This window comes from Thrips palmi, unplaced genomic scaffold (assembly GCF_012932325.1).
Source record: "Thrips palmi isolate BJ-2018 unplaced genomic scaffold, TpBJ-2018v1 HiC_scaffold_18, whole genome shotgun sequence".
In the NCBI taxonomy this organism is placed as follows: domain Eukaryota; kingdom Metazoa; phylum Arthropoda; class Insecta; order Thysanoptera; family Thripidae; genus Thrips; species Thrips palmi.
In genome coordinates, this window is record NW_023144627.1 from 20,220,591 (window position 1) to 20,498,189 (window position 277,599).

Genomic DNA, 277,599 nt, shown 5'->3' on the forward strand with positions numbered 1-277,599 from the left:
TGTTTACTTACATCTGAAAGCATGACAAGTGTACTAATACACTGCTCAGAGAGCATTCTCCAAAAATCTGCACAAGTATTTTCCAGGGGGTCTTGGGCAATGATGTATGACTCTGTGTTATCGTAACCCTTTTTTTAAGAAAAAAAAAAGAGTAAAAAGTGAAAAGATTAAAAGAAGAATATGGACATACAATTTGGACGCCAAAGAAAAACGACAAAGTGCTTACCTCAATGAAAGAGGCATTGATATAGGTGGCATGATCTCTGATTGCTAGAGGGGACAAAATAACACGGTTCCTATCATAAGGAATAACCGATTCACTTCGGTTTTTGGCTGCATGCTCTTCCATAACACCAGTGTTGGCAAGTTTGCGTTCTTCGGCCACAGCACAAATTTTCTGAAACATTTTGAAATTTAGCAATAATAAGCAACAATACGGTCAGCAACAGTGAATTGTGTAAGATTCTTACATCAAATTCTTCCTCCATCCTTGTCTTAGTTTGTCCGTTATCTCTTTGTCTCAGCCTTTCAACTGATGATTTAAGGCTCTTCAAGGACAATTCTGTGTCACCAAATTGGGCAACATCAACCAATGCTCGATAAACAAAGATATATTGTTTCTAGAACAGAAAGCATAAACATACAAAATTGCAACACACAGCAATGAAATTTAAATTTTATGGAATGGTTGAAACTTACCAATGACTGAACCAAGAAGTTCCTTTGATGTCTTAAGTCACAAACAGTGTTAAAAATAGCAACTTGTTTCTCTTCCGCTAATTGTTGAATCAGGGAGTCAAGTGCTACAAGAGTTCCTGTTCGTCCAACACCAGCACTGCAAAACAAAGGAACATTATACATAGAGTACTTGATGAGACTTCTTTCAAAATAATGAAATAATTTTGACAGGTTATAATAATAAAAACCCACCTGCAATGAACAAGAATGGGCCCTTTTTCCAAGGAGTAAGCTTCATTCATCCTTCTGATGAATTTAAGAATTCCAGAAGGGTATTCAGGTGCCTGGAAATCCTTCCAAACCAAGAAATGGTACTGCATAATCTTCCTTGTTTCTGACCCACTGCCTTTCGTCATTTTCAGCTCCCTTAAAATGTAATCTAAAGGTGCAAGAAAGGGTTAGTGTTCATCATAAAACAAAAAATTATGATTTCATATCTTTAGTTAAAACTTCAGTTATATTACCAGAACATTTCTTTTCACTTATATGAGAGACTGAAATATCTCCAAAAGTCTTTGTGCCCTCAGCATCCGGCCAATATTTGGCACACTTAGTTTTGGAATACTCTTCCAAATTTGTGAGCATGAGCACCAATTCAAGGTGCTGTTCCCAAATCATGCGCCAGAAATCACACACAGTGTCTTCCATTGGACCTAAAACAAACAAAAAATACCAATATTATAATAAAGGGTTATGATGATCAGGTGAGGATTTCGCAAGATTTCTTTTCATGGGCATGACACTATACCTTGAGCACAGATGAACTTCTTGCGTTCTTTGTAGCCAACAACAAAATTAGCATTAATGTAATCAGAACCAACAATACTATCTATTTGAGCAAGTTTGACTCTTGTTTGGTCATAAGCTTTGATATCTGGGTATCTGTTTTTGTATATATTCTCTCTTGTTTCAGATGCAGATGTGGTTCTATCTGGAAATCTATCAGGCAACATCTGGAAAAAACAATTCGAGTTTAATTATGTTGTAAAGCATTACAAATGAAACTCTGTAAATGGTTTATCGTAATACCTCAAATTCATGTTGGAATCCATAGTCAGAGTCCTTGTGCCTTTCTCCATAAGCAGAGGGAAGCTCGGAAGCAACAATAGGAGTCATGTCGGGAGGTTGCTGAGATTCCAGTACGTGTCGACCGCGGAGAGAGCGATACAAGTGCCTGCAAATATGACACCAATCAGCCATGAGAATGGAAAAGATCTCAAAGTACCAAAGTAAATTCTAAAAGAGATTTGAAAACATTCAATCACCTGAATGATGTGCGAAGATTCATTTCAACTCCTTGAGACTCTGCAACTTGTTTAGTGTACCGTTGCAAAAGACAAAGAGCGGCTAAAAATACCAGGACCACAAGCATCAATGCACACAAAACTTGTAAAATTGTTACAATTGTTGTCGATTCAGTGGCGTGTAGCACTTGAGGTCCGGGATTCAATACAACAAAATAACCACTGTAGGCTGGTATCACAGATTTCTGATTTCCGAGTACTGAAATCAAGATAAAAAAAGGTCAAAATCGAGTAATGTTAATATCTGAAGAACTGACAGCTGAAGAGATACAAATAAACCTACCAATTACTTCAACAAATCCTGTATAATTGCTATTCATATCTAGCTGACCATCATGCACAGGTAGGGAGTCATTGGATTCATTTGCATCTGCAGCCGGAACAGAGGGGCCTGTCACATCCTCAAGACTGGCCTCCTCTATCACGATATCGTTGTTTGATCTCTTTTTTCGTAAGCTGCTCACTATGACTGGTGTTGATGGCAGTAATGTAGTTTCACCCTGCAAGAGAAATAACTTTAGCCATGCCAGTGACAGAAGTAGTCCCCTTTGACAATGAATTGCTTGGGATCAGAGAAAAATTGATAGGGATCTTTGCCAACAGGTCATACCTCAGCAGCTGGGGGTTCCTCAGTGGTGGACATAAGCGATGGTATGTACGCAGGAGGAGGTAAGGTTTCAGAATCACCAGACAGAGGTTTGGGAGTGGTGGGAGGCCTTGGCAGGATGCGTCTCCGCAGGCCCATGCACCTCTGGCAAGCTCCGCTGGCATTGGTCTCCACCATGCGACCATCTCCCACAATAACATCGCTACTCGCGGGCAGGCTGCAAGAACCACAGGTTAGATGTGCATCAACAGAGAGAAATTTACATTTTCAAGTAGATATTCCAAACATACCTTTCGAACATTTCTGCAACATACGCTCCTCCGTCTGCACTCCTCTGCACTTCTTGATACGTGGATATAGGGAAATCTTCAGGTGGGGGAAGATCTGAAATACTTCGTTGAGGTGGAAGCTTCACAACAAACACCCTGAAACCACCAAAACACATGATTACTGCACAGGCAACAAAAAATGGAGGAAAAATTAGATAATTTTTTTAAAATTCACCTGTAACAACAAATAGGTCCATTTCTCTCCGATATACGAGGGAGGTACAGTTTGAACATCCATCGACCATGCTCCTCAAATTTGCCCCAGTTAATACGAGAGAATTTCTCTTTTTCTGGTATAGTTGGGGGTGTCATACAGTGGCGAGTAGCTTCTCCACCTCCACCTCGCGATCTAGTAACCCCTGACACGCTCACCTGAAATATTTGGTAAAGGAGATAGAACAGTTAAAAAAACTACCATCAAGAAAAGAAAACACAAAAAAGACAGTAATAAAACATACAGTGTAGTTGGTATTAGGAGGAACCACATCAAATCTCGCCGAATGCATGTTTGAATCAATAGTCTTCACTTTGGGCCCCCAAGTCATTATTTCTGAAGAGCCTTTTTCATTTAAGAATTTGGCTTCTCCAATCAAATGGACCTGCATGGGGAACAACAATTAATAAACATATAAAATGCAGGAAGAGTTGTATGACACTTTAAGTTCAATAATCTTACATTGTAGTGCATTATGTGCCCATTTGGGTGCAGAGGAGGCGCCCAGCTCACCATGACAAAGCTGGCATAGCTCACATTGTCAAACTTGCAAGTGACAGTCACATTTTCTGGGGGACTCGCCACTGAAAAACACAGTGTTAGCTTGAAAACATTCTTTTCTCAAAACTGTCTGTACTTTGTAAAGAAAATAATGTAAATTCTGTTGAATCCGCAACAAGTTGATACTTACATCCATCCATAGTTGTTCCATCCACAGGTTTTGACCAGCTGTTACATTCTTTTGTGAATTCACTACATGCCGCTACTTTGAAGTGATATAGAGTAGCTGGCTCCAAGTCAGTGAACATAAAAACACTCATGTAGCTATTGGCGGGGTGAATAGCTTCCCTTCGAGTCTTGTTGTTGCTTAAAACCAATGTGTAGTAGTGAATATGTTCTCGTACAGCCATTGGTGCCAAAGTCCAACCAATGGATATAGAGTCCGGAGTTGCTCCTTTCACAGACACTTCAGGTATAAAGACTGGATCTGTAATAAAAATTATGCCATTAATGCAAATTGTCTCACTCTAACAACTGACAGTTAACTGTATTGCAATTTATACATGCCTGAGCCCAGAGTTGTAACCCAGTTGGGAAGCTCAAACACATTTCCAGTACCAATAGCATTCTTAGCAGAGAGACGCAACTTGTAGGACGAATTAGGTTCCAAGTTACTCATAACATGGCTTGTATTCCCGCCTCCAACATACTCGTTGTAGTGAGTCCAGGAACCAGTGCCATTTTGCATATGCTGTAAAGCCCAGGTTTCAGTTTACCTTACAAATATGGAAAATTAAGTCTCACAACTAAGTATTAGGACTAACAAACAGTTACCTGCATGAAATATTGCTGGACTGGTTCATTGCCATCACTCACAGTCCAATTCAGGAATATTCTAGTGGCACCCACTGCCTTGATGAAATCAATGTTAACAAGAGGAGTGTCTGTGGGAAGGAGCACAATTAATTATTGCATAAAAATCAATCACAGACAAAAACACTAACTAGAATCAAGTTTTGGAATCCATACCAAGGACATAAAGGGGTACAGGAGCAACTGCTTCACCAGAAGGTCCTTGTGCTTTGCAATAGTAGGTGCCATTGTCTTTGCGTACTAAATCTCGAACTTTCAGGGTAGTTTCAGCATATGAATCATTGAGAAATTTAGTTTCAACCAACGGGCTGGAAAAAAAAAAACAATTAGATCACTTCTTACATAAAAAGCAGAGAATAAAAATAAAGCAATTCATTACTTTAACTCTTCTGGAGATTGGGTATCGTTGCCTTTCTGCCAGATTATAGGCCCTAGTGGATGACCTCGAATGGAACATGACAGAGTTTCTTCTGAGCTGACTTTAGCACGCCCAACTTTTGTGGAAACTATTTCCGCAGGGACTGAAAGTTATGAAAACAACGTTTTTAAATTATGCTTGCTGTTCGCAAGTTCACCATGAAGGAAATCAAATAGAGACTTTAAAATGAATGGACACTTACCGCCGACATCTAGGAGAACTGTCTTGCTTGAGGCAGGAGTTTCACCTTCAGAAGGTACCACAGCAAAACAGGTGTAATTGGCAATATCAGCCACTTGTACACATGAGAAATGCAACGTCGCATTGATAGTTTCACCATTTTCATCAGTAACAGTTTCTACAGTAATCCTATGTGCAGAACAGAATGAATCATGTTAGAAACATGGGAGAAATGTCAACCGAAGAGCTGTCCACATTAATTTTCAGAATATTCAGATGAAATGTTACCTGGAATCTGATTCTGTATAATTCTTCCCTCCAGAAAACCACCACACTCTTGCTGATGCTGGACGAACTTGACATATCAATGTTGCATTGTCACACACAACTGCATTTTTGGGGACAGTCACATCTAAAATTTCAGGAGGGCTTACTTCTGTAAAGAACGGAAAAAGGAATTGTGAGAAAAATGTGTCATAGTGTCAGAAGTTTCGAACACAAATAATAATATGTTAAATTGAAAAAAATAAAGATTGTACGTATGCCGGAATAGAGCTCAAGTCCTATAATTCAACTCCGTGCTATGTACATCTGTGATCATAAAATTGATAAGGGAAATACAATCAGTATCAAATCTCTGCACCAATGCTGCACATAAGCAGAGACTTGGAAATGCGTAAATGTTTCCTGCAGAGGACTCGTAACCTGTAGAACGGTCCATCATCAATGTTGTCATTGAAACCGTTCACCCAAGGAAATGAACAAAATTCGCCACTTTACAAGAACGGATTTGCCACCAGAACTATTGCTGAAAGGCTTGTTCGCAACAGCGCAGAGGGCACAGATAATGCATCCTGGCTGTCAAAAAAATGTAGTCTGCTGGGAGGGAGGATGTAAATAAAAACAAGTTGCCAGTGGGTCCACAGGCCGGGGCGGGTGATCGGCCGACGCCTGAGGGCTTGGCGACGAGCGCGTTAAACGCTGCGTCGTTGCGGGCCGCGCGAGCGAGGCCGGACCTTTTCCATTCCCATTCAACGGCCAGCAGAAAGGAGCCCCGACGGCCGACCGCTAACCTCTCGGCCGCTTCCGCCGGCCGCTGCGCCGCCGCCCAGGGGCGTCCCCCGCGACCGCGGAGGTGGCCGTCGACGCCCGGGGGGCTTACCTGCCGAAATGACGAGGGAGTTGACCCCCAGCGAGAGCAGGATGCAGCCCACGAACGCGATGTGCACCCTGGCGAAGAAGGCTCGGCCCATGCCCATGGCGCCTCCTATGGCGTCCCTGCTGCCGGCTGCGGCTCCACCTCGCATGTCCGCCCCTGTCCCTGTCCGACGGCCTGGGTCGGCCTTGGCGGCGTCCTCCGCGGCCTGCAGCACGAGTCCGTCCCTGCCTCCGTCCCTCAGCACTCCGTCCGCGCGCGCCAGGGCCGCATCGTCAAAGCACTGCGAAGCTGCGAAGCACCGCGTCAATGTTTGGGTGGTGCAGTTGACATCTTTGTTTTCACTAGCACTAGTCCTCCCTGCCGAGCGGGCGGCCTACCCTCCCCCTGCGCGGTCTCGGTCCCGGGAAGAAGAACAAGAGGAGCGTCCTCTCTGGCGGCTGCTGGCTTGGCTGCTGCACCGATGATGCACGTGGCCAGGAATGCGTGGGCGGGGCGGGGCGGGGCGGGGCGGGGCGGAGCGAGTGTAGTGGCAGTGGCGTGGTGACGCGACGCGGGGAGAGCCCGGATGCAAGTCGAAACGGCTTCCTTTCGGGAAACGTGAAGGAGTGAGTCCGAGAGCAGTTTCCGTCGCTCTGTCTCTCTCGCACTCGCGGGCCGTGGCGTACGGGTGCGAGAGAGACAGAGCGCCGCAAACCAGTCTCCAGGAGAGCCAAAAAAGGTCCGAAAGCTAAAATACCTAGCAAACTGCGCAAAGCGCGAGGCTGGTTGAGAATGAAAAGGTTCCAGAATGCCTCACCGGGCACGGCGGGCACAGCGTACGAGGGGAAACGTGACAGTCGATTTTCCGTGGAATCGCCGCACTCCACGAAAACGCGACTCGGCGAGAGCAATGACTAAAGACCGGAGAGGAGGAGAGGTGCGGCCTCACGCGACGCTCGCTTCTACTAGGATTCAGTGATACGGTGATGTTCAGGAGGCCGCCGGGAGGGTAGGCAACCCAACGGCCACCACGGCACTCCTCCCAGTGCTGCCACTTAGATCGGCGTAAATTCCCCCGGCTCACCAAAGTCCGCAGGGTTGCCAACCTCAGCGTGCCCACTAGGCAACCTTCCGAAAGCACGGCGCACACATTGCCCGACATTGCCTCCACACTCTAGCTGAGGTGGACAGCCTCTTCACCATCGGTGCATTTTGATAATTTTTGCTGCAACACTGCTCCTGGCAGCGAGCGTTGCAGTCCAATGGGCTTCTTTGGGGCTTCCCTCGTTGTCACCGCCCAGGTCTTAGGGCTCAACGTACGGGCTTACGTACTCAACTTCCTGACTCTTGGAAATCGCCACGTCGCTCTGTCTCTCTCGCACTCTCCCGGGGCGCCCCATGTGTGCGACAGAGACAGAGCGACGACGCGACAGACACGGCGCCAGTCGCAAAGGTCCGGATCCGATTCGTGGCGAGTCAGACATTGCCTTGTATGGTCGCGCAAGCCATGGTGTGCCCATGGGCCTCGCCCTACCCCACCCCACCCCACCCTGGAGGAGCCGAGGGCCTCTCGGAGACCCACCGCAACGCGCGCCAAGCAGAAGGGAAGTGGAGGTTAGGTTAGGCCAAGTTTTCGTCCTTCCCCCGCCCCTTTGGCCGGCGAGCGCGCATCCTGATCCAGCGACGGGGAGGCGGGGAGGCCAGCCGGCTTAGCGTGCAGTGGGTCAGCAGTGCCGTGACCAAGAAAGGCGCCCGCCAGGTAGGCAGCCGGCCGGTCTGTCCCTGTCCAAGTCGCGCCCGGTCGCGCCATGAATGAACCATCAGTGTCGCCACACAAGTGGGCAAAACTTCCCACGGCGCTCCAGAGTCGACGGGGTTTCTTTTCAGAAAAATTCATTCAACTGCCACTGTGGAGGTAAGTTTCGTATGACGTGTACGTGTTTTCACTTTGCCCCTTTTGTTTTCAGTCAATGCGAGGCCGGCCCTCCCCGAGCATACAGCGCGAGTGTTTATGTAGATTTCCGATACAGACCACACCACCATCACTACAAGTGTCACGTACCGGATGAAGCGGGCCTAGCCATGGCCTAGCCATGGCCTAGCGGACTAGGGATTCCAGAAGCCTTATTTGTGTCCGTGACGGAGCCTGATGTCATTGCTGGACTAGCTGGAGCGGCGGCTGGATCCAGAGAGACTCATGCCCGCTCAAGCGCTTCTCGCAACTAACGTTGATAAACTTCAAGAGAGCGTCAATTTTTCATCAGCGTTTTTCATTCAAATAGTTATGTCCAATGACCCATTTTTGTGTTCGACTACATTTGACCCATTTGACCTAAATGCCGTCAACTGACAGCTGTTCGCTCGCCAGGTGGTTTCCCAGTGGGTTCGTTGAGGGAGAGGCTCTTGTGAGTCCTGCGGTGCCCTGGCCGCACACCCACGGGCTCGCACTTCCTCTGACTCTTCGGTTTTGCGCGAAATTCGTCTCGTCAGAGTCGCTCTGCGCGCGTTCATATCGATGCCATTTCGTGGTGTGTGTGTGTGTGAGTGAGAGAGAGAGAGAGAGAGAGAGAGAGAGAGAGAGAGAGAGAGAGAGAGAGAGAGAGAGAGAGAGAGAGAGAGAGAGAGAGGCACGGTGCGCCGCCGCGGGCCGAGGAGCGACAGGTGTGCACACGTGTCCCGGCAGAATCGTTTCCTTTTGCGGCGCCGCCGCGGCGACGGACGACGACGGTGCCGACGACACACGACAAAGACGCTGCTATTTTCGGAGCCACGGCCAGGGGCTGCGTCCGGGGCGCTGCTCGGCTGGCTGCCGGCCCCGCCCCGCCCGCGGGTGCGAGAGAGACGGACGACGGCCGGGGGCTGCGTCCGGGGCGCTGCCTCGGCTGGCTGCCCGGCCCCGCCCCGCCCGCCGGGTGCGAGAGAGACGGACGACGGCCGGGGCCGCTTCCGGACGCAGCCCGGAGGGGCGGCCGACCCGCGGCGGCGTCTCGCTATTCCCGGCCGCGGCGCTGCGGCGCGCGGATCCTCCCCGCCGACATGGTCGCCGTCTCCGCCGCTGTCTCCCTCGCACGCGCGGCGCGGCGCGTGGCGGCGCGAGAGAGACGGCGCGACGCAGCAGTGTGCCACTCGTGTGCCACGGGCGGCACTGCCCTTGGCCAAGTGGCGAGCCCCGCACAGAGAGGGCCGAGGCGGTTTCGGACGCGGCCGCGGCGTGTACTCCTCGGCCCGGTCGGGTAGCAGGGCAGGGAGCAGGCGGAGCAGGCGGCGTCGCCTGCATGAGTCAAGCAAGGCAGCCAGGCTGCCAGTCAGCTCCCCGCCGTCGCACGCGCAGCGCAGCCCCAGCGCCCCAGCGCAGCGTAGCGCAGCGTCGTGGCAACACTCGCCGCCGAGCCGCGACCCCGACACGTCAAGCGCGTCCACCGCGTCGAACACTCCCAACGACGCGTCCACGCCACTGGATTACCGGATTACTGGATTACGCGGCAGTGAAAGTGCAGTGTGGTGACAGTGACGGCGTCGGCGAGATTCCGCGCCGCGCCGGTGGAACTTCCCTCCGGCGATACTCCGCGCTGAGGCCCAGCTGAGGCCCGGGCCCGGGTCCAGCCGGTACCTGGCGGTGCTGGCGGTGCTGGCGGTACCCGCCGCGCCAGAGACTTTTAGTTCCAGCGCGGGCCGGGCGTTGGGGTAGCGCCATGAGCGTGGTTGCCGCCGGTGCGGCCGGCGCGGGCGACATGGGCCCGCCGGGCGGCCAGCCGGGGCCGGAGTCGGCCGGAGGCACACTGGCAGCCGCAGCCGGCTCGGGCAGTACCGACCAGGACTCCGAGGAGATGGCAGCGGCCGAGCGGGATTTGGCGGAAGACGCCCAGTGGAAGCGCATCCAGCAAAACACGTTCACGCGCTGGGCCAACGAGCACCTCAAGACGGTGAGCAAGCACATCGGCAACCTGGAGACGGACCTGTCGGACGGGCTGCGCCTCATCACGCTCATCGAGGTGCTGTCGGGCAAGAAGCTGCCCAAGTACAACAAGCGGCCCACCTTCCGCAGCCAGAAGCTGGAGAACGTCTCGGTGGCGCTGCAGTTCCTGGAGCGCGGCGAGGGCATCCGCATCGTCAACATCGGTGAGTGCCGTGCGCGGGAGTCCGCCGAGGGCCGCGAGTGCGAGAGACACAGCTCGGAGGCAGTGTAGGACCGCCGGCGGACTGACAGTCTTATCGAAAACAAAACGCGCAGTGTGCCGCACGCCGCGCGCCGCGCGCAGCATACGTGGACGCGTCCCCGCGGTCCCCGCCCCCCGCGCTGATTGACTCCGAGCAAGGCATGCCTCGGTGGCCTGGGCTGCCCTGGGCATGCCGGCCGGCTGCCTTGCCGGCACCACGGCATGCCGGCACACCGTGAACCGAACCGGCAGCCCGGCTCGCCCGCCAGCCAGCCCCAGCCAGCCCGCCAGCCCGCCAGCCGACGGCAAAGGCAGCGGCCAGCACGGCGCGCGGCGCTCTGACAGTTAGGCCCTTGGTGACGTCAGCGCCGAGGTGCCGGCGGTGCCGGTCGGGCGAAGGGGCGGGGCGGGCGGGGCGGGAAGGGGGGGGGGAGGGCTCACAATCCGTTGCCGCTGCGGCACCGTCGCGTCGCGCCCCGCGCGCGCCGGTTTGGTTTCCAGGTGAAGAAGGAAAGGGAACGCCCAGCCGCCCAGCCTTATCACTGCACACACGCACACTCACGCGGATGGAGACAACACGCCTGGACTGTTGGCCGAGTGTGCCCCAAGTGAAGTGACACTCGCAGATTGTGTGTTGCCCGCGGTCCGCTGCCAAGCGATTCCGCAGTGCCGTCGCTCCGTCGCTCTGTCTCTCTCGCTCCCGACGGCCCGACGGCAGGGCGACAGAGCGCGCTAATCTTCGCGCCTTTCGCCGGCCAAATGGAGGCGAGGTGTGTATTGCAAAAAGATAGCGGCGTGCAAACAGGCGGGGGATCGCTCTCTCTCTCTCTCGCACACCCACGCGACACCGCGCAAGAGCGACGGAGACGGAGCGAGGTCTGCAGAAAAGTGAGGCCGGATACAATGGTTGCCAGGGAATGCAAGTGCACTTGCGAGTGCAGTGCAGTGCGTTTCGAGATCGGCGGTGCGATCGCATGGGACAAGGGTGCGCACTGTCGGCTGGACCTTCATTTCGACAGCAAAAGCTCTCTGTCTTTAATCTGGTTGGCATGGCGCCCTCTAGATAGCGCCCTGTGCTCTTGACTCGAGATCTCCCCGAGGACTAAGCTAAGCTGCGCGCCGCCTGATTCGCCCCGCGCTCTGTCTCTCTCGCTCCCCTGCGGCACGCCCCGCGAGTGCGACAGAGACAGAGCGAATCAGGCGGCTGAGGCCTGCGCACAGTGGGCCAGAAGACCGGCGGGGGCGGCCAAAACTCCAGTCGCGTTTTGAGCTCCAGAGTCGCTAAACAGGCCTCGAACCGAGCGTGTGACCCCACCAATGGATTCCTCGTTCGGGGAGCAATCCATTGGTGGGGTCACATGTTCGGTTCGAGGCCTGCTTAGCGACTCTGGGGCTCAAAACACGTCTAGAACTTTGGCCGCCTCCACCGGTCTTCTGGCCCACTGTGCTGCGGACAGCCCGTCGGAGCCCTCCTGCGGGACTCGAGTCGAAACGCAAGCGAGTTGTTGACACGCGTGCTCGTGCTGATTCCGAACAGTGGCTCTGTCTCTCTCGCACTCGCGGGGCGCGGCAGGGGTGCGAGAGAGACAGAGCCACTGTTCGACCGCCGCCGCCGTCGTGCTGCGGTCGCTGCGGCTGTGTGCGCACACTGTGCGTGTGCGGTATGCCGGCCGCCGGTGCGTCTGCACTGTGTAACTGCAGTCGCGGTCTCTGTCGCACCTGGACGGGGCGCCCCGTGAGAGCGAGAGAGAGCGACGACTCTCGGAATCAGTCTGCTGTGCTGCACTGCCTCCAGCGGGGCGCTAGTGCACCGCGCACCACGGCCATGGCCGCCACGCTGCCGCACCTCCCCCCCCCTCCCCCTCCCTCCCCTCCCCTCCCCTCCTCCGACGCGCCCCGCTGCGCCGGCCGGCATTCCCTCTGGGCAAAATGCTTCCCGCGCGAAACCGGCTATGAAAAATCGCGCGCACGTAATAAACAGTGTGCCGGCGGTGCGGGCGGTGCCACGCCCCGCCGCTTGCTTAGTTCCGCTCGTTATCACCACACTGATTCCGAGTCGCTGTGTCTGTCTCTCTCGCGCTCACGGGGCGCGGCGTGTGGGTGCGAGAGAGACGGAGCAGTCTGAGTCGCGCTGGCCGCACTCTCGGCGAGCCGCGCGCCGCGACGACGTGTTTGCCGCCAAAAGTCGGAATGGCGGGAATGGCGTGGGCGTGGCCGGCGGGCTGGGAGCGCGCCGTATGAAAAATTGCGCGCGCCTACGCGTTTTGAGCTCCCGAGTCGCTAAATGGGACTCGAACCGAGCGTGTGACCCCACCAATGGATTCCTCGTTCGGAGAGCAATCCATTGGTGGGGTCACACGTTCGGTTCGAGTCCCATTTAGCGACTCTGGAGATCAAAACGCGTCTAGAGTTTTGGCCGCCTCCACCGGCCTTCTGGCCCACACTGTGGCCGACGCGTGCGGCGTGCGGCGCGGCGCCTCCGGCCAAGTAGCGAGCTTATAAAGTGGAGCATGGCTGTCCTAAAATAAGGGCCGGCGCTCACGTGACCCTGCCCCCTCCACCCACGCGGCCGTCATGGCCGTCAATGGACTGGCAGTGAGTGGCGCTTTCTCTGCACCCATCATCCATCCGCGGGGGAGGGAGGGAGACGGAGATTGCTTCGATCATGGCATGGCCAGTTACAGCAGACTGAGTCGTTTTCGTCGCTCTGTCCCTCTCGCACTCATGGGCGTCCCTAGACCGGCCGAGCGATCAAAAACGACTCTCGGAGTCAATCCGCCGGCGGAGGTCAAGGATTGGACTCGCGAGTCCCCCGTCCACCTTCCTTTCCGCTTTGTCTCTTTAGAGAGGCCGTCCACGATGTGCTGGGCGGTCTGGCGTCGGATAGGCAGGCATTCCATCAGTCCGCTCGGCAGGTGCGGATCCGGAGTGGGGCGGGGAGGGGGAAGCCCACGTGACTTGTGATGCTGCGTCCGTGACGCTCTGTGGACCAGAGGGTTGTTGCCGCAGGCTGGGGGGATGTTCCTGGGGACGTTGATGTTACCCCTTCTTAAGGTAGGCCGCCCTGAAGGGCTGAAGGTAGCAAAACACACCGCACTACACCACCTGCATGCACGTCTCGCGTCGCGGTGCTCTGTGGTCAACACTGCGTGCCGTAACTGCGAGGGACTGGGAGTGGTCTCCCTCGCCCTCACGGGGCGTTGCGTGGGGCGCGAGAGAGACAGAGAGGTGGGCCCGGGGCGCGTCAACGAGTGAGACGAATTGTCTCTGGCTGCAAAATAGGCCACCGTCTGCCCCTGTCCCACTTCCAACCCCAACCCCCTCTCTCTCCCTCAGTGCGTCGCGCCCCGTGTCGCTGCCGGCCGGTACCGAAGTTCGTTGCGTCACTCTCTCTCTCACACCCCACAGTGGGCCAGAAGGCCGGCGCAGGCGGCCAAAATTCTAGACGCGTTTTGAGCTCCAGAATCGCTAGGACTCGAACCGAACGTGTGACCCCACCACTGTATTCCTCGTTCGGAGAGCAATCCATTGTTGGAGTCACACGTTCGGTTCGAGCCCCATTTAGCGACTCTGGAGCTCAAAACGCGTCTCGAGTTTTGGCCGCCTCCACCGGTCTTCTGGCCCACTGTCCACCCCGACCGGACGCCCCATGAGTGCGACGGAGAGCGAGCCTGCTCGCAGAATGGAAGACAGTGGCCACTTTGTCACAGGGTTCATGTCCGTTTGCAGATGTCCGTTGTCCCTTGATTTCACCGTCTCTCTCGTACCCGCTCGGAACGCCCTTGAGTGCGAGAGAGACGGACAAGCGACGCTGCAACATTGCGGCGACCGGGCTGACTCGAGCCGGACGGTTTGTTTGTCTGCCAGTTGGTGACACCCGAAGGCACCCCGACGCGCCGAATCCGAAAAACGGATCGCGCCTCGGCGGGATTCGAACCATCGAACCCGGCCGCTCTTGAATGGAATGCCTGCCTCGCCTACACTGTACAGCGCCAGCTGGGCTAAGCGGGCCACGGCGGCCGACCTTCGGGATTCCGATGACGTCACGTCGCGGGGCTTAAATCGTCTTTTGATTTTCGGGTGGCGTGGCGGCGGGGCGTTGGATTCGCCTCTTCGAGTGGGTCGTTGTCTGTTTTCCAGGGATTTGTCACATACACTGTCAACTTGCAGGCGTCCCTTGCTTACAGTGGACGCGATGTAGAGTATATGAAGTGCACTGAAAAATTCCAGGGTCAGACTCTTCGCCAAGGGACGGCTAATTTTGAAATTTGTACTATTTTAATCACCTGATACCAAAGAGAACGACTGACCCCACTCTTGACAGGCCTGGCATTGCACTCTCGATGGGTGCGTTGTTTTTGTGGTGGGGTCTCCTAAGTGGAAGTGAGACATTTCTGTTGTGTGTGCGACAGAGAGAGAGCGCGACGGTCGCCACCGCAGCGGGCCCCTATTTTTAGCCGCCCCCTCCCCCTTTTTCACACCGTATGCAAACGGGCGCCCAAGAGAGTACTTAACGGTTTTACCGAAAACGTCCGAATTTTGGCAGCAAAGGAGCCCCCAAAGTGCGCCGCGCTGCTTCCTGTGCCGCGGGGGAGGGGGCACTTGCCTTTCAGTCTGCGGGGGGCGTGCGTAAATTAGGAACCGCGTTTAAAGCGCAGGCTAGGCCTTATCTCAGTCTCAAGTCAGGTGAAAAAGTTGTGGGAAGTTGGCTGTTTTTGCTGACTTTGGGCAGCCACTGCGTCCAATCTAGTGGCCGTCAAAGGCCTCCCTCCACGCCACACTCTACTCTTTCATGCCCTTGCCTCAGGAAGGCTCTGACCTCATCGATTTTGGCACCAGCAACCTCACAGAGTTGGTCAAAAACGGAGTGAATCTTCAAAAGTATGATTGTGATTATGTCGGATTATGTTTGATTATTTCACTGATTAACAATTAGACGTACACAGAGTTGGTTGCCCCTGGCTCCAAAGGGTGTTCGTTTGAAGTGTTTCGGCGTTGTTCGAGTCTCGAGTCCTTAGCGATATGACTGTACCTAGTCGGTACGGTGCATGACTCATTGCGCGTATTTTAAATAGCCTTATAACGTCACGCCCCGCCGCGTACTACAGTGTTGTGTACACCTGTTGGTTTATTTGTGTTTTTTCTTGATAGATGCGGGAGAAGGACCCTTCTCGTGATAACGCCATGAGGTCCCGATCAAATGTCAACAAGGATTCAGCCCTTTCGGTCCTTCTTTCTTTCACCTTCCTTTCTTTTTCCTTCTTTCCTCTTCCTTCTTTGTACTTCTTCCCCCAACTACTCCCCTTCCGCCTCCTATTCCAAACCTAGGTAATGAGAATAAATGGCGGAGCGGATAAATTGCGGTGCTAATGAAGAGCTGCGGCAATTAGTAATTGCGTTTACAGTGGAGTGCGCGCTGCCTTCCCGCCTTGGCCGCCTTGCGGTGGAGTGGAGCATGTCCGGCATGCCACGGCCTTTTACGAGCCTCGGAAACGCCACCAACGCGTCCAACACAAGGCGGTGCTTTGACAGTGTGTCCGCGCATCTCTTGCAAAATTGGCGCCAACTTGAACTCGGAGCCCCGCCGCCGCGACCCAAAGGCACTGCCAGAAAATAATAAAATGGAAAAATCAACCACAATGAAAGCGACAGGATAAGGAAACAATTGTCCGGGTGGTTGTCCCGCCTTTTTGGCGGTGTACTTCCGGTTCGTTCCCGCGCCGCCCGTTTCCGGTGTGCCGTCCTGCTACTGGACCGTAGGCCGTAGGGACCGTACCGCGTGGCGGCGTGGCGCGAGCGAGGCGGCTGTGCCCTGGCTGTGCCCTGGCTGTGCCCTGGCTGTGCCGGCCCGGTGCCGGCCGGCTCGACTCCGGACCGGACCTCCGGACGGACTAGTAGTGGACCGAGCCGGCCGGAGCGCGGCCCGCGCGGCCACTGAAGTAGCGAGCCGGCCTCCCTCCCCCTCCCCTTTCTCTTCCCCCCACTCCCCCGCGCCACGCTCCTTTCCCACGGGATCCTCGCGGATGAGGGCGCAGCACGTGCGCGTGTGTGTGTGTCTAGGTGCGTGCATGTGGGCGTGGGGGGCCACTGGAGCGCTGCCGGTGTTGGCGGACCAGGTTACCCCGAAGCCAGGGTAGACAATCGAAGCCAACGCCTGACCCCACCAATGGATTCCTCGTTCGGAGAGCAATCCATTGGTGGGGTCACACGTTCGGTTCGAGTCCCATTTAGCGACTCTGGAGCTCAAAACGCGCGTGTCTGGAGTTTTGGCCGCCTCCGCCGGTCTTCTGGCCCACTGTGGCCGGTGATAAAAATGAGTCCGGCGTGAGGTCACCCGCCGCTCCCGCGTCCCGGAGAGAGAGGGAGAGGAAGGTGCCCAGAGGTGCCCTGGGTCCGGGGCGAGCCGCGGCGGGCCGGGGTCACCTTGTGCACAGTAGGGTGCTGCGTGAGCCTCGCGATCGCGCCTCCACTGTATCGGCGCCGAATTGGGCGGGACACTAACGGTGTGGCGTCGCTCTGTCTCTGTCGCACTCGCGGGGCGTGCCGTAGGGGTGCGAGACACGGCGACGAAACGCTGTTATGTCGTTCGGAATGGGCTGGCCGACTGGCCGGCAGGGTAGAGGTGCTGCTTTCAACCGGTTCGGCGCGGAGCCTTCGGTGCCTTGACCGTGCCGGCGTGCCCTGGGCGCGGGCCCCTGGGCCTGCCGCCGAGGCCCGTCTAGTCTGTGTGAGGCTGGCCGGCCGGCCGGCGTTCGGTTACCATGGTAACGGCGTCTGCGTGCAGGTGTCACTCTGTCGGTTGCAGCGGCTTGCTCGAGCTTTGTCGTTCGTCTGAGCGCCGCCTTGAGCCACTGTTTGGCGCTCGCCGCACAGTGGATTTGCCAGAAGACCAGTGGAGGCGGCCGAAACTCCAGACGCGTTTTGAGCTCCAGAGTCGCTAAATAGGGCTCGAACCGAACGTGTGACCCCACCAATGGACTGACTACTCTCCGAACGAGGAATCCATTGATGGGGTCGCACTGCTCCGGAAAACGAAAAGAATGTGTGGCGACACTGTTTGCTGTCGCGCCATGAGTCCGGCCGGCGTTTTCGGTGGCGTCATCTTCCCGGAATGAATGGCTGCGATTGAGACGGCGAAGCGGGCGCGAGGCATTGGCGCGAGGTGTGGTGCGAGTGACTGCCTGTCCCCCCCCCCCCCCCCCCCCACCTCCCCGCGTCAGCAGCCCGGCTTGGGCATGGCGCGCCATGGCGGTGCGCGCGGCGGCGCAGCGGCGCAGTGCGTTGTGACTACTCGTCCATGGGCGAGAAACACATGTTGTTTGGCCGTACAATGCGCAGGGCCAGCACTGTTGGTAGCACTGCTTGCACCGCTTGCAGTGCCGCGCCAGCGCGAAGGCACGGCGGCTCTGTTTCTCTCGCACTCACGGGGCGTCTTGGTGCCGTGCCCTATGCGCCCTGTGCCCTAGCGTAGACGCGCCTGCTGACTAACGGGTACTTGACTTGGGAAGGGCTCTATCTCTCTCGCTCGCCGCGATGTGGCCGCCTTCCCCGCTGCACTTGTCTCGCCTTTTCCGGCAAGGCCGACGGCGTCCGTCCCTCCACATCTTTCTCCCACGTTGTCGCTAAACTCGGGTAATTTTTGCGTCACGATATGGCTGCAAAAGGGCATAGCTGCCCCGCGGGTTGTCCGTCCCGTCGCGCGTGTGTCGAGAAATAAATGGGGAAAAAATTGACGGGCGGCGTGGCGGCGATGGATCGCTTCGAGATGCCGTCGAGATCTCGAAGTGAACGAAAGCAGGCTTCCAGATGGCCGTTGGCGGCGGTGCTCGGCAGGCCACATAAGGACTTACCGCGCGCGCCAAGGCGACCGGCCGCCGCCCGCGCTGTCTCTCTCGCACTCGTGGGGCGTCGCGCAGGGGTGCGAGAGAGACGGACGATACCTCGGAATCCGGCACCTTCGCGCGGCCTTCCTTAAGTAGATCATCGCCAAACTGCGCGTCGCCCAGAGTGTGCGCCGCCGCGATCGTTGACAAAGCCCTCCGAAAATAGCTCCGTTTTGCGACCGTTTTGCGTTCTGTTGGAACTGGGCCTCGGTGACGCCATTGTTTATTCGAGGGCGGCGTCCGAACGGTCCGAGCCGGCGCCCGCTCCGCATTCCTTTCGTCTCTGTCGCACTCATGGGGCGCCCCGCATGGGCGCGAGAGAGACAGGGCCACGGATTCAGTTTGCTGTAAGGCTGGAAGGCGGCGCGACGCACTCGGCTATTCGCGGCGGCGAGCCCCTCGGCCCCGGTGCTCTCTGGGGCGGTAAACACGCGTCTGCTGATCCAGCTCTGTCAATCAGCCTTGTTTGCGCCGTTTTGAAGAACCACTTAACCTGTCGCGACGTTTCAGAACACCTTCCCGGCTCTTTGTGGTCGCAGATTCCGCGCACAGACTGTTGGCTAACCTGACCGTGCTCTGACAGTTTCCTTTTCTCTCGTTGCAGATTCCACAGACATCGTAGACTGTAAGCTCAAGTTGATCCTAGGCCTAATATGGACGCTCATCCTGCACTACTCCATCTCCCTGCCCATGTGGGAGGGCGAGGACGACTACCCCCCGGGCGACAAGCAGCCCACGCCAAAGCAGCGGTGAGTGCAGTGCATTGCCAAGTTTGTGAAAATTGGTAGAGGCGTGCGACTCGAGGCATCGCTTTCTGCCGCAGTTTGCTGCACTGGATCCAGAGCAAGATCCCCGACCTGCCCATCACCAACTTCACGTCGGACTGGAACGACGGCCGGGCGGTAGGCGCGCTGGTGGACGCCGTGGCGCCAGGTGCGTACCTAACCCTACTTTTCAAGTTCCCGCCAAAACGGTCTTCCCGCCATAAATGGGCGCTCTGTTGGCAGGCCTGTGTCCGGACTGGCAGGACTGGGACCCCAAGGACGCGATCCAGAACGCCGCCGAGGCCATCGGGCTGGCTGACGACTGGCTCAACGTGCGGCAGCTCATCACGCCCGAGGAGATGGTGAACCCCAAGATGGACGAGATGTCCATGATGACGTACCTGTCCCAGTACCCCAGTGCCAAGCTCAAGCCCGGTGCGCCGCTGCGGCCCCGCACCAACCCCAACAGGTGAGCTGTCCCTTCCTCTTTCACCTAACAGAACCTTGCGACCAAAAATATCTGCGATTTCCGACGCACGTTTGAAAAACGGGTTTGGCATTTTGGTTGTGCGAACTGATACTGACGTGTTTTGTCGTGTACTTGCAGCATTCCACCTCCTCGGTGAGTTAGTTCCTCGTGTGTGTCGAAGTGAATGAACAGAATAATCCGTGTGTTCGCCTTGATTTTTGGCTTAACAGCATCCCGGCACCTCATTGGTCGATACAGCCGATTTCAAAACGCTCTTTTGTTGTGCTAGTTGTGCTTGTACAGGGGTTGTTGCAGGATGCCATTTTGACTTGTGGCTGCAGTCAGCCTTGACGCTTGTTGCCTCTGCTTTTCTAGGGTTCCTTCCAGCCCGGAGGCCAAGACGATTCAGACGGTGGCCCAGCCTTGGGCGCGGCCCCGACACTACACTCGCCCGCTAACCAGTAACCGGCGCGCGCGTTCAGTGGTCACGGTCGCGTACTTGTTCATGATCTGGAGCTTTTTCTTTGATCTCGTCTTGTGATTTAGCGAGAATTTTTGTGCATCCCTCTAGTTTTATTTGTCAGTTGGATGATACTAATCTTGTCTGTTTTGCTATACAGTATTAGTACTCTAGTCTCAATTTAGCTGTTTTTAACTGTGTTTATAATTGCTGTTTTTGTTTTTCAATATATGCTTTAAGAATCTATGCTGGTGTGTTTGCTTTGTAGATCGATTAATATTTCTACCTCTTATTACTGCATTAACAAAGAGTCAAAAATATTGCCAGTGACCAAAAACAGGGAAAAAATAATTCAAAATATTTTTAAAAATTAGCATTTTGCTCCGAGAAAAACGTACATTTCTGAAAAGCTGGCAGAGTTGAATGACAGTTTGAAAGCAAACTGTTTCCCCGGTGGACTTCCGGCGTGAGCGGCTCGTTGCCTCTTAAGGGGACTCCCCGGCAGGGCCTGGGGCAAGCCGGGGCGAGCCTGGGGGCGGGCCAATGTTTATATCCCGTTGTTCTAAAAATAATGGCGGTGCCAAGAACACATCGGCAATTACAGTGTGCACCTTTGGCCGCGACCCAGAGCCACTGCTTGGCTGCCTCGCCACTGTCAGAAGCGCCACCCTCGCTTCCCGCCAACCGCGCCCCGGTTCGCGCCTCGCGCCTCGCGCTGTCTCTCTCGCACCCTTGGGGGCCGCCCCGCGAGTGCGAGAGTGACGTCTGGCGCGGCCAGGCGCGGCCTCCCCCAAGGAGCACGTGGGCGGCGACACGGCGTCTTGGCCACCCAGCTGGGCCTGCTTGGCCGGGCTGGTCCCCCGCACTCTGTGTCACTCGGCGTGGGCCGCGGGGGTGATTCACACTGGAAGCACCGCGAAGCACTCGATGGACTCAAGTGCGCACTCGGGAGTACTTACACTGAGCTGCAAGCACTTGAAGCGAAAGCACACGAGCTGAGGACCCAATCGGCGTCTGGCCCAATGAGCGCGACAGAGACAGACAGACTTGAGCTGACCGCTGCCTCCTTGCGTGTAGGGTCCGCGCGTACGGCCCCGGGATCGAGCCCACCGGCCCCGTCGTCGGCGCGCCCGCCAACTTCACCGTGGAGACCTTCTCGGCCGGCAAGGGCAAGGTGGAGGTGACGGTGGAGGGCCCCAACGGCCAGCCCATTCCGGTGAGTACTCCGGTTAATGCCAAATGTTAACAGCAAAAAAAAAACTTTCAAAAATGGCTTTGAACCTAACCTGTCTCCCTCGGGCCTAACCTGAACTAACCTGCCTATTTGACTCGATTGTTTGGCAGTGTGAGGTCCGGTTCAACAACGACCGCAGCCTGACGTACAGCTGCTCGTACTCGCCCAAGGCGGAGGGAAACCACAAGGTGTACATCCGCTTCGCGGGGCGCGAGATCCCCAAGTCGCCCTACCCCGTCCTGGTGGAGGGCCACGCCGGCGACCCCAGCAAGGTGACGGCCTCGGGACCCGGCCTGCAGCCCGAGGGCAACATGGTCAACAGGCCGACGTACTTCGACATCTCCACCAAAGGTACGTCGCGCCAGGGGCGCCGGAAGTGGGGTGCAGGGTGGGCAGGCTGCCCCCCCCCCCTGGAATTTGGCAGGGGGGGCATCGCCCCCCCTGGACTTTGGTGGGAAGCTGCGAAAATCGAGCCTAGGGTCAGTTGGAGCAATTATAGGACACGGGGTAAAAATGGGACAGCATATTCCAAGGGGTACCCGACTCAAGATAATCATTGCGCGTCTAGTTGGTAACCAGTGAAATAATCAACATCATCCAATGAAATGACAATCATACTTGCGGGGATTCAATCACTTTTGACAATTTTTGCGAGACCACTGCTCCAACTATCAGCGGTCAAAGCCTTCCCGAGGCGGGGCATGAAAGAGTAGGGTCTTTAGGATAGTAAGGCGTCGAGGGAGGCCTTTGACCGCAACTAAATTGGATGCAGTGACCGCTCAAAGTCAGCGAAAACGATGATTTTTTGAAATTCTTTCACTTTTGACCATTTTTGCGAGACCACTGCTCCTAAACTATCAGCGGTCAAAGCCTTCCCGAGGCGGGGCCTGAAAGAGTAGGGTCTTAAGAATAGTAAGGCGTCGAGGGAGGCCTTTGACCGCAACTAAATTGGATGCAGTGACAGTTCAAAGTCAGCAAAAACGGTGATTTTCTGAAATTCATTCACTTTTTGACCATTTTTGCGAGACCACTGCTCCTAAACTATCAGCGGTCAAAGCCTTCCCGAGGCGGGGCATGAAAGAGTAGGGTCTTTAGAATAGTAAGGCGTCGAGGGAGGCCTTTGACCGCAACTAAATTGGATGCAGTGACCGCTCAAAGTCAGCAAAAACGATGATTTCTGAAATTCATTCACTTTTTGACCATTTTTGCGAGACCACTGCTCCTAAACTATCAGCGGTCAAAGCCTTCCCGAGGCGGTGCATGAAAGAGTAGGGTCTTTTTAAGCACCTTTTTTGGTGGGGGAGGGGGGTAATTAGGAACGTAGGATTTAAAATTGTTTGCCCCCCCCTGAGGAAATACACTTCCGGCGCCCCTACGTCGCGCTGTCTCTGTCGCACGCGTGCGGAAATCGCCATCAGAGCGAGAGAGAACGGAGGGGGCCGCCGTGCGAGGGGTATTGCCGTGACATCACGCGGCGGTACTCCACGCCGCCAGCCGGCTGTGCCAGCTTGTGGCGCCCACCGCACAGTGGGCCAGAAGACCGGTGGAGGCGGACGAAACTCTACACGCCAAGCACCCTGTCACGTTGTCGTGCTTTCAGACGCGGGCCGCGGCGTCCCCGAGGTGATCGTGGTGGACCCTGCCGGCCACAAGAACAGCGTCCCCGTCAACGTCCGCCAGATCTCGCCGGACCTGTGGCGCTGCGAGTACGTGGCGCCCAACGTGGGGCTGCACTCCGTCAACGTGTTCTTCGCCGGCCAGCCCATCCCCAACAGCCCGTTCGGCGTCAGGATCTCCCCGGGTGAGTCCAAGCTCCAGAGTCGCTAAATGGGACTCGAACCGAGCGTGTGACCCCACCAACGGATTGCTCTCCGAACGGGGAATCCATTGGTGGGGTCACACGTTCGGTTCGAGTCCCATTTAGCGACTCTGGAGCTCTGCACGCGTCCGGGACTTCGGCCGCCTCCACTGTGAACCTTGCCTCCCTGTTGCAGTGTCGGACGCGCGCAAGGTGCGCTGCGCGGGCAGAGGCATCCAGCCCAACGGGGTGCGCGTCCGCGACGCGGCCGACTTCAAGATCTTCACGGAGGGCGCGGGCGAGGGCACGCCCGAGGTGCGCGTCATCGGGCCGGGCGGCGTCAACGAGCCGGTGCGGCTGTCCAGGGCGGACGGGCAGCCGGGCAGCCCGGCCGGCACGTACCAGGCGGTGTACACGCCGCGCAAGGAGGGCCGTCATGTTGTGATGGTGACGTACGCGGGGCAGGAGGTGCCGCGCTCGCCCTTCGAGGTGAACGTCGGCCCGCACCGCGACACCAAGATCAAGGCGTACGGGCCCGGCCTCAAGGGCGGCGTCGTCGGCTACCCCGCGCTCTTCACCGTGGACACCAACGGCGAGACGGGCGCGCTGGGCTTCAGCATCGAGGGCCCGTCGGAGGCCAAGATCGACTGCCACGACAACGGCGACGGGTCCGCCGACGTGCGCTACTACCCCACGGCGCCCGGCGAGTACGCCGTGCACATCCTGTGCGACAACGAAGACATCCCCGGCTCGCCCCACATGGCCCGCGTGCTGCCCAACACCGACTACTTCCCGGACCGCGTCGTCTGCCAGGGCAAGGGCGTGGAGCGCGACGGCACCCACAAGGGCAAGCCCGCCGACTTCACGGTGGACACGCGCAAGGCTGGCAACGCGCCGCTCGACGTGCAGGTACGGTCCCGGGTTCAAACACTTTCACCACCTTTTTAGACGAGGTTTTTTGACGACCGTGTGTTGCCAGGTGATCGACTCCAGAGGCAGCAACGTTGACGTCGGCGTCCGGGACAACCGGGACGGCACCTTCTCCTGCCAGTACACGCCCAAGCTGGGCGGCAAGCACCAAGTGCAGGTGGGCCGGTCATCCTAGAGTCCGCCGAGCGCGCAGCCCGCCTGGGTCCCGCCGCGGCGATACCCCGCGAAGCCGCGGCCCGACCGCGCGGAGTATCGCCGTCCGCAGCGCGACGCGGTCTCACCACTCTCGTTACCGCTTGCCGTTCCAGGTCAACTACGGCGGCGTGGCCACCAAGAACAGCCCCTACCGGGTGTACGCCGCGCAGCCCCTGAACCCCGCCGCCGTGCAGGTTTTCGGCCCCGGCGTGGAGAAGGGCGTCAAGACCAACTCCCCCACGCACTTCAACATCGACTGCCGGGACGCCGGGGAAGGTAGGCGACACGCGAACGCACAGTGGGCTGGAAGACCGGAAGCGGTCAAAACTCTGGACGCATTTTGAGCTCCAGAGTCGCTAAATGGGTTCGGAGAGCAATCCATTGGTGGGGTCACACGTTCGGTTCGAGTACCACTTAGCGACTCTGGAGCTCAAAACGCGTTTGGAGTTTCGGCCGCCTGCAGCGTTCCTTGGCCGTTACCCGACTTGGCGGTGTGCAGGCGAGGTGCAGATCGCGGTGAGCAACGAGAAGGGCCAGGACCTGCCCGCCACACTGCTGGACAACGAGGACGGCACCTACCGCGTCGACTACACTGCGCCCAGCCCCGGCAACCACACCGTGACCGTGCTGTACGGCGGCCACCAGGTGCCGCAGAGCCCCATCCGCGTGGCCGTGGAGCCCCACGTGGACGTGTCCAAGGTCCGCGTCGACGGCCTGGAGCCCAGTGAGTATACACCGAGTGGCGGCGGGGCGGGGGTTAAGCTGGAGCTTGGGGTCTGGGCTCGCGGGTTCTTGCGCGCAGCTACTGCCGGCGACTGCCCTGTTCTTGTTAACCTCGCAATGTTCCGTTCTGGTGCGTGGGCCAGAGGTCTCGGAGACGCGCCCACAGTGGGCCAGAAGACCGGTGGAGGCGGCCAAAACTCTAGACGCGTTTTGAGCTCCAGAGTCGCTAAATGGGACTCTAACCGACGTGAGACCCTACCAATGGATTCCTCGTTCGGAGAGTGGGGTTACACGCTCGGTTCGAGTCCCATTTAGCGACTCTGGAGCTCAAAACGCGTCAGGAGTTTTGGCCGCCTGTGTTCTGGGCCACTACGTCCGCTCCCCAAGACCCCAGCCCGGGTGGTGGTGATGTTAATGGTGACGGTGTGCCCCCTCCCCCGCGCCCCCTAGCCGCCCCCATCAACAGCCTGCAGCAGTTCCGCGTGCTGACGCCGCCCGGCGTGGGGCGGCCGGCCGACCTGGCCGTGGCCATCACCAGCCCGTCGGGGAGCCGCATCAAGGCGCACGTGGTGCCGACGCACGAGGGCTTCCTGGTCAACTTCACGCCCACCGAGCTGGGCGAGTACCTGCTGGCGGTGACGCTGGGCGGGGAGCCGGTGTCGCCGCCACACCGCTTCACCTGCCTGGCCGGCAGCGACGCGAGCCGCGTCCGCGCCACGGGCCCCGGCCTCCAGGGCGGCGTCGTCAACAAGCCCGCCGAGTTCGTCATCGACACCCGCGGCGCCGGCCAGGGCGGCCTCGGCGTCACCGTCGAGGGCCCCTGCGAGGCCGCCATCAACTGCAGGGACAACGGCGACGGCACCTGCTCCGTCGCCTACCTGCCCACCGAGCTCGGCGACTACTCCATCAACATCACCTTCAACGACCAGCACATCCCCGGGTCCCCGTTCCAGGCCGTCGTCTGCTCCGAGCAGGAGCAGCACAAGATGCAGAACATCAAGGTGTCCGGCACCGGCATCCTGCCCAACGGTACTGCGAGGCGTAGCGTGGCGCCCTGCTCGCTTCCACCCCCCTCACCCTAAGCCACTGCTTGTTTGAGTGTTGTGTAACGGGTGCGTTTTCATTTTTCAGCGCGTTGTCACGTAACAAGTGCATGTCTGACCCACCCCCAACCCTTCCCTTCCCCTGACGTGCGTTCCAGAGAGCGCTCCAGATGAAGGAGACCTAAATGCATTTCAAATAAAATGACCATAATTCTGGTTGAATTGAAATTCGACGGTCATCGGTTTAAATATTCAAGACAGACCTGAAAAATTGTCTGATTCCACTTTTCACCTGACTTTCTCTGGAACACACAATCTCTGCCCCGTGTTCTCTTAACCGAGCTTGGTTTTTTTTTTCAGCTTCTAACCGCCTGGCCACCGCGGATGCGCCAAAGACGTGCATGCTTGTTGGGTGTCGACCGTCTGCGGTCGCCCCATTTAGTGTCTTATTGTGTGTCGATTAAGTTTGCGTAGCGTTCCGATAAATGGTTTCGAGGTGAAATTTTCTTGATGTTGCTCTGTTTGCAGGCGTGTTCGTGGACTCGCCGACGGACTTCGTGGTGGACACGCGCGCGCTGGCCAAGCGGGACGACGGGCGCGTGACGTGCACCATCACGAACCCGTCCGGGGGCCGCACCGAGAACCTGGTGACGGCGCAGCCCGACGGCACGTACCGCATCGCGTACACGCCGTTCGAGGAGGGCCGGCACACCATCGACATCCTGTACGACGGCATCCCCGTGCCCGGCTCGCCGTACGTGGTGACGGTGCGCGGCGGCTGCGACCCCAAGCGCTGCCGCGCCTTCGGCCCCGGCCTGGAGCGCGGCGTCGTGGACCGGCCCAACGTGTTCACCGTCGAGACCAAGGGTGAGTCTGCCGGGAGCCCGGCGGAGGCGGCCGAAAGCCCGGACGCGTTTTGAGCTCCAGAGTCGGTAACCGGGACTCCAACCGCACGTGTGACCCCACCAATGGATTGCTCTCCGAACGAGGAATCCGTTGGTGGGGTCACACGTTCGGTTCGAGTCCTGTTCAGCGGCTCTGGAGCAGTGGAGCGCCTGCGGAGTGGCGGGTAGGCAGGCCCGCAGTACGCCTCCAAGCGCCTGTGAAGTCCAGGGTAGGCCCGCCCGCCACGCTCGGCCGCCCCGCGTGGTGGCCCATCGTCCGTTCCACAGGCGCTCGCTCCAGCAGCGCCGCGCCCGATGGCGGGTCCAGAGGCCGTGTGGTGGGAGGGGAGGGGGAGTACCACTTTCGACTTACTGACAGGGGAAAAGTATGCTTTTCCGCCTACCTTTCAGGCGGTTATCTGGGTCGGGAATGGGCGAATGCATCATGGCCGTTCCATGGGGCTGACGATTGCGGCGTGTTGCAGGCGCCGGCAAGGGCGGCCTGGGGCTGGCCATCGAGGGGCCCTCCGAGGCCAAGATGACCTGCAAGGACAACCGCGACGGCTCGTGCTCCGTCGAGTACATCCCCACCGAGCCCGGCGACTACGACGTCAGCATCAAGTTCGCCGACGCGCACATTCCCGGCTCCCCCTTCAACGTGCGTGCGACTTTTTAACAGTGTGGCTTCCCTGGAGGCTCTTCTACAGTGTACCTGACGTGTGTCGCTGTGCAGGTGGCCGTGGACCGGCAGGTGAGCCCGTCCCAGGTGTCCGCGTCCGGACCCGGCCTGGACCCGGCGCAGTGCCGCGCGGGCGCGCCGCTCAACATCAAGGTGGACGCCAGCAAGTCGGCCAAGGCGCCGCTCGGCGTCAACATCCGGAGCGACAAAGGTGCGGTGCGGGTTCGACTCCCGGCGGGGACCTTTTTTTTGCGAAAGCGTTCGTAACATTTGGTGGGAATAAAATGGTTTGCGCCGCAGGGCCGCTGCCGCAGAAGACTGAAGTCCGCGACAACCACGACGGCACCTACGACGTCAAGTACGTGGCGCCGCCGGAGGGGTCGACGGTGCTGGGCAGCATCACGTGGGACGGCAAGGAGATCGGCGGCAGCCCCTTCCAGATGAAGGTCCGGCCGCGCGTCGAGCCCGACCGCGTGCGCGTCGACGGCCCCGGCGTGTCCAGCAAGGGCGTGCCCGCCTCCATCCCCGTCGACTTCGTCATCGACGCCAGGCAGGCCGGCGCCGGGGACCTGCAGGTCCAGGTTCTGGTGAGTGCACTGCCGGGTGAAACTCCAGACGCGTTTTGAGCTCCAGAGTCTCTAAATGGGACTCGAACCGAACGTGTGACCCCACCAATGGATTGCTCTCCGAACGAGGAATCCATTGGTGGGGTCACACGCTCGGTTCGAGTCCCATTTAGTGACTCTGGAGCTCAAAACGCGTCTAGAATTTTGGCCGCCTCCACCGGTCTTCTGGCCCACTGCGGCGCGGGGTATCGCCGTGCGTCCTCCAACCCGCGCTGTGCTTTCTTCCCCCCAGGGCCCGGACGGCTACCCGCGCAAGGTGAAGGTGGTGGACAACGGCGACGGCACCTACAAGGTGACGTACACGCCGGACGACTGCGGCCGCTACAAGATCAACATCAAGTACGCCGGCAAGGACGTCCCCAACTGCCCCATCAGCGTGCAGGCCTTCGCCACGGGCAACGTGAGTAGTGGCGGCGCAGCCGCCAGCACCGCGGACTCTGTCTCTCTCGCACTCGTGGGGAGTCCCGTGTAGGTGCGAGAGAGAGAGCGACGAGTGCACTGTGCTGAGTGTAAATCACGCGAGACTTGGCTGACTTCCGCCGCGTGGCGGTGCTTCCCCGCGCAGGCCGACAAGTGCAAGATCACCGAGGGCATCCAGCAGAACCTGGCCAGCGGCGAGGAGTACTGCATCACCGTCAACGCCAAGAACGCCGGCCTGGGCGCCGTCACCTGCCGCATCCGCTCCACGTCGGGGAGGTGAGTAGGCGCGACGTGGGTCGTTGCTCGTACGGAGAGCAATCCATTGGTGGGGTCACACGTTCGGTTCGAGTCCCATTTAGCGACTCTGGAGCTGAAAACGCGTCCGGGATTTTGGCCGCCTCCACCGGTCTTCTGACCCAACGTGTACTCCGTGCCTTGCTTTTCGGCTGTCTTTTTTTTTCGTGGCGTCCCGCTCCATTTCTTCTCCCTAATTTCCCCTAATCCCCGTCGTCGCCCTCCTCCCCTCGCCTTATTTTTAGCGCCCCGTTGGGCCCCGTTCTGCCTCTCCTTCCGGACGCCCCCAGCGTCCGATTCGGAACCCAAACGTGTGACCCCACCAATGGATTGCTCTCCGAACGAGGAATCCATAAGTGGGGCCACACGTTCGGTTCGTCCCATTTAGCGACTCTGGAGCTCAAAACGCGTCTAGAGTTTTGGCCGCCTCCACCGGTCTTCTGGCCCACTGTGTGCCGCCCCCTCGTTAACGTCGCTGGCACGGCACTGGCGGACTGGCAGTGACGAGGCGGCATTGTGTTGATTAGCAGTGTGGCGTCCGTCGCCGCCTCGCCGCCGATTGACAGTGCAGGTGGCGACGACGCTGACGACGTGACGGGGGGCGTCAAGCCGATGACACCTCCCCTCCCCCTCCCCCACTTTGTTTTGTTTTGCTGTTCTGGTCGCTTGGCAGAGGGGAGGGGGGAGGGCGGACAATCCTGGCAAAGCACAGCGAAGCGCGGCCGTGTGTTTGAGCCGTTCGTCGCGCAGGATGGGCCGGGCGGTGCGATTTGTGCAACCGTTGTAATGTTGCAAGTGCGCCGCGCGCGTCTTAACGAGCGGGGCGAGTCTGCCTGTCTGTCTGTCTGTCTGTCTGTCTGTCTGTCTGTCTGTCTGTCTGCTTGCTGTCCGCCCGCCCGCCTCTCCGCGGAGGTGGCAACAGCGGGGCGCAAATTGTCGCCGCGACACCCCTTACGCTAGCGCGCCATCGAGTGTAGTGGCGAGGCCCGACCCGACACGGACAAGGGTGCGAGAGAGACGGAATTACGCGGTCGGAATGCCGTTCGCAGTTCCGGCGGGGCGTTTGCCCACGCCCCACAGTGGGCCAGAAGACCGGTGGAGGCGGCCAAAACCCTAGACGCGTGCAGAGCTCCAGAGTCGCTAAACAGGACTCGAACCGAACGTGTGATCCCACCAATGGATTCCTCGTTCGGAGAGCCGTCCATTGGTGGGGTCACACGTTCGGTTCGAGTCCCATTTAGCGACTCTGGAGCTCTGCACGCGTCTAGAGTTTGGGCCGCCTCCACCGGTCTTCTGGCCCACTGTGCGCCCGTGTGGGCCTGGACGCAGCCGTCGTGTCTGCGTGAGACGGACGGACAGACAGATGGGCGGGTGACGCCGGCGACGGGGGCGTCTACACGGCACGGATCGCTCGGAGTAGCTCGGTCTGCTGTGGGGTAGCAGGCTGATTCAGAGGATCGCTTTCGTCGCTCTGTCTCTCCCGCACTCGCAGGGCGTGCTGGATGAGTGCGAGAGAGACAGAGCGACGAAAACGACTCTCGGAATCGGTCTGCTGATGCGGCGACTTGGTGGCGATCTCAAAATATCTCAGCCGGGCAAGCACGAGGCTGGGGGAAAGCGGGGGTGGGGGTGGGGCAGGGCACGGAGGCCAGGGCGGGGACGGCGGGGGTCACGGCACCGCCACTGGGGCCGGGGCGGGCCGGGGGCAGGCCGGGGCAGGCTGGGGTGCATTCAGGAAGCGAGGGTTCTCTCGGGGTGGGCATTGAGTCGCGCAGAGGATCCTGGCCTGGTTTCCCAGTGGGAATGCCGCGTGCATGTGTACGTGTTTGTGCGTGACCCAGTCTGTGAGGTTGGCGTCGTCTGCTGGCTGCATTTGTAAACCCCGCCGACTGCAGCCCAGCAGGCAGGCAGGCCCGGGACTCGAACCGAACGTGTGACCCCACCAATGGATTCCTCTCCGAACGAGCAATCCATTGGTCACACGTTCGGTTCGAGCCCCATTCAGCGACTCTGGAGCTCACAACGCGCCCAGATATTCGGCCGCGTCCGCCGGTCTTCTGGCCCACTGTGATCCGGCCTTGAGGGCGGACAGACAGCCTCACGGTCACCACGCCTCGCTGATCGGCCAGAAAGCCACCCTCACCTTGCGGCGCCGCGCGGCCTTCGCTTCACCACGGCCCATCTCAAACGTTTTTAATTTGGCCGCTGATTGTATAACGTGTTTTCTCTTTGCCGGCGTCACGTGCCGCGGACCGTCGCTCTGTCTCTCTCGCACTCACGGCGCGTGCCGCGGGTGTACGAGACAGACGTGCCTTACCCAATAGTCACGCGGGTGCCGCTCGGTACGGCGGTAAATTTAAATGGTCCGGGGGCGTCGGCGGGGCGGCTGCACGCTGTGTTTCATCGCTCTGTCTCTCTCGCACCCTCACGACGGATCGGACGGCTCTGTGGGGATCAGCCGCCGACGAGCCAACGCTTTGTCACTGGTCTGCGTGCTTCGTGCCTCTCTGCGAATCGGAAGGGAGTTGTCGCACAGCGGCGCGATTCGTCTGGCCGCGCCGCTCTGTCTCTCTCGCACCTCCACCGGACGGCCCGTGGGTGCGAGTGAGACAGAGCGACGCCACTGTAAGGGCGTTTGTTGTCGCACAGCGGGGCGATTCGTCTGGCCGCGCCGCTCTGTCTCTCTCACACCTCCACCGGACGGCCCGTAGGTGCGAGTGAGACAGAGCGACGCCACTGTAAGGGCGTTTGTTGTCGCACAGCGGCGCGATTCGTCTGGCCGCGCCGCTCTGTCTCTCTCGCACCTCCACCGGACGGCCCGTGGGTGCGAGTGAGACAGAGCGACGCCACTGTAAGGGCGTTTGTTGTCGCACAGCGGCGCGATTCGTCTGGCCGCGCCGCTCTGTCTCTCTCGCACCTCCACCGGACGGCCCGTGGGTGCGAGTGAGACAGAGCGACGCCACTGTAAGGGCGTTTGTTGTCGCACAGCGGCGCGATTCGTCTGGCCGCGCCGCTCTGTCTCTCTCGCACCTCCACCGGACGGCCCGTGGGTGCGAGTGAGACAGAGCGACGCCACTGTAAGGGCGTTTGTTGTCGCACAGCGGGGCGATTCGTCTGGCCGCGCCGCTCTGTCTCTCTCACACCTCCACCGGACGGCCCGTAGGTGCGAGTGAGACAGAGCGACGCCACTGTAAGGCATCGACCAGCAGGCACTTGTTGTTGTACAGCGAGGGCTTTTGTCAAACAGCGATGAGTGAGTTAGTGTCCCCGCCGCGCGTCGCGCCACCGCCGCCTCTGTCTGCACCTGTCACGCTGCTACGCTGCTAATGAAGCCACCGCCTGCTTGATATCGTTAGCCGCGTGTTGTGTCGGGCCGCGCGTTGCCGAGAAGGCGGTGCGCTGGCTTGGCGAGGGTGGCACTCGACGTGCCGAACAGTGTGCGGATTTCAAACCCACTGCTGTAACTTTAGCAGCTCTACTAAAAATTTCGTCCAATTGTGATGCAAATGTCATCATTTTCAAGTTTAAAAAAAATGCCACCCACTTTTTCTTTTTGGCAATGTGGCGACCGATTTTCGCAGTGGGCCAGAAGACAGGTGGAGGCGGACTAAACGCCGGCCGCGTTTTGAGCTCCAGAGTCGCTAAATGGGACTCGAACCGAACGTGTGACCCCACCAATGGACGGCTCTCCGAACGAGGAATCCATTGGTGGGGTCACACGTTCGGTTCGAGTCCCGTTCAGCGACTCTGGAGCTCAAAGCGCGTCTGGAGTTTTGTCCGCCTCCACCGGTCTTCTGGCAAATCCACTGTGCATGCCGGTCCTTGTCCCCTCGAGCGCGATTTTTATTTGTTGTGTTGGCCGGCCTGACTTGCAGGCCACATGCCAGCGTAAGTCGCAGGGCCGTCGCGCTGTCTCTCTCGCACCCCTGCGGGACGCCCCGCGAGTGCGAGAGAGACAGTGTGGGAATCGGACTACCCGGGGCCCTTACCCTCTGTTGTTTTTCTAATGGCGAATGAGCTGGTTGGCACGGGGGTCCCCCTGTTTGCTCCTCCCCCCCCCCCTCATCCTCCTTCCCCTCGCCCCGCGGACCACCACGCTACATTGTGATGGTGAGTCAGGGGTGCAAAAGAATGATCAGGACGCAATTTTTTAAGGAAGGGGTTTCGGTTACAGTGATTAAGTTAAGCGGTCTTATTTATTGGATGGGCTATTATCCTAGGATGCTGTAGTGAATTTTGGCCACATTAAGGACAATTTAGATTTTTTCTCGGTGGCCGCTTTTAAAAAGTAAACAAAATTTGGCGCGCTGTAATTCTGAATGAAAATAAAAATTTTTGGTTGGTGTCGCAGTGACCTGGACATCGACATTGAGGACAACGGCGACGGCACCTTCTCGGTGTACTACACCGTCAAGGACGCTGGCGACTACACCCTGAGCGTCAAGTTCGGCGGCCAGCCCGTCCCCGGGGGCTTCTACACGTTCACGGTGAGTAGGGCGACGACCAGTGCACAGTGGATTTGTCAGAACACCGGTGGTGGCGGCCAAAGCTCTGGACGCGTTTTGAGCTCCAGAGTCGCTAAATGGGCCTCGAACCGAACGTGTGACCCCACCAATATAGATTGCTCTCCGAACGAGGAATCCATTGGTGGGGTCACACGTTCGGTTCGAGTCCCATTTAGCGACTCTGGAGCTCAAAATGCGTCTGGGATTTTGACCGCCGATACGTTCAACGAGTCGCTAAAGGGCCCATGTGTGTTTCTGCGAAAACTACTAGGGGGTCAGTTCGACGACGAGCCAGAGAGTTAAACGCAGGTGCTGTCTGGGGGCCGTGGTCGTGCGCACTGTACGTACGTACCGTCCCCGAGAACGCGCCTTGCTGCACCTTGCTGCACTTTGGTGTGTCCGGGACTGTGTGTACAGTGCACCGGGAATGCGCCTGCCTGCCCCACAGTGTGCCCCACACGCATGCCGACTCTATTTCGGATGGCGCGGGCTGGGGCCTGCGGGCTGCGCACCTGGCGGCAGATAAGTCAAGCACTGCCTCTAATTGTCCAAACGACTGCGCCGTGCGCGCGAGGCGAGCCTGGCCTGGCGCGAGCGGGCCGCCTGAGGTGAGGACTCACCTGGCGGGCGCGCGGCCAGCGCTCTGTCTCTGTCGCACTCACTCACAGTGGGCCAGAAGACCAGTGGAGGCGGTCAAAACTCTAGACGCGTTTTGAGCTCCAGAGTCGCTAGTCAGGACTCGAACAGAACGTGTGACCCCATCAATGGATTACTCGTTCGGAGAGCGATCCATTGGTGGGGTCACACGTTCGGTTCGAGTCCCATTTAGCGACTCTAGAGCTCAAAACGCTTCTGGAGTTTTAGCCGCCTCCACCGGTCTTCTGGCCCACTGTGCGGCCTTCCGCATGCCGTTGTCGCGGCCTTGACGACGTCGACGCCGTCGTCTTCGACATCCTCGGCTCCCGTTTTTGCGATGCGTGTTCTGCCTGAGTTCTGATCTGCCTGACTGAGTGAGCATGAGCACGGCCCTGATGTTGGGCACGGCACGGCACGCGGACGCCCGCCGCCCCTCCGAGGTGGCCGACGTGAGTACTCACTCCTTGCGACCCGCGCCAGCCAACGGCGCCGCCAGCTCTGTCTCTGTCGCACTCACGGGGCGTCCCGTCAGGGTGCGAGAGAGACGGAGAGGGCCTCGCCGATGAGAAATGGACCGTCGCCGTCACGAGCAGGACGCGGTTTGACGGGGCGGGGTGGACAGTGTCCGACAGTGTCGCGCCGGACGTCGAAAAACGACGACCTGGCGATTTAGCCGTCGCACGCGGGGAGAGCCGGGTCTTTGACGAGCTGCAGATGAGTGCGAGAGAGACACAGCGACGCGCAGTGGGCCAGAAGACCGGTGGAGGCGGCCAAAACTCTACACGCGTTTTGAGCTCCAGGGTGCAGGGCCGGAAGTGGCCTTGCCTTGCAGTGTAGGGGCTCGCGGTCTTTGGGTGGCGCGGCGCGGCGATCTGCGTCGCCGTTTTGCGGCGCGTTTGATTGAGAGTCTTCAGGGAAGACAGACAGACAGGCGGGTGTTTGTTTCACAACGCACTTTGATGACCGCTGCCCCGGTGTGCCGCACCCTCAAGGTTGACTCCGTCTCTCTCGCACCCCCAAGGGGTCTCCCATGCGTGCGAGAGAGACAAGCTCTGTTTGCTGCGTCGCTGGCTGGGCTGGCGCAACGATTCTGCATAACGACCTCGCGGCGCTGTCTCTCTCGCTCCCTTGCGGGATGCCCCACGAGTGCGGGAGAGACAGGGCACAGGGCGCGGCTCGGCGTTAACGGTTTGTAAACAGATGGCACTTAAAGAGCACCGAGCTTCGCTTGCTTCGCTTGGCGGCGCGGCCACCAAGGCGGCCACCCTGCCGGGGGTGTGCGCACGCTGCAGGTGGGACGCTGCTTGGCCGGCACGCCGCGCCTCTCTCTCGCACTCGCGACCCGCGCCGGCCCGCTGCGAGAGAGACAGAGAGACGCTTAGCGGAATCAGTCGACGGATCTCGGTGCACTGACTCCGTTTTAGCCGCGCGCTACGCGACGGCAAAGTGGGAGCGACAGGTAAGATTAAAGCGATTACACGCGGCGTGTGTGTGTGAGTGTGTGCAAGGTAATGACATGCACATGCAGGCTGTTAGGGTTCGCGCGCCATGGAGTTGGATGAGTGGCAATGATGAATGAGGACCACCGCGTCTAGAGAGGCGGCCGTCGTTGTCTTAGAGAGGTAGCCGTCGTTGTCCTGGGTGCGAGGCGGGGCTGGTAGAGAGGTGGCCGTCGTTGTCCTGGGTGCGAGGCGGGGCTGGTAGAGAGGTGGCCGTCGTTGTCCTGGGTGCGAGGCGGGGCTGGTAGAGAGGTGGCCGTCGTTGTCCTGGGTGCGAGGCGGGGCTGGTAGAGAGGTGGCCGTCGTTGTCCTGGGTGCGAGGCGGGGCTGGTAGAGAGGTGGCCGTCGTTGTCCTGGGTGCGAGGCGGGGCCGGTAGAGAGGTGGCCGTCGTTGTCTTAGAGAGGTGGCCGTCGTTGTCCTGGGTGCGAGGCGGGGCTGGTAGAGAGGTGGCCGTCGTTGTCCTGGGTGCGAGGCGGGGCTGGTAGAGAGGTGGCCGTCGTTGTCCTGGGTGCGAGGCGGGGCCGGTAGAGAGGTGGCCGTCGTTGTCCTGGGTGCGAGGCGGGGCTGGTAGAGAGGCGGCGGCCAGATGATGAGCGAGAAGGCGGAATTAATCCGTCAGGGCGGGGCGCGGGGTGCTTTGGCGTGGCGGGGGCAGGCGGTAACGGCCCTCTGTTCTGGGGCGGCCGTCGGCCCGCCGTCGTGCACATTGTCGCCCCCCGCCCCGCCCCGCCCCGCCCGGCCGCCCCCTCGGAACAGTGGCCCCAGTGGCCCCGCGGTGCCCCGTGGGCGGGGGAGGCGTGGCGCGTGCTGCCTGGCCCCATGGCGGCGCCGAGGCCCTCGGCCGTGCTCAGTCTGTGTGTGCCTGTAGCGAGTGCCGTGTCGGTTGTGCCGCGACCAGCCCGAGGAGTGCCTCAGCAAGGACCCCCTCCTGCCGGCCGTGCTAGGTGAGTGCTATCGGGATGCGATCGGCGCGTCCGGGCCGCCCCCCGCCCCCGCCGCCCCCAAGACGCACCTGCGTGAGGTCCGCCCGTCCGCCCACGTCGGCCAGCCGCCCCCAGGCCGCCCCCTCCACCGCCCAAGTTATGGCTCCCGATGGCGGCGACCCGATACGTGTCCCGCAGGCCGATTCCGTCGCTCTGTCTCTGTCGCACTCGCGGGGCGTCCCGCAGGGCCTAGGGGTGCGAGAGAGACAGCAGCTCTTCGCTCGGCTGGGCGCCGGGCGCGCACGCTGCATCCGCTGCAGGCAGCATCGGCGTAGCACCGTCCTAGCACCGTCGGTGAGGGGTCGCCCCTCCCGGGGCCTGCCGCCGGGCCGCAGGGGGTGTGGCTGACCAAGACTGAGACACCAGAGTAACGCGACGACCCTTCGGAATTGGAACTCCTCCAAGATACCTTCGTGACTGCTGTGCCGCGAGTGCCTCCCCGAAGTGCGGGTCTCCCAGTGCAGGCCCGGCCGCGCCCCGCGCGCCACCGCGGCACCCGCACGCACTTCTTGATGCCGGCGACAGCGCGACAGCCCGGCCACGTTATTTCGGGCGGCCCTCTCTTTTTCTGCCTTCGCGACGCGGCTTGCTTGCTTGCTTGCGCCGTTTCCCGGCAACTACTCTGCAAAAGTTGCGCCGCGCCACCGCCCAGGGCCCGCCCAGGCTGGCGGGCCACTGTGAGAGACAGTGGCCGCTGCTTTTTTCACTAGGGTGGGCTGCTCTCTCCCTGCCTGCTCTCTCTTTCTCGCTCTCTCTTTTGCTCTCTCTCTCTTGCTCTCTTTTGCTCTCTCTCTCTCTCTTGCTCTCTCTTGCTCTCTCTTGCTCTCTCTCTCTCTCTTTCTCTCTCTCTTGCTCCCTCTCTCTCTCTTGCGCTCTCTCTTGCTCTCTCTCCCTCTCTCCCTCTCCCTCCCTCTCCCTGTCTCCGCCCGCTGGGGTTTCATCAAACGTTGGCGACGCTCGGCCGCACCAGTGTAGCGACGCTGTGTTTCTTGCTTCTTGGCAACTTGGCCGTCATTAAGGTGCACTTAGCGTGACCGTCGTTCAAAGCCATTCGCTGGTGCAGGAATGTCGGGTACTCCACATTGTTTAAGCGTTTGAGAAAAAGTGTCGGAAAAAAGCTGTTGATTTTGAAGACGAAATCCACAGAAACCCAGCGGACTTGCGTGATGCGTTGCTTCTCGTTTGCAATGTTTGGCGGTGTGCCAGCGGGGGGCGCCCCGGTGCCCTCGTGCTGCCGTGGTCGTTTTCGTCGCTCTGTCTCTGTCGCACCCGCACGCGGCAACGCGTGAGTGCGAGAGAGACAGAGCGACGAGTCTCGGGATCGGCTGGCTGCGGTGTGGTGCTTCGGGCCGCGGGGGAGGACGCCACGACTAAGAGACGACATTCTTCTGTTTCGACACAAACAAAAGACGGCGGGTATTTTGTGCCGACCCTCGCCAGGGTGCTTCTCGAGCCGGTCACTTAAGTGTCCGCTTCGCGCGCCCGGCCAATGTGTAAACTCGCCGCCCTCTGCGTTTGTGTGAGCGTGTGTTGAGGGGCTCCACAGTGGGCCAGAAGACGGGCGCAGGCGGCCAAAACTCTGGACGCGTTTTGAGCTCCAGAGTCGCTAAGCAGGACTCGACCCAAACGTGTGACCCCACCAATGGATTCCTCGTTCGGAGAGCAATCCATTGGTGGGGTCACACGTTCGGTTCGAGTCCTTTTTAGCGACTCTGGAGCTGAAAACGCGTCCAGAGTTTTGGCCGCCTGCGCCGGCCGGTCTTCTGGCAACTCCACTGTGGGCGGCAAATCAGCCAATACTCGCTAGTTGGTCCGCGTGCCGTTCGGAATGCGCCCCGCCGCCCCTTCCCCTTTATAAAAATAAGTCTGGCGATAAATATTTGTGTCGTGGTCGTGCCGGTGGCCGCGAACGCCGCGAAGCGCCCAGACGCGACGCGACGGACCGCGAGTCAATGGTCGCCGTGGTGACCGACTCACAGTTGGCCAGAAGACCGGTGGAGGCGGTCAAAGTCCCGGACGCGTTTTGAGCTCCAGAGTCGCTTAACAGGCCTCGAACCGATCATGTGACCCCACCAATGGATTGCTCTCCGAACGAGGAATCCATGGGTGGGGTCACTCGTTCGGTTCGAGTCCTGTTTAGCGACTCTGGAGCTCAAAACGCGTCTGGAGTTTTGGCCGCCTGCGCCGCTCTTCTGGCCCACTGTGTGGCGCTTCAGCGATACCCCTTGCCCGAGACCGCGCTGTCATTTTTCGCCCGGCGCGCTGCGGCGATACCCCGCGCTGGCGCCAGGGGATGGAGCCAGTGTCTCCCACGACAGAGAGAAAGGAGGGGGAGTGTCTCTTCAGGATTAGAGCCTGCAGTTGTTGCTGCAGTCCGTTTGTTTGCGTCTGGCTGCCAGGCCGTGGCTGGCCGTAGCTCTCTCCGCCCCCGCCCAGTCTGTCTGTCTGTCCGTCCGTCTGTCCTCCACCTGTTCCTCGCCGCGCTGCTCCCAGCTCCACCACACTCGCTGGCCGTGCTGGCCGCGTCCCAGACAATAGCCCCTCGCTGGGTAGGCCGCGTCTGGCACGCGCGTTGAGCGTGCTGCCTACCTGCTGCTCGTAAGGCGCTCTCTCCCGGCCAGCCGCACAGTGGGCGCTGTCGGCCAAAACTTTAGAGGCGTTTCGAGCTCCAGAGTCGCTGAACAGGACTCGAACCGAACGTGTGACCCCACCAATGGATTCCTCGGTCGAAGAGCTGTCCATTGGTGGGGTCACACGTTCGGTTCGAGTCCTGCTTTAGCGACTCTGGAGCTCAAAACGCGTCCGCGATTTTGTCCGCCTCCACCGGTCTTCTGGCCCACTGGGGAGTCTGGATCTGCGCTTGCACACGTCTTGTTGTTCCGAGTTTCTCTTTGGGGTAGTTTAACGCGCGCTTATGTCTTTTTTATTTGGGCCGTCTGGTCTCCCTGTTTGTTTGCGAGTTGTGTGCGGCGCACTGCGCGGCCCAGTGCCGACAACAACAAGGAACCTCCTATTTGGTTTGGGGCAGGCCTAGGCTGGCCTAGGCGAGGCGGGCCGGAAAAGCGGTGGCTCGGGTTTACTCTGGTTTACTGCCGACTCTACTTCGGCCTTCGGCAGTGTGGTTAGTTCAGAACGCGTCAATAGCTAGCACCAAAAAGAGAAATGGGATTTATTTTTCTGCCACATGGTTTGGCATGGCATTGATGTTGCATGACATTGTTGTCTTGGTGTTGACGTTGTTGTTGTTTCAGGCGAGTCCCGAGGACGACTTCGTGAAGCAGGAACGCGCGGCGAACCAGGCGCAGCAGAGCCAGCAGAGCCAGCAGAGCCAGCACGTGGGCCGAGGCAGCAGCGTCACCAGGACCACCACCACCACCACCACCCGGACGCACCAGGAGTACCGCAGCGTCCAGTTCCCCAAGATCCCCTTGCCCTCCACTGGCGGGCACGTCAACGGTGAGTCGCCCACAGCGGATTCGCCAGAAGACCGGCGGAGGCGGCCGAAACCCCGGACGCGTTTCGAGCTCCAGAGTCTCTGAATGGGACCCGAGGAATCCATTGGTGGGGTCACGCTTCCGGTTCGAGTCCCATTTAGCGACTCTGGAGCTCAAAACGCGTCTAGAGTTTCGGCCGCCTCCACCGGTCTTGAGGCGCTCCATGAGTGCGAGAGAGACAGGGTCGTGGCCGTCGTGGGTCTCGGCCGTCTCGGTGGCGCCGCGGCAGGTGCGCGGCGTGTCGGCCTGTCGGGCCGAGGCGGGCGAGGTGAAGGTGGTCAAGAAGCGCCTATTTCTGATTTGCGATCTGCGTATGGCCGGCACGGGGCAGGGCGGGGTGTGTAGCGGTCCGAAACGGGGGAGGGGGTGTTACGTGTTTTCCGGACGTGCCGCGCGGCGCCGAGCGTGGCGTCGACGGCACGGAAGCGTATTTATGAGGGAGGGTCGTGGCCGGGGGTGGGGGTGGGGGTGGGGGTCGCGCTGGGGGTTCGGGGGTGGGGGTTCGCCGAGGCCGGGCGGCGGCGGGCGGCGCAGTCCAGCGCGCGAGGCTGTGCCGCAGGCTCCGCAGGCTGTGGCTCTCGGCGGCACGCTAGTTTGTCGCGGCTGTGGTCGGCGTGGTGCCCGGTGGCTTGCCCGGTGGTGCCGCTGAGGGAGGGACTCGAGGTGGGCGAACGATGTACCGCTGGGCTGAGCCGGAGGAAGCCCCCCCTGCGACTTGGCTGGACGTGAGCGACTTCTACCGCGCCACCCTCAAGAGCGTCACCATCTCCGAGGTCGACGGCGAGGTGCGCGCCATCTACTACGGCTCCGTGCCGTCCACCGTCGCCAAGGAGTGCCTGCTGCTGACGCCGGACAACTTCGGCCACGCCTTCGAGGGCCTCATCTTCCTCACCCAGTACTACTTCAACACGCGCAAGGGTAGGCGGCGCAAGGGTCGACGCGGTCCTCGGCAGGGCGGTCCCTGCTCTGTGGGCCGCAGTGTGCCGACAGTGGCGGCCGAGTTCGAAAACAGTGCATCCTTTCCAGTTCAATTTTTTTCATCTTTCAAAAATTTTGAAAATAAATCTTTTGTTGTGTTTTTCCGGTGGCGTGCGCCCCTACGATGGGCCGTGTTGTTCCAGCGGGCCGCTGGCCGGGTCGCTGCGGAGACAATGGGGTGCTTGTTGCGCTGGCACGCTGTTGGCACCGCGCCCCGCCCCGCCCCGCCCCCCGAGGGGCCCCACTATTGTGGCACAAGAATAATGGCCGCCTGTCGCCCCTCCGCGCCGCTCGCCAGCAACTCAATGGCCCGCCGCCATTCATAAAGTGGGCGAGTACGCTTCGGCACTCGCTCTCATTGACGTGGCGGCAGTGTAGTGAACCGGATGAGATGAGGGGCTTCCCTCCACTGTAAGTGCGTCCTCCGGAGGGCGCGGCGAATGAGTCGCGTGAGTTGAGTTGGCCCCGGAACAGGCCGATTCGAGGCTCGCTCCTCGGATGGCTCGCGACGCGGCGGGCCGCAGGGTCCATGTCGCTTCGCTATTTTTACCGCTCGCCACGCGCTGCGCTCCGCGCGACTCCGCAACGCTTTCGCTTTTTTAAATATCCGTCTTTAATTTATAATTGGCGCGGCTGGCTGGGCCTGGCAGCCTGCACTGCCAGCGTCGGAATCCGGCAGCGCCACTGCCAAAGTGATGTTTGACAAATCGGCCGCGATGGGCTGATGAATCAATTGCGGGCGACGCTCTGTCTCTCTCTCTCTCCCTTGCGGGCCGCCCCGTGAGTGCGAGAGAGACTGCCGGGCAGCCTGGGCCGCGCTGCGCCTCGCTGCGCCTCGCTGCGCGCGCCCTCAGGGACAGTGTCGATGCCAAAGGGGCGCGTCAATGAATTTGTTTGACATATTTTCGCTGGGCAAGTAAATTTAAAAATAGCTGCGTCGTCTGCCGGGGCGGTCCGCCATCAGAGAGAGAGAGAGGGAGAGGGCGAGGACACATCGTTTTAACGTTTTCGCTCGAAACGCAGCCGATACCTGGCGCGCCCGCTCGGCGATTCCCGAAGTTTGGTGTCGTCGCTCTGTCTCTCTCGCACTCGTGGACCGGCCCGCGGCCCGTGGGGGTGGGAGAGAGACAGAGACGGATGGGTGGGATGCACACGGGGTCGCTTCCATCAATTTGGCTGCCGCACGGCCTGCTTGGCCTCCTCGGCGACGCGGGACGATTTTTCCCCGTGGCGGCGGCGCGGTTGGTTCGGGTTGGTTCGAACCTCGCCGACGAGTGACCGCCCGCCATCTGGCCATCTAGGCCCCGTCGCGCCGTCGCCGTCGGCGCCGCGGTCGGCCCTGGGCAAGTCTTGGCAAAGAGTCCAGCCCGGCCTCATTAAAAATAGGCAAGTTTGAGGGAGAACCGCGGCGGCCGTCACCGACGTCGACGTGAAGGTGGTCTCCGTGGTCGCCACGGTCGCGGTCCACCTGGTGCCGCCAGGCGCGCACCGCGCCCGTCTTTGGTGGCGGCAGGCTGGCTCCGAGAGTCGCTCTGTCTCTCTCGCACTCACGGGGCGTCACGCGTAGGTGCGAGAGAGTCAGCGCGACGACTCTCGGAATGAGTCCGCTGCCCGGCCCGGTGGGAGCTAATGGGCCGGGCCTTCGCGGCTCAAAGGACCACCCCGTGCTCGCCGCTCCACTGCCAAAAATTCAAACGCACCCGCGTTCAAATCGCAGGGATAAATCAGGAAGAACGGTAAAGTTTAAACGGCGTGGTCAGGGTTACGAGCTTGGGGGCAAGGGTTCGCCGGGTGGTGTGCCATTTCGCGGCGAAAGCATTGGGACCGTAATTCATTTTGACACTTCCACTGTCTGGAGACAAAGTGTGTCCATTCCAGCCAGATACACATTTTTTTTGCCTGTGCGATCTGTACAAGGAAGGACTTCATTTTAATTTTTTTTTTCGATTGACTTTTGGCGTTGACTGTGCCGCCAGCAGGCGGCGTCCAGCCTGTACCGGCCCTCCATCAGGGCCCTGCCACCCCCGTGCCAGCCTGCCGGCCTGCAGACTGAGAGTCGTCGCTCCGTCTCTCTCGCACTCGTGGGGTGTGTCGTGGAGGTGCGAGAGAGACGGAGCGGCGAAAACGGCTCTCGCCAGTGCGACACGCCAGACACGCGGAGGGGTGGGGAATCGCCCGATGGCGGAAACATGTTGGTCTTGGCAGTGGGGCTGCCATGCCGGGACTGCACCCCCCCCCCCCCCCCCCTGCTCATCACGGCTTTCCCTGGGGACCCTCTGGTAGGGCTGCGCGGTTAATGGTTTTCTACAAAAAAAAAAAAACGGTTACCGAAATAACCGGTGCCTGTCTATACAGGTTAACCGGTTCCTTAAAATGAACCGGTTTCGATAGAAACGAGCAATAACCAGGTTTTTACGCCGGGACCGGTCACTGCATTCGTCGCTCTGTCTCTCTCGCACTCGCGGGGCGTCCCGTGCGGGTGCGAGAGAGAGACAGAGCGACGAAAACGACGCGGCGCGGGAATCGCTCAGCTGGCACGCGGGGCGCCTGGCCGCATATTTTCGAGCGGTGTGGATTTCGGGCGCGGCGCTTCGCCGGCCCGCTAATTTGTAGCCCCTGTCCTGTCGCGTGTCGGCGTGCTGGTCGCCCAGGCTTCGTCTGTCACCCCCCGTTTCCGTCTCCACTTTTTATTTATTTTATTATTTATTCTATTTCTTGTATTTGGACGCGCGCCGCTCGGCCAGGCATCACAACCCCGAGTCTTCACCTGGTGTGTCAAACTGGTGTCCCAACGCTCGCTTACGCTGTGACTGTGACTTTCTCTCTCTCTGTGTTTGTGTGTGTGTGTGTGTGTGTGTGTGTGTGTGTGTGTGTGTGTGTGCACGCGCACATGCGTGCGTACACTGTAACACGTGCGCAAATTGGACAGTGTTGGTTGGGTAATCGTTCTGTCTGCGCACAAACCGCCCTGACCTGCACTCTGGTGCGGGGCGCCCCCTCCCTCCCCCTTTTGCACCTGTCGCACGGGCCCGCAGCACAGTGGGCCAGAAGACCGGAGGAGGCGGCCAAAACTCTAGACGCGTTTCGAGCTCCAGAGTCGCTAAATGGGACTCGAACCGGACGTGTGACCCCACCAATGGATTCCTCGTTCGGAGAGCAATCCATTGGTGGGGTCACACGTTCGGTTCGAGGACCATTTAGCGACTCTGGAGCTCTGCACGCGCCTAGAGTTTCGGCCGCCTCCACCTGGCTTCTGGCCCACTGTGCTGCGGGTACAGCGGGCCGCGTGCCAGCGGCCAATGATACCTCATTGGCTGTACCAATCGCTTTGCACCTGTCCCGCCGTGTCCGGCCACTTCACCCCCGCGTTTTATCACACGTTGAGTTATGCCCCGGGTGTGGCGAATGTTTTCGCTCTGGCGTTCACTTGGGTTTCCGCCCCTGGCTGCATCGTGTTTCGTCTCTCTCGCACTCGTTGCGGCCGGCGGGGCGCCCCGTGAGTGCGAGAGAGACAGAGCGAGGGCGGCGCGTGCCGCTGTTGGGAGTGCGGTTTGGCTCTGCAGCGTGTGTGGCACACTGTGTGGCCGCGGGATGTGTCATCTGGCGCCGACCCAGCGCGCCGGCTCGCTCTGTCTCTCTCGCACCGCTGCGCGGCATGCGGCTCGGCCCACGAGTGCGAGAGAGACGGAGCGACCGTTCGGAATGTCGACGAACGCGCGCAATGTGGACGCATGTCCCGCGACCGCTAACTATCTCGCCAACATTCCATCCCCTCGCAGTCGCGCTCGCAGTGGGCCAGCAGAACTTCTCTGTCTATCTCTCGCACACCCTTGGCGCCTCGTAGGGGTGGGAGAAAGACAGACCGGAACACGTGCTCAAAACTTTACCTTCTTATTAGTACACGAGCGCAACCAAATGCCACCCCTAAACCTACCCCTAAACCCACCCCTGAATTCAACCGCTAAATTCAACTCCTAAATCTACCCCCTAAATCCACCCCTGAATTCTCCATTAAACCCACCCTATGAATCTACCCTATGAATCCACCCCCATGAATCAATCCACCCCCATAAATCCAACCCCATAAAGCCACCTTCATATATATCCATCCCCATAAATCCACCCGTTAAATCCGTTTCACAGTGCACCGATGCCGCTTCCGCACACTCATTGGTCCGTCGAGCACCTTTACGGGGTGCTTGCCGGCGGTGAAATACGAGGGCGAGTGACTGGCGGGGCGGGGCGGGGCACTCGCGGGGAAATTAATGGTGATGAGGAAGGATGGCCGCGAGCTAGCCGCGGGCATCGCGAGCCAGAAGCGTCTGGTCTCTGCCGGCCGCGGCGTCCGCAAGGCGTCAGGGGGTTGAATTTTTCGCGCAAGTGGCGCTGACGCTTCCGGGTGGTGGGGGAAGGGGGAGTATTTTTTGGCGCGGAGTGGTAGGGGTGGGGGCACTTGCAAAGCGCATGCGTCAATACTCCGTGAGTTATGCTCCTCACGCGCGCGCGGAGTATGTACACTGTGTGAAGAACTTCACACGCTAAAAGAGAGTGTGTTGAAAGTTTGTTTTGTTTCCTGTTCTTAATCGCGCGTCTCTTGGTCTGCTTGCAGCGGAGGTGAAGATGCCGAGCGGCAACGTGGACAAGCCCGTCATCGAGGACAACCGCGATGGCACGGTGTGCGTCAAGTACGAGCCGCGCGAGGAGGGGCTGCACGAGCTGGCCGTCAAGTACAACGGCGAGCACGTCCAGGGTAAGGCCGGAGTCCTGGACGCATTTTGAGCTCCAGAGTCGCTAAATGGGACTCGAACCGAACGTATGACCCCACCAATGGATTGCTCTCCGAACGAGGAATCCATTGGTGGGGTCACACGCTAAAAATGAGAAATTGTCGGAGGTGGTATTTGAACTCGGACTGATGATGTTCTGTATCCAGGGTCCCCCTTCAAGTTTCACGTGGACTCGCTAAGCAGCGGCTACGTGACGGCGTACGGGCCGGGCCTGACGCACGGCGTGTGTGGCGAACCGGGAAACTTTACCATCTCCACCAAGGGCTCCGGCGCGGGCGGCCTGTCCATGGCCGTGGAGGGCCCCAGCAAGGCGGAGATCAGCTGCCACGACAACAAGGACGGCACCGTGTCCGTGTCGTACCTGCCCACCGCCCCCGGCGAGTACAAGATCACCGTCAAGTTCGGCGACAAGCACATCAAGGGCAGCCCCTACAACGCCAAGATCACGGGCGAGGGCCGCAAGCGCAACCAGATCTCGGTGGGCTCGTGCAGTGAGGTGTCCCTGCCCGGCAAGGTGTCCGAGCAGGACATCCGCTCCCTCAACGCGTCCATCCAGGCGCCCAGTGGCCTGGAGGAGCCCTGCTTCCTCAAGAAGCTGCCCAACAACAACCTGGGTGAGCGCCGCCTCACCGCCGCGCACAGTGGGCCAAAAGACCGGTGAAGGCGGCCAAAACTCTAGACGCGTTTTGAGCTCCAGAGTCGCTAAATGGGGCTCGAACCGAACGTGTGACTCCACCAATGGATTCCTCGTTCGGAGAGCATTCCATTGGTGGGGTCACACGTTCGGTTCGAGTCCCATTTAGCGACTCTTCTGGAGCTCAAAACGCGTTGAGAGTTTTGACCACCTCCACTGGTCTTCGGGCCCACTGTGCGGCGCCGTGCCAGAGAGTTCATACTGTCGCCAAAATAAAACCAAAACTAACGACCCTTTTCTCCTGCAGGCATCTCCTTCACGCCCCGAGAGGTCGGCGAGCACGTGGTGTCCGTGAAGCGCATGGGCAAGCACATCACCAACTCGCCCTTTAAGATCACCGTGGCGGACAAGGAGGTGGGCGACGCCAAGAAGGTCAAGGTGACGGGCAACGCGCTCAAGGACGGCAAGACCCACGTGGACAACACCTTCACCGTGGACACGCGCAATGCCGGTACGTCATCTGTCGGTCGAAACCCCGGACGCGTTCTGAGCTCCGGCGTCGCTGTATGGGACTCAAACCAAGCGTGTGACCTCACCAATGGTTTCCTCCATCGGAGAGCAATCCATTGGTGGGGTCACACGTTCGGTTCGAGTCCTGCTCAGCGACTCTGGAGCTAACGCGTCTGGAGTTTTGGCCGCCTCCACGGTCTTCTGGCCCACTGTGCTGCGGGCCCGTGCGACAGGTGCAAAAGGTGCCACCGGAACTAACCCCACCCTTTGCACTGCAGGCTACGGCGGCCTGTCCCTCTCCATCGAGGGCCCCAGCAAGGCGGAGATCCAGTGCCAGGACAAGGAGGACGGCACGCTCAACATCTCGTACAAGCCCACCGAGCCGGGCTACTACATCGTGAACCTCAAGTTCGCCGACCACCACGTGGAGGGCTCCCCCTTCACCGTGAAGGTGCAGGGCGAGGGCAGCAACCGGCAGCGCGAGAAGATCCAGCGGCAGCGCGAGGCCGTGCCCATCACCGAGGTCGGCAGCGAGTGCAAGCTCACCTTCAAGATGCCGGGTAGGTTGCGTTAGACTTGGCCGCTGTACAGTGGGCCAGAAGACCGGTGGAGGCGGCCAATACTCAAGACGCGTTTTGAGCTCCAGAGTCGCTAAATGGGACTCGAACCGAACGTGTGACCCCACCAATGGATTGCTCTTCGAACGAGGAATCTATTGGTGGGGTCAGACGTTCGGTTCGAGTCCTGCTTAGCGACTCTGGAGCTCAAAACGCGTCCGGGATTTCGACCGCCTCCAACCGTGGACTGGGTGTGACGGTGCTTGTGGCGCTGCAGGAGTGACGTCGCTGGACTTGTCGTCGACGGTGACGTCCCCGGGCGGCGTGACGGAGGACGCCGAGATCAACGAGGTGGAGGACGGGCTGTACGCGGTGCACTTCGTGCCCAAGGAGCTCGGCGTGCACACGGTGTCGGTGCGCTACAAGGAGATGCACATCCCCGGCTCGCCCTTCCAGTTTACGGTGGGCCCGCTGCGGGACGGCGGCGCGCACCGCGTCCACGCCGGCGGCCCCGGCCTGGAGCGCGGTGAGGCGGGCCAGCCCACCGAGTTCAACGTGTGGACCCGCGAGGCCGGCGCAGGCTCGCTCGCCATCTCCGTGGAGGGCCCCAGCAAGGCCGAGATCGACTTCAAGGACCGCAAGGACGGCTCCTGCTACGTCAGCTACCGGGTGGGCGACCCAGGTGAGTGCGCCGTGCGTCGAGGTCCCCGTCAAACAGGTGGCCGTCGGAGCCTTGGGCGGCCACAGCCGCCGGGTGACGTCGCCCGGTCACACTTGGGGGCGCTATAATTAGACCGGCGCGCTTTTTGGGTTGGTGTCGTGGGGCAGGGCAGGCAGCGGTCGGTCTGTCTGGTGCGGTCCTGTACGGTGCGACCCACGAGTGCGAGAGAGAGACGTCCCTCTCGAGAGGGGCTTCCCTTGCGCCCCCTCCGACACGGCAAAACGTGTAGGTTTGGCGCTATGCGTCACCGCCCCCCACCGCAGCGCAGCCGCCCCCTCCCCCACCCCCTCCCCTCGCTCCACCCCGGCCCCTGGCCGCCCCTGGCGCGGCGGCGCGGTTTCGCGCGGGCTGTCAGTAGACGGCGGCGCCCGCGCAGCATTGCGCAGCATGGCTGAGTTCAAAACACTGCCGTTCAAGACGTTCAAAGTGTGTCAGCAAATCAACCTCTCCGGAGACCCGGGGCCGGGGCCCGAAGGCTCGGCCGGCGATGACGGTGAGAGGCCCTCCTCGCCACTAGCAGTGTGACGAACGGCTGCCGACGCGCTTCCCTCGCTCCCTCGATGCCTTCGTAGTGTAGTGGCTAGCGATGAGTGCCCGTCAGTCCGTCAGGCCTGTCGCCACTGCATCTCCAACTTAAACGAGCCGCATTTGCACTCCTCTTCGGTGGTCCCTGCCCCCTCCCTATATCCATTGCTACGCCCACTGCCACTTCAGCCCCTACTACTTCTTCAACCCCTACTACCACTTCTACCCCCACTGCCACTTCTACCCCCACTGCCACTTCTACCCCCACTGCCGCTTCAACCCCCACTGCCACTTCTACCCCCACTGCCGCTTCAACCCCCACTGCCACCTCTCACCGTTTGTGTTGGTGTGGTGGCGTTCACCCCGACCTGAAGACCTGACCCGCACTCTTCCATTGTTTTCCGCTTCTGTTTGAGGCCCCTCCTCCTCGGGCCCCAGCGGGAGCGACTGTGCCGCGAGGCCGTGGGTTCGTGAGACGGTGAGCTGTCCCGGGGCGGCTGCCAAGAAGGACACCCCCTTTTCCCCCCACCTCCCGACGAGTGGGCGGCGGTATTCCTGTTCCCTGGGCGTTTGGTCGCTCTGTCTCTGTCGCACCCGCGAGGCGTCCCGGCGTCCGTCCCGGCGTCCCGCTCGGGTGCGAGAGAGACGGCGTTGTTGAACCACTGCTCGGAATAGGCCCGCTGGGCTGCGAGGCTGCGGGGACGGAGTGCAGTCCGTTGCCACCGTCGCGCCGACAAAAATGACACATTTAGAGGGAAATGAAGTGAAGACAAGAGCTTAAAATAAAATGAAGCAGAATGCAACCTCTCTAGACGGGGCGCATTTCGGCAGCGGGTTACTCATCCAAGGGGTGGGGCACCGCAACCGCAACACAGTGGGTCATGCGGCGGCCGGAACTCCAGACGCGCTTTGAGCTCCAGAGTAGCTAAACTGGACTCGAACCGAACGTGTGACCCCACCAATGGATTCCTCGTTCGGAGAGCAATCCATTGGTGAGGTGACACCCGAAATTGAATGCCTTTTTGCGGTGTGTCGGCAGGCGAGTACCGCGTGGGCATCAAGTTCAACGACCAGCACATCCCCGACTCGCCCTACAAGGTGTACATCTCGCCGGCCATGGGCGACGCGCACAAGCTGGAGGTGGCGCAGTTCCCCACGGACGTGCAGGTGGACAAGCCCGCCCAGTTCCTGGTGCACAAGAACGGCGCCAAGGGCGAGCTGGACGCCAAGGTGGGTGTCGCAGTGTGCCAGAAGGCCGGTGGAGGCGGCCGACACTCTAGACGCGTTTTGAGCTGCAGAGTCGCTAAGCAGGACTCGAACCGAGCGTGTGACCCCACCAATGGACTCCTCGTTCGGAGAGCAATCCATTGGTGGGGTCACACGTTCGGTTCGAGTCCCATTTAGCGACTCTGGAGCTCAAAACGCGTCTAGGGTTTTGTCCGCCTCCACCGGTCCTCTGGCCCACTGCACTACGGAACGCCCCGTGAGTGCGACAGAGACTGACATTTCTTCTCGACAGATCGTGTCCCCCGGCGGCTCCGAGGACGACTGCTTCATCCAGCTCATCGACCAGGACACGTACTCCGTGCGCTTCATGCCGCGCGAGAACGGCGTCAACTCGATCCACTCCAAGTTCAACGGCGTGCACATTCCCGGGTCGCCCTTCCGCATCAAGGTGGGCAAGGAGGACGCCGACCCCGCCGCCGTGCACGCCGTGGGCAACGGCCTGGGCGAGGTCAAGACCGGTGAGTCTCCCTCCACTGCACTGCCCTCTGGACAACCTTTGACCATCCTCACCGGTCCTCTGGTCCACTGTGCGTCTGACACACTCGGTCCCCCCTCCGCAGGCCACAAGACGGACTTCATCGTTGACACCTGTGCCGCTGGAGCCGGTACACTGGCTGTGACCATCGACGGGCCGTCCAAGGTGTCCATGGACTGCACGGAGGTGGAGGAGGGCTACAAAGTGCGGTACACCCCGCTGGTGCCGGGAGACTACTACATTAGCGTCAAGTACAACAGCTATCACATCGTTGGCTCTCCCTTCAAAGTTACTTGCACTGGTACGTACTCTGTGTTCTGTGATTTATCCCTTACGGTGTTGGGAAGAATTTTATTAATCTAATTTTTTAATTAATTTGTCTAAAGGTGAGGACTTAGCTGAGCGAGGAGCGCAAGAATCTTCTTCAGTAGTGGTGGAGACTGTTCATAAGGTTTCAAAGAGCAGGGTTCAAGGTCCGACACTACCACACTTCAAATCTGATGCATCAAAGGTGACTTGCAAAGGAATGGGCCTCAAGAAGGCGTATCTTCAGAAGCAAAACCAGTTCACTGTCCATGCTGGAGATGCAGGTGAGTTATTAAAAGTTCGTGTTCGTTCACATTTTAAATCTTGCACCTACCCATCCTAATGTTGAATTTATTTTTCAGGTAACAATATCCTTTATGTAGGTATGTATGGTCCTAAGGGCCCATGCGAAGAGTGTTTCATTAAACATATGGGACGCAACAATTACCAAGTGAACTATGTTGTGCGTGAACGAGGAGATTATATTGTGTTGGTTAAATGGGGTGATGAGCACATTCCTGGCTCACCATTCAAGGTGGATGTCTGAGGGGACTGTCCATCCAATCTCCATTTCTCATTGCTATTTAATTTTATTCCTTGTCATAGGCCGTCAGGTCTTCTTGGGACTGTGAACATTTTGTCCTTGCCGATTTGTTCTTCAACAGTTTCTATGCAAGTCATTCATATCTCAATGAACTTCTTAATTTATTGAATGTATTTTTCACATGATGAGTGTGTGTGTGAACTCTAAATCTATTGCCATTTCGAGGCTATTTTTCTTATGCAGTGAGACAGTCTAAATGAAGGCTAAGAGTTAAAATTTGGTTGTCCCGTCCCTTTTATGTTTGCATTTTTTCCCGCATTTGGTGACTTTTTTTTTTTTGTCATGGGTTATCTTAAACAGCCACCGGTTGGCTAATGTTGAAAAACCCGTCAGGGTTTCAGTGCCTTAAACCTAGGAATAAATTGATTGTGCCAAGTTGTGTATATTATTGTTTTGTTTTTCATTACTCTATTTGGAGAAAGTGGGTATATTTTACCCTATGCATCATCATCATGGAATCTGGTCAGGTTTTTTCATCCCTTAAAATAAAAACAAACAGATGTTTATGATTGTTATTTTCTCCTCTGTACTTTTTGTCTGTTATTATAATTTAATTATGTTGAAATTATGAAATTTTTACGAATCATGGTTTAAGATTCATCCAATCCTTAGCTTTCTTCTTTTTATGCTATATGAATATCTATTTTCTGTGTTGTTGCTGATGCTTGCATATTGTGTAGTATATTTTTGAATAAAATTGTACATAATATCTATCTTTAGTGAGCCTCAATTGATTGATGCCCCCACACCTCATTGGCTCCCCAGAAGCATGCCTCCTGGAGTGCGCCATGAATGTGCTGCAATCTTCACTTTTTTAGGTATAGAAATGAAACACAAGTTTAACTTACCATGCTTTATTGAGGAATTTCAACAACTCGCCACACAGTAGTCACAAATACTTCAGACCATAACAGTAGTACACTTCCTGTTATTTCCATTCTTTCTCTCAACGCACATAAATGCTGTCAGTAAAAATAAAAATTTCACAAATTTCCATAGAAACGCATACAAAGATAACAAAAAGCAACAAGTGGTCTAATGCAACTTAAGTTCTTTCATTTCTCATCCATCAGATCAAATATCAATCAAGTAAGACTATTCTCCATTCAATTTTAGATCATGTCCATCGAAGGTATCAGATACACATGTTCAACACCAAAACAGCTGATGAAAAAATACATTTTCACAACAAAAACATGTCAAATAGCACAAGCGCCAAAATGTTTTTAATAATTGAGTTATCAATTGATATCTTAACAACAACAAAAAAAGATCTAGCCTAATGTTATGAAAAAATACTGACACACATGGATAAGCACAATTTCCATATCTACAATACATAAAGGCTAACATATGTCGAAACTCGAAACTTTGCCAGTTCAAATGTGACAATGACAAACATGTCACATAAGAAGCAGACCCAAAATCGTTACAACAAACATTATTTCTGTTGTATCATTTGATTTTTGTTAACTAATTTCATTCTTTTTACAATTGATAACATAATTTCAAAACAGCCTATGTTGAAGATCACAGATGAATCAATAAAATTTACTTCCATTCCCAACTTAAATGAAAACTATCAAAGGTCACAGAGACAACAAACCAGTAAGGCACAGGCAAATCATACATGGCACACATGTCAAATCTTAATGATTTGTCAAACAGAAATGTTCCTGTCACAATTTTGAAAATTATGAACCATTACCGTCTTTCAGCCTCATGAGTAGTGAGTGGGCATTACAAGAAATTTCAAGAGCTTTAACAGAAACTTTGTGAAGAAAATGGGTAAGCAGAACAGCACAAGAGTAAAATGAGAATTCAGGGCTTTTGCAAGCATTTACATTATCAAGACAGTAAGATAATAATGGCTCAATTTTCAACCAACACAAAGATAATAACTTAATTTAAAAATAAAATCATAGGAAAACCTGAACGTTGTACAATTAGGCAACAAGGAAAATCTAAACATAAGTTACAACATAAATAAAAAGTGACAGAGCACAGCTCAACTCAATGGGCTTTCACATAAATTAATGAGACAATGAAATGAATTTATACAAAATATGAGTAACAGTGAGCTTAACTAAGTACACATCTGTCTGCGGTCCTAAGGTTTTAAGGACAATCAGCCAGTTTTGCTTCTTTTTAAAAATCTTCTAAAAACTTATCTCTTATGTCACTTCTGACTAAGCCTTAAATACCTAACCATACACTTTGGACAACACAGTAAAGCAATTGCCCTTGACATACAATAAAACAACTGTACCACTTGCGTTACTGTTTTGTACTACTTCAAAATGACTAAAAATAGATAACATACGCAGCAATAAAAAGGGTTTTTACTCTCGCAGTAATTCTCACATATTCAATAGAAGACCTATATTTCCTTGGAAAGGAAGGCTGCAGGCCATTTTAATTCCTGAAAGTGCTGCTCATTGCTTTTAAATGAAAACAGGTAGCCTTTTTTCCTTCTTTTTTTTTCTTGAAAAAATGAGCAAATAGGGGCAACATTCCTTAGTCAATTGTCACAGCCCAAGGATGCTGAACGCGACCGTACTGGATGGAGGTCAGAGCTCGTTCTAGTCTGTAGTACAGTGGATTTTCTTGGCTACCTGTAGGTACGTTGATTGTTATATCCTTGTAATGGATTGATGCTACAGGGCTCACAATGCAAGCCGTGCCGGCACCAAACATTTCTAACAGCTGTAAGTTCCAAATACAAATTAGGAAAGCAGTCTAAAATTCTGTGAAAAATGGCGATCAAAATCGTTAAATGCAACTTACTCTGTTCTCGTTCATCAGCTTTATCACTTCAGCCATAGTTATTTTTCGCTCAGAAACCTTAAATTCATTCCAGCTACGTGTCAGCTCTAGAATGGACAGGCGTGTGACTCCAGGCAAAATTAAGCCATCCAGATTTGGTGTGACTAGCTCTCGTTCTAAAAAACAGAAACAAGGTCAAATTTATTTTTTTTAGTAGTTAATAACAAATGGATATGCGGTTGAATGTGCTTACCTCCGTCATCATTGATAAAGAATAGGAAAATATTCATAGTTCCAACTTCAGTCAGCTGTTCATCTTCACCATAGAGCCACAAAACTTGTTGGTAGCCTCTCTCAGTGGCCTCTCGCTATAAAAATAGAAAACATTTGGAAAAGACTGCGAGAGACCAATGGGAGATACTATTGGTCAAATATTGAAAACATACCTGTACATGTATGGTGGGGGCATAATTGGAGCCCATTTTGCGATCACCACAGCCACCTGGGAATGCTCGTGTATACTTTGGATCTGCCATCAAAGTGACAGGTTGGAAGCCGGATGAAAAGTAAGCCCCAACAGGCGACAGAATAGCGTAGAGCAGAGCTGACTCAGAGCATGCAATACCCAAAGAAGGCTGGAAAAAGAGCAGAGAAAAGTTGACAAGTTGTTGACATACACAGAGCCACACCCCACAGCTATATCAATTTGAGCCACCAGCTGATGTTCCAGAACTTGTTATCACCCCTTATTATCACTCTCATTTTGCTGATAATTCCTCTCATGCCAGTCTTCAAACAGGAAGAGATAAATACCAACTGGTGGAGCATCAAACGATGCTAATATTAAAACACAAAAAAAGGGACACTAACTGAATAAAACATTCATAATTGACTTCTCTATTAATTTGTATGCTAGCTTACAAATTCAAATTAAGAGGGTGGTGTGAATTTGGAAACTTTTCACTAGAGGAAACACACCACTGAATAAATTTCACTTCAGGTTTGATTCAAATCAACCACTAGTTTAAATTTGGCAGAGTCACTTGCTTCTCTTCCTGCTGCATATTCATGTGATGACCACACTGGGGACATGGGTTTCCGTCCCTCCCACAATCAGAGAGAGAGAGAGAGAGAGAGAGAGAGAGAGAGAGAGAGAGAGAGAGAGAGAGAGAGAGAGAGAGAGAGAGAGAGAAAGAAAGAGAAAGAGAAGAAGAACAAAGAAGAGAGGCAGAGAAATAAATTGTTCAGATGAACAGGGTAACTCCCCTCCCCACACTACCTGCCAACGTGCTCACATTCTCTATTTTACTCACATCAATACCGATGAAGGTTGGACGAATGTAAAGGCTTGAAGACTCTGAATGGGGCACCCATTCCTGGTCGATACTAACTAAGCGGCTCAGGCATTTTATCAACTCCGGTCCACTGAATGTTGGTAGACCAGCTCTGGCTGCAGACCGATTCATTCGATCCATGTTCATTTCTGGACGGAAAACTCGTATCCTCCCATCAACACCACGATAGGCTTTCATGCCTTCAAACAACTGTAATAAAAGGTAACAATTAAAATTTAAAGAATAAAGGGAAAAATAGAAACACCACAAACAAAGTAAGAGACTTCAGAAAAAATTATTGTACCTCAACAGCATAATGTAGCACTTTGGCAGCTGGATGGAGAACAAGATTTTCAAAGGGAGTGATCACTGGTTTTTGCCACCCTCCAAGTCGTTTGTGGTACTCTATCTTGAGCATATGGTCAGTAAACAATTTTCCAAACTGAAGCCCTGCAGCGTCAGGTTTGGGTTGTAGTTGGTGGGGCTCAGCCAAACGTACTATGGTATCCGAATACTGAATAAATAACAAAAAAAAAAAAACAATACAAAAGAATGACTAACATGTACACTCCATGATTGGATTGTTCATTCATATGTGTTGCGGATGAAGAAAAAAAAACTTCAGGTTTTATTTTATCTGATTGAATGCCTCTGGCACTCTCAACAGAAAAACACCATGACAATAGCTCGGCACAATCTTTATCAGACAGCTGTATTGCTGTTTTTATTTTATTTTTAATTGAAGTATGGCAATTATGAGGCAAGAATGTTGCTCCTCGTTATCTCTTAGACAAACCGACACAAATCTCCCATACTCAACATTTTTGCTCACATCAAATAGACTTCATAATGAAGTTACAAACTATGAGCCTATTATACTTTTAGTTACAAATATTTACAGCTTTACTAGCTTTTATAGGTAACTAAAATCACACAATATGTCATTCCCAATCAGTACTCAGTACATTCAGTGTCACAGTATTGTTTTCAGATTATAAAAATACAAAATACAGTGACAACGTAAGGAGAGGGAGAAAGAAACCATGTTTATCATTTATCAGCTTCGGGACTGAAGAAACAATTGTGTTGCAATGACACCCTCCTTAGGAAACAGCATGTGTCCGCATTGCATGACATCAGCATTTTATCAGTAACCCCAACACATGTGTTAAAATTGTAAACAAGGATGAATTCTTTGACCTTCCACAGGCAGCAAAACTTGTGTGAGACTGGAGGCTTACCCTGAACGTGTGCATGGATGGCAGGCTCTCTTGTGCAGGGACACAGACACCCTGAGTGGCAGCTGTGGCCGCAGCAGTTGCAACGGACTGCCATTTTTTATCTTCAGTGTGTAAACAACGCAGTTGATGGGCCAAAAACTGAAACAACAAAATACAAGAAATCGGCAAACTTTATACAAGGCTGAAATGATATGCTAACTGGACTGTTCAAAAAAAAAAAAATCAGGCTAATACAGAAAAAAATTAAATTCAATAATTCAGAAAAATTCTAACACACACGGAACAAGTTTATGAGAAACAGAAGAATGTTCTGTCTGTTCATCAATATCAATTGATCAACTGATAAACTTCAAATGGAATACAAGGAAAGAGGAAAAAAGAAAGAAACTAGAATGTATGTAATTGCATCAGCCGGTCGGTCTCTCAAACTGAAGAGAGATAAAAACGACTTGCGCCACATATACGCCAACCAAATGGACGGGTCTAGCATTTCAACATGATTGAAGGGGTGCTTTGGCCTTGACCTCACGAGATCTTTTAGCACTCTTGAGATGAAAGAATACCAAGTACTGGCTCTCCAAATCACGTTAAATTTGAGGAATTTTATTTAATTAAAAAATGAAAATGAATTGAGAACATGAAGGTCACAAAAGATACTTGCACAACACTACAAAAATTAAATAAAACTCAGATCAAATTTTCACACTTATTTAAAATTGTTTTATCAAAATGCATCGGTGGTGCAATGGCACCTACACACTGCTTAATAAATATAGCACTTTTTGAAAATTTGGTGCTTGTACAAATAATATATGTACAAACACTGGTAAAAAATAAAAATTGCTTAAAAGTTTTGAACACATAACATTAGAGCAGAGAAAGCAAGTCAGTTGTCGTCAGCTATTTTTTCGCTCCAGAACAACACAGTGAGCACGAGGAAGTTTCCCCTCACAGCTGATAGTCAAGCACCACGTCACGTACGTCAAATCAACAACCAGGCTCGGCAGAATCAAACTCCACATGGAGAAAGGAAGAAGGGTTCTCAGAACATGACACAAGGGGTACAGCAGCAGTTGTGAAGGTTATGGTCCTCTTGACAAATTCGTCATAAACAGGGGAATCTCGACATGACATGTTGAAGTAACAGCCCCGGCGTGAAGCACAGGGGCAGTACACCAGAAATCGAGCAAACCCAGCCCCGCAGTGACGTTACCTTAGGTCGCAAAACCAGCTGGCGAACAGTCGAGCGCACCATGTCGATGCAAACACATGTGTTGTTGACGACGACGTCGGTCCGGGTCCGGGGACGGTGGCAAATCCAAATCACTCAACCCTAGAGCCGCAACTTTTAAATCCTCATGTCGGCGGCGAGTGTTTACGAGGAAAAAGTCACACAACAACCAGGGACACGCGAAGAAATCGGCACGGGTGCTTGTGTACTCCAAGTGGAGCTGGGTGCGTTCGGAGCGTTCGAACGAGGACGGAACCGGCGGGCACTCGCGGGGCGTTTCGCTTCTGTTCGGCGGGCTGCTCAAGCTCGGGCGCGCAAGGCTCAAGTGTGTGCGGACGTCTGACACGTTGTAGTTGTCGTTCCCTAGCTTCCCTTCCCTTCCCGCCGATGCGATGAGGCGATGCGGCGGACAGAAAGCGTGGGAGGAAGAAGGAAGGGAGGAGGAGGAGGAGGATGTGGAAGAAGGAAGAGGAGAGGAGGATGGAGAGGAGGGGCTTGATGCCCGACGTGATGCCCCGGGCCGCGGACACCGCCACCGCCACCGCATCGCCCCGGCGGCGACCCTGCGCACTCATTCCGAAAGTCCGCTTCGTCGCTCTGTCTCTGTCGCACTCACGGCGCGGCCCGTAAGGGCGCGAGAGAGACAGAGCGACCCGTCGGAACGGCTCGGATGTAACGCGCGGGCGCCAGCGAGACACTCGGGGCGGGGCGGGGCGGGGTGGGGCGGGGAACGCCTCGGAACGCCTGGGAACGCCTCGTGGCGGGCGGCGAGCAGGGCGAGCCCCGCGTTGACGAAATTGGCGATGTGAGGAATCCCTTATCAGCTGGCCCCCTACAGCCAATTAGGAATCACGTCACTGGACGGACGCCCCCTCTCGCCGTTTACGAGATAAACACAGTGTAGGCGGCAGCGGCACGGCAGACTGGACGGGCTCTACGTTAAGTACTCACAAGGGTTAGTCTGACTGCCTTCTCTCGGGGGCGCGAGCGTTTTTGTCCCCGCCTCCACGCGGCCCGTCGGGTAGCGCAGGCCCGCAGGCCCGCAGGCCCGCAGGCCCGCAGGGCGTAAGTGGCAGTGGTGGCAGCCGGCTGGTACTGGCCGCGCACAGATAAGGGTGCAAGTGGCACGGAACGGCGGAACCGGAAATAGGATGGCACAGAAAACGGACGAGCGCCGTGCAGCCGAGGGCTCCATTCAAAAGAGCGGTCTGTGGCTGTCTCTCTCGCACCCGAACGGAGCGGCCGGCGCACAGTGGGCCGGACGACCGGCGCAGGCGGCCAAAACTCTAGACGCGTTTTGAGCTCCAGAGTGGCTAAATGGGACTCGAACCGAACGTGTGAACCCACCAATGGATTCCTCGTTCGGAGAGCAATCCATTGGTGGGGTCACACGTTCGGTTCGAGTCCCAATTAGCGACTCTGCAGCTCAAAACGCGTCTTGAGTTTTGGTCGCCTCCACCGGCCCACTGTGCGATAGACAGAGAGACGAATCGCTGGTGAATCGTTGGGCAGGCAGACGACAGCCACGGGCCGCACGCCGCGCAGTCAAAAAACGTCGACTATCTTTCTCTCTCGCTCGCGGCAAAGCGCATTCCGAATGCAGTGGCCTGGCTTACAGTGGTCGAGCTGCAGCACCGATTAGACTTGGCTAATGCCCCGAGTGGTGAGGCCGGTTCGGTTGGCGCGCGCCCAGCGCCCTACGTCGCTCTCTCTCTTTCTCTCTCTCTCTCTCTCTCTCTCTCTCTCTCTCTCCTCTCTCTCTCTCTCCCACAGCCCTACGGGACGCCCCACGAGTGCGAGAGAGAGAGAGAGAGAGAGAGAGAGAGAGAGAGAGAGAGAGAGAGAGAGAGAGAGAGCGACGCTGCGGTGCTGGGGGTGTGTCGTCGTGGTGGTGCGCGTGCGGCGTGGCCGGCGTGCATGCGTAGGCTCGGCGATGACGCCCCAGCAGTGACGTCTGCCGGCAGACCACGGCAGGCCTCGTCGCTCTGTCTATCTCGCGCCGCAACGGAGCGCGCCGTGAGTGCGAGAGAGACAGAGCGAGTCCTCGTGCAGGGCGCAGGGCGCAGGGCCCGGTGTCATGACGACCCATCACGACGGAAAGAAAGCCAATAGAACCGTGCCGAGTCAAGCCATGACTACATTACTGGCTAACCCCGTTTCGGCCTTCGGGGCCGACCACGCCGACCACGCCAGCAGCGCGCAGCCATGGCGCACTCCGCGGAAACGCGTGACACTGTTTTGACCGGCCTCCGTCTCTCTCGCACTCGCGGGGCGCGCCGAACAGTGGGCCAGAAGATCGGTGGAGGCGGCTAAAACTCTAGACGCGTTTTGAGCTCCAGAGTCGCTAAACAGGACTCGAACCGAACGTGTGACCCCACCAATGGATTGCTCTCCGGACGAGGAATCCATTGGTGGGGTCACACGTTCGGTTCGAGTCCCATTTAGCGACTCTGGAGCTCAAAACCCGTCTAGAGTTTCGGCCGCCTTGGTCTTCTGGCCCACTGTGCACCGGAGGGGTGCGAGAGAGACGGAGCGACGAAAGCCACTGGCCATTGAAATTGGGGAGAGGGTCTTTTCGGCCGGACGCCGCCACACTGCCTGAATGGAGGGCTCCGCTTCATTGAGTTTCAAGTTTCAAGTGCACATGGTGCCACACGTGCGCGCACGTGTAATCTGACTTTTCCTCAAGGAAATGCTGGACGGGCCAAAGTTGCTGATTGGTATCGTTGCTTTACTTTTCCTGTTATTGTTTACGCTGCGAAATGCATCCAGTCGCAGCGACCCACTGCATCCTGCCTCTGAACTCGTTTCGCCAATCAGGTGATCGCGCAGGGAATAGTTTTCCTTTCCGGGAACCACAAGCGCCGCTGCGCCGAGAACTTCCCCCGCAGACAACTGCCGCGAGCGTCGCACGGTGGATTTGCCAGAAGACCGGTGCAGCCGGACAAAACTCTAGACGCGTTTTGAGCTCCAGAGTCGCTAAATGGGACTCGAACCGAACGTGTGACCCCACCAATGGATTGCTCGTTTGGAGAGCAATCCATTGGTGGGGTCACACGTTCGGTTCGAGTCCCATTTAGCGACTCTGGAGCTCAAAACGCGTCTAGAGTTTTGTCCGGCTGCACCGATCTTCTGGCCCACTGTGCGACGGCTTGCCTGATATTTTGGCACCGTGTCGAAATTCCCCGATGAACTCCAGACGCGCCACTCCACTGTGCGCGCCGCGCCGCCGCGGCATGACGTCACTTCGAGATATCGAGATAGAGCGTCACGCGGCCCCCGCGTGCATCGCATGCGTGTGTTGTGTTCATTTGGGCGGCTCTAGCCGGACCCAATCCGTCTCTCTCGCACCCGTGCGCAGAGGCCCTCGAGTGCGAGAGAGACAGAGCGGGACATGTCGGGCCCAAGTCAGACCAAGTCACACGAAAGCCCTTACAACGTGCTGTAACGCGCGTCGTTGGATCGCATTGGCGGCGGTCTCTTTTTGCTCTTGTTTTGATGGGGCCTCGCTGACCTGTCGACTTCAAAAGAGCCATTGCCAAGGCTCTCCCCCCCCCCCTTTCCCCTAAGCAGGCGCGCCGAGCCACCACGCCGCCGCATGAAATCCGATCAGATAGAGCTATCGAAAAGCCTCAACGGTAAATTTCGACAGAAGAAGACAAATAGCGCGGCGCGCTCAAAGAATGTACTCGACCAAACGTGCGCTGGCGCAGAGTGGGCCGGACGACCGGCGCAGGCGGCCAAAACTCTAGACGCGTTTTGAGCTCCAGAGTGGCTAAATGGGACTCGAACCGAACGTGTGAACCCACCAATGGATTCTTCGTCCGGAGAGCAATCCATTGGCGGGGTCACACGTTCCGTTCGAGTCCTGTTAAGCGACTCTGGAGCTCAAAACGCGTCTGGAGTTTCGGCCGCCTCCACCGGTCTTCTGGCCCACTGTGCACCGCCCGGCCTGGGCCCGCGCAGCCCGCGCGAAACGGCGCGAAAACGAAACAGCCGAGCAATAACACGAAGCCACGCGCCACCTGCGGAACACAGAACACAACAAGCCGCATGACTCGGAGTGTGTACTGCGTCTTGCGCAAATATTTACGTATTTTTCATTCCGGCGCCCAAAATCCTCGTTTTTGCGTGGAGAGGCAAACGACACCGGAACCGGCGTTATCCGCCATCCTAAGAGGGATCAGGGTCCGTGCGTCGCGCCACCCTATAAAGATTTAGTACCTGTTTGGTACACTCTAAAAAAAAGGGGCCCGCCTTACGGGAATGACAACAGCAACCAACGCGAATCCGGTCGAAAACAAATGTCGTTTGCACTTGGGAACGTTCGAGCGAGAGGTGTATTATTATTGGGGCGGGTGGGTCAGGTTAGGTCAGGTCGGGCGGCCTGCGCGCATGCGCGGTGGGCCGCGGTGGGCTGACGGGTACCCCGATAGGCAGGTGCATTTCAAATTCGGCAAGCGTCCTTGTCCTTGCGGGCTTCGCCTGGCTTCGCCTGGCTTCGCCGGGCCGTGCTGTATTGTTTCATCAAACACATGTGGCGCCACGGGCAGCGGCGAGCGATTCCGCGCGCGACGCTCCGCCTCTCTCGCACCGCCTCGCGACACCCCGCGAGTGCGAGAGAGGCGGATTCATTCGGAATCGAAACCTTTGTTGTTGTTGTTGCGAATTACCAGCAGTTTGTCGCCAGGTCGAACAGAGCGTCAGCGCGTCGGTCGAGCGGTTCTCCGTCTCTCTCGCACCCGTGGGGCGTGCCGCTGGGGTGCGAGAGAGACAGAGCGAGACCAGGCGGACGCACCTGCCCTTCCTCTCTATTCGTCAATAGGACTCGAATCGGACACATGATGGTACCAATAGATCGCCCTTCGCACGAGGAATCCACTGGCGCCCTCTTGTAGCCAGGGTTGGATTCCGGAGGGGGTAGGCAAAAAGTCACACGTTACCCCTCTGAGTGGCCGACTTTTCCCACTCCCACCCCCTTTTTTAACCCGTCTCCGGATCTGCCCTTGGTCTTAGGAGGAATATGGTGGCCGGGGTTGAGTCCGAGCAGGTCACTTCGGGACAGGGCGCCCCGCCCGGCGTTGGGCTTGGCGCCTTGGTGGCTCGGCGGGGCGGGCGGGGACCCGTTGTTGCTAAATGCCTCGTTGACGTCATCCAAGATTCGGCCACTCGGCACTCGCCCCACGCAGTTCTCGAGAAGACTCACACAGAAGCGTTTCGACGCCCTGGCCCTGCACCTCACTGTAAAAAACGGCAGGAAATTCCCCCCTCCCCCCCCAAAAAAAACATTCTACCGGTTTGAAGACAACGTTCTTGCCTTGCTTCTGCACGCCGTGGCGGACCCCTTCGGCTATCGCTCGCGGCACCAAATAGTCAGCAGCAGTGCAAAAGTTAGCTGATGCAATTTGGCAGTCAGACAGGGCAGGCCGATCTGCAAACCCTCCGATGTTCAGACCCATCTTCGCCTTCGCTCGCCAGCTCAGAGAAGAGAGCGACCACCCTTGCAGCAGAGAGATGAAGAGATGCCGCGCCCTCGCCCTTCCATGCTTTCCTGGTGTCGTCCGGGCCCCCGGCCGGGCCCCCGTCATCAGGGGGACGAATACAAACAAGAATTGCACCAAGCCGAAGGAGGGACGCGAAACCCGCGAAACCAGAAACACAACAAGCGATAGCGGCGTAGTGGGGCTTTTTCCCTACAGTGGGCCAGAAGACGGGTGGAGGCGGCCGAAACTCCAGAAGCGTTTTGAGCTCCAGAGTCGCTAAATGGGGCTCGAACCGAACGTGTGACCCCACCAATGGATTGCTCTCCGAACGAGGAATCCATCGGTGGGGTCACACGTTCGATTCGAGCCCCCTTTAGCGACTCTGGGAGCTCAAAACGCGTCTAGAGTTTTGGCCGCCTCCATCGGTCTTCTGGCGAGTCCACTGTGCGTCCCCCGGGAGTTGGCTCACCTTGTCGGCGGACAGCCGCAGCCCCCGGCCGAGCTGGGTGTCCTCCTCGACGGCCTTCTTGGAGACGACGAGAGGCCCGAGCGGCGGGAGGTGGACTCGTCCCTGCTGGATCTGCTGCATGGCGCGGCCGGGCTGAATCTCGCCGTCCGAGCACTCCACGGCAGTGAGGGTGCGCACGCCCGGAGAAACATCTTATACAAGTCGACTTATCTGCGGGCAGGGCAGTTATTACATACAACAATGTTTCCGTAAAGCTTTTGGTCGAGTGGTGCAGCTTCAGGTAAAGTCCGCCTCGGGTTGTCCGACGATAAAGGTCGCTTGCAGACGGCGGCGTCTTTAGGCGGTCCTTTGCCCAATTTGACCGTCCTTTGGTTCGACACGTTTTTCCTCGACAGAATACTGATTCCGAGAGTCGTTTTCGTCGCTCTGTCTCTCTCGCACCAATACGGGACGCCTCATGAGTGCGAGAGACTCTCGGAATCAGTCACTTTTTGTGCGATCCCAAAGATAATGCGAGAAACTTGCAAATACTGGAAGTGAGGATGTCGACGCCCTGGCGAAGAACGTCGCCCACGCCTTCTAAGTAAAGGCGGGCAATGCGGCAACGCCTCTTAGGCTGACGGGTAGACGGACGGACGGGCCGTTCGCCTGGCACGTAGGCAGCACCAACGACAGTGAGCTTCGAGTGGTGGCCTAGGCCTACCCGCCGGGCGGAGACTGTGTAGAAGGCTGCGTCGCAGCTCTCGATTCGTGCAAGAAGTACAGTATGTGCTGGTCTTGCGCAGTGTAAGGCAGCCTTCTTAAGTCTTCGCCTGGCAGGTAGGCCACCACTTGAAGGTCTTTGTCTCAAGGGCTGCCTACGTGCCAGGCGCCTTCTTGTTCTTTTTCTGCCTCGTTCGTGTTCCATGACCTGCGGTTGCAGCGGGCTCGGCTGACGACCCACAAATCATGTCTTTGGTCCAGGTATGTAAAACAAGACGTTCTTTGACAAACCCTACATTTATTATTATGCAGAAAAAAAAAATTGCTTGCATGCATCCTAACAGATGAAAAATTTGTGACTCAAAAACAAGGAGACAAATACTGAAAATTTACAAATATAAATAGAATCCTGTCGTGAGGAATAAAACGAAGCAAAATGATGCTCTACAATCATTCTACAGGTAGTGATAGGAATTTCATATAACACCAGCAGTGTTTTGTAAAATACATACATAGTAAAAGAAAAGTAAATCTGGTAAGGCTAAAATCTAAAGAATCTATTAATGTAGCAGCTTGATCACAAACACAATTTCACTGAAGAACAAAATAAATTAAAACTATGGAGATAAATTCTCAGTCCATTTAAATTTGCATAATTACAAGGAATGACTTAAGTTAGCTACACATCATAGCAGCATAGAAATAAGCACAATTACAGGGAATGCTCCAATTTTTAAAATGTCATGATCATTCAGTAACACTTTAGAAACAAATAATTCACATATACACAATTCTAAAACTTGAGAAACCTAACAATGATTTTATACAAAAGACATTAACAACTATTCTCAGTTCTTTCAAAATTGACAGTGAACAGAAAGAAAAGGTACACTTGCTCTGTTTTCCATTACAAAGAAATTTTTTTAAAAAGAAGACACCCGAAAGAAAAACCAACTGCTTGGGATGCCGTGCCTATGACACACTGGTACTGGAAACCCCATGCCAAATCATCAGTCAAAGTATCAATACCATAGAAAAGCAACATGAGAGGAAAGAAATGAGAAAGGATATAAATAGACAAACAATGACTTGAGCTCTCCTCTGTCAGATAAGGTACATAATAGAAAGACTTACACCAATGAACAAAATTACAGGGCTCAGGATTTTTAAAAAAGTGGTATTTGATCAACGGGCTTTGCTAACTGAATCAACTTGCTCCACAATCCATTCATAGGTTGAGATGACGTACCGTTGGGTAACATTCACCGCTTCATGGGTCATCTTCTGTAGATTTTCCGGAGACCATTTTCCACTGCAATCAAGAGAACAAAGTTAAGCAACATACCTTGGAATTCTGAATGTTCATTTAATGTAAGTATGACAAACACCATTCAGCACATATACATCTTCAATTAATAAAATGCTATGAAACACACTCAAATATTGGATAAACCCAGACTTTGACAGAGGAAGACGCTCACAAAATGTTAGTGATTGGAACCCAAAAAACGAAAACACAAGTTTTTAGCTTATCTGTTCACACTTCACAGACTTACTTGTCATTTACTTTTCAAAATGACCCCAACTAAGGACTTCGTTTAATATTTGCTGCAGCAATGAGAACTGTAGGCACCGAAGTCAAATATTAGAGTGAGGAACCCTACAGAGAACCCCTTGGAAAAAAGGACCCACTTACACAAAAATATTTTTGGCAGCATATTCCTGAGCAGATTGAAATCCAACCCTGGTGTAACGTCCGAAATCACCAGCATACTGTACGAAGGTTTCTCCCGCGACAGTTGCGTATTTCTTCACCTGACTAGTGACTTCGGGGGCATTTGTAGTGCACTGCAAAAAGATGGCAAATTAAACAATAGGCATAAGAGGCAACTATAAATCGTATAAGATAAGAAATGAGTGGCTCACCCAACTATCAACGGCAACGCAAGCTTTTGATGCACTGTTGTATGCAATGAGACCCAAGTCACGGGCAAGTTCAAGGTACGGTTTGGAAACTTCGACAGCTGATGCATAATAAATAGGACCATTTTCACGTGTCCATCTAAGATAAATATAAGAAAGAATTAACACAAAAAGACAACAGATAAATAATTTTAAAAACTAATGATGCATTCTTACTCGGCCCCTTTCTGTGTGTAGACTTTGGCTTGTTCCAGAGCAAGATTTCCATAGGCCAAAGCACCAGTGTCGTGTAAGGTTCGTCCCACAGTAGATTCTGAAAGAGAAAGGAAAATGATTCAGTATCGAAAATTCAAATCAGAATGAACATCATGACAGACAGACACTTACCTTTAAAACTACCATGAAGTTTGATATCGTAGGCAACCATACCGCCAAATGCAAGAATGAGGATGAAGCTGATGAATTTCCAGTACGAGCTCTTCTTCTTTGAAGCCATTTTGAAGGAGAGTGACTGGAACACAAAGCGTCAGGATGTTAGTTCGCTAGGAGAGCAGGAAAACAAACATTTATGTTCTACGTCAGGGAGACAGAAATCCCGATGTCAGAATGAATTTAAAAAACACAATGAACTACACAAAAGCCGCACATTCAGAAAAAGCAGGCTGACAGACGCGCCGAATGCGAGCACAAACTAATTATCAATGGCACCATGCAGGACACGGACATAACCTCCACAGGTAATACGAAACGGCAAGTGACCAGAGAAATTCTGACTGAACATAGTTCCACTTTCTAGTGGACTTGGTTCTCCGTGCCCAACGCGTCCAAAGGAAACGCAACGTCAAAAGCGAAGGCCACGGAAACTTGGAAAACAGATACGCTCCGTTCGTCGAGAAACTGCCTGCCTGCCTGCCAGTCGCATTGGCGGGGTTAGTGTTGGCAAGCGCCACCCCACCATACGGAAACGCCCGACATTCGCGATCAAACCCGGCAAAGTCATTAAATCTTGGCGAGGATTGGACAGATTTCGACTAAATTAACCAGGCTTTTCCCGCCAAAATTATGGGGTTGCTGGACAAAGCCTCCAGCAAGAACCACCCCCTACCCACTCAGAGCGCAAATTCACTCCTGTAGCCGCCTCACACGAACGATCCAGCTCAAACTATCAGGGCCCCACATACCCAAACAACAAAATCAATCTGAAAAATCACATCTAACACAATACAAGCAGAGAAAACACAAATCACCTAGTACAATGACGGAGGGATGATGATTGCTACGTAACGATCCTACACGCACAAGAGACACGAACTCAGCTGTCAGCGTCAGCGAAAACAGCCGAACACCGAGCCGAAGCCACGAAGCAGGCCCGGGAGGGGGTGGGGGTGGGGAAGGGGACGATTACCACATCACCCTCAGTTCGTGTTATCGCCAGCAGGTAGCGCAGAGAGCGGCGGGGCGAGCAACCACGAGCGGCGCGCAAAGTCCAAAGCAAAGAGAGAAGAAACCAGCGCCGCCGCCGGCAACGCCCCGCCCTGCCCTTCCCTCTTTCCTTTCCTTTTTGACACAGGCTCTCTAGACAGGTCTTGCCGGCCGAGCGCGGAGCGCCGAGCAAGACACACTGGCAACTGGCAGTGTGGCGGCGCCGGGGGAACTCCCACAGGCACTCCAGCCGACGAACGAACGAACGACGGACAGAGAAGCGGCACGTTCAGACGAGGAGCGCAAACAGAACAGAGAGGGGGAGAGCGCAAGTGCGCCGCAAGTACGCCCCCCTCGCATCCACTCATTCCCCCGGCAGACGGATTCCCAACGTCTGTCTCTCTCGCACCTACACTGGACGCCCCGCGAGTGCGAGAGAGACGGCGCGACGAGAACGACTCTCGGAATCAGTTTGCAGACTGCCACGAGTGAATAGTGAAAGTGGCGGAGGCCACGCCACGCCGGCAGTGCCGCGCATTCGCGGATTCGCGAGTGCGGGCTGAGCCATTCCATTCAGGAGAGTCGTCTCGTCGCTCTGTCTCTCTCGCACTCACAGGGCTCCCCATAAGGGTGCCAGAGGGACTTTGACTCCCGGTGGCTCGACAGGACAGGACCGACAGTCTCATGAAAGCGAGAGAGGAGAGAGAGAGAGAGAGAGAGAGAGATAGGGCGCTTTCTCCCTCTCGGAATCAGTCAGCTGGGCGAACTGGCAAACGGTCGACCTTGAGAAGGGAGGGAGAGATATGAGTGGTATGTGAGCACAAGTAGTGTGCAGGCGAGTATGGTGCACATCAGACACGGAATAAAGCAGACCAGCATCTTTGATCAGAGGCATTTCGGGGGTTTCTTTAGGCAGTATACTGTAAGAAGTTTTTCAAATTTACGTAAAATAAAAATTTGAGTTAAATTACAACTCCTACCATATTCATGCTCTACCTATAACATGAAACGCAATCCAACTAATGCAAAAAAATAAAATAAACTGACAATGCAAATTATGAAAATGAGGCTGGAGAGAAGCGTAACTGAAGCTGTGTAAGTCAAATTATTTTCCTACAATGTATATAGCCCTTGATTACTTACATATAAAATTTAATGCAATATTGCAGTATTTTTGTAATTGCTTCTCTACCTGTTAAGCCATGGAGATGATATGTTATGATCATCGACAAAGTGCAACTCCTATCAGATGTAAAAATGCTGCTTATGTAGATGTTGTTAATGACAATGGTTACAGGCCTAATCTCAATGTGCACTTTTAGTCATGATTAAACAACAGTATAAGAAAAAGACAATAGGAAGACAATACCTCACAAACTTTACGGCTGTCTTCTAATCCCTTAAGCTTGGGTTTTGCAGTTTGTAATGATGCATTAGTCTTGACAACAAAGTCTATAAAAGACTTGCAAGACTTTTCAGCAGGTTTAGTTTCTGAGGAACTCGCTTTGCTCGCTGAAAATGAATTTTGTGTTATGAGAATAGTAGTTAATAATTATCAAGTTGCTTGAATTCTGAACTGACTAACCGATATGTTCCAGAAGAGCAGCGCTTTCGGACAAGTTTGATGAGTAGATTTGCTTCCATGTGTTGAAACATTGGTCATCTGCACACAGGCACAAATACAGGAACTCCAAAACCTGTAAAAGAAGAGTTTCATACAAGGTTCAGTAATCTTTAGTTAATTGATTGAAGTGAACAGTGTGGATCAGTTAGTGTAGGGTACCTCTTCCTTGTAGGCATCAGTGTCTGCTGTTGCTAATCTATTCATGAGAGGCTTGAAGAAAAGATTCAGTTTGGCATCAGGAGTAGCATTGACTGCAATTTTCTGAAAGAAAGATTAAAACAAAACCATTATGGGGATATTTTTTAAAATTTTTCACAAAAGCTTGTCACTTACTCTCAATATCTTTGCTTGACGCTGAAGAGAATCAGTGAGTAGATTTGAAATTGATACGTCAGGTCGCAAAATTGAGTCCATTGCACTTAGATATTCGTCAACGCTAAGGGCAGGACTAGCTGAGTGCCTTCCTAGAAGCCTTGTTAAATATTCAACAACATATTGTGAATAATTCCTCAATTCCAGAACAGGGAGCATGACATCTTGCCAAACTAAACAAAGGGAGGAAAAATAAGATGAGAAATAGTACCTGAACATCAAACAATATAACTTCCAAATGTCAACATCAGAATCAGAAAGAAGTCTTACCTTTCAAACCAACGGAGAGATCTTTAAACCCACCCTGGCCCATAGCCCACAGAATAGAGAGCCATATAGGTTTTCTGCTTTTATAAGAATTTTGAAGAGCTAAACATTTAGGGATAGCCGCAACCACTGTCTCAGGGTAGGATGTTCCCATCACTTGTAATAATATTCTTGTACCAACAGCGGAGAATCCTGAAGATGGTAGGAAGATATCATTAAAAGATCATTCTGAATTAATCTTGTCTTTGCACATCACAGGAGCAAACCATACCAACCTTTGGTCAGTTCTTGCGCTAAATGATTGAGAAGAATTTCAAAATAAAGTTGCCGATTGGCTTCACCAGCAGTTTCCAGAGCGTCTTTTAAGGAAGACAGCATCGCAGGTGGTAGAAGACAGAGGGGATACTCATGGTTTTTCGAAGAAAACACAGGGTCACTAATTTCGACAGTCAGACTTTGGTCTAAAAAGTTATCGATCGTCCTCAGCCACATTAGGGTAGACCCGTCAAACTTTGCTTGCAGTGCAGCAATTAAATTCTGAAATTCTGGCACATCTATCTGTAAAGATTAAGACAGAGCAAAATTATTTGGAGAGAAATGGAAAAGAATGAGGTGCACCAACGAGCAAGGCAAGATAACCCACCCTATTGATGGCTGCATCGAGGGTCTTGGGCTTGCTCTCCTTGGGCTTCTCAGCCTTCTGCTGCTGGGGCTTCTTCTGCTGTTGCTTCTTCGCATCATTCTCCTTGCCTTTCTTAACATCCACCGCAGGTGGCTTGTTGACTTCAGGAAAATCCGAGTAGAGAGATTTCACCTTGGACATGGGCACTGTAAGATAAATCAGAGATGAATGAGTTGAGAAAATGAATGAAGGGGGAAACTCACTACGACGAGCAGGTACACAAGTGACTGATAAATTTAACAACAGCCGTAGTCAAAACCGAGAGTCGATTCTGACCTCCTTATGAATGACAGGGCAGTCAAACAAGGTTAGGGCCTGTGCAGTGTGTCATGTTCAACAATCGAACAATGACCGTTCAAAAACTACCACGGATTCCATTCATTTCGGTAAAATAGAAGCGATTCGCCGATTTACAAAGAAAAGACCGGCCGGGAATGGACTTACACAAATCCTCGACTTTGGGAGCGTTATCGGCGAACTTTTTCTTCTCAGTTTTGGTGAGTTTGCGAGTTACGCCGTTAGCCGGCTTGTCCTTCTTGTTCTTCGTCACAAGTTCCCACTGCGGGCCAGACATTGTCACACGAACTCTTGGAGAAAACGCAGAGGAAAGGCGAAAAGCAGCTTGTTGACGGACGACGGACAAGTGTTGTTTATCTCCTGTCAGAAACAGATGGAGCCACGTCTGCGCTCTGCGCACCACGTCATCTTGCCTGCCTTCTCTCCGCTGATGGCTATGGGACCCCACTGGGCTCTGGGCTGCAGCCAGGGTTTGACGCTACCCGCGCCTTTTTGAAACGTCCGAACCAGCACTCCCTGCTGCTGCTGCTGCTACTCAGAGGTGGGCACGAAGGAAGAAATAAAACCCAGGAATGAAACGATCCTCACAGTTCTTTATTCAATTAGCATGCAAACAGTGCTAAATTAACCATTCACAATAAACTAGGTAACAATTCTTCTCTGAAAATACCTCACCTCCATGACTTACAGATTGAGACAGTCCTATAGTGTCCCAAAGGGAATGATAGTATTATCAAAACGTAACAAAAGAGAAAGAAAAACCACAGGAAAGGAAAGGGCATAATGTTCAGACTATACAATACCAGTAGAGCAACTGGTGTCCAGATTTCCTGCAGTATTTTAAGTACACTATTCTGATAAAAAAAGACAAGAAAAAAATTGACACACTGTCACACAAGGTGAAAACAAGGAAGATGCAACAAACAAGGACAATAATACAAATACATACCTACTGGAAATACTTAATTAACAATAATGGAATGACTATACTTTGGAATGACAAGAAATAGAAACTGATATGAGATTTGACTGAACTTACAGAGCTCCTCTACACAAATCTGCTGTCTTGACTGGTGAGTTAGTTCTGACTTCACATATGATTCAAAGCTTGAAACTTTAAGGGCCCAGCATTTCCTCAAATTTAAGTAAAATATTGCACAGCAAAACAGTGACAATATATAAAATCATGAGACACTGCAGCATTTCCAAGGCACGAAAAAACCATCAAAGTTAAAAGCCAAAATTTATTTAAAATTGGTGCTTTCAAACCAACTATGCCACTAAAGAAAAATTTCCAAGACACACACTGCCTACCAGCCTGCACTCATAACACAGCAGTCTGGTGGGTAGTGTCTGTAAATGAAGAGCTCTCTAAACTGGCAATCAGCATCAAATATAGTTAAAAATAAACACAGATAAACCTTAAAATCAAGGACTTTGGGAAGAGTATGATGTACATGAATGTCACTAATGTTGTCACTGAAGGTATGTAGACACTGGCATCATACACTTTCGTACACTATCAGTTAGAACACATCATTGCAGTAACCATATATATACATGCAATAATGCTTTATCACAGCACACTTAAATAATTGACAAAAAGTGCAAACAGTGTGTATAAAGAATTACCGAGGCCTTAGTCAGAAGTAATCACCAAGACTAAATGGGATTCAGCACAAAACAAACCCATTTTGCTTTAAAAGTTAAAGTGGCTAATATAAAACTGAACATCATTAACGTGGGTCAGACAAAAAACAACACAATATCTTTTTGATAGGAAATCCATGCAAATTAGTACGAATAAATCTTAAAAGGGTCTTGCTTAAGAAACCTTATGTATTAACACAGCCAGAATGCCTGAATACAACAAACATAATAAAAATGGTGGGAAATAATTTTTAATATATGAAGAACGATATAAAATAGAAGTACAATTATGCTGTGTTTATGTAATCTTTTTTGTTTTTTGAAGAATCAACTGAACTGATGAAAGTAGCCTTGAGATGGATACACCAAAATTCAATATCAATTCCAACAAAATTCAACTGCAAGCTTTAAGTTGAAAAGTTTTGTTTTGATGGTAAGCACATTGCACACCCTTCAGCCACATAAATTTACTATTAAGTTAATCAAGCTCTTCAAATATGTTCAGCAATACATTTTGGTCCCAAGAAAACATGATTGATTTCAAAGACAGTTTAGGGAAAGTTCAATAAAAGGCACTGGTCCAACAAATCATTATAAGCTGCTTTGGACAGTCAAAGAGCACCGTACAAGCTTCAGACTTCTTAATAAAGACAAGATCAATTCAAAAGGGCTACATAATCATCGATAGAAATTTCAAACACGTCACAACAATGATAATTTCTTTAACATTTCATAAATAGATGTTCTGATTGCACAAACCACAATACACTGTTCCATGATAAATTAACTAACAAGATGGCTGAAATAAAGGAACAGCGAGAAACAAAGGAAAGGAAAACAGAAAACAAATGATCAAAGAGAAGATTTCAAACAAAAAAAAGTAAAATTAAATTAGACAAACTGAACAAAGATTGTAAAACACATGGCATATGATTTGACTACAACAATGATACCTTTGGGTAAACAACAAAGGTATGAGACATCATACACCATTTGGCTGTAAGTATACAATCTTAAAACTTAACAATTATTCAAGTAGTATTGAGGTGAAGTGCACTGCATTATTCACATCACAAAAGCGAATAAAATTTATACAAGTATCAACAAGTTAGAATAAACACACAAATCACTCAGTTCAATCGCAAGACAAAACACACACTACATCAAATCTCAGATGTAAAATATGCACAGTCCTGAGATATCTCATATGAATTGCCCACTTTCCACAACCTAACACCAAAAAACATCGTTCCCCATAGAAACATGACTACGCATACAATATTTTCAAAATATTTGAGGTAAAGGCTGAACATTTCATGAGGCCAAGAGTTCATCATTCTTCAAAAAATATTTCATTTTGCAATACAGAACAAATATATGTCTCATTGGAAATACCCAACGCGAGTTTGTTCTAGGAACATAAGCCAAATCCAATACCAAAAATATTTGCAATGTAAAATCTTAAAAAAATCAAGTTATGAATATAACTATTTCTCAAAAAGTACTATATTCACAAATCACTAGGGTAAAATACCCTTTGGATTATGAGACCATGTAGAAGAGACTACCTACATGAAAAAATTGATTTAAAGATTTCAAAGTTCAGGATGAACACAATGTAGAACATGATTTCGACAAACTTCAACAAACTTGATCAAATATCATAGTATAAACGAATGACGAAATCACACGAAATAACACAAGAATAAAAATCACCCTGTAAAATTAGTAGTTCCACAAAAGTGGGAAAAACCACAAAACACAATTTAACATTGAGTTTGTGAGAAAACATTATGCTACAGTGTACTCTCACAGATGGCCTAACAGCAATAAGGCTTTGTTACAGATGAACATAGTTAGGAGTAATTATTATGACAGAACTAAATTAAACTACTTTCACGCTTGAATGCAGACATGAAACTGAAATAGTATTGCATTCACTGTGGTAACAAGAGATCACAATTAAATATGGTGGGAAACACTTGAGTAAAACTTTGAAATAATTAACAGATGCTAAAGCAATTCAAAATGACTAACTGTGATCAGGTGCATTACACCCTGTGCATAGTTCAACAAGGGAACAGAACAAAACAAACTATATACACTTCTTAAAATTTTGACAGTATCCTGCCAAATGCAATGGCATAACACTAAATAAAGATTAATAGTACTCTAAAATACTATATTGACTAAACAATGACTTCAACAAAATGACAAGAATGAGAGAGATGCAATGACAATGTCAAATGACAATGACCATTCTATAAGACTTCCAAAAGCATCAACAGACACCACTTAACTCAGAGCTAAGTAGATATTGCAGACAAAAGGTAACAGCAATGCACTGAGGACTTCAATTTTTGTTCAACTGATGTCCATAAAGGAAAGGTTTGCAACAATGTACCTTGTTGGTCCCAGAGAAACATTGGCAGAGTTTCCTCACTTACTCTTTGGTTTACACATGATTTACTTAAGAAACAGGTGGTAAAATACGGTACACGTTGGGAATGATAGATTCCTGTCTAATGTGAATCACACATTCATCAAAAACAATATCAAACAGTCAATTTCAACAGTCAAGAACACGAGACATAATTAATCAGGGTTTGGAGTATCTTTCTTAACAGATTTGATGGATGCAATTCCATGGTGCAAATGCCAGTCCTGGAAGAAGGAACAATTTAGTTAGTGCATATCAAACATGAGGTAGCTAGTTGACGGACAAAATGTTTTACCTCTGTGGCTATTTGTAGAGGCGTTGCTTGGTGGTAGAAATGAATAACACCAGAGTCATTGGGCAACCAGTCCAGGGCATGCATGTCTTCTGGAGTAAGGGGACTCAGTCGAGGACAATCTGAACCAGTAAACATCCGGAACAGGGTGTGTATAGTCCTGCGCTGTGACCTTTCCATGTGACAGTGACTTTGACCCTGATGAGAGAAAAAAAGAAATACAGAACAACACATTAAAACTTGTAAATGTAACAACAGTGATGACAAACTCATAACATACACATGGCTTACTTTCATGTGAATCGCATGCTGTCTCTCATTGGGAAAAGTTCGAAGACACAATAGGCAGTGATGGAGTTCCTGCGTGTTTGGATGAGCAACCTTCAAATGTTGCGTGAAGTCGCTCTAGAGAAAGACAAAGAGGAAAGGGCATGAGCACAATTTGTTGGAAAGTCTGGGCAAGTTACAGGGAAGGAAAAAAAAATATCTTTAAATTTATTGGGTCGGAAAGTGGGTTCCCCCACCACTTCCCCACCGTTCCCCGCACGTCCCCTCTCGCCTGGGGGCCAACACGCGGGGAACGGTGGGGAAGTGGTGGGGAGTACCCGCTTTCCGACCGAATTGTGAGAGGTGAGTTGGTCTGACCTGGGAGGCGAAGGCCTGGTAGCAGCGCTGGCAGTGGTAGGGGTGCTGCTTGATGTGGTCCGCCCTGGCCGGGGACGGCTCGCCGCTCAGGGCCTTGCCACAGGCCTCGCACACGTACGCGTCGCCGTACGCGGCCGCGGCCTCGGCCGGGGTCTGCAGCGGCGGCGGCGCGTCGCCCGACACGGCCACGAAGGGCGCGTCGAGCAGCTGGCTCCAGTGGCTGCGGCTCGGCTCCAGGGCGGCCTCCGCCTCGGTCTCCGCCTCGGGGGTCGCGTCGTCCGTCGGGAAGCCCCCCTCCATCTGGTGCACCTGGTGCCAGCCGTACTGCGGGGACTGCGAGGCGTCCGAGGCGGGCGGCGGGGTGGCCGGGTCGGGCGAAGGCATCGGCATGGGGGTGTCCTTCCCCGGCGGCGTCATCTGCCACCGCTTCACCAGCTCGTTGATGTGCATGTGCGCGGCGCTCTGGCCCTGGCCGCCCTTGGCCTTGGCCACGGCCTTCCGCTCGCGGTCCTTGTCCTTGTCCCGACTGCGGTGGCGGCCGCGCCCGCGGTCCTTGCGGTCCTCGTCGTGGCCCGAGGACGACGAGGACTTCTTGCGGCGCTTGGTCTTGCCGGCCTCGTCGTCGTCGTCCTCGGCCAGCGCGCCGTGGCGGAGGCCGTGCTCGCGGAGGCCGTGCTCGCGGAGGCCGTGCTCGCGGAGGCCGTGCTCGCGCATGCTGCGCGAACGCTTCCGCGCTGGCGGCGACTGGCGGCGAGCGCGCGGCTCGCTGGACCCGCGCTGCGAGGAGCCCCTGGAGGGCGCGTGGCTGTCCCGAGGGCTGCCCGGCTCGCTGACGCGCTGCTCCTTGCGGTCCAGGCGGCGCAGGCGGGCGGCGGCGCGCAGCGCCATGGCGTCGATCCTGGGGTCGCGCTCCAGCACCACCACGGGGGACTTGGCCATGCGGGGGCGGCCGTGCAGCAGCTGCCACGCCGGCGAGGTCGACGACTGCCGCTTGATGATGACCTTGGGCACCTCGCCGTCGACCCCCGCCCCCGGGGACCGCGACGACCGCGCCGTGGGGGCGGCGGGGGACAGGTGCGAGTACCAGCGCCGCTTGCCGTGGCGATGCCTGCTTTTCTCCTGCCGCGACTCCCGGCGCCGCCGCGACCCCTGCGACGCCAGCGACGCCAGCGAGTCGTCGCTGTGGTAGCTCTTGAGGGCCCCCTTCGTCTTGAGGGAGTGGCCGCCGTCGGGGGACCTGCTGTACAAGGAAATGCGCAGTCAGGGTCGTGTTCCATACACTGCAAAAAGATCTCAACACCGGAAGTTTCGAAAGAAAAAAAAAAGGCTAATGACTCACCTGTCCGGGTGGCTGGTGCAGGGCGCGCTGAGGCCGGGGCTGGCCGGAGGCGCGGGTCTCTCCAGGATCAACTTGGTGACCTTGAACATGGAGCTGGAGGGCGGGCTCTTCGGGAGGTGGTTGTTGTTCTCCTCGTGGGCGCTGGCCGCGGACTCGGCGTCGCGGTCCACCACGTGGTCCACCACGTTCCAGGGCGACGCCTCGCCGGCGGCCTCCTCGTGCTCCAGGCGCACGCCCACCTTGGCGGGCTCCAGCACGAAGGCCTCGCCGGCCAGTAGCACGCGGTCCCAGCTCAGGCTGCACTTGAGTCGCGGCCGCGGCTCGCCCACCTCCTGGTCGTCGTCATCCTGCACCTCGGCCTCCACCACCGTCTCCACCACCTCCTCGCGCACGCTCTCCTCCGTCGAGATGACCTCGACGCAGCGCCAGGTCGAGTCCTCGGGGACCGCCACGTCGACCGCCACGTCGGCGTCCTTGACCCACTCGGTGGGGTCGGTGCGGATGTCCGAGATCTCGATGCAGTCCACTCCGACACCGGGCACCGGCCCGGACACCTCCACCTCGGGTATCTCCTCCACGGTCTCGGGCACCTCCTCCAGGGCCTCAGACACCTCCAGGGTCTCAGAGACCTCCTCCACGGCCACGGGCGCCTCCTCCAGGGCCTCGGACACCTCCATGGCCTCGGACACCTCCATGGCCTCGGACATCTCCTCCAGCGCCTCCGAAACCTGCTCCACGGCCTCGGACACCTCCTCCAGGGCCTCGGCCACGGCCACCACGTCTCCGTCAGGCTCGGGCAGCCCTGGTGTGTCCTCCACGGCCACGGACCACTCCTCTAATTGCGCTTCGGCCACGGCTTCCTTAGACCCGACCTGGACGGACTCTTCGACGCCGTGCTGGCGGTCCTCTGGGGCGCGCGAGAGCCCCGCGTCGTCCGTCTCCTCGCTGTGCATTCGCTTACCGCGAGGCCTCTCCTGCCGGCCGTCGGCGTCGCTACCACTGGAGCAGTTGTCATCGTCGTCGTCGGTCCCCGAATCGTCAGAGTCTGAGTCGTCCGACTCGTGGGGCCGCTTGACCCCCACGCGCGGCATGTCCTTCCTGGGCGCCGTCGTGGAGGACAACCTCAAGGTGGAGAACACTGGAACGGCGGGGCTCGCTCTGCTGGACGCACCACCTTCCTCTGCAGTTACGTGGCTTTCATCCACTTCTTCTGAGTTCTTCGACACATTTGAGACATCAGTCATAGTGCTGAGGTCTGCAGGGATATTTTCTTGTACGCTGTGGCTGGTTGAATTGGGTACATGGGATTCTCCAGAAGAGGTGTGCATGGTATTTGACAGGACTTGATCGTCTGATTCTGGCTCGAGGCAAGGCATTTCACGATCAGAGTCAGAGTCCGCAGAGTTGGCAACTTCGACTTCTAAGCCAGGGGCATCTAATGGGGGAAGATCATCTTCATTCAGTTCATTCATTTCAACTTCATCGTTATCGACCAATTCAAGCATTGACTCACCAATGGTGGCATCCATATCAGACAATTTAACAAATTCAGCATTCGAATTGGAAGGCGACTCCAGTGACTTTTCATAGACATTCTTTGAGGGAGCTGGCAGGGTCTTGGCATGTTCTTCTGAATTTATAGCCAAGTTTTGACATGAAGAAATACATGTTTCTGCTTCATCTTGCTCGTTGTCGTCTTCACCAAGGTACATGGTCTGCCATTCAGCAGAAAGTTTGTACACTCGTTTCCCAATGGCCATGTGCACATCATCAAAAGTAACATTAGCATCAGGAGCACCATCACTGCCACTGTCCAGTGCCTTACAAGGAGTATCCAAGGTGGATAATTCTGTGGATGAAAAAGGCACTTTTTCATCTATATTACATGGAATGTTTCTATGACTAAATGGAAAAGGATTGTCTTTCCCAGTAGCAGTGTCAGAAGTTCCTTCCTCTTCTCCATTGGGCAGGATTTTGAGTCCATCATTTGAAGGAAATGAATATTCTCCCTCTCTCACAGGAGATGTTTCTTCCCTCTCATTTTCACAATAAACAAATTGGTCCGCTACTACACCACAATTAATATATTCCTCTTCTCGAGCAGATGGCACATTTTCTCGTTCATGTTTATCACAATTTATTTTCTGCTCTTCTTCTATAAATTCCTGTGTTTCCACTAACAATGTTCTATTACTACCATTCTCAAATTTATTTTCAAAAGGTTCAGTCTTCTCCAAGTCAGTATCAGACACAACCAGTTTACTAGTGCACGTATGCACTTCAGACTCATTTCTATTGTTACAGTTTTCTTGGCCAGAATCAAATGATTTGCTAGAGGGGTTGTCAGTAATAAAACTGTTATTTTCACTGGGAGCATCCTCAGTACTATTTAACAAGGCACTTTTATCAACTGTTGAAAAATCTTGCCACTTTTCATGACAGTCTTTTGTAATAAGATCCAGACATTTAGCCTCTGTTTCCCTAAAATCAAGGTCCAACGGGTTAAGCAATGGCTCATGAAAATGTCCACTAGAACAATTTGACACTTCTGTTTTCTGTTCAAACCTTGGAACTTCTTCTTTGTTATCAGCTGTGGTGGCAGAAGAATTAGCTTCTGAACATTTTTTGTCAATTGGTTTGCAAATTTCATTGATATTTAAGTTTAAAAAGGAGATTTACAGTTTTCCTCTTCTTTCTTGGAGAATGACGAAGTGCTTGGATTCGAGCTCACATCACAAGAAACATTAACTGGAACATTTGAGGAAGGAAGATTGGACAGTGATAAGATATCAGTGCTAGCCTGGAAATTATTTTCAACTGCATCATCACATCTAGAAGTGGTTGCTTCATTGGTGATGCAATGGGGATCCAAGCTGTGGGCTGGACTATTCTTAATTTCAGGAGGGCCATAGAGGGAAGGTCGAGCCCCATCCTGGGTAACATTGGTTGGATCTTGAAATTCTTCACCATCGCAAAGTTGAGATGGTTCGATTGATTCTTTAAGCACGTGCTGGGGACAGGCCTCTTCTTGATGCAGCACTGCAGTAGAGGTCGCTGTCTTTTCTTCAATCCTTCCTTCAAGACCATTACAGTCATTAACAGGAAACACTTCTTTGCATCTAACTTCTAAAATATTACAGTCATCTATTCGGTCTGCTCCTACATCTGGGTAATCACAGTACTTGGACCGGTTGGGCTCAACCACATATTCACAAGCTTGTGGTCTGTCCTCCGGGCAAGAAAGAGATGAGAATCCTTCCTTCTCTTTCACTTGCTGCATGCAATCCCCACTGTCAACATCATGCAAAACTTTAGACACTTCTTCAACAACCTCCATTAGGGTCTGATTGTTGTGCGAATGAAATGACTCTAAACTTGGATGACGTGGCTTCAATTTTATCTGAATTTTGTGAGTTTGAGATGCTTTGCTCCTCAAGCTGAACAAATTCTTTGAATCACGTGGTTTGGAGCATTGAATCCCAACAGAAGTGCCCATATAGTTTGCTTCACTAAATTTACTTGATTCAGCAGAAGTGCAACATTCATTTCCACACAGCTCTCGAGGCCTTTTCCTATTTCTTGACTTCATAATTCTATTCTTTATTGCAATGCATTCATCTGGTAATGGAATTCGAGTAACATCAAAGTTTGGAGCAAGAGGATCTGGGAAAGCTTTTTCTTCATCCGAGAGTGAGAAGCTGTCATCACTACTCTGAGTATCTTTATCTGCAGTAGTTATTCTGGTATCTTCTTCTACTTGTACACTAAAGTGTCTTGGATAGGAATTCTCAGAAGAAACAACACTTTGTGAAGTTACAACTAATTCAGGCCTTGTCGCGAGATTTCTTTTAGCCAAATAATTTTGATAGCCTTCTTCAGAGGGTAGAGGAATGTCTGAGAGACAGATAGTATAATTGTTTTCCAAAAGAATTTCTGGATTAGCTCTATTTTCTTGGTTACTGTGCAGCTCCAATCTATTGTTCACAGACTTGGCACTGTCATTTTCAATTGACGGGGAGTGACAAAATTCATTAACATCAGAAACAGACTTCAGGGAAGTACCTTCTTCACTCGAAGCAATTTCTTCAGGAATCAATGGATCCGCCTCTGCCTCAAGAGGTGCTGGATGATCAGTGGTAGCATCTTCAGCTGGACTTTCCAAATCATTAACACCAAGTGCATCTTGGGTATGATCTTTACAGGATTGGTCAGCATCTGAAGCATGCACAGAAGTGCTACCACCATTTTCATCTACTTGCTGGACCAAAGAACCCGAAGAAGAAGATGTAACTGACACAGAAGTTGGTTGGGTATCATCTTCAACATTCTTTTGTAAATCACAACTGTCAAACTCAAGAAGTGTCTCATCCTTCTCATCCAAATTAGCATCTGAACAGTGAGCATTAGGAGAGGTATCATCAACATTTGTGCCAGTAGATGAATTCTGTCCTACACAATCAATTGGACTTTCATGAGGTTTTGAACTGCAAGATGGTGAAGCAGAAGAGCAGTTTTCTTCACATCCTGCTTGCGGTAAATTTTCTCCACTGACAATTGGCTGCATTTGAGAGTGAGGGTCTAGAAACAGAGACGATGAATAAACATTTGAGTTCTCAGGTATTTCAGAGGACAAAACTGACTCCGTTTCTGAGCCCTTTTGAACATTCACCCCATAGGAGCTTTTAGGAGTGGTCTGGGGAGATTCTTCTCTGCTAGAAGGATTTGTTACAACTACATCAGACATGTCACATTTTGTTTCATTTCCTTTGACTCCAAACAAATCTGAATATTCTACGGGCTCTGAAAATGTTGTAATTTCTGGAACACTATTTGTAAGATTTTCTTCTGGAGTTAATTCTGTTGATTCTGTTGCAGGTAGACGTTCAGATGTCCCACTGGTACCTGCTCCGATTGGCATAAGATCTTTTCTATTGTTAGATGGGAACAAAACAATTCGCTGGGATGAGGCCACCTCCACAACAGGACTCATGGAAGAGTTGCCAGCACTAACAACCTCATCTTCGACTTTTGGATCATTTTAAAAATATTTTCTTGCAAAATATTCTTTTCAGCAAGAGGACTGCATGTCTCTACAAAGGAATTGCCTGTTTCAAAAAATTCCTGGGAAGATGCTTTTAGGTTCACTATGCTGCGCCCAATGTCATTCTCACAGATGTCAATGGATGAACGTTTGCAAAGAATTCTCTGCGACAAAAATACATCTTCTGTAAGAGATTTGGCAGAACTATGCAAACCAGTTTCTTCAGATAGACTATCATTTTCTTCTAAGTCTCCAATTGTTAGGTCAGATAGGTCAGGCGTGAATAGAGATGTTTCTGTTTCTACCTGATTAACATTTTGGAGTTCTTTCAATTGTTTCAATTTTTCATCACAGGACATCGTCTCATCAATCAATTTATCTTTCTCACTTACAATTTCATCAACTTTGTAATATTCCACAGAATTGGACGAAGAACCACCACATGATTTTAGAATAACTAATTTTTCAATACCTCCACATCTGGCATTTGGGCTCATTTCTTTTGGAACAGGAAAATCCAGCTTTGGTCCACATTGCCTAACAACTGGTGAGTTACTCTGACGGGATGTCAAAATGTTCAAGTCTGACACATCCTCAACTGTTGTTCTTCTGTTTTCTATTTTCTGAAGTGATAAATCAATTGCTAATTCGTTTTCTTCAGGTACCAGAAGAACCTTTTCTTTTCCCAATTGATCAAGTGCTTTGCTATTAAAGGCCATTTGAGGGTCAGTAGGCAACTGTGGAATTGATTTGCTTCCGATTGGTGAGCTGCATTTATCAGCTGGCAACTTTTCAGTCAAACCAGTTTCTTGATGTTCTGTGGAAATAAATTCTTGTGATGTCGAGGTAGAAAACCTTGGAGACACATTTTCTGTACTTCTTTCAATTTCATTCAAGCTATCAGATTGTGGAATATTTAGTACGGAATCATCAGAACTTTTTAAGCCCGCTCCTGATGATATGTGCCCCTCAGTTTGAACTTCAATAGACCTCTCTTCATGAGGACTTCTTCTTTCAGCCATATCAGAACAATGATTATTCCTATTATCAGAGGTTGATATATGAAGGCTGTTAGCAGCAGAAGAGGCGATAACATTTTCAGAAGGCATATCTGTGGACGGGTTAGATTCTTTTCTATTAATTGAGTTATCGTCTTCATGGTCTTCTGCAGGGCGAACATTAATCGATGATAAAGGTGAACTCTGAACTTCAGCGTCACAGTGCTTGACTCGTTTATTCTTACGATGTAAAGTGGGTGGTCTTCTATGATCATTACTGGCCTGATCAGAAAACACAGAGTCCATTGTACTACCATCTAGTCTTGATGGTGTTCCAGGTTCAGTGTCTGACACAGAGCACACATACTCTGGATCAGATAAACTGGAGCTCATTGGTGAACACACCCTTGTCAAGCGTATACTTGGCAACCTCTTTATCACTCCATTCTTCTTGGAAGACTTCTCCTTCAAGCGAGATAAAAGAATCTTGGGAATGTTACCAGGAGATGAATCTACGATTCTTGATAGATACTGTGGACAAAATTCATTCTTGATAAGCTCTTCATCAATTCCTGTACCGACGCTTCTGTTTCTTTCATCACCGTCGCTGTCCTCTTTGGAAATTGCCTCGTCAGATGAAGAAGCAAGTTTGTCATCTTTCTCATTCGAACAGCTCAATGCACAAGGTTTATTAGAAGTAACATCTTCATTTGTTTTTAAATCCTCCAGCTGCTTATTAAATTTGGTGCACTCTGGGAGTGAGACTTTAATACAATCATCGAGATCAGGTTTTACAGGTGATAAAAGTTTTGCTACACTGGTGGAGCTATTTTCAGTCCTGCATTCATCTTCTCTAAATTGGACTTCATTTTCTAAAACTTTGGAAGGAACTTGTCTTTTTTCCAAATCGGTAGGTAAGAGGTCAGATGTACCACAACCTGCATTTGATTCACTGGTATTGATAACTTCAGCTCCAGCTTCATCCAATGAGGGCAACTCTTCAGCTTCATTACCAATATCTAACTGTTGAGGATGAGTTGGTCCAGATAAAAACCCCGTAACAATTTCAGTTTGTTTACTTAAGCTTTCTGCAAGGCTGCTAGTTGGAGCCCCTAACTTGAAACTTGAAACTCTCAGCAGGTCAGTAGAATTCAATGGCAGTTTTTCATTTGGAGCTTGACATGATGTCTCCTCAGCAGTGTAGTTTTCTATTTCCTCACTAAGAGAAAGAAGAGATGTCTGAGCAAACGATTCATGATGAATTTCATCTTGTTGACAACCAACAGGATTTTGTTGACAACGAACAGAAGTCTGAGCAAAAGTATCACTCTGGATCTCATCCTGAATACAGTGGACTGATGTTTGAGCAAATGTTTCATTGAATGCACATGTGTCAACTCTTTTTCTGTCCTGGCGGGATTCTTCTGTTTGAGTATCCTTATTGGTAAGGAAAATTGTGGGAGACGTGCTTTTATCGAATTTTGAGCTGTCAGACTTTTGGGTCTCCAAACTACAGTTGAGGGGGGCTGTACTCTTATCAACCATTGCATGATTAGAACTGCTGAAAGGCTTCAATTTAAAGTTGTGTAAATCCTGCACATTGTCAGCTGTTTCCCAGTTCTGATTCACTTTGATGATGCTAGGTCCATTATTAGCTCTGAAATCTTCATGGGATGGAGTTCTAGAAGTTTTAGTAATTTGTGCAAAGGCCCATTGCGAACGGTCCACAGCATCATCACTCTCCATTAAGGAGGAAGTGCGAGAACTCCTTGGGTGAACATCAGAAGTATCATGAGAATTTGAGTCCAAACTATCATGCACCTCACTCATATGGTCTGGACTGTGAGCCTTCTGCTTTCTGAATGCTCTCAGTGATGCCATCTTACTTTCAGTGCTGGCATCAGAAAGCGCGGGAGACGGAAGTATGTCAGTCTCAGCAGCAGAAGGCTGAGTGTCGACATGCAGTGGAGGTACAGGGACAGGTGGCAGATCCACTGCCTTGGATGCAGAGGGGGACATCACATTCACTTCCGGTCTATCACTGGTAAATTGATGAGCAGCACTGAAGCCCATATGATCCCTGCTTGACTGGATAACAGACGGAGGATCATCGGCCGAAGGAAACTTGACGAATGGTGTATGCACAGTGGCACAAGTGAATTTCACAGACGCTGCAGGTGAAGTGGGAGACATCACCCCAAATCCGGTTTCGTCCATCTTCGGCTGCCTGATGGTGTCTCCTAGATGTGGTGAAATGGGGCTGTTAAGGCTGACAACTGCAACAGGTGTGCTTAAAGGCAAGTTGGTCTGTGCAATGTTGTGCTCTTGTGATGCAGGCGGTGTAGGCAGAGCAGCATTTAAAAGCATGTCCAAGCTGCGTCCTCCAACTTGTCCCGTGGGACTTGCCATTGGGGTCGCAATGGTGGTTGAGTTACTCCCAGAACTGGTCACACTGTCCAATAGATTCTGGAGGGCACTTTGTGCCACTGTGTCTGTAGCGGTGCTAAACATGCCTTCACCAGAACAGGCAAGCAAGCCCTCTGCTTCAGGAACTGAATACATATTGAGCAGGTTGGCAGCCTCCTCCCTGCGGAGGGACCTACAGTCGAGGACAATAAGGGCTTCCTCTGTTGTGACAAGGGGCTGTTCCACATTGTCCCCCGCTTCCGCTTCATCAATGCAGGGTCTCGGAGTACCGACTTCTGTGTCTTCATCCCAGTTCTCGATGAACTGGCGAACATCAAGACAGTTGCGGAGAGAACGAATATTTCCCCGACTCTCTTTCCCATCACCTTCATTGCAGACAAGTTGACTATCATTCTGCTGTTGGGCCTGCTGGAGAGAAGGTTGCTGAGAGCAGGAGTTCGACATCTGAGGACTCTGCATATCATGAGGGCTCGTCACCATAGGGCTATGCTGTGAGTTTGATAATGGACTTGACTGGTGCTGTTGCATCATTGGTTGCTGCTGCAGAGCATGTTGTGGAGGGGCTTGAGGCTGGTGCATCATTTGAGATCTTAAATGAGGATTATGCAGATGGAGGTGCTGTTGCTGGTATGCGATTGGTACATGCGCACCCTTGGGGACATTGCCTGCCTGTCTTCCCCCAGAGGGATGCATGGCTGCATGCCCGCCCATCTGAACGGCGTCGAGGCCCAGAACATTGGAGCCATTGTTTATGAGACCTGGCTTGTTCATCTGTCTTGAGTGAAACATTTGGGACTGAGCATCATGCATCCATGCAGCCTGTCCAGGCCCCTGCATATGACCCCCATAGTCCGGACCAGCCTGACCAGACTTGGACCAGATGAGGCTTTCAGGCGGATACGCCTCGTGCTCTCCAACTTTGTTGCAGGGCTGAAACGCAGAGCCACCTCCCCGGTGTGGTGCCAGCACTTGTTGCGTATGAAATGGTGGCATGAATGGAACCGCACTTTTGTTCCATTGAGATGGTCCATGGGTGTATGCAGAGGTTTGTCTTGCAGTGAAGGCACTGCGACGATCACCATCCATAGGCACAGGCAGCGGTACTTTTCTCAAAACATCTTGGGAACCGCAATATTGTAGGTGCTGATGCTGAGGGAAAAGAGGCTCATGGTAGCCCGAAATGCGGCTTCTCACAACTGAGTGTCTGTCTTGATAACCTGGAAGTCGATGTGCTTCACGTTCCTTCTGAACCAGTTGGCATAACAGCTGGTGGTGGGGTGCGGAGTGCTGCTGCTGCTGCTGCTGGTGCAGAAGTGACTGCTGTTGATGGTGCAAGTGGTGCGGCACAGCCTGATGCTGTTGTGAAGGCGGGTTTCTTGCCTCCATGCCAGACACACTAGTTGTGTGTCGGATGATGCCCCCTGCTACGTTACCTCTGATATTCTCTGCATACATAGCAGAGGTAGGATCCCTCTGGTACTGTCCTCCAGGGGGCATGGTGGTAAATGGGTTTTCACCAGGCCACGACTGCTTTCTGCTGAGCATGTGACTGTGACCCATTCCGTGTGGGCCTGCTTCCAGCGGAGGTCCATCATAATGGTTCAATTGGGTTGGGTACGGGAGGAATGCACCACCTGCCACAGCTGATGGATAGCGAGAGCGAGATCGATTGTTCTGCCAAGTGGCGGTGGCAACACCAGCAGGCGGTGGGGAGGATCGAATGACATCTTTGCCAGCAATTGCGTCATTCTCTTTGAGAGGAGCCTGTAGAAAAAGAAACAGGTGTGTAAAGCAGCTTATATGTAAGTTGGTAGAGTAATATGCATGGCAGGAATTAATTTATTAAAAAGAAATTTGAACTGTTGCTTATCTTACTCAAAAACCCTAAAAAATTCAAAAAATTAAAATTGGTTAAGAAATGATTAGTCAAAAATAAGATTTACTGCATACCTGGGCTAGAGAGTAGCCATAGGAATCAACTGCTGGGTTTGCTGCGTGATGATGGAAGGCACTGTGGTAGTGAGTGGGGGCTGCAGGGGCTGCAGGCGCTGCAGGCGCTGGAGAATGAGAGGAGTGCCCCGGATGATTGCCATGGTGCGCCCCGTGCACTGTGGGTCCCGACGCATGCATATTCCATGCAGGTCCAGAATTTGACACTTTTTCACTGTCCTCCACATTTTGTGGGTAAGAGTCAACATTAACATCACCATAGCAACCTGTTGTCTCTCTACAGGTGTTAAACATCTCCTAGTTCCAGTTGATTCTAAAAGAGAAAAAGTAGTGCATATTATTTATGTACAGGAACATAAATTTACAAGTCTTAATAAGTTCAAGTATAATGGGAATGATAAGGAGCCCCTTTGTTCTGTGCTAATTACAAATCATTAAGTTTGTTTCTTAAAACCGAGCGAAACAACAACAGCACTAGAGCTAATCAACAACATTTGATAGTGTGTATGGTCAAGGCGTCTTCTGCTAACCATGAAATGGTTGATAACGAACTGCCAACAACACTATTTTCGACGTGCATTCATTTAATATGACAAGTTAGACGATGGCCGGTCCCCCAGCAGACGCACAGTTTCCTTTCCCACCCATGCCATCAACGCGTAACAGTCACATATGGCTGGTTTTGATGCAAAAAGCCAAGAATTATCAACCTCAATCAAGGTTATGATTGAGTAAATGATACCAGGGCCTACATTTCTGCAAAGATGTGACCCCATCAGTAATTTGCATAGTCAATAGATACTATTGGCTTATCCCGACAACCCTGATACGAGAGGAGATTTCAGATGCAAAATTGAGTATACATACGCATTTATGACAGGAGAAATTCACATTTTAATGTACTTGAGCGATGACTTGCCTCACGAATTCCAACACATTTCGGCCATTTTGAAAACAACATTCTACGTTTTCAGCTTTGTTTTCTTGATTTCTTCTTCCCCTCCGCACATGGCGACCGTCGCTGCAGACCTGCAACCTGCAAAGTAGATTTTGATTAACCCTGACTCGATTTTTGGGACAGAGCTGCGTTGAATCGAAATGCGTTTCCTTTTTTCTCTGTTATTAAAATTGCTGAAACAAGGCGTCAGCTTCGGAAGTCGCCGGGGAAACCTGTGAGGAGGGGACTTGCAGTGCGGGGCGGTTGGCAACGCGCGGGGTAAATAATAGCTTCTGCTAAGTGCAACAACGGGCACGGCACAGCAGACGACCGCCCGGACCAGCGTAAACATGGCTGCAAACAAGCCGAAAGACTTGGACGGTCTTGAGATAAAAACGCGGAGCATCGAGCGCACGCTGCTGCCACTCGTCAAGCAGGTGAGCCAGGACCCTCCAGGACGCCGTCGAGGAGTCGCGGCCATATGTCCGCCGCCCCGCTGGCGCCGCTGGCGTGACGGCCGTGGCGCCCGAGAGGGGCAGGCACTACTCCGTCCGCGACAGGCCCCGCACGTCACGGGGTTAATTTTAGTTGGCGTAATCCTCTCCAGTGTAGCGACCCCGCTCCGCCGCGGGGGCCGGCCGCTCCCCCTGACTTGTCTGCCGCGCGTCGACGGCGGACTCGGCACTGTCAGCGCCCGGACTTGGCAGTGTCGGAGGTTATGTGCCGAGGGGGCGTTCCACTGTTGGTTGCCAGACTATACTCGCCTCGCCTCGCCCAGCGGAGCAAATGAACCCCGTTGTCACCCGTGCAAGTGTGCGTGCCCGCGACTGCCGAGAGAGACCCACCCGCGGCTCGGGGAGTCCGCGAGCCGAGACACTGGGAAATTCAGAGAATGGCATATGGCAACTGTTGCCCATTCAACTGTTGCTTCTGCAGCCAGATGGGCTGCTGGCTGAGATTTGTGAGGGGCAGGCCAGCAAGGGTGGTTGCAGTTTGGACCCTTTCCAGAGCTTCAATGCGCTCTGAGTGGTCGGTGTTGCACGACAGTTGGCCCAACGCATTCTTTCCACATGGGAAAAACTCAGGGTTGTTCGTTTTAAAATTCTATGTTATTTATTTTGGTAGACTAATGTCTGTTCAAGAAAATTCTGTCATTCTAATTGATCTTTTCTCTCCTTCTAAAAAGCTGAATTGGAATGACAACGCTGAAGTGATGGGCCGTAAACAAAACTTAAAAGGTACCTTATCATATCTAAGACACAATAGCACTGATCTAGACCATTAAAACCTTGACTGTGCACTTTTTCCTTCAGGGCACTCAAAGTTCGCTACTTGAATTTAATATAATTGCTGGCACTGATTTAATGTAGTCTGATTTACTGGTTGGCATTTTCAGATGATGGGCCTTTTTTAAGCATAGGGGGTTTTTGGTAGCAGGTAGCTAAGCATGTTCACAGAGGCTTGGTAATTAATGTACTGACATTTTCCTACAGTGGCACAGTAAAGAAGCAATGGTACATTAGTCTGCACTGCTTTCCATCCCTAACATCCACACTTTTGGGATTTCCCTGCACTTATTTTGAGGTAATACTGTACCTTGTTTCCCCCCCTTTTTTCAAGTAAAATATTGATTCCCTCTTTCGGGATTTCGATTTTTGTGCTCAGCAGGAGGGCTTGGCCCTGCCGACCTGATGGCGCTGCCGAGATGGCTATCTCACGCGGCCGCGAAACAGCACTCCGTTTTTCCCCGGAAACGAAAAATAAAATTTTAAGGACACGGCAGTCGCTTCCTGTCGCCGACAGCGTCGCTTCGTGTCGGCCAGTTTGTGCCCAAATGTTATCGCGTCGCCGCCTCCTCTTGCCCCCACTGGCGGATTTAATCCAATTACAGTAATTATCGCCAAATTAGCACACAGTAGCTCTGTAATTTTGTCGTTGTATTTTTAATCATTTCCCTGTAGTAAACGGAGCAATGTTTGGGGCCGTTACCGGCTCTGGCTGCGCACAGTGGGCCAGATGACCGGAGGACGTGGCCAAAGCTCTAGACGCGTTTTGAGCTCCAGAGTCGCTAAATGGGACTCGAACCGAACGTGTGACCCCATCAATGGATTGCTTTCCGAACGAGGAATCCATTGGTAGAGTTCGGCTCGAGCCCTCTTTAGCGACTCTGGAGCTCAAAACGCGTCTAGAGTTTTGGCCGCCTCCACCGGTCTTTTGGCCCACTGTACTGCGGGGACCTACCGGTCGCAAGGTAGGGCCTGGCTAGGGCCTGGCTAGGGCCTGGCTGGGGCACCCACCGGGCTGTAACTTCCATTGCGGCAACGGCAGAAGGGGAGGGAGGGGCAGGGGGGAGGGGAGGGGGGGGGGCGTTGGGAGTGCGCCAGCTTGCCCTGCCCTGCCCTCCAGGAACATGAATAGCGGTGTTCCAGGGTTCCAGGGCGTCACGGGTATTAATGTCTTTCACACCAACACCGACCTGGCACCCTGGCAAAAGTCGTAAGTGTGGCTACACGGCGAAATTCGGACGCACTCCACGGTCGGTTTGAAGATTAGCAATAACGCCATTGAAATACGAAACCGCCAGTCGGTCGCTGAGTTCAATTCTCAACTGAATTTTTGACTTCTTTAATTGAGTCGAGCAGTTCGGTATGAAGACAAGTCTTCTGCGATCGACGAGCGATCGACATTACTCAGCACCGCATGCCTAGAGCAAACGCAGTGTGCATAAAGTGCCCTGTAGTGGCCAGGCGGGAACCTGGGTGGCCTGCCAAATGCCCCCCGCCCCTCCCTTCTATACAGCTCTGTGGAAACGGCCAAAATCCCGGACGTGTTTTGAGCTCCAGAGTCGCCAGACTCGAACCGAACGTGTGACCCCACCAATGGATTCCTCGTTCGGAGAGCAACCCACTGGTGGGGTCACACGTTCGGTTCGAGTCCCATTTAGCGACTCTGGAGCTCAAAACGCGTCTGGAGTTTCGGTCGCCTCCACCGGTCTTCCACCGGCCCACTGTGCGGCCGGAGAGCGCCCGGCGGGTAGGCAGCGCGCTCCACACACGCGCCTCACGGCGGCCTGCCCGCCGGGCGTTCCGGGCGTTCCGCGGGCGTTCCGGGTGGTCGCGGCAGTGGCGGCAATCGCAATGATGGCATCGATTGCGACTCCGACCGACGCACGGCATAATTGAATGGCGCCGCTTCGACGCTTGTTTGCAATACGCTCGCGAGGGCCGGGTGTAGACAGGCGGCACGGCACGGCACGGCCAACTCATCACTCACGTCATCGACCTGTAAAGCGGCAGCGCGCCCGGCAGACCGATTCCGAGAGTCGTGTCTGTCTCTCTCGCACTCTCGGGCGTCCCTTACTGGTGCGAGAGAGACAGATAGAGAGCGGTGGAGTGCAGCGCGGGACGTGCAGGGCACCACGCCGCCCAGCCCTAGCCAGCGCGCCAGGGCCAGGCCGCGACCTACATCCCTGACAGGCATGCCAGTGTGCCAGTAGCCCCGCCGCCCCGCCAGAACTATTGGGGTGCCCGATGATTGTCAGCCGTCGCTCTGTCTCTCTCGCACTCACGGGGCGTCCCGTCGCGGTGCGAGAGAGACGGAGCGACGAAGAGTCCAACGACGGCTCAGGGCCCCGTAGCGCCCCGTGAGTGCGAGAGAGACAGAGCGACCGCTGACTCAGCGGCTCGACTTTTTCGGTAATTGCGTCGCCCCCCCCCCTCTCCGCCCGATCGTCTTTCCCTTTCACTATTTCTGGGCGATTCAATCAATGCCGTCTCTGCCCACTCGTCACTGCGTCTACACTGTCAGCGCAGTGTTGCCGCAAGTGCTATTTTTACAGTGCAGAAACAGTTGAGGCTGGGTCACCACACTGTCACTGCCTTTTCGCCACTCGTTCCCGCGACACTTTCACTACACTGTGCACTCGCCTTCTCCGCCACGGCACTGTCACTGTCAAGGCCACTGTCACTCTCGTCCGCCACTACCTCCGAGGTGCATGGCTGCCCCCCCTTCTACAGTTTCGGCCGCCTCCACCGGTCTTCTGGCCCACTGTGCGGCCCTCCCCATTGTCCGACGCGCAAATTGCAATTGCAGTATGAATAATGTGAGGGGGGCATTGTGACGACGGCGCGGTTAAAAGGCGACACCTCTTTTCTCCCTCTGCATTCGCAGCCCCGAGCGTCGCTCCGTCTCTGTCGCACTGGCGGGGCCCTCCGTCAGTGTGCGAGAATCGCTCGGCAGAAAGGGCCTTCCCCGCCGACCCCGCCCCGCCACTACAAGAGGCTCTCACAATTTGGAAGCATTGCCCCTATCTCCTGCCCCACCCCCTTCCTGGCTCCCCTGCCAACTCGGGGCGGGGGAAGGGGGGGGGGAGTGTCTTGCTGCCCGAAAGACTAAAGATGAACAAGACGATGAGAATTTCCATATTGGGCCTCTTCGCCTTCGCCCCCCCTCTCTCTCTCTCTCTCTCTCTCTCTCTCTCTCTCTCTCTCTCTCTCTCCCCTCCCTTCCTCCCGTTATTACGGCATTCCATTTCCCGCCAATTCTGGGTCGCGGGAATCCGCAAAATTAATTTTTCGCTTTCGCTCTTCTTTTGTCACTGGCGCGCGGCCGCCGCTCTGCCGCCGCCGGGCTGCGGTGCGAGGCGAGGTGATTTTCATCATTTCCTTTTTTCTCTCCTCTTTTCTCTCATCTCTTTTTCATTATTCACGGAGCGAGAGAGAGAGAGAAAGAAAGAAATTCAGCGGTGAGAAAAGTTTTGCCGGCGCGGTTGTTGAGGTCGCTGGGAATGTAAAGGTCGAGGCGGGGGATGGATGCAAGCGAGTAAATAAGGGGCCGCTGTCTGTGAGAACAGAGAGAGAGAGAGAGGGAGAGAGAGAGAGAGAGAGAGAGAGAGAGAGAGAGAGAGAGAGAGAGAGAGAACAGCACGTGTGAGTGGTTTGGGGAGCGTAATTGTCCAATGAAAATCAAAAGGCCCCTTTACGGAGCCGCCGTGTGGTTCCACCCCTGTCATCGCTCTGTCTCTCTCGCACCCTCGCGGAGAGCGCCGTGAGTGCGAGAGAGAGAGCGAGGCGTGCGCGTACTCGAGGACAGTCGCACCGGCGCAACAAGGAGGGTGGTGCGTGCGTCCGCACTCCGCGCTGGCGCCTCTCTCTCTCTCTCTCTCTCTCTCTCTCTCTCTCTCTCTCTCTCTCTCTCTCTCTCTCTCTCTCTCTCTCGCGGGGCGTCCCGTCGGGGTGCGAGAGGGGCGGGCTCGCTCGCCGGTCCTCGCTGTCGTTCGGACGGCGGGTACGTCGGTACCTTGGTCCTGGCGTGTCCGGTCCGGAGGGGGAAGGGGTGGGTTGGAAGTCGGTCCCCGGCCCTACCCCATCCCAGGTCCCCTCCCTCTCTCCAGGCCGTACGCTACATCGCTACGATAGGGCGGGCCTAGGGCAGGCCCAGGGTGGGCCCGGCCAGGCCTAGGGTAGGCCAGAGCAGGGATGAGGGGATGTCGCCCACCCCCACAGCCCCCACAGGCTGCGTTGGCGCGCTGGCGGTGGAGCCCGGGGGCAGGGCGTGGGGGCGGTGGGGGCGGGGAGGGGGCGGCCGTGGTCGATAGGGCTGGGCGGGCTGGGCCCGCGGCTGCTCTCCGGCAAGGCGCGCTGCTCTGGGCTGCGCTGTGCTGCGCCGCGCTCTGCTCCGCGGGCCGAGCGCGCCCCACCGCGACAGCGCGCGCCGCCCCGCCGCGCCCCACCGCCCTCAGTAGCAGGCCGGCCGCCCCAGCCAGCGTACCAGCCCCTGGGAGCAGCGCGAGCTAGCGCGAGCCCCGAGCCGAGCGAGCCGAGCAGGCTAGGCCAGCGCAGGCCCTGCAGGGTGGCGCCGCCCCGCCGCGCGCTTGGAGGGCCCCACGCGCCTGGAGGGCCCCACGCGGTCCAGGCGGTCCTCGCGCCGCCGCTGCCGCCAAGCAGCCTCGACAGTCCGCACGGTCCGCACCGGCCTACCGCCTCGCTGTTGCTCTCGTTGGTGTTGGCGGCGATCATGGCGGCCGCGCTGTCCGAGCGGCACCAGGTACGTCAACAACACGCCGCGTCACTTTCCCTGCGTCGCGGCGACGCGGCCTAGACCCGCCACGGCCAACGCCACCCCCTTACAGTGGGCCGGAAGACCGGTGGAGGCGGCAAAAACTCCAGACGCGTTTTGAGCTCCAGAGTGGCTAAGGAGGACTCGAACCGAACGTGTGACTCCACCAATGGATTCATCGTTCGGAGATCAATCCATTGATGGGGTCACACGTTCGGTTCGAGTCCCATTCAGCGACTCTGGAGCTCAAAACGCGTCGAGCCCGCCGTGATGCTGGGCTGCTGGGCCAGGACGGCGCGGCGGCGGGGCGCGAACCAGCCCCGGGAAGCCAGTGGCACCACGAAACGTGGCCGCCGCGCGGTGGGGCCCGCGCGCTTGGAGCGCCTGGAGCCACGCACCGGTCCTTTGCGGTTTGCCAAACGGGCAGGTCCACGCCTCGGCGCGTTCCCGTGGTTTCGGCCTGCTGCACCAAATTTTACGAAAAGGGGGGGGGGTTTTTGGGGGCGCGCGCGGTTGCCAGGGGCCCCCCCTCGTGGAAACCGGGTTTGGCCCAATTTCCGACGCTTTTTGTTCAAAAAATCGCCAACGTGTCTCCACTGATATGGCGGAGTCATTCCTTGTGGGCCGTGGGGGGTCGATCCCTCCGGAAAACTGACCACCCTCGAACCCCTAAATGTGGGTGTCCAAAAAAACGGGCCCGCGCCGCCCCAGGGTCCCAAAATGGCCCAGCGGGCCCGTCCCGCCGGGGGAAAACCTTGGGCCTGCCTTACCCGGGCCAGCACGATAAGGTGCCAAAGGGCCCAGACCTGGGACCAGTCGCCCAGGAAACCAAACATCTGTGCATGACCTGGGGGGGCCGGTTACTGCTGTTATCCCCCCGGAGGGGCGACGGTGCCCAAAACTGGGCACATTTGGCCCCCTAAAAGGGGCAGGCGCGGCGCCCCATTTTCGGGACCCCTTTTTAATGGTCACGTGTGTCGCGCAACGGACGCGCCGGCCGATGTTGCGCTCCTTCCTTTTCCCTCCTCCCATTGGTCGGCGGGCCGCGGACTAATGCTGCTGGGACGCGACAAGCCGTGAAGCGAAAACGGGGAAAAAAAAAAAGAGCGGAACTAAATAGAAATGTCGCAGAGAATTAGCGAGCAGCTAATGAGCCGAATGGCATAACGAGCTGAATTTACACACGTTGCCCCCGTCTCTCTCTCTCTTTTCCCCCTCTCTCTCCCCCCTCTCCTCCCCCCCTTCTCTCTCTCTCTCTCTCCCCCCTCTCTCTCTCCCCTCCCCCCCCTTTTCTTTTCCCCTTTTTCCCCGAGGGGCGTTTTGTCCCATTATTCCGCCGACGCAGTTGCCGCCAAATTGGCCGGGATTTGTTTTAAAAATTTACCTCCGCCAGTCTGGCCAACTTTTTCGTGTTCGACTTAGTTGAGCGTGCAGTTTTGCGCAGGGAATGCCCAGCCATTCATTAGGCGCGCGCGCAAAGTTAACGAAGTTAACGCCCTCAAGTTGGCGGACTTAATTGTGAGGGCTGCTGGGGTTGGCAACATTGTCGGGGGGACCCTATCGTTACCTCGGCGCAACCGAGTGGAAAGAAATGATTGGTTGGCAAACCTGCAGCGAGCAGTCCCCGGCGTACCCAAGTGCAAGGGGGAGCTTCACCCCTCTCGCCGCCCCTTCCACAGTGGGCCAGAGGACCGGTGGAGGCGGCCCAAACTCTAGACGCGTTTTGAGCTCCAGAGTCGCTAAATGGGACTCGAACGGGAAAGTGTGACCCCACCAATGGATTGCTCTCCGAACGAGGAATTCTTGGGGGTCACACGTTCGGTTCGAGTCCTGTTACGACTTGGGCTCAAAACGCGTCCAGAGTTTTGGCCGCCTCCACCGGTCTTCTGGCCCACTGTGCCTCCCCCCAGCGGCTTTGTGTGGGGATCCGTCCCACTTGGATCTTACTTATTTGTTTTCCAGCCAACTTTTGGCGGGAAGTGCGGCGAGTTTGAAGCGGCCGGAAAGCGGGCGGGAAAAAGAAAAGAGTTGTACTCCGCGGAGCTGCCAATACGTCTGCCGAGTTAAGAAGTGCGCTGATGCGGCGTGTGATTTTTATTTATCGCTGTTTGCCTTTCTTCTTTTGTCGATCAGCTTTGCGAGAAGAGAACTGCTGCGGGGAACGTGAGATATTTCAGGAGCGTGTGTCGGAGGCGGCAGTGGGCCAGAAGGCCGGTGGAGGCGGTCGAAATCCCGGACGCGTTTTGAGCTCCAGAGTCGCTGAACAGGACTCGAACCGCACGTGTGACCCCACCAATGGACTGCTCTCCGAACGAGGAATCCATTAGTGGGGTCACACGTTCGGTTTGGGTCCTGTGCAGCGACTCAGGAGCTCTAAACGCGTTTCGAGTCTGGGCCGCCTCCACCGGCCTTCTGGCCCACTGTGCCCCGGGCCTCTGAGCTTTAAAGCCATATTAGCATCTCCAAGACACTTGAAGGGAGTCGAGCGCGGCATGGGGCGCAGGGCCTCGGCGACCCTGACCAAGGATTCTCGCACGGTCAAAACAGGCGCCGCGTTAGAAACCATACCGAACTTGCAAGCTTTCAAACATTTCGGGTGTCCTATGCCTCCATGTTCATGTTTTTCAAACAATTCCACTCTAATTTAAAAAATGATTCCTTTTTTTTAAAAAAAAAATAATTTTTTTTGATGACTTTTAAATAAAGTTTTTGGTTTACGCTGCACGGCAGGGCAAGGCCGCTCCTACACTGTTCTTTACGATCGCTTTGCCGCGCTTTGCGACGACTCTCTCCGCTCAAGTTCCGCGGCGGGAAGTACAGCCGCGGAAAGAGAAAAGAGGGCCCGGAATTTATCGCGACGTTTCCAGCCAGACCCACAGTGGGCCAGAAGACCGGTGGAGGCGGCCGAAACTCCAGACGCGTTTTGAGCTCCAGAGTCGCTAAATGGGACTAGAATCGAACGTGTGACCCCGCCAATGGATTCCTCGTTCAGAGAGCAATCCATTGGTGGGGTCACACGTTCGGTTCGAGTCCCATTTAGGGACTCTGGGGTTCAAAACGCGTCCGGGATTTCGGCCGCCTTCACCGGTCTTCTGGCCCACTGTGAGACCGCGACAGGGTGGCCACCGACCGGGAAAACCGGGAAAACCGGGAAAAACCCGGGAAAATGAAATCTCCTTGAAAAAACCGGGAAAAAACCGGGAATTTCATATTGAAACCGGGAAAAAGGCGAAAAAGGCCTGCGCTGCCTGTAGGTCAATTTCTTCTGAAGGTTCAGTCGTAGTCGTCGGCGCCGCAGCAAGGGGTACTCAACTCAAGATAATCATTGCACGTCTAGCTGGTAATCAGTGAAACAATCAACATCATCCAATGAAATGACAATCATACTTTCGGGGATTCAATCACTTTTTGACCATTTTTGCGAGACCACTGCTCCCAAACTATCAGCGGTCAAAGCCTTCCCGAGGCGGGCCATGAAAGAGTAGGGTCTTTATAATAGTAAGGCGTCGAGGGAGGCCTTTGACCGCAACTAAATTGGATGCAGTGACCGCTCAAAGTCAGCAAAATCGGTGATTTTCTGAAATTCATTCACTGTTTGACCATTTTGCAAGACCACTGCTCCCAAACTATCAGCGGTCAAAGCCTTCCCGAGGCGGGCCATGAAAGAGTAGGGTCTTTAGAATAGTAAGGCGTCGAGGGAGGCCTTTGACCGCAACTAAATTGGATGCAGTGACCGCTCAAAGTCAGCAAAATCGGTGATTTTCTGAAATTCATTCACTGTTTGACCATTTTTGCAAGACCACTGCTCCCAAACTATCAGCGGTCAAAGCCTTCCCGAGGCGGGCCATGAAAGAGTAGGGTCTTTAGAATAGTAAGGCGTCGAGGGAGGCCTTTGACCGCAACTAAATTGGATGCAGTGACCACTCAAAGTCAGCAAAAACGGTGATTTTCTGAAATTTATTCACTGTTTGACCATTTTTGCAAGACCACTACTCCCAAACTATCAGCGGTCAAAGCCTTCCCGAGGCCCTGAAAAAGCGCCTTTGAACCACTAAAATAACCTAGAAAAGCCTTAATTTTGACCGGGAAATACCGGGAAAAAAACGGGAATTTCATTTTTGGAATTGAGTGGCCACCCTGCGCGAGGCTAGCAGTGTGGGCGCGCCCATCAATTAACTGGCATGCCTGGACACATAATGGGTCCATTCTGTGTAATTGTGGTGGTAGCACTGCAGTGGCGTTGTCAGTGCCAAGTGCCTTTGTCTGTCTCGTATTAGCGGCACCGCAAATCACGTTCTTTCTCTTTCCCTCTTTCCAGTGTATACAACATCCGTCGCAGTTTCACCCCCTCCCTCCCGCGTGCCTTTTCCTACCGATCTTCTGGTCCTTTTGTTCGCAGTGTCGCGTATTGTTTCGTCTGCGAAATGGAACTCGAACCGAACGTGTGACCCCACCAATGGATTGCTCTTCGAACGAGGAATCCATTGGTGGGGTCACACGTTCGGTTCGAGTCTCATTTAGCGACTTTGGAGCTCAAAACGCGTCTAGAGTTTCGGCCGCCTCCACCGATCTTCTGGCCCACTGTGCGGCGTGCAGCGCCCAGTCCACAGCACTGCGATGACCGTTCTGCGTCTCTCTCGCACTGGCGGGGCGCGCCGCAGGGGTGCGAGAGAGACGCAGCGCAAATTGGTGGCGGGATTGGAGGACGGCCCCTGCGGGAGCGAGTGCGACGGAGGGGGCGGAATCGGGGTAGAAATGGTGAATGGTGGGCCGTGAGCGCCATGGGCCGGCAAGTGGGCTGCGAATCGAGATTCGAGATAGGGGAGGGATGCCTGTGGGCGCCTGTGGGCTGTGGGCGCCTGACAGTGTGCCGGCCTGGAAGTTAGTTTGAAATTTTGGGTAAAGGGTTGGCGGAGAGAGAGAGAGAGAGAGAGAGAGAGAGAGAGAGAGAGAGAGAGAGAGAGAGAGAGAGAGAGAGAGAGAGAGAGAGAGTAAAAGGGAGGGATGGGCAGACAGACAGACATACGGACAGGCTAAGAGATGGGGTGGGAATGGGAAAAGTTGTGTGGAATGCGTGGCGCAGCTCCGCAGCTCGCAAAGAACAACACGGACAGTGACGTGGGCTGCGGGACGCCGTCGGACGCCGTCCCCTGCAAAATGCATTCCTCTGGACAAAAGCGCGACGGAAGTTGGCGGCCGCGGAATGCATCTCCGCATCGATGTTTTCGGCCCAAGTTTGGTTCCAGCAGCCGAAGTTGCGGAGCGACGCCTGCAGACTGGGAGTTTGTCGCTCTGTCTCTCTCGCACCGCGCGGGACGCCCCGTGAGTGCGAGAGAGACAGAGCGACGCCTGCAGACTGGGAGTTTGTCGCTCCGTCTCTCTCGCACCGCGCGCGACGCCCCGTGAGTGCGAGAGAGACAGAGCGACGCCTGCAGACTGGGAGTTTGTCGCTCTGTCTCTCTCGCACCGCGCGCGACGCCCCGTGAGTGCGAGAGAGACAGAGCGACGCCTGCAGACTGGGAGTTTGTCGCTCTGTCTCTCTCGCACCGCGCGGGACGCCCCGTGAGTGCGAGAGAGACAGAGCGACGCCCTGCAGACTGGGAGTTTGTCGCTCTGTCGTCTCGCACCGCGCGGAGCCCGTGAGTGCGAGGAGACAGAGCGACGCCTGCAGACTGGGGTTTGTCGCTCTGTCCTCTCGCACCGCGCGGACGCCCCGTGAGTGCGAGAGAGACAGAGCGACGCCTGCAGACTGGGAGTTTGTCGCTCTGTCTCTCTCGCACCGCGCGGGACGCCCCGTGAGTGCGAGAGAGACAGAGCGACGCCTGCAGACTGGGAGTTTGTCGCTCTGTCGCTCTCGCACCGCGCGGGACGCCCCGTGAGTGCGAGAGAGACAGAGCGACGCCTGCAGACTGGGAGTTTGTCGCTCGTCGCTCTCGCACCGCGCGGGACGCCCCGTGAGTGCGAGAGAGACAGAGCGACGGCTGCAGCGGGCAGGCGGCTGTCTAGTCGCAAGGCGCGGCGTCACTCCGCTCTGCAGTGCGAGAGAGACAAGGGACGCTCTTTTTCGCTCTTCGCTTCGCACCCGCGGTGACGTTTTGGTGCGAGAGGACGAGAGCGTGGTACGCGCAGCGGCGTCGATCGAAGGGGGCGTCAGCTCGCGCTCGCAGTAGCTGACTCCCTTTTGAGCTCCTAATTGCGTCTGGCGGCGCACTCTCTGGCGGGGCCAGGCAGGCTGCGGAGTCCGTAGGCGACGGCACCTCTGTGCAAGGACGCGGAGCGTTCTCCATCCACCTCGGCTGCCTTTCGCTGCCTTTGGCCGCCCCTGGCGGTGACCGTGTTGAATGGGCCGAAAAAAAGGACCCCGAAGCAATGCGTTTGCGTTCCGCGCGCGGAGCGCAGTTCGGAGATCAATCCATTGGTGGGGTCATACGCTCGGTTCGAGTCCCGCTTAGCGACTCCAGAGCTCCAAACGCGTCTAGAGTTTCGGTCGCCTCCTCTGTGCGGCGGCGGGGCGCCTGCGAAGTCCAGGGTAGGCAACCCGCCGCGACGCCGTGTGCAACGGGACGGCCGCGCGGCAGGCGCTCTCTCCTCCCGAAACTCGTTAGCGTCGCATTTTTGACGTTCCTCCCACAGACAACAAAGTCGTTTCAAACAAAATTTCGATTTCCCGCGCAAAATGCTCCATTTCCGGCGGGGGCTTGATTGAAACGTGGATGGGGCTCCTTCGTCGTCGGCCAACTCACCGGCAGGCATTCCCTCGGTGTCGAAGGGAGGGGAGTTATTAACAGTGTGGGGCCAACTCGGGCCGACGGGGGGACTGAAGGAGGCCACGGAGGAAGACGGGGGAATAACGAAGAGGAATCATTTCCCCATCAACATGTCTCGCTTCGCTTAGCCTCGCCGGCCTCGCTCTAGCTTCGCTCCCCCCGACTGGAAAGTTGGGGAATCCGTGGCGCGGCGTACCTGAGCAGCCGGGGCGGGGCGGGGCGGGGCGCCTTCCAGGGATTCCCCTTCTTTCCTTTTCATCCACTTTGCTAACCACGGCGGAGCCTCTCGGGGCCGAAACGGCCGAAACGGCCTTCGTTATTGGCCGGCAGTGTAACACGAGCCTGCCGAACCCTCCCTGCTTTATTTCATTCGGTGAAAACTCCGGACGCGTTTTGAGCTCCAGCGTCGCTGAATGGGGCTCGAACCGAACGTGTGACCCCACCAATGGATTGCTCTCCGCACGAGGAATCCGTTGGTGGGGTCACACGTTCGGTTCGAGTCCCATTTAGCGACTCTGGAGCTCAAAACGCGTCGAGAGTTTTGGCCGCCTCCACCGGTCTTCTGGCCCACTGTGCATTCGGTGTACTACACTGTAGTGGCCGAGGATCCGCTGGGAATGGCTGCTGCTTTGTTTGCAGCCGGAGGCACATTGGCCGGCAGGCTGATGCCGAGAGTCGCTCTGTCTCTCTCGAACCTGTACGGGACGCCGCGCGAGTGCGAGAGAGACAGAGCGATGACTCTCGGCTCGGCATCAGTCTGCAGGGAAAGGGGCGGCAGCCAGGCTTGTGCTGAAGAGGGGAGGGGAGGGAGAGAAAGGGATTACCGATCGGATCGTCGAAATGTTTACAGCTGCTGTATGAGAATAAGGGCCCAAAGCGGATTTCCTGCTCGTCTTCCTCGTCCCCCGTCTCCCCCTCTGTGTCCCCTGCCCCGTTCAGCCCCAAGCCCCCCCCCCCCGGCTGCCTCCACAACAGCGAAAACCTTTCACCCGTCGCGCAGCAGAGTCCCCGCACCTTGTGTTCCAATGGGAAATTGGAACTGGATGCAATTTTCGTCGCGTCCCCCCGTCTGCACTGTCAGTGCACTGTACATTCCCAAAATGGTCAAATGGGGCTTCAAAGAGACGCCTTTTAATTTTGCGGCAACTATGACGACCTTATGGGGTGTCTTGATGGTATTAAATTTGTGTGACTTTTCCTACTTGTTGCATTTCACAACCTAATTTTTGTCTCCCTTTCCGCAGGTGAGTGAGCTAGCCGAGCGACGTGACTGACAGGTGTCTTGGTGAGTCCCAAGAGCCGAAAGGCCGCGATAAGAAACGGTTTCTGTTTAATCCCCGGAAGCCTATGGTAAAGACATAAGCGATTTCCGGGGAGTACCTGCGGGAAAACCAGGAACCGTTTTTACGGTGCACTGGATGTCTAAACAATATCAATTTAGCCGGTGCGTTTGACTGCTTCTACTTGTTGCTCGGGCTGTACCTGATAAGCCCGACTAATGAGAGGTCCCGCCTCACTCTCTTCGTGCTGCCAACAACAACAACAACAACTAGACCGCAGTGTGCGCGGCTTTCAACTCGACGAACCGATTGCCATTGCTGATTGCAAATCTGTTTGTTGGTGGCAATCGGGGAGCCCGGCCGGATCGGGTGATGTGGCTTTGCGAGTCGTGTTCGGGAGCTGCACAGTGGGCCGGAGGCGGTCAAAATTCAAGGCGCGTTTTGAGCTCCAGAGTCGCTAAACAGGACTCGAACCGAACGTGTGACCCCACCAATGGATTGCTCTTCGATCGAGCAATCCATTGGTGGGGTCACACGTTCGGTTTGAGTCCCATTTAGCGACCCTGGAGCTCAAAACGCGTGTAGAGTTTCGAGCCCTCGCCCCGCCCCCCTCCGATTGCGAATCCGCGCTCTCTACACATGGGTTGCGAAAACGCCGATTGCGATTGGCGATTGCGAGGGGGACGCGTTGCCGGGGGCACGCTGGCTCGCTTCCCAGCGGATTGATTTGGCGAGGCGGGGGCCTGGCCCATGGGCTGGTCTAGCCCGTCACCCCCGCACTGCCGCGCACTGCCGCGCTGGGAGAGGACCCAGGAGGGCGCCGTAGGCCTGCATCAAAAACAAAACAAAACAAACAAAAAACGATATAGGTTCTCAAAAGAAAATCAAGCAAATCAGATGTAAAAGCAGCAATGTGCGGCAAATTAACACTCAATTCAAGCAAAAAATATAAAAAAATATCCTGAATTTTTTTTTTGACAAAGATTAAAAAAACTAACAAAAAAGGGGCGAAAAAAATTGAGAGGGTGAAACGGAATCCTAGTCTAGTCTCCTTCCTACGCGTTGCTGCGCCACGAGGACGAGTTGACCTTTGAGTCCGGGCGATCGCCACGACAGCCAGTCACTCTGTTCGGCTAGCTGAGCGCTGCGCCGCGCGCGCCGCGCCGCGCTCGCCCCAACAGCCTTCCCCTTGAGCCCCCTATTCATCAGCCACCAGCCCGCCCGGCCCGCCAGCCGCCAGGCCCGCCAGGCCCGTGGTGGGCCGCTACGCCACCCACCGCCACCCCCTACCCTATCCCACTGAGGCTCTCTAGGGTCACGGGGCCGGCCAGCGCTCCGCCCGCTCCGCCACCCCGGGTGGGCCACCCCATCCCCACCCCCACCCCCCTCGTACTCCTCACGTGCCGATGGGGTGACAAGGCCATACACATAACACACAAGTCGGGCTTTGCGGTACGAGCTCGCTGGACGTGGCTTTGGCGCACCGCTCTCTCTCTCTCTCTCTCTCTCTCTCTCTCTCTCTCTCTCTCTCTCTCTCTCTCTCTCTCTCTCTCTCTCTCTCTCTCTCTCTCTCTCTTCTCTCTCTCTCTCTCTCCCTTTCCCCGTCCATTGGGATCCTCTTAACTTCTCCTTTCATGACCAGCACTCCTTTTTTCCGCCTTGGATTTTCTCACCATTCTGCTCTTCTCGCTCTCTTCATCCTATGTTCTTCGTTCTTCCCGTCATCTCCCCCCCCCTCTCTCTCTCTCTGTCGCTCTTCTTGCCTCACTCGCCCCTCCCGCCGGCAGACCCAAAGAAATCCCCAACCTAACCGGAGTTGATATTAGGGCCAGTCATAAAAAAGCGGCCCGGCACGACAATTATCCGCGCTACGGCTGTTCCGTTGTGACAATCATGCAGACTAACATTGTCGCGATGTAATTGCCGCCGCTACCTTATTTTTTTACGGTTGTTCCTGGCGACGACATTGTTTACTTTGCCGCGGAACGTTTCCGCATTTATAGACCCCAGATGTACACTGTAAAAAAAGAGGCTAGTCAAATCGACAAGGAGTTTAAGTTGTTTTGAATCGTATAAGTGAGGTTAGGTTGGCTTTCCCGCCAAAAATGCGCGGGAGGTTTTCGAAAAGCGCGCGAAGTCTGCTAAAAGGGCGGGGAGTCTTCACAAAGCGCGGGAAGTCTTTTAAAAAGCGCGGGAATTCTTTTAAAAAGCGCGGGAAGTCTTCTGAAAGGGCGGGAAGTCTTTTAATAAGCGCGGGAAGTCTTCAAGCGTTGTTGTGTGCTAGCAAGGAGCATTCTGCTACACTTCAAGTTTTCCCAGTGACGTCACCAACTTCCTGTTGTTGCTCTTGGCCGGGCGAAAACGCCGAAAAGCGACACGCGTGACTGACGAGCGCGTTCCGGCGGGACCGGCCACTGGCGGCGCGTCGTCCAGGGCTGCCAACCGTCACGTTTTGCAAACTGCAGGAAGGCCCTGCCTCGCCCTGCCTCGCGCTGCCGCTTTCAAGTCCACAAATCATGTTTACGGTCGTGTAGGGCCGCGGGGCCTAGGGCAGCCTAGGGCCCGGGGCTCAGGGCTCGCAGGACGAGGAGCACGGCAGCGGAAGGGCTGCCTGCCTGGCTGCCTGCCTGGCTGGCTCTGGCTCGACCCGAACGTGTGACCCTACCAAAGGATTCCTCGTTCAAAGAGCAATCCATTGGTGGGGTCATTTGTCCGATTCGAGCACGGTTTACGGACTTCCCGCACAGTCTTCTGGACTGCCCAATTTACCAATGCGTTTATTTACCATTTCTTTCCAAAACGCGTCGACAAGGACTTCCCCAAGCTGGGCCGCCCTTGGTGCGTACAGTCCCTTCCAGAACACTTGGACAATTACCCGCCGAGCTGTCGCAGAAGGCTGCGCCATAAATTATTCAGCGGAAAAAAAAATAAAAAATAGAGGCGAATACGAAATTGCGTGTGCGTCGCCGCAACCACTTCCCTGGGTCTCGGATGGCCGCCCTGGGGACAACGCAGGGGCAAACAGACGGACAGACAGACAGACAGACTCTGACACACACAGGCGCGGGAAGGCAGACGGATCAGCGGACGGCTGCGCTCCAGCGACCTGTTTCCTCTGTCTCTCTCGCACTCAAGGGGCGTCCGCACAGGTGCGAGAGAGGCAGAGCGACGCGTGTTCTGAATCGCTCCAGCTGCAGGAAGAGAGGGGCGGGGGTGTCCGTTTACGATTTCGCCTGCTTTCTTTATTCTAAGCACACTGCGGCGGGAATAAACGTAAAATCGGAGGGCGAGCCGCGCCTCGGTGTTGCCAAACTGCGGGGAACGGTTTCGCGTTTCGCCATAAATCTGCGCTATGGAAAATTGCGCGCCGAAACTGCGGTGCCGAAATTTGGCCTGCTGTCGCGCAGTGTGCCAGAAGACCGGTGGAGGCGGTCAGAATCCCGGACGCGTTTTGAGCTCCAGAGTCGCTAAATGGGACTCGAACCGAACGTGTGACCCCACCAATGGATTGCTCTCCGGACGAGGAGTCCATTGGTGGGGTCACACGTTCGGTTCGAGTCCTGCTTAGCGACTCTGGAGCTCAAAACGCATCTAGAGTTCTGTCCGCCTCCACCGGTCTTCCGGCCCACTGTGCAGCGACGCGGCCTTCACGGTGGTGTCGAGAGGGTGTGAGCGGAGCGCTCAAATATTAAAGTGTAGCCGTTGTCGTCGAGGCGGCATATCGCCGCGTGGGAGAAACTCGCCTGTTCCTCCGCGAGTAACTTGCAGGTGTCTCTCTCGAGCTCGTGGGGCGTCCCGCCTGGTCCCGCCTAGTCCCGCCTGGGTGCGAGAGAGACAGAGTGACGGGCTGTCCGCTCAGGCTGCTTGGCGTGTGTCGCGTTCCTGATCTTGATTCTGGGCCCCGCCGTGTCCGCCACCGCGCCGCGCCGTGCGCCGTGCCGTGCCGTCTCTTAACCCCTTCCCTCCCGCTCCCCGCTGTGACGTCACGCTTATCACGTCCCCGGCGTGCAGGCGGGGCGGGGCGGAGCGCGGGGCATACCAACCGCATCCCCCGAAATGTCTCTCTACTCACTCAAGCATGTGGCCCTCTCGCTCCGTTTGCTTCGGCTGCTTCGGCCCGCCGCACAGTGGGCCAGAAGACCGGTGGAGGCGGCCAAAAACTCTAGACGCGTTTCGAGCTTCAGAGTCGCTGCATGGAGAATATTCTCCATGGTCGCTGGCTAGCTGGCTGGCTGGCTGGCTGGCTGCTGGGCTGGCGGGCTGGTGGCGGCGGTTTTTGCCCTCTGGGGCGGGGGGGGGTCGGGGGTTTTTTTGCCCCCCATTTTGGCGGCAAAAGGGGCGCTTTTGATTCCCCCTCCCCCTCCCCCAATCGTTTTGGACGGGGGGAACCCCCCCTTTAAAGTGGCACCCAACACGCACACACACACACACAACTATACTGACTCCGCCCGCACACCGCCTCTCGTACAGACCCACTCACACACTCAATGCACTCTCACACACACAACCACTCTCTCTCTCTCTCTCTCTCTCTCTCTCTCTCTCTCTCTCTCACCAACACACACACACACACACACACACACACTCTCTCACACGTACACACACGCACACACCCTTACACAGACACACAGACACACACAGACACACACCCACACACACTCATACACAGACACACACACACACTCTGGCACGGCCATTCGGAATGAAAGTTTCCCGGCGACCGAGAGAGAAAACGGCGCCTTTGAGAGGCTGCCTTTGGCGGCGGCCCTGGGCGTCGCGGCGTCACGGCGTCACATGCAGATGATATACAGAGCGCGACGCGAGGCGACGCGACGCGACGCCTAAGTCGGAATTTGAAATTCAAAGTGGAGACCCGTGGGAAAGACGGTGCGTCCTGCCGCTCCAGGCGAAGACCCCTTCCGGCGACGGCCCCACTGACCCTCTGGCCACGGAGGGCCAGGAGACCGGTGGAGGCGGCCGAAACTCTGGACGCGTTGTGAGCTCGAAACGCGAAAACGGAAACGAAAATGCGGAAACGAAAACGGAAACACGAAAACGAAAACGCAAAAACGAAAAAGCAAAAACGAAAACGCAAAAAAAAAAACCCAAAAAACCGCGAAAACAAAAACGAAAACACGAAAATGAAAACGCGAAAACGAAAACGCGAAAACGAAAACGCAAAAACGAAAACGCAAAAACAAAAACGAAAAAAAATTCAAAAAAAAAATCTTGTTTTTTAGGTCACATTTTTTCAGCTAAAACGTGTCTGCTGCTGAAAATCCCCCTGATAATTGTATGCATTGAAATGTCCCAACGTCTGGCGTTCCGGATTTGGGGCAATACCGTTCCGGAAACGCGGGGTGGGGCGGGGCGGCGACCTAACAGTGGAGGGACTGCCCGCTGGGGACCCGCCTGTGGGTCGCCGGGACCACGGCGGAGTCTGCAGGCTGCTTCTGAACACGGTGCTTCCGTCGCTCTCTCTCTCTCTCCTTCTCTCTGCGCGCGCTGCTCGGGCGCCACGTTAGGGAGAGAGAGAGAGAGTCTTCTGGGACGTCAGTGGCGGAAGGTCGGGGTTGCACCGGGGTCGGACGGATCGGGCGGGACTTGCCGTGACGGCGTGGCGTGGCGGGGCGGGGCGGGCGGGGGGGGCGGGGCGGGGCGGGGCGGGCGGGGCGGGGCGGGGCGGGGCGGGGCGGGGGGGGGGGGGCGGGGCGGGGCGGGGCGCCCAATGGTGTGAAACACAATCGATAGCCTCGCGGCGTGGCGTCTGCAGCTCCGCGGCGTACTGGTGTAGCGTCAGGTGTAGCGCGACTGACTGACTGAGGCGGCCTAGGCCAGTGGCGTATCCAGCGCCACCCTGGCAGAGGGGGCGGCGTCGAAGAAGTTTTTGCTCCACTTTCTGCCTCCACTTGGGCACACTGTTGGCTTGCCTGCTTGCACCTTTCAAGTCATTGCTGTTGATAGCGGTGCCCAAGCAGGCTGTCACCCCCCCCCTCTCTCTCCCCTGGATCCGCGCTTGGACTCCGCGCCAGTAGGACAGCATGCCGGTGCTCCAGAGGCCCCAGAGGCCTGGAGGCCCCACCTGTGCGCCGAGTGGGGCCGCGGGGGCCTCCCTTTTAATCAAGGGCTCTCCAAACGCCGCCCTTTCCAATCAACAAATCCCAATCAACAACCCGGCCGCTTCCACCCATCCTTCCGTCGTCCACGCGGCGTGTGTGTGTGTGTGTGTGTGTGTGCGTGTCCGAAAATACCCCCGGGGTGGGGGTGGGGTGCGTCCCGGAAGGCCATCCACGTGCTCCACACGTGCGACCCCGGCCGCGTCTGAAAGTGCATCCCTCCTCCCTCCCCCCTCCCTCCCCCCGGTCGGTCCGAGGGACGTTGCATCAAACTGTCCGGAGGAACGGGGAAGGGGGTTGGACGCCTCGCCAAATTAATGCAACTCCAACTTGGCGGCTCTGGCTTTAATATTTGACGTCGCGGAAGGGGGGGGGGGCCCCCCCCTCTCTCTCTCTCTAACGCCCCGCGGCACCGACGCCCCGCTCCTCCCCCTCCTCATCCTCGCCCCCCCCCCGCCTCTAAACTGGATTGTAACTTCTCATTGGCAGCGGAAACCATTTCGGCGCGGGATTCTCTCCGCGGCATTCCTTTGGCCGAGCCAAGCCTTTGGCTGAGCCTTTGGTGCTTTTGACCGAGGAGCGTACACTGTGCGGAGAAATCCGCCGCGGATTTTACAACGTGCACCGCTTCGACGTGCTTTCCACCCCCTGCTCCGACCGTGCTTTTTCCACCCCTCCGTGTGTTGCCCGCGGTGCAGCGGACCAATACGAGCCATCCGGTGGCGTGGCGTGGCCTGGCGTGCCCTGCCCTGTGGGAAAGGGAAAGGACACCCCCTGGCGCTGGGCCGGGTGCTGTACCGCCCCGCGCGGGGCCGCTAGCGCCCGCGCTAGCGCCACTGGGCGCCACGCTGGCTGGCTGGCTGCCTGGCCGGCTGGCCGGCACACACTGCCATGGCTTTGCCAACAGGGCGATGCCGAGAATCGTTTTCGTCGCCCCGTCTCTCTCGCACTTTTGTGGGCAAGGGGGGCTGACTCTCCCAAACCGTGTACGAGGGGTTCCAAATTCCAAATTTTTAAAAAAAAAAAAACCGTATACGGCAAACAAAAAACCGTACTCCCACTTCCATTCTGGTTTCCCTTTCTTTCCTTCTCCCTCCCTCTCTGTCTCTATCTCTCCCTCCCTCTATCTCCCACCTCCTCCTTCCCATTTCTCATTTTAACTCGTCCGCCCTCCACGCTCCGTGTTGCTTCCCGCGTGAGATTTAATCTCGTGATTGCGTTATCCGTCGGCGTGATGAATGCACGCCCAAAAAAGCTGCCTGCACTTTGTTTTTGTAAATCTTTTTTTTTTTTTTTTAAATTTTTAACCAATTTTTGAGATTCTTTTGGAGGTCCGGCCGGTGATTGGTGTGGATCGGATGGCGCTGCTCGCGGCCAAGGCGGTGGCACCATTCATTTTATTTACGATCGCCGGTGGTGAGGCGGGGCGAGGCGAGGTGGGGCGGGGCGGGGCGTGTTCGTGACGGATGTTCTGGGGCTTCCCTTCTCTCTCTCTCTCTCTCTCTCTCTCTCTCTCTCTCTCTCTCTCTCTCTCTCTCTCTCTCTCTCTCTCTCTCTCTCTCTCTCTCTCGCCACTGGGGCCGCCGAGGGAAACGTGTTGCATGTATGGGTCCCTACCTGCTAAGCTCCTTTTTTTTTCTTCCTCGTTTTTTGTTTGTTTGTTTGAAGCGAAAAAAAGGGGGGGGGGACAAAATGAAGAGAGAGCGCGCGACACATTGGCAACGCGCTAAATCTGCATGGACAGTTATCGGGAACGGGCGATGAAAGGCTTATTGTGTGCGCGTTTTCTGTTGGGGCTCGAAATACGAGCCCCGTATCGCATCGGCCTGTTACGGCACTGTCAGCACGACACTATCTCAACCATTTTGCTCTCCAAATTTTAGTGCAATTTTTTTTAATGTACTGCTAAAAGGTAATTTTATCGACAAAAAAAAAAATAATTGTGGGGTGGTTAATTTCAAACCCCCTGGGCGCTGGAAAACTGTAAAAACTTGTTAACCTGGCCCATAAATTTCCGAGGCCTTCGATTTCGGGCCCCCGCCCGAGGCCCCCTATTCCCTCTTGCTTATTTTTTTTGGGGGGGGGGGGGTTTGGCCCGGGGGGGAAGGGTCCGGCCTTTTTCCCTCCTTTTCCCTTCCTCCCCCCCCCCCAACTCCGGGTTTGGGGGCCCCCCCGGGGGGGGCCCCGGGCCCCGGCGTGGCGGTGCGAGAGAGACGGAGCGTGTCGCGTCTGGCAATCCGGGGGACGGAAGGGGGAGGGCCACTCCGGCCTTGAAATAACTAATGATGTGCCCTTTGGGCCCTCCGGAGGGCCGCGCAGTGGGCCAGAAGGCCGGCGGAGGCGGACAAAACTCTAGACGCGTGTTGAGCTCCGGAGTCGCTAAATGGGCCTCGAACCGGAAGTGTGACCCCACCAATGGATTCCTCGTTCGGAGACAATCCATTGGTGGGGTCACACGTTTGGGTTTGAGTCCCGTTTAGGCTCTGGGGTCAAAAAGCCCTCGAGTTTTGGCCGCCTGCGCCGGTCTTCTGGCCCACTGTGCGGGGAAGTCCCCGCGGGGAAGGGGGCGGGAATTAGTGGAGCAAGCGGGCAGAGCGGGGCAGAGCTTGCAGCCGGCCCCCCGAGGGCAGGGCCTTGGCCGGCCGCCCCAGGACGCCTGTCCAGCACACTGATTCCGAGAGCGTCGCTCTGTCTCTCTCGCACTCACGGGGCGTCACGCGTTGGTGCGAGAGAGACAGAGGGGTCTGCAGGTGTCCGCCTGCGTGTCCGCGGGGGCGCTGGGCTTGGCGCTGGGGCTCGAGCCGGCCCAAGGCAGCCCCCCCCCCTCCCCCTTGCCCTTCCAAACAGGAAGCCACGGGGGCACGGCCCAACCCCGTTGCGTCCCTCGTTATCTTGGGAGCGAATGCAAATGGGCGAACCGCCACGGTGGTGCTGTCTCTCTCGCACCCACACCCGCCGCCAAAGAAGGGTCGTGTGTGTGTGTGTGTGTGTGTGTCTTCGCCTGAGAGAGAGAGAGAGAGAGAGAAGAGAGACGCTCAAAGTGAATGCAGGATGACCGACTGGGCGGTCTAGGTCGTCGCACCATTTTCGACTTTCCATGTCCCACTTACCTGCTTTCCCCCACACTGGACGTGGGTGTCCTCCCACCCCTTCCCCCTCCTCTTTAATCACCCCTCCCCCTCCCCCCGGCGCCTGCATTTTTTAGCGGCACGTGCCTGTTTTGAGCGACAGGAGGGGTGAGGCGGCGCGCCGTCGGAAGTTACCTGCACTGCTAAAAGTAAATAATGCGAGCGGACGGACGTTGGGGTGCCTTTCCGCCTTGGCCTGTCGCCTCGTCGCTCGAGAGAGGGGGAGAGAGAGAGAGAGAGAGAGAGAGAGAGAGAGAGAGAGAGAGAGAGAGAGAGACGCGGCGGGGCTGGACCGGACGGTCTCTGAGGGATACCGCTCGCTACAAACGCCATTCAATTTGAGGTGCTGAATTATTGGGCGACTCGAGTGCGCAGTGCACATTGGGCTAGAAGACCGGTGGAGGCGGCCAAAACTCTGGACGCGTTTTGAGCTCCAGAGTCGCTGAATGGGACTCGAACCGAACGTGTGACCCCACCAATAGACTCCTCGTTCGAAGAGCAATCCATTGGTGGGGTCACACGTTCGGTTCGAGGCCTGCTTAGCGGCTCTGGAGGGGGCAATGGCGCTCCAGCCGCCCTCCACTCCGAGGGGGGTCAACCTCCAGGCCGGGCGTTACATAATAGATGGAGGCGGTACCGGGCCTACCCCAACGCACGGCGCCCACGGCCTGCCGGCCGCACCAGACTGATTCCGAGGGTCGTTCTCTGTCTCTCTCGTGCCTGCACGGCACGCCCCGCGAGTGCGAGAGAGACAGAGCGACTTTCGGAGCGAGTCCGGTGTGTACTCGCGTGCGCGTGCGGAACTGGCCTTATCGGCCTCACACCTCGCGACACGCTCGCAGTGCAGTGCCGTGCGTGCGTGCGGACACGGCCGCGCCGCGCCGTGCCTTCCAGTGGCGTGGCGTACGCGCGCCCCGCACGCTACCTGTTGCGGCGCGCTTTTGTCGTGACGCTGCCGCCGCGAGGAAGTACCGTCACATAAATTGTGGCCGCTTTGAGGGCGGACAAAGCGGACCGCAGTGGGCCAGAAGACCGGCGGAGGCGGCCAAAACCCCGGACGCGTTTTGAGCTCCAGAGTCGCTGAATGGGACTCGAACCGAACGTGTGACCCCACCAATGGATTCCTCGTTCGGAGAGCAATCCATTGGTGGGGTCACACGTTCGGTTCGAGTCCTGTTTAGCGACTCTGGAGCACAAAGTTGCGGGTTTCCAGCGGTTTGTTTCCAACTGTGTTGAAAGCAGAAGCCGAACTCGTGCCCGCGCATGCACGCTTCAGGCTCAAAGTTTCAGCGAGAGAGTAAACAGAAGCCCGCCTCCATTATCAGTTGTTTTGTTGACCACTCGAAACAACAACGCAGGCATTGTCTGGAAAATGGTGGTCCCGTTTTCTGAACGCTAAAGTTTGTCGGTGGTCGGACTGATATTGATCCAAGAACCTTCTTGCAGAGGTGCCGAATCGAAAAAAAAAGCGTTTCAACGATTTGTAAGATTAATTGTTCTCTTGGACCTGGGCGGCCTCGTGGTGAACCCTTGAATTTTTTTAAAGTGGATTTTGTTTTTGCAGTGGGCCGGTAGTGAAGGGCGGGTGCTAACGACCCAACCACTACTTACTAGCAGTGGAGTGAATTCCTCCCCCCCCCCCCTCCAATATTCCTCGACTACCCTCGCTGCCTTTCCTCGGTTACGCCCTGCTCTCTTTCCCTCTCACTCTTTACCAATTTCCGCCCTAGCCGCGTCTCCCCATTTTCAACCGATTTTTTCGCCTTCTTTTTCTTTGAGCACGGTCGCTGTTTAATTTTTGTGTCTTTTTTTCACTTTCCCGGGTCGTTTGGAATTCATTCCTGCCGTGCCGTGTGCACTGTAAAAAAAAAGTTGCAAATTTTTGCTACTTGGGTGGTGAAACGCCCCTGCACCCACCCTTCGATCACGAATTTCACAGCCCAAAGGGTTGCGAAATTCAGTAACCCACTGGCGCCAAAATTTTGTTGCCCAATGGGTGTATAAGGGAACCGTCTTACCCAAATAGTAAATTTTCTCACGTGGGCAACAGTAGGCGCTCCCGCTGCCCAAGGTGCATAAATTTTGCATCTTGGCCGCAAGACGCTCCCCAACTTGCCCACGTGTATAGATCCCGGTTAGAGGTGTCTTAAAATGCGGGCTGACCTCAGAAAAATCACGAGGTGCATGGGCATCGAACCTGCAATCTCCACTCAGGACCCGACCCCTCTGACCACTGCGCCACCACGCTAGCTAGTCGAAGACGCTCGGCGGAGGCTACTTGACCCAGCCGGCTCGAGACCGTCTGCCGTTAGCGGCGCCCTCGATGGATGATTTGCATTTGTGGGCAAGTTGAGGAACTCAGCTTAACCACAATGTTAACTTTTCTACAGGTGGGCATGGTGGGCCATCCGATAATCTCCACATGTGTAAACTCTCTCACGTGGACGGCAACTTTTTCACCCCCACAAGATACTAAATTTGAACATGTGGGTGAGCTCAGAGCCCAAATCACCCATCATGAATTTCGTCTCAGATGTACGGATTTTCGACGACACAATAGCAAATTTCGCTGTCCAACGGGTCGATGTATTTCATCAAGTGGGCTGGTACAGTGGCCTTCTGCAACCCACTGGGTGCAACTGGAGTCTTTATACATTGGGTGGCAAAATTTCGCACGCCAATGGGTTTCAAAAATTTGCAACATTTTTTACAGTGTGATTCGACAAATTTTTTTCTTCCGTCGCGCTTCGTCCCCCCCCCTTTTTTATTCTGCTAATAAAGTCGCCCCGATGTAATAACAGCCTATACGTTTTCCGTAGAAAAAAAAAACCCGGGCGAGTCGGAGTGAAACATGGAAATGAAAATGCAGACGAAAAAAAGAGGGCAGAGAAAAAAGGCGCGCGCGGGTGGTTTTGCCGCATGGCGCTTCGTACTGATTCGATGCAGAGGATGCCTCTTTTCTGCGGGTAGGGTGGAGCCATATGGCACTCGTTCGACCATCATCCCCCACCCCCTTCTCTCTCTCTCTCTCCCTCTCTCTCCTCTCTCTCTCTCCCCCTCTCTCTCTGTCTCTCTCTGTCTCTCCCCTCCCTCCCTACCCCACCCCCCTGCATCGCCATTTGCACGTCAGGACGGCGGTGGGTACTTGACGAAAACTCATCAACTAAAACAAAGAGAGCTGACTGCCGCGCAGTGCCGTACACACGCCCCTCCCCTCCCCCCGAGTGGCGCGCTGAGCCTGACTGTGCCGCGCAATGCAGCCCTTGGAGCACCCTCCACTTTCGCATTTACGGAATGAAACCGCGGATGTAACTCGCAGTGGCGTGGAATGACGGGCATGGTGCAGCCCAGCAGTCAGTGGGCCAGAAGACCGGTGGAGGCGGTCGAAATCCCGGACGCGTTTTGAGCTCCAGAGTCGCTGAATGGGACTCGAACCGAACGTGTGACCCCACCAATGGATTGCTCTCCGAACGAGGAACCCATTGGTGGGGTCACATGCTCGATTCGAGTCCTGTTCAGCGACTCGGGTGCGCACACTGCAGATAAAAGCCCTCCTTTTTGCGCTGAGTAAAGGACGCCCTCCCCAAGTATATCCACGACCAGGTCACTGCCGGGGGACGGAAGGGCGCATCATCCAGTGAGCCCCCTCCCCCCCCCTTCCCACCCCTTCTCGTATTCTTACTTTCTTTTAGGGGGATGAGGTTGGGGCTGCGTGCTTGGCATTCGAAGGCGGCCTGCAGGCGGCGTGGTACAGTGTGCTGCCAGCGGCTGCCAGGCCGAGCCCGGCCTCGCTGGCACCGCCAGCACAGCCAGCACACTGGAGGGCAGACGGCGTGGTGCCGCGTCGCCCCTTGTGCAGCCGCCTCCCCCCCCCCAATGGCTGAGACACCTTCTTCCGGAATCTGACCTTCTCCCTCTCGCCACCCCCCCCCCACACACACACACAGACACACACACACACGTCTTTTCTTTTCCCGTGTGCATCGGCGGGAATCTGGACAGTGGCGGAGTCTGATCCGTGACGGGTCGTGCACAGCCAGTCCCAACCGCGGGACGTATTCCGAATGCCGGCGGAAAGGAACCGTTGGCCCTGACGTGGCATCCTTGGATTGCCATCCTTGGATGGGGGGCGACTGCTCGGGACGCCTTGTCAGGGCGGATGGCCTGCATGTCCGCCCCCTCCCCCCCCTCTCTCTCTCTCTCTCTCTCTCCTCTCTCTGGGGGCTCTCTCTCTCGATCTCCTCTCCCCTCTCTCTCTCTCTCTCTCTCCTCTCTCTCTCTCTCCTCTCTCCCCTCTCACTCTCTCTCTCTCTCTCTCTCTCTCTCTCTCTCTGAGCCCCTCGTAAGCAGTGACTAGTCCCGCTCCGAGGTTGACTTCCCTTCGCCAGATTTCCGCCTTCGGACGTCTCGCCGAGCCGCTCCGAAGGTCTCGCTCTGTCTCTGTCGCACTCCCGGGGCGTTGCGTTGGGGTGCGAGAGAGACAGAGCGACGGGTCATTAATCACCGCAACGGGGGGAAGTGCTTACGTCCAATATTCCATAAGAAGGTTAAGTCGGAGCTACCGCCGCACAGTGGGCCAGAAGACCGGTGGAGGCGGCGAAAACTCTAGACGCGTTTTGAGCTCCAGAGTCGCTAAATGGGATTCGAAGCGAACGTGTGACCCCACCAATGGATTGCTCTCCGAACGAGGAATCCATTGGTGGGGTCACACGTTTGGTTCGAGTCCCATTTAGCGACTCTGGAGCTGAAAACAAAACACGTCTAGAACTGCGACCGTGCGACTCTTTGCGACTCTCGACTTTTCCCGTTTCTTAGATAAGAATCTCGCCGGGTTTGGTTACGCACGGGGCTGGAGGACGGCTCAACTTTTCCATTAAACGACAAAAAAAGGAGGTGGCGCTGAGATTATCTGCAGACTTCCTAACTAAACACGTTTAGATTATCTTGATGTTTTCATCAGAGGGTTGTCGCCACCTCCAGACGGCTTGTTGGCGGCGCTATCACGCTCACTGCACGACATTTTCATTATTCATGTAATTTCTACCTCGATTGTTTACCCCGCGTCGCCTGGTAAGACGGAAAAAGGGGGGGGGGCTGAGAGTGGAGGTGGAGGGGGAACCTAATAATAGAGGCAAATTACCTTATCTGACTGACCGCACTGGGCGGCACGGGGCGGCACACAGTGGGCCAGAAGACCGGTGGAGGCGGCCAAAACTCTGGACGCGTTTTGAGCACCAGAGTCGATAAGCAGGACTCGAACCGAACGTGTGACCCCACCAATGGATTCCTCGTTCGAAGAGCAATCCATTGGTGGGGTCACACGTTCAATTCGAGCCTCATTTAGCGACTCTGGAGCTCAAAAGGCGTCCAGAGTTTTGGCCGCTTCCACCGGCCTTCTGGCCCACTGTGCGGCACGGGGCGGCACGCTAGGCCAGGCTGTTCGGCCCCGGAGGATTGTTATGAATTGTATGCACTGTTCCGGTTCGTCCCAGCCAAGTCCAACTGCCCCTCAGCGGTCTGGCGAAGCCCCCCCCCTTTTTTTAAAGGTAAAAACAAATGCATTTTAACAGCCAGGTGTCGCTTAAAAAAAATTCTTGTACTTTAGCAGCCGGAAATTTGTACAAAACACCGACGTTGAAGGTTTTTGGAATTATTGGGGGCAGGTTTTTACTTTCCCCCAAAAAATTCTTCGGGCATTGCCAAGATTTTTTTCTTAAAAAAAAAAAGACAGTGTAGCTGTCACGACCAGCATCGACATGCTCCTACTCTGTTTGCTCCCGTGTGTGCATCGCGCGACGAGGGCAAACACTGAAAAAACAACAACAAATAAAATAAAAGGTGGCTGTCAACAGCACGTTCCAGTGGCGTGACTTAAGGTCACCTCACGGGACCCGGAGGCGAGGCGCCGACGGAAACGCGTTTCGCGACGCGATAAATAACTGAGAATTGTTGTCTCACGCCTTTTTTTCCCTTCCTTTTTTTCTTTTTTCCCCCTGTCTCCGAGCAAATGTTTTCCCCTTGGTTCTCTCCCCATTCCTGTTCCTGTTTGTTAGGTTTGGGCTAATCCAGTGTCGGGCACTACCCCAGGATGTAACAGTGCCTTTCTCTCTCTCTCTCTCTCTCTCTCCCTCCCTCTCTCTACCCCTTCCCTCCGGCCCGTCCGCGGCCAAACTGTCGTTGGCAGTGCAGGGTTCCAGAGGGATGCTCGTTTGTGGAATCCCTTGCGTAGATAAACGGAAAAAGAATGAGACTGTGTGTGTCCGTGCATCAGTGTGGTGTGTGTGTGTGTGTGTGTGTGTGTGTGTGTGTGTTTGTGCGCCCGGGGGAGGTGAGTGTGTGTTCTTTACTCGGTGAGACACTGCGTGTGTACGTTTGTGATGTGAGCGCGCACTCTGTGCTCTGTGCCCAGGGAGACTGTGTGTTTTTATTTTGTTTGTGTGCTCTGTGTTCATGGAGACTGGGTGCAGACTGGTTGTTCTGTGTTCAGTCTCTCAGGAATGAATGAATGAATGAATGAATGAATGAATGAATGAATGAATGAATGAATGAATGAATGAATGAATGAATGAATGAATGAGTGAGTGAGTGAGAATGATGGACGAAAACGAAAAAAAGAAAACGAAAAAAAGGAAAAGAGAAAACGAAAAGGAGAAAACGAAAAGGAGAAAACGAAAAGGAGAAAACGAAAAGAGAAAACGAAAACGAGAAAACGAAAACGAGAAAACGAAAACACGAAAACGAAAACGAACCTGCGTCGATTCAGGTTGTTCGTTTTGACAGTGGAGTGTGCGTGTGCCCAGCGGCTAATCCAGCTGATCCTCGCCGAGTGCCACGAAACGCCTCCTTCATTTTCGGCTGGCTTTACAGTGGCGTAATGGGGGTGTTGGGCGTGGCCCGCGCTCCGTCTCTCTCGCACCCGTGCGGCCCGCCGGGCGAGAGGGACGGAGAGTGACGGCGCGCTGGGGGTGTAGTTGGCCTTCTCCGGGGACGCCTATCTCGCCCGTGGCCTTCTTGATCTCGGCCGGGCGGCGCGGGGCGGCGCGGCCCCGCCCAGGTCAGGCCGTCAGCCCAACGGCCCAACGCGGCCCGATGAATCGATGGGCCGCACAGTGGGCCAGAAGACCGGCGGAGGCGGCCAAAATCCCGGACGCGTTTTGAGCTGCAGAGTCGCTAAATGGGACTCGAACCGAGCGTGTGACCCCACCAATGGATTGCTCTTCGAACGAGGAATCCATTGGTGGGGTCACACGTTCGGTTCGAGCCCCATTTAGCGACTCTGGAGCTCCAAACGCGTCTAGAGTTTTGTCCGCCTCCACCGGTCTTCTGGTCCACTGTGCCCCGGCCGGAATCCACGGTGACGGTGTCGTTGTCCTTGTTGCAGATCTCGTCGCTGGTGTCGCACGCCGAGCTGGCGGGGCAGGGCCAGGGGCAGGCGGGGCACCGGGAGCGGCCGCTGCGGTCGGTGAGGGCGGTCGCCAGGGTGGGCCAGGCCGTCAACCTGGCCGTGGAGCGCTTCGTCACCGTGGGGGAGACCATCGCGGACGACAACCCAGAGATTAAGACTGACATGTACGACGCCTGCAAGGAGGCGCGGACGGCAGGTAAGCTGCACTGGAAGTTTTTTTCCAGAGGTACCTTTGTAAATTCGTAATTAACTTCTTAATGTTTGTGGCTGCCTGTAAACCATCTGACTGTCTTCTTGTTTATTTGTCTGTCTGTCAGTTTGTCTGTCGGTCTGTCGGTCTGTCTGTCTGTCTGTCTGTCTGTCTGTCTGTCTGTCTGTCTGTCTGTCGACTGCTACTGTCCGGCTGTGGGGGGGCTGTCCCCCTGTCCGCCTGTCTGTCTGTCTGTCTGTCTGTCTGTCTGTCTGTCTGTCTGTCTGTCTGTCTGCGCTTGGCCGACCGTCACGCGACAGTCTTTTGTTTCGTTCCCGCCGCTTTCCGACGCCAGTGAGTGCTTCTCGCTCGGCTTTCCAGCCTTTCCCCGTGCTGGCCACCTGTTTTTCGTCGTTTCCGCTCTACCCCCACCACCACACTGGCAGAAAAAAAAAAGACTTGCAGGAAAAACACGACAGAAAATGGAGACACCAGTTTTCCTTATGGACTGGAGGGTGAAATTCGCACTGGAAAAATAAACTCTTACGTAATTTTGGTTTACTGGAGCAGCCTTTAGCTGTGCGAATTTCAATTAGTTTGTTCAACTTTCCTTTATTTATTTTGCTTGTTTTTTTTCCCCTCGCCGGCGCGCCGTTTCGTTTATTTTCGGTCGTTTCTCTGGCCGTCCCTCCTCGTCGACTCCTCTTCGTGTCTGCCTTCGCTCTCTCTCTCTCTCTCTCTCTCTCTCTCCTCTCTCTCTCTCCCTCCGCGTCGCGTAATGTGCTGAGAGGGTGTTGAAGTAGGCCATGCTCCTGGAGGCGCGGCTGGCGCGGCGGTGAGGCACCAGGACTCCGGGCCGGGCGGGCCGCTGGGATGAAGGATGAGAGTTTGCGGCAGCGCCCTGTCTCCCTCGCACCCTTGCGGGCCGCCCCGCGAGTGCGAGAGAGACAGCGCGACGAACTGGAGCTGGATGCCCCAAGGTTGGCTGCTGCGGCTGCCGCCGGGGCTGCCCTGGCCTGCAGACTGACTCCGGGCAGTGCTCTGTCTCTCTCGCTCTCGGGGAGCGTTCCGCAGAGGGGTGAGAGAGAGAGAGAGACGGAGCGACGAAGCGGTGTTCTGTTCGGAATCAGTCTCTCTTGCCCTGGCCTGCCCGCAGAGTCAAGCACCCGCACCCCGGACTGGGCAAGCCACGCCACCAGGCGTCAGCACATTTGGTGCCCCCCCCCCTTGCCCCACAACTCACCCCTCACGCCATCTGCCGCCCCCGCCCCCCTTTCATCATCATACTGCCGCGCGAAAGTCGCAATCCATTTTCTCAAGTGAGGCAATCGTGTTGCACGCTACACTGCCGGCGGCGGGGCGGGAATTTGCGGTGTGGGCGCGTTTCATTTAGACCAAAATAGTGTGCCAGTACGTGACGGCGGCCGGGATGTGATTCGCGAGGCGCGAGTAATTTTTTTTCTGTTGTTTTTCCGTGTTTTATTTTGTGTTTGTGCTGTTTTTGTGTTGCTGCTGCTTTTTCACGGGGAGCGGTGAGGCGAGGGTCCCGACGTGTCTGATGACGGTCCGAGACTTGATTGGTGGGTCGTTGCAGGCTCCGCGATAGAGAAGCTCTGCGAGGCGGCCCTGGGGGACTCCCCCGCCGACAGAGGGGCGGTGGTGCGGGCGGCGCGCTGCCTGCTGCAGGCCGTCACCAGGGTGCTGCTGCTGGCCGACATCGTGGTCGTCAAGCAGCTGCTGCTCGCCAAGGACAAGGTGGGTCGCAAAGTTTGCTCAGACTTTAAAAAAAATCTTTGCTTTAAATTTTGGTTTCAAATTGACTCACGGTTCAGAAAAAATATTTTTTTTTGTACTATACCTGCTGGGAAGTCATTCAAATTTAAATTTAAATGTCTCCACGAATTTTTTGCCCCATAAAAGTTCTCCAAAACATGTTTTTTTTTTTTCAAAAAGAAAAAAATTCTTTAAGAACTCTTTCTAAAAAAGAGCTCCGCATAATTTTTTTCAAAAAAAAAGTCCCCCGGAATTTTTTTTTTTAAATGACAGTGCTGTTGTCCAGGTGGCGCGGACGTTGGGCCGGCTGGAGAACGTGTCCAACTTCACCGAGTTCGTGAAGGCCTTCTCGCACTTCGGCGCCGAGATGGTGGAGCTGGCCTACCTGACCGGCGACCGGCAGAACGACACCAAGGACGAGCGGCGGCGCGCGCAGATGGCCGCGGCCCGGCAGGTGCTGGACAGGTCCACCGTTATGCTGCTCGTCTCGTCCAAGGTCAGTAGCCAGTGTGTCAGTGCGCCGAAACTCGAGACGCGTTTTGAGCTCCAGAGTCGCTAAATGGGACTCGAACCGAACGTGTGACCCCACCAATGGATTGCTCTCCGAACGAGGAATCCATTGGTGGGGTCACACTTTCGGTTCGAGGCCCGTTTAGCGACTCTGGAGCTCAAAACGCGTCTAGTCGCCTTGCGAGTTTTTCCGCTCCCTTTTCTATCGGCGGCACGCACGACCCCTCAGCAAATGAACCGCCCCCTGGGGGGCTCTGAAGGGCCCCGCCGAGGGATGCGCTAGGGCTGCGAAAAGGCCCTGCGTTAGGGCTGCTGGGTCTCGCCCTGCTTGCCGAAGGGCTGTCAAAGGACTGCCACGCCACTGCCAGAGGACTGCCGCGGGGCTGCCGGCCGGTTCCGTATGGATGGATATGCCGGATCGCGCCGTCTCCGCCCTTTTTCGATTCGTTCTGCATTATTGGCCCTCTAACGGCCTTCCCCTTTCGGGCGGGCTTTCTCTCAGGGCTTTCTCTTGGCTCTCTCTGCTCTCTCTCTCTGCTCTCTCTCTCTCTCTCTCTCTCTCTCTCTCTCTCTCTCTCTCTGCTCTCTCTCCCCCTGCTCTCTCTCTCTCTCTCTCTCTCTGCTCTCTCTCCGCTCTCTCTGCTCTTTCTGCCCTCTCTCTGCTCTCTCTCCGCTCTCTCCGCACTCTCTCCGCTCTCTCTCTGCTCTCTCTTTCTGACCTCTCTCTCTGCTCTCTCTTTCTTTCTCTCTCTGCTCTCAAAGTGCCGCTTGATTCTCCGCCGCGATAGCCCGGCCGCCGTGCATGGTCCATTTAAATAATTTCTAGTGAATGCGACCGGGCGCGCCGAGCGCGCTGATAGCGGGGGATGCGAATGGAGGCCACGGAGGGCGAGAAGGAGGCCCTCTTGAAGAGACCTCTGCCCCCTCCCCCCCCCCTCTCTCTCGTCAAGCCCTTTAATGCCCGGAAATGACTGCAGTTAAAGTTGCCCCGGGATGAACCCGCGAGTACATTTTGCCCCGCGCCCCGCCCGCGTCTCCACTGTGAAGTAAAGCGCATTTCGACCTGCCGGACTGTTTGGCGGACGAAGTTTTTCTTTTTTCAGTGTGTTGTAACACTACGCGTGCTCACACAGGGTAACAACGTTTTGGTGAAGAATAAGACTTGTGTGACGAGGTGTGTTGCCTTTCCGCAGACCTGCCTCCGCCACCCGTCGTGCCCCACGGCGCGGGAGAGCCGCGACACGGTGTTCTGCCAGATGCGGCGCGCCATGGACCTCATCCACTACGTCGTCAAGGACGGCGTGCTGGACTCGGCGGCGCAGCTCGCGCACATCACCAGCCAGCACGGCACGGCGCAGGTGAGTCATCGCCAAGTGCGGCCCGGCCTCGCACAGTGGACCGGAAGACCCAGGCGGCCGAAACTCTAGACGCGTTTTGAGCTCCAGGGTCGCTAAACGGGGCTCGAACCGAACGTGTGACCCCACCAATGGATTGCTCTCCGAACGAGGAATCCATTGGTGGGGTCACACGTTCGGTTGGAGTCCCACTTAACGACTCCGGAGCTCAAAACGCGTTTCGACTTTCGGCCGCCTGCACCGGTCTTCTGGCCCACTGTGGGCCCGACCCAGCAGGGCTCTCGGCGGGTGAGAGCCGGCGCGTGAAGTGAGAGCCCTCGCCAGCGCTGGCGCGGGCGTCGAGCGGCCGTCGGACGGGTACACTAGGCAGGGACGATAGGGCAGGCCGTTTCTCACGTTGGTCCTTCGCCCCGCCGGCCTTGCCCTGCGCAGAGCCCGGGGCTGGTGTACAGGGACCCGGAGCTGGGGTGGCTGACGCACAGGTTGAGTGTGCTGAGCCGGCTGGGCCGGGGCGCTGGCGCGGACCTGATCCGCGAATACCGGGCCTGGTGGAGGTTTTTCACCTCCTCGCTGCCCCGGAGCGCCGCCGCCACCCTCGCCACCGCCTGGGCGATCAGTGAAGATTTCAAGTGCACCCAGGTAACGGATAGCACCAGAGTCCCCACATCCAGTCGCCTCGCCCAAAAGTTTCTAAATAAATCTCGGAATAAACGCAGCCGGGGCTTTTAACTTCCGACCCCCGGCTGAAGCTAAAGCTCTCTTAACTTAGAAACTATTAGTTACACTTTTTTACTTCGCATGAATATCTAAAGTCAGTGGTTGCTTCTTTTAAACCATTTAAAAAAACAAGATAAAAACTAAATTTTAAAAACTAGTTCCTTTTTTTAAATTTCTTTTTAAATCTCTTCAGTAAAATAAGTAAGTGCTTGGGCCCTTGCTTTCTCGTCTTTCTCGTGGAGTGGGGGCTCCGCGCGCGTCGTTGTTGGCTGGAGTGTAGAGTGTAGGGCCTCTAGAACGGGCTTGGCCTGCTGGCCGCGCTGCTAGGGTGCGGCTCGCAGTGGGCCAGAAGACCGGTGGAGGCGGCCGAAACTCTAGACGCGTTTTGAGCTCCAGAGTCGCTGAATAGGACTCGAACCGAACGTGTGACCCCACCAATGGATTGCTCTTCGAACGAGGAATCCATTGGTGGGGTCACACGTTCGGTTCGAGTCCCATTCAGCGACTCTGGAGCTCAAAACGCGCCCAGAGTTTCGGCCGCCTCCACCGGTCTTCTGGCCCACTGTGCGGTCGAGTCGGCCGGGTCGGCCTAGTCGTCGCACCACTATTAAACTTTTTTGACCAAGTACCCCAGGCAGCCGCGCCCCTCCTTTGGCGGCCTTTCTGTAGTCTCCGAGCTCTTGTACCGCGTAGGTGACCATAGTTTTCTTTTCTTACTCATCTCTTGGACAGAAAGTTGATCGTAGTTTCCCGGCGGAGGGCTTGTGACGCTCGGCGAGCCGCTGTCGCAGGGTCTTGTAGCCCACGGTGCACCGCGGTGTGGCATGGTTACTTGCCGAGTTTGCCTGCCGTGGAGGTGCAACCACGGCACAGCCTTGGTCATTTCTCTCGCGACAGTGTAGCCGGCTGTTTCCATCTGCCATCCAAACTTGTCTTCCGCTGGACGCCTATACCATCACTCTCCGTAGACGAGCTTTTTTTTCATTCCTCTCTGCATGACCTATATATTTTGTACCAGCAACAACCGTAGGCTAGAGTTTTCTTTCCCCGTTTTGATGACGTTGACTGCGTTTTCACCCACCTGACTTTGCACGAATCACCGCGGGGGTGCGCGTCAGCCGCTTTCGAGCAGCCAAGCGTTTTCGTCGCTCTGTCTCTCTCGCACTCGTGGGGCGTCCCGCGGGCGTGCGAGAGAGACAGAGCGACGAAAGCGCTTCCCGCGGAACCGGCCTAACTGCAGAGATTAATGCGTCGAGGCTATTGGTCGACTGCAGAGTCGCTCCGTCTCTCTCGCACTCGTGGCGCGTCCCGCGGGGGTGCGAGAGAGACGGAGCGAGAGGGACTATTGCCAATGGGGCGAGCGAGCCGACGCGAGGGATGCGGGTCGGTACACAAACTGCGTTACGCCACTGTTAGGAGGGGAGCGGGGGGAGCGACTACTGCACTGCACTACCCTTCACCCCTTCGCAAAAAGCACACTACAGTGCGAGGTCCAGCTATCTGGACTTGTAAAATAAAAAATTATTTTGATTTTGAGTAGCGCTATTTTTTTGTGAAAAGTCAGCGTTTCGCCGATTTTTCACAAAAGCACTTATTTTTGTTTAACGGGTTTAGCGTGTACTGTATATACTCACGGGATGGTTGCGTCATCACCAAAGTCGGTGCAGAACGTGCCTTAAAAGCCAGCCAGCTAGGCGCACAGTGGGCCGGAAGACCGGTGGAGGCGGCCAAACCCCCGGACGCGTTTTGAGCTCCAGAGTCGCTAAATGGGACTCGAACCGAACGTGTGACCCTACCAATGGATTGCTCTCCGAACGAGGAATCCATTGGTGGGGTCACACGTTCGGTTCGAGTCCCGTTCAGCGATTCTGAAGCTCAAAACGCGTCTAGAGTTTTGGCCGCCTCGCTGGTCTTCTGGCCCACTGTGAGCCGCTCGCCCGGATCGGCATGCGAGTCACTCCTCACTCATCGCGCGCTACATCTGTTTGGCCAGGGCCGGGGTTCGGGGGTGGGGGTTCCGGTTTGGCCACTTCTATCACGTCCAGACTGAGAGTCGTTTTCGCCGCCCCGCCTCCCTCGCGCCCCCAGCGGGACGCCGCCACGAGTGCGAGAGAGACGGAGCGACGGGATCGGCGAGTGATTACTCCCTGTTACGTCGGCTGCTGGAAGCAAGTGGAGCCCTATTGGGGCTCCGGATGGCCGTGGCAGATGCCCCATCGGGGTGGCGGCATTTTGAGGAAAAGGGCGCTTCTAAGCAGATGCGGGGTAAAGTGTTATTGGATAAGTGGGGTGGGGGAGAGCGGAAGGCTAAGGGGAGGGGGAAGGGGGAGGGAGGTGACGCACAGTGGGCCAGAAGACCGGTGGAGGCGGCCGAAACTCCGGACGCGTTTTGAGCTCCAGAGTCGCTAAATGGGACTCGAACCGAACGTGTGACCCCACCAATGGCTTTGCAGGAGGACTGGGACGCGTGCCGCACCGTTTACGGCGCCCTCAAGCACCTGGAGGACATGGTGGAGATGACGAGGATCACGCTCATCGGGCCCAGCTCCAGGGAGCGGATGACGCAGGGCTTGGACACGATCCTGGAGCGCGTGCAGGACTTCACCGACTCGGCCTACACGACGCACGAGCACCGCGAGAACATCCTGCTCATCTGCGACCGCGCCAAGATCCAGCTCAGCCAGCTGCTCAGGGTCGGCATCAGCATGGTGAGTGTCTCTTACCGGTGGAGGCGGCCGAAACTCCAGACGCGTTTGGACCGCCAGAGCCGCTGAACAGGACTCGAACCGAGCGTGTGACCCCACTAATGGATTGCTCTCCGGACGAGGAATCCGTTGGTGGGGTCACACGTTCGGTTCGAGTCCCATTTAGCGACTCTGGAGCTCAAAACGCGTCTGGAGTTCTGGCCGACTCCACCGGTCTTCTGGCCCACTGTGTGGCCGTGGGAGTCCGTGACTGACGCCGTGCTTGGCCGCGCTGTCCCGCAGGAGCAGGTGGAGGGCACCTCGCCGACGGAGGAGATGGAGGTGGCCATGCTGGGGCTGCTGCAGGCCGTGAGGGACATGCGGGTGCAGCTGGTGCGCACCGTGGTGGACCAGACGTCGGAGCTGCAGGCCACCACCAAGACGGGGCTGGAGATCGTGGACGCCATCCGGAACTACGCGCTGTCGGCCGACACGGAGCGGATCAGCGAGCTGGGGGAACGCTTCCAGGAGGTCCTGGACCACATCCTTGAGGTGAGTCAGCGGGCCAGAAGACCGGCGCAGGCGGCCGAAACTCAAGACGCGTTTTGAGCTCCAGAGTCGCTAAATGGGACTCGAACTGAACGTGTGACCCCACCAATGGATTGCTCTCCGACCGAGGAATCCATTGGTGCGGTCTCGCGTTCGGTTCGAGTCCCATTTAGCGACTCTAGAGCTCGAAACGCGTCTTTAGTTTCGGTCGCCGTCGCCCACTGCGCAGCGCCCCTGTGAAACGCATGGTAGGCCAGCCCGCCGAACAGCCGTGTCTTGCACACGCAGTCGGTGCCTACCTCGTATTACCATTACCATTAAGGGCTAGACCCCACATCATCGTATGCCAGGCGGCCGGGCCGTGGCAAGGCCGTGGCGTGCCACTCACTGCGCGCGCGCTGAGAGGATAGCGTGTGAATTAACTCGAATTCTCATCTCCGGTTTTGTCCTGAAGTGACAAAAAACGGTGACAGTGTGGGGGACTCTGTTGCAGGTGTGCAAGATGCTGAGGCACATCGCCTGCACGGATACGCTGCAGGTCAACACGCGGTACGCCGAGATCAACCTGCGGATATACGGTCCGCAGGTGGTGACGGCCGCCCAGACCCTGGCCATGCACCCGCAGTCCAAGATCGCGCGGGAGCACATGGAGGGTGAGCACAGCTCCAAAATTCACAAAAATTTAAATTTTTAAAATTTGCTAAAAGATGCAAATTTATTGAACTTTGTTCAGTTATTTTAAAATTTGAATAGTTTTTGCCCGAATTTCATAAAAATTTAAGTGAAATTTATGAGATTTTTACCATTACGTCACTTCTCTTGGATTTCTTGATTGGGGAAAAAAATTGAAAAAAAGGTTAGTGGAAAAGGAAAGGGGAATTTTGATGGGGGGAATGAGGGGCGCGTTGGATGGACAAACTGTTCATGTCGCTCCGACAGGGGTGGCAAGCCCGCCGCCCACGTTTAGCGCTGTAATGCCGGTGAGGTGATCGAAGTGAGCCAGGCGCGGGGGATGGACAAGCACGTGTACATGTCGCTACCCAGGCCAGGGGTGAGTCTGTTTCCGTTTTGAAAACGCCCGCCACACTTTTAATACGCTCTAAATGTCTAGCAGGGGAATTGAAGCTTCTTCGGGCCCACTGTGAACCGTGCCGCCTGCTTGCAGAAACACGGCACCACCACGAAGCCGCTCAAGGCCGTGCGCCTGGACTCGGAGGAGCAGGCCAAGATCGCCAAGGCGGGGCTGGACATGAAGCTGGCCAGCAGCGAGATGGAGGCCGAGGCGGATAAGTGGCGGGAGAGCGAGGAGAACAACGACATCGTGAAGCGCGCCAAGAACATGTCCTCCATGGCCTTCTCCATGTACCAGTTCACGCGCGGCGAGGGCGCGCTCAAGACGACGCAGGACCTGTTCACGCAGGCCGAGTACTTCGCCGAGGAGGCCAACCGGTTGTACAAGGTCGTCAGACAGTTCTCGTACCAGGTACGTGCAAGGCCGGCCGAGTTGTGTACAGGCGTGACTCCGTTGTGAAGCCGGCGAGGCACGCAAGACGCAATCCAGGGGCGGATCCCGGAGGCGGCCTGAGGGGGAGGCGCCAAGCACCACTTGCTGCTTTTGCCCACCTTTCAGGTGGCTGTCTGGGGGTCAAGGTGCCCTCTGGACCCGCGCGCCTCGCCGGCTGCATAGTCCCCTTGATGTACTCTGGTGCGACACTGCCGCTGGGTTCGCCTCCGCCCAAAAGGCCAACCCAGTCGGGGCGTGTGGCACCGCCCTGTGTATGTTTCCACGTGGAGAATCACACTTCGCGCTCCGACTCAGTTTCTTATTTTTCCTTTCTCGCACTTTGCGCCAAATATTCCTGGATCAATCATTTTTTTTCAACTTTAATTTACTTTAGTTTTGAAGTGTGATATTCACAGTTGGCATAAGTCATACTTGTTAAGAGAAGCATGCAATTAATTAGCTATGTACAATTATTTATTTTGTTTTATTATCTTTTTACTTCTCTTTCTTTATTCTCCCTTGCTGAGCATTTGTATAACGTTTTATTCTTATGAGACTAACTTTATTTCTTTACAATGTTTAGTTTTGATATTCTTTTCAAGCTCTCTCCCAAACTAGGCAAGCCGTCATTCATTCTCGGTAGCGATTTTTAAAAAAGTGTTTTGTTTTTGGAACGATTAACTTCAGAAGTCTAGAGTTCGGCCCTACCGCATTTACTTTGACTGTGTTCCACACCATTTTGACGGCTTGTCTTCGTGTGCCCCTTGGGCTTAGCAACGGCAAGGTTTTTTTTTCGTCCTGTCGAACCTTTCCACTTTTCCTTTCCTCCCTTTTCAAACGATTAGTTGCGCACACCCGATATGTTTTGCCTTGTGATAACGAGTCGTTACGTTGCCAAATTGTAATACTTCTTTCATTCCTCTCTACTTTATCCTTTCTCTCTTTTTTTCTGGTCTCCTGTGCGCATAGCCATCGGCAGCCTTCATGTAGAACCCAACTTAGAGCACTCTTCACACACTTCATGTCATTCCACAACTTTTCCACATAGTAGTCTTTTTAAACAATTAAAAGTAGACATTCGTTTTTAATTAGACATACATAGCAAAATATGAAGAAGCAGCCGGCAAAAGATTTTTGTTTTTGTTCTTCATAGTAGTAGACACACTGCAAGCATTTCGAAGCCTTTTTTTCACAGTACACTTCATAACGAAATGAGAGGATCTCAATGTACAGTTTAGTCTCGACCAATCACAGCGACAGTTTAAATAACTATCCATAACTACATAAATCCTAAACTAACCCGCCGAAGCGTTCGACCCGCGGTCCCCAACGTGTGCAACACGTTTTGTTAAGAGTGCACTTGCTCACGCATCGTTAAACCTTGTCATTGCGAGACGAAAATGAATCTTAAAATCCAATGTACCCGTCATATTGGTTGTGTTGCCTGTATTCCGCATTCACACATGTAACATCGCCCTTCTTTACGGAGTTGTGAATGCTAACCAATTGCTTCTACTAACAACCGATAGGGCAATGGACTCTTTCGTAAGTAACATGTCTCTGGACGTAGATATTGTGCGTGGATAGATTGTCAAGGTGATCTACGGCCTCAAACTAAAGGTATAGAATGTACCTCAACTGTACTAACTACCCCGCTTGTCTCACCTTACTGGTGTCTCCCGAAAACTAATGTAAACTAAACAAACATAAATAATCTGTTTCAATATAAATCTTGTAAAACTCTGATTTGTAAGGATCAAGTGTCCTAGTTTGTTAGAGTATTACGCTGTATGTAACCTGTGAGGTCATGGGTTGAGAACTGCGGAGGAAACTACTGTTCCCCAGTATTGCCATTTAATTATGTACTGTGTTGTGAAGTAATGTGGTTCTTAGAAGCGTCAACATTGTTCAAAGTCTGTGTAGACCCTTCATAGTTTAGTCAAACACTCAGACACCTCAAGCCTCAAATTCCTTTCTTTCAAGTTGGTCGCCATTTTCGCGACGTCATTTCTATTTCTGTTTATCAACCTTTTTGATGGGTGTCTGAGTGTTTCTTAATCCTACATTTCTGTGCCTGTATGGTCTGGTCTTACCCGGTCTTTCTCCCTGCTGCTCATTGGAACCTTCTTATTTAGGTATCGCCCCGTCGCTAGCTCTCTGTCTCTCTTTCTCCCTCGCCACGAAGCTCGCGAATGCCCCACGCCATTCCGTTGTCTAACATTTGTGCCGGACTGGCTTTATTTCTTTGCCTTGTAGACAACTCTTCACTTGACTTGTCCCTCAATTTACTCAAATTCAATGAAACTGGCTCCTCTTGCGGGCCAACCAAAAGTGAATTCAAGTCAACTCAAATTCGGATGCGTGGGGCCCGTGCATTACCTACGTAAAAATTTTAATATTTCTTTTTAAAATTTGGATTTGGTTATCACGACTGTACAAATACCTTGAAACCAATTCCGTGCAGAAAGAAGTAGCTACTGGACGTCCTCGTGGCTTGGCGATCTATCCCCTGCTCTTCCCTGCCTGCCCCCGCCCTCTCTGCTGTCTGTCTGTTTCTTTTAGGCCTTCGACTGTACGTATCTCTTGTAGAGCACTTTGCCTCTGGTCCTCAAGCTGTTCCTGTCATCACTGTCGCGCTTTAACTATTTCAAACGGACTTCTGCTGGTTTGGAAAGTAACTCGACTTATTCACTAATCTCCATCCGGAGGTCAGATTATAAGATCATTTTTCAAATTGACGGTATTATGTGCTGCAGGCATGCTACTTCTTTTAGGCTGCTTAGAATCGTTTTTTTATTCCTTCCTCTAGCTTGTCTTTAGCTTCTCTAGAGTTTTGAAAACTTGAATCAATTTTTATCCTCTTGGAGTCGCTTTTGCCTTAACGTTTTTCAACTAACTACTAACTAATCAATTGGAAGTAAAAGAGCTCCAATGTGTTCAATTGAAGGTGTTAGATTGACTGTTAGGTAGTGACTGCAGTAGTAATGTGAAAAAGGAGAGTGGATTACTAGAAACGCCAATTCCATAGTGGTTTGGACCTCACTAGCAGTGATTTCGGACGCTCTTGACGACACGTGGGGCGAGCATCTGGCGGGAAGCACGTCGTGTCTGCTCCTTCCAACAACAGCCTTGCGCGCCATGCCGGGCGCGGCCATACACTGGAAAATGCCTCCGGGATGATGCTGTAGTGGAGTGTAGTCGAAGGGTAGCTACCGATCGGAGAGTAGAGGACTCTTAGAGTGCATGGTATTTTCCGGTGGAACGTTTTACAACCAACTAGTCGACTCTCTCACGACGAAGCGGCTTTCCTCCGAAACGGATCGATTCTCTCGACTGAAAAATAATCAGGATTTCGGTATTGTAAAATCAAGGGACACTTTCCCGTGTACTGTGCTGACATTTTTTGAAAACGATCGGATTTTGCAAGTTTCGGACGAAAAGTGTCGACGGAAAGTTGTTGAAGGAGCTGGCGGCGGTCCGGTCTAGCCGCCCCGCTTGTCTTAACTAGAAGAGCAGTTTGCTAAAGCGCTCGGAAACAGAGCGGCCGCGTCACACTCCGACCGTTGCCACTCGCACGGTCGAGGCGGGGCTCACGAGCCCGGACAGGCACCGCCCGATGCCAAGCCGCGTTTCGTTGAGAGTCCCACGGCGGGGCCGCAGCAAGGCAGTGGATTTGCCAGAAAGGCCGGTGCGGTCGAAACCGCGGACGCGTTTTGAGCTCCAGAGTCGCTAAGTGGGGCTGGAGCCGGACGTGTGACCCCACCAATGGATTGCTCTCCGAACGAGGAATCCATTGGTGGGGTCACACGTCCGGTTCGAGTCCTGTTCAGCGACTCTGGAGCTCTGCACGCGTCTAAGTGCCGCCTCGCCGCCGTGCCCGCTGCCGGGGGGGCGTTGAGACGCGTTGAGATCGCTGCTCGTGCAGGCCTCCACGGCCACTATGCCCTGGCCCGCTTCGGCCCGCCCTAATGCCAGCTTCTCGTTGCAGGTGCCCTCCAGCACGCACAAGAAGGAGCTCCTGGAGCACCTGGACAGAGTGCCCACCTACGTGCAGCAGCTCCAGTTCACTGTAAAGAACTCGACGGTCGGCAAGGCCGCCACCTTCACCAAGGTGGACAATGTGATTCACGAAACTAAAAATTTAATGAATGTCATATCAAAGGTGGTCACCACGTGCTTCGTGTGCGCCACTAAGGTAAGCAGACGCGTGCAGAGCTCCACAGTCGCTAAATGGGACTCGAACCGAACGTGTGACCCCACCAATGGATTGCTCTCCGAACGAGGAACCCATTGGTGGGGTCACACGTGGACGCTGCTTTGGACGTGTGCGGTTTACGCCCCACGCGTTCAAACAGTGTACATCAGTGTGCTAGTGTTTCAAATATTCTTTCCAGAGGGTTCCGTGAATTTGTTTCCTCCCTGCTAGTTCAACTTGCCCATGGTTCGCTAGTTGAATCTGGTCTCAAGTGCATCCCTTTTCTCTCCACCACTAGTTCAAGCTGGCCATGCCCGAGCGGGTGCTGCTCTGGTTCAACCAGGCGCAGCCCAAGGCCCAGCCCAGGGCCCCGGCCAAGGCCCAGCAGAACCAGAACCCCCCGCAGCAGGCCGGCCCGCGGCTTCCCTACAGCCGAAGCCAAACTCTGCCGCGCTGACTTGTCCTCGATCTTGCCGTCTGGGCTGAGCCCGGCCGCCCAATCGGTACACCGTGACACACACACTAACCCACCGTGTGTCGCAACTAATCCCCCCGCACGCGCCAGGTTTCGCACGGTGACCGAGAAAGGTCCCGCGCGTCGCTGAAATCGATGCCGATTCGAGAGTATCGCACCCCTCTCTTGCTCGCGGGGGCTTAACGCTCAAACTAACCCCTCTGCCGGCTCTCAAAACTCTGGCTTGAAAAAAAATTAGTTCGCTTTTGTAACGTTGTGCCTTGTCGCAACGGAGTGTTCTGAGTGTGCAACGTTGTTTAATGCTTTGTGACCCTTTCCAGCAGTGGCTAATCTTCATTTCTCGCAGGGTGTTTCCTAATAATGACGTATGTTTGTGGTTGGCATGTGTCTTGATACGAATCTGCTCCAGCACTGCGAGGCACGGCTAGCCAGACCTGTAATGTGGACTTCTGCCGATCCGTGCTAAGCAGTGCTGCTGCTCTCTCGTCAATTCCGGGCAGCGTCTTGGTCGCACTGTCTCTCTCGCACTCACGGGGCGTTTTTAAAAATTTCAAAAAATTTCTAATTTTTCTGAAACTTTCAAAATTTTTCTAAAACTTTCAAAATTTTTCTAAAAATTTCGAAATTTTTCAAAAAAAAAATTTCAAATTTTTCAAAAAATTTCAAAATTTTCAAAAAGTTTCAAAACTTTTTAAAATTTGTACAGTTAAACTTTCCGTACCGAAATTTTTTGAAAATTCTCGTAATTTTTTTAAAAATTTCAAACATTTCATTTTTTTTGAAACTTTTCCAAAAAAAAAAATTCGAACGCGTAGGGGTGCAAGAGAGACAGAGCGACGAATAGGCGCTGTTCCCGCTGCTTTTCGCCCTGCCCTGACGCCCCTCTCTCTGTTGCAGTATAACCTGGACTTCCGCGGGCTGTCCGCCCATGGCTCGTCTGGCTCCCCGTACCGTGAAGATGAGGGGGTGGGGTCCGGCGCGGGCGGCGAGGGCAAGGGCGGTGGGTCGGCAGGCTCGGACCCCTCCATGTGACAGTTCGGGATGGGCCGGAGGGCCAAGGGTGACGCTCGGCGCACCCGCGTGTCCTTCCTGCTCTTCTAGACACCGGGCGTGCCATACGCCCGCGGGGGTCTGCGTCATACGACGTGACCCCGCACCGCTAGCGCTGCCCCGGCCGGGGGTTGGCCGTACCGGGGGTCGCGGGGCCCCGCATGCCGGGCCTCGAGGCAGGTCCCAGGTCCACGGGACGCGGAGGAGACGAACGCCTCAGGGCGTCAAAATTAAGCACCCAGTTCATTAATCGAGTTAAATCGGAACAAACCGAGTTGAAATCAGAAACAAAGTCATTCTAGCGAAAGCGAATTTTCCCAGTACAATCCTAGAACTTTCCGAAACGCTCATCCACTTTGAAACCGTCCCTCGGAGAGACAAGGAATAAAACGAACGCCTTCCTCCTCACGCTCCGTTGACGTCGTTGATATGTGGACCTGCCTCTGGCCCTGGCGCGCCCTGGCGGTGCATTTGGCAGTGTGGTGGCCCCGCCGCCCCCCACGGCGAGTCCCCGGTGCAGCGCGCGCGCGCGTGCGGCCGTGCCAGCCGGAGTGAAGCCCGGGCCGCGGAAGCGCGCGGAAGCAGCCCGGGTCTCGCTGCTGCCTGGAAACAGCAGCGGCTCCGGTGGCCGGGGGCACGCGCGGACGCGCTCGCCCGGGTGGAGCAGCGGACGGTCAAGATCGCTCACTTTGCTCACTTTGCTCGCTTTAAAAACAACAACAAAGAGAAAAGAACAACTAGGGCGCACTCCGGAGCATGGCAGGCGTGTCCGGCGCCCCTCTCTCTGTCTGTCTCTCTCTCTCTCTCCCTCGCTGTCCGCCCGTCAGGCGCTGGACGCAGCCCGCCATGCGCCGGAGTGGGCCGCAAGTGCCCGGGGCAGTTTGCACCCGCCCCAGTTTTGGCAAAGAGCGTAGACAGTAACTTGAAAACCAGACTACTGGACATTGGATCTTGACCTCCGCCCGCCACCTGGGTCGGTTCGCCACAGAAAGGCTGGGTCTTCCCCAGCTCCATTTCGAGTTTGAGAAAGTCAGCTGGCGCCACTGGTTTGCTGTGCAGTGGCTGTCGTGCCAGCTCTGTCCTTTACGAGTTGTTGGAAATGGAGGAATGGGATGTGGACTGATTACCTGTTTCTAAAACGTTTTTCTCTAGCTGATTTATTCTTTGAGCCTGCACTGCCAAAACAATGCATCCAACAACAACGTTGTTTGAAGTCTTGCTGACTTTGTCAAGATTTCTGAAGTATCTTGCATTGCATTGGATGATTTTCAGTCGGCAGAGTTGGAAAGAGAGAAATCACTAGAAAGTTCATTTCTCAATGGAACAGCAGTCCACTCTGGGGAAGGCCCATGACACCTCACCAGTCGCTGGTTGCTGGAACACCTATGCGCGTTTCACAGGGTAGAAATTAAATCATATCATTTGGTCAAATGAATCAAGCTACATATCAATGAAGAGAGTTAGAGAAACTCTCATGTAAGGCCTTTCGCCATTTGTTTCATTTGTTGAATTTCCAGAAAAATACAGAGGTGCTAAATTTGAAGAGAGTAAAATAATCTCAGCGCTGTACATCCAGCTAAGTGTGAGGTGTCTAGAAACGTAGCACAGTTATTGTGTTTCTCAAACTCCGTACTTCAAATTTCGTTAAGATTTTTAAAAATTAAGAGAGTGAGTTTGAGAGATGCAATCATTGAAAAGGCTGCTGAAAACGCACTTTCCCTACCTGTTTCAAAAGCAACATTTTTTGCCTAGACTTATTCCGGGGGAAGTTGCATGCTGCAGTCTTTTCAGTGTTGTGTGATGGTGGGGCAGCGCTATTAATCTAAAAATAATTTTGTAAGGTGACCACCCGAAAGACATTCAATATGTGTATCTTTTCTGACTTGTGCCATAACAGAACAATCGTTCTATAACCATTAAGAGCAAACATTGTACATCTCAATAATTCAAGTTGGTTCCCAGTTATTCACAGCCTTGGCTGGAAAAGTGCTTCCACCTGTGTTGTTATTTGTTGTTATTGTTATTACACGTTTGTTACCCTGCCTTCTGACATCATCTCTCCCCATGTTTCACTATGTATGAATCCCTGCTGTCTGAATATTGTGAAAAATGACTGAAGCCCTGAGACTTAGGACCCTCTTGTACCTTATATTGATGGAGCTTATGTTTTTTTTTTTTGCTTTGATTGTGTTTCAAGTGATACAAATGTTTGCGAATTTTCCAATAATGGGTCCTGTTCAGTTTGCTGTAGTGTCCTCTTTGGTTCGTTCCTGTAAGTGATTTGTTGTAAGGGTATATGGAAAATCAAGTTGCTTGATGGGAATTTCATCCCGAAATTGGTGGTGAATTTCCCATCACGACGCTACCATTGTATTATAGTTTTCATAGGTGCCTACTATGTTTACATGTGTACGTAAGTTAAGACTTATCATTCAGGCTGGGGCTTTGTGCTCTTTTCATTTAAGTGATTGTTAAGTGTTTATTTATTTCAATTTGTGTAGTTGATAATTTTATCATATCTTTCTGCGTATCAGACATTTGTGCTTTATGTTTTCTAATTGTGTGATAAGTGAATTAGTATGTATGGTGTTGTATTAATGTGTAAGTTAAGTCTTTTACATGTCTGTTTGAATTTTAACTCTGGTCATAAATTTTGGCCCATAATGTACTTTGGCCTTTATCATGTTTACATTTTTTTTATAGGGTGGGATGCGGATGCTAAATTTAATGTTGTTCTCTAGTCTAAACCATAGCATTTTCTGAGTCTTTTTTGTGTATATTCCTTACCTTTGTTGAGTTACCTCAGAGGCAGGTAGGAAGCGTGTCATGTTTTCATTCCCAGAAGCTTACATGTTTGTTTGAAATCTTATTTATAGTTGCAAATTTGGATACTACTGAATGTATGAAGTGTGATGTTTCATGCATTGTCAAAATAGTTCTGCACCGACTAAGAGAATATTTTTGTATGTTGCCTGTATCAAGATAATTTTGGAGGAACGTGCCATTCAGCATATTGTGGTTAAGAAACAAAGATGCTTCCAAGCAAATTTAAAAGTTTCTGTGATTCTACTGAAGCTCTGTTGAAAATGTATTGTCAATAATTTGTTGAAAACACCTACATAGCTTTGATGATGGAAGTAATGTGGTAGTCACCTCCTGTTATTTTGAGACATGGTCTGTAGTGAAATCTTTAGCTCAACATGGCCTGAAAAAGGTGAAAGTTGACAATCATTTATGAAACACTTTTATGGCTTTTCTGATTTGGAATATAGTGTGTAGCATTTTTGATGGTGTTCAGTCATGAAAATTAGACAAAACTGGGTATTTCATTGATCAGGGATCAGTCTAATGGCTCTTTGTACACTTTTTGTACAATCTGATCCGTTGTCTGAGTTATTTTGCCAGAAAACTGTTTCAATCCTTGAATTTGCATATTTAAATCATATGTTCTTCAATCATAATGTGACATTCAGTGCTAGTTGAATTCTAGTTTATAAATATATGTTATGTGTAATTGATTCCCTTGACTCAGAGCTTGAACATTGCAAAATATCTCAACAGATAAAATGTATGAACGCATTGTTGCTTAACAGATGTTTCTATTTTGTAATGAGTTTATAAGCTATAATATATGTTGTACTGGTTACATTTTTTCGCCTGCAGTTAGATTTTTTGCTTGAGTTGCCTAGGCAGTGTGGCTGATAGTGTTGTTATAATTGTCTTGTTTGTTATTTTTAAAAAGTATATTTTTTCGTATTTTTAATGTTTAGATTGTTGGTGCTGTTGTATACTAGAAAGATAGGCTGGCAAATTCAATAGTTTTTCAAACCCTGCATAATTTTTTAAAAATATCTATGTGTTTGTTGTTGTTTTCTTTCTCAATGTCTTTTTCAACTTGTTTTTCAGGGCAAACCATTAGTGTTCAGAGTAAGTTCTGTAGGAAAGCCGTGATAGTATTGTTGTGCCAAACTCCTCTCTGTAATTTAATCATTGTGTATGACTCTGAGTCTTTAAATCATCTTCCTGTATCTCTGCAAAGAAAGAGAGAATTTATGAGGGTTTTGATAGCTAGTCACTGGAATGAAATGAAGGCTCTTGGTCAATGATCTAATGATGGCTTCTGCAAGTAGTCTGTAAATACGGTCAGATTTGCTGAATGGTCTTCTTTTGTCAGGGAATCAATTCATTGAACTGCATTTATTTTTTTCCTCTGATTGAATCTAGAAGTAAATCCAACCTATCAGTGTTGTAACATTTATACTTTATGTCTATTTTTGTAACATCAAATCATTTGTTAAATCTGAGCCTGTGTGCTGTGAGCGAATGAACTTTCAGCATAATTAGAGTGAGCTAAAATAATCTAATTCTGAAGAAGCATCATTATTGTGGTTTGCTTCCCTTGGTCCTAAATTTGAATGACATCAACATGTGTTTCTGAATCAGTAATTTTGCCATATTAGTCCTCAATCTTCTTGTCATTTGTGTAAGATCATATTTGATGAGACAGTTTCGAAATGTCCTCAGTATGCAATTTTAACTTAAGCTTTGTGACTGATTAATTCTTATTGTAAACGGATCTCAGGTTATGCTGGAATCAGAACTCACAGCCTACATAGGTCCTGCACTTAGGAAGTTATTAATGCGCAGAACGCTTTGTGCTATTGCTGGAACAAACTCTAGGCAGAAATTGTTACTAACTGTTCATTAGTTCATATCATTTTAAACTAGTCAGATTCACGTTTTACTACTTTTGTGAGCCTCCAGTAGAAAACTTGCCTTATCCATTACCAAAAGAAAAGCAAAAATTTGTTAAAAATATAATGCGTATAGAGTTATTCTTATAGCAATATCCCCAGCAATCTGTTTTAGAGCAGAAGCAGAACATGTAGTGTGCTCAATCCTACTTTCCTCCCAAATGTAGTTAAGGTATTTTTATTACATTGTGCAAAACTTTTGTGACAGAAAGACATTAACTTTCTCAACTGGATATGTTGCAAAATTTTATAAGACTTGATTGTTGTGATATCAGATCATGAGATCATACCATTGATGCTTCAGCAAAACTGCAAGCAGCCTGTGAAGTACAATCGCGAACTTCGCCATCTGTGTATTTGTGGTCTGTTTAAAAATGCGCCTTTAATATCAGGTCCTATCAAAACAAATTGTTTCCAATTTAAACCTTTTTTCCCCATGATAGTAGTCCCAATTAGAAATGATGATGTCTGTTAAGGAGCATAAATTTTAGTGGGCTGTCAGAAATTTGTATTCTGAAAAAGTGACCTTCCTGTTTTGTTTTGTTTTTAAATCGAATCTGTTGCTGTTGCTGCAAAGTCTGATTCTAACACTCCTAGCACTTGTTCTCTCGAGTCTCTTGAGTGTATTCATTGGTCCGTTACCCAATATTGATGAGAGCCCTGATACTGCTGCATTTATTCTGTTGTAGGAAAGTTAGATTCAGACCAACCCATTTCAGTCCTATCATAACATCTTTTTACACTTAGGATTTTTTAATTTGAATCACCAAATGTCATTCAGTTTCAAAACATATCATTGTAGATTGGGAGGTATGTAACTGAAGCTTTTGTTAAGTCTAGTTATGTGTTTTTTCTTAAATGTTCTAATTGGTGTCCTGAGAGCAAGTGAATGTGTGTAGATCAGTTTTCCTTTTTTACAAAAAATTGTTTAATCGTGTAACTGTGTATCATGTGTAATTGTCTATTGAAGTACAAAGCATGAGAGTTATTTTATTTATTTAATTGTACTAAAAGTGTTTGAGCTTAGGTATTTTTTGTGGAGGCGACAAATTAAAAATTCTTTAATCATGTTATAGAACTGAGATTTGTATTTTTGTTTTTGTGAACAATAAATTGTTTGCCTGTCTTTTACTGCTAAGACAACGATTTAGTTATTTCTCTATTCCTCTCTATTCCCTTCGGAGTCAGATAGAAAGAGAACAGTCAGTGGAGCTCCGTCTGCACGCCATGGGTATGTCTCGGCCTGTCTCTCTCGCACACTTGGCAGGCCTCACCGGGCTGCTGGGACACTGTGAGTCGGTCTGCAGTGCAGGAGCCGCGCACCGGCTCTCCGAACGAGGAATCCATTGGTGGGGTCACACGTTCGGTTCGAGTCCTGTTTAGCGACTCTGGAGCTCACAACGCGTCTAGAGTTTTGGCCGCCTCCACCGGCCTTCTGGCCCACTGTGCGCCTGGAGCCTGGGCTCCTCCTGCCGGCGCGGCGCGGGGGTTCCGCGGGGACGGCGCGGGGAAGGGCGCGGCACCAGCGGCCCCCCATTGGTCGCGGCCGCGGGGCCTCCACCAATGAGCGCGCCGCTCCAGGGGCGGTCCAGGGAGGGGGAGGGGGAAGGGCCGCCGTGTCTGGACCGCCGGACCGCCAAGGAGGAGGGCATGAAGGTAGGCAACCAGTTCAGCAGCACTGTCCACGCCGCGGAGAACGGCCCATCCCGCGCGGTCATGTAGCCTGATGAGGCCTCCGGGCAGCCTGAGTGCACCTGACTGACCAGTGCACCTGACAAACCAGTGCACCAGACTGACCAGTGTACCCGCAGCCTCCTGAGCAACGCACCGGGACTTCGCACTCCGACCGCCAACGCAGCGACGAAAGCTCTCTGTGGATAAACGTGAGTACACTGACTGGGGAGAGTTAATTTTCCGCGCACGATTCCGGAGAGAATATTTCTCGCCCCGGTGGCGTGCGAGGAAGGTCAGTCTTCTGAGTACGTTTCCGCCGCACAGCTCTGGCTTTTCCAGTTGGCGGGGCCCGCAGGGCGACCCCGGAATAGCACGCTAACGTGATGACAGCGTCACTTTTACTCACGTCAGCCAGAGTGACTCCAACATCAGCTGGAGTGACTCCCCCTCGGAGCGCCGTGGCAGGTAGGCCGCCGGACGCCGACCGACGCGCGCGTGCGTTGCGGCACGGCCTATCCCGGACACTGCAGGCGCTCGGCCGCACGGTGGGCCAGCAGACCGGTGGAGGCGGACAAAACTCTAGACGCGTTTTGAGCTCCAGAGTCGCTAAACGGGACTCGAACCGAACGTGTGACCCGACCAATGGACTGCTCTCCGAACGCGAGGAATCCATTGGTGGGAACACACGTTCGGTTCGAGTCCCTTTTAGCGACCATGGAGCTCAAAACGCGTCTAGAGTTTGGCCGCCTCCACTGGTCTTCTGGCCCCCTGTGTGAGAATCTCAAAAACATGTCTGAGACCTCATTGCTCACGCAATTTCCTTTCGCATTGTGGAAAATTTAGAGTGTGTCAGTCATCATTAGACAGAGCGCGCGTTCCCCTCGTGTAATGCATTCTGCCGCCGAGTGACGAGTGCGAGGGGAGGGGCGAAAAAAAGGGTGCTTGTGGTGAGCGAGAGAGGGGGAGACGCAGACGAATGGTATGACGTATCACCTTAGGAAACTGGAACCCCAACGCCGCGTGGCACACTGTGGCACACGCCTGCTGCCGTCCCCTCCCCGCCCTCCCCTTCGCCATGCCTTCGCCACAGTGTGCCACGCGACCGCCCCAGGCGAACCCGCCACCCATAAATTTATGTGTTCCAGCCGGACATCGCCACACTTAACCTTTCCCTTCGTCGCACGCTTTCCGCGTCGCCCCGCCGCGCGTGCGTGTTCCAGTGTTCCAGCGCGGTGGAGCTGCAGCGCGCAGTGGGCCAGAAGACCGGTGGAGGCGGACAAAACCCTAGGCGCGTTTTGAGCTCCAGAGTCGCTGAATGGGGCTCGAACCGAACGTGTGACCCCACCGATGGATTCCTCGTTCGGAGAGCAATCCATGGGTGGGGTCACACGCTCGGTTCGAGTCCTCTTTAGCGACTCTGGAGCTCACAACGCGTCTCGAGTTTTGTCCGCCTCCACCGGTCCTCTGGCCACTGCGCCCAGTCCCTGTCGCACTCGGTGCTGCGTTAACGTTCCTGGCACCGCCCTGGAGAGGCCACGGCCCGCGCGCGTGGCAGGGCATTGGCCATCGCACCTAGTTGGCCGCCTGGAAGGTAGGCGGGGCGCGCGCTCTGACACCGTAAGTAAGCAAACAGCGCATTTCGCGTGAATTTCGGCGGAAACACGTCCGTCCGCCTGTCTGCTCCTCTGAAACACCAAGAGTGAATTGGAAAGAAATACCTAGTAGTGCGAATCGCCTTTTCTGCTTTTCCTTCTCCTTCTTCTTCCCCCTGAAGCCCCCATTAGGCGTATCAAGTCACCAGGCCATCGACGCCATTGGCTCGGCGCGGGCGGCGACATTGGGGTGACACTCGAACAGTGGGGCGGGCCGGCCGGGTCGTAAAGGAATAACTAGACACTTTATCGTCTGGGCGTGTCTAGCGGTGTTTTACAGGCCCAGCCCGGCCGAGCCCCAGAGACTCACTCTCTCTCTCTCTCTCTCTCTCTCTCTCTCTCTCTCTCTCTCTCTCTCTCTCTCTCTCTCTCTCTCTCTCTCTCTCTCTCTCTCCCCCTGGAAAAAGCGCGCGTCGCCAACCATTAGGTTCCCGGTTCACTTAGAAAGGATATCGATACGGCGGAGGTATCGGCTGCGAACTAATGACGCGGTGACGATAAACACACAGCACGGGCAGGCGGACGGACAGACAGACAGACAGACAGACTGACAGAAAGGCAGACAGACAGACAAACAGACAGACAGACAGACAGGCAGACAGACAGACAGACGGACAGACAGAAAGAAAGACAGACAGACAGACAGACAGACAGACAGACAGACGAGCGGCCTGACTGACAGCGCAGGGCGGCGCAGGGCGGCGCAGGGTGTCCCAGCCAGTCCCAGGTGCCCAGGTGCAGGAAGCAGCGATTTTGAGAGTCGCCGAGTCGTTCCGATAGGACGATACGACGCTTTGCCGAGCCGAGGCATATCTATGTGAGTGGGAAGGGAAAAGAGGAAAGCCTGGGAAGGTGTGGGACACCGCGCCGCGGAGGAGGGGAGGTCGGCAGTAACCCGCAGCCAGGCAGGCAGGCAGACAGACAGGCAGACAGGCAGACAGGCAGACAGGCAGGCAGACAGGCAGGCAGGCAGGCAGGCAGGCAGACAGGCAGGCAGGCAGGCAGGCAGGCAGGCAGACAGACAGGTGCCCGGGTCTCCCACACGGAGGCCGTAGTTTGGTACCAGATCGCCGAGCGTCGCTACGCGTATCGGACTCCAGACGCGTGCCTGCCTCCACCGTCGGCGTCGTTTGAGACCGAACCGCAGCACGAACTGAACCCGTCGCCGCCGCCCCCTCCCCTCCCTCGCCGGCCCGGTGAATTCGTTCCGGACCGCACTCACAGCGGCGCGGTCTCTCTCGCACCCTCCCGGGCCGCGCCGCGAGTGCGAGAGAGACAGCCGCGACGGAAGCGGCCGACAGTGTCGCGGCGCTTGCGGCGCGCTCATGTCACGGCTGCGGTAAGGCGGACCAGAGGGGCGGTCCCATTCACACATCTGGAGGGGATTTCAGTTACGGTCGGACCGAAGTTGGCTGGCGGGGCGGGGGAGGGGGCGCCGGCAGCGTGCCTCGCCAGGTATTTCAGTGGGCCAGAAGACCGGCGGGCCGGCCGAGAAGAGAGAGCATTTAGCGACTCTGGAGCGTAAAACGCGTCCGGGGTTTAACCTGGATTCTGGACGACCGAGTGACCGCGCCAAAGTGAATGACTCTGACCCGCGAACGGCGATACCATCAACTTTATGCCGCAGCGGGGGAGAGAGAGAGAGAGAGAGAGAGAGAGAGAGAGAAGAGAGAGAGAGAGAGAGAGAGAGAGAGAGAGAGAGAGTCCGACTCAAAATTGCGCGCGGCGTTGCGTGGCAGCGCAGCCACCCCATGCGGGACCATGCGGGACCCTCCACCGGCCGCGTCCGAAAGCCCCGGCCGCTGCCTCTCTCGCACGCACCGGGCTGCGTGCGGAAACGCCACCCCTGCAGACCGGTTCCGCAAGTGTGTCTCTCTCGCGGGCGACCCGTGGTGCGAGAGAGACGGAAGGCGGACGCAGCCCCGAGGGCAGCCCTTTCAGGCCTATCGCAGGAAGTGCAGTTGGTGGGCAGGATAGCCAACATTGTCACACGCCGACACCTACGCCTGGTCTGCCGCCCCGCCGATTTGGCGCGGCTACGTTGGCAATGGTAGTTCGCTTGCTCTCTTAGCACGTTACTGACTTTCTCCCCATTACTTAATTGCCTATTCGTCTAAGCAAACAAGAATACTTAGTATTTTCTAAGCAAGTATGACTAATTTCCTTTGTGAAATTATGTACAAAACCAAATTGTCAGTACATTATTTTAATATATCCTAAGTAGCTCTTTAAAAAAAAGGGAAAAGTACGTATTATGGTTGCACAAATTACGTGCACAAGGACTGACAAAACGTGCAAAAAGTCAGTAACGTGCTGAGAGCGTGTCGTGCCAACCAGACGTGTTCACAGTGATGTGGTACTTCCGGCATTACCGGAATGAACAGTATTCATGAGGCGGAGCTCGTGGTACATAATTTGAATTTAAACAAACAATAATTTAAATTATAACAAAATTTTAACAAAACCTTTGCGTTACAACAATTTTTTTTTAAATAATGCGTTTCAAACTTTACTTCTACTGGTCTGAATTTTCCATCGCCGACAGTTCGAAGAGAAGGTAATTTTCTGGCGGAAGATTTTTAGCCGGCGGCATCGCGTGAACCGAAATTATTGCAGAGAGGCCTAACAGCGATGATATTGATAATGTGCCTGTCTCTACAACCACACCGCAGTGCGGCGAGTGCCAGTTGTCCACTTCGGTAACGCCAGATGCGCGCAGCATGTACCAGCAGTAAGCTCCCTGAAACCATTTTGAAGCGGCTACAGTGGAAGTTAAGCTAAACTATCATTGTGGATAATTCGCTCCTGGCCTAGCACTGTTTCTAGTTGGTAACAATCATGGTCCACATAGATGTTGTCCACATTTTTAGTGTTATTCACGTTTAGTTTCACTCTCAGACTCGCTATTCACATTTTGTCAGTAGCACCTCTAGTTTTTGTGCAACAATAATACGTACATTTCGCTTTTGCAATTTTAACTTACGTGTTTGTTATTACTTATCAGCAAAAAAAAATATCCTAAACAATTTTAAGCAGTAAATTGTATGTATCCAAGAAGAGATTACTACGCATTATTGTTGTAGGCAACAGTACCTGGTTACTGACGATGAAGTCAGTAAGAGGTTGAGAGTGTTCTCAATGGAGCGCCTGCAAAAGTGCAAACAGAATGTTTCCCTCCTGTGTAGTGCGAATACGAAGATGGATCCTGGTGAGAGTGCATTTTCTCGGGGCAGCAGGCCTTCTTCTCTCCACGCAAGGCCAGCCTATTGCGGTACGAAACCACGGCCACCCTTAGGGTTTTTCCTCAGGAAATCGACAGAAAACAAGTGTGCAAAAATGTTTTTATTTCCACATCAAAATTGATTTTACGCTAAATTTAATTTCCCACTGTGCCAGCATAATCTCTCAACTGTCACACTGTGTGCAGGGCCCGTACTTTGTCGACATAGAAAATGTGGAGCCGTGCCCGCCCAGTTTGCTAGATCGTCCATATCCGCTTACTATTAGTATGAAGAGGTACCGCCAAAACCCAAACGATAAATATTTCGACGCAAATCTCACCATAAGTTCGGCTTTTGATGACGCCAAGACTGTGAGTGTCCATGTGTTAGCGTGCAAAAAACGAAAATAAAATGCATTGAGATGTTAATGCTATTATGACCCCAACTATCACATGCAGTCACAAAATAAAGAAGTATTGCAGTCCGTGACGTGGAAATGAGAGGCAAAATGACATCATGTCACGAACACATCAAAAAGAAAACATTGTGAATGTTTCCGTGTTTGTTGAGGGGCATCATCGATATGCTTTGTGAACATTGTTTCTGTTTTGAGATCCATACCGACTTCGCCTCTTGGAGCTCACGAGGCGGCTGGAAGGAACATGCCTTGGCCATGAAAATCCCACGAGCCTGCTCGACTTTGAACAACTACCTCCCCGGCATCGCCAAGCACGTCTGGAACAATCTTCAAGGGCCCGGCGGACGCGTCACGCACTGCCCGGTGCCACCGGTACGCACAGTGGGCCAGAAGACCGGTGGAGGCGGCCGAAACTCCAGACGCGTTTTGAGCTCCAGAGTCGCTGAATGGGACTCGAACCAAACGTGTGACCCCACCAATGGATTGCTCTCCGGACGAGGAATCCAATGGTGGGATCACACGTTCGGTTCGAGTCCCAAAAGCCTGCTTCACTCTTCCAGGGCTCGTACAGCATCCGGAACCTGTCCGTCGCCTTGCTGGACTCTCGGACCGCGACACTGCCGGCTATGTTTTACGGCAGATGGCGCCTGGAATCTAAAGTCCTTGATAAGGGTGCATGCTTCATGTGCGTCCGCCTGACCGGAACGGTAATTCCCAGGACTCCATCCCAGGGCTAGGAGCGAGGCTAGGAGGTACCAGTGCCTCAAGAGGTTCGGCTTGATCGGAGAATCGCCAATAAACTGACAGCAAATCATATAAGCATCAACAACACCATTTTTAACCAATATAAAGGAAAACATTTGGCACTTTGTCACTTCGAGCTCTCGAAACGAAACGCGCATGCCGAGTTGAGGTCAACCGGCGGCGGCAGTTAGGTCTCTCCATCCGCACGCCACTGTCGTCGGCGCGCCGCTACACTGTTGTCGCCGGGGCATTTTGCACATCATTCAAGGGCGGCGCAAAAGGGGAGGGGGAAAGGGGGGGGGGGTATGCGTCGCACCTGTGTCTCCAGCCAGTCTCTTGGCCTTAAGGCCGCCAGCCATCACCCGGGGTGACAAACACACGGGGCTTCTTCTCGCGACACGTCCCCTCCCCTCCCCCTCCCCCCACGTCATACCCCATCCCCCTCCTCAACATCCGCGCCCTTTTTTTCACTCGCAACGAGCAGCAGCGGTCACAACCGAGCGCGCACGTGTGTGTGTGTGTGTGTGTGTGTGAGTGAGTGTGCGTGTGTGGTGTGAGAGAGAGAGAGATAGAGAGAGAAGGGAGGGGGGGTTACGCGTGAGCGCGTGAGGGTTCGTCCGCGTGTGCGTACTGTCTGTCGCAGTTTTGCTACTACATGCTTTTCAGCCACTACATCTACAACTTACGGCATCCGCCCGCAAGCGGCTACAACACAACAACGCCCCGGTGTTCACGCCCCCCGCCCCGCCCCGCCCCGCCCCGCCCCGCCTTCGCTGAAAGAACACTCCTGGGGGTTGGCATTACGACGCGCTGCCTTCGGTGTTGCGCTGTTTCTGTACAGCCTTTTGGCTGCAGAGTGTTTAGAGAGCTGTGTGTGTGTGTGTGTGTGTGTGTGTGTGTGTGTGTGTGTGTGTGCGAGTGTGTGTGTGTGAGGGCGAGGCTGACAGTGTAGGGTTGAGTAGGTGGGCGGGACGGACGGCCCCCGGGTTAGCGCGGCCCACCAGGCAGACCCCGCCATGCCGTGCCACGGCGTGCCATGCCGTGCCAGGACCACGGCAGCGGCGCCGCCAAGGCAGACGCAACTCAGCTTCTCCCATTCTTTTCTCCCCCCACCGCGTCTTCCATCTCTCTCACTCCCACGCCGCGCATCGCCAAGCCGCGGCCTCGCTGTAAGTGGCGCGGACCGGTGGAGGCGGCCGAAATCCCGGACGCGTTTTGAGCTCCAGAGTCGCTAAATGGGACTGGAACCGAACGTGTGACCCCACCAACGGATTGCTCTCCGAACGAGGAATCGAGTGGTGGGGTCACACGTTCGGTTCGAGTCCCATTTAGCGACTCTGCAGCTCAAAGCGCGTCTAGCGTTCGCGTCGGCGGCGCTGGTTTTCTGGCCCACTGTGCTGCCATGCCGCGCCGCGCCCTGCCCACCTTCGCCCGGCCTAATGTCTCAAGTGCAGCCTGCACCTTATTGCAACTTTGCTCGTTACCGCCGCGTTGCCATGGTGACGCCGAGGCCCCATCGGCCTTTGGTCTCCACGCCTGCACTCCGGGAAGCGCCTTTGACATCGAAAATAGGGGATCCGAAACCGCACAGTGGGCCAGAAGACCGGTGGAGGCGGCCAAAACTCTAGACGCGTTTTGAGCTCCAGAGTCGCCAAATGGGACTCGAACCGAACGTGTGACCCCACCAATGGATTGCTCTCCGAACCGCCAATACCGTAGGCCTAAGTGTCGAAAAATTTACAGTGATGCAGTGAACTAGCACGATACGAAGTGGTCCAACGTCCGCGCTTGGCGATGCTGATGTCCTTCCCGACCACGACAAAGGCGGTGTGGCCCGGCATGGCACCCACTCCACTGTCCTAACTTACCTTGTTGACTGGAGGGCGACGCTGGGGGCAATACCGCTGGCCCCTGCGACCCCAGCGCGACCCACCCCTCCCCCCTCCCCACCTCAGTCAACCCCGAGCACCGCCCAAAGCCCAGGCCCGCCCAGGCCCGGCCGCACCACGAGCCTGTACACTGGCAAATAGCTAAATCTGCTCCCTGAGCCGATGCGCCGCGCGCCCCTCCCTCTAGTTGTTGGGCCCGACAAAAAGGGAGACGAAGAGGGACTTTGGTTCGACTAAATTTAGGTGGCGTTGTTCACCAGTTTCCTGATTTTTATTCCGTTGACTGTGAGGAAGCGCTCCGCGGTGGGGCGGCCAAAACTCTAGACGCGTTTTGAGCTCCAGAGTCGCTAAATAGTACGCGAACCGAACGTGTGATCCCACCATTGGATTGCTCTCCGAACGAGGAATCCATGGGTGGGGTCACACGTTTGGTTCGAGCCCCATTCAGCGACTCTGGAGCTCAAAACGCGTCTAGAGTTTCGACCGCCTCCACCGGTCTTCTGGCCCACTGTGCGCTCGCCCTCGGCGGCCGAGGTGTTCCCGCGGCCCCTCAAGTGCAGCTTATTGCAAAGGTGTCCCGCCCAGGCCGCCCACAAGAGCAGCACAATTCACCGGGACGACCCTGCCGCAATCGTCAGCAGTGCCTACACTGTTTACTTTCTGCTCTCTTGTACGATCTTTCTTCCCCGAAGGAAGACGCGGATTCCGACCGTTCAACTGTTGAGAAAAAACTCTAGTCAGAGGGCAAAAGAGGGCCAGAAACCACTCTTTCAGGCAGAGTTAAGGGGCACTGTGAATTTCGGTGTACAAATCCAATAAATTTCGATGAATTTAAGTCCAATTTCGATGAATTGCAGTCAAATTTTGATGGATTTTAGTCAAATTTTTGTAAATTTTATGAATTTTAATGAATTTTACATATTGGTTGAATTTCGGTGTACAAATTTGGCTGGAGTTGTTTCCCCCTGGGCGGAGTCAGGAAAACCGGGATTAAGAAGACCAGACCAGTAGTTCACTCCGTTTCTGCTTCTTTATTCACTACATTAGTTCCTGCCGAGCACCCTGATGGACCGGACGCTCTGGCCCCAAGTGTACCTGCACCAGCACGGCGTCGACTTGGGGACGGGCGGTGCGTGGGCGTCGGGGGCGCAGTCCCCACAGACGGTCTTAGAGTACGCGGTGCTGGAGTAGCCACACGTGTCGAACTTGCACACCAAGCGCAGGTTCACGTCTCCGAGGTGCTTGGGGAAGTGGGCGTCCTCGGTGTAGACGGCTTGCGGGCCCTGCTTCTTGTAGGCGCCATTGGAGTAGATGGCCATGCTGTTGCCCTGGCAGTTGGGGTTCTCGTAGATGACCACGGTCACGTTGGTCGGCTGCCACCCCAGCGTCACCGCCGTCTTGTCAAACTTCTACAATAAAAATAAAAAAATTAAATAAAGAGGCTAAAATTTATTTTTTGGCAATTTTTAAAGTAGGAGGTCATGGGGATCCACCGGGAGGAAAATGTTTGGGTCAACCGCACAGTGGGCCAGAAGGAGGCGGTCGAAATTCCGGACGCACTTTGAGCTCCAGACTCGCTAATGGGACTCGAACCGAGCGTGTGACCCCACCAATGGATTGCTCTCCGAACGAGGAATCCATCGGTGGGTCACACGCTCGGTTCGAGTCCCATTCAGCGACTCTGGAGCTCAAACGCGTTAGCGGTCGTGCTCCTCAAGCAATGGTTGCCTCTCCTGGTAACAGAGGCATTCCCATCCTGGGGGTGCACTCGCATCGGTTCATCCATTCAGCGATATAGCTAATATCGCGTATTGCCGTTGTCGTCTTGTGTGTTTTAGCTTTAGCTAACTTTCGAAAAGCGGCAAGGCTCTCACCTGGGGTAAGCTACCGAGGCAGGTTCCCAAACTCTCTTCGGTAACCTCGTGCAAAAATTGTACGCCATCCTCGGGATAGAGTGTAATCAAGGATACAACGTAACCAAAGTTTTTTTCGACTTGCTATTCTATGGGTGGTTTGAGGCCACCAGAGTGGAGCCGTGTGCAACAGGCCCACATGCCGGAGGTTCGACTCCTAACAAATATTTCCATTTAATTTTACTGCCTCACCCAGTGCGGTTCAAACCCGTAAACGAGAGCCCGCTCTGAGCATGGGACGTGGTGGTCCTAGGAGTAGAGGCGTCGGTTCCCAGTGCTGGGGTCGGCGGTTCGACTCCCCTAACTTCTTGCGAATTTTTGACCAGGTCGGTCGAGTCCTGTTGCGTCAAGAACCCACCTCACGCCGCTCTACATTACACGGGCCGTGGTGGCCGAGAGCGTAAAGTCGTGTGATCCCGATGGCGGGGTCCGGGGATCGAATCCCATCATTTCATTACATTTTTCGACTGCCTTCCTCCCACTGCAATTCAAACCCGTCGTCCAACACTCGGCGAGACGTACAAGCGTGATAGCGTAGTGGTCAGAGTCACATTCACCTGGCCACTCCGCTGTGGGTGTCTAAAAAGCAATCCGCTTCGGCGGGTTGGCCTCGGCACTGGAGCGATGGCGTATTTGATCCATCAATCCAGACCATCCGGTGTGTGGTTGCGGGTGGTGCCTCCTTGATTCGTCGGGGAGGCGATGATAAGTCCTTTGAAGCTGGCCTAAAACGCTGTATGTTCGGTACGGGAGCGCCGGACAGTGGGGGTACCATGGGGTACACAACCAACCCTACGAAAACAAGAAGCTCCCACCAAACCTCCTCTCTGTCTGTCTCTCTCTGTCTCTCTATCTCTGTCACCCTACGATCGCCGGCTGCCCTCATAAGGCGGTCCTTCATGTGTAAGAAGGCAATAGCGGTCCTACAGAAGCTGAACTATGCGGTAGCAGTTTAAAGCCTGGACACACCGGTTCCCATCCGAACACCGAAGTTAAGCAGGCGGCTCGAACCCCCATTGCGGGGGGGAGAGGGTCGTAGGGTTCAAATTTTTTACGTTTTATTTTAAACCAAATTTTATGACTCCGTCGTGGGTACCATGTGTTGTTTTGTCGAGTGTTGAGGGGGCAGGGGGCTGAGGCGGTGGTAAGGTCGGACAAAAAGAGGTCGTAGAAAAATATTACAGCGGGAAGGAGGTCGGACGAATTTCGGCAGGTCGGACAAAAAGAGGCCGTACAAACGATGTAGACCCCACCTGACGTCGACTTCGGGGAAAAGCGGCGAACCTTCGTCCTCCAAGTGTTTAGCTCGAAACAGTGCGATGGCGAGCGAAGCTCTACAGTGCGATGATTTAAAATGCCCAACTCACGAAAAATGATCTTTTTTGAATGCTTTTCGCGATGGAAACATTTTTACGTCTGGTGAATAAACCATCGTGGTGGTCGGCATAGCCTCGACCTCACGGCAGCGCGGCTCAGCTCTCTATCTCTCTCGCACCCATGCGGGCGGCCCCGCGGCCCCGTGAGAGCGACAGAGACAGAGAAATCCATTCGTAATGAGTGGCTCGGTCTGTTGCCGAAACTATTTCGGCTGCAGCACTGTAAAAGGTGTGCCGAGGCGCCGCCGAGCAAACTTGCCTTTCTTGACGGACTGGTCGTCTTCTCTGTGCTAATGGGGCAAACGCGACTGGGACGCTCGCTCTCTCTCTCTCTCTCTCTCTCTCTCTCTCTCTCTCTCTCTCTCTCTCTCTCTCTCTCTCTCTCTCTCTCTCTCTCTCTCTCTCTCTCTCCCTCCCTCTCTTCTTTGCGTAGGAAGGTTCGCGAGCACACACTATCAGAGATGTCTTCGCAAAGCAAGGAATCCGCTTAAGATTCCAACGCGAATCCAACGAGGAAATTTTGCATAAGTGAGCTAACCGTTCTATGTGTAGGAAATCCAATTTTGTACTCGGGGTGCCCCGCACTTCCGTTCCGCGAAAACCCAGCCGACCCGCCGCGCGCCCGCCAGATTGCAATCGAGATGAGGGCGCACCACAGTGGGCCAGAAGACCGGTGCAGGCGGCCAAAACTCTAGACGCGTTTTGAGCTCCAGTCGCTGAATGGGACTCGAACCGAACGTGTGACCCCACCAACGGATTGCTCTCCGAACGAGGAATCCATTGGTGGGGTCACTCGTTCGGTTCGAGTCCCATTTAGCGACTCTGGAGCTCAAAACGCGTCCGGAGTTTTGGCCGCCTCCACCGGTCTTCTGGCCCACTGTGCGCCCGGGCAGCGCCGCCCTTGAACTTGGAGCGAAACGAAACCCCCGTTTGGGCAGCACAATTTTACTGGCGTGTCCACCTCCAACCGGCCGCGTGAGGAATGACTATGAGCGCTGAGCGCGTTCGGTTCAGTGTGTGTCTGTCGGTGTGTGTTTTTTTGCGTGAGTGTAGCCAGGTCTTTTTTTCGGAAGCGGTGCGAGGTGGGGGGCAAAGTCGGCGATAAAGAATGAAGAGCAATGAAGAAGCGGTGGACGTTTTGACCGGTCCGAGAGGGAGAGAGACAGACGCCAGACGAGCCATGAATTAGGAAGATGAAAGGATGTCCTGTGCGGTGTCTGTCCGCTTCGGCCCTGTCAGGCTTTCTGGGCAGTGCACAGTGGGCCGGAAGACCGGTGGAGGCGGCCAGAACACTAGACGCGTTTTGAGCTCCAGAGTAGCTAAATGGGACTCGAACCGAACGTGTGACCCCACCAACGGATTGCTCTCCGAACGAGGAATCCATTGGTGGGGTCACACGTTCGGTTCGAGTCCTGTTTAGCGACTCTGGAGCTCAAAACGCGTCTCTGGACTTTTGGCCGCCTTCACCGGTCTTCTGGCCCACTGTGGAACGATTACGGATGCCCGGCGGAACCAGGAACGAGAGGGTGGCGCGGGCCGAGCCAAGGCAAGGAGGGCTAACCGAGTTCTCTGTCTCTCTCGCTCCGCACCGGGACGGCCCGTGAGTGCGAGAGAGACAGAGAGGCCCTTCCGCTGACTGGCTGTTCTCACGTGGCTCCAGTGTAGCTCCAGTCTCCCCCGAGCTGCAATAAAAGTTGGCGTGGACTGCAGCGTGAGCTAATTGGCTGGAGTAAAACGGTGGGGAGGATGAGAGGGGGGAGCCAGCCGCGGGCGCCGCGGTCTTTAGGAGATTAATTCTATTTTTCATGAGTGTGTCTTTGACCGAAGCACCCCCGCTAACTGATGATGGTCTTGCCTTGCCACTGCGTCTCTGCTGCCAGTTCTAGAAGCTTGGGCGCTGAACTAACACAGCTGCACGGCAATGATGCACCATTTCCGGAGTTGAAATAAAATGACGTCATAAGTGGCAATACGGTGTGGTCCAGAAAAAACGGTACCTAGAGCGGTCTCGAACCCGAGACTTGCTTCTCCACACACCATGCTCTTAACCACAACGCTGGCGGGAAGCCATGCCGATCGCCGTGCCAGCGTTGCTTTTGAAACTTCTGTTGATCTCTCACCTCAAGAAGTCTGTTGCCGAAGAAAAAGTAGACTGTCCAGTCCCGAACTCGGGACCTGCAGATACCAGCCGACGCTCCTAGCCACTCAGCCACCGGGTTGTCATGTCTCTTGTCGTGTCAGCGATGGTGTTGGAACATGTTTTGATCTGTCGACATGTGGAGATATCTCCATATGAAGTCGGTTGCCGAAAAAGCTCCTTCATTATCCAGTCTCGAACCCGGGACCCACCATTTACTACCCCGGCACCGTAACCACTGCGCTAGCAGGTTGACATAGCTGCTCACTGCTAGGTTCGTGCCATGTCCGTCTGCCGACTTCCCGCTCCCAGTGCCCCACCAGACCGGGAGAGAGGCTTCGACTTCTTGCTAAGACCGCGCAGGGCGGCGCAGGGGGTCAAAAGGGGCAGGCTGGCGCTCAAGTCGTCGCCGGGCTCAGTACACACGGACGCACCCACACAAACGCGAGCTACTACCCCCACTACTGCTGCAGGGGTCTATACAGCCTCTCTGTTGCCTTTACAGCTTACCAACATTCATAATCCCTAGATGAGGCTCCATCGCAGCGCTAATAGTCCAGCCGCCTCTCTCCTCTCTCTCTCTCTCTCTCTCTCTCTCTCTCTCTCCCGAAACTCCGTCAGGTGATGTCCGCGCAGACGCGATACCGGAAGTAAACCGGAAGCAAACCGGAAGTTCCGTCTCTGTCGCCACCACCGCTAGTCCGTCAGCCGCCTTCCCGGGGGTAGGACTAGCAAGGACCCCGGGGAACTGTCCAGGCAAATGCACACGGTGGGGGCCGGCGGGGAGCGGACACAGTGGGGGGGGGGGGGGCAGCAAACACAATATGTTCCCTTTGACTTGGGATGCTCGAGCTGAAACAAGACCCCCTTGCGCGCTTTGCGCCCCACTACCGCGTACCAAACACACACACACACACACACACACACACACACAACCACACCTCCCGGACGTCTATCCAGTGATCCCTCATGTGTGTGCGTGAGTGGCATTTACTACACTGTACTACGAATGTGCTGAGTGCGCGACTGCGCGTGGGACTTCCCTTCTTCTTCTTCCTCTTCTTCTTCTCCTCCTCCTTCTCCTCCTCCTCCTCCTCGTCCGCTGTTCGAGCTAATATCGGGTGCAAACACGCGTGAGGCGCTGGGCAAACTGCGACTTCGGAGCGCGGTGGTGGTGGGGGGCCTTTTTTTAAAAAGGGTTTTATGCCGGAAGGACCCGTTTCTGATTCACCCGCAAATTGAGGGTTTTACGAGGTCGACCCTGTTTCCTCCTGCCCCCCTTGAGGCCCGAGCGGCGGCCGGGGGCCCTGTGACTCGTCGGGCGCCGCCGTGCGGGGCGGGCGGGGGCGGCGGGGCGGGGCGGGGCGGGGCGGGGCGGGGCGGGGCGGGGCGGCTCCGAGAAAGGCACGGAAAGGAAGGCACGAGGGCAGCGTCAACATTGAGACAGTGGTCTGACCCCCAGGTCCCGGGTTCCCCTCCCACTCCCCAATCATGCACCCCTCCCCCCCCCTTCCGCCCTGCTCGGAATTGTTGCCATTCGAGACGGCGAAGAAACCGTCAAAGCAAGTTCAACCCCTTCTTTACTTTTACATAGAAAGCCAGCTGTATTTCACAACACAGCTCACAGTCAGGGTTTCTTATTTTAATGCTGGCTAAATAACAATGAGTGTGCTTTTTTCCCACAATTTGCCTGGTATTTTGCTATTCTTTTCTACTCCGCGGGTCCTAGCGCTCCTGGAGGCTCGCTGTCTCTTCTTTCTCCCTCTTTCTCCCTCTTGCCGCGCGCGCCGCTGATAGTGTGTTTTAAATTTCCCTCCTTATTTCGTTTGCGACATTAAATTACGCCGCAGATAAGAGGCTTACCGCGCCACCTGTCTCACATTCCCTTACCCCTTCCCCTCCCCCTTCTTCCCCCCCCCCTCCCCCACCCCCGTGACCCTGACAGTGTATCGCGGCCGATCGCCGCCGAGTCGCTTTTGTGCAAGAACTCTGCCACCGCGACTTCCCACCGGAAGTACACTGCAAATGTTGCAGACTCCCCAAATGTTTATGTTTATGTAACCCAAGTCGCCCGCCAGCATCCACCAACGTGGAATCGTGCCGCAGTCCACCTGCCAGAGCTCATCAGGCTTTCGACTGTCGGCCACGCCGGCGGTCGGTGGGTGAGCCTGGGTGAGCCTGGGTGAGTCTGGGTGAGCCCTTCGTCCTGGGGATGGGACTGCGTTTAGAGGCGAGGGATGTAAATAAGAAATCCAACGGAAGCGAGAGCAGCCGTAATTGTGGTGCTGTTCATTAGCAAGCCCCTCTCCCCTGCCCGCCGCTCTCTCCAGGAAACAAGCAAGATTTCCGGTGACTCCCCAACAACAGACGCTCAAGTGGTCGGAAGCGGCCGCCGCCGCCCCGCGCGCGCCGCGGTGGCGCACTTTCCAATCAGCACGGCTTTGCTCCGGGTTCGAATCCCCGTATTTCATTTTTCTTTTCTTCGCTCTCTGTGTCGCAGGTGCAGTATGTCCTCCCGGCCCGCGTTGTGCCTGACGCTCTTGACGGCCTTGCTCGCGCTGCGGGTGTCCGCCAGCACCGCCAACGCCCCCGCCGGCCCTGTCGGCGCCGACCAGATCAACACCTGCCCCGCCGAGTGCTTCTGCCTGTCCAAGAGCGAGGTAAGAGCGCGGTGGCCGAGTGGGCTAGCGCGTGTAGCTCGGTGCTTGAGGTTATGGGTTAAACGCCCGCCTAGGATGCCTTTTTTTTTCGCCGCGCTGGTCATTTATTTGTCAGCAGATGACTTGGTGGCCGTGCGGGCTGACGCGTGTCCCTCGAAGCCCGGGGTTCTGGGTTCGACTCCCGCCCTGGGCGGTATTTTTTTTTTCGCCATGCTGGCCATCCCTCATCCAGCTAATGACGCGGTGGCCGCGCGGGCTGACGCGTGTCCCTCTGGGTGGAGGTTCCGGGTTCGACTCTCGGCCGGTACGAACAGGTTTTTCGTCTTTTCCCAATGTGTCGGTCATTCCTCAGGCCGCTGATGACACGGCGGGCGAGGCCAGGCGAGGCTGGTGGCAGGAAAGGGTCGTAACGAGTTCGGCGAGACATATTGAATGTTTCTCCCCTTTCGGGCCTTCCGCGAAGACTCCCTTTTGGCAAGCGCCATTGCACCTTTATCCCTCCATTTCTTGGCCGCCCTTCGTCGCGGTCCCTCCCAGTCCCTCCCAGTCCCTCGCAGCGCCCCTCCCGGCCATCCATTCTCTCCACCTCTACGTCTCAACTCGGCGCCGCGCCGCGCCACGCACCGCCCCCGCCCCTTGCTTTTCAGTTTACAGTGTATCAATATGGGGTGTTCCAGGGTGACCAGAATGCACCCCTTTTCGCTTCTTCCCTTCCTCTCTCTCTCTCTCTCTCTCTCTCTCTCTCTGTCTCTCCCCCCCTCTGCTCCCTCTCCTCCACCCCACTGTGAGCACAGCCACACGGCCTAAAGCCTGACAAATACCACCACACTGTCGGCCACCCGCGTTCAAATTCCAGTGTAGAGGGTGGGCATTTCTGCCGCGGCGATCACAGTGCAGTAGCGGAAATGGATTCTTTGAACGTCAAGGTCCGGGACCGTCTCCTCGACTGGCTGGCGCGGCCCGCGGCGCTCCCGCGGTCCCCGTGCGGGGGCACACTGGAAGTGGTGGCGCTCTTTCTCTCTCGCACTCACGGGGCGGGCCCTGTAGGCCCTGTAGGTGCGAGAGAGACAGAGCGACGAGTGGCAAGTGGGTGCCCTGGAAGGGCTGGAAGCGGAGGCGCGGATTTGGCTAATTTGGATTAGTGCTGTCGGCGCGGCGGGGCCGGCGGGGACGGGGAGGCCCTGGAGGAGTTCAAGTCCGTCCTCGTCCTCGTCCTGGCCGCCGACTAACAAAAGACGAGACGGCTGCCGCCAGGACCGCCGCCAGGACGGCCTGCCTCTCGTTGGGGGCCGGTCCACGAGGGCGTGATTCGATTCAACCGCAAAGAGACCCAGCCGGCATTGTCTGTCAAAAAAAAAATCATTTTTTTTTAATTTCAACCAAAAAAATAGTCACGAAAAAATTTGTTATTGAACAACCGACTTTTTGTTTACAAGTCTAAAAAAATTCTTTTAAATAACAGACTTTGAAAAAAAAATTAAATGTTTTGCAGAATGCGAAAAAAAAAAGATGTCGTTGATTGTGATAGTTGACGCCAGGCTGCCACAAGTAGTTGACGTTTTCGCAAACTCGCGGCGCGTGGGCGGAGGGCGGAGAGTTGCAACACCTCGAGTCACGCGTCATCTGCGCCGCCCAAATTGACTCAAGCGAACCGTTTCCGGGAGGCGCGCCGGCAAACGTAAAGGGGCGCTGACTTGAGTCGTCCACGGGTGGGGGAGGGGGAAGGGGAGGGGCAGGGGAGGGGGAGGAGGGAAAGGGGGGAGGGTCCTGGCTCGGGAGCACGCGGGGGAGCGGAGGGCAGCGGAGGGCGGCGGAGAAAGAAAGGGTGGTGGTGGTGGGGGAGCGGTGGCAGTAGTGAGGAGTAATTTGTTCCACTGCGTCTCATCAGGGGCCTCGGTGAATTGAACTGTCGAGCTCGCCCTGGCTCGCCCCACACAAGCGCGTACACACACACACACACACACACACACACACACACACACACACACTCACACTCAGACACATACCACGGAAGTGAGCGCGTGAGTAAAAACTCGCCCAGACAACAGTTCTCCCCTCTCTCTCTCACTCCCTCTGTGTGCCCCGCTCCGCCCCTGCCTCCCGTCGTCCCTCAGGGGGAGGGAGACGGCGCCGACGGTGGCAGGGATCTGGCTCATCTGCGACATCGTCTGCGACGTGCATGACATTTGGCGATGGAGAGGGTGTGCTCGAACGGGGCAACAGGTAAGCACGTTCGCACAGTGGGCCAGAAGACCGGCGGAGGCGGTCAAAATTCTAGACGCGTTTTGAGCTCCATAGTCGCTAAACAGAGGACTCGAACCGAACGTGTGACCCCACCAATGGATTGCTCTCCGAACGAGGAATCCATGGTGGAGTCATACGTTCGGTTCGAGTCCCATTTAGCGACTCTGGAGCTCAAAACGCGTCCGGGATTTCGACCACCTCCACCGGTCTTCTGGCCCACAGCAGGCCAACCTGGCTGTTCACCAGATCGGCGCTAACATCATCTCCCGCACCAATCCGGAGCCGCTCCCCCTCCCCTTCCCTTCGCCGCCTGTGTTGGTCCCTGTGGTAAAGCAATGTGTGTGACTTGCGCCCGCCGCCTCGTGGCTGCCACACTGCCATGGCCACCTCATGGTGTATGCATGGCGGCGCCCCGCTCTAGATCACACGGGGCGTCGGCTAGTCTGCTACACTCGAAGATCGCGCACCGAGAGTACCGAGAGGGACCATTTCTTCCACAGCTTGAAGCCCTGGGTGCTCTGGGTGCAGGTGCCATGCGCGTGCGGGGTGGGGTGGTGGAGGGATGGTTGTCCGGAAGGGGTTGCAAGGGACGGGTGTAGCTCTGCGTTCTTTTTGCCGTGCATTCGCGCCAGTTTGATACAGGGCGCGGCGGGCTATGGGCCGTGACAACGAACGGTCGGCCGGCCTCCCTCCCCGCGGGCACCCACCCCTGGAGGGGCCAACGCCCGCGCGTCGGACCGCCGACCGTCCGAAACTTGCAGTGTGAGGTGTTCACATCTCAAAAAATTGACCATGAAAATACTGACGTCAAAAGTGGCATTGCGAAAAATTGGTACTTTGGGCGGTGTCGAACCAAGCACCTGCCACTTCCCGTACGATGTTCTTAACCACTGAGCTACCGGGCCATCACGCTGTGGTTGTGTTGTGGGTGCCCAGGTGCTGTGCAACACGGGCGGGCTGACCAAGATCCCGCTGGACGAGCTGCCCACGACCGTGAAGCAGCTGACGCTCCACAAGAACAGCTTCTCGCACATCAAGACGGAGGCGTTCGCCGGGCTGCGGCTGCTGCGCAACCTGTCGCTGGACCACAACAACATCACCGTCATCAAGGCCTTCGCCTTCCGCGGCCTGCCGCGCCTCCGCGAGCTCTCCATCCAGCACACGCCGCTGGCCGTCCTGTCCGCCTTCTCGTTCGCCGGGCTGCAGAACCTGGACGCCGTGCGCCTCAGCCACAACCGCATCCACCGCGTGGAGGGCCAGGCCTTCGCCGGCACCACCAACGTCAACTGGCTGCTGCTGGACCGCAACCCGCTCAAGGTGCGCCGCGCGTGCAAGGACAAAGTCGCGTTTTGAGCTCCAGAGTCGCTTAACGGGACTCGAACCGAACGTGTGACCCCAACAATGGATTGCTCTCCGAACGAGGAATCCATTGGTGGGGTCACACGTTCGGTTCGAGTCCCATTTAGCGACTCTGGAGCTCCAAACGCGTCCGGGATTTGGACCGCCTCCGGTCTGTGGCCTGACTCTCCCCGTCGCCGTCCCCGCAGGTGGTGGCCTCCAAGGCCTTCTCGGGGCTGACCAACGTGAAGCACCTCATCTTCCCGTCCGGCGTGTCGCGGCTGGAGGAGGACGCGTTCCAGGGCCTCGACCACGTCGGCCTGCTCCGCCTCGCCTACATGGACCTCGTGTCCGTGGACCCATTCACCTTCCGGGGCCTCCGCCACGTGCACGTGCTCACCATCCAGGACTCGGACCTCGGCCTGGTGCGCGGCAAGGTAAGTAGAGCTGTGTCTCTCGCACGCCTGGGGCGTCCCACAGTGGCTGGGGTTCGACTCTCAGCAATTCTTTACATTTTAGGAGTGGCTTTCCCGGTGCGGTTTGGACCCGTTGCGCCACTCAGCTTACACGGCGAGCCACGGTGGCCGAAGGTGTTGAGACCTCTGATTCCTATACTCGGATCGAGCGATCGAATACTGGCTTCCCGCTCTTTTTGTATGACTATACGGTTCGGACCAGCGGCTTCAAATGCTCCCCTTCGCACATCGTCACCCATGGGCCGTGGTGGCCGAGAGCACAGAGGCGTCGGGTCCCGACTGCGGGGTCCGGGGTTCGATACCCAGCACCGTAGAGAATATTTTGACCAAGCTTGCATCGCAAGAAGGCGGTTCAAGTATACAAAATCGGCCGGCGTTCAGTGTGCCTCTCATAGCCCAGTGGTTCCGCTGCTGGGCAGGGTGACGCAGTCTCCTGAGTACCAGTAGCATGGCCCCTGAGTGGGAAGGGGGCCGGGAACGAAACCCGACTACTGGGAAAGGTGGCAGCCTGGCCTACTATGAGAGGACTCCTCCACATCACAGATGACGTGACCAATGACGGGGCCACTGCGGTTTAACTCTGAGGTTGCTCCTGTGATGAGATGGGGGAACCACTGGTCACCAAGCCAGCGGGGAAGAGGGCCGGTTCGCCGGGGTGCCCTCTTTCGCTGAAATTTTCTTCATAGTGTTCATTTTACTTCTGTTACTCTGAATACATTTTGTGTTAAAATGTATTTGGATTGTCCACTGTGCCACAGTGGCAAAACGACAGGGTCGTCACACACTCCATTTTGTTGTCAAGGTGTTCGAGGGCATGGCGCACGTGCTCAACCTCATCCTCAAGAACAACAAGATCGACGCCCTGGAGGAGTTCCACATCGTGCCGGCCAACAAGGTGATCAACCTCCGCTTCGAGGGCAACCACCTGCTGCAGAACCCGGCGCCGGGCGCCGTGCAGATACACGTGAGTACTCGACGCCAGAAGCACCACGAGGCACCAGTGTGGAAAGGGTTGCCGACCTCAGCCTGCCTACTAGGCAACTGCCAAGACCGGTGGAGGCGGCCAAAACTCCAGACGCGTTTTGAGCTCCAGAGTCGCTAAATAGGCCTCGAACCGAACGTGTGACCCCACCAATGGACTGCTCTTCGAACGAGGAATCCATTGGTGGGGTCACACGTTCCGTTCGAGTCCCAGTGCCCCCTGGGTCGGCAGCCCTTTCGGTGCACAGTGTGGCAGCTTTGTGCATCCCTGTAAGCCTCGGTGTCCGCAGCTGGCGGGCAACCTGACGGTGACCAAGAACCACTTCCCGTGCGACTGCCGCCTGCACGCGGTGCTGTTCGGGCCGCTGGCCAACCACTCGGACTTCCGCGCGCACAACTACTGCATCAAGCCGCTGCACGTCAACGCGCAGGCCATGGCGGCCATGAGCTCCATGGACGCGGCGGCGCTGGCGCGCTGTCCGGAGGCGGGCAGCTCGCGGACCAGCTTGGAGGCGGCGCGCGGCGGCGGCGGTGTCCGCGTCGCCGGCGGCAGTGGCGGTGTCCGGGAGGCGGCCTCCGTCGCCCTGCTGGCCGTGGCCCTGGCCCCGGCCGTCGCCGTGCTCGTGAGGTGATCGCTCTGCAGCGCACGGTGGTGGTGGTGGCGGCGGCGGCAAAGAGAACTTTCAGGTACCGCCAAGCCGGCAGTGCCTCTGTGGAAAACCCGGCCCCGCCAACGGGGACAAAGGAGCGATCTGAAAAATCCAACGCGCTACGGCCTTGCAGCGAAAAGTAGCTTGCCGAGTGCTTTGGGCGCACGTGAGTTCACAAACACAAAGAAACCCCAATTCGTGACTTACGAACGATTTCCTCGTTTAACAAAGTGTATAGTTTCTCTACCTTACATGTGCTCAAAACACTTGGTAAGGTTTCAGGCGTGAGGAGGACTGACTCTCGCGGACTTCGGTTCGCGAAATAGTTTTAAAATGTAGAAACATGATTTCTCCTGATTCGGGGGGCAAGGACTGTAGAAGCAACGGTGTTCACGATGTTAGAAATAGCACGATTCAGGCACTTCTGTATAGCCAGGGTAATGTTTCAAATCGTATTGTTGGGGTAACTGTTAGCTGCTATTGTTTTCCTGTGTATACACGTTAAGTAAGTGTAATGTTTATGGGACAATCTGTTCGAAATAGCACATTTGGTGTGAGGAGGAGATGCCACATGGGTTCTCGTCTTGCATCACTTTTAAGAATAATTTCTTGAGAAGTTTTCTTGTTCACTTCCCTTGTACATATGATGAGAACGTAGTCAATTCACGATACCACTATAGTCTATAAGCTGACACTATTGAGATATTCCTTGTGTGATATAAGTAGACAGCGGGGCAACGCAACATGATTAAGTTTATTTCCTGTTCATGTTAAAGTTATTTCAAAACGTCTAGTCAAGCCAAAAAATAAGAAAGTTTCAGAAAAGCCTTTGCCGAGTGCAGAACTGTTTCGTTTTCGTTTGCGGAGCCCCGCGCCAGAGCACGGTTTTAAAATAAAACGCCTTGTTGAACTGTTGCGCGCGTGTCTTCTTTCGGAGCCCATACCGTATGCAGGTCAGCCAGGCGAGCAGCGACGAGGCGATGCGGCACAGTGGGCCAGAAGACCGGTGGAGCGGCCGAAACTCCAGACGCGTTTTGGGCTCCAGAGTCACTAAATGGGATTCGAACCGAACGTGTGACCCCACCAATGGACTGCTCTCCGAAAGAGGAATCCATTGGTGGGGTCACAACGTTCGGTTCGAGTCCCATTTAGCGATTCTGGAGCTCTAAACGCGTCTAGAGTTTTGTCCGCCTCCGCCCACTGTGGCGGCCACGCACACGCGATACGGCTGATTCACTTTGCAGCGTCGCGTCGCGAACAGGCATGGCAGCGCAGGCAGGGCAGGCAGCGTCTCGCGGACGCGGACGCTCCCCGACGACGTATCGCTTATCTTGTTTTGGAGAGAGAGGATAAAAATAAAGTCCGTCTGAGTAAAAGTAGCAGCAAGGTGGTGGCGGCGGAAGAAAGGGGTGGTGACACCACCGGCAGCGCGGAGCGGGGCAGGAGGGGAGGGGGAAGGCAAGGTGTGGGGCGCGGGAGGGGAGGGGAGGGCGAAGAAAAAAGGTGAGGCGGCCTGCTATATTGAAGTAATAAAGACTGATTAGCAGTGCCGGCAACGGGATGTGCACCGCGCGTGGATTTTCGCGGCCTGCGCTCTGTCTCTCTCGCACTCGCGGGCCGAGCCGTCTGGTTGCGAGAGAGACAGAGCGTCCGTTCGGCCGGCAGTGCGGCGGGGCGAGGTGCTGTGTCCTGCTTGCACTTCGAGGGGGTAGCCCTGGAGGGGCAGGGGGAGGGGAGGTCGGTTTAAAATGGACCGCCACGACACGGACGAGCGGTCTTACTTCCGGGGTCCCTGGGCCGCCCTGGGCATTTAGGCGTTCCTGTCATGTCTGCGGAATCCCGGAATCACGGCGAGGGCAGAGGGCGGGGCGGCCACCCGGAGGAAAGGTGAAGCAAGGTGGAGGAGGGGAGGGGGAGGGGGGGGGGCACTTGCGAGCGGCTTTTGCGCTTCTTGTTCTTGGAAGTGCACGCCGTTGCACTCCAGACTTTCTCGAACGGAGCGGTGTGGCGGTGCGGCGTACCACAAGTGCACCGAGACATGGCCGCCGACAGCCTCCCCTCGCTACACTCACTCACACACACACACACACACACACACACACACACACACGCACACACAACCGCCAAAAGACTAGCGCCGCGAATGTCGGAGTGCAAATTTTTCCGACAATAACTCTAGCAGGCTGTCGGGTAAGTAATTAACTGAACCGGTGGGCTCGGCTGGCTGGTGCTCCGAGGCGGCCCCGCCCCGCCCCGCCCCGCCCCGCCCCGCCTCGGTCATCAATTCCCAGTTGACCCAAAGCGAGTCCCGGGAAACAAAACTGCAGCTATAAAGCAGTGATCAGCGTAAAGCCTGGCTGCCCCTAACCCCTTGGAGGGCCTAAACGTTAGCGGTGGCGGGGCGGGGCGAGGCGGGGCGGGGGCAATACGCCCGCTGGGGCCGTGGACGTTCCGACCAACGGGGTCCTTCTAATGACCTGTGACTGTCCCTCCTCCCCCGCAGTAAAGCCAACGCAACGACGGAACGGGGACATACACTGTATACCTGCGCCACAGTGAGCCCGTTTGTCTGTCTGTCTGTCTGTCTGTCTGTCTGTCTGTCTGTCTGTCTGTCTGTCTGTCTGTCTGTCTGTCTGTCTGTCTGTCTGTCTGTCTGTCTGTCTGTCTATGAGACGGGCGCTAAATTGAGTGTCGGCGGACGGTAGTATTCGAACCCGCGACCCTCTGCGCCGACTCGAGGGCGGCCAGGGACACGCCTCATGACACGGGGCGCACCGCCAGACGCGGGGGTGGGGCGTGGCGTGGCGGGGCGGGGCGTGGCGGGGCGGGGCGGGGGGGGGCGAAGACAGTAGTCCCATCACGTAGTGCATTCCAGACCGTGACAGTGAGCAAGTCCTGTAGGTCCTGTACCGCCACGCCACGCCGCCACGCCCCAGATGCGGCAGGTAAGGCCACGGTAAGACGCGGTACGCCGCAGGTAAGACGCTGGGGTGTTGGGGGATGAGGTAAAAAAATCGGGTAGGGAAAATTAGGAACGCAGAGATGGTGCGGATGCAGACACCTACAAGTACTGAAAGGCCCCCGGCCCCAGAAAAGTTTTTCCAGGCGGAAGCTCTCCTGGCCCAGCAGCTGACTGTCGCTGAGGCAGCTCTCTGGCGGGCCGACGCTCCGATCATGCCTTTGGTGGCCGACAAATCTGCAGGCGTTCCTTCATCCCCTTCCCCCTCCCCTCCCCGCCCCGACCCATTCAACGCGGCACTGAGCCTTCACGAACACATCATGCCTCACGCATTGGCCGTGCAGCGCTGTGCAGTGCGGTGCTCCGGGACCCCCATACGCGCAATACATGTTGAGCGTCTGCTGAGTAGCCTGCTTCGGTCTGCCAGGCCGATGCCTCACAGTGGGCCAGAAGACCGGTGGAGGCGGCCAACACTCTAGACGCGTTTTGAGCTCCAGAGTCGCTGACTGGGACGCGAACCGAACGTGTGACCCCACCAATAGTTGTCTTGCGACCCAAAAAATAATTGGTTAAGTTTTTTGTTTTTGTTGTTTTTTGTTTGCTTCTTTTTGGCGGCGCGGCGCGGCGGTGCCGGGATTGCGCGTGTGTTGCATGTCAGCACGAGTCGAGATGTTCCCGAAGGAATTCCCACCACTTACTTTCTCCCTCCCCCTTCCGGTCGGACCCTTGGACCGGGGGAGCGTGGCACGGCACGGCACGCAACGCAACGCCACGCCACGCGCGCAACACGGCAGCAAACTTTGTGCTAATTAAATAAGGCCCCCTCGTCGCGACGAGTGTGCTGCAGGGCTCATGCAGGCAGGGGGCGCCAATAAAGCGCGTGGGTTACAGTGTGGCGACAGTGAAAACTACAAAGAGTATCGGCGGCAACGAGTTCAGAAAGATGCCGCTCGGTTGGAGTTTTGTTGGGAAAAAATATATGGAGAGATATTCCCATCTTCATCAAAATTGTTTTGCCTCGACTTTATGAGGACCTCCACAACGGCGCAAATCGCGCTTATTATGTACTAAAGAGTCAACTGCGTGGTTTCTCCCATTCCCCCCTCCCTTTAGGGCTGTGAGCCGCAGGGGGTGAGGCTTGCCCCGGCCGCCCTCGGGGAACGGGTGGACATCGAACGGTCCCCCGGGGACTCATCTGCAACAAATGACACGGTGGTCAGCCCCCCTCCCCTTCCCCCTCCCACCCCCTTCCCCGCCCACGCCCCTCGCCGCTACGGAGCGGCGGGACTCGCACGTGGATTTCCCTTTACCGCGAGACGCTTGCTCAGACCCTTCGCAAAGTGTAGTGGACGGCCACCTGCCATTCCTCCATGCGGGGACGCACAGTGGGCCAGAAGACCGGTGGAGGCGGCCGAAACTCTCGACGCGTTTTGAGCTCCAGAGTCGCTGAGTGGGACTCGAACCTAACTTGTGACCCCACCAATGGATTCCCCGTTCGGAGAGCAATCCATTGGTGGGGTCACACGTTCGGTTCGAGTCCTGCTTCGCGACTCTGGAGCTCTGCACGCGTCCGGAGTCTTGGGCATGGCGCCTGCGAGGCAGCGGGTAGGCCACCACGGCGCACCGCTGCCCCGCGGGCTGGCCTACACTTGACAGGCGCTCGACGACCGCGCTCGTCAACGCGACGCGGCAGCTCGCACTCTCCCCTCCCCTCTCCCCCTCCCTCCCCCTGCTTTAGCGTGAAATCTCGGTGGTTATTAGCGACACGTCAAGGCACGCCTGCTTCGTATGCAACGCGCCGCACGCCGCGCCGCCAAAGATAGCCCTGCGACTCAACCAGCAACTTGCCTCGCCGCCGGAGCGGTAGGTCACAGGCACACTGGCTCAAAAAAAAAAAAAAAAAAAAAAACTTGAGAACTGCAAGTTATGGCTCTTCACACTTAGTCCACAAAATCAAAGAGCGTCGATTCGAAATGGAAGTTTGTAGCTGGGAACCGCTGGTCTGTTTCTGCGAGCGACATTCGCAGCCTCTTCCACGCCCCGTCCTCCGGGTCGACGCGCTCAAAGCCTCTTTTTTGCGAGAGCGACTCGGAACGTCGGAACTCCGGGGCGCGGCTCGAAGCGCGCATCTTGGCGCTGAGCCCGGTTCAGTTACCGGCCCTCCTCGCGGCCTTGCGTCAATTTGTCGGAAGATCACGTTCTGACCACACTGTTACCACACTGTTCTGACAGGCGGTGCTTGGCGGAGCGGTGCCCGTTTGCGGAGCATTGCGGAGTCGCCCTGTGCCCTCTGGACCAGCCGCCAGCTAGCCTGCTAGCTAGCCTGCTAGCCTGCGAATAAGCTGCTTACAGTCACACTGCCGGCGCGGGCTCCACCTGAGTGCCCCGCCCCGCCCCGCCCCGCCCCGCCCCCCAAATCTTGCAACTCTTTCCCGCCGGCTCTCCGAGGGCCACTCTGGCACAGTCTTTCTCCCGACCTTCTTTTCCAGTGCCGTGCCCAGGGGCGGGCCCAATTCAGGGGGTCGTCCACATGTTACGTCACGCCACTTAGGCTGCTGGAAATCCGGGGAGAGCGGCCTTTCACAGTGGGCCAGAAGAGCGGTGCAGGCGGCCAAAACTCTAGACGCGTTTTGAGCTCCAGAGTCGCTAACTGGGACTCGAACCGAACGTGTGACCCCACCAATGGATTGCTCTCCGAACGAGGAATCCATTGGTGGGGTCACACGTTCGGTTCGAGGCCTGTTTAGCGACTCTGCAGCTCAAAACGCGTCTAGAGTTTTGGCCGCCTCCTGGTTGCGCATTTGCTTTCTTTCATTACTGGAATTCATAACTACACGAAAGACCTTAGGGAAAAAAACGTTTGCAACACTTACAAGAATCAGCCTTATTTTATTCATGTTTGTAAAAAAAAGGAATCAAAGCTGACGTGTGGAGATCGGATTGGGAAGTAAAGGGCAGAGGGGAAGGGAAGGGGGTGGGGGCGGTGTGGCAAAGAGACAGCAGACAGACCCTAGTCTGAGGAAATCCTTTGCCCAGAAGCCGCTGCCGGGTAATCCTGAGAAGAACAGGTGAGGTTGATACCACGGCTTAGACTCGGCTAAGCCTCCTTCGCCGTGCTGGTGGCGCGGGGGGGGGGGGGGGGGGGGGGGGGGACGGCGAAGGGGGGGGGGGGTGTACCTGGGACGCTGACTCGCTGAGGGCACAAGCGACATTTTAATCACAGGGTGATCATCAAGTCAGAGGCAACAGCTCCATCGCGTTTCGCCACAGCAGCAGCAACAAAAACAACAACAACAAATCAAACGAAAAACAATTAGACAGAGATTCAAAGGAATCTGAAGTTTTCGACGAAGCAGGAACAGGCGACCGGCATCTCGAACACGTCGATGGTGGGTCGCTGGTGGGGGTTGGCCGGGTCCACGCACAGCAAGCGCGTGGCGGCGAAGCGCTGCATGCACGAGGACTTGTAGCACGGCGGCAGGAACTCGCACTTCTGGTTCAGGAACCTGGACCAAATCCAAATCATGTCAGCACGTTGTCATACGTACCTTTTTGATTTTTTTTTTTAATTTTGTTTTGGTTCTCCGACGTACTTGCAAGTCTCCACTCGCACCATCTGCGGGAACTTGTCCGTGTTGACGACGGCCACCCACTGGTCCTTCCAGTTCCTGGCCCAGCCCGGCCTCAGGTACGCCACTTCGGACTCGCACGCAAAGTGCCCTCTATGCCTGATGAAAAAATAAATAAAAAATTATAAAAATTAATTAATTTTGTTTTGTTTTTTCTCACCCACTCCCCCTACCTGTAGTTGTGGGTCTGGTTGTCCCTGTTGATGAGCTCCTGCGGGTTGTAGCGGTGCAGCGCGTGGTACAGTGTGTTGGCGTCGTCGTGGTACGTGTTGAGTATCTCGTGGACGCGCTGCCTGCACCGCGAAAAAGCAGCATCTCACAGTGGCCTCGAACCGAGCGTGTGACCCCACGAATGGATTCCTCGTTCGGAGAGCAATCCATTGGTGGGGTCACACGTTCGGTTCGAGTGCCGTTTAGCGACTCTGGGGCTCAAAACGCGTCTGGAGTTTTGTCCGCCTCCACCGGCCTTCTGGCCCACTGTGCGAGCTACTCACTGCGGGTACTCCTGGTCGTAGAGGCAGAAGGGCTGCCCGTTGGCGCAGCGCGGCGTGGGCGACCGTCCGCGCAGCAGGACGTCGCCGTCGGCCCGGACCGGCGTCTGCGGCGCCGCCACCGCGTCTGCGAGAAAACCAGCCGTCCGGCACAGATTGGAGAAAGGGCAAAAAACGCGGCGTCCTTTGGCTCCGGTTATTGCCGCCTTTGCGGCCTTTCCTCACCTCGCTGCATGCCTCGTTACCGATCAGCGGGCCGCCGGGAAACTACACTGAAAGTCATAACCGTGACTCAAGTTTCGGGCGAGGAAGGTTTCCTCGCACTCTCTTCAGAGTGTATGCACTCTCAGGAGAGTCCCTTAAAGATTTCCATCGGAATGTGACGTCAAGTCAGCTTCGATCGTGTGCCACGCTCGCGTCAACAGTGGGTGTCATGTTCGCTCGCATGTTCCAGTGAACCGGGCGAGAAATTTTCAAGTCATCCACGATTATTGTCATAAATTGTCATAATGGAATAACCACAAAAATGACAAAATTTTTGAGTGTCGTGCTGCTAGCCACCAAACGGCGTACTCGGTGAGAGTCATGATGACCTACCGTTGTTCTTGGCGCGCGCCGCCAGCGCGGCCTCGGTGACCAGGTTCTGCCTGGGGCTGACGGCGTTGGCGGCGTTGGCGGCGCTGACGGCGTTGGCGACGGCGCGCAGCGACAGCGGTTCCTGGGCGGCCTGGGGGCTGCTGGACTGCGAGTAGAGCACCACGATGGACGGCTGGTTGGCGTGGTTGGCGTGGTTGCCGAGGGCGCGCGAGGCGGCCGCGGCCAGGGCCAGGACGACGACGGCGCCGACGGACACGCGCGCGTCCCGGAGGCCGCGGCCGAGTCCCGGTGGCGGTTCTGTCATGGCACGCGCCCGGGCTGCACTACACTGCGCGCCGGGGCGACGGGGGCCGACGACGGGGACCCTGGTCGCCGAGGGCTGCTTCCCAAAAGCGCTCCCTCCGTCTCTCTCGCACCCGCACGGCGCGACCAGTGCGTGCGAGAGAGACGGAGCGCCGTTCGAATGCAGCCGCCAGGACACGCATGGACGCGCCACGCCCACCACGCCCGCAACGCCTGGGTTGCCGCAAAGCACCTCCATTGGATGCGGCCTATCCCTCCGGGCCTCCGCAAGGGCCTGGGGCCTGTTAAGCGGGGCGCAGTGGGACCGGTGGAGGCGGACAAAACTATAGACGCGTTTTGAGCTCCAGAGTCGCTAAATGGGACTCGAACCGAACGTGTGGCCCTACCAATGGATTGCTCTCCGAACGAGGAATCCATTGGTGGGGTCACACGTTCGGTTCGAGTCCCATTTAGCGACTTTCTGGAGCTCAAAACGCGTCTAGAGTTTTGGCCGCCTCCACCGGTCTTCTGGCCCACTGTGAGACGCCCCGCAGTCATGCATCCGCAGCACCAACATCGAGGCAAGCATGTCTCGTCAGTTTCGCTGGGGATTGAATTTGTCTTAGTGACGCATCAGGAATTTCTCATAGAAGTAGCCTCCCGCAGAGACGCTTGTTGTGGGGTATTCCCCTGGTGGTATTCCTCTTGAAGGTGCCTTCTTTGCTTCACGCGGGCATCGTAGTCCTGAAGGAATCGTGCTGAGTGTCATTCATTCCTGAAATACATTGCGGTGAGTAGTTACATCGGTCACCAGGTGGACGCTCTCGACTTGGCTGTGCTCTCGACCTGCAAGCGCACCAGCAGTGTTTGTCAATCCAACCGAATCTAGGGTTATGGGAGTCCGTTTTCGCACACCCAACAAAGCGTCTGTGTTCGTTTCGATTTGTACACGATTCTGTCCCTTTTCAGGATTTTACCAAATCTGGCTGCAGCCATGGCGTCAGTGGAAAGGATCAAATTGGATCCGCAGTCGGCAGAATACAAAGGCATAGCCCAGAGTAAGTCCCTTTGCTGTGAATTCTGACAAGGGTGCACGCATCTATCCCGAGCCTAACCGTTTGTCCCTCCAGAATTCAACTCGAAATACATCGTGAAATTCAAGAAGTGCACGATACTGTCCATTGAGAAGGTCAAGAACGAAGCGCTAGATCAGCGTTTCCAAAGCAAGAGACAATGGTACGAGGATAAACACGGACATGTCAAGATTGTCAAAGGGTGGCATGGCACCGTGAAGGAAAACGTCGCCTCCATTTTAAAGAACAACTTTGATGAGTCCAAGAACTTCGGTAAGCTGACGTGAATGCACTATGGCGACACACACATTTCATTGATACCATTACCATTGTGCCTACAGTGTTGCTTGCCTACCAGGCATGTACGTGCTGGCGCGTGCTGGGCTGGACCTTCGTTTAACGAACCCCTGTTTTTTGGTGCAGGCCGATGTTTTGGCCCGGGAGTGTCGTTCTCGAGCTTGCCTTCGTACGCCTACCACTTCTGCGACAAGAAGACCCCTGAAGCGTGCATGCTGCTGGCGGACGTCCTCGTGTCCAACGTCCTCGAGCTGCCCGCGAGCGAGAAATACGGTATTTTGCGCGTACCGCCTTGCGTGCCTGGCACCAACTTTTGGTACGACACCGTTGCGAAGGACAAGGACCGCATGGACGTGTTCGTCAAGCAAGACAAGGACGCCTTCCTGCCCACTCACGTGGTGCACTTCAAGCGCGCTGATGCCCCGCCCCAGGCGCAGCCCGCTCCGGCAGCAAACTCGGACTTACATGAGCTGATGGAGTCATTAAGCCTGTATCATGATAACTTTGACCTCATTGATCATTTGTGGAGTTATGACAACGAGGATCATTGTGAGGGAGATGAAACTGACCAGTTTTTGCATAAGTATGACTCTAATCAGGTGGTGCGTCTGGATGATGGCTCCAATCACGTGGATTACGATTACGATTCCGATTCCGATTACGATTATTACGACTACGAGCTCTGACCGAATGTGGCGCTTTTGAGGGAGTGCTTTTGTCACGTGGCCTGCCAGTACTGGGCCTGAAATCCTGACCATGGTGGGGAAGTGCTGGATTGTTTGTTTTTCATTATTGTGTCATGGCGTTACCCTCCCCAGTCTTTTTGTATTTTCTTCAAGCTTTTTTGTGAGGAGTCATTCTTTTTCAATCTTATCTTTTATTTCCTAGCACTTGTAGTGTGTCCCTGAATAAAGTTGTATTTCCCTCCCTTTCTGTTCTGCTTTTTCATCTTTTCCACCGCGGGGCGCGCAGTTTGCCATACGCTGGGTTTTAGCCTCGCACAGGGTACGCGGTGGGGGAACCTACCCACCGCCCACATTGCAGTTGAATGCTTGTAAACACAGCTGCAAAGCAGAAGCAGCAGAAGTTTGGAGAAATTTCTTCGTAGAATTCGGGCGCTTTGAAGAAGTGCGCTTTTCGGGATCGCCTTGCCCTTTCGAACTTAGCGAAATGCTGGAGAGCGATGAGGGTTTCTTTTCGCTGCCGATTCATTTCGTTTGACGGTGGCCGTCGAATCGGTGTCCTCAGGTATTGTTTTCTCCGTACGTCACTCATACGCGTCGCAAGTTTATCATTCGTTAATCTTGCGAATGATCGGAAAGGCTTTTTCAAACGATTGGCGTTTCAAACGCCTCGTCTCTTTCTGTACCAGTTGTTGTTACATGGATTCCTGAAGAAAAACTTCTATTCTTTGTTTCAGTTTCTGGATTGCTCGGACCATTTTAGGCTGATGAAGAGCTGTTCAATGGGTTTTACTCATCTCATGTAGAAGATATGCCTTCATAAGAGCTTCAAACTTGTTGAGATGGTTCATTGCGATAGCACAGACATTGCTGATGTAAGACCTGCCCTAACCCAACGGCAGGTTCGGTCTTAGCCATGAATGACCTAGATCAGACACTTGATACGGTTTCACAAGTTATACGAGAATTTGTGAAGGTAACTATCCCTGCTGAAGTCATACAATATCAAAGGGGAAAGAGAGACCTGAATCTTACTTTATTTCAGGCCAACGATGTTGCATTAAGTCATGCAAACATTCATGAGAATTCGGACATTGATGTTATTGAGGAAGAATATGAATATATTCAAGGAGACTTCAAACGTTTAGGATTTCCATCAAGGAGCCAAACTGCCATGTCTGACTCAAGTGAAAATGAGTCATGGGATATGATGCAAGATGTTGAGCTAGAAGACTTTGATTTTGCACCCTCACCCCCTCCTGTGAGTATTTGTTTTTCATTTCTTACCATTAAAAAATGTTACACCCACTGTCTTATAAAGCCATGTTATTTTCCAGAACAATTTGAGTGAAGGTGAGCTGGAAGATGTCATGTTAAATGGAGGCATTTTTAACTGGCAGCAACCATCCATTAGTAGTGACATAATGGATGACGAAAGTAGTGATGCTAATGAACTTGTGGTGTCGCGTTCTGGATCATCATTGTCCGGTGATAGTGATGGCAGCCCCAGTACAATTTCCCCCATTGGATTGAGTCCCGTTTACCGCGGGAGCCCCGACAGTGGCAGCAGTAGGTCTGACTGTGAAAACAACCCACTTATTCCGAGCCAGTCACCTTGTTACTCTCGACCTGGAAGCCCTTGGCCCATGTTTGCACGGCCCTCCTTCAAGAAAACAAGAAGCCCATTTTGGACAACATTTCGAGTACGAGAATTTCGCTAGAAATGTACACTTGTTTATGGATGATCATCAGTATTTCAAGATTACTTTCATACATTCAAATTAATTGCATGTGTTTATTTTGAATGCAACAACACAACATTATTTCTAATTAATTTAAGGTGTAAATTTCTCCTGGGTAAAGGTGAAGCATTTCCTTTTTTAAATATAAATCTGTAGCAAGCCTTATGTGTTCTTTGGATTAATTTCAAGTGACTGTCTTTGATAATATGAGCAGCTTTTGTACCAAGTATCTTGAAATTAAGTACTAGTCATAGTCCTGTGTACAATGTCCATTGAAAATTGATTGTTTGCATGAGGAGCTTTTTTGTTTTTCTGTCTGTTTGTTTTTTTCTTTGGAAGTTTCTATTTTTTTTTTTGTAAGAATGTCTTTATTTCAGTTGGTTGATTGTGTGACATTTTTATGCACATTTGTTATGTTTTTTCTTTAAAGTTTATTAGTTATTATTCTAGAATAATGCCATTGTAGAAACAAGAAAATGTATAATTATATTATTCTACAAACACATTTTTCACTCATTTCTTGTCCTTTATTTCTTTATCATGTAATAATTGAATCTAATTCATAATTTGTTTTCAAATTCTTGTTTTCATCACTGCTTTCATAAATAACTGCATGTATAAGATTTTTTTTGTTAAGCCCTGTGATATAGAGCTAATGTGGCACATGAAGTCAACCATGTTTCCTATTTTATGTAATAAATGCCCTCAACTGTGTTTGAATTGTTTGAGTCATCTATCAATTATTTTCCATAGTGTGCAGACTCTTTTGTTGAAGGAAAGTCCTGAGTCTGATACAGACCCTCTAGAGACTTAAAGGCTCCTGAGAGGCCATACGGAATTCCAAGTGGTCCAATTTAGTTTCCCAATTTTTTGGTCAGAGCTGACCATGCATGCACTGACGGACCTAGCGGACTTAGTTGGGAGATCAGTAACCAGAGAGCGCCACTGAAGCCAGCATCAGGACTTCCCTGGTTCAAAGAAAGTTTTGAGTGATCAGGCTTTTGACCTGTGCACAGACCGGAAAGATCACATCTCGAGGTGAAATTTCAGTCTCTTGAAGATTCTTTAGCATACTGCAGCTATTATTTGCTTCTCACGAGTACGCGAATGCCCCAGAATGCCCCACCCAGATCGGCGGTAACAATCAATTGTTGATTTTGTTTTTCAGAGGGCCGTTACCGGGGAGATTTTTCTTGGTGCCCTTCTGATTCCAGAAACCAGTGGTCATCGTCAAACACCCTCAATATTGCGTCGGTACACTCGTTTGGATACGGTTTGAAGCTGGCAGGGCGAGCCCGCCCACCCCCGCCCCCAGTTTAGTGCGCATACCGTAGGGACCCTAAGGGTCATTATTTACACGTCGAGCAGAAGACACTGGCGCCGGCGCCAAAGCGCCAAAGACAACAGTGCTGCACCTGTGACCCATCCCGTCATCATTTTAATGACTTGATTTTATACTTGACTAATAAGCTGTGACGGGATCAAAGGAAATATTTTTCAGTCCTACAGCTTACCACGAGGTAAAATCCATTACTCTAGTTGCATGATAACATTCCAGTCATAATTCCAAAGTAATGGTGGTTAAGGATGGTTTTAACTTCAGGCAGTTTAATCTCACATGTGTGTGATAACATTTGCTTGCAGATGGCAGAAATGATTGATGATTCATTGATGGTTACAATGAATGGCGATTTGTGCCCTGGGGAAATGAAGGAGGAGGATTCACCTCAGCATGAAGTAAAAGAGGATTCCCAGTCTTCGCTCATCCAGTTGATGTCTGCTGTGTCCATTGGTAAAACTAGGTAAAGCTATGATTTCAAAATAGGTATCATGTCACCTTTCTTTATGTGTAAGTTGTGCTCGTTACCCTTTATCAACTTTATTTTTAACAGCGAAACAAATGTAATGTCCATTATTGACTGGGAAGAATACTTTATGTCTATAGCATATTTGGTGGCCAATCGCAGTAAGGACCCAAGCACGCAGGTTGGGGCCTGCATTGTAAACCAGAGAAAAAGAATTGTCGGACAGGGGTATAACGGTATGCCCAGAGGATGTAGCGATGACGAATTCCCCTGGAAAAAAGTTGGACCTGATTTGGAAACCAAGTATTTCTATGGTGTGATATCAGTGATAAATGAAGTAAGTTTTATAAATGTGCCTTAAAATTTTTTCTAACAACTTTTTGTTCTCTCAGTCTGTCATGCGGAAATGAATGCTATTTTCAACAAAAATTGTGATGATATCAGTAATTGCACCATATATACAATCTTGTTTCCCTGCAATCAATGTACAAAAACAATTATTCAATCTGGCATATCAGAGGTGGTCTACATGTGTGATAAAAACAAAGACAAAGTTGAGGCCATTGCTTCCATGAAGATGCTAGATGCGTGCAATGTTCGATATAGGTGAGCTGGGATGTTTTGTTGCTCATCTAAGCATGACTGTCAAAGCCCCATTTTACCCTCTCTTTCCTTTGACAGGCAGTTGCGTCCAAGCTGGGCAGGCTTAAATATTGACTTCAAGCAGGGATTGTGTGAGATCGTGAAAATAGGCCAATCAAAAAGTATTCCGCAGCCAACCACTCAGTAACTATTTTTTGGTTTTAGTTGCATTTTTATCATTTTTAAGTTGCAGTTTCCAATTATGAAATGATCTTTTTTTTTTGTGGGGTGTAGGCAAATTGACAATACCAAAAAAAGACAAAATTGTCTTCCATGGGATGCATATTTTCTTGCTATTAGTATACTGGTAGCAAAGCGGAGCAAATGCCCAGAAGAACAATTGGGAGCATGCATTGTCAATGAGGAAAAGCGCATTGTAGGCCAAGGCTACAATGGTATGCCGCAGAATAGCCGAAATGTTTTTCCGTGGAGAACAGATTCAAAAAATATTCTTGAGAATAAGATACTCTATGGTAAGATATTGTGCGGGAAAGTCATCACTTTAATGTGGTCTTTGTGGATTTCAAAATTGTGGTTTACCTTTCTAGAGTGCCATGCTGAGCTGAATGCAATCCTTAATGCAAATCTGCAAGTAAAGGGATGTAAACTGTACACAATTACTTTCCCTTGTAATGAGTGCGCAAAGGCCATTATTCAAAGTGGAATCAAAGAGGTGATCCACCTGAAGAAAGCCGAAGACAAAGATACATATGTGGCTGCGCAAATTATGTTTAATGCTGCAAAAGTTACATTTAGGTGAGACTCTCTCAAGTGATTTCTCTTATTTATTTAGGTGAATGATAAATTCTTGTAATGAATTGTAATTCTGTCCAATTTTTGAAATTGCAGGCAGCACACCCCAAAGGATGAAATGCTGTATGTGGACTTTTCTCAAATAGAGTTGTAGCTGCATGTTTGTTCAAAATGTAAATTTTACTAGGACTATCAGTTCTATTTTTTATTTTTTCTCGCTGCAAAAGGCTAGATCTTTAACTTGCAGTCTTGGACTTTTGTGGTAAGAGCCTGCAATTTCATTCATGGTGAGTTGAACTTCACAGACAATGCTAAGATTATTACTGAAAATTATCTGTATTTGATATGTGCTTTGCTTGTCTGGTTGGGAGGAAGGTTTTATTTTGATGACTTTGTTGTGATCCTTGGTTGAAGTAAAAGAATAAATGAAAACACATTTTAGAAAGTGGTAAATGGCATTTTCTTTGGCCTTGGAGATATACATAGGTATATTCAAATAGAATCAATAATGTGTACACAGTACACATGAATGAATTGACATGCCTGCAATACTCGATAGTGACAGTTTTTGCAGAAGATTACAAAAGGGTATCAATGCATAATGCAATAAAACATGACATGAGAGGAACTATATAAATTAAATAAAAGATCTAAATGCAGGATTTTCAGATACAGAATAACTACAGTATGTCATAGAAGCCTGTTAGATGCCTTGACCAAGACAGACAGAGATGCAAATACTGCTAAGATCTCATGTCTTTCTTGGTCAACTATGCAAAATTAATAATGGCTCATGGGATAAGGTGACATGCATTGAAGCTACGTGGAAACTCACTAATTTAAAACATGTAACGGTAAATTAAAGGAGAAATTCACTGGAGCTGATAGAGCTACATACCACCTTATCCTCACTAAAAAGACCACTTGCTCGCACACTTAGAAGCTCACTTATAAGAAAACAAAGAATCACATTGAGTATCTAACAACACTAACACACAGCATACTCTTACATTCATCCGTTTATAAACAATTATACAATTGAGTTCAAGAAATGATTCGAGGCTCACTACACTGTTTACATTTAAGTTTCTTCAGCGGTACTTTCTTTCTCCTTAATGATTATGACCAATCTGTCTACCAAAAGGACTGGACTTGTATCTTACAAAAAGGAAAGGAAAACAAATTTCCCATTAACGCTACTTTGATATCATCTTGGCCTGCTTTTCTGAGTCGACATCGGAGAAGTCAATCCAGAAACTCAACGGAGGGGCACTTCCTGATGGGCAGGCGACTGCGCTCCGATCTGGAGGCGGTGCGGAGGGTAGCCGAGCTGGCAGCGTGGACCATGTCCTGGAAGGCCTGGCCCCGCTGCGGGGCCCTGGGTCAGAGCTCCGTGCACGTCTCGCTGCTGGCCTGGGTGCCGGTGGACTTGGAGCCTCGGCCAGTGTCTCGGCCCGAGTCCCGGCTCTGGCTTCGGAACGAAGGCTCATTGCCGTTGAGTGCAGGGTCACTGTACTGCAAGGAGCTGTATGCCGCATTCTGCACCCGGTCCCCTGTCCTGCTCACAGCTTTGATGCTCGCCTGTGGGAGTGAGGAAACCTTTCGTAATTTTTAATCGTAAACCATTTGCGGTGTGAGACTAGTTTGGAGTTAGCTGTGGAAAGCGGAAACGCTGGACCATCAAGCAAGTTAGTTTGTTCGGCTTGGCAAGGCAACCGAGAGGGTTGGATCAGTTACTCCGAAGGAGCGCTTGAACTAGCATGTTAAAGTTGTACCGCAAGGCTACCCAACCATGCAAAGGGGTAGAAAGAAGGAGAGAAGTGTGTCTGCAATGCGTATTCCAACTTCCTCGCCATCAAAGACAGATGTCATGAGGTCACAAAAGCGTTTCTTCTCAGTCCACAATTTTATTTAAATTTTTTTTATCTTTGGTTTCATAGAGCGTCACTAGATAATTGATAAAACACAGCAGACCTAATTTTTTTTTTTCCAGTTGTGTGTTTTTTTTTTATTTGAGGAACAAGACGCAAAACTTTGGCTGCTCTCTAATCTACTGCGCGCTGCGGGTCAGCAACTTACATTGTCACTCTGTGGATTCCTAATGACGGCTGTGTGCATTTGCTGCTGCTGCTGAAAGTAGAGCGGTCCCGCCCTGCTCCTGCCGCTGGACTGTTGTTGTTGCTGTTGCTGTTGTTGCTGCTGCCTGGCGCGGTGGCTGCCCGCGCCGCCGAAGCCGTTGCCGATGGTGTGCTGGAAGGTGACCCCGTGCGGGGTGACTATGGGGGGCAGTGGCGACTGAGAGGGCGTGTTGCTGCTGCTGGTGCGCCGGCTCCCCGTGCTCCCCGTGCTGCCCCGGTGGTGCGGGCCCAGCCCCGGGCCGAGGCCGAGGTGGTGGTGAAGGTGGTTGGAAGCGGCGGAGCCCTGCAGGCTCTGAAGGCTGTGAAGGCGCCCAGCAGAGCCAGCCCCTGCCCCTGCCCCAGTCCCAGGCCGACCACCCGAAGAGATTACCTCATCCCAGAGCCTACAAGAAGGAAAGGCAAGGCCCAAGGCAACGCCAAAGGCAAAGAATATTTACAACAGGAAAGAGGGAGCCAAGAGAGGGGATCACCAGTGCACTGTCAAGGGTCGTTATATGGTGCACGGCCAGTGCAGGGAAGTGCGCCGGCTGGACACCTCCATTCATTTTCACCAGTAACTTTTGTCTGACATTTTTTTTAAAATTTAAATATTGTGAGTGGTCTGTGATACACCAGTGTCACATTCAAATTCACCAGTGTCAATTTTTTTAAATTAAGAAATGAAATGTATGCGAAGAAGCATCTATATTGAATGGAGGTGTCCAGACCTTGACCAATTTGATGAGGGTAGCATTATTGTGAAGGGTCAACTTTAAGCATGGGGGGAAAATTGAATTTTGTGTGCAGAACAGGGATGGGCAAGAGAGCAAAGAGTCCTTGGTGCTTAATGAGTGTTCTGGCGAGGAAACATTTGCTCGAACAAATGTCCGAATTAGACAGAAATAATGACTGAGGGGGTGGAAATTTTGGAAGACAGCTGTGACACTTTATCCTCTCAAGAGAGGGAGAGGCGACACATCAGCAGTGGGCCAGAAGACCGGTGGAGGCGGCCAAAACTCTAGACGCGTTTTGAGCTCCAGAGTCGCTAAATGAGACTCGAACCAACCAACCGTGTGACCCCACCAATGGATTGCTCTCCGAACGAGGAGTCCATTGGTGGGGTCACACGTTCGGTTCGAGTCCCATTTAGCGACTCTGGAGCTCAAAACGCGTCCGGGATTTTGACCGCCTCCACCGGTCTTCTGGCCCACTGTGCCCCGTATCAGCACGTGTCTGGCGGGTGAGAGGGGCTCACCTGGCGCTGTGCGGGCTGTTGGCGCCGTTGCCGTTGGCGCTGCCGTTGGGGGGCAACTGGGCCAGGGCGGAGCGCACCCTGTTGACGTTGCCCTGGCCGTGGCCCAGCCCGTGGCCCTGCCCGTTGGACATGAAGCTGGTGACGCCCATGTTGCCGTTGTCCAGGCCGTTGCCGTTCTCCAGGCGCTCGCTGCTGCCTTGCGGCGACGAGGTCCTCGACGGCGTCCTAGAGGGCGTCCGGGACGCGAACGTCGACATGCCCTTGGCGTGGGTGGCGGGGGCCATGCCCGTGGCGCTGGCGGGCCGGTTGATGTGCAGGCTGTAGTGCTGGCCCTGCTGGCCGCCCGGGTAGCCCTTGACGTGCTTGGGCGGCTGGTTCTGGTCCTGGTGGCCGATGTTCGTGGTGCTGCCGTTGAGCTGGGCGGCGGACGGCACTCTGGCAACACAAAGCACCCCGTCAAGCTCTGCTTCAGCGGAAGTTTCCCTGGATTTTTTGGGGCGCGTACCTTGGCAGCGGCGGCACGTGCATGCTGCCGCCCTGGGACGGCGAGTGGTGGTTGCCGTTGGCGGCGGTGGAGTCCGCAACGGCGTGCTGGTGGCGGTCGACGCGGTCCCGGTGCGCGGCGCTGCCGCCGTTGCCGAGCAGCGACGACGCGCTGGGGCTGAAGGGCAGTGGCGGGATGGACATGGCGGACCGCGACACTGGCTGGCTGTTGACGCTCAACCGGTCCGTGCTGCCGCCGTCCTCGTGGCTGCAACGCAAGGGAATGCCGGACGCGTTTTGAGCTCCAGAGTCGCGAAATGGGACTCGAACCGAACGTGTGACCCCACCAATGGATTGCTCTCCCAACGAGGAATCCATTGGTGGGGTCACACGTTCGGCACGAGTCCTGGTTAGAGACTCTGGAGCTCAAAACGCGTCTAGAGTTTTGTCCGCTTGCGCCGGTCTTCTGGCCCTCTAGCCCTCTACGAGGCGATACCCCGCGCTGGTAAAACTAGGCCCTCTTGGCTTACCTCTTGAGGCTGCGGCGAGAGGACCGGTGGACGCGCCGCCGGTTGTTGGGGGACATCTTGACCTTGACGGGCTTGGTGGTGGTCTGGATGACGGTGTAGGGGATCTCGCGGAGCTGTGCCTCCGTCATGCCCTCCGTGTCCACGAGGTCGAAGTCCAGGTGCTGCTTGAGCTCGTCCGGGAGCCGCTTGCTCTCGGAGGGGGACCGCGACCGCGACCTGCAGCACGCCGAAGAGGCCACCAAGTGGGTCAAGCAGGTCAAGCAGCAGGGGGCGTGCCGCGGCTCGTGGCCCACTAATGAGGGTGGGGCCCCAAGGTCAGGCCGCCGTCGCTGTCTCTCTCGCACCCCCTGGAAGCATGCCGTACCTGTGCTTGGTCCTGACGCGGCGCTTGTGGCGGCCGTGCGCGCTGTCGGGGGGCGTGGGGGGTCGTGGGTGGGGGGGCCCCCCCCCCGGTGGTCGGCGGGGGGTTGGGCCGCCCGGGGTCCCCGTGGCCGGCCCGTCGCGCTGCCCCGTCGGTGGCCTGCTGGACGCGGCGCCGCTCAAGCTGCCAACCCTGAGACCTGGTGCAGTGACAGCCCGGGCACCTCGTGCCACTGCGGGGCCGGTCGAAATCCACGCTAGCTCCTGCAACGGCTGCCGCTGCAACCCACCAACCGCTTGAGAGAACCTTGGTGAAATTTGGTCAATTGCCCTGGACCCAAACCGTCAGTTTGGGCCCCCCCAGAGGGACTGTGCGTGGCCAGGCGAGGCGGTGACCCACCTGTTGCTGGACTTGTGCCGCGACTTGTGGCGGTGGTGGCGGTTGCGGCACCGGCTGTGGCAGCGCTCCGAGCACTTGGACACCTCGCTCTCGCTGTCGGACCCCTTCCTGCTGCGGTGCCGGCGGTGCCTGCGGAAGAACAAGCGTCAAGCTGTCTCTGTCGCACTCATTGACGGTGTGGCCGCGCACAGTGGGCCAGAAGACCGGTGGGGGCGGCCAAAACCCTAGACGCGTTTTGAGCTCCAGAGTCGCTAAATGGGACTCGAACTGAACGTGTGACCCCACCAATGGGTTCCTCGTCCGGAGAGCAATCTATTGGTGGGGTCACACGTTCGGTTCGAGTCCTGCTTGGCGACTCCGGAGCTCAAAACGCGTCTAGGGTTTAGGCCGCCCCCTCACCTTCGGCAGGGCCTGGAGTCCGTGGAGCTGTGGCTCTCCACGCTGGAGGAGCGTCGGTGCGGGCCGCTGGCGTGCCTCCTGGAGGCCCCAGAGGCGCCGTGGGCCTGCGCCACGATGCGCCCCGTGCTGGCGGCCGAGCGCAGGCTGCGCGGGCTGGACGCGCTGTTGTAGAGCCCCCTGGCGTGCGGCTCCGTCCAGGGCGCGCTGCGAGTGCTCAGCGGCGGCGACGGCCTGCGTCTGCAAGGCAGAGGTCGCGGGTTCAAATACCGGGTTGGTTTCGTTTTTCGTCAGGTTTGCGGGGCTTACATGGCCGGGGCGGTGACGACCGAGGTGGGGTTGGGCACGGGCAGGCCCTTGTCCTGCGGGGCCAGGCTCTCTCGGTTCTCGATCTCCTCCACGCTGGGCGCTGCAAACCGAAAACAAGCTGTCTCACTCGCACTCCCAGGCACGCCCCGCGAGTGCGACAGAGACAGAGCGAGTGGCTGCGCGGACTTACAGTGCGGTGCGCCCTCGACGACGCGGCGGCCCTGCCACTTGGCCGTGGCCGAGGCCGTGGACGACGCCGCGCCCTCCACCACCCTGCGCTGCTGCCTGCGGCTCGGCGATCGCTCGAACGTCGGCGGCGCGCGCCGGCCCGCCTCCACGTCGCACCGCGCCTGCTTCTCCGTGCGACCACTGCAAATAACCTTCATTTAGCAACATTTCGCAAAAAATTTGCGTTGAAAAAAAAAATTGCTGAAATTTTAAGAAATAAGTACACGTTTTTGCCATGTTTTCACCCGGCACTTAGATCCGTAAGTGAAACGTGGCAGAAACAGTGACTTGGATTCCCAGGTTCATCCTGGAAAAAGTTACGTTTTTAAATTTGTCTTTTTAAAGAAATGAACTTTCTTACGATGATACTCGCCTGTAACGGAAGCGAGAGCTGAGCCTAAAGATCTCGTTGGGCGCGGGGGAGACGCGCACCAAGCGAAAGAAGGCGTGGTGCTCCACGCAGCACTTCCACAGCTGTTTGCACGCCGTCCGCGAAGGCGTCTCGAACCCGTAGGTGCTCTCCTCATTCTGAAAAAAGAGAAAAATTTTAAAAAATTCAAAAAATGCCAAAAAAATTAAAATTTTTTACAAAATTCCAAAAATTAAAAAAAAAATTCAAAAATAATTAGAAAATTACAAATTAAAAAAAACTTTTAAAAATTTACAGAAAATTGAAATGAAGTTACTGGTAACATTGTTTTGACGTAAAATGGCCGCGCTTACGTTTTTATCACAGACGCGGAGCATAAAGTATCGCCCCTTGAAGTAGATTTTGGTGATTCTCGGCCAGTAGTAGTTGCCGACCTTGTTCTTGTTCCTGAGCACGATGATGCCGCTGGGCGTGAGTCCTAGGAAGTACTCCACGTTGTCCTCCCCCTGCAGAAACAAAAACAAAAAACAACAACAGTTTTGGACGCCGCATGCGTTTATTCATCTCGAAAGTGTGCTTTGCTTTTTCATCTCACCAGCACCGGATGCAAATCGACGCCGTACATGTCCAGCCATTTGACTCGGTCTAGGTACGCCAGTTCCGCGTCGGCAGGCAGCTGTCCACTGGAAAAAATAAAATACATAATTGAGTCAAATATCTCTTTCTACCTGTCTGTCTGTCTGTCCGACCCCTTACAGCAGGCCCTTGTGCAGCTCCGATATCCGCGACTCGAGCTCCGCGGACTGATTGGAGACGAACCGGAACTCGGACACGTATCCTGGGGAGTGGCGGCGGGGGTCGTAGTCGCCGAGTTCGGCTGGAAAAGAAAACAACCGAAATAAATCACGAATTTGTGGCGGCTTTGCCGGCATGCTTCTGCAGAAGGACACTTACACTGCACCACGTAGGCCCCCAGCTCGGCGGCCAGGTCGAAGTTGACGGGCAGGCGGCCCTGGAGGATGTCCTGTTTCACCTGGAGGTAGAACTGGTACCTGTGGGCAGAGGCAGCGACACAGTGAGCATGCTGGCGGGTGAAATTGGCCTTGAAACTGTTAAAAATAAAAACCCTTACCTGGTGATTTCCTCGAGGAGCTTGCAGGGGTCCGCGGCGTAGAACTTGACTCCGAAGTACAGCGTGCAGGAGATGGTCCCCTTGAGCTCCCTGGCCACCTTCTTGGTCGGGTCCAGCCAGTGCTGCAACAACAACAACAAAGATTTTTTTAGATTTTAAAAGGTACAAACATTCGTACACTGCTTCTATGCTAAGATGTTCTATTTTGCCCGTGGGCCTAAAATAGGTTTAGTAAGTTTTATATATTTTTAGTTGGATTTTTTTGTTTTTGTTGCTGTTATGCTAAGCTAACAACAACAACATGAGTGCCTGAGGCCCCTGCGAACGGCAGGGTAGGCAGTCCCGCACACTCGGCCTGTGAAGCGGGTCTGCCTACCCTGCCTTCCGCAGGCGCTGAGGGTGGCCGCCGGGAAGCGTGCCAAGCTCCGTGTCGCGAGCTGTGCTCTCCCGACGGGCGTTCTGGCTCGGAAGCCACAAGTGCCCCATCCCTCCCTCGCCCCGAAGGCCAGGAGACTGCCAACGCCCTTTTAAGAAACTCACGACACTTGTTCGAGTACACTACAGGTAACAGTGTCCCTGCCAAGTGTTGACACGTGTACTCGAGAATGCAATGCACTTGCAGAAATTTCTTTAATTCAAATTAAATTCAAATCGAACTCAAATTAAATTCAAATTAAACTCACGCTCTGAAAAAAAAATGTACCACGCACCTATTATTTGCTTGTTGGGGGAAAAGGCGTAAAATACGACACACTGGTAAACAAGACATAACACAAGAAATATCGTCGCCCTTTTCTACTTGACACCGCAGCACACCCCTTCCCCCCATCCTTCCCTCCAAATTGTCCAACAGATAACGAGTTGCACGCCCTTTGAGGGGGAGGATGAAGATGATCCCGTCGCGATACGATGCAATGGAGACACACTCTTTAACTTTCAGCCTAAGCCTCCCCCCCTCTTCCTCTTCCGCGCGCGGAGACTTTGCTCGGCGCTGATAGACACCAAACTTTTACTCGCGTAAACACATTTTTCACGCTGCGGGCGTCTCGGGCCGCAACGCGGAGTCCCGCCTCGGACCCGCGCGCTCGTGCGGCATTCGGCGTACAAGAAAAGAAATTCACAAAGGGCTTTCAAAATAACACAGTTTCAGAATGAGTTCACACGTTTACAGCATTCTGATCGTGTTTTAGTCTTTTTGAGGACGATAGTAAAACAGACCTGTATACCGCAGTGCCCAATGGTAACAATTTTCTCCCGGCGGCCGGGGGTTCTTTTTTCGAGTGTAGCAGCAACACATTAATTAATCGTGTGGCAAGTGAAATCATGGGCAGTGTCTGCCGAAACATGAGATCTAATTCTCCGCCAACGCACTTTCGTCCAATGGGGTCACTGAGGAGCTGGCGGGGCGGGGCGGGGCGCCGAGTCTGGCGCGGTTTCTGATCATACGTCATGTGCGAAGGGGATACTATAGCCATCCATATATGGGGCCGCGCACGCACGACGCACTCACACACGTCCGCACTCTCTCTCTCTCTCTCTCTCTCTCTCTCTCTCTCTCTCTCTCTCTCTCTCTCTCTCTCTCTCTCTCTCTCTCTCTCTCTCTCTCCCCCCCTCTCCCTTCCACACACAAGGGGCCGCGCTAGTTCACCCAGATGGGGCGAGAAACCTCAATTTGCAAAGCGGGGGAATAATTGCCTCAAGGGATGAACAACGGCCCGGAGGAGCGGAGCGCGAGGCCGCGAGGCGAAAGCGATCGGAAGTTTTCTACGGCCGAAGCCGCGTAATTGCGTTTTGGATCCGCGGGGGGAATTTGAATTTGGCTCGCTCCCGTGGATCGTAAGAGCGAAATTCCGCCAACTTCACGCTTGTGTGACACCGCAAAAAAAAAAACACAAGAAACAGTTTATTCGAATTTAAAAAAAAAATAGTTTAAGTCCTCAGGTAAGACCTAAACACACACACACACACACACACACACACACACACACACACACACACACACACACTCACAAATCAATTTAGAAATTTCTTTTTAAATTTAATTACTTCTTTAATTTTAAAATAAATTTCAACTTACCGGTTGGTTGGCCGTGTCCAGGTACCGCAAACCGAAGTAGGCCGTCTCCAGGAGGTTGAGGTGCCGGAACACCGTGTCCAGGACCTCATGGCCGGGGCTGTTTTCCTGCAGGCAGACAGACAGACGCAAAAAAATCAGTTCACGGAAACACGGAAACTTGGAGTGCATGACATTAGCGTTAGCGCCTCCGAGACAGTGTGTGTACACTGCACACACGCCACCGCCGCCACGCTGTTTGCGCAGGTGCGTCCTTTTTGGAGCGCTGTCTGACCCGCTGCCCAAGTGCACTGTAAGGACACGGTGCCGAGGTAGTGCCTCGAGTAGTGCAGAACATTAAGGGAGCACTTGGCGCCAGCTTGTGCAGTGTTCCTCGACGCGTGCTTCGGGACACGTGCGACCGGGCTGCTGCACGCGCGCTGCATGGCTGCCCGGTCGCTTTCGCCGCTCTGCCCTTACAATAGCGAAGAGTTCCGAAACCTAGCCAAGGACTATTCCAAACTTGTCCACCAGCCCCGGACAGTTCCGCTTCCCCTCTGGTTTGGCCCGAATCGAGTCCGGGCCGAATAGGAGTCCCCGGGGGCCCTTTTTGGTTTTAAAAAAAAGGGGGGGAAAAAAAAATTTTGGGGGCCCCCCGGGCCCGGGCCCCCCCCCCCCCCCCCCCCTTTTCCCCCCCCTTTTTCCCCCCCCCCCCCTTTCCCCCCCCCCCCCCCCCCCCCTTCCTCCCCCGGGGGGAATTTTCCCCCTTTGGGGGGTTTAAAAAAAAAACCCCCAAAAAAAAAAAAGGGGGGAAACGCCCCAAACCCCCCCAAAAATTTTCCCCGGGGGGGGGGGTTTTTTTTTTTTTAAATTTTTTCCCCTTTTTCCAAAAAAAATTTTTTTTTTAAGGAAAAAAAAAAACCCCCCTTTTTTCCCCCTTTTTTTTTTTTTTTAAAAAAAAAAAAAAACCCCCCCCCCCCCCCGGTTTTTTTTAAAAATTTCCCCTTTTTTTAAAAATTTTAACTTCCGGTTTGGGGGGGGGCCCAAAAAAAAAAAGGGTCCCCCCTTTTTTTAAACCCCCCCCCCCCTTTTTTGGCCCCCCCGGGGGGGGCCCGGCCCCCCCCCAAAAAAAAAAATTTCCCCCGGGGGGGGGGGGCCCCCCCTCCAAAAAAAATTTTCCCCCCCCCCCAACCCCCCCCCGGGGGGGGGGGGAAAAGGGGGGCCGAGGGCCCCCGGGGTTTTTTTAAAACCCGGGTTTTCCCGGGTTGGTCCAAAAAAGGGGAACCCCCCTTTTTTTTTTTTTTGGGGGTTTTAAAGGGGGGGGGGGGGGGTTTTTTCCCCTTGGGGGGCCCCCGGGGTTTTTTTTCCCCTTTCCCTCCCTTTTTTTTTTTTCCCCCCCCCCCCCCCCCCCCGGGGGGGGGGGGAAAGGGGGGGGCCCCCTTCCGGTTTTTTTCCCCCCCCCTTTTTTTAACACATGAGAGCGAGAGCCCCCCTGAGGTCTGCCCGGCTCTCGCCATCCTGTCTGTTGAGGGGGGGGGGGGGGGGGGGGCGGGGGGGGGGCCCCGAGATTTTTTTGGGCGCTGGGGGGGCTGCCGCTGCACCCCCCCCCAGCGCAGCCGAGCCATTTGTACTGTTTTGCCCCCCCAAGGCGGCCTGTCCGTTCGGTCCCATTGAGAATTCCCCCCCCCCCGGGCCCCCCCCGCCCCCCGCCCCGCCCCGCCCCCCCCGCGGACGGACGCGTGCCTCCGACACGTGTCCCGACCGTGTCCGGACAAGCGTGCGTGGGCGCCGCGCCGCGACGGGGCGGGGCCGTCGCACAGTGAGCCAGAAGACCGGTGGAGGCGGCCGAAACTCCAGAAGCGTTGTGAGCTCCAGAGTCGCTAAATAGGACTCGCACCGAACGTGTGAACCCACCAATGGATTCCTTGTCCGGAGAGCAACCCATTGGTGGGGTCACACGTTCGGTTCGAGTCACATTTAGGGGCTCGAGAAGCGCAAACAACCATCTCCTTGGCAACGCTGACAAAACGCCCGCGGTGGTGGCTGTGGGCGGGCTAAGGCAACGGCTGGGCGAAAATGTCCTTGAAAAATTAGAGCAACAGTAACCAGACTCTTTCTTTCTCTTTTTTTTCAGTCTATATCCTTGACACTGCAAGTCTCACTGGGTGTATTATGACCCGCGCCACTAACTACCCACGTCTGCGAAATAACAAAAGTGAGGACGAAGAGGGGGGAGGGGGTTCCACACAGCACTCTCCGGAGGAGGAAGGCGTCCTCCCCCGGCTCTCTCCGGCGGCCCAGAGGGGAGGGGGTCGCTACAAATTAAAGTACGAGCTAAAATAAAATGAGAAGCACCAGGAGTCGTATAACATGCGCGGACGTATACGGGGTGTGTGTGTGTGTGTGTGTGTGGTGTGCGTGTGTGCGTGTGAGGCAGATTGCGCTGGGACCACGCGTTTTCTCGCACCCCCTAGGCACGGCTGGCACGGCCACCGTCAAAGTTGAGGCCATGGATAGAGGAGCTATAGCTCGCTGCTCGGGTCATGGTAGTGGTAGTAGCGCTGCGCGGGGGTCGCGTAGGGGTACCACCGCCCGGGGGGACCAAATTGAACCGTACCCGGAGAGACATATGACGGTGACATGGGTAGTCAACAGAGGGACTCGGGCACGCAGAGGGACTGCCGTCCGCACAGACAGATAGATACACAGTGGGCTAGAAGACTGGTGCGGCCAAAACTCTAGACGCGTTTTGAGCTCCAGAGTCGCTGAATAGGACTCGAACCGAACGTTTGTGACCCCACCAATGCATTGCTCTCAGAACGAGGAATCTATTGGTGGGGTCACACGTTCGGTTCGAGCCCCATTTAGTGACTCTGGAGCTCAAAACGCGTCCGGAGTTTTGTCCGCCTCCACCGGTCTTCTGGCCCACTGTGAGATAGCCAGGCAGACAGACAGACACAACACTCATCAGTGAAAGGAATGGTGGACCCTCCTTTCCGAGTTACGACGTTCCCGAGTTTTGCAAAGGGCCTTGAACGGTTCGCGCCGACCAGACAACCCTCTCCCCCTCCTTCGACCACAACCGCAGCCATCCCGCGGCCTTCTTAACGTCTCGGCCTAACGACTATCGTTACTAATTTCCACCCCCAGCCCAGCCTGTCGGGGCACTGCTAAAGTCGGCCTGGCCGCGCCACTCGCAAACCAGCCGGGCGTTTCCGCTACACCATCAGGACGGCCTAGTTTTTCCCATTCGCGTGGGGGCTTTCCCATTTCCCGAATTTACACGAGGAAAGGCCTTGATACATATTTCACAAAGCAGTGTGCCTGCCAGAGAGAGAGAGAGAGAGAGAGAGAGAGAGAGAGAGAGAGAGAGAGAGAGAGAGAGAGAGAGAGAGAGAGAGAGAGAGAGAGAGAGAGAGAGAGAGACCGGGGTGCGTTTGACGCTTTGCGGTCGAGTCACACACGTACGGCAGTCAGCGGCGAGGGTCAAAGTGAGGTGTTGTGTGCGTGTGAGGCGGCGTGGCGTGGCGTGGCGTAGGGGCGCGCGTCGCGCAGCGGGGGCGCGGCCTTGGCAGGTGAGAATTTTGTTTGAGTTGGACAGGTAGGGTACGCCGTGTGGCGAGCCGGCAAAAGGGGCTGCGGTGCCCCGCAAGGCGGACACACACACACACACACCAACTCCATTCGAGCCCACCCCGCTTGGAGGCGTTCCCCAAAACCATGCCTCTCCCGTACGCGCCGTTTAACGCGGCGAAACTTTGATTGACAAGCCCCCCCCCCCTCTCTCTCTCTGCCACCCCCAGCGCGCCCGAAAAGCACAGCCTAGGCTCTGGCCGCCCCGGCCGCCCTGGTGGGCATGAATACATTTATCTGTCGTTGGTGCTGAGAATGTGCACGGGACGCCCGACTTCCTCAAGTCCCATCGAAGCGACATCCCTCTCCTCAGCAGCCCCCCGTCGCTGGTTCCTTCCGACTCTCTCCGTCTCTCTCGCACCTGCACGGGGCGCCCCGAGTGCGAGAGAGACGGAGCGAGCGCCTCCTGAAACCGACTCCAAAAAGTTTCATGCTTTGTTTCATTCCGAGGGCCCCGCGACGCGACGCTCTGCCGGTTTCCGGTTGACAGACTTGGAGGCTCTGTCTCTCTCTCTGTCTCTCTCACACCCGGGCGCGGCTAGGCGTAGCACCCTGCGAGTGCGAGAGAGACACAGGTCGGCTGGGCCTGGCGCGCAGCGGCTCCGTTTCAGCTCACCTTCCACACTGTCAAAATTTCCGACTGTTGACATTTTTATCGTTTGAAAGTGATGAAAATAGTGACAACAATCTTTTCCAGTGCTCGGACACAAAATCGGACATTTTCCTTGGCGAGGCCAGAGCCAGAGCCAGGCGGGCGCGGCATCAGCAACGCCAGGCTAGAGGATAACGCTCCTGGAGAAGCATGGATGACGAGATTAGGGTCATTTCGAGCCATCATGAAAAGCTGGCAGCGACCAAAGGCAGGGATTAGCGTCGTTAGACGGGGGAGAGAGAGAGAGAGAGAGAGAGAGAGAGAGAGAGAGAGAGAGAGGGAAAACAAACCCACACAGGACAATGTGCAAAATCACGCAGGGTGCCAGTGCCACCCTGATTCCATCAAGGCGTATGAGAGAGAGAGAGGGGGGGGGGGGGGGTTGAAGAGTGTGACGATGAAAACTGCGCGGCGCGCGACGGGGTTGAAACCAAGGCAAGAGGCGCGAAAAGATATACATCAAAACACGGTCGTCGCACGCGCGCCGCGCCCCGACTTGTCGCTGCCAGCGCATACCAAGAGCCAGACACGAAATAAACGGGGGGAGGGGGGGGGGGGGGCGTTTGGACCTGGTGATGAGGGAGGTTGACTTTTCGCAGCGAACCCCTCTCGTGTCAGAATGAAGGCTTTCCCGGGCAGGCGTTGACTGTTGCTGCTCGCTCGCCTCCCCTCTCGTTCCCCTTCATCTTGGCATTCCCTGCCTCCCCCTCTCTCTCTCTCTCTCTCTCTCTCTCTTCCTCTCTCTCTCTCTCTCTCTCGGGTAACGGGGCCGGGGCCTTCCATAAACTCGCGTATTATTCAGATGCACCCGGCAGAAGACAGGCGGCCCCTTCGTCAAATAAAATTTGAAAGAGGAGTGGGGGGGGGGGTGAGCGAGCGACGCGGCGATACGACTACACCCGAAACAGGAAATGAAACATCGGACGGGGCGCCGTCCACAAATTATATCGAGCATTAAATAGAAAAATAAGAGGGGAAGAAAATAGTCGAACACACATACCGCCCACGCTAAGGCCGCCTGCAGCAGAGAGTAGATACACACACACACACACACACACACACCAGACGCAGGAAAACTCCCTACATAACCAGTCGATTATTCCCATTGAAACGTGGCTCCTTCAGAAAGACACAACGAATATAAAAGAGCAACAGAAAGCTTGCATTCCCCGCCGAGCAGAGAGCCCCAACGAAGTATACGGATTTCTGCGAGCAATTTTTCATACGCAACCTATCGGCTGCGCACGATGCTGCCAAGGTTCCGTTGCCCCACTGGAACTGTCCGAACGGGCCGAATTATTTGAGGATGCTCGCTGAGAGTGGTGGCTCTCTGCACCCTTACGGGCTGCGAGTGCGAGAGAGACAGAGCGACAGGCCGCAGGGCAAGCTCTGTTCCGCTGCCCTTTCCCATCACGAGCTTTCACTTTTCGTCGTGCCATACAGTGGCGTGGCGCGAGCTAGCGCGAGCCGGGCCGCGGCCTGGACGCTCCAAACCATCGGGTGCGGCCGATACGCTGTCTGTCTGTCTGTCGTCTGTCTGTCTGCCTGTCTGTCTGTCTCCGTCGCCTTGGTCCATGCAGAGGTCGTGACGACCCCATGATTGATGTTCGAGATCTCGTTCGCGTTCATGTTCGAGATCTCGTTGTAAATGGATAGCGGATCAGCGCGCCAGGTACTCATTGCGTGAGCCACTCGCCTGTAGGAGAGAAGGTCATTAGGCGGGAAAAAACGGGCAAAACTCTGTCGGGATTCGAACCCGCGCCCGTCCGCCTCCGACCTGTTATTGCGCATCAACCGAGTATCCCGCCGTTCAAAACGGAACGAGCGCGGAGATGAACTCGAGCGAGGCGGTGCCGCACAGTGGGCCAGAAGACCGGCGCAGGCGGCCGAAACTCGAGACGCGTTTTGAGCTCCAGAGACGCTAATTGGGACTCGAACGGCACGTGTGACCCCACCAATGGATTGCTCTCCGAGCGAGGAATCCATTGGTGGGGTCACACGTTCGGTTCGAGGCCTGCTTAGCGACTCTGGAGCTCAAAACGCGTCCGGAGTTTCGGCCGCCTCCACCGGTCTTCTGGCCCACTGTGTGCCGCCGGTGGGCAGGGCCGAGCCCGGCGGGGTACCTCTCCGTCTCTCTCGCACTCGTGCGGCGTGCCGCCTAGGTGCGAGAGAGACAGCCAGGGTCCGCTGGGGCGGCTGGAGGCTCGGCTGGAGCCGACGCGAGTTCCCCAGACAATTACAAATGAGTTACAGCCGCGGGGCAAAGTCGGCCTGTTCTAAGGAGCGAAGACCAAAGACGCGGCGTGATTGAGGCATTTCGTGTTCTAGGGAAAGACTATGCGGGTACACTGCGGGTACACCGCACGAACCAAAGGCTCAAATGACGGGATAAATTTACAAATCATAACAAAATAAATGAAGTAATTTAGCGAGCCTTCTGATAATTTACAGCTAGCGTCCCTTTTTGAGGTGTGTTTGTGTGTGTGTGTGTGTGTGAAGGCGCCGAAGACACGTGTAGGGTAACCACCGACCTCATATACCTGTCAAGAAGTGCCCCGCCCCGCCTCGCGCACTGGAGTCCCTCGTGAATGAGAAAAGATTCATCATCTCAAAAGTCTGGAAGAACGGCGAAAGAATGCTTATTGCGATTCGGAGGCGGAAACTGCACTGCATCGCAATAAGACGCCGCTTGTTGAACCGTGATTAAGAACGGACGAATAGGAGCGTCAGGGTTATGAATCACGCTGCACCACCGAATGCAAAGGAAAGCGTTATCCTTCATTTCCACAGACAACAACAGAGTTTTACTCGAATTCTTTTCCCCCCCTCCGCCCGATAGGAGGCTAGATTGCGTCCCGTTTTACGGTTCCCCGTCCACTGGTTCCACGCGCCCCGCGCGCTCCTCGGGTGGTATTCTCGCCTCGGCCGCCCTAGGGCCGCCCCAGCTGCACTACCAGTGTACCACTCTGCCAACACTCTGCCCTTGTCCAATTCCGAAGCAGCGTCCTGCATTTCCGACTCGTCTCCACTCTTCCACGCTCTTCTCAGGCATTCATTTTGTCTAAAAAAAAAAGATTCCAATATGATTTCAATACGAGTCAGTCTTCGGGTTTGGATGACTGCGTCCCGGAGTGTTCCGAAACGAAAGTAAATTGGTTACTCAGTTTTCAAATGGCGCGTGTAATGATTTTTCATCCTTTGTATTGCGCCTTTCACCTCTTAACATTGTCATTATTGTTTGTTTATCCGTCAAATTTGATACGTGTTAATTTGCCAATAATAAACTTGTCTTTAAAAATAAAATCCAAAAAATCCAACTTTTTTTTTTTGAAAAAAAAAAAAAAAGTTAGGACTTTTTTGAACAGTGGATTGGCCGGGCCCCCTTCCCTCGCGCTGGGCCTAATGGAGAGTGCGTCACTTTTCATTAACTCCGCTAAACGCCACTGATAAAGTCAATCACAATCAACGCGTTTCCGATCGCACAGAGACGCGCCGACGCAGTTATTGTAGTTCGGTTCGCTGTAAGTTGAAGCAATTTTCAAAACAAAATCACGTTTAACAGTGGTGTGTAAAACGACGCTCGCATCATCTCGGCTGGAAATCTTAAATGGAATATCCGCGCAGAGTGATGCTCACGATGACAGTAGCAGACATACTGACCACTGACAATTTCCCCCACCTCTCTCTCTCTCTCTCTCTCTCTCTCTCTCTCTCTCTCCTCCTCTCTCTCTCACACACACACACACAACACACACCACACACAGGGGCACGCCCGCATACCACAAACACAGGTACTCAAATTAATGACAGCTCTGCTGCATAATAGTCGAGCCTTGCGTCTGCCACACGCACACGCACACACACACGCACTCGCCCCCGGCGGCACGCCCGAGCGGCCCCAGCGTCGTCGGGAGGGTGGGCGCTCACACACGCAGCGCCCCGGGCGCCCCCGGCTCCGGCTCGCCGTCGGCTCCGGGGGCTGCGGGGGCCCCGCGACGGCGGCGGCTCCGGATACGGTTCACACCCACCAACGCATGCCAGGGACGGCCTGGACAGCCAGCAGACTCGATTCCGTCTCTCTCGCACTCATGGAGCGCCCCGTAATGGTGCGAGAGAGACCGAGCGACGGCTCTCGGAGTGAGGCCGCTGCACAGTGGGCCAGAAGACCGGCGCAGGCGGCCGAAACTCTACACGCGTTTCGAGCTCCAGAGTCACTAATCAGGACTCGAAACGAACGTGTGACCCCACCAATGGATTGCTCGTTCGGTGAGCAATCCATTGGTGGGGTCACACGTTCGGTTCGAGTCCCATTCAGCGACTCTGGAGCTGAAAACGCGTGTAGAGTTTTGTCCGCCTGCACCGGTCTTCTGGCCCACTGTGCGCTGGGCCCGGCAGGCTGACAGGCCGCCCCGACGCTGCGCCCCAACTGCCCCACCTACGCTACGGTCAGGTGCAATCAAGATCGGCCGTTCATCAAGGCATTCCTGGAATTTCCATAAGGGGGCTCGCGATGACAAACACAGTGGGCCAGAGGACGGTGGAGGCGGCCATAACTCTAGACGCGTTTTGAGCTCCAGAGACGCTGAATGGGACTCGAACCGAACGTGTGACCCCACCAATCCTTGTTCGAAAATCGGTTGGCTCGGCTCGGTGACGTCATCCGACAATCAGCGTCCGCCATTGGCTGCCAGTGCGCTGCGCCGCGCTGTGATTGGCTGCCAGTGCGCTGCGCCGCGCTGTGATTGGCTGTCAGGCGCAGCGCGACAACGCAACAGCTGGGGACGTGCGTCGCATGCCGATATGATACGCGTCTCTATTCCACTCTAGATTGGCCGTCGAGAAGGCAGCTGCCAAATGAGACTCCACTGGCAAACAAAATAATTTTGTAAAACATTTCAATGGTTTTTCTTGTTCTTAAAAAAAAAATTCTTGTTGTTTTTAAACGCGCTGGCTGTTCCCCCGGGATTGGCAGGCTGCACTGTAAAAAAAAATTAAGAAACAAATGAAGAAGGCAACAGAGAACGAAGGAGAGAGAGGACGAGAGAATTCAAAGGACGGCAAGAGAACGGATGGCGTTTGGAGGGAGCGCACCGTTTATGCGTTCCCATTAGCGCAAATAAACACACAGAAGCTCACGTAAGCGTAAATGTGGCTAAGCGCCCCATAGCACACCAAAGAAGAAGAAGAAGAAGAAGAAGAAGAAGAAGAAGAAGAAAAAAAGAAGAAGCAGCAGCAGCTCCAGTGTCGAACTCGGAATGATGATGACAACACCAGTTTCGTTTCCAGTCCAAGTCGATTATTAGTCTCCAAAACGACAGGTTTGACCGCCCAGGCTTCGATACCCCGGACTCTCTCTCTCTCTCGCTCAACGAATGCCAGGAATGCTCTCCACATATTATGATTATTGTCGCTCAGTCGATGTTTATTTTCTCACGTAATTATCCGTAATGGAGAGAGAGAGAGGGAGAGGGAGAGAGAGGAGGGGAGAGAGGGGGAGGAGAGAGAGAGAGAGGAGAGAGAGAGAGAGAGAGAGAGAGAGAGAGAGAGAGAGAGGAGAGAGAGAGAGGCTTGCCGCTCGGGTCAGACAAAGAAAAAAAAATTTTTTTTAAACCTTTTTGGGGCCCCCTTAAATTTTAAAATTTTTTCCCCCGGCCCCTTTAAAAATGCAAACTACCTCGGGAGGGAAAAAGGAAAACAAGGGGCAGAAAATAACACCAAATTTTCGAACCAAAAAAATTTAAAAATTCAAAAATTTTAACTTTAAAAGGCCCCTTTAAATTTTTAAATCGGGAACATTTTCCCCGTTCAATCGGAAAATAAAAAAATTTTGGCCCCACTAAAATTTAATTGGCTTTTTTGGCCTCCCCCTTCCAACCCCCCTAAATCCAACCGGGTTCAAAAAAATTTTTTGGGAGGATGCTTTGAACACCGCCCCGCCTGTCCACAGGGAGCGGAGCGGGGCGAGCGGGCCGGCCAAACTGTCAGACTATTCGGACAAAGGCCATGCGAGGTGATGCCTCAGCAGCTTCTAGCGCCGGGGGGGGGGGCGGGGCGGGGCGGCCCCGGTACAAAGGACATCCCTCGGTCCTCGCCTGCCCGGCCCGTTCGGCCCCACCAACGCCATGCCGCAGGCGGGGCTGGGCTGGGCGGGGCGGGGCGGGGCGGGGCGGGGCGGGGCCCCTCACACAGATTTCACACACAGGTCAACGCCACGCGCAGAGCCAGCAGAGCTACACCCGGACAAGCACACCCATCACGTGGAGGCGTTCAATTCGAATTCAATTTGATTTAAATTTGAATTGAATCTATGGGTTACTTTGTTTCATTTTTGATCTTCAACAATCCAATAAAGTTTATCGAATGGACCCCCGGCAGACAGACGGACAGACAGACAGTCAGTCAAACAGACCGACAGGTCGGTGGCGGTTGCACTCCTCGGCCCAAACTTCAGCCGAATGGCTGGGCATTTCGGCATTGGAATGAAGGGAGCCGTGCTTGTCGCAGAACTGGGACTTCCCCGCACGGAAGTTTGCGGCCGAGTTTGCACAGGGGAAGGCTTTTTTTCCCCACCGATACGGCGGACGAAATGAGAAATCGCAATTGTTAAAACGTTTCAATTCTTTAGCCTTAAAAAGAAATAAAAAAAAGACAAAGTAATTATTTTAATATTTCCTTTTCCATTCATATCTCAACCCCATAACTGTCACCATTAAATTTGTTTAAAGGGAAAAAAATACAGTGTCCTTGGCCTAATTGCCGTGCGCATGATCATCCTCCACGAACCCAGACCCCCCCGACTGTCTTCCTTTTCGCACTTTTACTTTCTCTTAACTTTCACTTTTTTTCCCGCGCGGGCGGATTTACACCGACGATGCTCCCCATTCCAACTTTTCCCGCCTGGACGCTGCTTTGGATCGCCCTTACGGCCGCCAATCGGCGCCGCACAGCGGGCCAGAAGACCGGTGGGTGGGGGCGGCCAAAACTCGAGACGCGTTTTGAGCTCCAGAGTCGCTGAATGGGACTCGAACCGAACGTGTGACCCCACCAATGGATTGCTCTCCGAACGAGGAATCCATTGGTGGGGTCACACGTTCAGTTCGAGTCCCATTTAGCGACTCTGGAGCTCTAAACGCGTCCGGGATTTTGACCGCCTCCGCCGGTCTTCTGGCCCACTGTGGGTCCAGGCCGTCCAGTTAATCTCCCATGTAACTCGCGTTCTGTACAAGACGCCTCCCGATTGCAGTCGCCCGGCCGCCCCCTTAACTGCACAGCCCCCATTAGCAGTGAGTTGGTGGGGCTTTCCTTGGAGTTAGCACAGTGGGCACCGCATGCCCCCCCCCCCCCCCCCCCCCCCCCCAGCGGCCTTGGGGCCCTTAGGCAACCTCACTGTCAGAGTAAACTCAATCCAGTTTATCCTCGCTGCTCTGCGAGGCGCCGTGGCGGCACGGCCACTGCCCCGTCGCGGCCGAGTCGGGGTCCACGCCCTTTGCGCCAAACACCCGCCAGGAAGGGACTATGGCTGCGGCAGGCTCCACTGTGTGCACCCGGACGTTCGTCGGGTCAAATTTCCGGACCGAATTTCGGACAAAGTACTCACTCCGGCGGCCGGGGCTGTAACGACATTTCTCGCAGTGTGATTATGGCCCGTGTGTACCGTACCCGTCTTGGAGGGGGCGGAGCCGTAGGGGTGCGCTGGGCCGCCCCGCCCCGCCCCGCCCCACGCATTCACAGCCCTACCGCCGTGTGGACGGACACGCGCGCCGTCCCACACTGTTAGCCGCCGCCGGTGTAGTGGCACTGATTTCGACGACAAATTTCCCCTTGGTCGCTTCCACGGCTGGTCGCACAGTGGGCCAGAAGACCGGTGGAGGCGGCCGAAACTCCGAACGCGTATTGAGCTCCAGAGTCGCTAAATGGGACTCGGACCGCACTTGTGACCCCACCAATGGATTCCTCGTTCGGAGAGCAATCCATTGGTGGGGGTCACACGTTCGTTTCGAGTCCCATTTAGCGATTCTGGAGCTCGAAACGCGTCGGGGGTTTTGGCCGCCTCCACCGGTCTTCTGGCCCACTGTGCGCCCGGCCCGAGGCGCTGTTGGCCAAGTCGCCTCATCGCGTCCGAGTCCTCCCTCAGAGCCCGTCAGCCGGTATTGGAATCCCCCCCTTTCCCCTCACCTGGAGAGACGAGCGACAAGCTAATAATTCCGTCACTAGTGCGACAGGCATTAGACTAGCGAACTGAGAGGAGAGAGAGAGTGAGTGAGAGGAGTGAGAGAGAGAGAGAGAGAGAGAGAGAGAGAGAGAGAGAGAGAGAGAGAGGAGAGAGAGAGAGAGAGAGAGAGAGAGAGAGAAAGAGAGAGAGAGAGACGCCTGTGCCCACTACTCACCAAAATAATCCCTTACGCCACCCCTCTCCCTTCCCCTGACGCAGCAGGGAACGAACGAACAAAAGAAAAAATTGAACAGCCTCACGGAATCAATCTCGCTAGCATACATTTTCATCTTACAGTGACGTCCGTTTTTCCGATTTCCTTTCAGGGGGAAAGTAGGCGCGTCTTTTCCGGGCAGCTGGTCACGACAGTGGGGCAGAAGGGCCACTGATTCTGAGAACTGCCGAGCGATGTCCGACGGAGGGAAGCGCCCGCTTGCGTTCCATGTCAGACATACTGTTCCGCCTGGATGGCCTTCATATGGAAGAGAGAGAGAGAGAGAGAGAGAGAGAGAGAGAGAGAGGAGAGAGAGAGAGAGAGAGAGAGAGAGAGAAGAGAGAGAGAGAAGCCCTCTTTTCAGCACGAGCCGTGATAGAGAAGGGACGAAAACTGCAGGCAAAGACACGGGCACACCAATCAATAGAGAGGAAACACGTCACTTTGTTGCAGTGTGCTAGATGGGTTGAGACCGACAGATCGACAGACGGGCAGACAGACGGGCAGACAGACGGGCAGGCAGACGGGCAGACAGACGGGCAGACAGACGGGCAGACAGATGGGCAGACAGACGGGCAGACAGACGCCACAGACGCCACAGACGAGAGCTCGTCTCAGCCGCGCTGCCATTGTTTCGCGTCCACCACGCGTGCGCTCACATTGGTCCGATAGGACTCCAGTGGGGCGGTCTAGCGAGCGGGGGGACGCGTATGCAAATCTGGCACACCGCGAAAAACAACAACAACAATGTTAAACGGCGGAGGAAGCAGCAACAAAATGAGGCGGCGCGACACGGCAAGTCGGCAAAGCGGATGAAAAACGGAGCGAGCAGCGCAGCAGCTCCCTTGCATTTCCGCGGCAAATCTGTTTCCAGCCTCTTTCGACCTGGCCGAGCCCGCTCTCCAGAGGCCCTCCACACAGTGGGCCAGAAGACCGGTGGAGGCGGCCAAAACTCCAGACGCGTTTTGAGCTCCAGAGTCGCTAAATGGGACTCGAACCAAGCGTGTGACCCCACCAATGGATTCCTCGTGCGGAGAGCAATCCATTGGTGGGGTCACACGTTAGGTTCGAGTCCCGTTTAGCGACTCTGGAGCTCAAAACGCGTCCAGAGTTTTGGCCGCCTCCACCGGTCTTCTGGTCCACTGTGCAATGGGCGGGTGGCCCGGCGGCCCCGCTGGGTCTATCCATCGTGCACTTGCATGTTGCATGAGGCCTGGGCCGAGGCCTGGGCACAGCTTCAACTCACCACCTCGGCTGTGCATCAGGCCGGGCAAGGCACACTAGGCACAGCACGGCGAGCCACAGGTTGCGCCGGGCAGCCCACCACCGGCTCTGTCTCCCTCGCACCTACACGGGACGACCCATGAGCGCGAGAGAGAGACAGGGAGCTTGCAGTGCAACATTTTGCCCGCCTTTCCGACTTCCCTCCGACCGAGTTGGACAGACCCAGTGTTGCCACGTAAATAAGCAAAACTCCCGCCAGGGTTGCCAACCTCAGCCTGCCTACTAGGCACCGCCTTTTGCTCTTGAGAAGTCGCCTGGGCAGGCTGAGGTTGGCAACCCTGTCGACACAGTGGGAATTTTCGCCTACTAATGTGGCGGCAATGCTAGCCTTCGCGAACAGCCCCCGGCTGCTACACCATCTGGACGAGAACACACGGGGTCAGGCTGGAGGATCCGTGGGGGCCCCGCCGCGGGCCCCGCCCCAGTTCCAGCCGCCGTCTCTCTCGCACTCACGGGGCGCCGCGCGAGGGTGCGAGAGAGACAGAGCGCTGCAAAACGGCAGTATTGTTCCGACTGTCGCACGCGCAGTGAGCCCCACATGCAAAGTGGTCTCATTAAGCCTGACCGTTATTTAAAAAGATTCCCAATGAATGCAGGACGGGGCAGCAGCAGGTGGAAGAGTCCCTCTAAACGTGGACTGTTTCGCGCAAAGCGCAACGAACGCCGAGCAAGGCCCATTTCGCACGGACTGTCGGTGAATTCTGATTATTCAAGCCGTTTGCACCCGCGATGCATAAAATCTTCATTTCGGACCACCTTTCCCTAGGACGACGGCGCTGTTAAATAAATTTTAATGAGAGGGCAAGCTTAAAGTTTTTGTTCTTTGGATTTACTTTACTCCAATTGTGCTCAGAAAAGGGAGAGAGACAGCCGGAGACAGCAAAGGAATGGCTCGCGCGTACCATACAGGACAGGCAGGTGGGGAGGGGGCACAAACACACAGTGCGGTGGATCATTTCCTCAGCATCACAGCAAAGAGGGGACACGCAGACGAGTTCCCGAAGTAAAAGTTGGCCTCGTTCGGGGCAACTTTGTTCATTTCGGGAACTACGGCCATCTGCATGGAGCCGCACTATAGTGCTACCTGCAGCAGCAGAACCGGGCCGGATATTGTACTTCGCGCGAGACGCGGCGAAAACGCGTCGAAAATCGGCCGAAGCGGGGATGGTTACCGACGCAGAAACTGCGAGGGTTTGCCTCGGGGATTCCGTGGACGCAGGTTCAAAACAAGGGGAGGAGATACGCAACAGGCGTGACACGGTGGGCCAGAATACCGGCGGAGGCGGACAAAACTCTAGACGCGTTTGTGAGCCCCAGAGTCGCTAAGCAGGACTCGAACCGAACGTGTGACCCCACCAATGGACTCCTCGTTCGGAGAGCAATCCATTGGTGGGGTCACCCGTTCGGTTCGAGTCCCATTTAGCGACTCTGGAGCTCAAAACGCGTCAAGGATTTTGACCACCTCCACCGGTCTTCTGGCCCACTGTCAGGCGTGCTCACCCTTCAGAGAGCCCAGACTGCTGCTTCCTCAGAGCACCAACCTGAAACACGACAAAAATTCTGCATTTACACACTACTCTAAAACCCCTACGAAGCACTTTCGCGCCATGAGCAAATGCTTGTCTGCTGAAATATTTTTTTTTTTTTTTTTTGGCGCTTTGAGGAGAGCGAATCGTAGCTAGCCTCGGGCGAGGCGTCAAAACGCTCGCATTCTCGACACGCCGGAGAGTCCTGCCTGCGCGTCCTGGCGGCCCCTCTCTCGTCCGTTACCTTCGAGTCTGAATAAGTGATGGGCCAGGCTCGGCCAAAGGCGGGCAGGGCGGCCAAGGCAGCACCGACAGACATCTTGCCTCTTAAAGTGCACGGATTTCCGCGAGCAAAGCTCACTGACGTGGTGCATTATGCACTAACGAGCACAACCTACGACGCGCGCAACCTCTCCGCGGAAAATCGAAGCGCCACGCGGGGAAAGAAGACCATGTGAGGGGTTGAGAGAGAGCTCAAAACGTGGCCACGACTTGCGCACAGTGGGCCAGACGACCGGTGGAGGCGTCCGAAACTCCAGACGGGTTTTGAGCTCCAGAGTCGCTAAATGGGACTCGAACCGAACGTGTGACCCCACCAATGGATTGCTCTCCGAACGAGGAATCCATTGGTGGGGTCACACGTTCGGTTCGAGTCCCATTTAGCGACTCTGCAGCTCAAAACGCGTCCAGAGCTTTGGCCGCCTCCACCGGTCTTCTGGCCCGGCCGGCCGAAATGTGCGCGCCTGCACTGTAGAAAATCGCTCTGCCGCAAGTCGCAATGCCATTACCGCGCCATAACGATGAGCCACGCCCACCCTGATGAACCATCAACAACAACAACAGTAACAAACACAGTCCGACCAATTTGAGCTGAAATTAGCGGGCCGGGCCGGCGGGGCGCTGCCTGCCAGCCAGGCGTTGCCCTATGGGGTGCCGTTTGGCGGCCAGACGGGACGGCGGTATAACTCTCCAGGATTATAGTCCTTGTGGGACGTCTTGTGGCGCGGGGCCGTGCGGGACCTCGCCCTGTAATGTAATGGTTTCACTTTGCGTAATAAACTGTCACTGTGTCCACGCCCCGCAAACAGGTTGCAGTGTGGTGGCGGTGAGGGGTGTGGTGAGAGGGGTGTGGTGAGAGGGGTGTGGTGAGAGGGGTGTGGTGAGAGGGGTGTGGTGAGAGGGGTGAGGTAGGGGTGCGGTGAGAGGGGTGTGTTTTCCCTCACTCGTTTTCTTGTGGCGAGAAAGACAGAGCGGAATCAGTCTGTAGGTGAGGCTCCAGGTCGGGGCGGGCTTCGCTATGGCTTGGCCAATGGCTTGGCGCAGCGCAGGCCTTCAACCCGATCTCTTCGGCGGCCCCATTAGATCAGGTTACGCCAAGTTGGATGAGGTGAGTGATGCTGGGAGCCTCCGTTTCACGCTGTTTTTCGCCAAATTACTCTCTCTCTCTCTCTGGAAACACACGGCGGAAATGAAGAGACGACATAATGGCGACAGCGGTCGAAACATTTCCGACCGCTTTGACTTTGATCCGGACGAGTGGCCGTGGGTCCAGCGCACCAGCATCCGGAGCAGACGGCGCCGGTTCGATTCCTCACGCCTCATTTACCCGAAAAATGTTTTATTTTTACAGTGGCCGTGCCAATTTGGCGGTCCTCTACCGACTGCTTCCGGAGGGACGGGTTCAAAGCTCAGCCAGCGGGCCCCGCGGGGTTCGCGCCGCGCCGTGCCGTCCCAGCCACGCCCTTCCGCGGCCAAGTATTTAATAACACTATTAGGGGGGCGCGGGCACGCATTCGCGGGGAAATAAGAATTAATACTGGAGCCTCCAGCCCCCGGCAACGCCAGTATGAATATGCAAGCGGGGCCCCTGTGGGTGGGAAAGGGTTGGAAAAGGGCTGGGCGAAGGGGTAGGAAAGGAGTGGGCATTGGAAAGGGGTGGGGGTTGGAAAAGGGGTGCCGCCGGCCAAAACTCTAGACGCGTTTTGAGCTCCAGAGGCGCTAAACAGGCCTCGAACCGAACGTGTGACCCCACCAATGGATTCCTCGTTCGCAGAGCAGTCCATTGGTGGGGTCACACGTTCGGTTCGAGTCCCGTTCAGCGACTCTGGAGCTCAAAACGCGTCTCGAGTTTTGGCCGCCTCCACCGGTCCTCTGGCCCACCGTGGGGAGGGGACGGCAGTTCTACAGAAACGTCGCTGCCGGGCGTCCGCGGAACTGCGCTGGAAAACCAGATATGGGATTGGGGGGAGTGTACAAACAGACTGCATCTCACGCGTGCCTTTGGGGTGGGAGCAAAGACAATACACACTGGAGGATGATGTTTTCGCGCTGGGGGGGGGGGGGGGGGGGGGGGAGGAGAAAGGGGGTGCCCCAGGGGTGCAGCGCCATCACAACATTAAAACTTGGGCCGCACGCCGTATTTCGCACCACCAATCGCCCCGAACAGTGTACTAGCCGCGCCGTAAAAAAGAGACGCGGCGTAAAAAAAAACACGGTCATGAAATTTCTTTTATTCGCACAGTAGGCGAGGTACTTATTGACGTGTTTATTGAAATGCTTCGCGGGGGGGGGGGGCAGCCCTACTTGCCCCCACTCTCCGGAGCATTGGGTAATTGAGGAACACTCTTAAAAGAAAGGGAAATAAAAAAAATAAAAAAATAAAAGTTTGCCGCGCGGGGAGTTTACCGTGCGCCAAAGCCTTCCCCGGAAACGCTTAACGTTTCTTAGGTTAGGGAGAATAAAACATGGCACCTCCCGACACGCTGTTGGATGGATTTTCCGTGGGGGGGGGGGGGGGGGAGCAGCGATGTGACGTTTCTGAAGATGCGACTGCGTTAAAAGAACCTGGTATTGAAATCCATACGAAAAGTTGGCACGTTGGTAGATGAACAGTGCAGTAGCGAGGCGTCGTCGGGACAATGCACGCAGCCCAGCGCAGCAGGAGAGTACTCCCGTCTTCCCAGGCCTGCACTAGAAAGCAGCGGTGAGTAGTGTGCGCACTTCGGGTGCACTATGCACTTCTTGGCGCATGCATTACAGACTCACTCACTGTTAAAAACAACATGTCGAGATGCACACAGGTTACTTGGTGCACTAGCAGGTATTTCCTCCTTTTTTTTTCATCCTAGATCATCATATTAGCGGTGCTAAATCTCACCTGTCGAGCAACCCCACACACACGTCACCCCACCTCTCACATCATCCGCACCAAGAAACAACAACAACAAACGAAAACACCGCAGAAACAACAACAAAAACAACAGCATCGCTGAGTGAGCCGCCCCAACCGACCCCCGCGGAGCTCGCTGAAGGTCCTGAAGGTGGCGGAGCACTTCGGCGTCGTAAAGCGCGTTTATGCTGACTGCATGGAGAGGGTGGGGAGGGTCAGAGAGACACCCCCCCCCCACTCCCTCGCCATCTGCAACCCCCTCGGCCTTCTCCCCTTTTCAATCTCCCTGATTACAAATCTGGCTAGTTTTATGCGCGCGGACGGGTGGGCTGCGACGAGACGTGAGGGGGAGTTCGCTGCAAACACAAGGAGAAGAGAAGCGCTGTGTGTGTGTGTGTGTGCGTGTGCGTGTGTGTGTATGCATGTGTGTGTGTTTTCGTGACGGCGCACCTGAGCGAGCGTGTGCCTGTGTGTGCGCGGGAAGTCGGAGCTCGGATAGTCTGCTGAAAGTACAAAGCACCCCCCATCGACAAATCAAGTCCAGGTCATGATGAGTTCCACGTCAAGAAGGTATACACGCCCCACCCTTCGAAGCGAGTCGTCAGACTAGACCAATCTCCCATTGTGCAGCAGCAGCGCGAGAGTGTGAACAGAAAACAGCGCCCCTGGGTTTTCTTTGGCAATCACACACGGAGCCTCAGCCCTACTACCATCTAATTTTCTTCCCCTACTTCCTAATTTTACCCCCACTCCCTAATTGCACCCCCCACTCTCTTATTTTACTCCCACTCCCTAACGTTACCCCCACTCCCTAAATTCACCCCCACTCTCTAATTTCACCCCCGCTCTCCAATTTTATCCCCCACTACCTGACGTTACCCCCACTCCTCTATCCCCACTCCCAAATTTTAACCCCACTTTCTGATCCCCCCACTCCCTCATTTTACCCCAACTCTCTAATTTTACCCCCCACTCCCTGATTTTCCAGCCGATCCACTGTTAAAAAAAATCTGAAAATTCAGACCACTTTTGTCAGACTTGGTGGTCTGAATCTATTTTTCAGACTAGTTTCAGACTGCTTGTCTGAAAATTTTGCCTTCCGGTATGAAAATTGCGACCTGATCGTCTCAGAACCTGAATTCAGACCAGCGCAGTCTGAAAATTTAGATGGTTAAGTCTGAAATTTCAGACCAACCTAAGATTTCGTTTGTCCGCTAGATGGCGCGCATGTTGTGGAACATACCTACTTCTGTTTAAAAGGCTTCTAATGTGAAAATATATCAGTTGAAAAGTTCCAAATGGACAGGACTTAATCGGTCATATGAGAACCATTCTCTGCTGCAAGATTTATGTCCCTAATATGGCTGGAAGTTGAACAATCCACATTCTAATCTACCTCTCGCGGGTGGCTCCGTGTCGCCATTTCCTTGGGTGCCACAGGCCGGCCTCTCGAGCGTCAGGGAAAAGGACAAAGGACCTTCTCCCTCATCACAATTTTTACTCAATGTTGTCCTCTTTGGAGGTTCACACACACCTGAGATTCTTCATATTGAACATGGCACGAACCTTAAAGTTCACAATCTTCGTACAGGGCTGAATTTTCAGACCACCAAACTCTTAAATGTAAGACTCTCGAGTTCTGAATTTTCAGACCATCTAAATGGTCTGAATTTTCAGACCTCAAGTCTGTTAATAACTTCTTACCAATTTGGTCTGAAGTTTCAGACTTTTTTTTTAACAGTGTCGACCTGAGAGGCCTCCCTGCAGCGCAGCCCAGATATATTCAATATGAGCGTGGGGTCGCTTGGCCGCGGCCAGACAGGGGATCCACACCCACTCACTCGCGGGGAATGAAATGAACAAGACGGCTGCTGACGTTTCTGAAAAGACAAGTTCTTCTTTCTGCGCTTCTTCCGCTTCCATCCGCCCGATTGGCAATCAAGATAAGAAGTGCGTGCAGACAAAGCGTGTGGCATCGCTGCATCCCCCCTCCCTCCCCCACAGAGCCAGGCGGCCCGGTCACTCCCGGAAGTTCAAGTTCGATTCGGGAAATTTTACGAGAAAACGGAATCGCCAAATCGATTCTTTCTCCGTCGGTATTCTACACACCGTTTTGCGCAAAAAGGGAAAAGACACGGTCCGCGGTGGCGCTACGCTCTGGGCATTTATTTTTAAAAGCAGTCGTTGCTATTTTAGGCCCCCGGCGCCGTTACCGAAAGAAAATACACCCACACTGTATTATTGTTGTTGTTGTTTGCGAGTGGTGTGGTGGAGCGGACCGGAGATGTACTGGACCGTCCGACGGTAAATCGAAGGACAGGTCGGCTCCCTGTTACGCGGTCGCGCTTGGCCGTTAGGCAGCCCCCCCCCCCCTCTCTCTCTCTCTCTCTCTCTCTCTCTCTCTCGCTCTCTCTTCCAGCGTCTCTCTCTTCTGCTACCGTTTGTTTACAAATGAGCAGCCAGGGACCTATGGCCTGTTCTGTTACAGAACTGCGGTTGTAAAGTTTTCGCAACAAGCCAGCTTCCATCCCCTCGCGCACACACACCCACACACACACACACACCTCCATTTGTGGCAGCAGAGGGCCGAACGGTCGAATACGGAACAGGACTACACAGGTGAGCCAAACGGAAAAGAAAATCAAGAATCTTTTTTTCTTGTGTGTGAAACTCTCGCTGCGGAGGGATGCACTCGGAAAACAGGGTGCTGACAGCAATTTTAAAAGCACAGGGCAGATCAAAGGGAAGACCGGTGACCCCGAGAGAGAGAGAGAGAGAGAGAGAGAGAGAGAGAGAGAGAGAGAGAGAGAGAGAGAGAGAGAGAGAGAGAGAGAGAGAGAGAGAGATAAAACGCGCCTCTCCACGAGAACCTCACGGCCCCAGGTCCGAAAGTGCGGCGGGTCAGTAACTGCGGCGCCAAAGCTGACGGCAGAGATTGCGGAAATCAACTTTCTATTTTAGAGCACGCAGGACGGGGCGTCTCAGTGCAACCAACCCGCCCAGTCGGACGTAATAACAAAAGAAAAGCAAAAGCAACAACCAAAAAAAAAAAAATTAAAATAAAAACAAAATGACAAAGTTGGGCGCAGATTGCGAAATGATTACCTCCCGACACACCGGGTGCTAATTACAGCAAAGAAACAGCGAACCTGCACTGCAAGGCGCGCACGCACAAGGAGTGCCAACACACGCGAAAAACGGTGCGAAACGGAGCTTTGTAAAAAAAAAAAAAGATGGCGGAATGCCGATACACGATCGAACGAATGTGAAACTGAAATGATATTCCTGAAACTCCAGTCAACGACTTCGGCCGGCCGATTTCATTCGTTCCAGGGAAAGCACGAGAGGGGGATTTTTCTTTAATTCAACACGAGTAAAACCGAAAACTCTCTTCCCTTTCGCAATCTCCAGTGCCCCGGACGGAATATTACACGAGGCAGCCTGCCCTCGGGATGTGTGTGTTCATACGGGCCGCAATATCTCTGCCGGCGAATTAGTTCCCCCAACGATCCGTCCCCGGATGCACCGAGACGACTCAACTTTGCGTCGCATAAAACCGACAGCGCTGCGCACACACTGCACTGCAGCCGCTGCACAGCACCTAGGTAAGCCCCCAGGTGTGGGGTGCATCTCTGAGGCCGGCGCAGGCGGCCGAAACTCTAGACGCGTTTTGAGCTCCAGAGTCGCTGAATGGGACTCGAATCGAGCGTGTGACCCCACCAATGGATTCCTCGTTCGGAGCGCAATCCATTGGTGGGGTCACACGTCCGGTTCGAGTCCCATTAAGCGACTCTGGAGCTCAAAACGCGTCGGGGGTTTTTGGCCGCCTCCACCGGTCTTCTGGCCCACTGTGGAACAATGTGCCCCTCTGCAAGAAAACGTTTCATTCCCAGGACTCTGTTTGAGATAGACAGAGATAGCGCGCTCGTCGCGGGGGCGCGTAGGTTGACATACACTGTGGAAAGGGGTCCGGGGTGGGGGTATGTACAAAAGTAGGGGTGGGGGTGGGGGCGGTCCAGGGCGCAGAGATACGGCGAGATACGGAGTGAACCGCCGTATAGTCTGGTCTTTGGTCTGCAGCCTGGGGAAGGGAAGGGCCCGGAGGGGCTGGGAGGGCAAGGACCACCACACTGTGGCCCTTGCTGTGGCCATTCCACCCCGCCCGCCTGCCCTCACGTACCCGGGCCGGATCAGACAGAGCGAGACAGACGACCCGGCCCACAGTGGGCCAGAAGACCGGTGGAGGCGGCAAAAATCCCGGACGCGTTTTGAGCTCCAGAGTCGCTAAATGGGACCCGAACCGAACGTGTGACCCCACCAATGGATTGCTCTTCGAACGAGGCATCCATTGGTGGTTCACACGCTCGGTTCGAGCCCTGTTAAGCGACTCTGGAGCTCAAAACGGTCTAGGGACATTCACAAAGTACATAAGGGCGATTTGGGGCGTTTTTGACCCCGTGTACCCCCATGAAAGGCCAAGTAAGGTTTTCAGGACCCCCCCGCCCATTTACGTAAGGTTTTCGCCGAAAAAAATCCCCATAAAAACCTTAACGGTTTTGTCTGTTTTTTACGTGTTTTGTGCATAAGACGGAGGTAAATCAGCGGTTTTGGAGGCTGAAATCAATCAGATTTCTGATTTAAGATGGCCTGCTTTTATTGCAAAAGCATGGTTCATAACTAATAATCAAAAAAGGCATTTGGCCACAATAAATCAACGCAAACATGGCATAACAAAGAAATTCCACTTTTACCCATTTCAGCGCGTTTCAAAAACCTTACATAAGCTTGCTTTAGACCCCCCCACACCCCACATAAGACCCTAGTAACGATTGGCCGACCCCCCCACCCCCTCGAGGCCCTTATGATTGTGAATGTTCCCTAGAGTTTTGGCCGCCTCCACCGGTCCTCTGGCCCACTGTGGGGCCGCACTATACCGCAAAGCCTTGTTAAGGCAGGCTTCGGTTTGAATTTTAGCGCCCGAAGGCCCGACGATAAGGGGCCGGCCCAGGCGTTCGTCGAGAGCGGACTCATTCCCAGGGTCACTTTCGTCGCTCTGTCTCTCTCGCACTCGCAGAAAGATCCAGAAGGGAGGCAAAATCGGCAAATCCCCGGCAGTGCAGTGCCCCGGATTGCAAGGGGTTAGGTTCGGGATAAACGGCGGAAGAGCGAGAATTGATTTTATCCGCAGGTACTCTCTCTCTCTCTCTCTCTCTCTCTCTCTCTCTCTCTCTCTCTCTCTCTCTCTCTCTCTCTCTCTCTCTCTCTCTCTCAGACAGAGCGGCGGCGGCCAGCAGGGGTGCGGGCCACAAGGTGCGTCACCAAGGGCCTGTGAGGGTTACTTGATACTTGTCGCCAAGTTTTGCGAGGAATTTAATTTCCTCGGACGCAATATGGACCCGGTACCCTTGCGGGCCCTGGCGTGCCCTAGCGGGCCCTTGGCGGCGTGGGCGCCTCCCCCGGGGTGCGCTGCAGACGCCCTTAGCCCGTGTGGCCCTGCCGGGCCCTGCCGCCCTTTATGGTTCTCGTAAAAGCAAGCGTCTTTATCAAACTGCGCCAAGCGACGCCAAGCCAGCGTCTGGCGCGGTCGCCGCCGGGCAAGCCGGACCGGTGGAGGCGGCCGAAACTCTAGACGCGTTTTGAGCTCCAGAGTCGCTAAATTGGTCTCGGACCGAACGTGTGACCCCACCAATGGATTGCTCTCCGAACGAGGAATCCATTGGTGGTGTCACACGTTCGGTTCGAGTCCCATGTAGCGACTCTGGAGCTCAAAACGCGTCTGGAGTTTCGGCCGCCTCCACCGGTCCAGACGACGTAATTAGTCGCTTGATGTTCGCTTGGCGTGCTCAGCCAATCATTCCTCGTCTTTCTTACCCGCTGCCGTGTCTACGGCTGACGGTGACGTCAGCGATGACGTCAGCAGAGCAGCAAGTTTCGTGCCTTTCATGTCGGGGCAAAAGAAAAGCAAGCGTTAACAATCGTGTTTTCTCTCGTTTTCCCGACATGTTTTGGGCCGTTTTCGGCCCCCGGGGAGCAGGCAGTCCCGCAGACACGGCAGCATCCGGGACTGCCTACCGCCGCGGCGCTCCGCCTGCCTTGCTCCCCAACGACAACAAGATCCCCCAATTGTTCGGGGGAAACCACGCTGTAAAACGAACGCGGCCCCAAAATGAAAGCACACACGTGGAGAAACCAATGTTGGTTTTTCATTTGTCTCGACGAGGAAAATTGGAGCAGTCGTTTTAGTTTTTCTTTTCTTTTTTTTTTTGGCGCCTTTTAGGTAATTATTTCCTGGCGGCGCAGAACGGAGCAAACGCGTTTGAACGCGGCGGGGCGCACGCGCCTACACCGCAAAGCGATTACGCACTTAACGTGTGTAAATACACACACCTTTACCTCTGCGCAGCCTCAAACAGAGAGAGACAGGACGAAGTGCTCTTAATGGCGACAGGCCAAAAGAGCAAAGAGTCTCTGTCTCTCTCGCACCCCGACGCAGCGCCCCGTGAGTGCGACGGAGACAGAGCGACGACACGCCTCGCTTTTGCTCGCCAACATCTGGAAACCGAAATTAAACCAGGCGATGGCACGGCGCTCAAAGGAGGCCAGATCAAAAGGCGGGTGTCGACTCGGATAGAGCCGGCTTCATTTTATTATTTTTGCGCGACTCCGGTTATGAGAATTCTACCCCTGTTGCCTCACATGCTCAACGCAAAAAATAAACCTTAAAAGTGGTTTCTCGATCTCGAGATACGTGAAAGTACTTGATACATTCAGGTAAATTTGACAGGTAGCAATCGCCAGACAGGTGGTCACTCGCGGACCTCCTCGACCAACCCTCTACCGGCACGACCGGATTTCTCTATCTCTCATCGCCGGCCCAGGGGAGCCAGTCCCCTGATATGACTACCCCCATGAGCACGTGAGTGTGTCTCTGAGTTGTAACTGTGTTCGTGCGCGCCAAGTGTGTACACAGCTTGCCTTTGACCCCGCGAAAAGCCAAAGCCCGAAGCCCACCGCCATCTCACGCCCTTTCGCTCGCCTTTGCCTCAATTCTTGTTTCCGGTCCGGAGGAAGAAGAAGAAGAAGAAGAAGAAGAAGAAGAAGAGGAGAAAGAAGCAGATTATCAGCGTAAACTGTAGTTGATACGGGGAAGGGGGAAGGAAGGCGTACTGCAGATGTCTGGCGTTCGACGATTGAGACAAATTGTGCCGAGGCAGTGTGGGATGAGGCCCGGAGGTTCAAGGGGGGTGGCTGTGGTTGTCAGGGGGCCGCCGCCGTAGCCATACGTGCCCTTTTCAAGGGAGATGCGAAAAAAAAAGAGGGGTAGTCCTCCTGAAACAGGGCAACAATCAAACGAATTCAATTCCGCGCCCGTTTGCAAACCCAGGTAGGAGAGCGGCGAAAAAGTTGCTGGTTTTTTTTTTTTTTTTTTTTTTTCCGGAGCGCGGGATAGAAAATGAACCCGCGTAGATTTACGGCAAAGGGATAAACAACGAAAAAGTGGGCTGATATTTCACGGTGTGGGTCTTATTGCGAGGCGCGTGGTGGTGGTGTGCTCCTCGCACATTACCCTGATTGTTTTTTTCCCGACAGTGTAGTGAGGGCTGTGCGCTTAGCCGTGGTGGGCTGGCATACTACAGCACACACACACACACACACTGCCTCCCCCCCCCTCCTCCCCCTCCTCCCGGAGGCGCGGGGCCCAGCCAGCGCGGGAATGAAAGCCACGAGGGCTTCGCTCTCTCTCTGTGTGTGTGTGTGTGTGTGTGTGTTTGGGACAAGTGGTGCCTGGCTCCATTGCACCCAAACAGATAGCAATCGGGCCGAATAACAGGTACAGTCGTTAAAGCCCACAAGGCCGACGCACAGAGCGTCCTTCCCGATTGCATTTCGTTATGGGGCCACTTTATGAAGATGAGTGCAGACTGCGATTGGTCCTTGATATGTCCGACTTGGATCACCGGCCCGGCGAGCCGTTCGGTGAGGCCTTGTGCGACAGGGAGGCTCCCCAGGTGTTCCTCGCACCCGAAAGCAATAACCCGTAAAGTGGCGCGCCGTGTTCCAAGAGTGAGACAAGCCCGCCCGGAGCTACGGATCGGATAGTGCAACCTCTTCACCTCGATCGGGCAACGCGGCAAATATAATGGTACCCCTGCCCTACCCCTGCCCTGCCCTGCCCCGGCCCGACGGGGGTCCGAACCCCATCGCGTCGAACACCGGCCAGGCGCCAAATTTATGGAACGACCGAGTGGAGGTGGCCGCCCCACCGCTAGTTCGTCTTTCGGGGCGCTTCATCCGCGGCCCGAGATATGGAGCTACCCGCCGCACAGTGGGCCAGAAGACCGGTGGGGGCGGCCGAAACTCCAGACGCGTTTTGAGCTCCAGAGTCGCTAAATGGGAGTCGAACCGAACGTGTAACCCCACCAATGGGTTGCTCTCCGAACGAGGAATCCATTGGTGGGGTCACTACGTTCGGCTCGAGTCCAACTTAGCGACTCTAGAGCTCAAAACGAATTTTCCGCACCAAACTACCGCAAATTTTTTCCAGCGCGGGGGCCGTCCGCGACCGCGCTGCGTGAATTTATTTGGGCAGGGTGCGTTGCAGGGGAAGTCATTTTTCAGCGTTAAAGACTCGGCAATGCCGGCAATGCGTAAACTTTTGAAGGAAGTATCGTCCCCACCCGCCCACAACTCTCTCTCTCTCTCTCTCTCTCTCTCTCTCTCTCTCTCTCTCTCTCTCTCTCTCTCTCCCTCTCCTGCTCCTTAAAACCCCCACACGAGTCGCATAGCTCGACACAGCGCCCCACCCCAGAGGGGTCTTACCGGTCAGGGGCGCTACAACCCCCTGTCCTTCCTGCCCCCCCTCCCCCCTCCCCCCGGACCCTCCCTGAATATCTGCACATTGCCTCCCCTGCCTGCAAGTGGTCCTCTCTGCCCGGCTACTTAATAACACAGTGCTATCTCAGGCAGAGAGAGAGAGAGGGAGGTGGGGTGGGGTGGGGGGAGGTGACTTTGGGCAGTACCAACGCGCGCGCAGAGTTGTGAGGGCGACCTGGGGCACGACACCGACCGACCCAAGGAGGGGCAGGAAATTGAGGGATGGAGATAGAGGCCAGGGGCCAGAGAGGAGAGAGAGAGAGAGAGAGAGAGAGAGAGAGAGAGAGAGAGAGAGAGAGAGAGAGAGAGAGAGAGGGGAGGGGGTGGGGGAGGGAGGGGCGGGCAGTACAAGGGAGAGTGGAGGGCGAATGGGGAGTTACACCGCCGACAAGAGGGCGGAATGACTGGAGGGAAGAGGCCAGGCACAGAGAGGAGAGAGAGAGAGAGGAGAAGAAGAGAGAGAGAAGAGAGAAAGAGAGAGAGAGAAGAGGGAGGGTGGGGGGAGGGGAGGACTTGGGCACCAACGCGCGCGCAGATGAGGGGGCTGGGACGACACCCACCGCCCGGAGGCGGAAATTTAGGGATGGAGATAGAGGCCAGGGCCAGAAAAAGAGAGAAGAGAGAGAGAAGAGAGAAGAGAGAAGAGAGAGAGAAGAGAAGAGAGAAGGAAGAGGACGGCGCACTCATGAGGGTGCGTCTAGCGAACCCGCCGGCGCTGCGGAGGGCCACCCACAACAACAAGAGACCAAGCAAGGTAGCCGTAAGAGCGCAAAAGCACAACAAGCAACGAACCACCCTTCCCTCCTTTCTGCAGTGTACGAGTGCGCGAACTCGGAACTGGAATTTCATGTCCCGTGCACGCACAAAGCAAAACAGAAGATAGACAATAAAATAAAGAAAAGAAGAAGAGAAGAGAGAGAAGAAGAAGAAGAAGAAAGGAAAACACGCAGTTCATCCTTCTAGCTTCGCTTTCTAGCTGCTCTTCGCCCCTCGGCAGCCCCCCGGCCCTGGCCCTTGCATGTGTCCTGTTGGGCCCTGCACAAAGCCAATCCCGCAATCCGATTCCCTTTCCCTTTATTCCCCTCCTTGCTTTCGGCTTTCAGTGTGTACGCAGTGCGCGGGACTGTGAGAGTGGAAAAATTCAATAAGTCAGTGCAGCAAACAGCACCAACAGTGTTATTGTCCTTTTTTTTCTAAATAAGGGATTCTTGGTATTTGAACCCGGGTCCGTTTGATTTCACCCCTTTTGACTCGCCGGCTCTCTCTCTCCACATTCGCGCGCTGCTTGTACGTGGCGGCAGGCGACATGGCGGGCTGATTTATACCCTTCCAATTCCGCTTTCTCTCTCTCTCTCTCTCTCTCTCTCTCTCTCTCTCTCTCTCTCTCGTGTTCCTGCTGTCGAATGTGCGCACTAGTCCGTTCGATAGGTATCCCTCAAACGACCGCAAATAAGGGAGTGAGGGGAGAGGGGAGAGAGAGAAAGAGAGAGAGGGGGAGAGAGAGAGAGGGGAGCGTGTACTAGACATGGAGGAGGATGATCGTCAAGACGGAGACGACGAGTGTACGCGTGGATGGTGCCCGGAGTGTGGAAGACAGTTGGATCGACGGTGGGGGTGGGGGTCGCCCCGGGACGCGGGCCCTCCACTCTTAAAACCCCGATAGGTAGGCGACTCGCATGACAGCCGCCCGCTTTGCCGAAAGACGAATCCATTGGTGGGGTCACACGTTCGGTTCGAGTCGCATCTAGCGACTCTGGAGCTCAAAACGCGTCTAGAGTTTCGGCCGCCCCCACCGGCCTTCCGGCCCACTGTGCGTCGTCTCCGCCGGGGAATCCTGGCACTGGCAGGGCGGCAGGGCATTGACGAGCGGGGCTGCTGCGCAGCTCGAGATTAGTGGATTAACGGACGCAAGTTGAGTGCAGCGTGGCGGCGCGGGGGCGGACGACGGGGAGGTGCTAAAAAGCCGGAGACAAGTGAATCGAGGGAGCGGCCGTCATCCCGGCGGGGCTGGCGGGGGTGGCGGGGGTCCTCTGGGGCACCTCTTCACCCGCCGTCATTAACCCCCGCCCGGCTCGGCCGCCAGCTCGGCCAGGCCGCATCGTAAACCGCGCCACCCCCGCCGCTCCCCGGGGGTGTAAAACGGCGCGCGAGGGTCGCCGTCGTGGGGCGTCGTGGGGCGACGCCGCCAACCCTTTCACTTTTTCCCGGCCTTCCCTCCGGCACCGCGACCACCGTCGCCTTGCGCGCGTCCCCACGGCACCGCGCCGCACAGTGGGCCAGAAGACCGGTGGAGGCGGCCAATGTTCTAGAAGCGTTTTGAGCTCCAGAGTCGCTAAACGGCACTCGAACCGAACGTGTGACCCTCGGATGGATTCCTCGTGCGGAGGGCAATCCATTGGTGGGGTCACACGTTCGGTTCGAGTCTCATTTAGCAACTCCGGAGCTTAAAACGCGTCTAGAGTTTCGGCCGCCTCCACCGGTCTTCTGGTCCACTGTGCGTCACCAGCAACATGGGATGGACTCCAACAGACGTCAACAACTTTGCGAGAAATGGAGTTGATCGACTCCCCAGTGCCCCACACCCACCAACGCTGCACCCTCTGCGGCCTCTCTCCCTCCCTTTCTCTCTCTCTCTCTTTTTCTCTCTCTCTCTCTTTTTCTCTCTCTCTCTCTTTCTCTCTCTCTCTCTCTCTCTCGCTCTCTCTCTCTCACACGGGACACCGAGGTCCAAAACAGATTCAAGAGGCAAAAAACAACAGAGAGAGGGGGCAAAAGTCGTCGTTATAAGCAGGTCTGGGACCACACGGCCGCCAAAGAGGGGCGCTAGCGCGACGCTAGCGCGAGCAAGCCTGCTTGCCTCTCCTGTGCATTTCATCCACTTTCGCCTTTTTCGTCGTGTCGCCTACACTTGTCGCGCGCCGGATAAAAACAACAACAACAACATCAAAAAACAAAGGTCAGTCGACTATTTCTCATCACGGCACCAAAAGGCAGCGAATCGGGAAAAACGACAACGGAGGTTGAAACGTCCCGCCAGTCCACAGCTAGCTCCACCCGGCGCCAGGCATTATTATTGAAGGGAAGGAGGGGAGGGGGTGGAGCAGCGGGGGAGGGGAGGGGGAGTGTTCTAAAAATCCTTCTTCCGCCATACGTGGGGCGTGCTGCAGGCGTATGACCGCACGGCCGGACCCTATCGCCAGCCGCCTCATTCCTTCGCTCCATCTGTCTCGCACTCACGGGGCCCGTGGCCTGCCCGCGGCGGTGCGAGGGAGACAGAGCGAAGGACTCTGCAGATCGACGTCCGCGTCACACAGTGGGCCAGAAGACCGGTGGAGGCGGACAAAACTCTAGACGCGTTTTGAGCTGTCCAGAGTCGCTACATGGGCCTCGAACTGGACGTGTGACCCCACCAATGGATTCCTCGTTCGGAGAGCAATCCATTGGTGGGGTCAACCGTTCGGTTCGAGTCCCATTTAGCGACTCTGGAGCTCAAAACGCGTCTAGTACTTTGGCCGCCTCCACCAGTCTTCTGGCCCACTGTGCGTCACAGCTGCCGGCCCTTGGCTCGCCCCTTCGACGCCCTTCGCGGAAAGGGGCGGCGGCGGGATTCGAACCCGGGGCCGCGCTGCCATAAAACGCGCGCCGAACACTGACGAAGTCGACAAGTGACGAAGGGGGAGGGGAGGACAGAAATCGGTCCGGCCGGCCGGGAGAGATTTCCGGAGGATAGGAAAGAAGGTGGTACACTGTCGAAAAGAAAGTACACCGTCAACAAAATCAAATCGACAAAAAAATAGCTTGATTTTCTAATAAAACTATCATAATCTTGACGAAGAGAAAAGAGTATGACTTGTTCACTGGGGATCAGTAAAAATATTTACAGTGTTAGTGGACTTGGTTCATCTTTTTAAATATTTTTTTTAACAATTCTTCCACCTTTATGTCGAGAATCCGAGCATTTTGCTCCGGAAAACCCTATGGTAATTTGAAAAGGGGAGGAGGCGGAGGTGAGCCTTGGCGAGCTTGCTGCTGGACATCCTCGCAGTGGAGCGGCTCGCTGGCGGCGGCGTTCATGGGAACTCTCCCACACAGTTTCCCACGACGGCCGTCTCGCTTCCCGTCCTTGTCGCACACATCCTTGGCAGTGTAGGCAGGACATTAGCCTCCAATCCGATGCACAGCGTGTGGCGCGAACCGCAGTGGATTTGTCAGAAGACCGACGGAGGCGGTCGAAATCCCGGACGCGTTTTGAGCTATCCAGAGTCGCTAAATGGGACTCGAACCGAACGTGTGACGCCACCGATGGATTGCTCTCCTCACGACTAGCCCATTGGTAGGGTCACACGTTCGGACATTTTTAAAATAAAAATCAGCCTTGAAATGGTCAACACGTGACGACCAAAATTTTGACAGTGCTCCGCACTCTTTCTCGGCGCCGCGGGATGCCCTTCCAGTGTGCCCTGCCGTCTCACGGCCTCTCCACCCCGTTTCCCATCCAGACAGACCCAAAGGCACTGCTGATGTACGCACGCTCTCAGGAGCACACACTCATAAGACACGGGGCAGGGAAGGAGGAGGAGGAGGAGGAGGAGGAGGAGGAGGAGGAGGAGGAGGAGGAGGAGGAGGAGGAGGAGGAGGAGGAGGAGGAGGAGGAAGAGGAGGAGGAGGAGGAGGAGGAGGAGGAGGAGGAGGAGGAGGAGGAGGAAGGAGGAGGAAGAGGAGGAGGAGGAGGAGGAGGAGGAGGAGGAGGAGGAGGAGGAGGAGGAGGAGGAGGAGGAAGAGGAGGAGAAGAAGAAGAAACACTGTAGCAACTCGTGGGTGGATGAAGCGTCTCCTCCTCACCTGGTTCACATCCCTTCAACGTTTTGTTATGGAAATGCGTGCGATTCGAAGCCTAAGCGCCGCCAAGTGTGGATCAGCCAGTGTACTCTCAGCCACACACACACACACACAGTCAGTGGAAACTGTGGAGGCATCCGCAGAGCATCCTAGCAGTGCATACGATAACGCATTCTAACGCTCGCGCCCATAAACACGGTCAGGGCGTACGCTCGGAGGCACGCATGCATAGGCATTGGCTTCGTTTCACCAGGCGCGTGTTGAACATGCGTAAACACACCTGTACCGCGTACGGCGTGTATCGTCTCCGGGAAACATCAGCCGAGCAGACGACACCGCGCACGCTTCAGCGGGCAGGGGCACTGGAAGTCGACACTCGCTGCGAGGAATCGATATGGGCAGGGCTGGGTCGGTGGCATGCACTCGCAGAAAGAAAGGTTCAACTTTTTCTGTCAGTGCCACCGTGCCCGGGCGCCATCATCTCTCTGAGGCACTCGCGGCGGTTTCGACCCAATAAAAGGTTGGCTGCCCGGCTCCTCAGTACCCGATGGTTGACGCTACTAGACCGGGCCTGATTACTCCTGCCCGCGGGGCACCTGCGTCTGTCTCTCTCGCACTCACGGGGCGTTGCACACGGGTGCGAGAGAGACAGACTGTGTGTTTACGCGCTGTCCGTCGTGACGACCGACGGACACGCATGTCCTCGAATATCATTAGGCAGACATGGAAGACATAAGAAGGGACACACTGCAAGGAGGGCACACTGCAAGACTCTCTCATACGCTCAGCTTGCAGAAAGGCATGCCATGCAGTGTGGTGTTACCAATCTTGAAAACCCTCTGGGAGAGCGAGGGGAATCAATAAGACGACACGGTTAGCAGTCTTTGTCCTTATCGCAGTGTCGCGGGAAACCAAGGGATGTGGACGCGCTCTGATACAACATGCACAGGCTGGCACGCTCTAGATACCCTGCCCGGAACAAAACGCTGCAGTTTCGCTGCAAAGCCGGTGTCAACTTGATGAACCGATAGCTGTAAAAAGGCAGCCTTTTGTATGCAGTTGGATACGATTCGTTGACAACGAGTATCCTCCCCCTTTTTCCTCTCTCTCTCTCTCTCTCTCTCTCTCTCTCTCTCTCTCTCTCTCTCTCTCTCTCTCTCTCTCCGCTCGCAAGCATGTTTTGACTGACAAAAAAGGGAAGGGGTTCAAATGTTGGTGTTGTTTTTGTTGCTGGTGCGCGTGTGCTTTGAATAATTGGTGTCTGGCTGGAGAAATAAGGTGTGCCGGGGATTGCTGCGGCGCCGTGGCACTGGAAGTGGACGGGGACGCGGGAACGCCGGGAATTTAGACCGAGTCTCTCTCTCTCTCTCTCTCTCTCTCTCTCTCTCTCTTCTCTCTCTCTCTTCTCTCTCTCTCTCTCCCCGGCAGCCTTTCTTATTCTCCAGGAAACCCCTGAAGGCTCGACGCGGATTTGCATCGCGGGCGCGTGTGTGTTAGGTTAGAGGGAGAGAGAGGGGAGGGGGAGGAGGAGGAAAAGTGAGAGACATTTGCTCTAATCGTAAACAGCCGGAAAACTGAACGAAAGGAAAACGACCATTAAATTGGCAGCTTTGGGTTAATGCACGTGATGAGTGGCGCCCCAGCCATTGCGCGCCGATGAATGAATGAATGAATGAATGAATGAATGAATAAATGAATGAATGAATGAATGAATGAATGAATGAATGAATGAATGAATGAATGAATGTCTCACTGATTGACTGCCAGCTTTCGCGTTGTTGGCATACAGGACATGAGCCCCGTCCCGTTTGAGCCCCGATGGTCTGAGCCCCGACCTGAGCCCCAACCTGAGCCCGGGTTTAGCCCCGACTTGAGCCCCCACCCAAGCCCCAATTTCCAGAGCCCCGGATTGAGCCCCGACCTGAGCCCCGTTGAGCCCCATTTGAGCCCCACTTGAGCCCCATTTGAGCCCCGCGATGAAATCACGCATTTTTGCATAATTTATTGCTATGGGGCTCAAGTGGGGCTCAAATGGGGCTCAAATGGGGCTCAAACGGGGCTCAGGTCGGGGCTCAATCCGGGCTCTGGAAATTGGGGCTTGGGTCGGGGCTCAGGTTGGGGCTCAGGTCAGGGCTCAGACCATCGGGGCTCAAACGGGACGGGGCTCATGTCCTGTATGCCGCGTTGTTTTGCCTGCATTCAGAAGGAAAAGGTCCCGCTGCTCTGCTCTCCCTCTGCATCCCCACCCCCCTTCCTCGCCCCCTTGCAGCCCTGCAACGCCGCGTACCAGAATAGGGCGCAAGCAACACACCAAAAAAGAAGATACATCGAGGCGAATTGATCACAGTCGCCGCTGCGCACTCCTACCACATTGGCGGGGAAAAATTCCCAGGACGCACCAGCGTCGAAAGGGTTGCCAACCCACAGTAAGCAGGCGGCCGAAGCTCTAGACGCGTTTCGAGCTCCAGAGTCGCTAAATGGGACTTGAATCGAACGAGTGACCCCACCAATGGATTCCTCTCCGAACGAGGAATCCATTGGGGTGGGGGTCACACATTCGAGTCCAATCTAGAACTGACGGCGCCCCCGATGACACTGCCATCATTTCCAAGCGAAGACCGTGCCATCCACGATGACGCTGTCTCAACTCGTCGACTGCAAATTTTGAAAGTGCCGGTGCCCATTCCACCAATTTTCCCAATCAATTAGCCTCTCGGAGGGATCAGTGTCGGAGGACACCTGAGAGGGCGCCGCTGGCGGGAAGCCTGGCTCCTGCAGGGGCCCTGCAAGGCGCCTGCCACCACAGCCTGGAACAGCATTGTCTGGCGTCCCCAGCGGCCTGGGCTGGGCAGGGCTGGGCTGGCCGAGGGTCTTGCTTTTCCCCCCCCCCCCCTTGATTCCGAATGCGGACGGCGCGGGACAGGTGGCTGGTGGTGGAAACAGCTGTTCCTCTCTCCGCCGTGCCGTGCCGCGCCGTGCCCACTCCCCTTCACCGGGCCCGTCCCCCGGCACGGTGTCTTTGTCACCGCCCTTTCTGCGGTCATCTCGGGCCTTACGCCTCGAGCAGACCGTATTTCCGGTCCCACAGTGGGTTAGAAGACCGGTGGAGGCGGTCAGAATCCCCGACGCTTTTCGAGCTCCAGAGTCGCTAACCAGGACTCGAACTGAACGTGTGACCCCACCATTGGATTCCTCGTTCGGAGAGCAATCCATTGGTGGGGTCACACGTTCGGTTCGAGCCCCACTTAGCGACTCTGGAGCTCGAAACGCGTCTGGAGTTTCGGCCGCCTGCACCCAGGTTACTCAGCCTTACCTGTATCTCCTGCACCAGCTCCTGCTCGTCCAGCAGCACCACCTTGCAGTGGAACGTGCGCACCTTCTTGCAGAAGCAGCCCATGGTGGCCGCGTCGAACTCGCTACCGGAGCATGGCGAGCTTCACCTACGAACCAAACAAAACACGACGTCAGAAACGCAACAGTACAACACCGTGCCACTTCTCCTGCTGTGACTATTTGTCCAGCAAATCGAGACATTCATACTGGCGGCCTACACAGTGTGCTAGCACCGTTACCGGCTCATTTTTAACAGTGCCGCGGTATGGCTTTACTGCGCCACGCCCCACCGGACGGCCACACGGCAATGCACAGTATCGTTACAGGCGGCAGGTAATCTAAGCGCGTGGAGTCGCGGGACACAGTGGGCTAGAAGACCGGCGGAGGCGGTCAAAATCCTGGACGCGTTTTGAGCCCCAGAGTCACTAAATAGCACTCGAACCGAACGTGTGGCCCCACCAATGGACTCCTCTCCGAAAGAGGAATCAATTGGTGGTGTCCGGTTCGAGTCCCATTTAGCGACTCTGGAGCTCAAAACGCGTCTAGACTTTCGGCCGGCTCCACCGGTCTTCTGACCCACTGTGGGGACAAAGACTCCGCCCCCGGAGGATGGAAATGAGAAACACAACACTCTGCAGTGGAGTGGGTGCGATATCAGCAGCCTCCGGTATGAAGCAATAGCGATAACGATAATCCGATAATGCAGACGCAATGGCCGCCAGACCCATTCCAAACCGTTAGGAATTTACGACCTTCAGGGCGTCGCCTGGACAGAGAGGGGGGGGGGGGGGGAGAAAGGAATAGACGAACCAGTCAGGGACCAAACGGAGCGAGAGCGAAGTCGGAGCACTCCAGGCGTCCGGCCTGCTGTGCTCTTGCTGACTTTGAATTATCTCAGCAATTAGCTCAGGGTAAAAATACCAACGGGTCCTGGGGTTAGATTAGAGGCTCTGGAGCTCAAAAAATGGTCCGGGATTTTGACCGTGGTCTTCTGGCCCACTGTGAAATGAGCATTTTACACGTCGACAAGATTTATTTTACACAGCGCGCAGTGCATACAACAGTGACGTATCGTCGTAAAACCGTAAACCGCGGTATTGCGATGAGTCGCCCCCATCGTTAAAACAGAGAGAGAGAGAGAGAGAGAGAGAGAGAGAGAGAGAGAGAGAGAGAGAGAGAGAGAGCGCTGCTGCAGGACGGCGTGGAATAATCAGAATGGAAATATGAGAATGCCTGTAACGAGCGCCACACCTTGGAGGTCAACAACTCCGCCGTCACTAACCTGCCCGACGGGCGGCTGCAGGCCCCTGCTCCCGATAACCGTAAGGTGCACTATAAACCAGTGCGAAATCGATACGTCGCCGAGAGATCGCAATCAAACTAAGTTACCGATCTTAGTTGAGGAGGGGAGGGTATGGTCGCTCGGGCTGTGACTCGTCGCGACACTGGGTGGTTCCAGTCAAATGGGGCAGTGTGTGGGTCAAAAACTCCAAAAAAATTCTTTGGCAGTTTTTGATTTTTGAAAGCAATTAGTTCGCAATCGAACTAAGAGACCGATCTTAGTTGAGGGGCCTTAGCGGGGGAATGCGGTCACTCGGGTTGTGACTTGTCGCGATACTGGGTGGTCCTAGTCAAATGGGGCAGTGTGCGGAGCAGAAATTCCAAAATAAGAGTATCCCTACATAGTTCTTTGGCAATGTTTTGATTTTTGAAGCAATTACTTTGGACAAAAATGCCCACAATCTTCGACAAATTTCAAAATTTCTTTTTTTTTCTGAGTTTACGAAGAGTGTTTGATGTAAAAACCTGTGACTGTGTGGTCCTGACCGCGATGGCGCTGTGACCGGACGGTTTTCCTGAAAGTGGAGTGGCGCGCCTCGTTTGGAGTTGCAAGAACGGCGCCGCAATGTCCGCTACACTGTTGCCGCCCCCCCCCTCCCCGGCCGCACCTGCGCTGTAATCCGGGCCGACACTACGTCCCCCGGATTTGTAGTTGTTTTTGCGCTCTTTGCGGCGTCGCGCCCGGACAAACCGTCGACACGACGGCCCGAGGTGTAACATTGTTGCTCTCACTCCCTTCGGCGATGACTTAAGGCCACGCCCTTTCCCACACCGTAAAACGCAGAAACGGAGCCAAATCTTACCTCCCCACTTGCAGCCATCTCATCCACCTCCACCTTCCAGCCCCCCCCCCCCCCCCAAGCCCATTGCGTATATAGGGCCGTGTACTCTGTAATTTAACCCCTTTGCTCGGCCTGGGATCGTGTAGGGTGGTGTTGGATGGGCCAGGCGGGGGGCTAGGGGGCACACTGGAGGACTGGAGGCAAGGGAAAATCGGTGGGAGAGGAAGGGAGAGAGGATGGGATGTGCGATGGGGAGGGAGAAGAATGAGTGGGAAAGGAGGGGAAGAAAGGGTAGGGCGCGACGCAAAAAAACTATCTCCAGAATTTTCAAAATTATCGCTAGAAAAAAAAATATAAATTCACGACGGTTCCACGTAAAATAACAAAGAATATTTGTGAATTCATGAGGGAACCTTCGGCAACATTTTTTCCAGAGGCACCTTCGTTACTCCCCAATATGTTTCTTTCTTACTGTGTGGGCGAAAAGCAAAGGTGCGTATGAAGGATATCCGTGCGAACACGAGGGCAGAAAGAGAGAGAAGGGGGGGGGGATGGAGAAAAAGGAAGGACAGAAGCGAGGTGAACACGGCTTGGCGGCAAAATCCCCCGCGACAGATGAGGCCCATATATGTCTTTCTGCCGGCGTTAGTCTGCAGATACATAGACAGCAAAACAACTGGCAAGAACGGTGGAGTGCGAATCTACTCCACGTTATCAGAGGCAAGGGAGGCGCGTTTCTCCCGGACCACAAAAGCCAACTGTGCCTACACTGGCATGAATCACGCGGCGTCCTCTCTGGCAGTGTACTCTACCGAACCCCAATCCCAGGCCGTCTTGAGGTTATTAATCCGAATCAGAGCGCCGGGCGACCAAATTGCTTCTTCGGAAAAGCGTTCATCTCGGCGGGTCAGGCTGCATTGGGCCCCTCTCTCTCTCTCTCTCTCTCCTCTCTCTCTCTCTCTCTCTCTCTCCTCTCTCTGTCTCAATCTCTCACACTTTATTGCGGGCCCAGGAATCCACCACGTCCCTCTACAGGTGAGGTCACGAGCCGTAACGAACCAATCATTTTCGACCTCTTTCCCTTCTTTGTCGTTTCTCTCTCTTTCTCTCTCCCCAGTTTATTTATTTTTTTGACGACGCCTCCCTTGCTCGACTCCTCGTGCCCGGGGCGGTAGGTGAGCCGTCGGAGTCAAGTGAGGTGGATCGGGCCGGCTCAGGTCTGCTGGGCCGGGCCGGGCCGAGTCGAGCCGCACAGTGGGCCAGAAGACCGGTGGAGGCGGCCGCAATCCCGGACGCGTTTTGAGCTCCAGAGTCGCTAAATGGGACTCGAACCGAACGTGTGACCCCACCAATGGATTGCTCTACGAACGAGGAATCCATTGGTGGGGTAGCACGTTCAGTTCGAGCCCCATTTAGCGACTCTGGAGCTCAAAACGCGTCTAGAGTTTGTCCGCCTCCACCGGTCTTCTGGCCCACTGTGTGGGCTGAGCCGAGGCAGGGCAAGGCTGACGCCCCCGCCCAGGTAAGGCCGGGCACGAGCATGGCGTAACCGACATCCATTGTGTCCAACACGACCCAGAGCACGATGCATGAAGGGCCTATAGCACGCGCGCCACGCCGGGCCGTACCCGATCAGACTGTGGCCAAGCCCTGGGGAAGTCTTCAAGAGACACACACCGTGTTTCCTGCGAGCGATTTTTTGGGGCTTTCGGAAACTTGCTCGCCGCCTGACCCGCTTCCCCCGTTTCTCTTTCATTTTTCAGTAAAGCCCCCAGGCGTCAGACCGACAGGCTGTGTGTGCCGCGATGTAAAAGGAGGCTGTGTGTGTGTGTGTGTCTGTGTGTTTCGGGGGTAGGGTTCAGCCCGAGGGCTTTGCGCTGCCGACGCTTAGGTAACTCACATGCGGCACCCACACATACACTCACACTCACTCACACACACACACAACATACACACACACACACACACACACTTACGAGTCTTACCGCCGCAAAATCCGTGTCTCTCGTGTTTGACTTGATTACCAATTTGGCGGAGCATTCCGCCGTCGAGCGAAATTTGTCATGCCTGCAACTACATTAGTCGGTCCGCACAAACACACACACACACTGCCAAGAAGAAAGACGATGCTAATGGCCTGATGGCCGGCCGGCCAGACCGACCGACCGACCGGTGGACCGGTCCGAACGCACACAGGTAGAAAACGGTACGATATGAACAGGTAGACAGCCCCGCCCCCTCGGCGGCCTACCCGCCCACCGCCCCCCACCTCCACACACACAAACACACACACACGGTGAACGTTCACAAAGCGGTTGTGCTGTACGGCCCATGCATGCCTAGATGAGTCATATGCTCGAGGGGCTGCGTGCACGGCGTGCACAGAGCATAAGGAGGCAGGGGGAGAAATATAGGTGCGCTCCACACGTACTTCGGAAATAACTTGATTTTTTTTTCGTCTGGGGTGACCCCACCGATGGATTCCTCGTCCGGAGAGCAATCCATTGGTGGGGTCACACGTCCGGTTCGAGTCCCATTCAGCGACTCTGGAGCTCAAAACGCGTCTAGAGTTGTGGCGCGCCGGCGCCGGTCTTCTGGCCCACTGTGCAATGCTTTGGGTTTATTTATAGGCGCGGCGTTCTCCACAAACGCGCGCCGCGGCGGATGCGCCTTGCGCGCCGTGCGCCCTCCCCCTTTCTTCTGAAGCTGTTTCCATACGCAACCCGCGCATACACACACACACACACACACACACACACACACACACACACAAACGGACACACTATTGTTTTCCCGACTTTTTAAATGGATGTGGAATGTATTTCATATGCATTCGGCCACCCTCCCCTTTGTGCCGTGGTTGGCCACCTCAAGTGCTCCGTCGCTCCGTCTCTCTCGCACCCCTAGCATACCCTACGAGAGAGCGAGAGAGAGACGTTTCAAAATTCGCGCCATTGGGCGGAAGAATAACGCGAGGGACGTTTCTATTTACCGGGGGATTTAGGGAGGGCGACTCTCTGTCTCTCTCGCACCCGCGGGGCGGTCCGTCTGGGTGCGAGAGAGACAGAGAGTCCGGAGGCAGCGAGGGAAGAAAACGGGGGCGGAAGGGTTGGTCACCCATTGCTACCTACACTTGGCAATGACACCCTCTGGTCACTTTCACGAAAAGTAAAATAAGAGGAAAACATGAAAAATTTAGCTTTGGCGATACAGTGATAAGGTGCAATCGACCGGAAAACACTACAAAAAGTGATTTTTCTCTGCTCTCGAATAAGTCCGCTGGCCCCAAGTTGTCCCCCTCCGTTGAGAGCAGTGCCTCCGTCGGGGCGTCGGGGGCGTCGGGGGCGCTGGTGACGCAACGACAAATAGGGGCACAACTCCCACATATCATAGCGCGACGCAGCGGCGCAGCCTTGTAACAAACAGGGCGCGATCCGTTACGGTGTCAGCGGCTCGGATGACAATCAGGCGGCAGTGCCGCGCCAAACGAGGAGGTGGACGACGGCGTACAGTGGGCCAGAAGACCGGTGGAGGCGGCCGAAACTCTTAGACGCGTTTTGAGCTCCAGAGTCGCTAAATGGGACTCGAACCGAACGTGCGACCCCACCAATGGACTGCTCTCCGAACGAGGAATCCATTGGTGGGGTCACACGTTCGGTTCGACTCTGGAGCTCAAAACGCGATCTAGAGTTTCGGCCGCCTCCACCAGGGAGGCAGCCGCAAGGTTCTTGGAGGACGCGGCAGAGGCAGCTGAAAAGGAAACCCACCGCTACGGGGAAGCGAGCGAAAGTCTAAAACGGTGCAGAGTGCCATCACTCGTACAGCGCACACCACATTGACGTGTCATTGTTGCCCTTCCACGGCAATTAGACACTTTCCAGTGGCGGCCCCGCCGAGTCGCGGTAAACGGTCTTCTTCAGCGCAGCAACATCAAACAACAACAACAGCAGCAACAGCAACAACAGCAGCAGCAACAACAAGCAGCAGCAGCAGCAGCAGCAACAACAACAGCAGCAACAACAACAGCAGCAACAACAACAGCAGCAACAACAACAGCAGCAACAACAACAACACAGCGACAACAACAACAACAGTAGCAGCAGCAACAACATACTGGTCCAGCTGGCCGGCGGTTACACTCCCGAGCGAATAACGCTTTTCGAAAAAGCATCAAATATGCAAAGCACACTCAAGACGCCTTCCCGGCCCATTTTGAGAGGCGGAGGCGGCGGCGGCGTTACCAGTGGAGTGGTGGCGGCAGGGGGCCGCGCCTGTGCCTCGTGAATGCTGCATCAGCGCGCGCAGTTAGGGACGGTCCGTTTGCACCTCAACATTTCCTTCTTCGAGCCTAAAACGGCGGGGCGCGGCGGGGACGTCCCGCAGGGCATAAACACGGCGAACGCGCCAAACGGCCCCAGAAAGGACCGAACCGAGCCACGGCACTGTATCGTCTGCAGGCCCTATACAGTGTAGGGGGAGGCTTGCCGATCATGCCAATGCCTACACGCCTGTACAGGGCTGCACAGTGGGCCAGAAGACCGGTGGAGGCGGCCAAAACTTATTTTTTCCGTGAATTTCCACAGTGCAGAAAGGTCTGCTGGGGCCTCACAGTTGATGAAGATGATGCGACACGAGTCGGATGAACAGACATACAAACAGACTAAAGGACTAAAGAACATACTCCCCCCCCCCCTCTCTCTCTCTCTCTCTCTCTCTCTCTCACCCTCTGGAAGGCGGGAAGCTGCGCGGGGATCTATCGCCAGCGACTCGCACATAATCAGAGATAAAGCCACAGAGCACGCGTGGCGAGGCGGCAGCACGCGGTCGCGATGACAGGCCGACCCCCACACCGTAAAGCGGGGAGCGACGCCCGCGTTAAAATTTGTCCAAACCGCCGCCACCCCACCGTAAGTGTGTGTGTGTGTGTGTGTGTGTGTACGCGCGTGCGTGAGTCTTGACGACACGGCGCGTAAAAATGAAATCTTTTGGCGCGCGAAGGGGGAGAGAGAGAGAGGCACGCGGGAAATGGCCGATAAAAGGGAGAGAGGGAGAGAGAGAGAGAGAGAGAGAGAGGAGAGAGAGAGAGAGAGAGAGAGAGAGAGAGAGAGAGTCGGCATTTCAATCCCGCTCGCTGTTTCGACGCCCTGGGTCCGCCTGGGTCCACGCTAATCAAAGGCGTTCTTCGCCATCCAGCAGGTGCCCAGGGCCATGCCCAATAACAGGAAACCGACGGACAGTTCCGGAAACTGGGTCAACGAATGGTCGCCCGAGCCGCCCGACAGCAACATTCCTCTTCCTCCCTCCTTCGAGGTTCCTCCCTCCGAACTGACGTAAAATTTCAAATTTCCCGCGCCCAGTTGCCATTGTGTCCTCATTTCCTGATTGATTTCGTGTCCCCGCCGGGGAGCCACGCGGCATCCGGCCACCTCTGTGATTGCCATCGCCAGGCCACCTCAAAGGGACACACACGCACGCACGCACACACACACACGGATCATCTGGCCCTACACTGTCGGCGCCCCCTCGCCGGTGTAAACAAGAGTCAAGCGGGAAAAAGTGAAAAATGGCCGCCTCTGATGACCGAATGAATCGACTCCGTTTCATCCCGGTTTTTTTTTTTTTTCTCTCTCTCCCTCTCTCTCTCTCTCTCTCTCTCGTGTTCATGTCATGTTGTGAGGCTGTCACCACTTGAAGAGTCCTCTGGCAAGAGTTTTTGGACGACTCTGTGGCCTGTATACTGTATGGAGTCGCAGCAAAACGTCAACAGTGCCTATCGTATTCAGTTGTTGCTTTGTTTGAAAAATAAAATCAAATGAAAGGACAGTAACAACAACAACAAAAACGACGACAACAACAACAACAACAACAGAAAAATCTGAGGGATGGCAAAAATGGAACAAATACTCTAAACCAAAATTACGACATATTTTTGGGGAAAAAATGAATTTTCCGTCGGCAAAAATGTCAAAAACCAATCCAAAAATGTGAAAAACAGCGGCCAACGAACCCAATTTAGCGAATACTCGAAAGCAAAGCGCTCGTTTCGCGAGTCGGGGCTGCTCCATTGCCCGTCGTGACAATCGAGCCCGGACAAAGAAAAACCGGTCCGGCGAAAAATCAAGGAGACTTTTCCGGACGCAGCGGCGCGTGATCGAAAAGAGTTTCCCTCATAAAGTGCCGCCCCGGTTCTCATTTGTCGGTCCCGGCCGCGCACAGTGGGCCAGAAGACCGGTGGAGGCGGCCAAAACAACGGACGCGTTTTGAGCTCCAGAGTCGGTAAATGGGACTCGAACCGAACGTGTTACCCCACCAATGGACTCCTCGTTCGGAGAGCAATCCATTGGTGGGGTCAGACGTTCGGTTCGAGTCCCATTCAGCGACGCTGGAGCTCAAAACGCGTGCGGGGATTTTGACCGCCTCCGTCGGTCTTCTGGCCCACTGTGTCGCGTCGGTGTCAGCGACACAAATTGACAGCGTGTCTCCTTGCCACCTCCAATCGCGGACCAGACCAATCTCTCCTTTTTGTTTCGTCGTCCGTCACTTCCTCCCCGCGCTCTGTCTCTCTCGCACCCGAGCGGCACTGCCCCGTGAGTGCGAGAGAGACGGAGGCCCCGCCCCTCGCAGCCTCAAAGAGAGACGCGTCTTGTATTTTTAGCCGGCGGGAAGAAGGAGAATCCAAGTCGAGTCTCTCGTTGGAGAGAGAGAGAGAGAGAGAGAGATAGGGAGAGAGAGGGGGGGGAGAGAGAGAGAGAGAGAGAGAGAGAGAGAGAGAGAGAGAGAGAGAGAGAGAGAGAGAGAGAGAGAGAGAGAGAGGAGGGCACATTGTCTCTCCGCCCGGACAAATTAGACACATGTAAACGAAATGCGAGAGCACTGCTATTCCCCGGCGTGTCGACAAGAGGCGCTCAGACTCTCTCTGCCGGCGGGGATTCAGGCACGGGCAGAAATCGACAAACTTCAGCTCAAATCTACTTCGAAAAAATCCTGGCTTCCTTTCATATGGCAAAAATTCCGGCTAACTCGACTATAAAAATGTCTTTGGTTCGCGCTAACTTTAGAGTCGGCTACTATTTTACTTTAAATGTTAATTTAGAAAAGAAAGAGAAAATCATGGTAATGGGGATGATAACCGAAGCCACCGAGTTTTAAAAAAATGAGCAAAAATAAAGAACCAACTGAGGAAACAAAACAGATTGCGCTCTAGCAGTCAAACGGCGCAACAACAACAACAACACTTAGGTACCAACCACAGCACACTAAAACAAAAGAAAAACAAAACAAAACAAAAACAAAAGAAAAACAAAAACAAAAGAAAAACAAAAGAAAAACAGAACAAAAACAAAACAAAAAAAACAAAAACAAAACAAAACACTGACGGCGCTCTTCCGGTCGAGCCTATAATAATCCCCGCTTCATTTCGCTTTGAGCGCATTTGGAAGAAAAACTCGTCGGTCGGGGGGATTTGCAGGGGTGGCTCACTTATTGATGGGATTGCAATTATAGAGGCCGCAAACCAGGTACGGCCCAAATTAGGCCATTATGCGACCGACTGGAGAGAGAGAGAGAGAGGGAGAGGGAGAGAGAGAGAGAGAGAGAGAGAGAGAGAGAGAGAGAGAGAGAGAGAGAGAGAGAGAGAGAGAGAGAGAGAGAGAGAGAGGCTGTACAGTGGCGGAATGGTTTCCCCGCGTGACAAATTAGCCCACCACTCGCGATGAATAGCTCCAATCTTGAGGAGCGACTCGGGGCAGAATGACAACGCCACGGCACGGCACCCTTTTCAAATTTCCTTCATTCTTTGACGGTAAAAAACAATGGGACGGTTATGAGCGGCGCGACAGAAGAGTTTCGATTCCGCCAGGCTCTGCACTCTGTGGCACTGCCTGAGACGCCACATTGTATTCATGCCAAAAAGCCTAGATTTTCATCGTTTTAGAGAGGACCCTTCACAAGACAGGTTCTGAAGTTCGAAAAAATGTGACCAGAAAGTGAACCTGGCTGGTTTTCAGCAGTGCATCACGCTAACCTTCCTTGGTGGTGTGAAGTTCCGGACTTTTCCCGCAGTGTAGGCGGCTTTTCCACACGAAGCCCTTAGCAAAAAGGCGTCTCGAGCATCGACACAGATGCCGAAAAGGGGTTGCCGGGTCAGAGAGGGACGCACCGAAATAAAATAACAAGGGGCTCGAGTGCCCGTAAACCACAAGGGCCGCACTCCAGAGCCCCCGGCTCGAGGCAAAAATCCCCAACGCGGCGTGGGGATTCGAACCCACGACGATGACGAATGGTCGAATAAAGTTTATTGCAACTCCCGCCTCGCCCTCTCAACCGGCGCGCACAACACACCTAGACGCACTACGCACGCGGCGCGGGAGGACGCGTCAAGGAGAGTCAGGGAAGGAGACACTTTTAAAAAATATGCATCCCGTGGGCCTCTGTCGTCGGCCTCGACGGCGTCTCTGCGTGCCCAACATGGCGAAGCAGGGCATGCTGGAGTACACCTGATCCGCACCCACACACACGCACCCACACACACACGGGTGGGGTACTGAGTAAGGAGTGTATCGCAGTGTGTGTATGTCCTGTGAATGTGTGTGTGTGTGTGTGTGTGTGTTGGTGACGTGTCGGAGCGCATGCCCACACACACCCGGCATGACCCAACAGAGAGCCCGCCCAGACGTAACATTATTTCCAGATGCACACTTTTGGCGATTCAATCTCTGCCCCCTTCCTCTCTCTCTCTCTCTCTCTCTCTCTCTCTCTCTCTCTCTCTCTCTCTCGCCACAAGCGCACTTGACGCGCAGGGCGACGACCAAGACAGGCCTTGTGCTCTGGGAGAATGGCGGACAACAAAAACGGCGACAACAACAACAAGAGGCCGCTCGCCCCCTGTTGCGCGCAGAATGCGCAGAAAGGGTTTTTAGTGGCGTCTGGCTCGCCTCTGGCACCAAGAGTGTCTCGAGGGCGCGGAGTTGCAGAGCATGCAGATGTCGCATTCATTCATTCATTCATTCATTCATTCATTCATTCATTCATTCATTCATTCATTCATTCATTCATTCATTCATTCATTCATTCATTCAGTGGGCCTGAAGACCGGTGGAGGCGGTCAAAATCCCGGACGCCTTTTGAGCTCCAGAGTCGCTAAATGGGACTCGAACCGAACGTGTGACCCCACCAATGGATTGCTCTCCGAACGAAGAATCCATTGGTGGGGTCACACGTTCGGTTCGAGTCCTGCTTAGCGACTCTGGCGCTCAAAACGCGTCTGGAGTTTCGGCCGCCTCCACCGGCCGTCTGGCAAATCCACTGTGCCATGCCGCCTCTACGGTGCATGCATACACTCACCTCCACACAGTGTGACTCCAGTTCCGCAGCACTAGCAGTGCAGCAGCGCGGCAGACCGGACTCCTCTTCGGCCCTACGGCCTGGCCGTGGTGCAGGTCCCGTACGAACCGCGCCGGAGAGGGGGCAACAGCCGGCCGCTCCTGGAGACACACACTCACACACACACACCAACACAGTCCCGTTGGAACTGCAGGGCCGGCGACGACGGGATCACAGTGCGGGGGCGGCACAGCGCGGCAAAAAAGGCCAGTCCTAGGGCCGGAGTCGAACCGGAGCCGTGTCAGAGCCGAGCCGGAGCCGAGCCGGAGCGGGGCGGTGAACCCGGGCGTGGCGGAGCGTGGCGACTGCAGGACTATTACCCGGAGCCGTGTCTTGACGCGCGCTACGCTCCGCGCGGCGGGCACACTACTTGTTGATCACTGGCAGCGCGCGCACTCACACACACACACACACGCGGATGCCAGGACCAGGATGCCGTCGTGCGTCCTCACGTCCTCCGCGGAGGCCAGGAGCGAGACCGGCTTGGGGCGGCCGTCGGCGGCCGATGACTCTGCCGGGCGCGGCGCGCAGCGTTCGCGGGTCGGGAGCGCACTGGCTCAGAGAGGCACGCCGCCGGAGTCCGCCTCCCTCCCCCCTCCCCCCGCCGACGCTCCGGCGGCGTCGCGGCGCCCCCCTCCCCCTCCACCACGAGCCGAGCGGCGCGAGCGGCGCCCGAGCAGCACGAAGGAAAGGCAAGACGGCCAGGACCCCGACCAGCAGGACCGCCAGGTCCCCGCCAGGTCCCTGCCCTCTGCAGCAGCACCGCGCAGCACGGCGACGGGCGTGAGCTGGCGTGAGCGCCGCGCGGCCAGCCGGCCGGCCGTCGGGGGCTCCAGCGGGTTCCAGGGTCCCTCCTGCAGGAGGCGCGTCCGGCAGGTACGGCCGCACAGCACCTGTCTGGCCTAGAGGACCTGGCCTGGGCCGCGCGCGCCGCACAGCGGGGCAGAAGACCGGTGGAGGCGGCCGAAACTCTCGACGCGTTTTGGGCTCCAGAGTCGCTACGCGGGACTCGAACCGAACGTGTGACCCCACCAATGGATTGCTCTCCGAACGAGGAGTCCATTGGTGGGGTCACACGCCCGGTTCGAGTCCCATTTAGCGACTCTGGAGCTCAAAACGCGTCTAGAGTTTCGGCCGCCTCCACCGCGACACTGCCTTAAGAGCAGAGCGCCCAGCAGGCGGGCAACCCAACGTGCGTCCCAGTCCAGCGGCAGGTCAGGCTGCGCGCCGGCGGCAGCGGCGGCGGAGGGGGCGCCTGGCAGGCAGGCCACCCAACCTGCACCTCGCGCACCCTTAAGTTCAAGACGACTCTCATTTTGTTTTTCGTGAATTCAACGTTCTATTTGAATCAAAATTGCGCGGTAGTCTTCATCGCAGGAAATTTCTGTCAATTATCGATTTTTCGCTCTTGGCGATGGCAAAGTACCGCACGGTTGGCCGCAATAATTTTTACCGTAGTCTCAGTTAACCGTTCCTATGGCACAGCGTCTACTTCTTTTTGGCGTCCGCGAGTGCTGCCCGCTGGCCCGGTGCGGCCGGCGCTCCAACCGGGTCCACTCCGAGTATGAATGAGATGACCCAGCCACCAGCTCCACCGCGACCGACCGGGCGGGCACGGCGGGCGGCAGCTTATCGCCACGCCACTGTCAACAGCGCCAAGTCGACACTGACCTACTGCTGGTGATGCGGTTTGGCACCGTCCGTCTGTCCACCCTCTAGACGCGTTTTGAGTCCCAGAGTCGCTAAATGGGACTCGAACCGAACGTGTGACCCCACCAATGGACTCCTCGTTCGGAGAGCAATCCATTGGTGGGGTCACACGTTCGGTTCGAGGCCTGTTCAGCGACCTCTGGAGCTCAAAACGCGTTCGGAGTTTCGGCCGCCTCCACCGGCCTTCTGGCCCACTGTGTGACGGCGTGACAGCTCCGACCCGCGATACGTTTCCCTCAAATTTATTGATGGCCCTCGGCTACCCCGGGGTGCCCGTCAGAGGCCGTCACCCGGCGGCCGGCGGGCTGGGCAGTGGGTCCGCCCGAACGGCGGAACGGCCCGAACCGAACCGGTTGGAGGTCGCGGAGGTCCCCAAGGTCCACCGCCACCGGGCGGCCCGTCCGGCCGGGCGGGTTGTGTCAACCCGTCAACCCGCGCGCGTTGCGTTCGTTGCGTTGGCCGGCCGGCCGGCCAGGCGGCGAAGCACGCGCCGCACAGTGGGCCAGAAGACCGGTGGAGGCGGCCAAAACTCTAGGCGCGTTTTGAGCTCCAGAGTCGCTAGACGGGACTCGAACGGAACGTGTGACCCCACCAATGGATTGCTCTCCGAACGAGGAATCCATTGGTGGGGTCACACGTTCGGTTCGAGTCCCCGTGAGCGACTCTGGAGCTCAAAACGCGCCTAGAGTTTTGGCCACCTCCACCGGTCTTCTGGCCCACTGTGCGCCGGGCAAGGCCTATGAAGAGCGATACCTCGAATTGGAATATCGACGCATCGCCTTACCTCATCGGAACGGCGTGTGTGTGTGTTGTGTGTGTGTGTAGGTGTGTGAGTGGTGTGAGGTATATGTAGTGTGTTGTTGTGTGTGGTGTAGTGGTGTTGTGTGTGTGTGTGTGCACCGCCGCTCTGGGGCATCCTGGCCATCCCGGCGACCTTCTCAAAGAAAAGGAAAGCTTGCCCGGCGTTCCGAGCGCACTTTCCGAACGAGTTACAACACCGCGGTAATTACTAAATGCGGGGCCATTTTCTTTGGGCTTTCCGTCTCTTTTTTTAAAACCCGACAACTTGTTCTTTTACTTATTTTGGTATTTTTTCCCTCCCCTCTCCGGTCTTGGAGCGGCCGTGGCTGTGCTCGGTGTCCCTCGGTGGACCCCGATGGTGCTCCCCACTTTGTCGGTGCGCCCCGCCCCACCCCGCCCCACCCCGCCGAGATTCTGGCGCGGGCGGTCGGTGCAGCGGCCGGCCAGTGTGTGGTGTGTCATCGGCGAGCTGACATGAACGGCGAGCTGCTTGTGGTGCTGGCGGCGTGCGTGGCCGCCCTGGCCGCCCCGCCGCCCCCCGCCCCCGAGCCCTCCGCGTCCGGGACCATCGTGCAGGCCGTGCCCGTCTCCCCCGTCGTCATCACCACGTGGGACTACCAGGACGCCGTCGCCAAGGGTAGGGAACGCCCCGCGCCGCAGTGGAATTGCCAGAAGTCCGGTAGAGGCGGCCAAAACTCAAGACGAGTTTTGAGCTCCAGAGTCGCTAAATGGGACTCGGACCGAACGTGTGACCCCACCAATGGACTCCTCGCTCGGAGAGCAATCCATTGGTGGGGTCACACGTCCGGTTCGAGTCCCATTTAGCGACTCTGGAGCTCAAAACGCGTCTAGAGTCTGCGAGTGGACAGACTCCGCCGCAAAGTAGGCGGGAAATATCACTGTCGCCAAAACTAGGAAAAAGGGGGTGGGGGAAGGAAATAATTATTCACTGCGTCACTCGGTTGTTGCAAAGCTTCGGTGAGAAAAGGGAGGAGGGGGTTGTTCCGTCTCATTATACGGCATGCAAATGAAGCCGACTGCAAGCAAATTGTGAGGGTTTGTAAGGGCCGCCGGCCGCGCCGGCATCAGGGGGCGTCCACATCTTACGTTTTACTTACGCACTTCTGCTTCAGCGTTTTGGCTTTATTTTTTCCCGTCCCTCGTCAAAAATGTGCTCTCTCTCTCTCTCTCTCTCTCTCTCTCTCTGCGTGGGCGAAGCGAGCCAGGCTTATGCTGCATGACAGGGGTGCGAAGATTTTCCGATACCATTATTTCTGTTGATTGACAGCTGATAGCAAACTTTTCGGTTTTTTTTTTTTTTTTTTTTAGATATACACTTTGATTTTGCTTCTTTCTTGTTCCCTTCGGGGCCGAGTTCACACACATTCTTTCACTGTGCAATTTCTTTTTAATTATTTTTTTTTACGTTTGCGAAAATCAACAACTCGGCAGCAATGTCGCACTGCCAGCTACTGGCCTTGCGTCGCCTCGCGTACGACTGGACCGCTCACTCCACTTCCTCCGCCCAGGCCAGAGCGGCGCCTACACCAGCTGTAGTCCCAACTTCGAAAAAAAAAGTCTAGTCTAAACTCCTCCGGAAGTCCGGAACCGTATAATTTAGCTCAAGGCGGAATAACAACTTAAGGTGTGCAATTTTTTTCTTTCGGAAAATAAAAGAGGAATAAATTGGAAGTGAAATATGAGTAAAGTAGCAAGATGAGTAGTGTGAACTAAGAATAATGAAATAGGAGTGACAAAAAACGAAAAAAAATATTCGAATTTGTTTGGAATCCATAAAGAGCCCCCCTTCCCGCTCGAACCCAAGCGGGAGAGATAGCAAAAGTCCGCCACTATTGGCTATGCGGGCTACGCCCCCCCCCTGGACGCGTCCCTGGATCCGCCCTTGTCTCAAACGGGCTGCGGCGGACAGAACGCCGTATGCCTTTTCGCTAACCCGGGGAAGGCGCGGAGATACGTGGCTCTGCGCGGGGAGACCGCAAAGTGATAATGAATCACAACGCACAGTGGACCAGAAGACCGGTGGAGGCGGCCGAAACTCTAGACGCGTTTTGAGCTCCAGAGTCGCTGAATGGGACTCGAATCGAACGTGTGACCCCACTAATGGACTGCGCTCCGAACGAGAAATCCACTGGTGGGGTCGCACGTTCGGTTCGAGTCCCAGTTAGCGACTCTGGAGCTCAAAACGCGTCTAGAGTTTTGGCCGCCTCCACCGGTCTTCTGGCCCACTGTGCAACGCGTCGCCGCGCCGCGGGCCACCCTCCTTTTGTTTACGTTACGTATGGACGCCCCCCGGCAGGGTCGCTCTGTCTCTCTCGCACCCCTGCGGGCCCTGCACGCCCTGCGGGCGGGCCCTTGAGTGCGAGAGAGACAGAGCGACTGGCCGAGCCCAGGACGACGACCCCGCCGCGTTTGCCGATGGTGGCGGCAACGCGGTTTGCGAATTTCGCGCGCAGCATCTGCCGCCTCGCTCTGTCTCTCTCTGTCTCTCTCGCACTCCAGGGGCGAGCCGTGAGGGTGCGAGAGAGACAGAGCGACGGTCTTCCGGGAGCAGCCGGCGAGGGACCACTGCGGGGCACTGCGCGGCCGGCACGCGGATTTTCGCGGCAGCGCCGTCTTGGGGGTGGCGGGGCGGGGGCGGTTGGCCAACGGAGGGGAGCAGCGTGGCGCTAGCTAAGAGGCCGGAAAGTCTTCAATTTCGGCGCTTGTCTTCCATTTCACTTGGAAAAAGCGGTAACCTTCTTGATCGCCTGTTTGGACAGTGACAAAAAATTGTCACGAGACAAAAATATTTTTTTTAGTGCAGGGTCCCGGCGCGTCTACAGCCATTTTTTTCGTTTTCCAGCGTGGAAGGTGCTGGACACCGAGGGCCGGTCCGCGCTGGACGCCGTGGAGGAAGGCTGCGCGCTGTGCGAGGCCTTGCAGTGCCGTGGCACCGTGGGCTTCGGCGGCAGCCCCGACGAGGCCGGCGAGACCACCCTGGACGCCATGATCATGGACGGGTAACGCTTCAGACATTTTCGCCTCCAGAGTCGCTAAATGGGACTCGAACCGAACGTGTGACCCCACCAATGGATTGCTCTCCGAACGAGGAATCCATTGGTGGGGTCACACGTTCGGTTCGAGGCCTGCTTCGCCATTTTGAACCATGATTCAAAAGCACCCACTTGTTGTCGTTCCCCAGCGTGACCATGGACGTGGGCGCGGTGGCGGCGCTGCGGCGCGTCCGCTCCGCCATCTCGGTGGCGCGTCGCGTCATGGAGCGCACCTCGCACACGCTGCTGGCCGGCTCGCAGGCCACCAAGTTCGCGCTGCAGATGGGCTTCCCCGAGCAGACGCTCGCCACCAACCACTCGCAGTCCATGTGGCAGGACTGGCTGCTCAACAACTGCCAGCCCAACTTCTGGAAGGTGAGCGGGGAGGGAGAGAGAGAGAGCGTCGTCCTGGCCGCGTCGCCGGACAGGTGTTGTCCTTGGCCTACATTGACTGAACGAATTTACACCTAGTCAATCGCCTTCCTCAAAGCAGTGTCGCAAACATTCCCACGATGCACCAGTGTCGAAAGGGTTGCCTGCTCGGCCTCAAAACGGCGCTCCTTTTGCAGGCCGGCGTGGCCCCCAACCCGAGGAAGCAGTGCGGTCCCTACCGGCCAATCGTGTCCGACGTCAAGCTGGTGGTGGCCGAGCCCAAGACCACCCCGGCGCCCAAGCCCACCGAGGCCGCCACCACCACCGAGGCCGTGTCGGCCGAGGCCAAGCAGGACGAGTCCGCCAAGTCCGCCAACGCCATCCCCGAGGCCGAGCCGGCCGACGCCAAGCCCACCGAGCTGCCGTCCGAAGCCAAGACGACCGAGGCCGTGTCCGAGGCCAAGCCGACTGAACCCACCCCGGAGGCTGCCACTGACGCCGGGTCCGAGGCCAGGCCGACTGAACCCACCCCTGAGGCTGCCACTGACGCCGGGTCCGAGGCCAGGCCGACTGAACCCACCCCTGAGGCTGCCACGGACGCCGTGCCTACTGAACCCGCCCCTGCTCCTGCAACCGAGGCTGCGCCCGAGGCCCGGACAACGGAGGTGGCGTCCGAAGCCAAGCCCACCGAGGCCGTGGCCGAGGCCAACGAACCGCCAACGACCGAAGCGACGCCGACGGCGGCCGCGCCCGAGGCCAAGGCTACCGAGTCGGTGGCCGAGGCCGTGACAACGGAGCCCGCCCCCGACGCCAGGCCCACCGAAACCGCGCCCCAGTTCACGACCGACGCGCCAACGACCGGGAGGCCAGAGCCCGAGGGGGCCGAGGTAATAATTAAGGATCGCAGCAGCTTAGCGCGGAAATCATGCCCAGCGTAAAAAGAAAATAACCAAACGATTGCTTCCGCAGTCGGCCGCCCCTGCCCGGAAGCGACGCGCGCTGCGGCACGCCGAGCCGCGCGCCCTGGTGGACCCCTGGAACCACGACACCATCGGCATGGTGGCCATGGACGCCGAGGGCAGGCTGGCCGCCGGCACCTCCACCAACGGCGCGCGCCACAAGATCGCCGGGTGAGCGACTAACAGAGACACTAACAGTGTCTCAGAGAGAGTTTTCGGTTCAACTTTTTGGTACTTATGCCGGTGACTTTGCTTCGCAGGCGAGTGGGCGACTCTCCCATCCCCGGGTCCGGGGCGTTCGCCGACCAGGAGGTGGGCGCGGCCGCGGCCACGGGGGACGGCGACGTCATGATGCGCTTCGTGCCGTCGTAAGTACACTAGCCAAAACACCCAAACGCGTTTTGAGCTCCAGAGTCGCTAAGCAGGGCTCGTACCGAACGTGTGACCCTACCAATGGAATCCTCGTTCGGAGAGCAGTCCATCGGTGGGGTCACACGTTCGGTTCGAGTCCGGGCGTTGTCCGGCTCAGCGACTCTGGGGCTCAAAACGCGTCCGGGGTTTTGGCCGCCTCCACCGGTCTTCTGGCCCACTGTGCGTCGCTGACTCCGCTTCGCTGCCGCAGCTTCCTGGCCGTGGAGCTGATGCGGCAGGGCAAGACGCCGCAGGAGGCGGCCGACGAGTCCATCGCGCGGATCGGCGCGCGCTACCCGGACTTCTCCGGGGCCCTCATTGTGCTGCGCAAGGACGGAGAGTTCGCCGCCGCCTGCCACAACCTGCCCGTCAGGGTCTTCCCCAATGGCTTCCCGCTCACCATGCGCTCGGCCGACGTCTCCCAGGTCACCATCAAGTACTACCCGTGCCAGGGCGGCCGCAAGCACGACCGCCAGCTCCTGGAGGGCGACTGGTGACGCGGCGGAGATGCTTCCCGCCGCGCTACTGTAAAACATCACTGTGATATTATGTTTTTCCCTGGCCTCGTGTTGGACAGTAAAAGTAAGATTGTTGTCTGTTTTACGTTTCGGTGCTTGTCATTCGGAGCTCCAAGTGCGAACCCTGCCACCCCGGACATTCACCGGTGGTCGCCATCCAGTCTGAAGGGTGGACCACGCTCTGTCTCTCTCGCACCTGCGCGGGACTTGCGCGGCGCCCCATGAGTGGGAGAGAGACGGGATGAGTCGTCAGCATCCTCACGGCGGCAGCACTGGAAAAAGAAACCACCACATTTCAGGCAAAAGCTAAATCGCCCAGCTCGTTGTGTTCATTGAGAACCAGCGGCCTGGTTCTGGAAAAGAGCTTTCGTCGCTCTGTCTCTCTCCCACTCAAGACAGAGCGCTGCTCGGAGCTCGCCCGCTGAGCCAGACGCAGGGAGTATCTCCGCCGCTGGGTGGACCAACCAGCCCGCAGGGTCTTTACAGTGGCGCCCCCCGCCGGCAGGCAGGCAACCCAACCGGCACCGGACCGCGGCACTACCCCGCGCTCGGGCCGGAGGGCGCGCCACGCGTGGGGTATTCACACCAGGGAAGAACCTTAAGACAGCTCCCTGGCGCTGGTTTACAGAGTACCCAGAGCCAATGCAATCAGGAACAAACATGGACACCACTTTACAAACAATTATTGAAAAAAGAAGAAGAAGAAAAAAAAATGAATTTAGAAGTTGATTAGAATATTATCAATGGAAGGCAGTTGCATGGTACACTCAAAAGCCGTTGAAAGACAAACATACCTTTCCCCGTATCAAACAGCGCAGTTGCATCAGCAGTAACACTGACAGTTCCAGGTCAGAAAGAAAGGGATCTCACCGCTAAGCTATTAAACATAAGATTGCAGCCTTGATGAGTGAATAGTAAGAGTGAACATTGCCAAACAAAAATAAAGAAAGCGACACTTTAATTATTTGTACAAGGTTCGAAAAATTATAATGGGATTGGTTGGGCATTGTTGCTGATCGTCTAACTTTAAAAACTAAGACCAAAAGAACAAGACATTGTTGCGAGTCAACATTGAAGTGTAATGAGAGTTAAAAGTTACTTTTCAAATCACAAAATTTAGTGTTTAAATAAGAAAGACGGAACACCTTTGTTGATCAAACTCCGTAATGGTTCATGTACAGCATTAGAAAAAAGTTTGTCAAAAAGAGTGAAGTGACACGTATCAAGCAATTAAGCTCACAAAAAATAGACAGTCTAAGTAGCACTCCAGAGAAAGAGAGACAGACAGAGAGGCCACTGACATAAGAACAAAGAGGCAAGAGGCAAACCTTTTGGTCAGAACTAACCTTGTCGTCGGCGTGGGGTCCATTCATCACAGGTCCCAAACCATCACCAGAAAGTTAAAATCAGATGACGCGGACGGACAACTACAAGTTGGTGTCTAGCGAGCCAAGGCAAACAAATACTTTTGAATGTAAGGCGTACTCGCAGCGAAACACACTGTAAACAAGAGAGAATGCCGCCATTTGTTGTTGTGCGGGTTGTTGTTGTTGTTGGCGGTTACAGGTGGCAGGATACCAACACTGGAAAAGCAAACCAATAACTTTACGTTCACCAACCAAGTACAGCAAGCAAAACCAGTGCAGTTTTTTTTTTATTTGAGTGGACGATATAGACAGCAGTCCAAGCTTACCAGACCATTGCCTTTGGACTTCTCAGGCCCGTCAGGTTGACTTTGTTGCCGGCCGTCGTAACAACGTACCGACTTCAAAAATTGCAAAGTTTATTTGTGAAAGTGTACGATGTGTTTCTTCGTCTCCTGCTTGAAGTCAGCTGTCCAAGGTATCCACTGTTGCTTTTAATTCGACATGTTTCTTCTTTGTTTCAATGGATGCCTTATAACCGTGTTTAAAAACCACTGAGAGTTGTTGTCACCCAGGCCACCTCCGCCTTCACTAAAGGTTAGGCTCCGCTAAATTGTTTTGGTTTGACTCGTGAGCTTTGAGCGAAGAAGTGAACCCGTTTGAAGGCACATCTCTACCCAGGGGACCACAGCCGGTCTGGGCATGGCAGTTCATTGATTGGCAATCGTTGGCTGTCGTCTGACCGCTGTCCGCGTGTCCCGAATGCATGCCCGGCCCCCGCCCCCGGCGCCCCCGCCCCCAAAAAACACCAATAACAGTGCTGCGCGCCGGGTGGGTAGGCTACCCCTCGCACAAACCGACCCCATGCGCGCCTGTCGGCCGCCAGCCGCACCGCGGGGCGCTCGCCTTCGCTGTGCTCGGAAAGCTGAACTCTCTCTCGCTGGATGGCAAAGTGATTTGAACCGGGCTCGTTCAGGTTTGGGATTCGAGGTTTTGCTCCACTTCTGTGCGAAGGAGCCTGGTTCTGCTGAGAAAGTCGTCGCTCTGTCTCTCTGGCACTCATGGGGCGTCCCGCGCGGGTGCGAGAGAGACAGAGCGACCAGTCTGCCGGCCGGCGGGGACTTAGTCGGGACTTGATCGAGTAATTGATGGGACTTAATCGAGCTATCGACGGGACTTAATCGACTTGACGTCGTGACACTGCTAGCGAGGCGCATCCACACATCCAGGCAGAATGCCCACTGGGGGGGGAATCGGGGCGCATGCGCGGCGTCGAAGCCGGTCCGCCTCGTCCGCCCCGCGGCGTCTCACCGCCAAAACATTTCTGCTGGGCTTGCTGCGCGCTGCGCCGCGCCGCTCGGGGAAGCTCGGGGAGCATCGCTTCACTCCACTCGGTGCGGTCTGCCTGGCGTGTCCACCGTCCCGGAGCGTCACGGGCTCGTCACGCGCGCACGTCACGCCGCGTCACAGTCAACCGTCGCATGTCAGTCCGTGCCGCTCCGCGGGTGAATCTCTCAAGTCGGGTCACGGCCGTGACCGCGCCGCCGCGAGCCAGGTGAGTGCGACAGCGTGACAGTCACGTGACAGGCGTGACAGTCACGTGACAGGCGTGACAGTCACGTGACAGGCGGGCATCGAAGGCGGGCCATTCTTCCAGAGGACAAAAAATAGCAATCAATGAAAAATTTCGCACGCGCGTTTAGAAAATAAATGGAACCCTTACCCACGACTGTGGCAGATTTCTCGACTGTGAAGTAGTTTGGAAACCAAAGTGGTTATTGAAAAATCAAACTGTCATCCATGAGGTGACGAGAGATTTTTTTCTGGGGTGGGACCCCTTGTTGAACCTTGTTATACCTGCATACAAAGTTTAGACGACCGCAGCAGTTGGTCTGTTTGTCACACTAAAATGTTGGGGCTGAGAATGCCGCCATCAAATGGTCTTTCCCGGTCTTTCCAATCCAGCGACACAGTTTTAACAGAGTGGTGGGGCGCATCAGAGACGTTCGTTTCGGCGCGGCAGGTCGGACCAGGAAACCCGGAAAAGAAATTCCAGGCGAGAAGTCCGCGCCGCACCCCTCGCCGCTGTCGCCAGAAGTTGTCAAAGTTTGGGGGCCTCTAAGGGGCAGGCTACTTATCCAACTGGCAGCTCGGACCAATTTGCGACAATTTTTCAAGTTTTCCTCTTTTTTTATTTTTTTTTAAAATGTAGTTTTAAAAAATAAGGAACTTTTGTTGTTGAAAGCTGGTGCACGCGGAGCGTTGCCGAGGGACTCCCCGTCCAGTGTGAGGGTCGTGGCTCACCGGAGGCCTGGCTCAATTTCTCTTCGGAGCGTTTAACCGTGTGGCTTTGTTTTTTTGTCGGCGGGGGCCGGGCCCTCCCTATGAAGCCATGTTTCATGTTGTCAGGGATGCTATACCATTACGGGAACCACTCTGAAGGCTGTAGCGCTCATACGTGCGCGCGTGTGCGTGAGTCTCTCTAGTTTATGTGTGGGTGCTTGGGGCTTCCGCCGAGAGAGAGAGAGAGAGAGAGAGAGAGAGAGAGAGAGAGAGAGAGAGAGAGAGAGAGAGGCCAAGACGTATGAATCTCGGCCGAACATGGTCCGCGGATTGGCGGGGCCGTCCGGGACTCGACGGGGCGTGTTGCGGTGTAGCGGCCGAGGGGGCAAAGGGGCGCCCATTCTCGCCTCTCTCTCCCTCTCTCTCTCCTCTCTCTCTCTCTCTCTCTCTCTCTCTCTCTCTCTCTCTCTCTCTCTCTCTCTCTCTCTCATGCCGCGCCATCTGCAGTAAGCTCCACAACAGCGGGGGAGCCTTCCCCTCGGCTAGGCAACCCAAAAAGCTCCGGAGAGAGAGAGAGAGAGAGAGAGAGAGAGATGGGGGGGGAGGGATGGGTCGGACTGCATGTGATACACTCTCAAAGAGTGAAAATCCCCCAGCTGCCTCCGCCCGGCTCAAATTTGTCCCAGGCTTACTTTGAGACCCTATATGCGCCACTAAAACTTCGGATATTTCACCGTATAAGCAAACTTATGCGTGCTGAAAAACAAATCCCCTTTTCGTGCTCATTTGGGCAGGAAAGGGGGCCAAGCGAGTCAAAATCTTGTTGGAAACTGTGGCGGAAATAAGCCCTTTTTCCCTGATTGGACCCTTAAGCCAACTGCTGGCAGAGCGTCGCGCAGCGTCGCAGAGTCACCTACCTTCCCCCTCCCCGCCGAAAAATCTCTCCTCGCGGTCCTCCTCGCAGCCCCTCGCACAGTGGGCCAGAAGAACGGTAGGCGGCCCAAACCCTAGACGCGTTTTGAGCCCCAGAGTCGCTAAACAGGCCTCGAACCGGACGTGAGACCCCTCCAATGGATTGCTCTCCGCACGAGGAATCCATTGGTGGGGTTACACGGTCGGTTCGAGTCGTGTTTAGCGACTCTGGAGCTCAAAACGCGTTTGCAGTTTCAGCCGCCTCCACCGGTCTTCTGGCCCACTGTGCCTTGCTTCTCTCGGCCCTTACCTCGTCCTCCCCGCCCCCTGTTTCACCACAGACCGCAAAATTACAGACGGTCGTCGTTCCCAAACGCGATGTGACGCAAGGCGACCCCCCCCCCCTTTCCCCTCCCCAAAGAGCCGTCGCGTTTGTCACCCCACGCGTGAAATGGGGGATCGATTCCACCATTAATTTTCACTGTGTCACTCTCGTCTCGCTCCCAATCACGTCACGCGGAATGCCGCAGAGGTGTGCGTGACACAGTGGGCCAGAAGGCCGGTGAAGGCGGTCAAAACCCCGGACGCGTTTCGAGCTCCAGAGTCGCTAAACGGGACTCGAACCGAACGTGTGACCCCACCAATGGATTGCTCTCCGAACAAGGAATCCATTGGTGCGGGGTCACACGTTCGTTTCGAGTCACGTTTAGCTCCACCCCCCGCCCTCAAACGAAGTATCTAGATTTGCTCTTGCCTGCGCTCTGGGCGGCTCTGGGTGTCGCAATGGTACTAGACGGCCACTCCGCCAACTCAGACGACTTCTGCTGACCTTGTGATACACGAGTTGCCCCCCAGTCCTCCAGCGCTTTGGAATTCTTGGCAGGAATTTTCTGTCGGCATTCCCCCGGACTTCTCTGTTGCCGCTCGACGCAGCGCCCCGCCCGGCCTGCCTGCCGCACAGTGGGCCAGAAGACCGGTGGAGACGGTCAAAACCCCGGTCGCGTTTTGAGCTCCAGAGTCGCTGAGCAGGGCTCGAACCGAATGTGTGACCGGACCAATGGACTGCTCTCCGAACGATGAATCCATTGGTGGGGTCACACGTTCGGTTCGAGTCCCATTTAGCGACTCTGAAGCTTAAAACGCGTCTAGAGTTTTGTCCGCCTCCACCGGTCTTCTGGCCCACTGTATCCCGCCTCGTCGCCGTGTCCTGTAACGTATATATTGCGCCTCCTCCGCTTCGCTCCGTGATTCCTCGCGAGCGCCAATGACGCTGCGATGACATCAAGGATGACGTCATAGCGAGCGATTCCGAATGCAAACGATCCCGCTAACGAGGGCGCCAAGTTTTTGAACTCAGTTTATAATACGGCTTTAATACTTCTCCCCATCTTTTACGACCCCAACAGATTTTTTCTTCTCTCCATTGCCGTCCTTCGGATCCCACCCCCTCCCTTGCACCTGTCTCATTGTACCGGGCCACTCTTAGTTCAGCCAAACATGGCTCAATTGAAATCGGGGCCAAAGTTTGCCCCAGTGGCGCTAAGCCGGCCCCCGGCCCACAGTGGGCCAGAAGACCGGTGGAAGCGGCCAAAACTCTAGATGGGTTTTGAGCTCCAGAGTCACTGAATGGGACCCGAACCGAACGTCTGACCCCACCAATCGATTGCTCTCCGAACGAGGAATCCATTGGTGGGGTCACACGTTAGGTTCGAGTCCCATTTAGCGACTCTGGAGCTCAAAACGCGTCTGGAGTTTTGGCCGCCTCCACCGGTCTTCTGGCCCACTGTGCAGTCGCCCCTTCTCCTGATCCTCGCCCTCCCTCGCCCCCCGCATAACTAGACATACCTTTCACCGCCGTGATGGCTGTCTCCCTCCCTCCTCCCCAATATTGACTGTTGTCGGTGTGTCCTCTCTGAATATGAATCATCACGCCGCCGTTCGACACCAATACAGCCCAAGGGGCGCTATGTGTTTTGAGGAGCTTCTCCGACAATTAAGCGTATTGTCGGCCAAGTCCAGTTAAAAGCTTCGCATGGCAAGCAAAAAAAAAAATTTTGATTTTTGTTGTTGTCCACCGAAACAGACCACGTGCTTGAGGTGGCATGTAGCTAAAATTTCAGTCGTTTAGGAAAATTAGAAGAGTTTAGGAAGGGTGAAGTTTGCCCGCTTTTGGCCTGAAGCTCTGGCCGAGCGCTGAAAGCCTATCCGTGTATTCATTCAACATTTACTGGCGAGCTCAGTATATTTAGATCAACTGGTGTCGGCCATGCTGGTGTAGGGGGCAGGCCTGGCACAGTGGGTCAGAAGGCCGGTGAGGTGGCGTTGAGCTCCAGAGTCGCTAAATGGGACTCGAACCGCACGTGTGACCGCATCAATGGATTCCTCGTTCGGAGAGCAATCCATTGGTGGGGTCACACGTTTGGTTCGAGTCCCATTTAGCGACTCTGGCGCTCAAAACCCGTCTAGAGTTTTGGCCGCCTCCACCGGTCTTCTGGCCCACTGTGCCTGGATGCGCTTCGGGACAGTTAATAAATTTTCGCTTTTCTCCGAGGCCGCGCGCCGCGCAGTCAACGCCGGCAAACTATTTACGAAAATTGCGTTTGGACGTTTAGAGAGGAAAGGCGGGGCAAAATGGGAGGAGACAATTTAACCCGCAAATGAAAGGACTGCAGAGTGCCGAAAATACAACTTCGAGTTTCTCCCGATGCGGTGAATCCAGTTCTAAATATTGAAAAAAAAAATGGTTGTTTTTCATAAGTATTAACCCTGGAGTCTTTTGGCTTTGTCATAATAAGCAAACTCGAAATTTCGTGAGACGTTTTAAAAAAAAATTAGGTATTGTCTTGTAGTATTTGGTATGTTCGGAAGTATAAGGTATCCTCTTTAAAAAAGTGGTTTTGAAACGTTTTGAAGAGTGCAGCAGTGCGTAGAATGAAAACGCGATGTAAAGCGTTTGTCGCTTTTCCGGGAAGACTTTCCCTTTTCCTTGCCGGAGTTTGTCGTCGGAATGCGGGGGCGATTCCGCGACAGCTTCCGCGAAACGCCTCGAACCTTTCCCTTTCCCGACGCCGCGACTTAGGTGTTTACTTTTTTGTGTCTCCCTGTTTACATAGGCAAACTTTTTATCGCGACAAGTTGGCGTCCCGCAACGCTCTGCTCCGCGACGCACCGCGACGCTACAGTGGGCCAGAAGACCGGTGGAGGCGGCCGAAAGTCTAGACGCGTTTTGAGCTCCAGAGTCGCTAAATGGGACTCGAACCGAACGTGTGACCCTACCAATGGATTCCTCGTTCGGAGAGCAATCCATTGGTGGGGTCACTCGTTCGGTTCGAGTCCTGTTTAGCAACTCTGGAGCTCAAAACGCGTCCGGGATTTTGACCGCCTCCACCGGTCTTCTGGCCCACTGTGCACGGCACGGCCTCCTCCCCGTTGCCCTTTGAATAATACCGCCAAGCGTAACTCTATTAGAATTACGGGGATTTACGGCGTGCGTTTTCAAAATAACGGCCCCAAATTTATGCGCTGCGCCCGCCACGCCACGCCACGCCACGCCACGCCACGCCACGCCACGCCACGCCACGCCACGCCACGCCACGCCACGCCACGCCACGCCACGCCACGCCACGCCACGCCACGCCACGCCACGCCACGCCACGCCACGCCACGCCACGCCACGCCACGCCACGCCACGCCACGCCACGCCACGCCCCCTGGCGGCAGCCAGCGGCACTACACTAGCGACCCCTTAATTGCGAGTTCTGATTTGAAGTGGTGACTTTCGGAAATGCATTTCGCAATACCATTAGACCATAAAATTTGATTTGAAAAAAAATAAAAATTAATTATTAAAGTCAGGTCCGGTCAGGTCGAAACCTTTGTACCCGGGGTGGAAGGATCTGAAGTAAAGCCACAGTCGCTGCATTGGGTTTCAGTTGTGAAAATTTTGGTTGGCTTTTAAAAACAGAAATTTTATTCAAGTAGCGCGGCGCACTGGTTTGCTTTTAAAAAAAAAGCCTTAACTACATAGAAGCGATTTTGTTTCTTGTTTTCAAGGAGTGAGGAGCAAACGAACTGCGCGAGACAAAAGGCTCCTGGAATTGGCCTCTGACTCGGAAATAGCGTTGTCGCTCGTAAGCACAGCGCGGCAGTACGTTGCGTCGTTCCAAGTTTTACCGCGGCCGCTTGTACCGTGTGGGGCGGAGCGGGGCGGGGTGGGGCGGTAGCGTTAAGGACGTTCATAACTCGGGTAATGAAAGTAGCAAACTGCCCTGCGGCTCTGCGGCCCAGTGTGGGGAGATGGGCAGAGGACGCTCGAGGATGCTGGGGCAACTTCCACCAACCTGATGCATCCCTCGTCCGAGGGCACCGCGGCGTGTGTAAGAGAGAGAGAGAGAGAGAGAGAGATATTTCAGTGAAATATCACGCAGCAGTGTACACGCCAACGCAGTCGGGGGAATATTGTTTGACTTTCCCCACCCCCAAAAAAGAAACACCATCAACACCCTGTGCATCGTGTGTGCATGACGCGGAGCTGTGTAAGTGTGTCATTCCCCTGGCAGTGTGTCGGTGGGTGCGTGCCGGAGAAAGAAACCTCATATGCTGTCGATTTCTGATATTTGCCCACATCACTAGCAGATGCACTGGCCCCCCCTATATGGTTGTGGCCGACGTCATGTCTGCCCCCTCCTGTCCCCCCTCCCCCCGTCTCCCCCATCTCTCAGAAAGCAATAATAATTTCGTCGATCGGTGCAGACCTCGACGTGCCACTGCACTCCCCCCCCCCCCCCCTCGCCTCATCCCCCTCCCCCTCTACACTATGGCAAACACTGCGAGGTACACAGCGGAGGGAACCGACTCATTGTTATTTGTTATCCGAAAGGCAATAACCAAAACTGCCAATCTAACAACTTGCAAGATTTTTAAAAAAATTAAAAATCGTGCCTTGAAGTGGACTGTTGTCATCTGTTCAAAGATAGGTTTCAAAAACTCTTATAAACAGTTACTTTAATCGCAAAAAAAAAAAACTTCGGATCGAAAGAGAAAAACGCATTTTGATTCGTAAAACAATTTTTTTAAAATCGTGATGTGGACATGACGGGAAAGCAGATTGGAGGCCGTTCCGCGAGTGGTGGAGGCTAGGCGGCGGGGCGAACTCCAACAGGAGATTTCCCCCTCACGTCAGAGAAAGGGGAGGGTGGGACCACGATGGGTGGCGTGCGTTGGGGGGCGGACGAGAGTAGCACGCACCTAACTACGTATGACACACCTAATAACCCGCGGGGAACTAGATTGGCTGCCCGACCAGCAAACTGTGCTCTCTTTCTCCCTCACACTCACGTTCGTGCACTACTCACACGCCCAAGCACTCAGACACTTACACGCGTCTTCTCTCTCTCTCTCTCTCTCTCTCTCTCTCTCTCTCTCTCTCTCTCTCTCCCTCCCTCCCTCTTGCAGTGGGGTGGGAAAAGTTGGCAGCATCCGAGTTATTGCGGCCCCTCCACGGTAAACCCCAGTGTGCGATTGCGGGGCTGTACTGCGAGTGCTCGCGTCGGTTGGTCCCTGAAGCGTGCGTCAGTCCGCTTCGTCGCCCTGTCCTTGTTGCAGCCGTACGTGTGACGCTCCATGAGAGAGAGAGAGAGAGAGAGAGAGAGAGAGAGAGAGAGAGAGACAGAGAGAGAGGAGAGAGAGAGAGGTGCGAAGCGCCTGCAGTCGGCGGGGTAGGCAGTCCCGCCACACTGCCGTGCGCTGAGTTGCCTACCTGCCATTACCAGTAAGGGCTAGACCCCATATGATCGTATGCCATTTCGGGCGTTCGCCAAGACAGCCCAAGAGAAAAACCTGCCATTTTAAAGCGCACGGGGACTTTCGAGTCACAAGCATAAAGCATAGCTAATTCTGGCCCCTTTCACGTTCGCTTCTCGATGACAGTGGGGAAGGCGAGGTGGAACAGCGTGGAACGGCCAGAATCGAAATGCCCCACGGCCCGTCTGGGTGGGCTCGCACAGTGGGCCAGAAGACCGGTGGAGGCGGCCGAAAGTCTGGACTCGTTTTGAGCTCCAGAGTCACTAAATGGGACTCGAACCGAACGTGTGACCCCACCAATGGATTGCTCTCCGAACGAGGAATCCATTGGTGGGGTCACACGTTCGGTTCGAGTCCCGTGTAGCGACTCTGCAGCTCAAAACGCGTCTAGAGTTTCGGCCGCCTCCACCAGTCTTCCAGCCCACTGTGGCTCGCCGCCCCATCTCGTGCTGGCTGGCCGATTAACCTGGCGATATAATGACGAAATGCCTCGGGGGGCTCCGCGGCGCGCCTCGCACGCCCCGCCCCGCCACACCGTGGCCACTTCCGGTGGTTGGGACCCGTCGTCGCGGCTCTCTCTCTCTCTCTCTCTCTCTCTCTCTCTCTCTCTCTCTCTCTCTCTCTCTCTCTCTCTCCTCCGCGCCACGCCGCGCTCATGCTCGACGAAGCTGACGGCGTTCAATGTGAAGCATGTGAAGGATCTCTCCACGGGGCTGCCGCGGTGGTGGGGGAGGGGGGGGGGACCGCGCCGACTCGATCAGACTGTAGGGATGCTCCGGCGCCGCGAATACCCCCCCCCGGTCGCGCTTTTTCCGAATTAGTTTCCCCCCCCCTCTCTCTCTCTCCTCTCTCTCTCTCTCTCTCTCTCTCTCTCTCCCTCTATGGAATCCGGGAGGGCGCGGCGCCGCGGCCAGAAACGCCGCCAGACTCCCCACAACTGGCACTTTCCGTGCTCTGACTTACTCAAAATACGAAATCAAACTATGTTTTTTTTGTTTTGAAATGTTTGCGCCACCGGCCGACAGGACAATCCCTTTGAATGTTCTTAACCACGAAGGGGACGAGCGCATATGGCCGCCGCCGCGGGCACGACCTATGCAGTGCATCAGTCCATTGACGTGTCTGGTGCACATATTGCATTCACGCGCGCGCACGCACACACACACACACACTCACACACAGGGCTGCCCCGCTAATGACATGCACCGTATTGCCTTGTTTATGAGAGGTGAGACCACAATGTGACAGGGCGCGGCGGCGGCATGGCGTGATAGTGCGGCACAAAAGAGCTCCCCGGGTCCCGTGAGGCGTGTTACCTCTGTGTGTGTGTGTGTGTGTGTGTGTGTGTGTGTGTGTGTGTGTGTGGTAGGATGAGATTAGAGACCACGGGGTCGGGGGGAATGTCGATGTCGGGTGTCGGTATCGGTGTGCAATGTGCGGAAAGACACGTTGTGGGTGAAATGATAATTAAAACCTTTCGCGCCCCCCCCCCCCCCAGTTTGGTGACCAAGAATGACGTTAATGTTGTTGGTTTTTTTTCTGAAACGTGTGCCGGCGTGCCTGATGCTTATCCCACCGTGGGGCCGCTCGTCTGTCTGTCCGTCTGTCTGTCTGCCTGTCTGTCCGTCAGTTTGTACAGGTCTGTAATTGGCCGGGCTGCGGCTGCCGCACTGCTGGGTCATTCATCGTTTCTAATCAACCCACCCGACCACATTTTCTCCTCCCTCCGTCTCAGTCTTTCTCCCCCCCCCCCTCCAGGCCTCAACCTCCCCCCTCTATGCCTACCCCTCCCTGCCTCTTACCACCCCTGCCATATTTTTGGAGGCCTAGTACAATCAATTCCACCCCTATTAATTAGAATTTTTTTGTCATTTTTTTTTTTTAATTTAAGGGGACAGCCACTAACAGTGTCTTTAAAAAGCACCGCAATTGTGGCGAAATTCATGAGTCATGGATCTCAACATACGTTAGGCCGGTTCGAAGTTAGCTCCCCGCGTTGTTGTGATTGGCTGGCGGTGACGTGATGGTCCGTGCCCGCGGCCCTCCGATTGGCCCTCCGTCCACCGCACTGTCGGACTGCAAGCCCAGAAGGTCGGGCCGAGCCAAAACCGGAGGCGAAACCGCGCGTCCATGTTTCATGAAGATCGATTTTTTTAGATCGAAACGGGCACGGTCCACCCATGCATGTCTTGCCGCCCCCGCCCTGCCGCCTGCCAAGTGCCCCGGCCGTCCGAGTTGGGCAACGAATGCCGCTGCCTTTTTAATGACGGCAAGGGCAGTGCAAAAGGAGGAGGGGGGTTGATCTTCGCTAACGACACCTCTCCACGTGCATGAGCTTCGAGCTCGCCGTTTCAGCGCTCAAACTATCAAATAATGCAGAGCGCGGGGCCGGCAAGCGAGTCAGCGCGGGGATCACCGAGGGTCGAGCCACTTTGGAACTTTGCGTGCGCAGGGTTGCGGGGGGACGTTTCGGGAAGCGCTGTCTCCCGGTGTGGTTGCCACCAATTTTATTAATGCCTGAATGTCTTTTTCCGGTCACATGTTTTTTTTTCGTATCACCCATTTTTCCGGCCAGACTTGCACGTCACAGTTCCCTTTGCAGTGAGACGTCTCCCGCTTCGATTTCCAGTGCACCCACACCGTGCTCACATATTCCCCCGTTTCCCTGAGTTCTTCTCCTTCTTCCTCCCTTGCCCCCCCCCCCCCCACTGGAAGTGATCGTTGTGTCTATTAGTCGCACGCCCCAGGCCGTGGCGCGGCAGAGCGAGCCCGCCAGTCTGTCTGTCTGTCCGTCTGCCCGCTTGTCTGTCCGTCTGTCTGTCCGTCTGTCTGTCCGTCTGTCTGTCCGTGTGTCGGCACCGGGTGTGACGAGGACGGCAGGCGGATCAAAGAGGAGTGGGAGTGAGTGGGAGAGCGCTGGGATTTGCCTTCGTTTCCGAGCTCCTCATCTCTCAGTCAACCCCCCACCCTCGGCGCGGCGGCGCGTCGGCCGCGTCGGCGCGGCAGGTCAGTGGCTGCCGAGCGGAAGGGTTGCCGCCCAGCAGACAGACTGACAGACAGATGGACGGACAGACAGACAGACAGACAGACAGACGGGCAGACAGACAGTTTAGTTTACAAAATGCCTCTGTTGTGGGAATTGGAAACTTATAACAAAAAGTGTTGTGGGACAGTGTTGACTTTTGTTGCGGACAGACACTGGCAGATGCAGGCCGACGGAAAGTCAGAGAGACAGAAAGGCAGACGAGCAGATAGACAGGCAGACAGACAGGCAGACAGACAGGCAGACGGACAGACGGCGTTGAAACGGAGCCGCGGAGGTGTCAAGTGCAGGCGGCTGCCGTACTGGAGACAGCCTTGCATGATGCTCTCCCACAGTGTAGGCGGCTTGGCGATGGCTAGTCGGATAGGAAAAAAGCTAAGTGCTGCGAGCTTTATGACGCTCAGTGGGGCGCGCGGTTCTTTTCCGCCTAGCTGCCTGCGCCCCACAGTGGGCCAGAAGACTGGTGGAGGCGGTCGAAATCCCGGACGCGTTTTGAGCTCAGTCGCTAAACGGGACTCGAACCGAACGTGTGACCCCACCAATGAGTTGCTCTCCGAACGACGGTGGGGTCACACGTTTAGGTCGAGTGACTCTGGAGCTCTGCACGCCTCTAGCGTCTCGGCCGCCTCCACCGGCCTTCAGGCTCACTGTGTCAGCCCGGGCGGTAGGCCGCGGCGGTGCACTGGTGTCCGTGCGTTGCCTACCTGCCGGGCTGGTAGGCTGCTCCATAATGCAGAGGCAGGCAGTGTTTGGCCTTGCGGAGGGTGGCGGAGGCTTGCGGGCCGCCGCCTTGCCTAGCCCGGCCGGCCCGACAGTGAGGGGTAGTTGATGTTCTCGGGGAGGGCTGGGCCTTGGCTCCGCCTTAGCTGCTGCTTTCCGCGCCGTCGTTGGGTCGGAAAGGCGTGAAGACACGGCGAGGCAGCCGGCCCGCCCGCCCAGTCCGTTTTTACCCTGATCGCCTCTCCCCGGACCCTTTGTACCGCCACGCTCCTCCAGACCGCAAGTGCCAACGCGCCAAAAAAAATCGTAATATTATATGGACATGCGCCAGTCCCCACATTTGGAACTCGAACACGCGTCCCAAACTCATCACAAAATTTGAAGCTGCTTCATACTTCTTTCCTACACTTCTTTCCGCTCTTCTTACGAAGCCCTCCCCCCGTTTTTGCTCATATTGTCGGCCACACTTGTCCTCTCCGTTCGGGCCCCCTCCCCCCGCCCCGTTCATCACCCCTCGCTTCTCCCACTTGCCGCTCTTCGTCTCGCACTTTGGCCACTGGAGCTCATGTGCAGCGGGGAGCTTAATGGAAATCCTTTCCATTTTCCCGCGTCGACAGGTATCTCTCGGCTCGCACAGTGGGACAGAAGACCGGTGGAGGCGGCCGAAACTCCGGACGCATTTTGAGCTCCAAAGTCGCTAAATGGGACTCGAACCGAACGTGTGACCCCACCAATAGATTCCGCGTTCGGAGAGCAATCTATTGGTGGGGTCACACGTTCGGTTCGAATCCTGTTTAGCGACTCTGGAGCACAAAACGCGTCCGGGACTTTGCCCGCCTCCACTGGTCTTCTGGCCCACTGTGCGCTCCCCCTACGCCCCGCGGCCCACGGTGGCCTGACTTGTTAACAAGCGACCAAGCCTCTTTCCCGGCCTGCATGCATGGCCAGGGCTCCGGCCGGCCGGCGCTCTCGCCGCTTTCGCCCCCTTGCCACCGCCTTTTTCTTTCTTTTTTCTTTTTTTTCGGGCGCCGAAAGTGCAGAGGGCCGCGTACGTTACGTTAGCGAGCCGCCAGTCGACTAAATGACCTGCCCGCCCGTGGAAGTGTGGAGTTTCAGCGCCCACTTCCGAAAATGTACCGACAGCGCCCCGAAAAAAAACAAAAAAAACAAAACAACGTGCGGAGTAAACACTGCAACACCGCACTGCTCACAAAAGGGCGCAATTCATACACCGTTTAAAAAAAATACTGTTTGAGCAGAGACTTGAAACTTTGCCTATTTGTTGCAGTTGCTTGTTTGTCTCTCCGACTGCAGTTGATTGCTGTTCTTTTATTTATACACCATGTTTGAATTTCAGTTGTCATTTCTTTTCCCTTACCTATTCCTCATGGAGGCTCGGCAAGGACGCAAAGTCCGTTCATTTTTTCTCTCTCTCTCTTTTTCTCTTTATCCCATTTGCCAGGCACCGTTTGTCCCCACGGAGTCGTCTCGGCGGTGACAGTTTCATCTCACTCGGACTAAACTACGGCTTGCCTGGACTGCTCGTACCGTGGGGCGCAAGCTACCGGAACCCCGGACTCACACACACACACACACACACACACACATTCACACACACACACACACACACACACACACACACACACACACACACCACTACCACTACCTAAAAACAGTACTCAGAGAAAAATACTCACGTCGAACGGCAAAAAAAAGTGGCTCATTTTGAAAGTTGAGTGGCCCTTCCTGTCCGTCCGGTGCGGCTGGCCCTGGCCAGGCTTTGACTGTGTCGTTTAGAAAATCACTTTGCGGCATCGCGGCCGTCAAGGCGTCAGGCTGCGCGATTTATCGGGCCGGGCCCGGACACTCTCTCAGTGCTGACAATTTGTCATGATATCACCACCCTTTCGCCCCCCCCCCCTCCCCATTTTTTTTGCAGCCCCGCCCCCCGCGCCTACTCTGTCACAATCTACATACCGTTTCACCGCGTGGAGAAGGCAGTGCCTGCTAATCCAAGTGCCTTCGCAGGCCATAGACGCGACTGGTCGGATATTTTTATTTTAACAGTGCAGGACACGCCCGTCCAAGAGTGATTTATTTTTATTTTTCTGGAGCGTTTTTTTTTTCTGTGGTCCCCTCCCGCTGTCGCGAAGGCCTATTTCCGACTGTGTGACTCGGAAAGGTCAAGAGGCGCGTGCATTTGGGGGCCTTTGCGTGCGGGGCACAGTGCGGGGCGCGGCGTCCCGGCGGCACACTGTTGCGAAAAGACTGCGTTCTTATCCTCTGATTTACAGTGGACTAGAAGACCGGGGGAGGTGGCCAAAATACTAGACGCGTTTTGAGCTCCAGAGTCGCTAAGCGAGCCTCGAACCGGACGTGTGACCCCACCGATGGATTCTTTGTTCGGAGAGCAATCCTTTGGTGGGGTCACCCGATCAGTTCGAGTCAAATTTAGCGACTCTGGAGCGTCTAGAATTTCGGCCGCCGACGCCGGTCCTCTGGCCCACTGTGCAGCCCTCCCTGTTTTTTCTATTTTCATACCCCATTTTCTCTTGATTGCGATGTCGCGCTCGTTTTTCTCCCAGACGACGCACTCGACGCCGTGACGTGGGTGTCACGTGACGATATCGAGAGCCGTGACGCCCCTGTCACAGCGTGTCACGGCGACGGCGGTGGGGGGCTCCTTACCGTATCGGCGGGAAGGTCCAGGAAACAACTTCATCCTGGCAGCCACCGTGTGTGTGTGTGTGTGTGTGTGTGTGAGAGAGAGAGAGAGAGAGAGAGAGAGAGAGAGAGAGAGTGTGAGTGTGGCAGCTGGGCGGTCGGGGAATGGGGCAGTAAAGGGGATGCTAGCGGTGGAAAGAGGAGGGGGGGGGGGCTAGACGCGTCGTGGAATGGGGGAAGCGAAGACTTGAAGAGGGGACAACGCTCAATGCAATCTGAGGAAAAGATTGATGGATCCCCGGGAAGGAGAGGGAAGAGAAGAAAAAAAGAAGAAAACTGCAATGCAAACAGAGGGCGGAGATGAAAGCGTGTTATGGATTCCGGAAAGACTATGGCCGGGCCCGCTGCACCGAGGAGAGGCACCGCACAGTGCGCCAGAAGACCGGTGGGGGCGGCCAAAATCGAGGGGGCCACCACTCTCATTTCAGGCGTACACAAGATTACGGGATTACGGGATATTTCCCAGGGATTTCGCGTGAAATTTTCGAAAATTGGTTCGAAAACGTTGAAAAATAGCTCAGAAACGTTGAAAAATGACTAAAAACGTTGAAAAATGACAGAATTTTGTCAAGGATTACGTGATTACGCCATGGATTACCAGAGATTACCCGCCAATTTGTACACAGGATTACGGGGGTGGTGGCCCCCTCGGCCAAAATTCTAGACGCTTTTTGAGCTCCAGAGTCGCTAAATGGGACTCGAACCGAACGTGTGACCCCTCCAATGGATTCCTCGTTCGGAGAGAAATACATAGGTGAGGTCATAATACGTCTCGTTCCAGTCCCATTTAGTGACCCTGGCGCTCAAAACTCCCCTAGAATTCTGGCTGGGCCGGGCTGGGCCCACGGGAAGGCCTCTCGCTTGCGCTCGGAGGGTGTCCTGTTTGGGTGCGAGGGAGACAGGGCAACCCCCGCCCTGCCGCTCTGTGCGTGCCGCGGGCCGATCTCTTTTTATTAGGGGGATGGCTAGGAACTGCTTCCTTATAAGTGGAGTGGCCTTTGCTTTTTTCGGGGCGCACCTCCCTGCCCCCCCCCCCCACCTTTTCCCCCAGTGGGATCCGCGACCAGGAGGGCGTTTACAAGCCTTCGCAGCTGCCGGCGTCTCCACCGCCTCCTTCGCCCACTTGATGACGCTCCACTTCACCCCACTTCATCCTACTTCAGCCTACTTCAGCCCACTTCATCCCACCTCACCCCACTTCACCACCCCACTTCACCACTGCACCCCACTTCACCACTTCACTCCACTTCACCCCACTTTACCACCTCACCCCACTTCACCTTTTCACCCCACTTCACCCCACTTCACCCCACTTCACCGCAGTTCACCCCTCTCCCCACCTAACGTTACACCGCAGGCGCCCCGCCCGTTTTGAATCATAATCAGACGCCAAAGTACACCCTGGTGCACCCCTTCGGCTGCGCGGACTCGGAGGCGTCAAAGACAATCACACGTGCAAAGGATGCAGAAAGATTCGTCGAAGGTTGGCTGCAAGGTGCATCGGTGCAGCGACACAGAGACAACCTTTCACGAGAATTAGCGCCACCGGGTGGCGCTTGCGTAATGCATCGACCGGTCGGCCGCTTTGAAAGGCGGGGCGGGGCGGGTGTCACGTGACGTGCCGGTGCGTGCGCGCGCGGTGATTCCTGACGTCACGCTAGTGCCGATCCGACATCCGACAAGTCGGCGCTGGGGGGGAAAATGCGGCAGGTGATGTGGTGTCGATAAATACGGACTGTATTCCGAGCGCGATCGTGTTTCGCTGCTAAACAGTGGACACATCAGTTCAGCTTAGACCTGTGATTGTCCCACAGCAGTCTCCGTGGCGTTCATTTGAATTAGGCAACTTTTGCTGTCTCCCTTCAGCTTGCATGGGCGAGAAGACCGGTGGAGGCTAGACGCGTTTTGAGCTCCAGAGTCGCTAAATGGGACTCAAACCGAACGTGTGACCCCACCAATGGATTCCTCGTACGGAGAGCAATCCATTGGTGGGGTCACACGTTCGATTCGAGTCCCATTTAGCGACTCTGCAGCTCAAAACGCGTCTAGAATGTTTTTGCCGCCTCCGACGGTGGCCCACTGTGGCTGGGTTCCGGCTTGCCTGCAGTCACCCGGAGCCACCCTCGTTTGCCCCCAGTCCGCCCCGACGCCGGAACCGAAAGCCATCAAAAAGACAAGCGGGCTGCGCAAAAGCAACCGATGAGCGGCGGCGGGCGGATTCGAACCCGGGCCGGCAGGATGCTCTTCAAAGTGTCTCTCTGTGACACGAGGCCTTCGCTGCGGCCCCCTCTCCATATTGCTCTTGATCGGGCTGGCTTTGTGCGACTGACAGAGGACGTGGCACCCCCCCCCCCTCCCCCCACAGGTCGGCAAGACCGGCCTCGCTACAGAAAGGCAAGGCTTCACTGGAGGCCAGGAAATTGAGGGGTTTGGGGAGGGGCGGTTGTGTGTGGCAGGGCGCCAGCGCCGCGCCGCGCGGAGACAGCGTGGCCTGCCCTCTTTGTGGCACTAGCCGGACTCATTCCGTCGCTCTGTCTCTCTCGCACCGACACGCCACACCCCGCGAGAGCGAGAGAGACAACGCGACGAAATCGGTCCGCCGCCGACGCTTTTCGGCGGCGCCTGCGCGTTTTACAGGGACGAATTTAATCGCGTGGGCGCGTTTTGTCCTACCCGGATGCTCGGGACGATGCTTACACACTGCTGTTGTTGTTGCTGCTGATGATGTTCACGTCGACGAAAGAAATACACCTGTGTTGGTTTGTCATTTTAAGCACATGATGCTTTCTCACGGAAAGATGTGTAGCGTTACAAGACACATCAAGCTGTAAGCTTTGTTGTTCCCTCACTCGCTTGAAACCTTGCGAAGTATTTTGTACATGCGCACGTGAAACTAGCTAATTTCTTTCACGAAGAATTAGAATTTTAAATTAAAACTAATGTAACGGTAATCATCTACTAAAATGTGAAAACAGCTTTCTAGTGGTTTTGGGTGCTTCCGCCGTGCCACCGTGTCGTTTTTCAGTCGCTGGAAATCACAAAGACTCCCGAACTGATGACGGTGCCTCGGAATGCGGGGTTGCTGCCGAAATGGGCGTTTCCTGTTACTCGTCCCACCGCCCGCCTTGCCCCGCCTTGCCTCCCTGCCCCAAGGCCAAAACCTCCTCGCCGCAGTGGGCCAGAAGACCAGTGGAGGCGGCCAAAACTCCAGACGCGTTTTGAGCTCCAGAGTCGCTGAATGGGACTCGAACAGAACGTGTGACCCCACCAATGGATTGCTCTCCGAATGATGAATTCATTCGGTTCGGTTCGAGTTCTGCTTAGCGACTCTGGAGCTCAAAACGCGTCTAGAGTTTTGGCCGCCGCCACCGGTCTTCTGGCCCACTGTGCGGCGTCCCCGGCGGTACGGGGCGGTACAGCAGGGTGCTTACATAACACCACTGTCTCCACGGGGCTGGCGGGTGGCGGGGCCTTGCGGGGCGCCGTCTGCAGGGTAGTGAAAACCAATAGTGCCTCCGTCTCCCGCTCCACGCGCCTCCCTCAAACGTCCCCACAGCGCCTTTTACGTTCGACAGCGTCAAAAAGTGTCCCACAGTGATTTCCTCGCGGTTAATTACCCCCTCCCCTTCCCGAATTGAGAGTCTGGCGCCGGGGCGAGCCAGGGCCCTGCAGGGCTGGTGACGCGCAGCCGACCTCACGTCAGGAAGGTTTAATTAGACAGCCGGGGGGGCGGACTGTGCTTTCGTCGCTCTGTCTCTCTCGCACTCGTGCCGGAGGGGTGCGGCGACAAGTACCGCGGGGAACCGCTCCACTGGGAGAGCGGAGAAATTGATAGGACTATTGTCTGCGACACTCTCTGCTTTCTCCTCGACTTCGTTTTCTCGTGAGAAGTCTTTGCATGCAGTACACTAAGAAAACCTTACAAAGAAAAGCGGCTTGTTAAAACAAAGTATTATGAGCAAGCTTATAAAGAAAACACTTAACAATTTCTTCGTATAGCAAAAGGACATTCGTTTGTACTATGTGTGCTCAAAAATATTTCGCAAGGTTCTAAGCGTGTAAAAATATATTTCAAAACTCGTATTTTCCACAGTGGTGCTGCAAACGCCCCTTCCCCCCTCCTGGCGGTGGCGTGGCGAGGTGGGATGCGAGCTGCACGTCGCAGCCATCGATATGCATTCTTACTATTTGATGAAGAGGGGAGGGGAAGTCTAACGGGGGCAAGGCACAACGGTGGCGTGTGCCACGGTGTGCCACGGTGTGCCACGGTGTGCCACGGTGTGCCACGGTGTGCCACGGTGTGCCACAGTGGCGCGCCAGAGAGTCGGCTGTCGCGGTTCGCACGGGAACCGACGGGGACCGACCGGTGGGAACGGCAGGTGGCAGCATCCTACTCATCCTGCGGGGCGCGGCGTCGCGGGGCGTCGCGGGCGTCGCGCAGCCACATCGTGCTCAAGTACTTTGCGGCGCGCACAATCACACACACACACACACACACACACACACGAGGCACGTGCGGACACACTCAGACAGCTCACACACACAGACACACCAATCTGCACGCACACCCACTGACGCACCGCATACACTGAGACACGCACGGGACGCAATGCAGAAAGCCTCCCGAACGCCTCTGTGTGTGTGTGTGTGGTGTGTGTGTGTGTGTGTGTGTGTGTGTGTGTGTGTGTGCCAGGCCCTCAAAACGCTGCTGTCAGCTACGTGTCTGTCTTCTCGCCTTTGCCATACTTTCCGATTGGGGACCGTCCGTACAACTGCGGCAAACCAAACCATCCCCCGGCGTCCCCCGGTAAAAAGGAGGTGGGCTTGTTGACCTTCCAGCGAAAGTGGCGATTTGTTGGCTAATGTTTTTACTGTTTCGATCTCGTTAGAGACAAGGTCGGGGAGGGGTGGCCGTTTCGTAATATTCTGAACAAGGCGTGCCTGGAATAAACTCGTACAACGTTTACGACCGCCCGGTTAGGCCCCTTTACGGTTATTATGTGTGGTGGTGGCAGCGGGGCCCGGCACAGCTTGGCGGGGAGAGGTAGGGCGCAGCACGCCGCCGCTCGTCTCGCTCGTCTCGGGCGAGACAGTGGCGCGCGGGGGTCGTGCGAACACCTGCCGAAGCCTGTTTGATGACACAACAGGCGAGATTCGGGCGTCGCTGCCGGCCGCTGCCTCCGCCGCGCTGGACTAACATTGTGGCCACTGGGGCTGGCCATATAGGCCCGATTGGCATAACACAGCCGCGGAATCGCGCCCAATTTGACGTCCGCCAGGGGTTTGACAAAAAAAAACAAATTTTAAAATTTAGAAAGAACACGAAACGCGAAACATTTACCTCTTTGCCTCCAATGTGTCCTGAATTCACAGTGCAATAAAGGCAACGCTAAGCTGCCGGACGGCGCGCTGTTTTCTGAGTCGCGCCAGGACTGCTGCCTGGACGGTACACGTTCCCACCAGGTCGGTGGTGGTCGCTAAATTGACGGTGTGTCGAGCTCGCGCTCTTACACACACACACGAGCAATCATACATACACACACCTGGCCCTCGCACGAGATACCACGGATGCCCGTGCCTACATGCCTCTGCTGAGGGAAAGACACACATGTACACACACAAAAATATAATATTAGAAAACAAAAATCCTTTTTTTTTTGCGGCAGTGTAGGTGCCTGGAAGGCCTGGAACTGGGCCGCCGTCGTTTCGATTCTCACTCCGTCTCACTCATTTCAAAAGACACTCGCCCGCCTCACTTCACTATTGTTGCTCCCTCCCCTTTTTCTCCGTCCGTCATTACAATAACACGCTGCACCTGGGTGTCACAGTCCCTGCAGCAGAAAAGGCAAAAACGAGGGAGAGAAATGCACGGGAAAGAGCAAAAAAATGGAGGGAGTGGAAAGGGGGCGGCTTGTCGAGGTGCCAACTCACCGTCGATGCACTTGACGACGACGAACTCGTAGAAACTTGCCGTGACTTTCCTCGCAAAACTTGGTGCCTCGTGCTGGATAATAATCGAGATAACAATGCGGTACCTCCTATCGAAAAGCGCTCAAATTTCTGGGTTCGCTTAGAACTTGCTCATCTTGGGGAGCGTCAGAAGAACCCGCTCAGCTTGGCGGCCGTCCGGAGAAACCGCTCATCTCGCAGCGCGCTCGGAGAAACCGCTCACCTCCGCGCGGCCGGGCGCTGGTTAGGTTATGTTGCCGCTCGTATTTAGTTAATTACTGCCAATCCAGTCAACATTTGAAGCTAACCTTAGATGTAAAATAAAGTTCTGATTCTGACGAGAGCATGTGATTAATCATTTCGACCCAAATAAAGAGTCAGTGCATATGAAGTACATTTGTAAATCTGGCAGCCGCCGCCCGTATTTGGGAAGGTGAGCGGTTTCTCCGAGCGCGCTGCGAGATGAGCGGTTTCTCCGGACGGCCGCCAAGCTGAGCGGGTTCTTCTGACGCTCCCCAAGATGAGCGAGTTCTAAGCGACCCCAGAAATTTGAGCGCTTTTCGATAGGAGGTACCGAATGTCACTCGCAGAGCAAGGGGTACCGTTCGAAGTGAGAATAAAACAACAACGCAAATAGGGATAGCCTGAGGAGTGTGATGAAAACAGCACTCTCTCTGTTTCTCTCCCTCTCTGCTCATTTGCCCAAGAAAAGCGAGGCAGGTGAGGCGGAATTGACTCCCCCACCCCTTCGAGTCCGGTTACAACACTCTTCCTGCCGCTCAATATCACTAAATGGTGGTCATCGGACTACAAGGCCTGAGGCCGGCTTTCCTCCACCCCGCGGCACGCCCCGCGGCCACCCCCACGCAAATCAATGTCCCGGCCGTGAAGACTGGAAGGTACTATTTGTCACGCTCTGGCGGAACGCGTCCGTCCGACGCGTCAGCGCCCGCCGCCCGGAAACCCATGTCCCGCAGGATCTTCTAAATCGTCAAAATCGCAGCAGGAAAGAGCGAAATATCCTTAGACCAACGTAGACGGAACATCTGTCTTGATAAGAGGTAAACAAGTCAGGTCCTTTAATATTTCGTCTGTCCAGCACAGTGACGTTTGCTCGATTGCTAGTGACCCTGATGTGTCACCACGAATCCGTGCGAACCCGTCTCCAGCAAAAGTCTCGCGCTGGGAAGGGAGCGCCAATTATTAATTCACTGATTCCCTCACGTCCAGCAGCTGTCTTGGCAGAGTCAAACGAAATAGAGTGACGGGTCGGCCAGATGCAATGTCATCCATGGCGTGCCCTATCAGGTTTTCGATTCCAAGGACACAGTGGTACACCGCATGACTAACCTCTTCCTTCACCCTCACCCTTCTATTTCTCTCACGTCCTCCTCTCCCTCTGCTTTTCTGCAAAGAATCCTCTTCTTTTTCTACCTCTGTTACACGACACGAAATCCGCTTTGTTTAACCATACGTAGCTATTTACGGGCGACGGGGCCCACGTACGTCACCTGCCACGCGGTAATGCAGTTTCAACCCCGAGGCCCTGCCCTGTCATCCGACGGTCAATTTTAGAATGCCAATGCCAACAGTGACACGTTTCATTGTTAATAAAAATACGGTTGGAATCAAAAAGTTGCGCTGTGAAAAGTTTTCGCGTTGTTTTTGTAGGTTATGAGAATGCTCATATAGCGGCTCGTCCAGCTAGGCGGGCGGCCGGATGCCTACGTCCAGTCCCTCTCCCCCATCCCTGGGACCAGATTCCTCTTCTGTGGCTTACTCTTTCGGAAAAGGTGAGCAGTCGAAGCGAGAACATTGTTCCCTCCCACGGGCAGTCATGCACAGAATCCCAGAATGAAGTTAGGCCCGAAATTGGAAAATAACCTTTTTTGGCGTCTCCTCGGCGTAATAGAGCAGAGGGGGCTCTTTAATAATGCAGCCTCGCCATTCGGCCGTTGGGGGAAGCCGCTTGCCTGGGGCAGCCAGCAGGCAGCAAGCAGGCAGCAAGCAGGCAGCAAGCAGGCAGCAAGCAGGCAGCAAGCAGGCAGCAAGCAGGCCAGGCAGGGTGGCCATATCAGCGGTGCTGAGGGGCGCAGGGGAGAGGCGGCACAGGCCCCCCAAGGGCCCGCCCGCCCGACGCCTTTGGGGATTCCTCTAGATCTCGATAGGTGGTGGCCCTGTGCACGAAATGCAGGCCTGTGCCGTGGCGGTGCCGTAGCGGTGCCAGCGAATAAGCCGGCCTTGTTATACACCCCAGCAAGGGCCCGGCGACAGAGCCTGTTTGGTAAGCTAGTTTCTAAGTTGGATTTTCTCAAGTCGCCAGCGTGTATAGGCCCTCAGGTGGACCCCCATTACCTTCAGTGGGGTGCGGCCTTGCCAGGCGTTGCGGGGAGGCTGGCGAGCCTCGCCGCTGACGAGCCTGTTGAACTTCGGGTGCCAAGCCCGGGGCTTGGCGAGCAGGCCCTGTGGGACTTGGCTGGTCTGGGGCGAGTCACGTGGCTTTTTACATCTGCTCATAACAGCGGACTCAGCTGGTCCTTACTCCAATTACACTCTGAGGCCCGTTTTTAATTAAAGGTGCTGTTGCAGGAAACGTGTCCGAGTCCGCCCGCACGCATGCAGCAACTTTAATTCTTACAAACAGTCAACTTAAATTATGTTTTAATAATTTTATTGTTTTAAGCATTTGACATTTTTTTAAAGCTCATGAATCCACAATTTTTGGAGGATAAGTGCAACTATCTCTTTTTTTCAAGTTGTCCGGTTGACTCGTCCCACCCCAGAGACTACCGCCTCTGCATTCATAGCCAACGAGTGCATCCCCTACGGGCGGAAAGAAAGGTCGTCTGCTAGCGGGGCCGGGCGACGGCGGCCTCCTCGCTATTTGGCCTAATTCCCCCCAGTCGCCCACTTTGCTGCCGCTCTGCCGCCATCCCATTTGCCTAGAGAGCGCGCGAAGCAACCGCACGGCCAACTTATGCCGCTGCTCGCTTAGCATCGCTTAGCGACCGAGCTGCTTTCGGCAACCCGCGGCATGCACGTCACCGGTCGCACCGACGATCCAGCAGACACGGCCTCACCCAGCAGACTCACCCGTGCCAAGTACCACTTTTCAGTTGTTTTTGCTATTTCGCTGGCCGAAGATTTCGGGTCGGGCTTCTTGATCGACACGATTCACGATAGATGATGCTTGCGCTTCAAGCCAGCAGGCCGACGAGAGGTTGATTCAATCGAAACAGCACACCTGGTTGTCCCCATTTTTTTGTCTGTGTTTGATTGCGTTCTGTCTCCGTGTATGTATGCTGAAAGCGTCAATCAGTAAGTCGGTAATCCTATCAATTGGCTCCGTTTTTTCCGTTTTACGCGCTTCTTCGTTGTCCTGGTCCTCTATGTGATAGGTTTTGCGATAATGCATACAATTGGTGATGAATCTGTTTGGAATCAAAAACTGTTTTTGCTTAGGAAATATTCAATTTGACTTTGAATTTTCAATTTGTCTTTGAAGGGCCACTTGCTTGGCTTCCTCCAAGAGCGTTGTCTGCAGTGTGCTTGCGGTCTTACTTCCTGAAGCTGTCCTTTGATTGGAATGTCGAGCCGCACTGCGGGCTGATTGGGTGGGCTGCCACGTATGTTGACAGTCTGTCGGGGTCAGTCCGGCCGGCCGGGGGTAGTTGCTGGTCAATTAGGCGGCCGTTTGCGGCCACTCCTGGCCACACAGTGGGCCAGAAGACCGGTGGACGCGGCCTTAACTCGAGACGCGTTTCTCTCCAGAGTGGCTGAACGGGACTCGAACCGGACGTGTGACCCCACCAATGGATTGCTCTCCGAACGAGGAATCCATTGTCGGGATCACTCGTTCGGTTCGAGGCCTGTTTAGCGACTCTAGAGCTCAAAACACGTCTAGCGTTTTGACCGCCTCCGCCGGCCTTCTGGCCCACTGTGCCTGGCTTGCCGAGGGTCGGAGGAGATTCAGATCGTCGCTCAGTGGCTCTGTCTGGGTTAGGAATGCTTGATGCGTTTGACGGAGTTTTAAATGGAGACATGGCTGGAATCTTTATTGGCATTTCGCCACTCCAGTCATCTTGGCCATAAAGTTTGTCCGAAATTCTTTGACTGCTGGAGACGGCTACCTCAAGGTAGTGGACCGACTTGGAGAGACGCGACACGTGAGGCGGCGGTCTCAGCACCCCACTTGCAATTCAGTTGCTGCTACCTCCAGTCGGGACGAGGAGGGGGCGGGTCGGTGGAAACTAGCTAAGCCCAACCACGCACACGCTCTATCAACACTTGGTCCAACGGGGCGAGAAACAATGATCAAACTCCAATCGCATTTGAAGTTAGCGCTCAAGTCTGTGGACCAGAAATTGGACAGGCATTGGACCTGTCCAGATGGTGTTTTGAACTTTTGGATTACAACACACAGGTGTGTTCTTGGCCTGCCAACATCTAAAATATAAAAATTTCATTACATTTAAAAATAAGACCAACACCTAGTCAAATACAAAAACAAATAAAAACCGGAGCACCTAGTGATTTCCAAGAACCGGACTTTCGGTGCAGCTGGGGCGGCCTCCTTGCAAGTTAATTTGGGCAATGAGACATGAAACTTTTCATTAAAGTGCAACGTGCCCTCGCAGTGCTGGCTTCATTACCGCGACCAGACACCAGACACGTGCTCGCCCAAAACCACCGCTTTGTTTCAGCCCACGCCCTGCCCACCGCCTTCCTGGCTCTTCTGCTCTCGAGTCACATCAGCAGGTGAGACTCCCAGACCACGTCCCAAAATGCCTCCTGAGTAAATTAATTAAATGTGCGCTGTCACACGGGGCTAACAGATTTACATTTGTGTGCGTGCGTGTTGTCCTTGCGAGGTCGTGCGTCTGCCAGTCGGTGTGTGTGTGTGTGTGTGTGTGTGTGTGTCTTAATGTGCGGGATGCGTTTGCGAGTGCCACCTGAGTGTGTTCTAACCTCTCGGCTCACACACACACATTGGTGCGGTCGACGTTACACTGATCCCGGACACAAGCCTGTGGGTTCGCCCTGCCTCGGCGTTCCGATATGCTGGGGTAAGTGGATGGCAGCTGGGGATGCAAGGGCACACGCGTTGGCAGAGGCGGTCGGGCTAGAGCCTCGTTCGTGGGATACTACACCACAAAGGTCCATAAGATTACATAAACGTGAATTGGAGGAAGGTAGGGAAGAATTGGAAAGCTTTATAGGTCTCCGTGCTGAATGTAAAATTGACAGTGGAAACCAGCAAGCAGCGCGCCAAGACACAGGCCGTATGTATTAGATTGCTGCTTTTCTTCGAACCTGTTGAACCTTTCTTGTAGTGAGGGTAGTCGGCGGCCTCTGGGGCACTTTCCTGTGAGGCATATAGCTTTTTACGAGGACGCGGGGTGTACCGAATAATGTTCTCTGTCCCTCCCACCCTCTCCCATCTCTTTCTGCCCCTCCTTCCTGTGAGATGTTTCCTGCCGCAAGCGGTTATCATTGGTGCTGCGTGAAGCTGCTGGGTGGGGCTGGAGAAACATTTTCGCCAGCTCGCTGGTGTTGTTGTGGCCCTCGCCGAAATTTCTTATCAGTCAGAAAACGATGTGGCTGGCTGCATGGAACTAAGTGCTTGCGAGCTCACCGACACTGTTCCCAAGGTCTAATTTCATCTTTTTCTTGTTCCAGGTAAGAACACAATGGCAGCTCAGCCTCGTAAGTCGCAGACCGCACTGCTAGTTAGCCAGAAACAGTGTATCCCTTTCATTGAGAAGCACGGTAATCCCATTTGTTTTACGAACGCGTCGACAAACGGTATCACTGTGGTGCTGGAGGCTGCTGAAGCTCTGGGCGAAACGGCTTGTCGCGTGAATGCCTGGGATTTGGGACGACGGCTCGCTACTAAATAGTTTACAGCGTGGGGCCGCAGCGCCAAAGGGCGACAGAGGGGCACTGGGGGAGAGGCGCACAGTGGGCCAGAAGACCGGTGGAGGCAGCCAAAACTCTAGACGCGTTTTGAGCTCAAGAGTCGCTAAATGGGACTCGAACCAAGCGTGTGACCCCATCAATGGATTGCTTTTCGAACGAGGAATCCGTTAGTAGGGTCACACGTTCGGTTCAAGGCCCGTTTAGCGACTCTGTAGCTCAAAACGCGTCTAGAGTTTTGGCCGCCTCCATCGGTCTTCTGGCCCACTGTGCACTGGGGGAGGGGCAGGAGAGGGCAGGTGTCCCGAGGGTTCACGCTCGCTCTCGCGTCTCGAGAGCCCTGTCTTTGTTATAATGGGGGATTGTTTTTTTTGATCTGCCTTCTCTCTCCAATCTGTGATAGGTTTCCTCGTTCCCCCTCCGGGAATTCCGGGCTTACGTCGTGTTTGCACGCATTGAATAGGTCGACGGCAGTGGACCGGGAGCAGGACCCTCGTTTAAATTTGGCGCAAAAAGAAACGACCACAAAAATGGCGAGAAAAGCAAACAGAAAAAACATGAAAAGATAAGAAACGAAAGTCGGTATGTTTCAAATACACACAAAAAGAACACGAAAAAAGAAAACTGTTTCCCGAGATCATGGCCAGCCAGGCTCTAAGACTTGTGCAAGCCATCTTGTGTTGTTTGCCCTCGTGTATGAAATATAAAACACAGGCCTGGCCTTCCTTTCACACTCACTCCTTCCTCACCTTCCCTCACCGCCTTGTGTTCTCCCCCTCCCCCAGGCGCCCCCTCCCCTCGCCTTCTCATCTCCCCTTGCCGTTGTTAGTGCGGTGCCTATTGGAATCAAGATGGGACCGGGATTGTAGTGAATCAACAGTCCTTGCTCAGCCAATGCCCGGGCCTGAGAGGCGCGGCTAAGCCGGTACCGCCTGCCGAGGCCTGCCCTGCCGTTCCCTAAGCCCGTCTGCCAAAACTCGGCATGAAACCGAACGCCGTAAGCACTGCATAGTAAAGTAAGGGGCTTTCGGTGCAAACCTCAACTCGTGTAGCGGGGAGGGGCGGGCTGCTTGCGAACAAATTGTCTTCCGAATTCCGCTGAACTGGATCATCACTTCAATTGACTAGAAAGCCAAGCTGAATGGCAAGAAGCAAATCAGAACTTAATATATTTTTTGTCAATCTCATTGTGCTCGATCTTCTTTTGTTGAAAACAATTGTCTTATTTTCCCATTTTATGGGGATTTTTTTTAGCATTTCACGGCACACGCGAACCTCTGTCAGATCTGTTTGCCCGCGCTGCCCGCAGCTATCTGAGAAGCTGTCCTGCCTACCCGCTGCGCCTGTTCCAGAAAGAATCCGTTTGGGACCGGACCTGACTAATGCAGGACGCACTGCATTATTGAGTCGGACTGACGGTCGCTTCGCCGCTTCGGTCGCCCGCCTTGACCGCACGCAAAGCCTCATGTTGTTTCTGCAGTGTGCTTAAAAATGGAGCCCGTCCAATCAGGGGCCCGTCTGCCTCGTTGCGCGCAGTTTGCCAAAATAAAAACAAGGTTCCTTTTTAGAGCACACGCAGGCTGGCTTCTGGCACTGGGTCACTGGCTAACTGTGAGCGGCGAGTGGAGGCGAGCCCGAACCTTTCACAAGAAGCTTGCGGCGGATGCTTGTTTAGGATCCGTTCGCCCACTCTCCTATTTCACTACGCACCAGAAAATCTCGACCACAAAAAGTCATGACATGTGGTACCCTCGCCAAAATTGCTGGAGGACCGTTGTCAAACGTCCACTTTGACGAGTAGCGTCCATGACCCTCTGGGGTGCCCCACATCACTCCCCGCCGAATCTCAAAACAGTGGTAGGGCATAATTTTGTTGGTTCAGGCCGGATGGAAATGGAGACTCTTTGCATCTTGGTCGCGTTCCGTTTTCGGACTGCGATTTATCTTTCCGCGTGGCGTTTGGGTTCTGCCTGCCTGCCGGTCCTCGCGGCGACGCGTACTCGCACGAGATGTAAGAATCATTTATTCTGGTGCGTCGCCGCTGTCTCGTTCCGTATTTCCAGACCCTCTGCGTCTCTCTGCGTGCCCCGATCGCCTCACGCGGAAAAGAGGGAAAGGTCGGAGAGGGGGCGGGGAGGTGGCCTTTTTCCTCGTCGTGTGCTGCGGACCGATATTTACTTAAAAAAGGATACCATTGGCTTCGGAGTTTTCACTCAGTTGTCTGGACGATAAGAAAGGAAGCAGCCCCCAACAGCATTGACATGCTCATCCGTATTTTTTCATCGGATTCGTAGGAAAGTTGGCGAGTTTCCGAAATGCTGGGCGGACAGACCAAACAAGGTTAGGAAAGAGGGTAGAGTCGGTTGCAGCGATGATGGCCACCATCACATCCTCGTTACTGGGCCACTGTTGTTTGGAGTCGTTAACTCGAAGCGTCACGCCACGCCATGCAGAGCCAGGCAGAGCCAGCATATGGGCCGAAAACTGTTCTGCGCAAGCTGTTGCAGGCCTTGTCCATTCTTCTTCTTCTTCTTCTTCTTCTTCTTCTTCTTCTTCTTCTTCTTCTTCCACCTCGGAGGCTCTCCGCCCCCCACCGGCCAGAAAGTAAGTCTCGATCGTGTTTCGCCTCCGGTCCGTGTGCTTAGTGGAAGTGCAACGAACGGCAGGGAGGGGAGGCGTCGGGATTTCAACTGACGACAGAATAATGAGCCGAAAGTATACACGCAGAAACTGTGCTAGTCAAACTTCCTGGCCATCGTCCCTTCCCGACGCGGGCGTACGGCGCCGTCTAATTGAGCAACAACCTCGCAAAAGAAAAAAAAGTTATTGAAAAATTGAAACGGCGTTGTCTGTACCTGAAAGAACGTTATTCTTGACACTAGAATATTGCTCTTCAGTCAAGTGTTTTTATCATTGAAGGGGCATTATATTTATTAATGGCTTGGCACGATGTTTCTCCACCTGTGATCCGAAAAGCTCCACTGTCTTCACCATTACCCATTCTTTTGGTGCGCTTTTTCTGTATTTTCCTCCTCAGAACAGCAGCTCTGGTGGCGTGCTCGAGGGAAGGCGGCGTGGCGGCCTTAAGTGGTGGCGAGGTGTGACACGACAGCTGTTCGTGAAGGCTTGTTACGGTTTCAGGAAGCACGATTGAGGGGGTCGCGTGTCGGTGCACTGTGCGAATTGGGCAGAGTGGGAGACTTTTTTTTGGCGGTGCAGCGGGTGCAGGTGGATGCAGGCCGTAAGGGTGTTTATTTAGAAAGGGTGGGGGACACCGCGGCGCCCCTGGCGGCCTCTGGCCACCCGGCCCTGGAGTTCACGCTCGATGACTTTGGACAAACGACTCTTGCTGTTTTATGCTGTGGCTATGCTGAGCTGCGGGTGGGGAGCCCCCTCGGAGGACCGTGGACTGCCCCCGCCCGCCCCCACCTGCCCCCGCCCGCCCCCGCCTGGCGCTGCTGGTGACGGCGCCGGGGCCTCGGACTCAGTGCATCGCCGGCGGCGGGCCCGGCACCCGAGGAGACAGGACCTCAAGTAGATGTTGCGCGGCAAAAGTTCAAAAAAACATTTCAAAAAGCTTGTCAAAAATAAATTTTCAAGTCGCTACTTATTGAAAATAGAAGTTTGTCTCGCTTTCTGCGGCGCGTACCCCTGTTATTTAATCGCAATGAAATAAAAATACGACAAACAAAGCAAAATTTGTCAAAAAAATTAAAAAAAACCTTGGCGTCGCAAGGAAGCGCACCGAAACAAAAAGTCGGTTTTCGCGCATAAAATGACAAAGACGCGGCAGCGGATGGCGCCTCCCAGGTGCTTCGCTGTGCTTCGGCTTTGTTTTTTTTTCTTCTTTTTTTATTTTATCTCGCCGCAAGAGCGCGCTGCCGTCAAAGCCTGGGCAGCCAATGAGGGCCCTGCAAAGCGGGAAAGCCAGGCTACGCGCGATAATTTGAATGTGCAATATAATGAGGGGCAGGGATACGAGCCGGCAGAGCGCAGGTGTCAAAAAAGTAAAAAAAGTTCCGCCAAGGCAAGCTTAGCAAAGCGGTCTTGCCGTGGACCGGCCGGGGAAGCCGGGCAGAGAGGGGGCAAGGAGGGAGGGGGTGGCTGTGAGGAGTGGGGACTGGCGCGGCGAGGCGGCGGGGCGGCGCAGGCGACGACGAACGACGAACGACGAACGACGAACCACGACCATGCAGTCCCCTCCGAGCGCGCTGAATGGATGGATGGGTGGATGGATGGGATGGGATGAGTGGGATCGTATGCAGAGCTAGAAGCGGTAGCAAGACCGCTTAAAAATAAACGTTGCGGATTTTTTTGGCTGCTTGTTTGCGTTGCGCGCCAAGCCGCATGTTGACATATTTTCGTGTGCCACCTACTGCTCTGCTTTTTATAGCTGCTCATAAGTGTCTTTCTTCTTTTTTTTTTTTTGAAAAGCTGCTCTCTCACGGCTCTCTCAAGATAAGCAGAAAAACACAACGGTTCCGGAGTGGGCCGCACGGCGGAAGTAGCGTCGCTATGAACAAGGGGCGCAGGAACACGGATAAAAAGAAAATGTGACGGGGAAAGAGTCAACTCCGGGAACGCACACCCTGGTGCAGATTTCGCGATGATGGGTCCACAGTAAACACTCGCGGAACAAGTTTTTCTTGACGTTCGTTCGGGTTTCCTCCCCACCTCGAGTGCAGAGGGTAATTTATTTTCGTACTCATGTCTCATGCGGTTTTTCATTGGCTGGGCGGTGCTGCTGTGCGATCCATGTGTGTCTTGTGACTGCTTTAAGGGCGGTCCCCGTTCAGCCCTTCCCCCTTCACGCCAGTCTCGTGCATGTTACTACCACTTCCCCTGGCCCAAATCCATCCCTCACTCCTCCCCCATCCACGTCTCACCTCAAGTTCCCTTTTCAAATCGGGAACGCAGCGCGACGGAGTGCAACCTGGCGGGGGTATCATGCTCGAGGTGCCTTCCACCTTTTTGCTGCCCCCCCCCCCTTTCCTGCAGAGGGTGGGGGTGCACAGTGGGCCAGAAGACCGGTGGAGGCGGCCAAAACTCCAGACGCGTTTTGAGCTCCAGAGTCGCTTAACAGGACTCGAACTGAACGTGTGAGCCCACCAATGGATTGCTCTCCGAACGAGGAATCTATTGGTGGGGTCACACGTCCGGTTCGAGTCCCATTTAGCGACTCTGGAGCTCAAAAAGCGTCTGGAGTTTTGGCCGCCTCCACCGGTCTTCTGTCCCACTGTGGGGTGGGGACGTTGCTCCCGCCTGAAAGGTGCAAAAAGTCGCACTTTGCTCATGCAAGGAGGCCACTATGTCGACATGCCCCCCCCCCCCCCCCCCCCGCCCCTAGATCCGCCTCTTGCCGCTTCTTTGGGCTGCGACAGACGAACGGACAAATGGGCGGTGTCATGCTGATGCATTGCTGAAGCGGCCTGACCTCTCGCTGTCTTTGGACGCCCACCGCACCTTGCCATTAATACAAAGAGGCACCATCTCACTTTCCGGCCTTTGCCGATACTTGCCCCGGGGAGCGTTTCCAACTCCCCCGCCAGGAAACTTTGGACACGACTTACGCGGCCCAGATGGTCAGGAGGGGGAAAATGTTTAGACCGTTTTGCCGGAGAGTCAAGGAACGGCCGCCATTGTCAACCTGACCTTGAGTTGCCCCGTGAATCTTCCTGTTTTGCAGTTTGTTTCTCTGCGAGTTGCGGGTCATCACGACGCGACAGTCACCCACTCTTCGTTGCGATTGGCTGCTGATTTGTGTTCCCTTCTTGAACTGAAGCATACTGCGCACGGGTGTGTCGGTTCTGTTGATGCCTTGAGCTTTCACTGTTAAAAAAAGTCATCTTAATTCAAAGAAACTATTTTACGAAGCAGTTTACAATGATTTTTTGGTAGTAAAAGTAATAATTTTTTCCTTTAAAGGCAAATACGCCGCGGTCATTTTGCCGCGTGAACGCCCCGAGGGCTTTCCGGTGCCAAGTGCACATTTGCATTTTGAAACTAACCGTAGAATTTCGCATGCAGATTTGTCGCGTTTCGGCGGCGGGTCCCGTAGGGAAGCGCCCCCCAAACTCTTGCCGAAAACGTCGAGACGAAGCGCCAGGGGGGAGGGGGGGGGGCACTGGGCTGTCGTTTTGAAAAGGACCCCGAATTGCGTTATCTGCTTCGTGTAAGGGGGTACACGCTAAGTGGGGTCGAGCCCAGCCTCACAGTGGGCAAGAGGACCGGTCGAGGCGGACAAAACTCAAGACGCGTTTCGAGCTCCAGAGTCGCTTAATCGGCCTCGAACCGAACGTGTGACCCCACCAATGGATTCCTCGTTCGGAGAGCAATCCATTGGTGGGGTCACACGTTCGGTTCGAGTCCCGTTTAGCGACTGGGGAGCTCGAAACGCGTCCGGGATTTTGACCGTCTCCACCGGTCTTCTGGCCCACTGTGCGACCTGGCCCCGTTTCA

The 277,599-nt window shown here is 54.9% G+C and overlaps 14 protein-coding genes across 21 annotated transcripts in view; 7 read left to right on the plus strand and 7 right to left on the minus strand.

Annotated features, from left to right (window-relative positions):
• The window catches only part of LOC117644375 (tyrosine-protein phosphatase 69D), an 11,660-nt gene extending 4,939 nt beyond the window's left edge, over nt 1-6,721 (minus strand). The window contains exons 1-23 of the mRNA XM_034383774.1: nt 6,327-6,721; nt 5,453-5,600; nt 5,187-5,353; nt 4,946-5,087; nt 4,723-4,874; nt 4,528-4,637; nt 4,261-4,444; nt 3,884-4,180; nt 3,655-3,776; nt 3,437-3,577; nt 3,154-3,350; nt 2,940-3,074; nt 2,653-2,866; nt 2,326-2,542; nt 2,004-2,241; nt 1,768-1,912; nt 1,487-1,691; nt 1,203-1,391; nt 931-1,117; nt 700-835; nt 471-620; nt 227-397; nt 12-128 (exon numbers count right to left, since the gene is read on the minus strand). Of these exons, the coding sequence (XP_034239665.1) occupies nt 12-128; nt 227-397; nt 471-620; nt 700-835; nt 931-1,117; nt 1,203-1,391; nt 1,487-1,691; nt 1,768-1,912; nt 2,004-2,241; nt 2,326-2,542; nt 2,653-2,866; nt 2,940-3,074; nt 3,154-3,350; nt 3,437-3,577; nt 3,655-3,776; nt 3,884-4,180; nt 4,261-4,444; nt 4,528-4,637; nt 4,723-4,874; nt 4,946-5,087; nt 5,187-5,353; nt 5,453-5,600; nt 6,327-6,471 (3,909 nt within the window). The 5' untranslated portion in view covers nt 6,472-6,721. The remainder of the gene's footprint in view (nt 1-11; nt 129-226; nt 398-470; nt 621-699; nt 836-930; nt 1,118-1,202; nt 1,392-1,486; nt 1,692-1,767; nt 1,913-2,003; nt 2,242-2,325; nt 2,543-2,652; nt 2,867-2,939; nt 3,075-3,153; nt 3,351-3,436; nt 3,578-3,654; nt 3,777-3,883; nt 4,181-4,260; nt 4,445-4,527; nt 4,638-4,722; nt 4,875-4,945; nt 5,088-5,186; nt 5,354-5,452; nt 5,601-6,326) is intronic.
• A 3,321-nt stretch (nt 6,722-10,042) lies between these two features.
• Nucleotides 10,043-52,082, plus strand: LOC117644374 (filamin-A). Of its 5 annotated transcripts, XM_034383768.1 has the most exons (31): nt 10,043-10,421; nt 18,947-19,091; nt 19,166-19,275; nt 19,350-19,575; nt 19,714-19,728; nt 21,113-21,251; nt 21,380-21,620; nt 22,870-23,070; nt 23,264-23,976; nt 24,047-24,154; nt 24,306-24,468; nt 24,692-24,916; nt 25,366-25,944; nt 26,487-26,825; nt 27,328-27,500; nt 27,576-27,732; nt 27,822-28,108; nt 28,380-28,547; nt 28,713-28,843; nt 33,213-33,348; nt 39,737-39,941; nt 45,567-45,707; nt 45,891-46,358; nt 46,686-46,889; nt 47,167-47,448; nt 47,723-48,127; nt 49,731-49,921; nt 50,211-50,436; nt 50,539-50,754; nt 50,840-51,043; nt 51,122-52,082. In XM_034383768.1, the coding sequence occupies exons 1-31, from the start codon at nt 10,130-10,132 to the stop codon at nt 51,304-51,306; spliced, it is 7,275 nt and encodes a 2,424-aa protein (XP_034239659.1). In that variant the 5' UTR covers nt 10,043-10,129; the 3' UTR covers nt 51,307-52,082. The 5 variants fall into 5 exon arrangements, with proteins under 5 accessions (XP_034239659.1, XP_034239660.1, XP_034239661.1 ...); XM_034383769.1 differs by lacking the exon at nt 25,366-25,944; XM_034383770.1 differs by lacking the exons at nt 19,714-19,728; nt 25,366-25,944.
• A 119-nt stretch (nt 52,083-52,201) lies between these two features.
• On the minus strand, nt 52,202-58,295 carry LOC117644804 (branched-chain-amino-acid aminotransferase, cytosolic). The gene is made up of 8 exons (XM_034384435.1): nt 57,918-58,295; nt 56,705-56,842; nt 55,768-55,977; nt 55,443-55,673; nt 54,576-54,764; nt 54,383-54,497; nt 54,151-54,305; nt 52,202-54,069 (listed from the first exon to the last, which is right to left on the minus strand). Exons 1-8 carry the CDS (start codon nt 57,957-57,959, stop codon nt 53,881-53,883), a joined length of 1,269 nt encoding a protein of 422 aa, XP_034240326.1. The 5' UTR covers nt 57,960-58,295; the 3' UTR covers nt 52,202-53,880.
• A 6,572-nt stretch (nt 58,296-64,867) lies between these two features.
• Nucleotides 64,868-71,569, minus strand: LOC117645358 (transmembrane protein 214-B). Of its 2 annotated transcripts, XM_034385483.1 has the most exons (14): nt 71,324-71,569; nt 70,841-71,025; nt 70,473-70,755; nt 70,201-70,389; nt 69,892-70,103; nt 69,718-69,819; nt 69,520-69,631; nt 69,304-69,446; nt 66,900-67,023; nt 66,729-66,825; nt 66,516-66,651; nt 66,286-66,437; nt 66,146-66,212; nt 65,761-65,901 (listed from the first exon to the last, which is right to left on the minus strand). In XM_034385483.1, exons 1-13 carry the CDS (start codon nt 71,451-71,453, stop codon nt 66,188-66,190), a joined length of 1,890 nt encoding a protein of 629 aa, XP_034241374.1. In that variant the 5' UTR covers nt 71,454-71,569; the 3' UTR covers nt 65,761-65,901; nt 66,146-66,187. The 2 variants fall into 2 exon arrangements, with proteins under 2 accessions (XP_034241372.1, XP_034241374.1); XM_034385481.1 differs by lacking the exon at nt 66,146-66,212 and having other exon boundaries at nt 64,868-65,901; nt 71,324-71,568.
• Nucleotides 71,570-71,749: 180 nt separating this feature from the next.
• LOC117644775 lies at nt 71,750-88,958 on the minus strand. The gene is given in 11 exon segments (XM_034384392.1): nt 71,750-75,490; nt 75,562-75,756; nt 75,850-75,963; nt 76,204-76,344; nt 76,393-76,833; nt 77,038-77,443; nt 77,543-80,207; nt 80,210-82,526; nt 82,529-87,772; nt 87,959-88,271; nt 88,826-88,958. Coding segments are annotated over 10 exon segments (11,886 nt in total). The 5' UTR covers nt 88,253-88,271; nt 88,826-88,958; the 3' UTR covers nt 71,750-75,421.
• Nucleotides 88,959-89,216: 258 nt separating this feature from the next.
• On the plus strand, nt 89,217-135,165 carry LOC117644865 (alpha-catulin). Its single transcript, XM_034384529.1, is given in 15 exon segments — nt 89,217-89,332; nt 119,625-119,844; nt 121,433-121,593; nt 121,898-122,107; nt 123,315-123,479; nt 123,909-124,115; nt 126,647-126,901; nt 127,181-127,429; nt 127,920-128,079; nt 128,180-128,192; nt 128,368-128,407; nt 128,409-128,477; nt 128,592-128,909; nt 132,919-133,125; nt 134,498-135,165. Coding segments are annotated over 15 exon segments (2,496 nt in total). The 5' UTR covers nt 89,217-89,245; the 3' UTR covers nt 134,633-135,165.
• Nucleotides 135,166-141,085: 5,920 nt separating this feature from the next.
• LOC117644776 (chondroadherin) lies at nt 141,086-163,464 on the plus strand. Its single transcript, XM_034384393.1, has 7 exons — nt 141,086-141,287; nt 156,929-157,088; nt 160,269-160,649; nt 160,880-161,107; nt 161,949-162,110; nt 162,418-162,612; nt 163,321-163,464. The coding sequence occupies exons 2-7, from the start codon at nt 156,936-156,938 to the stop codon at nt 163,462-163,464; spliced, it is 1,263 nt and encodes a 420-aa protein (XP_034240284.1). The 5' UTR covers nt 141,086-141,287; nt 156,929-156,935.
• On the minus strand, nt 150,011-150,974 carry LOC117644594. Its single transcript, XM_034384175.1, has 2 exons — nt 150,877-150,974; nt 150,011-150,411 (listed from the first exon to the last, which is right to left on the minus strand). Exon 2 carries the CDS (start codon nt 150,319-150,321, stop codon nt 150,046-150,048), a length of 276 nt encoding a protein of 91 aa, XP_034240066.1. The 5' UTR covers nt 150,322-150,411; nt 150,877-150,974; the 3' UTR covers nt 150,011-150,045.
• A 5,477-nt stretch (nt 163,465-168,941) lies between the features above and the next one.
• LOC117644777 lies at nt 168,942-170,994 on the minus strand. Its single transcript, XM_034384394.1, has 7 exons — nt 170,989-170,994; nt 170,561-170,625; nt 170,454-170,509; nt 169,860-169,983; nt 169,539-169,658; nt 169,330-169,464; nt 168,942-169,242 (listed from the first exon to the last, which is right to left on the minus strand). Exons 1-7 carry the CDS (start codon nt 170,992-170,994, stop codon nt 169,062-169,064), a joined length of 687 nt encoding a protein of 228 aa, XP_034240285.1. The 3' UTR covers nt 168,942-169,061.
• Nucleotides 170,995-171,388: 394 nt separating this feature from the next.
• LOC117644520 lies at nt 171,389-173,036 on the plus strand. The gene is made up of 4 exons (XM_034384055.1): nt 171,389-171,525; nt 171,705-171,793; nt 171,866-172,081; nt 172,232-173,036. The coding sequence occupies exons 2-4, from the start codon at nt 171,730-171,732 to the stop codon at nt 172,789-172,791; spliced, it is 840 nt and encodes a 279-aa protein (XP_034239946.1). The 5' UTR covers nt 171,389-171,525; nt 171,705-171,729; the 3' UTR covers nt 172,792-173,036.
• A 100-nt stretch (nt 173,037-173,136) lies between these two features.
• LOC117644609 lies at nt 173,137-175,250 on the plus strand. Of its 2 annotated transcripts, none has more exons than XM_034384216.1 (4): nt 173,137-173,367; nt 173,526-173,764; nt 173,834-174,049; nt 174,126-175,250. In XM_034384216.1, the coding sequence occupies exons 2-4, from the start codon at nt 173,705-173,707 to the stop codon at nt 174,507-174,509; spliced, it is 660 nt and encodes a 219-aa protein (XP_034240107.1). In that variant the 5' UTR covers nt 173,137-173,367; nt 173,526-173,704; the 3' UTR covers nt 174,510-175,250. The 2 variants fall into 2 exon arrangements, with proteins under 2 accessions (XP_034240107.1, XP_034240106.1); XM_034384215.1 differs by having other exon boundaries at nt 173,137-173,353.
• Nucleotides 175,251-175,860: 610 nt separating this feature from the next.
• LOC117644608 lies at nt 175,861-178,183 on the plus strand. Of its 2 annotated transcripts, XM_034384213.1 has the most exons (8): nt 175,861-176,050; nt 176,175-176,332; nt 176,423-176,649; nt 176,728-176,941; nt 177,017-177,121; nt 177,212-177,450; nt 177,526-177,733; nt 177,827-178,183. In XM_034384213.1, exons 2-8 carry the CDS (start codon nt 176,175-176,177, stop codon nt 177,882-177,884), a joined length of 1,209 nt encoding a protein of 402 aa, XP_034240104.1. In that variant the 5' UTR covers nt 175,861-176,050; the 3' UTR covers nt 177,885-178,183. The 2 variants fall into 2 exon arrangements, with proteins under 2 accessions (XP_034240104.1, XP_034240105.1); XM_034384214.1 differs by lacking the exons at nt 175,861-176,050; nt 176,175-176,332 and adding an exon at nt 176,346-176,379 and having other exon boundaries at nt 176,476-176,649.
• Nucleotides 178,167-235,141, minus strand: LOC117644778 (band 4.1-like protein 4). Its single transcript, XM_034384395.1, has 19 exons — nt 234,565-235,141; nt 223,080-223,206; nt 187,388-187,492; nt 185,311-185,432; nt 185,133-185,230; nt 184,935-185,055; nt 184,774-184,861; nt 184,532-184,684; nt 184,170-184,336; nt 183,771-183,949; nt 183,581-183,680; nt 183,275-183,511; nt 182,876-183,004; nt 182,480-182,635; nt 182,116-182,331; nt 181,608-181,853; nt 181,103-181,537; nt 179,810-180,251; nt 178,167-179,311 (listed from the first exon to the last, which is right to left on the minus strand). Exons 2-19 carry the CDS (start codon nt 223,161-223,163, stop codon nt 179,114-179,116), a joined length of 3,276 nt encoding a protein of 1,091 aa, XP_034240286.1. The 5' UTR covers nt 223,164-223,206; nt 234,565-235,141; the 3' UTR covers nt 178,167-179,113.
• Nucleotides 235,142-237,657: 2,516 nt separating this feature from the next.
• On the plus strand, nt 237,658-242,512 carry LOC117644779 (N(4)-(Beta-N-acetylglucosaminyl)-L-asparaginase-like; the record flags this gene model as incomplete). Its single annotated transcript, XM_034384396.1, has 7 exons — nt 237,658-237,751; nt 239,978-240,134; nt 240,317-240,542; nt 240,737-241,426; nt 241,509-241,669; nt 241,759-241,866; nt 242,121-242,512. Coding segments are annotated over 7 exons (1,722 nt in total), but the record flags the coding sequence as incomplete, so codon positions are not given.
• Nucleotides 242,513-277,599: the final 35,087 nt, after the last annotated feature.

Bases quoted from the DNA above. Each gene is read 5' to 3' on its own strand.
- LOC117644374 (XM_034383768.1), top strand. From the start codon at position 10,130: ATGGCAGCGGCCGAGCGGGATTTGGCGGAAGACGCCCAGTGGAAGCGC. The intron at 23,071-23,263 runs GTGAGTCCAAGC...TCCCTGTTGCAG, and splicing joins CGGCGTCAGGATCTCCCCGG to TGTCGGACGCGCGCAAGGTG. The intron at 23,977-24,046 runs GTACGGTCCCGG...GTGTGTTGCCAG, and splicing joins ACGCGCCGCTCGACGTGCAG to GTGATCGACTCCAGAGGCAG.
- LOC117644804 (XM_034384435.1), bottom strand. From the start codon at position 57,959: ATGGTGCGCTCGACTGTTCGCCAGCTGGTTTTGCGACCTAAG. The intron at 54,498-54,575 runs GTATGTTTTCAA...CTATTTTTATAG, and splicing joins CCCCCACCATACATGTACAG to CGAGAGGCCACTGAGAGAGG. The intron at 54,070-54,150 runs GTAAGTTGCATT...TGGAACTTACAG, and splicing joins AGCTGATGAACGAGAACAGA to CTGTTAGAAATGTTTGGTGC.
- LOC117645358 (XM_034385481.1), bottom strand. From the start codon at position 71,453: ATGTCTGGCCCGCAGTGGGAACTTGTGACGAAGAACAAGAAGGACAAG. The intron at 70,104-70,200 runs GTAAGACTTCTT...CCCTTTGTTTAG, and splicing joins TCTCTCCGTTGGTTTGAAAG to TTTGGCAAGATGTCATGCTC. The intron at 69,820-69,891 runs GTAAGTGACAAG...TCTTTCTTTCAG, and splicing joins GTCAAGCAAAGATATTGAGA to AAAATTGCAGTCAATGCTAC.
- LOC117644594 (XM_034384175.1), bottom strand. From the start codon at position 150,321: ATGGCCATCTACTCCAATGGCGCCTACAAGAAGCAGGGCCCGCAAGCC.
- LOC117644776 (XM_034384393.1), top strand. From the start codon at position 156,936: ATGTCCTCCCGGCCCGCGTTGTGCCTGACGCTCTTGACGGCCTTGCTC. The intron at 157,089-160,268 runs GTAAGAGCGCGG...GTGGGTGCCCAG, and splicing joins TCTGCCTGTCCAAGAGCGAG to GTGCTGTGCAACACGGGCGG. The intron at 162,111-162,417 runs GTGAGTACTCGA...CGGTGTCCGCAG, and splicing joins CGGGCGCCGTGCAGATACAC to CTGGCGGGCAACCTGACGGT.
- LOC117644777 (XM_034384394.1), bottom strand. The intron at 169,984-170,453 runs GTAGGTCATCAT...GTTTTCTCGCAG, and splicing joins GGCGCGCGCCAAGAACAACG to ACGCGGTGGCGGCGCCGCAG. The intron at 169,465-169,538 runs GTAGGGGGAGTG...TTTTTTCATCAG, and splicing joins AACCAGACCCACAACTACAG to GCATAGAGGGCACTTTGCGT.
- LOC117644520 (XM_034384055.1), top strand. From the start codon at position 171,730: ATGGCGTCAGTGGAAAGGATCAAATTGGATCCGCAGTCGGCAGAATAC. The intron at 171,794-171,865 runs GTAAGTCCCTTT...TTGTCCCTCCAG, and splicing joins ATACAAAGGCATAGCCCAGA to AATTCAACTCGAAATACATC. The intron at 172,082-172,231 runs GTAAGCTGACGT...TTTTTGGTGCAG, and splicing joins TGATGAGTCCAAGAACTTCG to GCCGATGTTTTGGCCCGGGA.
- LOC117644609 (XM_034384216.1), top strand. From the start codon at position 173,705: ATGAATGACCTAGATCAGACACTTGATACGGTTTCACAAGTTATACGA. The intron at 173,765-173,833 runs GTAACTATCCCT...ACTTTATTTCAG, and splicing joins TTATACGAGAATTTGTGAAG to GCCAACGATGTTGCATTAAG. The intron at 174,050-174,125 runs GTGAGTATTTGT...GTTATTTTCCAG, and splicing joins TTGCACCCTCACCCCCTCCT to AACAATTTGAGTGAAGGTGA.
- LOC117644608 (XM_034384213.1), top strand. From the start codon at position 176,175: ATGGCAGAAATGATTGATGATTCATTGATGGTTACAATGAATGGCGAT. The intron at 177,122-177,211 runs GTAACTATTTTT...TGTGGGGTGTAG, and splicing joins ATTCCGCAGCCAACCACTCA to GCAAATTGACAATACCAAAA. The intron at 177,734-177,826 runs GTGAGACTCTCT...TTGAAATTGCAG, and splicing joins GCTGCAAAAGTTACATTTAG to GCAGCACACCCCAAAGGATG.
- LOC117644778 (XM_034384395.1), bottom strand. From the start codon at position 223,163: ATGGGCTGCTTCTGCAAGAAGGTGCGCACGTTCCACTGCAAGGTGGTG. The intron at 187,493-223,079 runs GTAAGGCTGAGT...GTCTGCCTGCAG, and splicing joins AGCTGGTGCAGGAGATACAG to GAAAACAGCCCCGGCCATGA. The intron at 184,685-184,773 runs GTGAGATGAAAA...TTGTTTCTGCAG, and splicing joins TCGATTTGCATCCGGTGCTG to GGGGAGGACAACGTGGAGTA.